Raw genomic sequence first — 288,358 nt, 5'->3', positions numbered from 1 at the left:
CCAGAGGATTCCTTCCCTTCAGAGCTCTTGGGGGCAGCTCCTGAGATGATCCTGACACACCTGGATAGTCTGGGAATGAGTGTAGCCCTGGTTTGTGCCTGAGATGTTTCAGTTTTCTGAATTTTTTTTCCCAGAGAATTTTCTGTAAACAGGAAAAATGTTATTGTAACTGTATAATGTTTACATTCTTTTCCCTAAGAGGGACTTCTTCTTAATGTCCATCTAGTCTGACCAATGTAATTGAAAAAGTTTATCTTTGTTTCACCAAATTGGTCTGTGTAAAATAATATAAAATAATATAAAAAAAACCCCCACATCCCAAAAATAAAGGAGTAATTTTCAGGAGTCTGTGTCGTTGTGGTGTAAAACAGCACCAAATGAGATTTGGGAGGTTGTGGCTCCCAGCCAGGCCATGGGATGTATTTGTGCTCAGCCCCTCTCCAGACTCTTGGCCAACTCTGGCACCTGCACCATCAAAACCCACCCAGGGACACTTGGGGAGTTTTGTGGTATTTATATATATTAAAAAGAAGAAAAAATATAAAGGTATGTGGCTGCTTTGAAGCACAAGTGGTCACAGAGGGATAAGATTTAGACATAAAATAGACATTTATACACAAAAGCAAAAATATACGTTTCTACCGTGCCAAGACAGAGACTGAACCTGTGTTTGATATTAACACTGAACTCCTGACCACAACAGAGCAGTTCATAACGGCATTTTTAAAAGCAATAATAACAAAAGACACATCACCAAGGTGAAGCTCCTGAACGATTCTCCCAACTCTACAACATCATCAGGGCATTGACCTCAGAACCCACCTCAGCTCAGACACAGACCCAGCAGAGCACCACAAAAACCCCATCACAACCTCAGGGGGCTGCATGGTGATGGCTTTTTCCTCTTTTTCTTCCATGCACGTCCCTGTGATTCTTCAAAAGCTTTTTTTGGGTAACAGTTTAATTTGACAAATTCTGGCTGAACAAACTCGTCTAAACACCATCTATTGTTTGAAGCTACTATTTCATTGGAGAATTTTTTTTCTCTCTTTTCCTTCTCCCTCCCCTTCCCTCATTTCCACAGGAATGTAATCCCTCTGAAATTAAGCATCAATGCCTAGGACTCACATCTTTTAATGCAGCCCAGGAGCCACCACCATACCCTCAGAAACAAGCAATCTGTAAAGCAAAATACACTCTCTGGCTGCATGCTAATGCTGCAATTAATCTTTGTGATACCCTTGCTCACTTTCCCTTGATTTTTTTGATGTCAGAACCGACTCAGTAGAACAACTCTGCTTTTAAAAAAAAAATCATCTTTCAAGTAGCAACGTGAAAGAGCTTGGAGTGGAAAGCAAACAAATCAATATATATTATAACACTCGTGTACAGAGAGCTCTGCAGCCACGGCTGTGCTGACACACATGCCAAACTCCTTTCCTTCTGTAGGGAAAAACTTACCTGAAATCCAGCAGATGGGTTTTTTTCCCAAAAAAATCCAGCTGAGCTGCTGGGAGGAGGCAGAATTCCTCTTCCTGACCCCCATTGTGACTGTGCCACCAAACACAGGGACTTGGAGAGAAACAGGTCCCGTTAATTCCCCCAAAAGTCACAAAACGTGGTCAAAAAACCCCCCACCAGGTGTGTGAGGCAAAGCTCTCGCATCAGCACAGTGTGGTACAAAAACCACCACTGAGAGGGCCAAAAGTGATCACAAACAACTGCAAAACGAGGCCAAATTCCACCAAAAATTTGTATTTGGAGAGTTCTGTGAGAGCTGAAAGCCTTCCCTTACTTTTAGAAGCACAAGAGGAGCCCAGCAGAGGCAGGGCAGGAATCTCCTCCAGCAGCTGGTGACGGAACATTCTGGTGTCGGGTCTGGTGGGGTTTGTGGTGGGGTCGGTTTGGTTCCAGCACAGGTGGGACAATAACGAGGTTGAGTCTGGTTGGTTCTGGTTGGTTCTGGTTGGTTCTGGTTGGTTCCAGCATAGGTGTGGCAATAACGCAGTTGGTTCCAGCACAGGTGGGGCAATAATGAGGTTGGGTCTGGTTGGTTCTGGGTGGTTGTGGTTGGTTCTGATTGGTTCAAGCACAAGTGGGGCAATAGTTAGATTCATTCTGGTTGGTTCTGATTGGTTCCATCACAGGTGGGACAATAACGAGGTTGGTTCTGATTGGTTCCAATAACAAGGTTGGGTCTCGTTGGTTCCAGCACAGGTGGGGCAATAACAAGGCTGGTTCTGATTGGTTCCAGCATGGGTGGGGCAATAGCAAGGTTGGTTCTGGTTGGTTCCATCACAAGTGGGGCAATAATGAGGTTGGTTCTAGTTGGTTTCAGCACAGGTGGGGCAATAATGAGGTTGGTTCTGGTTGGTTCTAATTGGTTCCAGAATAGGTGGGACATTAACAAGGTTGGTTCTGATTGGTTCTGGTTGGTTCTGATTGGTTCCAGCACAGGTGGGGCAATAATGAGGTTGGTTCTGATTGGTTCCAGCACAGGTGGGGCAATAATGAGGTTGGTTCTGATTGGTTCCAGCATGGGTGGGGCTGATTTTCCTTCCCAAGTGCCTCTCCCCATACAATTTGCTGCCTCATCTCCTTGGCCAAGCCTGACACTTTCTGTCACGCTTTTGTTTGTTTTCCTGCCTTACTCCTGAGTCATCCTGCCGAGCTTTGCCAGACCTTTGCATCCCGAGTGCTCCAGACCCACCCAGCAAAGTGTCACTACAGTGATTCACACCCTGAGCTCAGCAGCTGCAGGGGAATCCTCGGTATTTGGGCCACAACTCGAGCCCATAATCCAGGCTGGGAAAATGGTGATATTGCCTCTAAATGACTACAAGGAAATGAATAAAATCATTTTTTAACTCAAGTGCTGTTAGGCTGCAGCCTAATATAATAATTTCACAAATAAATAATGTAGTTGGAGGAGAATGACCAGGGTTCCCTTCTAGTTTTCCTTCCATTATCTCAGGTATGTTGTGTTGATTATTTTGATTTTTTTTTTTTTTGCTCATAGTTGGATTATCAGTGTTAATACCTGAGAAATAGGATGGGATTCCCCTCCCAGGGCAGAGGGCAAACCCAAATCTGTTCTTCTCTCACACACTGCACACAGACATCCCCAGGCCCTGCTTTCCCTGGCAGTGCTGCAGAGCTGCCTCGCAGGAAAATTTTCCCTCCGTCAGTCAGAAAACATCGATTCCCAAAAAGAATTTTAATAGAAAAATTACAAGGTTCAGCACAGATATCAATTTGCATGAGATCACTGAGCTGCCAGCCATCAGTTTTTAGGTGAGCAGCAGCCAACAGTCAAGGACTCCAGACTTCAGCCCGAGCTTGCTAAGAGTAGTTCTCCTGATAATTAAACACTGATTTTCCTCCATGAGTACATTATAATGAAATAAATTGCTTCGAGGGAACAATAAACTACAGGCAGCATCTGAAGCATTTTAACAGCACAGAGCATTTGGCTGCTGCCAGGCTCACTCAGAGAGGAGAAAAGGTAATAACGTCTCAGAAACCATTTAGGAAACAATTTTCTGAACTTTCAGGGTTTGCAGGAACAGAGTGGGGACACTCCAGTGAGGGATTTTAGCTGTTCTTAATGTCTCGGAGCCACCTGGAGTGGGAACATCACTGGGCACAAGGGCTGTTATAAATGCATATAATAAAATTGGCTTTTGGTAAATATTAAAATAAATACTGTATGTATAATTATACTGCGTTATGTTTTATTAATAGAGTTTAGAAAAGTGATGAATGTATTTTCTGATTGTGACATGGTGTAAATAGTAAAAAGATTAAGTTTTTTTTCTTCTTTGTAACATCTAAACTGACCAAGCCAGAAGATATAGAAAAAGAGTCATCACCTTGTAACCCTGCATAAAAAATTCTAACTTTCTGTTCTTTTAATCAAAATTAAAACAACCAAAAACCTCAAGAGAAAAAATTTATAAGACCCATGTTACCAGACAGAGTGGAACCACCCACAAATAAATCTATCAGATAAGACGATTAAAAATACTCGAAACAGATAAAAAGTCGAAAAGAATGCATTAATATCTATTAAATATGTAGAACAGGAATCCTTAAAACACAATAATTGAAAGAGAAGGGGGTGCTCTCTGGTGAGGCACCCCAGCTGGAACTTTTACTTTTCTGTCTCCTAATAGTATTATTTTTAATTTTTAATTTTTATTAATTTTTATTAAACTTATAAATAAACTTATAAACTATTTTTATTTTTTATTAAACTTATAAACTTTTCTAAGAGAGAGTAGAACTCGTTTTTCACACTAGGAATGTAAAAAACCCACAGAAATCACTTTGAGTTGTGCCACAAGAAAGGGAATCCTCCCTTCCCCTCCTCTCTCAGTGCCTGCACCGTTGGCCTTCAGCCAGGACAGATGGATTATCACTCAGCAAATTTCCTTGCATTTACATAATGTAAAGTCTCAAACATTTCAGCAATTAAGAGAATCGCTGCTTTTGGCTTTAAGGAACCTGTGGGTTAATTAAATACCCCTCCTTCTGTGGGGAGAATGGGAGAGGAGAAATGAGGAATTCTGGTAGTTAAGGAACCACCTCACTGCTTTACCCTACCTGGGGCACATTCTTTGTTGAAGGACTCTTTTTGCTCGAGGAAGAATAAAAAGGTCTGAATTTCAATTTGTTTTCAATGCACAAACCCCCTTCCATAAGATCTGCTCTACCAGCGGAAGTCTTTTAGGATGGGATTGATTTATTTAAAGTTACGAAGATACAGTTTTGTTTTACATGACAAGATGAAGAAGCTGAAGATGAATGAAGATGAAGATGAAGATGAAGATGAAGATGAAGATGGATGAAGATGAATGAAGATGAAGATGAATGAAGATGAAGATGAAGATGGAAATGAAGATGAAGATGGATGAAGATGAAGATGGAAATGAAGATGAAGATGAATGAAGATGAAGATGAAGATGAAGATGAAGATGAAGATGAAGATGAAGATGAAGATGAAGACAGCCCTTCTTGGCTGTATTCTGAATTTCACCCTTTATCTGAACGTGTCCTTGCAGCTCAGACCAACACAGCTCCTTTGCAAGAGTCTCCAAAGCCTTGTAGGACAGAAATCCTGATTTCAGCAGCATCACAGAGAACTGGATATTTAAATGTGCTGTTCCAGCAAGGGGCTGCCCCATGAAATAAACCTTTCAATGTGCTCTCTGAAAGGGTTGGGTTTTTCCAGGTAGGAAATTAATTCCCTAAAATTTGAGGTCCATCATGAGATGGTCCCACTGCCTGCAATGGTCAGGTAAAAACACCAACAGCTCCTGTTCTCACAGGCCACCAGGAGCAAAGGCAGAGCTGTTTGTTGGTTGAAGTTCTGTCCCTCAGTGCAGAATAAATTTTAAAAGCATCAAATTTTATTTTCAATTATCTCGGTTTCCTGTTCTTGTTGTGACTCATTTGGTTTTGGAGAAGCTTTTTCTTTTCAAGGTGAGGAAATAGACATTAAAGGGGGTTCTGGTACGCGGCACTCAACTCCAATTTCAACTCCAAATTTCATCTTCAAATGAAAAAATACAGCAGGCAGCTAAATTGTAGCACAGCAAAGCTTCACTGGGTTCTCCTGTTTAAACCGAATGAGGTTGTGCCAAATGTTTGCAAAAATGAAGAAGTTTTTTATTATTATGATAACGGGGCAAAAAGGCTCCAAACATCACCCAGTGAAATTCCAAACAAATCCTGCAGTGCTGGGTGCTGCACAAAGATTAAATAAGTGGTCAGTGCTAATAAAATCAAATAAACAAGGAAATCACATTAAAAAAAATAAAAAAATAAAAAAATAAATAAAAAAGCCATGGGGCAGAAAAAGAAATTTTTTCTGATCTTTTTCCTCTTTTGTTCTGCCCAATTTTATTACTCAACTACATTTAGAAGACACTGATTTTTTTCCTTTGTGAAAACTAAGTGTTAGCCAACATTAAATCTCCATCCTTTGATTTCTCTGCATTACATCGAATTTAAAACTGCGTGTTACTCAAAATAAATTAAAAAAAGAGAAACCCTAAATCCCTTTTTTTATGGAATCCAGCTCTATGTTTACTTACTTTTTTATCCTCCTTTTTTTCTTTCCATTTTATTCTATCAAAAACAGGCCTCCTGGTAAGTAATGCCAAGTTAATAGCAATTACTTAAAGTATATTTTGTTTAGTGGAGAAGCCAAAATCATCCTTGATTTCTTGATGTGTTCCCTTAATCCGTGTCATATGGATGGCTCAGTAAATCTTTCTAATGCCTAATAAAATACTCTGCTGAATAGCACACTCATTACGTATTAAAGTGAGAATTCTGCTGCCTGAGTGCTGCTGTGTGATTTGGAAACAATAAAACCAGCGTGGAGTTGTGAATTACAATCGGTTTTTTTCTGTATTTCTGGTTCATAAAAGTACATTTTTTTGATGCTCTCTCCTTAGCCAGTATGTGAACTTTTCATCCAGTTTGTGCTGAATGAATGTATAATATATAATATATAATATATAATATATAATAATATTATATATATAATATATAATATAATATGTTATAATATAATATATAATATATAATATATAATATATAATATATAATATATAATATATAATATATAATATACAATATACAATATATAATATCAAAACATTACTATCTTTATTTACTGCTACATCAGAAAATGTCCCATTCTTCCTAAATTTGACCACACATATTTGTTCAGAAGTTTGGTTTTATTCATTCTTGTCACTCTTTGTTTTGTTTTACTTCCAGGTCGGGGCTCAGAAAAATTTGAATTTCCTCCTGGAATTGTTTTTTTTTTTTTTTTTTTGTATTTCCTGCTAATTCTCTGTATCCAGATAGATACATTTAGGTTTTTATATGTGATTTTGTTTGGTTTGGTGCTCCATCCCTCTCCCCCTCCTTCCAATCTCTTAGAAGAGATGATCACATTCACAATTTTACAAAATAAACCCACAGCCCCGAAAAACTCAATTCTTTTCCACGATTTCAGCGTTCCCGAAGCTTCCAGCAGCAGGAATTATCTGTACACAAATCATTTTTCCTTTTTCTCTAGAGAATGCTGTTTGTAAAAGGAGCAGAGCAGCAGGAGCTGCAGCAGAGAGTTGTGCAGGGGAGATCAGAGAATTGCCATCACCCAAAGGGGCACTAAAATCTGAATTTTCAGGTAATTCAGGGGCAGTTCTCTGGGGCAGGGCAGGATATTCTCAGGTCCTTTTGGCTTTGCAACAATTCCTGCTCTCTGTAGTTCCTTTCTATCACTGCTGTCCTCTGATTTCAAGTTTTCTGCTGGTCTTTTTCCTTTCTCCATCCAGAGATTCTGCCTGTCACCTGTAACCGCAGGGAATTACAGAAATAAATAAATTTTATGTGCTGGCAGCACGGCTTGAGGGGCAAAGAGAGTTTGCAGAAGATGTCCCAACCACAGAGCCAAACTTTTCCCACATATCTGTAAATCCACATTGGCTTATATTATTTTTTACATGATTTTAATCTTCCTGACCCCAAGATGTGTTTTTATTTTTCTCTTTTATTTGTGTCATGGGCAGCTCCCCTTGTTACTATCCCAGTTCTTAGGGGATGACCCTCCTTCACCTGCTCCAGATGAAATTCCAATTGGAAAATTTGACTTCAATTAACAATCCCCTAAAAAAATTGCTGAAGGTGGAAAAACAACTGCTTTACTATAAAATTGAATCCACAGGGGTTTGTACAGTCTTAAATAGAGCAGATGGAGGGGAACAATTTCTGGAAGGAAATCTAAAGGAATTGTAACATCACTCGGATCAGGTTAAGAGATGCTTGACCACAGAAGGTCAGGAAAAAAAACTTTTAAAACTTTTGGAAAGAGAAATCTGCAGCTTTTCTCAGCTGGTGATGACTGAAAACTCAACAGTTCAACCTTACACCTCACATGAAAGGATTTCCTGTCAGTGGAACAGCAGGACTGAGGGATATCAGAGAAGGGAGCTCTGGATCTCTGTGTTGGTCTGTTGTGGATTGTTAAAACACCCTCAGCTTCTCACCAGAAGGTTTTCATTCCCAAAAAGTCCCTGATGAGGTCAGTTGTCCTCGAAGAAACTTTGTGATTTGGAAATGAATAGAAGAAGATGAGGAAATGTTAAGGGTAAGTAGAGTTTTCCAACACCTCCACTTGCAAAAAAAGCCTGAAATAGCTCTCAGCCTCTTTAGTTTTTTTTATTTTCTTTTCTTAGAAGCTTCCACATCTCTAAATATACTCCAGTAATTTGTCAGGGTGGCTCTAGAAAAAAACAACATTGTCTTGATTCTGCTGGGGAAAAAAACTGCTTTCTGGGGAAAAAAATAAAAAGGAAAAAGAAGTTGTTTCAAAATAGGCAGGGAGCAGAGCATTTGTAGGTATTTGCTCTTCACGCATTATCTGAAAATCAGCCAGGAAAAGGAAAAAAAAAGGAAATATGAAAAGCAGATTTTTTGGTTTTTTGGCCTTAAGGGAGGCACAGGAGTGGTGCAAAGGGGTTTTTATGGTCTTTCAGCAGAGCATTTTACACCACAAGGACACAGACTGTGAGATTCAGGAGGCTGAAAATGACTCCTTTATTTTTGGGATGTGTCCCCTTTATACACTGTTTTTTTCAATCAAACCCAACGTTATCTCGAGATGAGGGAGGGTCTTGCCGAGCTCCTGGTTTTTTGTTGGGTGTGATGTAATGGAGTTATTTGACCCTGTTTGACACCACAAGGACACAGACTGTGAGATTCAGGAGGCTGAAAATGACTCCTTTATTTCTGGGCTGTGTCTCCCTTTTATCCCATTTCACACAGACCAATTGGATTGGTGACACAAAGACAAACCTCTTCACTCCCATTGGTCAGAGCAGAGGGACAGCAAGGAGAAGTCCCTCCTGGGGAAAGGAATGAAGAACAAAGGGACAGCTACAAAAACATTTCTCCTGTTGACAGAAAATTCCCTGGGAAAGGAATTTCAGCAAACCAAAACACCTCAGGCACAAACCAGGGCTACAGGCTGGTAATTTTTTACCACAATGATTAAGTTAATTAAACATCACACAAACAAATTTATACATTTTGCAACATCTTTTCCTTGCAGAAGTCGATTCAATCTTATTTCCTGTTGTCAATCTTGATCAAATCTTCAAAGCTCTGTTGTCTCTTCCATCCTGCTTATCAAACTTTTGCTGATTAAATCCTCAGTGCTCTGTCCTGTGTCCCACATTTCCTGTAGGATTTGATCTGTGGATTGAGGACTGGGACTGAGGCAGATCCTGAGCTCATGCAGCAATTAATTTATTACTAATTGAATAATGCATGAGACCTTCCACCTGAGACTGCTGAACTTCCTTTATGATCTCCATCCAGCTCTGGAAGGGCCGGGATAAACCTCTTCCAGCACCTCCACTGGAACACTCTGAATGTCAAACCCTGAAATATGGAATGGTGATTGCTCACTATGGAAATTTGGCAAGGATTTAATGGCGCTTTCCATATTTTTCCCCTGAATTTTTATCATCCCAATCAACTCAGAAGAAGATGTAACGTTCAGATCTCAATAAGGCTGTAACCGAGCATTTATTTCCTTTATAATTTTCTATTAATTACACGGCAGCTAATGGCTTTTAGGAGTCTGCTATTAATTAATTTACATTGGCTGTCTTTAATTGCCTGTTAAGTACCTGGCCTCATTTGTGAGATTTACAAGGAATTGTTGCCAAAAATGTCTTGTGTAACTGCACCAGATCCTTTATTTTTTTTTTTTCTGCCTGAATTCTCTATTGTTCCGTGCCATATTTATCATGGTTACTTTCCCTTTTGCACAGCTAGCCTCTTAGCAGCTCGGATCTAAAAGCATTTAAAGTAATTATCCTCTGTAATTACCTTCCTCCATTTCCCTGACTCTTTTCTAATAGTAAAAAAAGAAAAATAAATAAATAAAAAACCCCAAAACAACAGATTTGGTGAGATGTTGGTCAGGCATTCATTATTTACAATGAATAACTGTGTTATCTATAACAAAGTATCCAACAGTTAAGATTTGAGGCTAAAAAATGAATTTATATCTTTCAAGAAAAAAAAATTAAATTTAAAATTTAAATTCTGCAATTCCACACCAGGAAGGGAAACAAAATCTTTTTTAGCATTTCAGATGTTGTAGGATATTTCCCTGGTCTGCCTTCCCCATGCAGAGATGGGAAGGAGGTTTGCCACCTCCAGCAGATTTTTTTGCTTTGATTTTTCAGCCTTCTGATATTTTACATTTCTACTGGAGCTTTCTCACGCATTGTAAAATAAACAAAAAACCTGATGTTTACTAAATAACACATTCCTTCCAGGAGGAAGGACAAGCTGATGGACTTCTAGGTTGACCAGTGCAGCCAGAGAGGTGTCAACCTCATTCTCCAATTGCTGGTCAAATCCAAACCTTATTTAAACTCTGAACCCAAAAATAAACTTCATTCTTTTTCTCACTCTCAACCTGATGGATGAGGATTGTTTTTTGTGTCCATCCCACAGCACATCCCTCCCTACCCAACTCCACATCCTGCAGGAAATGGAAATAAAACAATAAAACAGGAATAATTTTGAAGCCGAGTCCATTGGAAGGTTCCATGACACAAACACAACATTTGCACTTCACAAAAAAAAAAAAAAAAAAAAAGGAATTTTCCAGGGGAATAATGTTTATCTGTTTCAGTAATTGGCCATGCCCTGAAACAGGAGCGTTTCTATCTTTTCTTCCCTTCTTATCTACCAGAGCTGTGGATGTTTCCCATTATCCACGCAAATGTCTAATCCCCTTTGAATCCCACTAAATCCTTATCAGTCCCGGGGTAAATTTTCTTTTTGTGTGAAAAAACCCCTGATTGCTTGCAGCCTTTTTCAGATTTGTAAGTGATCCATCTCCCCCGTCCTTGTGTGATGAGAAAGGGTAAATGGGAAGTTTTAAAAAGGAGTTTTCCTTCCGCCCTGCTGTGGGTGTTGTTTTGCACACATCCTTATTTCATGAGGTTCTCCACCAGGATAATATCCTTAATCCTTTTCAGGGGGGTTGTTTAAACAGCACTTTTTATATATTTTTATTTTTTTCTCTCTTTGGATGGAGACTGGAATGAAATGATGAGATGTGAAATCTATAATTTGACTCACCAGAGCTGTAATTTTACGGCGAGTGTAATTCCATTGAAATCAGCATCTCCTGATGTGCAAGGCCTGTCTCTGCCCTGCACTGGCACCGTATCATTTTCTCTCCTCTCTTGCGCATTACTGAGCACTTTTTATCTTGGTTTTTTTTTTTATTATTATTTTTTGAAGCACAGCTGTAGGCTGAGCAGAAAGCTTCCTGCCACTCTCCACCACAAATTCCCAAGGCTTTCTGTGACCTGCTTCCAAATAATTTGGACACTCACACCGTGCCCAAGTGGAAAGCTCTTGGAGAGACAATCCCTGGGCTGATTTCAGGGCTGGAAATGTGCTTGGCAAGGGAGAGAAAATGGATGGGGAGGAGGAGGCAGAGACCACATGTGGCCATTTATTTTAAGATATTTAAATAGCTGGCAACACTCTCGTTCTGTAATATTTTGTACCAGCAGCTGTTTCTTAATAACACAACAAGTTGTGTTTGATTTTGATGATATTCAGAGCCCCCAATTTACTCTTTACAACTGTCTCAGCCACAACAGAGTGGATAAATGGGAGATTATTTCCCCTGCTCTGCTGAAGGGTTAATGTCATGGCCAGAGTCTCTTAAGAGAATTTTTTTATGAAGGTGGAAAATGGATCTGGAGTTCCCAAGTCATCCAGCCTGTGCCAAATGAATGCAATCAGAGCACACTGTCTTTATTTATTGCTACATCAGAAAATGTCCTGCTGTTTCTAAATTTGACCCCACATATAAGTCCAGAAGGTTGGTTTTATTAATTCATGTCACTCGTTGTTTTGTTTTGCTTCCAGGTCAGGACTCAGAAAATTTGAATTTCCTCCTGGAATTGTTTTTGTTTGTATTTCCTGTTAATTCCCTGTGTGCTGCTTGGGTATTCCAGATAAATTCCATTTAGGTTTTACACAGTTTGGAGCTTTGAACCCCCAGCATTGCTCTGCCATGTCCCTCAGAGAAAAACTCAAAGACTTTCCTCCTTTCCCTTTTCCACCTTTGTGTCTTTCTACCTCTCCTGCTTGGGGGCTACAAACCCTTTTCTTCTCTTCCTTTGACAAACTCAGTGTTTTTGGGGGGTCTGGCACAGAGGAGAGGGTGACACAGAGATAACCCACTCCTGGTGACACCTGAGGAAGGCAAAATTAGTCCTGGGTGACTCCTGAATTGGAATTAATGAGGTGCTTGTCCTGGGTTGTGGTGTAGGATGTGCACACAGTATTTATCCCATCCCCATCCCCATGAGCTGTTGGAACCAGGTGGGGCAGTGTTTTCCCAGGCCCCTCCTTTGGGCTCTTCTGCTCATGGCCCATCAATGCCTTGCCCAGGACTCACAGGGAACTCCCTCCAGGAGCTCTCTCTGTTTAATGGGCCATCAAGGAGCCACTGCACGACTCCTCATCCCATTGGGAGATGCTCCCAATGCCCAGGGGGAGGAGCCAAGCATTCCCACCTGGAGAGAATCTGGGATTTGGGACAGGACAAGCAGCCCTGAGCCACTGGATTCCCAGAGGAGCAGAGCTCATCCCCAAGAGCTGCCCAAGCTCCCCAGCACAGGTCTGCTCCTCATTTAATTAATCATTAACTGCATCAGTTAATTGGGTGCTCATGTGTGAAGTAATTTTCCATTCAGACAGGCAGCACTGGGCACTCATGCAGATGTTAATTGGGCACTCATGCAGATGTTAATTGGGCACTCATACAGATGTTAATTGGGCACCCATGCATGGAATAATTGGGCAATAATGCATAAATTAATTCTGTGCTCCTGCATCAAGCCACCGAGCAGTCATGCAGCTATTCCTCGACTAATTACAGGATTTATTTTATTTTAGCCCCAGCTGGCCAGATTTTGTATCACTGTCAAGTTACCTACCCAACAAAGTGCCTGGACTGAGATATTCAGGGACAGGAAAGATTCTGGGCTTTGTGCTAATTAAAATGGCCTTTTTAATTAACGACACAATACATTTAATTAAATTTAATACATCTAATTAAATGTAATTACGACATTTACTTGATCATATACTCCAGAAGGAAATATCATAATTTCAAGGTTGGTTTTTTTTTTTAAAGAAAATTATTGCAGCTATGCTTTACATAAATAATTTTATTCACCTTTAGCTGTCCAGAGCTCCATCCCCACCTCACCTGTGCAATCCAGGTACTCCAGAAAAACCTTTAAAAAGAAACCAAAACAAACAGCAAAAAGCCAAAAACACACACACACAGAGTCTGAAAACTGTTTAAAGTAATTCTTTAGGCCTTGCTGTACCTGCATTTTTTAAAATGTGACGGCTGTAAAAAAACACATCTGGAAAATTAAAACCAGGATGGATTTTAAATGCTGCCTCATTAAATCAATGTGACACAATTAACGCTGCTCCTCCCGGTTAAAAAAGGTCTTTTGGCCTGTCAACATCTTTTAATATTCTTCAGTCTGAATAGAATGTTCTTTTGGCAACAGATATTAGTTGGCAGGAAAAAAATTACTTGTGACCTTTTAGTTTACACACAAATAATTCAGGCTTCTTTTTATGTTTTTTTTTTTATCTTTTTTTTTTACTTAAAGCCTGCACGCTGCATCTTCCAGAAAAAGTGACAAAGCGAAATGGAAATAATAAGAGTTAATTGTAATTTTATATAAAATTTGAGGGCTAGGTGTACTTAAATTTGGGCATAAAGTCATAAATGGGAGTTTAATGTAATTTTATATAAAATTTGGGGGTTAGATGTGCTTTAATTTGGGTATAAAGTTGTAAATAAGAGTTAAATGTAAATTTTATATAAAATTTTGGGGCTAGGTGTACTTTAATTTGGGTATGAAATTGTAAACAAGAGTTAAATGTAATTTTATATAAAATTTGGGGGTTAGATGTGCTTTAATTTGGGTATAAAGTTGTAAATAAGAGTTAAATGTGATTTTATATAAAATTGGGGGTTAGATGTACTTAAATTCAGGCATAAATTTGTAAATAAGAGTTAAATGTAATTCTAATAAAATTTGGGGGCTAAGTGTACTTTAATTTGGGTATAAAGTTGTAAATGAGAGATAATTGTAATTTTACATAAAATTTGGGGGTTAGATGTACTTAAATTTGGCCATAATGTTGTAAATAAGAGTTAAACATAATTTCATATAAAATTTGATGTTTAAATGTACTTAATTTTGGCCATTCTGTCCAAATTCCCATTTGGCCAAATAACCACAAGCTGACATGGAGAGGAGGAAGCAAACCCTGTTTTGCTGACATCACCTTCCAGTCCACAAGAACAGCACAGAGCCATTAAAAATTCAATATTTGGTCAAGAACAAGGCAGGATTTCCCATCAATCCCAAACCCCCAGGGCTCGACATCACAACCCTTTTCCTCCAGTTGATTTTTGCACTTCCCGTCCATTCTTTGCCCCAAAAATGAGGAATTTTCACCTTTCAGACCTGGGGCAAGAGCAGCAGCAATTAGAGCCCGTTAGAGGTGGCTGAAAACTCTGCAGCAAAACACAGAATTACTCAGATCTCTGCATTCATTAAGAGTGCAGAGTGAGGCTGGTTTTTTTGTTGTTTTTTTTTTTTTTTCCATGCAGAAACCAGAAAAGATGGAGCTGTTTCTATAGTGAAGTCTTGAAAAGTCTGTGCTACAGAGATTCAGCCTCTAGATTTATTGTTTTCTTGGGTGTTTTAAGGAGAAATAACCAAATCAGAGTCAGTTTCTTTGTATTGGGAGTGTTCTGTCATGCAAAAAAAAAACCCCCAAAACTCAAATTAACCTTGGGATTTTATCTGGAGAGAAATATCTCATCATCATTTCAATAAAACCCAAGTTCTGTGTATTAAAGCAGAAATTTGGGTGACAAATAACTTGGTTTCAAAATCCACCACCCAACCAGGCAAACCTTGTGCAGGATTATTTTATAGAACTAGAGGAGAGGAGTTAAATATTTCTTCATTCTAAAATCCCCTGTTTTTGCCATCTGCTGGGAAGGACCTTTCATTAGTGCCTTTTGCAGGTTAATTAAGTTTTTTTGCACTGGCCAGAGCCTGCCTGCCACACTCAATTTATGCTGTGCCATTGCCACTGGATGGCATTAGTTAGTTGTGGATGTGAAAGGGATCAATTAAACCTGGGCAGCTTTTTGCCAATAAGTATTAAAGCATTAAATTGTTTTAATTCCCATTGAATTGGGAGTTTTCACTGTTTCGTCAGGGGATGGACACTGGGTTTGCCTCCCAGTGGTGATGAACAAACACTGGAAGGAAAATCAGTGTCTCCTCTTGTTTTGATGTAAGAGATAAATAACCTTGTCCTGGCAGTAATAAACCTTAATGCAATAATGCTCCAGTTGACTTTTCCCTTACAGATCAGCCTTTCAGCTGCTGCTCTGAAAACCTCCTAACCCAGAAACTCCAGTTCCTAGAAATAATAACCTAGAATAGAAATAATAACCTAGAATAACCTAGAAATTCCAGTTCCTAGATATAATAACCTACAAATTCCAGTTCCTAGAAATAATAACCTAGAATAATCCAGAAATTCAAGTTCCTAGATATAATAACCCAGAAATTCCATTTCCTAGAAATAATAACCTAGAATAACCCAGAAATTCCAGTTCCTTGAAACAAAAACCTAGAATAACCCAGAAATTCCCAGCAATGGAAACCAGCACAGGTCAAAGCCTCAACACCAGCAATTCAGAGCCCTCCCAAAATCCAAAAGCACTTTATACAGAAGGTTTCAAGCTAAGCTGATTGTTAGATTTTCCTTCTGCAGCAGCCATGTGCCAAAACCCCACAATAATCCAGCTGAAAAGATAAATACACACCAACACAGTCCCATTTTTAACCTCCACAGCCTGGCACATCACACCACAGGGCTTTGTTCACTGCTGGGGTCAAAATCTGTCACTGAATTCCCCAGGGAGGGCTCAGATCTCACAGTGTTCCCTCTTTCAGCTGAGGTGGAAAATAAAACCAACCCCAAAAGGGACCTTTGTACTATTTTCCCCTGTTCTTTCCCCAAAATTTCTCTTCCTAAGAGTATTTTCACGGGAAGGAGGTGGCAGTGGGTACAGAACTCTGCTCTTTCCCCTGATCCATTCCCTGGGGCACAGCAGAACCTTCTGGAAATTGCACAGGGCAGCACCAAGGGAGAGCAGGGGTTTGTTGTGAGATGCACAATGTTGTTTTTGGAGTTGTGGGATGCACAATGTTGTTTTTGGAGTTGTGGGATGCACAATGTTGTTTTTGTGTTGTGGGATGCACAATGTTGTTTTTGGAGTTGTGGGATGCACAATGTTGTTTTTTTGTGTTGTGGGGTGCAATCACACCGGGGTAGGTGTGTCCTGTAAATCCTCAGGTAGGATCACCCAGCACCCAGGGCAGGTAAATGGGAAAAGCCCTGAGAACTCCCAGCAAGGCTTTGTGAATTTACCACCTTCCAGTCCTGCTGGCTTTAGGGAACCTGCAAGGGCAAACCTCAAACCCATCAGCCTGAAAAGCCATGAAATATAAATCACAATTTACTGAAGGGAATTTGGGAGCTGCTCAGTCACCATCATCCCCTGTTCCATGTCAGAGGTGTGAATACATCCCCTAAAAACTCTCTGGACCTCTTCCCTTCACAATCTTCACTTTTTTTTTTTTTTCCTACCTCACATCCAAGCAAAAAGGGAAAATATAGCAGCAAATATCTCTCCTCCTGTAAGAGGATCTAAATGTAATGTATTTATGAATCACATTAATAATGGAATAAGGAATTGATGCATAAGAATGAAAACATTTACATAGCACAAAGAAGCAGCTTTTACTATAAATTATTAATGGCCTAATAATGACAATATGAAATAATAATTAACAAAGGCACAGCTATTATCACCCAAACAAGAAATAGCTTGACTTAACAAAGGCTCCTACATAACAGATATGCTAATCTTATTTTCCAATTTCTGGAAACATTTTCTGTTACTTTTCAAAAACTCATTATCAAAGTCACAAGTAGGAAACGACTCAAACACGGCAATATTTTGGTTGTAAAACAATTTAATAGTTATTATAAAGCCTTTTTTTTTTTTTTTTTTTTTTTTTTTTTTTTAATCTCTCTGTGGGAGAACAGGATGAATTCATTTATGCAAGAGTAATTTCTTCCCTAGTCATATTGTGAGATGATTTATTTGTAGAGTGGGACAGACAATAATAAAGTCTCAGATTTTAAATAGCTCCTTCTCATCCCAAAGGATGCTGAAGTGCCTTCCCAAGATCTGTCTGTGCTCAGGAATGGCCCCCCACCCCTGCAGTGATGGATGGGGCTGTTTAGCACAGAAATGCTCTGCAGCAGTTTGGGGCAGGCACTGAAGAGCAGCAGGAACCTCAGATGGGATTAGAATCTGCTCCTAACAGGTGGATCAGGGTGAAAAAAACAAGAGTTTTCTGAGGTAGCAAAGCAAAGGTGGGGTTTGAGTGCCTGAGTCTCCCTCTGCTGCTGCTGGCTGTGATTCAGAGGAGCTCCAGCCCAGCAGGACACTCTGGATCTGCTGTTCAGACCCTCTAAGGCAGGGCAGTGCTTTTGGAAATGTCCCCACCTGGCCAGAATCAATTCCCCCTGCAGAGATGTGGGAACCACTTCCCCATCCCAAATTCCCTGCTGTCCTGGGTTGTGGTGTAGGATGTGCACACAGTATTTATCCCATCCCCATCCCCATGAGCTGTTGGAACCAGGTGGGGCAGTGTTTTCCCAGGCCCCTCCTTTGGGCTCTTCTGCTCATGGCCCATCAATGCCTTGCCCAGGACTCACAGGGAACTCCCTCCAGGAGCTCTCTCTGTTTAATGGGCCATCAAGGAGCCACTGCACGACTCCTCATCCCATTGGGAGATGCTCCCAATGCCCAGGGGGAGGAGCCAAGCATTCCCACCTGGAGAGAATCTGGGATTTGGGACAGGACAAGCAGCCCTGAGCCACTGGATTCCCAGAGGAGCAGAGCTCCCAGACCTTTCTGTGGGATCACTGCTTCAGGAAGAGCCCCTCACCTGGACTGCTCCCCCCACCCTGCTCAGGGTGTGTTCTGACTCTGTCAGTGCTCCTTTGTGTTATTGCATTCATTTTATTTTACCTTTTTCCCTTTCTTCTTCTTAAATTGTATTTCTGACTTGGAGTCTCTCACTTGTTTTTCTTTCAAACTACAACACCTGGGTTTTATGCACAAAAGATTTGGGAAAAAAACCCCAAAATTTCATCTGAGCTGTCCAGGCAACTAATCCCATTCTTTAGGATAAATTCCAGAATAACCCAGGTAACCTGAGAGACTGGACACGGATCCGAGCCCCACAGGAAGCATTAAACACCAATTCAGTGCTGAGCAGCAGGTGACCATCGCTTCCCTCCCTGATCCTCCTGCTGGTAAAGTGAGCATTAAACACCAGCCAAGCACAGCAACACTCACCTGTCCCCTGCTTTTATCCCAAACTCACTGCAGGCAGCCAAAAGGCTCCCAGCGCCTCCACTGGCTTTGGGCCACACTTTCTTCTTCAAGTCTTTTGGAAGAGAGAAATTTCTTTTTGTGTCATTTTTTTCTGTGTTATCACTCAATATTTGAGTTTTTGGCCAGGAGTTGCTCCACTCAGCCCAAAGGAGTCGTTCTGAAGCCCCCACAGCTGCCAGGAGCAGAACTGGTTGTTGCATGAAGAAACTGGTGATTAAAGCAGTTTAAAACCACCCACAACTTGTAAAAAATGAATGTTATGAAGTTGGATTTTTGCAAATATTGAAATAAATACTATAGATATTTGTTATATAGTTATAATTATTATTATAGATATAATTGGACTGTATTATGTTTTATTAATAGAGTTTAGAAAAGTGATGAATTTCAATTCTTTAGCAACTTGTTGGTGTTTTTAAATGTTTCCATCTTGTGGTAACAAAGAAATGGTTTCTGGACATTTGGAAGAGCCAGAATGACCCCACACTTTGTATTTTCGGATTGAAAATTTGAATTTTCCTCACAAACTTCTCTCTTTCTCCCCCTCTAAAGGAAAGGATAAACATTCAGCATCAGATGTTTAGTAAAGGTCACTACATTTATAAATATGAGCAGAATCCTCCAGTAAAGGATGAAATTTAACACTAAGTGTTTCCTGGCAAAACTGAATTAATCACTACAGCCTTCCCTGCCTAAGATCCATTCAAATTGAATTTTTAAATTATTGCAAATCTAAATAAAACAAAGATGTGCTAAATGTTTGATTGTCAATCAAAGCCCTGCTTTTCTTAGGGGAAGCCTAAAACTTGCAGGTGGTAGGAGAGGATTTAAGGTCAGGTTTAAAGTTTGTGGTAACTGGCCATCCCTAAATGTTTATAAATGTTTATAAATCCAGGTGGCGGATTTATTTCCAGACAACTCATTAGCAACAGCAGAAAACTTTTGCAAGGACACAGAAACATTTCCATTCACTGGGTTTTTTATAAATATTTGATTGGCACTTCTGGACAACGCCGCAGCAGGAATATGGAAATGTGAACATATTTATTTTTTCCATCATAATGGTGCAAAAACAGGGTTTTTATGGATGTCTTTTCCAATATCTGCATAAAGGATGGCCGTGGGTTCCCAAAATAAACAAATACTGTGCGCTGGAGTTCAGAAAACAGAGGAGGAGTGCACAATACAGAGAGAGGAGGAGAAGTTCCTTTATTAACATATTCCTACTCGTATCTCCAGCCCATTCTCTGGGGAAAACCACATTCCTGGTGGGAGATTTAATTGCTGTCAGGCTGAAATACCTCATCAAAAAACAAAATAAAACAAAACAAAACACCCAAAAACCCCAACCCAAACCAAAACAAACAAAAAAAAAACAAACCAAAACCAAAAAACACACAAAAAAAAAAAAAAAAACCACAAAAAAAACCCACCCCAAACAAACAAAAAAAAACCCAAAACCAAAAACAACTTCCCCCCAAAAAAACCCAAAAAAACTCCCAAAAAACCCACCAAAAAAACCACCAAAGAAAACCTAAGGACTCCAGCACTAATAAGCTCTTAAAATGGATGGAAGGACTCTCCAAATTGATGTAGAGTGTTACTCAATTAGAAAAAAAACAATATTATACAGCGTCGTTAAACGCTGAGTTGATTCCCAGCCACTTGTTGCTGTGAGATTTTTTCCTTGCATTTTTTTTTCCTTTTGATTTTTTCCTTTTGGTGATTCCCCAAGGAGTTTCCCCAGAGAAATATGGAACGCAGGGATGATCAATCCCTGTGAACTCTGTCTGCCACACAAAACTGGTGAGGCAAAAAAAAAAAAAAAACCACCCAAAAAAAAGCAGCAAGGTTGTTAAAAATCATGAGAGCATCTTGTGCTTAATGGAGCACCACAGCAGAGGGGAAATGAGCCTTGAGAAGCTGCCTGCCCTTTGCTCAATCCCCGAGCGTTGTTTCTGCTCGTCCTTATGTTCTAAATTAATATCTTGTTTTCCGAGCGGTGCAGCATCGCCGCGGCAATCACACGGTGGGTTTGGTTTTTCAGCTTTCTGGCGTTTTCACGTTTCTACTGGAGGTTTCTCACATTTATAACTAAAACAAAGAGTGATATTTTGGAAATATGCATTTCTTCCAGGGGGAAGGATAAATTGATGGATTTCTAAGTTGACTACTCAGATCAGAGAGGTGTTACTCTCATCCCCCAATCCCTGAATAAATTCCAAACCCTATTTAAACCCCAAACCAAAATAAACTTTCTCTTCTCACTTCTCAACTTGGCGAGTGTGGTTCTTTCATGTCCTCTAGTGACAGTGCAGCCCTGGTTTGTTCCTGAGGTGTTTTGGTCTGCTGAAATTCCTTTCCCAGGGAATTTTCTGTCAACAGGAGAAATGTTTTTGTAGCTGTCCCTTTGTTCTTCATTCCTTTCCCCAGGAGGGACTTCTCCTTGCTGTCCCTCTGCTCTGCCCAATGGGAGTGAAGAGGTTTGTCTTTGTGTCACCAATCCAATTGGTCTGTGTGAAATGGGATAAAAGGGAGACACAGCCCAGAAATAAAGGAGTCATTTTCAGCCTCCTGAATCTCACAGTCTGTGTCCTTGTGGTGTAAAACAGGGTCAAATAACTCCATTACATCACACCCAACAAAAAACCAGGAGCTCGGCAAGACCCTCCCTCATCTCGAGATATTTGGGTTTGATTGAAAAAAAACCCCAGTGTATAAAGGGGACACATCCCAAAAATAAAGGAGTCATTTTCAGCCTCCTGAATCTCACAGTCTGTGTCCTTGTGGTGTAAAACAGGGTCACTTTGGGTTGGTGGAAGAATTAACCAGGCTGTTCACATCGATTCCCAGGCAGCCCCTTCTCTCAGGATCACTGTTCATCCCTTCTTCTGGAAGGTTCTGCTGTCAGGAACACCCAGAAATGGGGTCATTCCCTCTTCTGTAAGGTCCTGATCTCAGGAACACCCAGGAATGAGGTTGATCCCTGTTTTGGAAGGTTCTGCTCTCAAGGAACAGCCAGGAACACCCCCCAAACCCCTCAAATTTGGGGTCAAACCCATAAAAGCTCCCTAGAACCACCAAATTTGGGGTAAAATACCCCCAAAATAACACCCAGCTGGTTATTCCCAGAATATGGAGATGTCAAACACATCAGTTGCCCTGGTGGAACAGAAGAAAACCCTTCAATTCCCTTTCTTTTGAGAAGAACCTTCAATTCCCTTTCCCCTGGGCAAAGGCCTGACTCCAGTTACAAAAATATTTTCAAAGTTGCATCATTTCCAAGAAAGACACGGTGGTTACAAAAAAAAATTCCCCAGGCTGAGGAATCCAGCAAGGAAAAAATTCCAGCATTCCGAGAAACTATAAAAATAGGGAGAGAATTCCTTTATATTGTACCTCCTGCATTCCAATTCCTACCTTTGATTGCCTATCTCTGCTTAGAACTCTTAATTAAACTTTAAAAAAAAAATATAAATACTTTTTTTTTATTATTTGAAATCTGCAGTTTTATATCTTCAGGACTGATCTATCTTGTCGAATAAAGGCCAGAACGTCTGTCAAATATATTGTGCAGGGCTCAAAACTCATCTATTTCTATAGAAAAAGAGAAAAGAGAATGAAATGGGTTTTTTTTTTCCAAATGAAAAATTGATGTTGCCTATCCCTGAGAAAAAAAATTGTCTGGACAGAAGTTGTGGGACTGTTTTGATAATGCTTCAATCCAGTATATATATAATATTTTTAAATTTTTATATTTTCATAATTTTTATATTTTTGTATGTATGTGTGTTTAATGTGTATGTTAATATGTTCATATTTAAATACATATCATTAATCATGCACTGTTATATATTAAATATATATTATATATTAATATATAATTAATATCTATATATTATAATATTTAATTATATCTATTAATGTATAGCTAATCATGCACTGTTATATATTAAATATAATATATTAATATACAATTAATATCTATATATTATAATATTTAATTATATATTAATGTATGATTAATCATGCACTGTTATATATTAAATATATATAATGTATATTAATATACAATTAATATCTATATATTATAATATTTAATTATATATATTAATGTATAATTAATCATGAACTGTTTTGTTTAAAAAATCCCCACAAATTGTTAATAATCATACTAACACAATTACAAATAAAACATTATAAAATACATTTTCCCCCCTAAATTTAAACACCAACATGGCATCAGTTTGCTTTGTTTTCCCTAAACTTTTCCTGTGCTCTAAGGCTGACTCCAAACAAACAGAAATGGCCGTGGATTTCTTGGCCAACCCTTTAAAAAGTGGAAGATGCAGCCAAACCCGATTTGCCAATTTCCATCCGACAGCTTTATTGCCTGCTGTTTAGCATCTGCCACAATTAGAGCCATTAGAGGGAAAAATATTTTATCATTAGATGAGAATTTCTCATCTGTGGAAATATTTCTAGTAAAGCGTTCTTGCGCAGCCTCCAATTATTCAAAATTTTCGGCTTTAATTCTTTCCCTAAATCAACGCGGCTGGTAATTATTTTTGAGCTTTGTGGAATTAGCTCTTTTAAAAGCGCTGCTGTACGTTCCGTGACAGATTTGGACTTTATTCTGTTTGCGTGTGACAAATATAATCCGGCTATAATCATCTCCTCCTAAAATACAGTGATTTTTTTTTTTTAGTCCTCCAACATCTCAGCCTTTTGTTCCCAACGCTTTAATTCCGTGATAAACGTGCTTTGTGCTTTTTCACCATTTTCACTTCTCTGTGCCAAGTGCACATCCCTCTTTTTTTCCCTGGGTGTGTCTTTCCCCTTCCATGGCAGCTCATCCTCCACCACCCCAAAGATTGTCCGGTTTTTGCATTTTTTGCACAAGTTGGAGAATTTTGTTGAAATCTGTTCGATTTCAATCCTTTCATTCCCATTGCTCGGTCACCTCCAATTTCTTTTGGTCTCCAGGGGCAAACCCTGAATTTTTTATTTAAGAAAAGTGGATCCTCTGGGCTTTGAAGGCTCAGAAAAAGCAGAATTCTCTGAGAGGATGCCTTAAATTTGGGATTTCACACTTGAAATTTCACACAAATTACGTGGCTTTTGTGCACATGAAAATAAAAATAAGAAGTTGAAAAGCAACCCTAGGAGACCTCAGAGGTTAAATCAGAGACTGAAGGTGCTTTGCAGTTTTGGGAGTCTCTGTAAGCTCCATGCATTAAGAGCAGAGAAATGTTGATTTTATGTTAAACAATGCTGGGCAAAAAATACAATATAATTATTGAAAAGTGTAATTTGCTTCTGCATGGAAAACAGTGGCCCACGATTCCCTGAGGAGAAATGGAAGTTCTCTCTCAGTTCCATCAAGAGTTTGGTATCAATGTTAATGTGCTCCCCAGAAAAGGAAATTTCCCTGATCATTGTGAGACCTGATTCAAGGTGATCCCCAACAAACCTCCACCAACATTCCAGTTCCCGAATGGAGGAGTAGGACAGAACTCCCACTGATTCCCAGCAAGAGATGAAGTGCTCAGAGCCTCACCCTCTTCACCAAGAGGGAGTGCAGAGTCTCACACAACCAGGCTTTAATGGGAGAAATTGGATTTTCTTTTCCATGTCTGTTCCAGGGCAGAGAGCCCAGCCGCCTAAAATGAAGTTACAGCCGTGCCTGCCATGATTTCATTTTCCAGCAGGCAGGAAGGCATTGTTGGCATCTTGCTGGAATCCTGGGCTTGGAGTCAAAAAAAAATTAAAAAAAATAAAATGGGGATGTGGCTCTATTGCTCTTGCTTAACTTTCTGCAAGGCACTGCATTGGTTCCTTGGCTTCTGCATCAATTAAAGCAGTTTTATCTCTCAGAAGCATCTGGTGACTCAGGAATCCATGAAGTGGAGGCTGCTGGGGCTCTTCATTCACCCCAGCACATTGCAAAAAGAGATGCTGTTTTACACCACAAGGACACAGACTCTGAGATTCAGGAGGCTGAAAATGACTCCTTTATTTTTGGGATGTGTCCCCTTTATACACTGGTTTTATTCAGTCAAACCCAACATTATCTCGAGATGAGGGAGGGTCTTGCCGAGCTCCTGGTTTTTTGTTGGGTGTGATGTAATGGAGTTATTTGACCCTGTTTTACACCACAAGGACACAGACTGTGAGATTCAGGAGGCTGAAAATGACTCCTTTATTTCTGGGCTGTGTCTCCCTTTTATCCCATTTCACACAGACCAATTGGATTGGTGACACAAAGACAAACCTCTTCACTCCCATTGGTCAGAGCAGAGGGACAGCAAGGAGAAGTCCCTCCTGGGGAAAGGAATGAAGAACAAAGGGACAGCTACAAAAACATTTCTTCTGTTGACAGAAAATTCCCTGGGAAAGGAATTTCAGCAAACCAAAACACCTCAGGGACAAACCAGGGTTACACAAAAGCAGAACTCAGTGTCACTTGTTCTTCCTGAAGACCTTTGATAGCTGTGGGCCCTAAATCCTGTGGAAAAATTAATCACACACAAACTGTACAATAGGCTGTTAGAAACGTAGTAGTTTTAACTCATCAATGAAAAGGAACTCGTGAATTTAAGTTGTCCCACAGAATGTTTTTGGGTATTTCTCATTTTTCTTACAGGATACACTGCTTTCCATCCCTTCCACTTGGCACCAAAAATATTCAGCTATTCAAAATCAACTTTCAAGGGTTTAGGAACAATAAATCATGCTATGGTTAATTTACTTAGGATTTTCTCCTGAGTTAATTTTTATATTAGACTTAAGGGAAAGCAGAGCTTTTATTTGCAAGGCTCGAGAATGTCACATCGTATAATTTCTGTTCCAGCCGTGTTTTAAAAGAAAGAGCAACGTTTCGCATGTATTAAATTTAATTTAGGCAAAACAGAGAAGTTACAGCAACAGTTTTTTCCCCACAAGAACTCATGGTAGTGGTGGATGCCAGGCATGGCAGGAATCCTGAACTACAGATCCCAGTCCTTCCCAGGGAGGATTTTTGCACAATTAGAACTCCACAAACACTAATTTGTCTTTATAATTCAGCTTCTAATTACTGCAAAAAGCCAAAATATCTCTGTAAACTATCGATTTTGAAAGGCGTTATTTCCATCCCGCGCCAAGAATCCGAATAAAAGTGTGATATAAGAAAATACAAATCTTCACCTCTGCTTTAGCTGTGATGTTTAATAAAATAATACTGTCCCTGTTAGATCAGATCACAGCCAGGTTTCCAGCAGTTGATAAACAGTGGACTCTGAGCAGTTTATTTTGCTGTAATTCCAGAATGTGTCACTAACAGTTGCTGTATTTTAGAGTTAATTTTATTTGTCTTTATCTCTGCCTGTCCCCACTTCTCTGCTCACAGGAGAAGAAAGAGATTTTAATACCAAAGAGAATGGTAAAATAGGAGCAAAATGCATTTCTCCTGGCAACAGCTGTAAGTGTTTTAAAGACAGACCCCCATGGAAAGCTCCTATTTTTATCCTCCAAGAGTCTCCTCTGACAGTATCTCACAGCTGGAATCTAAGGAGCCACAAGGCACTTGAAAACAACTTTGCCCAGCTTTAAGAAAAACAAACAACAACAACAATAAAAAAGAGACTGGAAAAACAGAAAGTCATCTCTTTTTTTCTTTTTTTTTTTTTTTTTTTTTTTTCTTTTTTTTTTTTTTTTTTTGTTAAAGAACGCTTGAAAAAATAACTGCTGACAAATCACAACAGCAGCCCACAAAAAAAAAGCTGCTGCTAATCTGTGATTCAGATTAGCAAAAAAAAGATGCTGCTAATCTGGGACAATAAAAAGAAAAAGAGGTTTTTGGGAGGAGGTTGCTGTGCTGTCCAATCTGCTGAATTCCTGGCTGTGCTCTCTGGAATTTGGAGTTTGCTGATCTCACCTGAATCCGTCCAGAGCTGGAATGGGGCACAGCTGTAGGAACATCCATGGAGGGCAGGGAGAGGGAACTCTGCAGAGCTGAGATATTCTAGAGAAGAAGTGGTTTTATTGCAAGGGTTGTGGGTAAAAAGGGCTTTGCCTTCAGCCACCAGCCTGGGCTGGAGGGAACCCCAAAGAAAGAGGGAGAGAGAGAGAGAGGATGTGAGGTAAGGGAGGTAAAAAAAGCTAAGAGGGGTAAGAGAGAGGTAGAAGAGGTAGAAGAGTAAGAGAGTGAGGACCTTGTTCCAATCCATTCCATCTCCTTTTGTGTTGAATATTCTAATTTACAGTGACCAACCAGCACCAGATACAAACCCTACAGACTTTGCCTGCAGCCCATGAGAACTGCTCTATCACCACATCATCCTGTATTCCAAACTCTAAAGAGACTTTTCTTATCCACCTTTTCCCTGATGCCTTGGCAGGGTGGAGAGGGGCTGCACCCTTGGGGCCTTTTGTTTTCTGTCCTTCCACCCATCTCCAGCTCATCCCCGTCTTCCTGCCTGCCATGATCACATCTCAGAGCTGAAATTCATTTCTATTTCACTCACAGGTTTTATATTTTCAGTATTTCTTACCAAGCAATCATATTTGTAAGCTTTTCCTGCCCCACCTTTCCCAACACTCAGCCAAATCCCAGATCCTGAGTCCCAGAGCAGAGGATCCACAAAGGGCAAACACTTCTCTCAAACCAAACCCTGACGGGGAACCGGAAAAGCCTCTGTAAAATCTCCTAGAAACGTGAAATCTCCTAAATGTCACTCTGAAATCAGTAAAATCCATAAAAGGCACCCCAAATTTTGCCCCCCAGGTGAGACACACACCCCCAGCTCCCAAGGAAAGTGTCCCAGGACCATCAGGAGCCAGGAGCAGGCTGTGATCCCAACCTTCAGCCACAGGAATTTCTAACACCAGGTCATCCAAACCTGAACCCTCTTAAAATCATTTCCAGGAAGCAAAAGGGAAGAAAAAAAAAAATAAAAATTATATTGAAATTGCCTTAAGTAGCAAAACCAATTTTCTTCAGTCATGGCCTGCCAGAAGCGGTTTGCCCAAGTTCAGTGGCTGGAAGTCTGTTTCATTTATGCTCTCCCTGCCACAGCAATTGATGTCAAGTGTGAGCCATTGGAAAGTTTAGAAAGGCAGCAAACAAGCTGTAAACAAGTGACTGAGGGAGAGGGAAATGTTTTATGGCTGGCAGCTCGCATCAGGTCGGAGCGTGGTGCTGGGAGTGCAGTGCACTTACAGTGTACACTGATTTATCGTGTTTATGGCAGCGATATTAGATGACTCCACAGTGGGAAGGAGTGGCAGCCCTGCATTCCAATGGCCGTGCCCTGCTCCATCTGTGTGATTTACAGGAAAATACGTTCTGTCATCGAGCTCTTTTCACTTTTTCCCTTTTTTTTTTTTTTTTTTTTTTTTTTTTAAATTTTTTTTTCTCTCTTTAGGAAATCTGACTCGAGTTCTGTGTTAAATGATGATTGCTCACCAACTGGAAAGGGTGAACAATTGCGGCTGCAACAGGAGCTGAAACCCCGGGGGACTTATAATTTTATTTCTGCTATGAAACAATTTCACTTTTAGATGGATGTGCACGACTTGTAAGAGGAGAAGGAAACAAGGAACATGAGAAATGGAGGAGCTGAAACACAATAGGAGCCAATATTCTGTGCTTTTGATCAAAACAAAGATGAATAATCCGGAACCAAGGGGGCAACATTAGCCTGCAGCAGGCAGAGTTATTAATGGAGCCAAATAAATTGCTGAGCAAGAGGCATCCCTGTGATAAACTGCAGGTAAATCATAAAGCCAGCACTGTTTGCTTTATTAATTGGAGGCGTTTTTATTTGGTTTTCCAGGCCATTGGCTTCTCTGAGATTCTTTTTTTTGGGATATTTTGAAGTGTATAGTCCAAATTTTAGCTGAGTGGTGATAGAGTCAAGGACATCCATGTTTATGGACAGAGGAAGGTCTCTCTGGCAGGGTGGAAATGAAGGCTAAATGGAGGAGTCTGTTCACAGCTTTTTTATCAACAACAGAGGAGCTCCACTTAAAGGAACCAGAAAAGCAACTTGGAAACTCTTCCTACTCAGCAGGAAAATCATCTGTGAGCAGGGAGAGCTGAGTTCTGCCTGCTGCCCTCGCTCTGGATGTCAGAGAGAGGGAGGGGAGAGGGGAGAGGGGAGAGGGGAGAGGGGAGAGGGGAGAGGGGAGGGAAGGCAAGGCAAGGCAAGGCAAGGCAAGGGAGGGGAAGGGAAGGGAAGGGAAGGGAAGGGAAGGGAAGGGAAGGGAAGGGAAGGGAAGGGAAGGGAAGGGAAGGGAAGGGAAGGGAAGGGAAGGGAAGGGAAGGGAAGGGAAGGGAAGGGAAGGGAAGGGAAGGGAAGGGAAGGGAAGGGAAGGGAAGGGAAGGGAAGGGAAGGGAAGGGAAGGGAAGGGAAGGGAAGGGAAGGGAAGGGAAGGGAAGGGAAGGGAAGGGAAGGGAAGGGAAGGGAAGGGAAGGGAAGGGGAGAGGAGAGGAGAGGAGAGGAGAGGAGAGGAGAGGAGAGGAGAGGAGAGGAGAGGAGAGGAGAGGAGAGGAGAGGAGAGGAGAGGAGAGGAGAGGAGAGAAGAGAAGAGAAGAGAAGAGAAGAGAAGAGAAGAGAAGAGAAGAGAAGAGAAGAGAAGAGAAAGAGAAGAGAAGAGAAGAGAAGAGAAGAGAAGAGAAGAGAAGAGAAGAGAAGAGAAGAGAAGAGAAGAGAAGAGAAGAGATCATTCCATTTCCATCAGCTGAGCCAACCTGCAAACATCCACAACCTGACCCAGGCAAAACACAGAAAGTTTCTTATTCCTTTCTGTTTCTTGATGAAATCGTACATGGAATGGGATGATCTGACCCTCCAAAAATTCTCCCAGCCCATTTTCACATAGGCAGACTTACAGAGTCCACACAGCTCTGAGTTTAATTGAGAACAAAATAAGAACTGAAAAAAAGGGATAAGTTGACACTCCAGTGCCTGGAGAACTTGCTGCATTTGCACAAGAAGCAGCAGCTGGGAGCTGCTTCCCAAACAAATATTTGAAATGATTTAATTGATAAATGCGTCTCTTAAAGGAGGGAGAGAACTGTCACTTCCTCCACAAGGTGAAACCAATTCAAGTTTCCATTGTTTTTTATCAGAAAAGAAAAACACAATCCAGCAACAAGAGCAAGGAGCAATTATAGGGATTTCATGGCAAAAGAGACACTTGACAAAAAAAGCAAAAATAGTAGAAAAAAATTATGAAAAATAAAGTGCTTCATCTTCCCTAACAGGGAGAGTTTGAATTATGACTGCAGCTTACAAATCTTGTGAGTGGAATTTTCTTTTAGTATTGTTGGGTTTTTCATAGCAAACAGTGGGAAGAAGGAGCAAATCCACATTTCTGGACGGGAGCAGAGGGAGGAAATGAGAGCCCATCACTGCAAACAACAGATGAGGTGGGAAACGCTTTTTGTTTTCTAGAATAAAGGACAGATGGGCCACGGAGAATGGATTGGAGTGACCACTGTGTGATTCTCTATTCTCCACAGAGCCATTGGCTTTACAGCATCTAAAGATCCTGAAATAAAAACGTGTTAGAGTGACTCCTTTTTGAGCTTTGAGTGTATAACATTTCAACTGGAAGAAACAAACGTAGGGCTCTTTTTATCTTCACTTTATCTTCAGTCTCTTGGAGTCAGCAAAGCCTCAATTTTTTTAAAGCCTCAATTTTTTTAAAGCCATCTCTGCCTCCCTGTGTTAAGGAAACTGCTCAGCCTGATCATTCCTGAGAAAAAGGAGTTTCTCCAACACAGGATCCTCATTAGGAAAAATATTTATTTCCCCCTGCCTTCTGAGAAAATGCATTTCATGGCAATTATATCCATGCTGCAAGCACTAGATGTGAGTAAAGATGAGGTTCCTGGAAAGCTGCTCTATAAACTCATCAGGGTAAATTTGCTGCTAATGTTTTCTTGGATAGATCCTGAACAATTGTTATTTGTGTTACGGGGGGAATTAAGAGGCTCTCGGCTGGAGATCCATCATACTCCAGGCATTAAGCACCTGATAAGATCTCCAGTGGATTTTTGTGGTTTTTAATTGGGAAAAAAAAAAAAAAAACAACTCATGAGCAGCCACTCTGTCACAGGACCACGGGAGGAGGAAACCAAAAAGGTGTTTGGCAGGAATCTCCGTCCTGTCAGAGCAAACTGTCAGTATTGATAAAATCTTCACCATTTTCTCTCAGTTCTGCACTGTTACCTCAGCACGTTTGGGGGTTTTGCATCCTCCCTGTTGCTGAAGGTGGAGAAGGTGATTTGACAGGAGGGGACAAAGGGGACATTCTCACTCAGGTTGTGAGAATGAGAAAAAAGAAAGTTTGTTTTGGATTTTAGTTTTAAATAGGGCTTGGGCTTCAATCAGTGATTGGGGGATGAGTTGACACCTCTCTGACGCCACTGATCAAGCCAGAAGTCCATCAGTTTGTCCTTCCCACAAGAAGGAATTAATGATTTACAAAACATCACTCTTTGTTTTATGTCACAATGAGTGAGAAACTCCAGCGCAAAAATGTAAAACATCAGAAGGCTGAAAAAAAATCAGGGCGACAACTTCAGGAAACTCCTCACTGGGCTCAGCACTTCCCTCACACCGGAGGGGAAAACACTTCAGATGTTCCAGGCTGTAAAGGGCAGGAATTCAGATGGACAGGACAGGAGCTCACCTGAACCAGCCTCGGGCTGGCACTGTTTTATTTTCGCTGAGTGCAAAAATAAAAACACCAGGGAAGGAAAGGCAGAGGGTTGTTCTCTCCCTGCACCATCATCCACAGAATCAGAAAATCACAGAATTTCTAGGTTGGAAGAGATCTTCAAGGTCATGGAGTCCAACCCAACACCTCAACTAGATCATGGCATTGAGAACTGTCGCAATTAGGGACAGAAAGAACCACACTCACCCGTCAGGTAGAAGCAGGAAAATAAGGCAGTTTATTATGATTTAGGGCTTATATAGGATTTGGGATTTGGTCAAGGATTGGTCATTGAGAGGAACACCTCTCTGACCCAGTGATCAATCAAGAATTTAAAAACGCCCAAAACCCCCAAAAACAAAAAAAGCAACAAAAACCCCAAAATAACACATTAAAAACCCACCACAAAACCCAAAACAAAACCAAAAAACCCAACAAAACCCCAAATAAACCCATTAAACCCCCTCCCAAACCCAACCCCAAACCACCTGAAAGCCACAAACAAACCCCCCCAAAACAACAACAACAACAAAACAGAAAAACCCTCACCCACCTCACCTCAAACCTCTGAACATTCCTGAATTTCCCCACCACTAATAGACCATAATTAGCTCTTCCTTCTACCTTGCTGGGCTCATGTCAGACATCAAAGATCTCATGGCTTTGGAGTGTTTGGTTAATGAGGTTCCTGGATAAATTGTGCTCAATAATATTTTTGGAAGCCGTGCCAACATCTCTGTGTTCCGCTGATTTGTGTGTTTTGGGATATCGAAGGCGTTTTTCATTAGGCGTTTATTCTTTGCTAATGTGTAGTTAATAACTTAATGGAAAAGCTTTTAAAGTGCTCGGAGAATTAATCCACTCGTACTCGTTTAACTGCTTGATTTCCTAATGGATGTAGTGGGGGATTTAATATTCTGCTCGTTTACATGACTTACCAGGAGAAAGGAGACCTTTAACTGCCTTTTCTAAAAAACAACAGTAAATCATGTTTAAGTTGATTGATTTCTGCATACGTATTAACACAATAATGAAAGGCACGATGTCTTCATAATCCATCCATTGTGTTCAACCACAGCTGAAGAGTTAGATTTTTTTTTTTTTTTTTTTTAATTTTTACTTTTTACTTAGAATGGAGAAACAGTCTGAATGTGACATCTCACAGCTGGATTCACTCCCTGGTCCAAAGGGCGGTGCTAAGTTAAAATGAAATTCCATTCAGTCCATAATTAACAGAGTTACACTGATTTACATCAACCACTGCTCTAGCCCTGGACATCTGGTATCATAATTGAAAATCTTTCTTCAAATACATCAGACATTAAAAAAAATAAAATAAAATAAAATTAAGGGTTAGATTATATCCACTTAATTCACTCTGAGGAATACTTTCTCCTCTGCCACAGCCATGGAGATGGACATTGGATGGAACAACAGCAGAAGCTGAAGCAGCACTCAGGGAACTCTCTCATTTCCAGCCCTGCCTTCCCTCCTGCAGTTATCCCAGCAGCTGCACCATGATGGTGAATTTATGACACAGATTAAAATCTTCATATACAACCCCAGCCTGGAACATCCCCAGCCAATCCCAGTGAGGAGGTAAAAACTAACCGAGCACAAATCTCTGTATTTAACTCTCAAATTCACAACCAGCACCTTGGAGCTGAACCTTCACCTGCATCAGTGTCTCCAGCAGAGGAGAGCCCTGCCAAGCCCTGCCTCCTCAAACAAGAGAATTCTGCTTTTTAAAAAAGGAAAACTGCAATAGAAATGTCTGATAGGGAGGGGAGAGTGTAGAGAGGGCCATTCCCAGGTACAGGGGGATGCTGATGGGTTAATTCCCTGCAGGTCTGGTTATCCTGCACTGCAGAGCTTTGTTCTCCACCCTGGAGCTGTCCCAGGATCATGGGGCAGTCCCAGGATTGTGGGGCTGTCCCAGGATCACGGGGCTGTCCCAGGATCATCAGGCTGTCCCAGGATTGTTGAGCTGTCCCAGGATCATGGGGCTGTCCCAGGATCACAGAGCTGTCCCAGGATCATGGAGCTGCTCAGCAGGAGCAGGGACAGAGCTGAACACAAACTCCTCACCAATACCCCCTAAATCACCTTAAGATAACCCTAAGAGAACCCTAAGATCACCTAAGTGAACCCTAAGATCAGCCTAAAATAACCCTAAGATCACCCTAAGATAACCATAAGATCAGCCTAAGACAACCATAAAATCATCCTAAGATCACCCTACGATCACCCTAAGAGAACCCTAAAATAACTCTAAGATCACCCTAAGATCACTCTCTGTCTGTGCCCAGGCTGTCCCAGCCCTGGGGGCACTGGCACAACTGTCCCAAGAGCTGGGCTCTCTTCTGGAAAATGTCACATTTAGAACCCTACAAACCCTGATTTGTTTTACCAAGGGTGCTGTGAAAAATCAGCTCGTGAGAGCTCAAATAATCATAATCAAAGTGACTGCAAATTACTGCCATGAAATGCTGAAACGATCAAATCCATGAAGAGCACCACAGAATTTCAGGCCACATGTCAGGATTGTCAGATGCTGCTGCTGCTGTTGGAGTGGCAGCTGTGCCCTGGTTTTGTGCCTGAGGTGTTTTGGTTTGCTGAAATTCCTTTCCCAGGGAATTTTCTGTCAACAGGAGAAATGTTTTTGTAGCTGTCCCTTTGTCATTCATTCCTTTCCCCAGGAGGGACTTCTCCTTGCTGTCCCTCTGCTCTGACCAATGGGAGTGAAGAGGTTTGTCTTTGTGTCACCAATCCAATTGGTCTGTGTGAAATGGGATAAAAGGGAGACACAGCCCAGAAATAAAGGAGTCATTTTCAGCCTCCTGAATCTCACAGTCTGTGTCCTTGTGGTGTCAAACAGGGTCAAATAACTCCAGTACATCGCACCCAACAAAAAACCAGGAGCTCGGCAAGACCCTCCCTCATCTCGAGATAATGTTGGGTTTGATTGAAAAAACTTATGGTCTCTAAACTTGGAAGCCTTTTCAAGTCAAACCCTGTATTCTTTTTTTGTTTTATTTGGGCCTGCATGCACAAGATTTTGAGAATTTTCTGGGCCTGGAATTCCCACACCCAAGGTTGGGTTGGATGAGGCTTGGAGCAGCCTGAGATGGTGGAAAATGTCCTTGTCCAGGGCAGAGGGTAGGAACAAAATGAGTTTTAAAGTCCTTTCCAGCCAATTCTGTGTTGGGGATATGTTTGGATTTATGCACATTAAAACAAAATTTGTTGCAGACAAAACAAAACTTCTAAATTCAAGTGAGTGTGTCCCCCCTAAAGTCACAGAAGGGAAGGGAGGCCCTCAATCATTTGAATAAGCAGCTGAAACAGCATAAACAATTCCATTTGAGCCTCAAGTTAATTACGGCACTGTAGCTGTCAAAAATTCATCCCGAGCACTTGCTGCCTAAATTGAAGGTTGGACATCCAAATTGAAATGTCATTTTTATTAGTGTCTGACACTTAGAGAAATGGCCTCTCCTCCCGTGGTGGGCTGTGCCCATTAGCTGCCATTAGTGCTAATGGAGTTCTGCACATACATCACATGCCCAGGCATCAGGCAGCCCCTGGTGTCACATCAGATAACAGCTGCTTTATCGTGCTAGGAAAGGTTCCAGGTGAGCCTGGGCTGGCCCATTAGGACTTCTGTGGGTGCTCTCAGTGCTCTGGCATCTGGGGCAAAATAGGGTTTTTAAATAGGCACTGCAAAGGAACTTTAATCCAGAGCTGCAGAGCCAAAAGGGATCAGATTTTGCCCAAATTATATATATAATTTCAGAACTTTTTCCACCTCTTGCTCTCTTTCCACTTGCTCTCCCTGCAGTCCGTTCTAACTCTTTTGGGGATGGACCCAAACCCTTCCAGCCACCAAAGCTGCAGCAGACAATCCCAATTATCTGCCCAGACACAGTTACATTTCCAACTTTAACATAATTCTCCTCCTAACCCTGTGTTAGAGCACAGCTGAGCAATCTGACCACAGCCACCCCTGATGCCAGCAGCAGCACAGGCCACTCTGCCTTTGGTTGTGCACAACCACAACATCATCTCAATATCAGGAGACCAAGAGCACAGAGAGGGATCAAACCAAACCCTAAAATGTTGTGTTTGTGTTTATTAAGCACTGTGCCTTCTGCCATAACCATCCCACATTGCCTTCCTTTATGGATTTGACACTCCTGGCAGCCCTCTGTCAACAGGAAGTCAAATTTTTCAGCTTATATAAATCCCAGAGTTTGACCAGAGATTGGACTATGAGGTTGACAATTTTTCAACCCTACTGGTCAAACTAGAAGTCGATCAGTTGTCCCTCCTGCAGAGAGGAATGGGAAACAACCACTCTGTTTTATGTTACTGTCCTGGGTTTCAGTGCAGGATGTGCACACAGTATTTATCCCATCCCCATCCCCATGAGCTGCTGGAACCAGGTGGGGCAGTGTTTTCCCAGGCCCCTCCTTTGGGCTCTTCTGCTCATGGCCCATCAATGCCTTGCCCAGGACTCACAGGGAACTCCCTCCAGGAGCTCTCTCTGTTTAATGGGCCATCAAGGAGCCACTGCACGACTCCTCATCCCATTGGGAGATGCTCCCAATGCCCAGGGGGAGGAGCCAAGCATTCCCACCTGGAGAGAATCTGGGATTTGGGACAGGACAAGCAGCCCTGAGCCACTGGATTCCCAGAGGAGCAGAGCTCCCAGACCTTTCTGTGGGATCACTGCTTCAGGAAGAGCCCCTCACCTGGACTGCTCCCCCCACCCTGCTCAGGGTGTGTTCTGACTCTGGCAGTGCTCTTTTGTCTTATTGCATTGATTTTATTTTATTTTACCTTTTTCCCTTTCTTCTTCTTAAATTGTATTTCTGACTTGGAGCCTCTCACTCGTTTTGCTTTCAAACCACGACACAGAGAAATCTGCAGACTCTGTGTCCCTTTGTGTTCTCTCCTTCAGGAGATTTGTCCAAGGATGGGAAGGACAGGCTGGGATGGGCTGGGAGAGGTTGTGCCCATCAGGAAGGTTTTGCTGACAGGCTCAGGGGTGAATTGAAAAGCCTGACAAGAAAAGTGAGCACAATAACTGGAGTATTTTTAGACCAAAGTGTCTTGGGAAACCAATTTCGAAAAGTGGAATAATCTGCCTCCTAGAAAGTGCAATTAAAGTCATAACATTTAGCATCATCAGCTACTTATTCCCTGTAGTTCAAATTTCATATATTGCACCAATTTGGGGGGTTGTGTCTCCCATACAGAGGGAAAAAAATATGCCAAATATTTTCTGGTTGTGAAGGAGGGTTGAGAGTGATGTGAAAATAGCATGTAAATGGGGTGAAGGATTTCTGCCAGCTGATTTTTTATCTGGTCACAATTCCCAGCAGAGGGAAGGGAAGGGAAGGGAAGGGAAGGGAAGGGAAGGGAAGGGAAGGGAAGGGAAGGGAAGGGAAGGGAAGGGAAGGGAAGGGAAGGGAAGGAAAAACGTAAAACTGGAAAAATGAAAAAACGGGAAAAATGGGGAAAATGGAAAAAAATTGAAAAAATCGGGAAAATGGAAAAAAATTTAAAAAATGGGAAAATGGAAAAAAAATTGAAAAAATGGGAAAATGAGAAAATGGGAAAATGGGAAAATTGGAAGTATCTTGTTGGAGCTGCTGTCAGTGTTCAGTCAGATGAAAACCAGGAATGGTTTCTGCATGGCAGGGAGGAATCCAACTCCTTTGGGCTCCTACTGCCAGAGGAGACATTTCCATCATTTTGCTCTGTGCTGCATTAGCTCTCAGGTGTGTTCTCTGTCCCCCAGCCCATGGGTTGGTTATTCCTGGTTCTCACTCTGGGGACAGTTGGGTTGGTTATTCCTGGTTCTCACCCTGGACACAGTTGGGTTGGTTATTCCTGATTCTCACTCTGGACACAGTTGGGTTGGTTATTCCTGGTTCTCACTCTGGGGACAGTTGGGTTGGTTATTCCTGGTTCTCACCCCAGGGACAGTTGTCTTTACGAGCTCTTGCACTGTCTAAACGAGCTGGTTACCTCAGCCTGCTCCTTGCCAACCTGGCAGGAACCTTGTGTGTGTGTCACTGCCAGCACTCCAGCCTTGGTTTGCACCTGAAAGTACAGCAGGACCCCAGGAAATATAAAAAAGAGCAACTGGCATGTGCTGCTTTGAGCAATAATCCAAATGATGTATTGATATACAGGTGTGAGAGAGAACTGGGAGGGAATAGAAATCCGTGGCAGAAATTGGTCTTTGTCTGCCCCTGTGCTGTGCAATGAAAAATCCAGCCTTGCAGCCAAATTGGATCCAATTCAGGGATTGTTTAAACGAGCCAGCTCTCTGTTGGTGCTGGCTGAGGAAACTATTGAGGTATTATCTGTGTCGGCTGTACAGCAAGAACAAAGACAAATAAAAATTGCATTTGCAAGCTCTGATAGCCTCAGTGGTGTGGGACAACCTTGCCTGACAGCAAAAAACCCATAAAAACACCCCAGGATGGATCACCTCAGAGTGATTAACTTCCTAAATAAAGGAGGATCCTTCTGTAAGCCAGAGTACATTTTTCTGAGGGAACTGAAGGGGTCGATAACGTCCTTTTGAAAACCTTTTCATTGCACGGGGAAGGAAAATTAACTGGAGATGGTTTTTGAGTTATTGAGGGGCTGAGTTGAAGGTGGATGAGATCTCCCAGCTGCATTCCCAATTCTGGAAGGGCAAAGCTGGTTCTAAAGCTGGTTCTGCCTCTGTGCTGGAGGTACCCAGCTGGGATAATTGGGATTTGGGAGCTGAAAACATCCAGGCTGTGGATACATTTTGGGATTTTTGCTGATTCCCAGCTTTGCCTGCCATTCCCATTGAAAAAGAATAGTCTCTTACACTTGTAAGAACATGATGAGACTTAAACAGCATCCATGAACATGTTGTGGGGATTATCTGTGTTTGAAAATTCCATTAGAAAAAGGAATCTGCATGTGAATTGCTAAGTAAAATAAATCCATTTAACTGAACTTTAGACTCAAGCGATATATTTAATATTTGCGATGGTTCTCAAGAGGAAAATACATAAAATATTTGTGAGAGATATTTACTTTCAGCTTCCACTTGTTTAAGAAATATTTGGCACGCTGTATTTTGATTCCTGATTGAGACGTCTGATTTTGAAAGGAATTAAAATTTGAAAGGAATTAAAATTTCCAGGCAAGCGTTCCAGACCTCTGGGGACTCCTAATGTAAATTCATGAGTTAAGATGACAAGGAATTAAACAGGTTATCCAGATTAGGTTTGCAATACAAAGCCACTTCATTAATATAAAAGCTTCTTCCAACCTTAAAATGATTTCCCAACCTGTCTCATGGCGAGCTGCTGGTTCTTTCTCGGTGGCTCTCAGTGGCATCACTTGTTTAAAAGCCTGGCTGGGTGGCAGGTCAGTGAAAGCCAGGCTGGCTCACAGGTAGGAGCATCAATAATGCAGCTCCTGCTGCAGCACACATGGAACTGGAATGTTCTGAGCTCCTCTCTGTCGCCCTGATTTGTTTAAACCTTCTGGTGTTCACAATATTTGTAGTGGAGTTTCTCACGGATTGTAACTGTTGTGGTTTGAAAAGCAAAACCAGTGAGAGGATTCAAGTCAGAAATACAATTTAATAAGAAGAAAGAGAAAAAGGTAAAATAAAATAAAATCAATGCAATAACATAAAAGAGCACTGCCAGAGTCAGAACACACCCTGAGCAGGGTGGGGGGAGCAGTCCAGGTGAGGGGCTCTTCCTGAAGCAGTGATCCCACAGAAAGGTCTGGGAGCTCTGCTCCTCTGGGAATCCAGTGGCTCAGGGCTGCTTGTCCTGTCCCAAATCCCAGATTCTCTCCAGGTGGGAATGCTTGGCTCCTCCCCCTGGGCATTGGGAGCATCTCCCAATGGGATGAGGAGTCGTGCAGTGGCTCCTTGATGGCCCATTAAACAGAGAGAGCTCCTGGAGGGAGTTCCCTGTGAGTCCTGGGCAAGGCATTGATGGGCCATGAGCAGAAGAGCCCAAAGGAGGGGCCTGGGAAAACACTGCCCCACCTGGTTCCAACAGTTCATGGGGATGGGGATGGGATAAATACTGTGTGCACATCCCACAGCACAGCCCAGGACACTCTGCAAGGAGTCACAGAGAACTGATTTTTCCTCTGCTGAGCTGAGACCCATTAGTGCATTTTCAGAGTGGATAAGCTCATTTTCATGGAGTGGTGCATCCCATGCAGGCAATCCCCCAGCAGCTGGCACTTTGTCATCTCTGGGTCTTTGACTCCAGCCTGGCAGCAGGTTTTGGCTCCCAGACTCTCCTCTCTGCTCAGCAGTGGAGGCAACTCTTCCATGTTCTAACTCTCCTAAGCCCCAGTGGCTCATGAAGAAAACTCTGAAACTCAGCTGAGGCAGCAGCCAGGAGAGAAAACATCAGATCACAGAGGAGGCACTGTTCCATTTTCCATATATTTCTGTAGAAAAGATCTTTCCTCTTTTAATTTTTTTTTGTTTTGTTTTTGTTTTTGTTTTTGTTTTTGTTTTTGTTTTGTTTTGTTTTGTTTTGTTTTGGGGGTTTTGGGGTTTTTTTAGGGGGGTTTTGGATGCAGGGCTTGAATTTGCCTTTCCAGAATACACAGTGGGCTGTTTAAATCTGACAAGGGGATTTTTTTTTTGCCTTCTTTTTCTCCTGCCACCCCTCCAGCCTCCACATAAAATCCTATATATACCATCCTTTAGACAAATTGTTTTCAAGCATCCTTCTCATCTCTTTTTATTTTATTTTATTTTTTTTTTTTAATTTTATTTTTTTATTTTTTTTCCCCACTGGTGTGAATTTATGAGGGCACTCAGCTCCACCACAGATTAAACTAACACACTACTTATGCACATACTTTATTCAGCATCACCTCGGGGAGGTTTCCTGCTTCTGAGCCACTGTGCAAACAGCCTTTGGTTCGTAGCAGCAGAAATCTCTTTTGTCAACATTAGCATTCCGTGTTTGGATTTATTACAGAGCCTGAAAATAATAATCATGTTTTCCTTCTTTAACAACGCCGGCCCCGTTACATCACTGCTCTCATTGATTCTTGCTACAGCAAAGGGATTTCCCAGCCCTCGGGCAGGGAACCTGGGGCAAAGTGGGGTTTGCACAGACATCCCTCAGCCCAGGGAGAACAGAACCTCTGTGTCCTCAACAGAACCTCTCTGGCCTCAACAGAACCCTTATTTTCCCAATAGAATCCCTTTTTCCTCAACAGAACCTCTGTTTTTTCAGCAGAACCTCTCTTTTCTCAACAGAACCTCTCTTTCCTCAGCAGAATCCTTGTTTTCTCAGCAGAACCCCATTTTTCTCAACAGAACCCCTCTTTCCTCAACAGAACCTCTTTTTCTTCAACAAAGCCCCTTTTTCCTCAACAGAACCCTTGTTTTTTCAACAGGTCCTCTCTTTTCTCAACAGAACCCCTCTTTCCTCCACAAAACCCCATTTTTCTCAGCAGAACTCCTCTTTTCTCAGTAGAACCTCTCTTTTTTCAGAACACTTGTTTTCTCAGCAGAAGCCTTCTTTCCTCAACAGAACCCCTTTTTCCTCAACAGAGCCCGTGTTTCCTTAGCAGAACCCCTCTTTCCTCCACAAAACCCCTTTTTCCTCATCAGAACCCCATTTTCCTCAGCAGAACCCCTGTTTTCTCAACAGAAACCCTCTTTTCCCAGCAGAACCCCCTTTTCCCCATCAGAACCCCATTTTTCTCCACAAAACCCCATTTTCCTCATCAGAACCCCTTTTCTTCCCAACAGAACCCCATTCTCCCTCCTCTTTCCCCAGCAGTGCCCCCATACCCCAGCAGGACCCCCCTTTGTGTGGAGCTGAGCTCCCCCAGCCCCAGCAGCAGCTCCTCAGCACCAGCCAGCCCCAAGGCACTGCTAATTAGTCCTGTCAGGAGCTGTCATTAATTAATCACTTCCTCTCCTTAATCCCCACATTCTCATCCACATCAAACAACAATTTCCCCCAACAAACCCCTCTGATCACAGGGGAGGGTGATCAGAGCACAGACTCTGCACAAGAAATAAATCTCCCTGTCACCTCCCTTCCAAATTCTGGGCTGTTTCCTTTGGGAATGGATGTTAGCAGGCCATGGCCAATGCTTGCTTGGAGTTTTTTCCTTTATTTTTTTCCAATATCTACCACAAGAACCGTGGTGCTCTTCACCGCTCATGGTGTAATTTTCTTCTCCTTCCATTTGCCGCTTTGTAACTTCAGCCTCTTGTAAATCACATTAAAAGGACTCGCTTTTCTAATAGTTTTTTTATTGACTAATACATTTTATTTGGCACCTGTTACCTTGGTGGAGATTTCCTTCCTGCTGTAATTTACTGTGTGTGCCACAGTCCCCTGAGCACCGGGCAAAGGAAACCAGTGAAACACCAGATTTACGTGATGCTCCTTGGGCTTGGGGTTAAAAAAAAAACAAAAAAAAACTTGTTCCTGTTCTGAAAAACCCAGCAGCATCCTCATCTCTGCGAGGATTTGCCACCCTGAGTGCTCACACCGAGCAGCTGACATGATGGATTATCTTCTACAAGGCATTTAGGCATGCTGGGCCCATTTATCTGTTTAAAATATGGAATAACTCTTAGCTAACACAGAAGCGTTTAGCGAGGCTTTAATGAGCTGCTCGTGTGTTTATTGCAGAGATTCCTAAAGAACCAAATGGCAGGATGTTGCTTTAGATATGAAAGATGATTAAAACATCTCGTGAAGCATCAATTTGTGAGTAAAAAAGGGTTCCAGCTATGAGAGCACGCGTGGTATTGCACTCCAGAGGATGTGCCGTAATGCCTGTGGATTTTAACAATATTTGTTTAATTTTAGCGCAACGTTTCTTTATGACCACAGTTTATTTTTTTTTATATTTAGGGGGTTAAGCACTGCAGGCTCCTGTGAGATCGGGTTGGATTTTGGTTGTTTTGTCTGTTGAGCAGCATTTGCTCACTGAGGGAGTGGAGGGAAGTGTCAGCTGTGTCAATATCTTTGTTTTTTCCAGGTGAAGGTGCCTGTGCAAGACAGATGTGTCCAAACTGTCCCCCTCAAAGCAAGATTTTGGGAATCTATTCCATCATGCTCTGAAATATCTCAAATTCCAAACAGTTCAAGAAATAGTTGGCTTTCAGTGCTGAAAAGTGAAGCTTCGGAGAGGAAAGAAAAAAATGCCACAATCCAAGCAAAAAAAAAAAAAAAAAAAAAAAAAAAAAAAAAAAAAGTCCTCCAATAAAGGCAACTGTGACTGGAGAGAAGTTTCCCAACTTTAGGGGTGTGAAGTTTCCTAATTTTGGGGGTTTCTGGCCCAGATGACAGAGCTCAGCCATGTGGGCAGTGCAAAGGCAGCACACCCCAGTTAACCAGATGTTTTGAACCAATTTTGGTGCATTTCACTAGAAATGATCACCAATCTCCCTGTCATCTACCAGTCCTCAACCAAATTCCTAATCCTATAAAAAACCCGAAATCGTAATAAACTGCCTCTTCTTTTCCTCACTTCAACCTGACAGGTGAATGTGTGGTTCTTTTCGTGTCCCTGACAGTGACAACGAGTTCCATAAGCTGATCATGAAGTCAACAAATTCACATTTCTTTATGTTTATTACAAATGAGCAGCTCTTTGTGACAACACTTTGTTCCATCCAGGAGAAGAGCAGCCGGCTTATAAAAACGGTTTGGCGAAGCTTGTCAGCTCAGGGTAGTCCCCAGCAGGGTTTGATTATCGAGGATTACTCCAGGTGCCACCTCCCCAGCTGACCCTCTGAATCCCTGATATCAAACGTTTCACGAGGCACATTGTGATGGGCACAATGGAAATGGGAGACTTGGTGGCAAAGACAAAAATTCTGCCTCCTCCAGCATTGTCTGAGAGTTTTTTACTATTGTCCTGGTCGTGATCTGTGAAGTCAAGAACGGGCAAGAGGAAATAAAGGGAGGAAAAAACGAGCTGATGAAAAAGAGAGACTTTCATTACATCCATGCAGGAATGTTATTAAAGCGAAAGAAACCAGAGGGAACGAGAGCTTTGAGCGATGATATTCTTTTCTGTAGAGCTGATGAAAAGAGACTGTGAAAGGTCAAACAATTCTAATTCTCCTCCCCGAAGTTACTCATTCTTCCTGTTGTCAATGTCCCTCTGTAGTGTACTTAGGCAGGGCAGGATTGCACGGGAATGAATTAAACAGAGGGATGGATGGATGCGTTGCTGCTCCTCATTTCCTGAAATGCTGCCAGGCTCAAAGGCAGCCCTCAGACAGCAGCACTTCTCTCCACAAAGGAAATTTCAGCTCTGGGAAGGGGATGGGGTTTGTGGTTTCTGCATCCCAATCCTGGCTGGGGAGTGAGTGACTATGGACCCAATATTTTCTGATCCTGAGCTCTTCCCAAGGGAAACTTTTCAACAGTTTTTCTTTTTCCCAAAACCACCTTGTGTAAACAATATTCCTTTCCCGTGACAACAGGAGTTGTTTGCTATTTCTGTCACTGAGCCAATGGAGAGGTGTCAGCCCTATGGACCAATAACGTGCCTTTAGCACAGCGAGTTATAAAAGGGCTGAATGGATTGTAAATAAACCTGATTTCTTCTATCTCCTGACTGGGATCGAACATCTTTATTTGGTGTCCCATTGTGACAACTGCTCTGAGCTGTTTGTTCCTGTTCCAGAGTCTCTGCACTCCACGTTCCCCCTGTTGACACCCCTCCCACACCTCCCACAACACTCCAGAGGATTTGGGGAAAGGGACAGAGCACACAGAATAAAGTGTGGAATCCCAGCTTGATAAAAAACCAGAAGAATTTCACCCAGAACACCAATTCTACCCACAGGTGAATGAAATTCCATATAATTTCTTTCCAGGATTTTGTGATGTCCTGAATCAGCTCGGTACAAAGGGTTAAAAATAAATATTCATGTAGGGAAGGGAGAAATGTTTATTATTAGTGTCTTTAATGAGTTTTATGTGTCCTGGGGATAATATTTGTTTAAGAGTTTAACATTTCAGTGTCACAGGCACCTGGCTGAATTTTCTTTTTGTGGAACACAAAACTGTGGCTCGGCAGTTGGAGAGGAAAATACAATCTTGCTTCCTTTCCATATTCATGATAATATTTGTCATAATAATTTAGTTTTGTTTCTGTAACAGGAATTGTTGGTGTTTCTCCGTTCCCCCGATGCATTTCCATTTTCACACTTCCCCATCTAATATTAAATACATCGAAAACGCTGCCAAAATATTCGACAACATTGAAAAAAGCAGAGGAGAAATGAAATTATAGTCCCAGATTTTCACTTCACTCTGTTTTTCAAAATTAATAAATATTTCATTTTCTTGTCTGAAGAAGCAGCAATACACCCCCAATGAACTTCCACTCCCAGATTCAGATTTGAAAATTGGACAAGCTGAACTTAAAAGTGTGGCTTTCCAAGGAGGCCGCCTGGGAAATGAAAATATGGTTATTGCAAGCAGGAATCACCCCCACTAGAAAAAAATTTAAATAATAATAATAATAATAATAAATAATAATAATAAAAAATAAAAATAAAAATAAAGATAAAGATAAAAATAAATATAATATAAAAAATAAAAATAAAAATAAAAATAAAAATAAAAATAAAAATAATATAAAAATACAAATACAAATACAAATACAAATACAAATACAAATAAAAATAATATAATATAAAAATAATATTAAAAATAATATTAAAATTAGAAATAAAAATAAAAATAAAAATAGATCAGATTTTGTCACACAATCCTACCATTAAAATGTCTCTGGAGTGAAAGGTTTAACAAGTAATTTCAGGTCACTTTGCCACTGAAAACACAAGAGTGGAGTTCAGGGTCACTGGCTGCAGACAGAGTTGTAGTGAGACTCCTCATCAGGAGCAGAATTTCCCTTTCCTGTGCAGAATCCACATTCCCTTCCCTGCTGCTGCATAGCAAAGCCCATAGTGACACTTGCTGGTGCAGCGAGGAGAATGAAACACAAAACTGGAGGAGGCAGAGCCAGCCACGGTTGGTTTTTTTATTATTCCTCTTTTCCCTTGGGGATAAATGCCCTGAGGGTTCTGTTTGCTGCTTGGCCGAGCAAAGAATGTCCAGCACAGAGCAATGATTCTGCTCCTGACCTCCAGGGTCAGCACAAAACAGCAGCTCGCAGGAGCAGGGGACACCTTGCTGAGCCCAGTTATTGTTGTCCTGATTTTTCAGCCTCCTGATTGTTTTCAGTCTTGGACTGGAGAGTTCTCACTCATTGAAATATAAACAAAGTAGATTGTTTTCACATAAACAAAGTAGGTTGTTTTCTCATCCCTCTCTTTGGTGGATTGCTGGTTTGACCATTGGGATCAGAGGGGTGTTCCTCTTGTCCCCCAATCCTTGACCAAATCCCAAAAACTATATCAGTTGAGATTCCCTAAATAAAGTCCTTCTTTTTCTCACTCTCAAGCTGACAGGTGAGTGTCCTTCTTTTTGTGTCCTCTTGCGACAAGTTCTCTCTGTTTTCTCCTTTCCTCCCCTTTTTAAATGACTTTTGAAGAAGAAAATTGCTCCAGTGCATTCCCTCCCTTTGCCCTCCACACCCCTGTGCCCCCTCCACACCCCTGGGTGTGACCAGCTCTCCTTCCAGAGAAAAGGGATTGCAAAGTGTCTCCCCTCCCGTGTCTGATGTTCCTGCAGCCCCTCAGCCCCAGGTTTTTCCCAATTCCCAGAGGTGCAGAGCATGGCACTGACCCTGCCAGGACAGCCACAACCCCAGGAGCTTGAGGAACATCCCCATTGTAGGAACATCTGTGGATGGCAGGGAGAGGGAACTCTGCAGAGCTGAGATATTCTAGAGAAGAAGTGGTTTTATTGCGGGGGTTGTGGGTAAAAAGGGCTTTGCCTTCAGCCACCAGCCTGGGCTGGAGGGAACCCCAAAGAGAGAGAGAGAGAGAGGGGGTGAGGTAAGAGAGTGAGGACCTTGTTCCAGTCCATTCTCTCTCCTTTTGTGTTGAATATTCTAATTTACAGTGACCAACCAGCACGAGATACAAACCCTACAGACTTTGCCTGCAGCCCATGAGAACTGCTCTATCACCACATCATCCTGTATTCTAAACTCTAAAGAGACTTTTCTTATCCCCCTTTTCCCTGATGCCTTGGCAGGGTGGAGAGGGGCTGCACCCTTGGGGCCTTTTGTTTTCTGTCCTTCCACCCATCTCCAGCTCATCCCTGTCCTCCTGCCTGCCATGATCACATCTCAGAGCTGCCCTTCATTTCTATTTCACTCACAGGTTTTATATTTTCAGTATTTCTTGCCAGGCAATCCTATTTGTAAGCTTTTCCTGTCCCATCTTTCCCAACCCCATAATCCTTGTCCCAGCACATTCTTCACCATGAAGAACATTGTGAGACACAGAGCTGACCTTCTCTCAGGGAGTTCTGCACTCATGTATTCATTTTTTTAAGCCACTTGGCCTGTAATATCCTCTTAAAACCCCCCAAACTCATGACAATATGAAAATATTTCAGCTGGGAAAACTCATATTTGTGCAAGAGCAGGAGTAAGTGCTCACCCTAAATTCCTCTACAAAAGAAAGACAGAGTGGAAGATTTAAATAGCGATGAAAGAGTGAGAGAAAATGATGCTTCACCAAAAAAAAAAAAAACAACACCCAGGCTTCAGCTATTGCAGTATTTCTTCTGGGAAAAGCATAAAATAAAGACAGCCCGAGCTACTGCTGAGGTGATACTTCAGAAAGGCAAGGGGAGTCCCAGCAGAATTTCCCAAGTTGTTGTTGATTTATTCAGAAGAAACACGACTTAGCAAAAGCCATCAGCACAACAAGCTGCTGTTTACCCACTCCAGGGTTTTGATCTCGCCACTTCAAGCACAATCCTAAGGAGAGTCTCTGTTTGCTGTGGTTCAGGATGGCTGAGCTTGACTCCTTTTTAAACAACCAGGCCTGGGCAGACACGAGATTGTGTAATCTGAGTGCACAGTGGCCCTTGTTTGCAGCACTCCAGGCAGCCAAACACAAACTGGAGATTTGTTTTTCCAAGATCCAAACATCAGCTTCCCCGTGAAAGGCAAAACCAACACAAAAATGTGCTTTTCTTGCACCTTTTAAGGCCTGTAGTACTTATATCCTATAACTTAGAGGCAAATTATTGTGCCCGGCAGCACAGTTTGTATTTTTTAAAGCATTTAAGCATCTTGTAGGGGAAGTGTTAGGGGCAAGGAGCCCATATCCACTGTCCTTGCTCTGCGAGTTTTTCCCAATTAATCAGAACCAGAAATTTAAATAAGGCAGGAGCTGAAAGCACTGGGGGCACAGGGAGCCCTGCAGGACCTGCCTGTGCCCGTCCTGGGGCTGCTGAGCTGTGTCAGAGGAGATGGGGAGTGTCCCTCTCCATCCTGGGGGCAGATAATTCACCTTTGGGACTGAACGTTTAAAAACAAGGAGAGGAAGCAGCTTTGCAACTCAGCAGGAGGATCCCCCCCCAAGGTGGGATCTGCCAGCACTGCCCTCGGCCAGGAGATTGGGAGAAGATTCCAGAGGGCACCAGGAGCCTGCAAGATGAAGAAACTCATGAGAGCAGGAAATGAAAGGTGAGCAGAATTCCTCTGCTGAGGTATCAGCCTTTTTCCTTTCCATGTGAGACGTACAGCACAATAGGGAACCTTTCTCCCTACAAATCTATAATTGTCTTTATTTTCATCCATGATCCCACCCCAAACACTGAAGAGCAAAATATTAGGATAGGCACAGTCCAGAGTTCTTGTAATCCTTCGAAATGCAGACTTGTAGCAAAAGAAGAAAAGGAACCTCTCCTTGCAAAATGCCTGTGAGAAAGACAAACACTGATCTTGGGATTACATTTGAGGGAATGTAGAACAAATTAAGTTCTCAATATAATGACATTGAGGTCGCAGAGTGCACGAATAGAGGAGAATTTGATGCTGGGAGTTTAAATAATTTGCTCGAGGTCACAATGAAGTTTTTCTGTCTGCCCTGAGATGAGAAGCCAGGAGCTATTAAACCCTTCCTTTTGTTCCCCAGACTGCCAGACTGGGGGAATAAAGCTCCCTGCAGGGAGGAAGATTTAAAAACAAACAAAATAAAAAGGAAGAATGAAGAAGACTGATTTGCTGAGTCCAAGCCCTAGAGTAAGAGCACATATGGACTGTCACCAGCACTTCTCTGTCCCTCCTGTCCCCTCCCTGACCTCCCCTGAGTGACAGAAGCCCTGACAGCTCCTCAGGAGCCATCTGTTCCCCACTGAGGCTCAGAACTCCTGGGTTTTAGCACAAAGGGACTGAAGGGTGGCTCCACAACCCTGAGGGTGAGAAATAAAATCACCCCCTGCCCCTCAGACATTGTGGGGAGCCATCCCTGCTTTAGCAGCTGCTGTTGGATCCACTGAGAGCTTGAGAGAGGCAGGAGCAGAGCTGGGCTTTTCCTCCCAGCCATTGGAGGAGCAGAGAAAAATAGGCCACCAAATCCTGACGTGCTCCAGCCTCCCACACGGCGGCGGTGGGAGGCGGAAGACGGTGACACATTTCAGTCTGGTCCTTTCTTTCCTGCACTGAGCTGTCAACACTTCAGAGCTGGCACCTGCAGGATGTCCCCCAGCCTCTGCTGCATCCTGCTGGGCTCTTACCCTGCTCTCCTTCATGGAATAGGCTTTTCATCCTCTGTAGTCCTGGTTTTGTGCTTGAGGTGGTTTGGTTTGCTGAAATTCCTTTCTCAAAGAATTTTCTGCAAACAGGAGAAATGTTTTTGTAGCTGTCCCTTTGTTCTTCATTCCTTTCCCCAGGAGGGACTTCTCCTTGCTGTCCCTCTGCTCTGCCCAATGGGAGTGAAGAGGTTTGTCTTTGTGTCACCAATCCAATTGGTCTGTGTGAAATGGGATAAAAGGGAGACACAGCCCAGAAATAAAGGAGTCATTTTCAGCCTCCTGAATCTCAGAGTTTGTGTCCTTGTGTGTAAAACAGCAACAGTCCTCTCCTCTGAAAATATTCCCTGTGGAAGAAGAGTTCCTCCAAAAAATGAGGGCATATGAGGAATCCAGTTTATTCAGAAGAATAAACCTGTAGCCATTTCAAGGGCAGCAAAAGTGCAAGGAAGAACAAAAGCTGGAGAAGTCACGTATGAAGCAGAACAAGATGCAGAAGTCATCACGTACGAAGTAGAACAAAAGATGGTGGAACAACTCCAAGATGTGAGAAACTGGATGAGAAACAGAAAAAAGGACTGTGTGATTTGCTCTGTGTGCAAGAACAATCAACCAATTGAAGCTAAAGAACTAATGCAGAAAGAAAAATGCTGTTTTACACCACAAGGACACAGACTGTGAGATTCAGGAGGCTGAAAATGACTCCTTTATTTCTGGGCTGTGTCTCCCTTTTATCCCATTTCACACAGACCAATTGGATTGGTGACACACAGACAAACCTCTTCACTCCCATTGGGCAGAGCAGAGGGACAGCAAGGAGAAGTCCCTCCTGGGGAAAGGAATGAAGAACAAAGGGACAGCTACAAAAACATTTCTCCTGTTGACAGAAAATTCCCTGGGAAAGGGATTTCAGCAAACCAAAACACCTCAGGCACAAAAACAAGGCTATACTCTTATTTTTAAGGTGCAACCAATTGTGAAGTAGCATAAAATGTGTGATTAAGGCTAAAAACTGTATAAAAGGGGCTGTGGTTTTGCAATAAATGGTTCACTTTGATCATATTGATGATGGAGTGACGTCCCATTCTTGATCTTCATCAATTCCTGTGGGTTCCACAGACACCAGTAAAGGACCTGTGGTCACTGGGTGTCCTCAGGGTAACTCCCCACTCCCTCCAGGGCTCGTGGAAAGTGCTTTTAGAAAACTGGGGATTGCAATGCCATCATCACACTGACTCTCATTTATTCTGCCATGAAAAGACAATAAAAAACCACTTTCTGTGCTTGGAGCATGTCTGTCTTCCTCATAAAAACTTTACCTCAATTCTTTAGATTTTTTTTTTTCTCTGACAAATGGGGAACAGCTGATTAACAAACACTTTGCTCTTTTTACAGCAGAGTTTTTTTATTCCAGGCTGTAGGGATTGAGAACAGAACACCCCAAACCTGTCAAAACAAAATCTCCTTGGAATGGAGCCACAAAGGAGAAAATGAAGTTGCCACTGGAAATTAATTAATACAAAGTACCAATTGATAGGAGGAATCAATCCTTGGACCCCAAAAATACCAGTGCAACACAAGCTGAGAGTTTATTTTTAGTCCTGCTTTTAACAAGAATACCTCAGAACGGTTAATAATAACAAATTGGATCTCCAGGGCAAGATACTGAGAAAAAAAATTGTTTACAGCAAGCACTTCCAAATCTCAAAAACTCACCTCAACAGGTTTTAAGTTGTTATTAAGCTTTTGGTGGCTTTTTTTAAAGAAATGGCTTTAAAACATTTTTCCATTATGTGCTTTCATTATTGGTTCTAGCAAGGGAGGTTTCTGTGTAACCAAAAATCATTAGAGCACAGGCAGCTTCTCCATGAAAACCAGTTTTCTGGAATGTGCGTGTGAAACGTGGATACCCAAAAAATTGCTCTTCATGTAAAGAAATGAATGTATTTTGAAATTAATTCAGAGTTCAATTAAAAACCTTTCATCTTTCTCTTGTAATAAATAGCTCCTTATGACCGAGGAGATGGTGAGAATTAAACCTTCTCAGCTCCTTTTAAAAATCTATATCCAATTCCTAAAAATCTATATCCAATTCTAAACACATTAAACCACGGGAGCCTTGTCCTGGCTTCACCAGAGAGAGGCAAAAGTCTCATCTCCTGAGCCATGAGAGTTTTAAACTTTCTCTTTTTGGGAATTGGATGAATATAAAGGGGCCTGACAGGCGCAGAAAATTCAAAGGACACATAAATTGCCAAATTTGGGAATTTTGAAGTGAAACTTGAGTAGGGTTTCACTGCACAGGCACAGGGAACTGCTGCACCCAACAGGATAAACCCCCAGAGGCTATTTATATATTTATATATTTACATATTTTTATATTTACATATTTATACATTTATATATTTTTATATTTATATATTTATAGATTTATAGATTTATAGATTTATAGATTTATATAAAAATATATTTATAGATTTATAGATTTATAGATTTATAGATTTATAGATTTATATATATCTTTATATATTGGGGCTCCCTCCAGCACATCTGCAAACTGCAGAGTGAAGCACTGGGGGCATCCCTGACCCCAAATTCAGCTCCAGCAGCTGCCCCTGTGCCAAGGGCGAATATTGGGAATGTTCTGTGGGAATAAATTCACTGTCCTTCCTGCTGGAGCTGCAGCACCTCCTTGGAAAAGGGATTTTTGTAGAAGATAAGAAAGTACAGAGGGAGATGTAAACTTCCTAAAAGGTTTGGATGTGTCATTTTTTTTGCTTACCAAAGAAAATTGGACAGAAAAAAAAAACAACACCACAACCCTGGCTGCTTGATGAATTGTTCAAATGCTCATTAGCATCAATCAGATTTATTTGAACAGATAATTATCCCCATATTGTGCTTTCATCACTGGAATTGTTTATGTTAAACTGTCAAGCAGCCGTTTTCAAATTTTCCTCCATGAAGTGTTGAAGTTCCTTTTATGGCAAGAAAAACAAAGAAGGATTTATTTTTTTTCTCCCCCCTCTCTCAGCTCTGTTTTAACCTTATTTGAAACCTTAAATCTCCAGGAACAGCAATTTCCATTTCAGATTTAGGGATGGACAGGTGTCTGTGTCCTGATTTAACCCCTTCAGTGCAGGGTTGCAGGGCACAGGTGTGTCCCCAGAACAGGTGAGTGTCCCCAGCACAGGTGAGTGTCCCCAGCACAGGTGTGTCCCCAGAACAGGTGAGTGTCCCCAGCACAGGAGTGTCCCCAGCACAGGTGAGTGTCCCCAGCACAGGTGAGTGTCCCCAGCACAGGTGAGGGTCCCCCCAGCACAGGTGGGTGTCCTCAGCACAGGTGGGTGTTCCCAGCACAGGTGTGTCCCCAGCACAGGTAACTGTCCCCAGCACAGGTGTGTCCCCAGCACAGGTAACTGTCCCCAGCACAGGTGGGTGTCCCCAGCACAGGTGGGTGACCCCAGCACAGGTAACTGTCCCCAGCACAGGTGAGTGTCCCCAGCACAGGTAACAGTCCCCAGCACAGGTGAGGGTCCCCCCAGCACAGGTGAGTGTCCCCAGCACAGGTGGGTGTTCCCAGCACAGGTGTGTCCCCAGCACAGGTAACTGTCCCCAGCACAGGTGAGTGTCCCCAGCACAGGTGGGTGTCCCCAGCACAGGTGAGTGTCCCCAGCACAGGTGGGTGTTCCCAGCACAGGAGAGTCCCCAGTACAGGTGAGTGTCCCCAGCACAGGTGAGTGTCCCCAGCACAGGTGTGTCCCCAGCACAGGTGAGTGTCCCCAGCACAGGTGAGTGTCCCCAGCACAGGTGGGTGTCCCCAGCACAGGTGAATGTCCCCCAAATTTCCTAACTTCAGCTATATGTACTGCAGAATGCAAAGTAGCTCAGTTTCCTTGCAGTTTCTTCAGTTTCATTTACCTACAAGCAATTGGTAAATGGCAATTTAGATCCCTAACTCTCCTTTGATAATGAACAGAGAATCCTATCAGCACCTTCACACAATTCTCATCCTGAGAATTTAACAGCAAACGGAAAAACAAAGTGTTCACCAAACCTTGCCCATCCAGCAAGGAAGAACAAGCTCCTCCATGGCCCTGTCCTTTATCTTCATAAAATCCTTATTAAGCATTTTTCAGTAGAAATCTTCAGTCTTGGATTTAAACTGGGTTTTGGCCAGCTGTGCTGTAGCTGTAGCTGTCCAGCACCCAGTTTTTACATCCTGTTTGCTGTGCAAATAAGCACCTTAATTATATTTTTTTTTTATTCTAGAGCAGAAGTAGAAGCCTGTTGAGGAAACGCAGAAAGCCACTCCAGCATTTTGTAAAGAAGCACGTGAAAATTGGGATTTAATAATTTTGGATCTTCATCAAGGAGGTTTTAGAGCTCAGGGAAAGGCTCAGTGGCTGCTGACCCAGCCCCATCTGTACTGACACCGAAACTCCAGCTCTGCTCAAAGGTCAGCCACGGGAAGTTGTTCTCCTAAAGGGGAATAAATCAGGGTTTAACTCCCCTGAGCAGAGGGACTGCCTTTATTAACTGTTGGTTTTGAGCCTGCACAGGCAAGGCTTGAAAAATGAAGTGAGGATGGCGCCTGTGTTTTGCATTATAATTCAATTTTGAAATACCACACACACACACAGACACGCAGAGGGTTTCATTGCTAATGGAGGCACCGAGCAGACCTGACTGCTCCACATCAACAGCAAAACAAAGAGCTGCACATCAGCAGCAGGCTCTCATTAGCAGTAATGTTATTGCAGAGCGTGGAGGATCTGTCAGGCAAATGGAACTGCCTCTGACATCCAGCACAGTCCCATTTCCCTGGCTGGGGTGATATGTTTCAAATTGAGGAACATCTGTTTCGGGCCTGTGATGAATCATCTTCAACTATATTTCCTATTTGCTTCTATCCTGTGAGATCAGATAGTGGAAAGGATTTATATAACACTGTGATTGTATTGTTTTTTGAAATTTTAGATTTTTTTTTTTCTCCTCTCATCTATGGCTCATTTAATGGTTTAAAATGAACAAAATAAGAGTTGCCTGAGAGAGGATATTTCCATTTGTAGACTAGCAAGAAGTTGAAATAAAAATGTTATGGACATCCTTTCTTTTCCTGTTGATAGTGAGTTGGCTGAAGGGACTCACCTACCCCAAGATAACAATTCTGGAGAGGTACAAATGCTGTTTTTACCAGTGTCCTTTTAGCTGATAAATTGCCTCACTGAGTGTATTAGAGTTACAGCTGCTTGCAGAGGTGTGGGGGAGTAACCAAGAAAACAGGTAAAGTGTAAGTTTATATAAAACATAAAAAGAACACTGTGAAAGCTTTGGCCATGGAGGGATTTGGCAATGAAAAAAAATAAGAGCCTTTGATTGAAATGTAAAGTTTCGCACATCAAAAACGGGATTGTTATTCAGGGAATGGGACCTGACAGCATATCAGCACAGCACATGTAGAAAATTGAATGTAGCTCCAGTGTGCATGTCTCTTGCATTTCAAATGAAAATCGAGAGCTATTGAGGAGAATGAGGATGTTTAAACGTGCTGGACTGTGAGCAGCACTATGAACACCTTCGTGCATGAGAAAGCACAATTTGCCAGCTCTCAGAAGGGGATCCCTGTGAGTTTAGCTCATACACCTGCTGATAGAACAGGGAATGGGGTTTCTACAGTGTCTGCACAGAAAAGCTCTTGGGCTGTTGCTCAGCTGATGAAAGGCAACAAGTTATGCAGCTTTTGGAATTCACTTTGGTTTCTGGACAACTTTAGATTATCCTGGAGCACAGCAGGTGATTCTGGCCAAGCAGAAACGTCTCTTCCACTCAGCTTCAGGTCCAAAGGTGGATCCCAACTTCCCTAAGATTCACTGAAATCCAAACAAATTAAACCAGGAATTTATTTGGGCTCCCAGGCCACCACTCCAGTTCAGGAGAGTTCAATCCCTGAGCAGAGTGTTGTTTGTTCATCTTCCAGAGCTGAACCCATCCCAGCTGAGCCTGAGCTTTCCTCCAAAAGCAAACTGCCACCTCAGCAGGGCAGCCAGAGCAGCACCAGCACCTCCACCAGCAGCACCTGGCTCCTCTCAGTGGTTTCGTCACCCTGCTAAAGTGCTGCAGATAAAGAAATCAGCACACAGAAATGAGCCCAGCACGAAACCCTCGTGTCCTGGAGTTCCCACTGCCCTGTCCCAACTGTCACCATGAGCAAATGATGCCATTTGTCTCTTTCTCTGTGTTGTTGTCCACATCCAGTGGATTTCAGGTTTGCTTTGGTCTCAGAAGGAGGCTGATATATATATATATATATATATATATATATTTTTTTTTTTTTTTTTTTTTTTTTTTTTTTTTTTTTTTTTTTTGCCTGCAATCAAACTTGGGCTGCATGAGGAAAACTGTGACATTACCTCTGCAAATCAGCCTGGATGAGTTAAGGAGGTTTTAGATCAGGCACTTCTGGAGAAGTTCTCTATCACCCACTCTCACTCTTGGCTATTTCCAAAGCCGCACCTACAGCCCAGGTGCTCTCAGAGTATAAAAAAGAATTTTCCTCCAAGGATGGACATCTGAAATGCAGATCTTGGTGATGTGGGCATTAGACAAAGCTGAGGAGATCATTCTTCAGCTCCCAGGAAGATCAATGACCTTGGAAAAGTGAGTTCAGTGCTTTATTCCTCTCTGCTTGCTGCAGCATTCTGCTTTATTAAGAGTGTGTAGTCTCCCAGCTAATGAGGCCCAGCCTATATAAATATAAATATAAATATATATATATATGGACAACAACTTTATCTCTTTCCAAATGAGTGTCTCCTGTGACTGAACTCTCAGGGAAGGCTCTTCTTGGAATTAATCTTGAATGCTCTAATTAGACTGGTAGTGGTTACACAATTCTCTAATGGCTACTTAGAAGAAACAATTACTGTCTTTATTATGATAACCCTCCAGATGAGATAGTACAGTTGACAAAAGATTATTAAACAAGTTATTATTCAGTCACTGGCTCACTTAGGCAGTAGCTTGTGCATGTAATGATGAAGGCCAACATGCCAGCACTTAAAAATATTCTAATACTCTGCCCAAGTTTTTAATACTTTTTGGCCAGTGTGATATTGCAAGAGATTGGGGCTTTTTTTTTTTTTTAGTAAATGGATGGTAATTCTACTATAATTAGATCTTCATAAGAATGTGTGAGGTGTGATTAGCATACTGAATTTTAAGTCTTTTATTTCATGTCGCTCAGAAATCAGCGTAGAAGGTCAGAATTTAAGACAATGGGCATGATTTCCTATAGTGAAGAATTGATTTAATCCAATTTGTGTCTCCTTATAGCCATCAGTCAATGAGAAATGGGACTTCAGGATAAACAATGTCGAGTCTTGGATAGAGCCTGAAAAATTAAAATCAGAAAGAAAAATTAAATCCTCACTTGTACCACCTAAAGCACCATTATTTGGGCTGAAGTGATTTTTATTTCTACAACCCTTGGGTTGTATCTACTTGTAAAATATCTTGGCAAGAAAGGCATTGCAGGAATGCAAAGATGTCATCACAAGAGTACCTCTAACCACTCTGCTCAATTATCCTCCCCAGGGATGGCTGTTGGAATAAGTGAGTAGTCATTGAGATTTTGAATTAGTCTTGTGTATTGTAACTTCACTGCAAAGCTCATATTCCTCTGCTCTGGAGAACACAAAGATCTTTTCTGAAAAGGCACTGCACCAAGTTCGCTAATCAGATTCTTATACCCTGGTGACTCTGCAGACCGTTTTCTGATGGAATTGAGGCATGGGCTATGGAGCAAAAATAGAACAGGCTATTAAAAATGTTATCTCTATGGAAGCTTATAATAACAACACTAAAACAATTCCAGGATAGAGATGAACCCACTTGGAAAAAAAAATGCATTAATTTAGAGCCACTGCCACTCACAAAAAGCTCCCAGAGAGAAACAGATCCACGGAAGAAAGGTTTGGTGTCAAGGAAAGCAGCTGCATCTCTAATGGCAGAATTCAGTATATAAGACAACAGGTTTGTTTTTTTTTTTAAGTCATGCAGTAATGACTGAATCATTTGTGATTGTTTGATCTGATCTCAGATTGGCTGGATAATTATAAGTCATGGATTCTGTTAGAGCAAGGTCTAAAAGCATGCAATTAATAACATAAGTCAAAAAAATGTAATTTTCTACATTTTGGTGTCCTTCGATGCTCTTTTATTTCATTTGTGCCACGAGCTGTGGTGGCAAATCTCCATCCCAGCTCTCCCTGGGATCAGCAGCCTGTGCTGGATCCTCAGCAGCAGAACACGGGGACAGAATCTGCAATTTTCATCTGGCATTGCAGGGCACTGCCCATGTCAGCACCAGGAGCTGCAGGTCTGTGTGTGCTGGGAGGACTCTGGTGATCCCTGTGAGGTGGGAGGGCAGCACAAAGGGAGAGGCTTTTGTCACAAGTGGCTTCAAAGTAACACAGCTCATCTGTTGTGGTTTGAAAGCAAAACCAGTGAGAGGCTCCAAGTCAGAAATAAAATTTAAGAAGAAGAAAGGGAAAAAGGTAAAATAAAATAAAATCAATGCAATAAGACAAAGGAGCACTGCCAGAGTCAGAACACACCCTGAGCAGGGTGGGGGGAGCAGTCCAGGTGAGGGGCTCTTCCTGAAGCAGTGATCCCACAGAAAGGTCTGGGAGCTCTGCTCCTCTGGGAATCCAGTGGCTCAGGGCTGCTTGTCCTGTCCCAAATCCCAGATTCTCTCCAGGTGGGAATGCTTGGCTCCTCCCCCTGGGCATTGGGAGCATCTCCCAATGGGATGAGGAGTCGTGCAGTGGCTCCTTGATGGCCCATTAAACAGAGAGAGCTCCTGGAGGGAGTTCCCTGTGAGTCCTGGGCAAGGCATTGATGGGCCATGAGCAGAAGAGCCCAAAGGAGGGGCCTGGGAAAACACTGCCCCACCTGGTTCCAACAGCTCATGGGGATGGGGATGGGATAAATACTGTGTGCACATCCTACACCACAACACAGGGCATCATCCCAGTCGACTGATAAACCATTCTCCAGAGAGATTTCTTTCTCCTCAAACACTACTTGCCTCTTTTTAGCTGAAGGTTTGTGTGAATATATAAAACAATAAAATTGTCACAAGAGGGCACGAAAAGAACCACACTCACCTGTCAGGATGCGAGATGCAAAGGAAAAAGGGACTTTATTTTGGGAATCTCAACTTGTATAATTTTTGGGATTTGGTCAAGGATTGGGGGATGAGAGGAACACCCCTCTGACCCCAGTGGTCAATTCCATTAATTCCATCAATCCCCAGCCCTTCCATCAATTTGTCCTTCCCCCTGGAAAGGAACATGTTTACCAAACATCACTCTTTGTTCTTGTTACAATGCGTGAGAACTCTCCAGTCCAAGAAAGAAAACAACCAGAAGGCTGAAAAAATCAGGGCGACATAAAATAAATTTAGAATTAAAATAAAAACGCTTCACCAAAATGGCCCACTGAACATCCCCATCCTTGCCATCATCCAGCTTTTGGGGAGGTGCTCGCAATAATCTTTAATTTTCATGTCTTAAGTTACTTTAAAATATGTGGTGAACATGAGAGAAAAAAAAAATATGAAAAAGGTGAAGTACCTTGGACAAAATAAATTAATAAATTAAATTTTGTGCCCAACAATCCATCAGCGCTGGGGCTGCTCCTCACTCAGAGAAGATCTGCTTAAAAATGCAGAGCCCATCTTGCCTCGTTGGGCTCGGAAAAACCTCACAAAGGTTATTGGTGCTGTCCCTTGCCAAGGTCGTGTCCTTACAGCGGTGTCAAGGCCGGGGTGCTCCGTTCCCTGAGCAGGAATTTGGCAGCTCTCGCTGTTGTAGCCAGGGAACAGCTCCTGGGTAACCACCAGCATCACTTCAATGCCTTCTGCAGGGCTTTAGTCACCCAAGGAGTTCTGCCCAAAAAGGCTCATTAGGAAGTTTCAAACCGCTCTCACTTAAATAGGAAAATATTCTTTGCTGGCTAACTCAAAGAAATAAAGATTTCAGGCCCAGGTGTTAATACCAAAAAAAAAAAAAATAAAAGGTTTTCTTTTCTAAGTGTGTTCACAGTCTCAGCTCCCAGAGTCTCTGATTTCCATAAATCCAGCTTAGGCTCTCCCAGGAGGAGCAGCTCCAGCGCTCGCGGCACATTCTCTGTGTCTGTGAGCCTTCCCAGCCTGTCAGCCCTGTCACTGACACATTCTGGGAAGCCTCTCCTGGCTCACCCCCCTTCCCCAGTTCTTTGAGGTTTTATGGTTTCTTTGATCCCCCACTTACCCCAGGAAGAGTCCCTGTTCCAGGGGATGGAGCCGGCTCATTAACGTTCCTCCAAGTGATGACCCGGCCCAGCTCCTTTGAAGGCTCCTATCTGAAGTTATTCTTGTCTGTGTCATGGTCTTACATTTCCTCTTTTGCTTCTTTCTCAGCTTTGGGTTAACTCCCTCTGTGCCAGGAGGAAGTGATCTCCAACTGGACATGGAAACGTTTCTAACAGGAAAGAGAAATGTATTCCTGATGAGAAAAATGAGGTTTTTTTTTTTCCAACATCTGTTTTGTCTTCTCTCTGCTATTATGAAATCAGAGAGGTGAGAACGCTTAATGATTTCCACTAGGTCTGATCCAGAATAAGATTTTTTTTCTTTTCTGTGCATACAAACAGGTCTGGTCAAACTCTGTGGTACCTCCTGAAATATTCTTATAAGGAACTTGAAGGATTCTTTCACCTGAGCTGTTGAAACATTCTCTCTAATCATATACAGATCTTAAATGAGTAAATTTCCTCCAAGTATCCCAAGAGTTCTGTTAAATCAGGGATTTACTGAACCCTTTCCTTGGATTCAGCCATGGAGATTGAGTGCAGCCCTTCCCTTCTCACCCTGAAAGTCCAGAGAACACCCTCTCAGAAAATAACATTATCACAAAGATAACGGCCCAGCTTTAAAAGACACAAAGTGCCTTCTTTCCCTCCTAAAAATAAATATATTCACTCGACATGGAAAGAAAGTTAAAAGAAAAAAGAAAACACTGACCACAATCTCAATCAACCACAGCAATTTGCAGTTACCTGTAGGTGTGAAGAAGGGATTAGTGGATCTCTAACAAAATAAGTGATTTTGTCACTGCTGCTTCTCTAGATAATTTCATTACAAGACAAATAAATTATTTCCACAGATTTGGCCTGGTTGAACTGAAAAATAGTTTGTAAATGTTTTTGGAAGTGTAGGTTATTGGTGTAAAAAAGTGCAAAAGTCACAGGTGGGTTCTGCTCCTCTCCAATGAAGTTTGAGACAAGAGACTGGAGTTTTTGTAATGAGCTGCTCATGAAGAATAATTTCACCAAGAGTCAATCATTGATTCTCCCACAGCTGAAATTCACTTGTGGTTTGGGGAAAAGGACAAAAGAGCTAAATCTCTCCTGCCCTGAGTGTAAGTTATTAATCAAACAATAAAATATGAATGAAAAATGGTATATCCACTCATCTTTACCTGTTGCCCATTTTCAGGTTTTCTTATGAGATCTACTCAGTATATTTCAGTTAAAGAGATTTAATTATTTCTGATATTTCTGGTTCTGTTTGCCTTTTACAAGTTACTGTGGGGTTTTTAGTTATGGGACTCAGGATTTTATTAAGTATTTGGAATTATTTTTGCCAGTGCCTTCAGCAAATCCAGGATCAGGCTCCTTTCTGGAAGTTTTATAGATCTTTTTATGCCTCTATTTTATTGCACATCAAGGCTCATTGATTTTTTTTGTGGCTGCCACGGTGGAGAATGAATTATTCACTAATTATTATTCAAGTGGGTGCGACTGTGTTGCACCACGATGTTAAAGCACTTCATCAAGTGTGGAGCATGGCACCAACTGATTAAACACGTCCCTTCTTTGATAAATGTGTCCTTCCCTGTCCATCAGGCTGGGGGAATGACAAATCCCTGTCATCCTCACGGAGGTTGGCCAGGGAGGAAGAGGCTTCCTGATCTCACTAATTTACTTTTCACTCCGGTTTTGGTTTATCAATATCTCAGGTGTGGCAGGTTTCCTGCCCTCTGTGGATTGGGCACATTGGTTGTGCAACAATTGTCTTGTCCTGGGTTTCAGTGCAGGATGTGCACACAGTATTTATCCCATCCCCATCCCCATGAGCTGTTGGAACCAGGTGGGGCAGTGTTTTCCCAGGCCCCTCCTTTGGGCTCTTCTGCTCATGGCCCATCAATGCCTTGCCCAGGACTCACAGGGAACTCCCTCCAGGAGCTCTCTCTGTTTAATGGGCCATCAAGGAGCCACTGCACGACTCCTCATCCCATTGGGAGATGCTCCCAATGCCCAGGGGGAGGAGCCAAGCATTCCCACCTGGAGAGAATCTGGGATTTGGGACAGGACAAGCAGCCCTGAGCCACTGGATTCCCAGAGGAGCAGAGCTCCCAGACCTTTCTGTGGGATCACTGCTTCAGGAAGAGCCCCTCACCTGGACTGCTCCCACCACCCTGCTCAGGGTGTGTTCTGACTCTGGCACTGCTCCTTTGTGTTATTGCATTCATTTTATTTTACCTTTTCCCCTTTCTTCTTATTAAATTGTATTTCTGACTTGGAGCCTCTCACTCATTTTGCTTTTCAAACCATGACGTGTCTGAATCCTCCTCACTGCTGGAGTTCAGCCTTCAGGACCTCTGGGGTTGGGAGAGATGACAGGACATGGATTTTCCACAATCCAGCAGAACGTCTCTCTTACAGAGATGGCTTCAGGAAAAAAAAAAAAAAAAAAAAAAAAAAAAAAAAAAAAATATATATATATATATATATATATATATATATATATATATATATATATATATATATATATATATATATAGTAATGTATTTCACTGGCTAAGGAAAAGGAAATCCCCAGGATTTTAAACCTCAGGTGCATAAAACACTCTTAGCCTGTCCTGGCCCTTCCAAAACTACTCTGCAAGGTTCTCTCTTCTCCAAAAAAGCTTTTTTCAGGCTTGTTGGTGTTTTCCCTATACCCAGCTGAAAACTCTCCTCAACTGGGCTTCCATCCAATGGAACATCTTTGTTCTGTGGTTGTACCAGAAATCCATGAGAGATTAGCAAACCACAGAGCAAACTTTCCAAAAAAATCTCCTTTCAGCATAATAACCTCTGCAGTATTCTGCCCCTCCTTTGGGACAGGTATGAGCTTCCTTTACAGGATTAATTTTCAGTTGCAAGTAATATCTACAGATATTTACATTAACACATTCCTGGGTCCAGCAGCTGATATAAATTATCTTTTTTTCCCAGATTTCTGTGGTCCATGACTGGAAAGGAAGAGGGCTAGAAGAGCTGAATTGTGATATTCAGTAATTTTGCTCGAGACACCAAAAGAATTGACTTTAAGTGTTGTCATGGTGGTGGTTATATAAGGCCCTGCAGGAAAGAAAATAGAACACAAGACACACCGAGCATTTCTAAAGTGCAAACATTTAAATAGCAGCTTCTGTTTGGTTTGTAGGGTTTTCTCACCTCCTCACTTCAGCTACAGCTCTCCCACATTTAATTAGCTCCCTCCAAATGGGGACCAGATCACGTCACGCTTTAATGCAGGGTCTGTCTCAGATGTTCCACCTCTAGCTCTGCCTCCAGCAAATATCTCTGTGTTTTATTGATGGACAGCACTGCTGCAGTGATGGGAGAGTGTAGAGTCCCTGGGAAACACAGATTTCCATAATTCAGGACAGAATTTTGCACACGGCGTCCAAACTCGCGGTTTTGAATGTCTGAAAGGCTTCGGTGAAACGCCAATGAGAGCGAAATAATATTTGCAGCTTTCAATGATCATCTCCGGTGCTTTCTGCGCTGTGTTAATGGCTCGGGCAATTTAATTTACATACAAAAGCAGCGAGTGGAAAGCAGTTTGCTTTGAACACCTGTAGTACTTTCTCTGGGTGCATTGGGGGATGTTGCAAGCGCTTGGAGTGAAGATGTACGAGGAGTGTTCTCGCCAGAGTTCATTAACTTTTTCCACTAAATACCAAATAATCGTGTTTAACTTGAAGGTGTTCGTGTTCAAAGAGCTCCTGCTTTTATCTTCTCGGTCTCTAAGGAAGGCTGTGGGAGAAAAGGCTCAGGCAAAGCACTTTTTCTTTTCTTTAGCTTGAAGGACACACATCTGAATCCTTCCAGACAAAGCTTCTTTGCCTTCTTTCCTTCTCCTAGAGAAAGAAAATGCACATTTCATCACACTCTTCTCTTAAATTCTTTCACACCTACCACAGGATGTTTGTACTCCCCCAAAACTTGTTCCATTAACTAGAAGATACAGGATATAGCTGATTTCCATCACAAAAACACCCAACAAATGAAATAAACACCGGTTTGGGAACTGGTGATACCCAAGCAGTTCACAGTTAGAATTGCACAACATGAATTCATCTCTGTGGAAAAGGCAGAGCTACTTAAATCCATCATCTGTGCAGGGAATTTGTCAAATGTTTTGCTCAAAGAAAGAAGCAGAAATTTTGAGGCATTGTTTGAAGCACGTCCCAGACTGCAGTGGACAACTCTGAGTGCCCAGGACAAGGTGACAGTGGGCACTAATAATTGAATTACAATTGCAATAATTGAATTACTGCAAGGGTGAATCACCCTGTTTTACACCACAAGGACACAGACTGTGAGATTCAGAAGGCTGAAAATGACTCCTTTATTTCTGGGCTGTGTCTCCTTTATATACTGGAGTTTTTTCCAATCAAACCCAACATTATCTCGAGATGAGGGAGGGTCTTGCTGAGCTCCTGGTTTTTTGTTGGCTGTGATGTAATGGAGTTATTTGACCCTGTTTGACACCACAAGGACACAGACTGTGAGATTCAGGAGGCTGAAAATGACTCCTTGATTTCTGGGCTGTGTCTCCCTTTTATCCCATTTCACACAGACCAATTGGATTGGTGACACAAAGACAAACCTCTTCACTCCCATTGGTCAGAGCAGAGGGACAGCAAGGAGAAGTCCCTCCTGGGGAAAGGAATGAAGAACAAAGGGACAGCTACAAAAACATTTCTCCTGTTGACAGAAAATTCCCTGGGAAAGGAATTTCAGCAAACCAAAACACCTCAGGCTCAAACCAGGGCTACAGGTGAATAATTCCACAGGAGGTTCATCTATTGGACCAAGAAGTTTCACTGCCATGGACAGATCTGGCTATCTGGTGGTTTTTCTCCAAAAGATGCAAATAAAACAATATTTTCACACAAATATTTTCTTTTACAGTTTTTATCACAGAATTTATATATCCTGCTCGTGATAAAACTCGGTTCTCATGCTCCATTCCCTGGCTTTGCTGCATTGCACCTGCAACAGGAGTAGATGAAGGAACAAAGTGAATTTTTCAATTTGACCCGTTGTTTGGAATTCCATTAAAAGAAATTTGGAAACAGCGTGAGCCCACACTTTTTCGTTTGATCTTTTAACATATTCATATTTGCAAGTAGCTAAAACTAATTTCAAGATAAACTAATTGAGAAAAGCTTTAAAGCTCCTGCACACGCCTGAAGATTTTAAAAGCTGGGCCTAGCAAATGCTATTGGTTCTATTAATAAATATCAAGGACATTTTTGGCCAGCTCTGTTAAATGCTTCCATCAGCTGAAAGTGTGTTATTTTGCAGTCCAGAAGGGTGTTAACCTTTTAGTCGTGTGGGGAACAATAATAAATCCATCCTCTTCTAACATGGTTTACCAGGTAATGATGATACTTCAACAAATAACAACGAGCTCTTTATTCAACAGTACATAAAACATAACTAGAATTTTGTTTAATGACTCATAACAGCAATTCCTTATTTTGCTGCACTTTTTTTTGGCTGCCTTTTTTTTTTTTTCTATCTTCTTTTTTTTTTTTTTTTTTTTTTGCAATTCCCTGACCTATTGTCCCTGGTATCCATAAGACACTTATGTGTAATCCTTAAGAAGTGAGATTTATCATCGCGCCTTTGAAGTACAAAGGCTCACAAGCCTCTCTCCTGATGGCTAAGATGTATTTTTCAAGGCAGTGCACCATCTTTAAGTGTTTCTTTTCTTGTTCACATCCCATCAATGTCAGTGCACTCTGCACACGATGATTTACCAGGGCTCCCATCTGTAGGATTGGAGGAGAAGGGGAGGGAGATCTTTAAACTTGTGCTGTCACTGCTGGCCTGAGCTGTTGGCTTGGGAGCTCTCAGTGTGAAAAAAAAACCAAGCTCTGTGCCCTGTCTGACATCTCAGACATTATCCCCATCTTTGGAGAATTAATGACTTCTTTAAAAGGTGATTTTTGCGTTAGAAAATTAAATTTTCTTTACTAGAGCGACCAGAAACTTCATGTAATCCCAAAGCTGTGATATCTCTAAAGCACTTCCAGAGATAACACAGAGGTCAGCAACATTTGCTGTTTATATGGAATTATCTGGAAATATCAGTTTTCCAGGAAAACTGATTCAAGGCCCATAAAAGAAAGCATTTTTTTATTGTGATGAACTTTGAGCAAACACTGCTGACCTAGAGAGTCCATATCTGAAAATCCACACTGAGGAACTGGCAAGAAAAGTACCAGGCTTAAAAAGGAAAGACTGAGGGAAGAGAGTGATTTTTTTTTTTTTTTTTTTTTTTTTTTTTTTTTTTTTTTTTTTTTTTTTTTTTTTTTTTGCTTCATGTGGAAGAGATCCTTTGGGTCCTTCCCATATCCAGGACTGAAACTGGGAAAGAAAGGGAACAGCAATGGCCCAGAAAATCCAAAGGCTGTTTATGGATCTTTCTTCTCAGAAATCTAAAGCTTCAGCTTTAGAAAAATGGGAAAAGGATACTCATACTGGTTTTACTGGTCTCTCTTTCTCTAGAGATTGTGAGAGGAATCCAATCCAAGCCACTGCTGCTCTTGGTAGTGGAAGATACAAGGGAAGAAAATGAGTAAAATGGGCATTTTTTGGGATGTTTTGGAAATCACTGTTCTTATGTTGTCTGATTGCTGAATTCTTCCGGCCTCCCTGCAGCTGTAGTTGTGTATGAAAACAGCTAAAAGCTGCAATGTTGTGAGCAAAGGTTTAACAAATAATAGCCTGGAATCTATTTATTTCCATCTGCAATTGTATACGTCTTGCTATTCAAATTTGCATGGTGAAAAGTGTATCAGAATCCAGATGTTCATTGACTGGGATACACATTCATGGTTGGAGGGACAGTTTTGATGCCTCAGTTCCAGATCTGGATTTGAAACTCAGTGCAAAGTCTCCCATCCATTAAATAGGGGGGGTTGCAGCCCTTATCAAACAAAATCCCTCCTGTCATTATTAGAAGACTTTTTTCTCCAGCAATCATTCCTTCTCTCAAAGGCTCTGAACAAATCTGTTCTCCAGGATGGTGAGAAGGCATTTCCCACTCCGAGCTGGGGAACACTCACCAATCTCACATTCCCCAAGAACAACTCAATGGATTTTCAGAACTCCACTCATTTTAGTTCCAGGGAGACGAGCCAGGCTTTGGCTGCATCCTTGGAGGCAGAACCAGGATCATTTACCTGACACACCAGGGGTCTGTGGAAGGTGTTTTATTTCCCTGCTTCTCCTTTACTTTTTACATTTTAACTAGGCTGAATTCTCAAGTTGGAGTGAATTCTCCAGATGAAGTGGAACCTCAGTCTGATCAGGACTATTAATCACATTATAACAACAACAAAAAGATATTTCAGTAAAATTCAATAATATTTTCACCATAGCCATTCATACAGGATAGATTTTAACCTATTAGTAATCTCATTTTCTTCAATCCCAAACCGGCATCTTTAGAAGTGGAAAAGTATCCATATAAAGATTTTAAATAATTCCTCGATGCAATATTGAAATTTGTTTTGTCCTTTCCCTCAGTAACCAAACGCTATAATGAATCATTCAATTTTTAACAGAGTCTAACACTCACTGTGTCAGAAAGATATTTAAAGGAAATATTTATTTATTTACAAAGGAAGCTTAATTTTTTTCTTTTATGGCAGAGGAGCAGATTACCAGCACCAATATTTTCAGATTGTTTGACTCGCTCTGGGGGCCAGAACTCTTTGGATGGGATGTGATTTCTGCATGTGTTTGCACAGCTTTCTGCAGGAGTGTTTGGGTCGCTGTTCCAGCTGTTCCTGGTTTTATTTGTCACTCTGTGGCTCCAAAAACCCTGAACTTTCTGTGTCTCTTTTTAAGTGTGGTAAAGAGGGAACAATATCACATATATTCTGCACGGGTGTAAAAGATGACAGGAATTATTACAGGAGCTTCTTAGAATATCCTCACTCATAAAACACTATTCGTTCAACAAAGTAATGAATTTTACCACAACAAACCTGCATTTCCTCATCATTTTGCTGCCGGCTGGTGCTTCCAACACGACAGAAAACAACTGCACCTTGACAAACACAAGTAAAGCCTCGAGCTGCTTAAAAACAACCCTCCGGATAACGAAGGATGCTTTAACAAATGCCAATTTTAAATGTGAAAACGAAGGGAGTTTTCACCAAAGCCATCCTTTATCTGGAGCTGTGCGACAGGGCCCTCTGCCGTGGGAACCCTGGTAGGGATGGCACAATCCCTGCGAAACCCAGGATTGATGGATTTGGGATTTAAAAACCTTTATGGGGCATTATTTGCAGGGCTCCTGAGGGGGTCAGACACATCTCCCAGCCTTGTAGTGAGGTAAAACCATCCGGCCGAGCTGGGGCTGGTGTGATTTTCTGTTTCATCAACTCAACTCCCCAACCCCTGGAAAGGGAGACAATAATCTTTTCAATGGCCGGAGCTCCTCCAGCCTTTGTCGCTGTGTTTGAAGAGTGGATGTTCTCTTGACCTTGTAAATGAGGCCACTCTCAGTGTCTGGAATGTGTCCTCAGGATACCCCGAGGCTCCTGTACATTGTCTGAGGGAAATGTTTGTTTATCAAAGTTGGAGTAAAACATTTGTGTGATGGAGGGAAGGGAAGGGAAGGGAAGGGAAGGGAAGGGAAGGGAAGGGAAGGGAAGGGAAGGGAAGGGAAGGGAAGGGAAGGGAAGGGAAGGGAAGGGAAGGGAAGGGAAGGGAAGGGAAGGGAAGGGAAGGGAAGGGAAGGGAAGGGAAGGGAAGGGAAGGGAAGGGAAGGAAGGGAAGGGAAGGGAAGGGAAGGGAAGGGAAGGGAAGGGAAGGGAAGGAAGGGAAGGGAAGGGAAGGGAAGGGAAGGGAAGGGAAGGGAAGGGAAGGGAAGGGATGGGAAGGAAGGAAGGGAAGGGAAGGGAAGGGAAGGGAAGGGAAGGGGGGAAGGGAAGGGAAGGGAAGGGAAGGGAAGGGAAGGGAAGGAAGGGAAGGGAAGGGAAGGGAAGGGAAGGGAAGGAAAGGGAAGGAAAGGAAAGGAAAGGAAAGGAAAGGAAAGGAAAGGAAAGGAAAGGAAAGGAAAGGAAAGGAAAGGAAAGGAAAGGAAAGGAAAGGAAAGGAAAGGAAAGGAAAGGAAAGGAAAGGAAAGGAAAGGAAAGGAAAGGAAAGGAAAGGAAAGGAAAGGAAAGGAAAGGAAAGGAAAGGAAAGGAAAGGAAAGGAAAGGAAGGAAAGGGCATTAAAACATTAAAACCACCTCCTGGCTGTTCTGGAAAACAAAACCATCCCACAGAACAGAGAGAGAAAGTCCTGCACAAAAGACACTGACGTTATTTATAGGCAGGTTGTGAGTGTGCAGCTATTTGCCTCCTCTGGATGGAAGTCATTGTGTTTTGGAGAAGAAAACGCCGTTGATGTTTGAAATCAGAACAATGATTGTTTGGAAGGAACAGCACAAGCCTTCTGAGCAGAAAATTACAGAGAAGTCCAATTCCTACTCTGCTGATTGCAAGCTTTTGTACCCAGACCTACCACAGGCAATTTGTGCCCTGCCTTGGACAAACATGGCAAGTCAACCTGCAGCTGCCAATGAATAATGCCAATAAATTAATGATTTAATAACAAAAGGCTACTAAAATAATGCATAACAAGATAACATATAGGACATATTCTTATAAATGCTCTAGAGAATAAAAATGACAATCAAAATACATGCTTAATAAAAAGGCTTCTATTGCATCGACATTAAAATCCAAGTACTCTCCATGCTGTCACAAGTAGCTTTCAATGAAGTCTGATAATAAAATTAGAATTGAGTAGCAAGAGCTCTCATGTTCAACCCTCTCAGAGGCAGTTGCAGTAAGGGATTCAGATTAATGCAGTGTATTGTTACAAGATCATTTCCCCTGGAATAGAGTTCCTCAATTTATTTGGTTAAAAGGTGATTAATACTCTGATGAATGAGAGCTTTTAAATGTTCTGAAGATGCTCCTGTTGTAATTTCAGACGTTGTCAATATAAATTTCCTGGACTTTTTTAACACTGTTGGTGTCTGTGGGAAGGAGTTCCACAGACATTTTCTCTATTCATACGGGCAATTTAAAAATTGCTGTATTGCAATTATATTGAATATCTCTATGGCCTTATATTAATATAAAAATTAATGAAATTCTTGATTTACCTGTCCATTATTGTTCATTATTTATGGCATTTAATCATCTCTACTGAGAGCAATAATTTAACTTTTAATTGTTCCTACCTTACCCTTAAGCATAATGCAAGGTTGTCTCATGGAGCAGTTTTGCTTTAAATTATTAAATGTTTGAATGCAGTTGTGGAAATTTGGACAATCCTTCCCATTCTACCTTTCAATTTGGCAGGGCCAGGGAGGAACAGCACTCCTGATATTATAAAAACCATGATGTCAGCCTTAAGTCTAAATTTATAAAGCACAGTAAAATCAAGAAAACTTATAAAAGCTCCTCCATGAGCCTTTCTAGAGCTGTTTTTTTTTTTTTTTTTTTTTTTTTTTTTTGTGTTAGCAGACAAAAATGACTTCATGTACAATCTATTCCTGGCACTAAATGTGTGAGCCATCATTCAATGGAAAGATAACTCTCAGCCTAAAATGCCAAGTTTCCATCTTGGTAGTGCAGACAAAAGTCCTCCTGTTCTGATACTGTGATTTCTCTTTGACACTCAGGAGTTAAACCAGCCTGTCTGCTCCACATATGGGCCCTATTAAACTATTGATTGGAAGCCTTGAAATTTGTGGAAGGGATCAGAGAATGGTTTGGGTTGGAAAGGGACCTTAAAGCTCATCCAGTGCCATGGCAGGGACACTTTCCACTGTCCCAGGTGCTCCAAGCCCCAGTGTCCAGCTTGGTCCCAGTGTCCAGCCTGGCCTTGGGCACTGCCAGGGATGTAGGGGCAGCCACAGAAAATCTGGGCAGGGCTTGCACACTCTCCCAGGGAGGAATTTTTTCATAATGTCTCATCTAAATCTGCCCTCTCGCAGTTCCAATCGATTCCCTCTTGTCCTGTCACTCCAGGCTCTTGTAAGGATTATCCCTCTGTGTTTCTTGTAGCTCCTTCAGGCCGCAATGAGCTCATCCCAAATCCTCCTCCTCTCCAGGTGAACAATCCCAGCTGTGCCAGCCTTCCCTCCCAGCAGAGCTGCTCCATCCCTGGGATCATCCTGGTGTCTCCTCTGGGCTCCTCCAGCAGCTCCAGGTCCCTCCTGTGCTGGATCCAGGGCTGGGGCAGCTCTGCAGGTGAGATCTCACCTGAGCACAGGGGCACAATCCCCTCCCTGGATCTTTTCCCACGCTGTTTTTGGAGGAGCCCAGGACAAAGTTGGAGCCCAGAGCACCAAAGATTATCCCACGGAGCTCCAGGTTCAGTCAAGGTTCAGTTTCTTTTTGGGCACCGTGAAGTTCCTCTTCCACCAACTTCTGTTGGCAAAGATGTTCAAAAAAGCAGCAAGCACTGAGAGAAGAGCTCTGTGGAGAGCCTTCTGCCTTGATCTGTTCCATCTAAATAAAACACATCCCTTCAGGAGACTGAGCTGCTTTTTGTAACCACAAAACCTGGCATGTGTTACTGAGGAGGGAAGAGCAGGCAGACTCACACTCCCCCTCAGGAGATTCTGTCAGTCCCTGGGGGATGTTCTGAGGTTTACATCATCACTCTGCGTGTCACAGCCTGCCAAACTCTGCTCTCCAGACCACAACTATTTAATGGGAATGGAACTAATACTCCATGGATTGTCTGTAGAGTCATATTGTCTTTAATTTCTAATTAAAATTCCCATTACAGTAACAGTGGTGGTGGTTTCTGCAAGAAACATTCAGTTATCATCCATTGATCCAACAACCTGTTTCTCTAATTCTTCTTGCCTTGAGTTTATTCCTTATGTGAACATCCTGCACTCATGAACTCTGTAGGATTGGTGGCACTTGTAAATCAAAATACATCCAGGTTGCTTCTGTTTGTCTTTCATTTCTAATTAAAATTCTTATTACAGTAATGGTGGTGGTGGTTTCTACAAGAAACGTTCAGTTATCATCCATTGATCCAACAACCTGCTGCTCTAACTCTTCTTGCATCTCTCACTTGAACATCCTGCCCTCACTGGTCTCTGTAGGATTGGTGGCACTTGTAAATCAAAATACATCCAGGTTACTCCTGTTTGTGCCCTGGTAATTTCATGTCAGTTGGTCTGGAGACATATTGATGGAGAGCTCAGCATGGACAGTTATCACTCTTCTCTTCTCCTCGTAATGTAACTTGGTGATTTTCAGGTTCCCAATGAAGAATATGGGAACCTGGAGAGTATTTCAGATTGCAAGAGGCCTCTGGAGGTCATTGAACACAAGCCCCGAGACACTAAGAGCCACATCTGGGGTGATTCCAGCATTTCTGCTGAGCAGTGGAATGCCCAGGTAGAAGAATTTCATAGCCTGTTTCAGGCCTACTGATTAATTAATGTAGAACAAAATGCCTGAGCACTGAATAAAACAGTGAACTGGAGTTTCAAATGTATTATTCTCTGGAGACACTCATGAGGTAGGGAGGGCTTTGTTCTGCAAATGCATCATTTTATGATATGGCACTTGGAGGGAGTTTCTGAAAGTAAAAATGTAAATCCAAATTTTCTAGAAAGTCTTTGGGACCTACAGAAGATCCAAGGCACTGCAACAAACCAGTTTCTGCAGCACTTGTTTCTCAAAACCTGTTTAGATGGTTGTCCTAATAATCCATGATGCCTAAAGTGTTTTCCTAATAATTCTCTAGTTCTGGTTGTTTGTGTGGGATTTTTTTGTCATTTTGTGGGGTTTTTTTTAATCTGCCCTAAGACAGGCAAGACTCAGCATTCTTATTATTAAAAGACAGCTGTATCCAAAGTGCCATTTAAAATCTGTTTGTTGCAAATTTCCTTCATTTGATTGGGGGAAAAAAAAAAATAAAAACAGGCAGAAGTAACATCTAGAAGTTCCTGCTCCTCGCTAGACTATTATTAATTTCTAACTAGGACTATTTAATTGCATCTTCACTGATTTGCAACAGTTATTGGCCACAGTAATCAAACAGCTATTAAAGCAATTTGAAGCATTATACCCTTCTAAGACTGTATTTGTTTTGCGGCGTTTTCTTTATAAATAATACGCATTAGTTTGTAACATTATCCTCATCAGCCCAGAGGCTGCTGGAAAGCAGCAGTTATGTGAAAGATCGAATTTCAGCATTTCAGGTCCTATTATGGTGGATAATTAAATGAGAACCTCTTCTGATTGTAGCGCGTCAAAGGCCGACAATGCCGCGTTCCGTTCATTGGGCAGAGATAATGCGACTGCTGTGGGTGAGGACCAGTGCGGGGTGAGGAGAGATGTGGGATGGGGAGAGGTGTGGGGTGGGGAGAGGTGTGGGATGGGGAGAAGTGTGGGATGGGGAGAGGTGTGGGATGGGGAGAGGTGAGGGATGGGGAGAGGTGAGGAATGGGGAGAGGTGAGGGATGGGGAGAGGTGAGGGATGGGGAGAGGTGTGGGATGGGGAGAGGTGTGGGATGGGGAGAGGTGTGGGATGGGGAGAGATGCGGGGTGAGGAGAGATGCGGGATGAGGAGAGATGCGGGATGAGGAGAGATTCAGGATGAAGAGAGGTGCGGGATGACGAGCAGGGGTATGGAGCTATGCAGGATGAGGAGCTGTGTGGGATGAGGAGTGGTGTGGGATGACGGGCGGAGATGAGGAGTGATGCGGGATGCAGAACGGGATGAGAAGCGGGGTATGGAGCTATGCAGGATGAGGTGCGGGATGAGGAGCTGTGCGGGATGAGGACCAGGGATGCGGAGCTGTGCGGGATGAGCAGTGCAGGATGAGGAGCTGTGCGGGATGCGGAGCTGTGCGGGATGAGCAGTGCAGGATGAGGAGCTGTGCGGGATGCGGAGCTGTGCGGGATGAGCAGTGCAGGATGAGGAGCTGTGCGGGATCCGGAGCTGTGCGGGATGCGGGATGAGGATGCGGCGGTGCCGCCCGGCCGGGGCGCGGCGCTCCCGGAGCGCTCCCGCGATCACGGCGCTCCTCCTGCACCAGGGGGAGCTGCGAGAGCTGCAAACCCAACCCGGGCATCGAACCCAGCCCGGGAACGCATCCCCAGGATCCAGCCCCAGAACGCATCCCCAGGATCCAGCCCCAGAACGCATCCCCAGGATCCATCCCGGTAGCCGCATCCATGCCGGGAACACAGCCCAGGATCCAGCCCCTCGCTCCAAGCCGGGAATCTCCCTGCAATCCCATCCTCAGAGCAGCTCGGCGCTTTAATCCCCCTCAGAGGAGGTTTCTCCCCCGTCCTGGGCGGCGGCCGTGCCTCGGTTACCCGCCCCAGGATCCAGGACTGCCATGACCATTCCCAGAGCCCAGGTCCATCCCCTGCACCCCTGGATGCAGCTCCAGGGAGCAGTAACTGTTACCACTTGTTGGAAGGACCAGTTAAACTCCAGCTCGGTGTCGGATTAACAATTTATCCCGAGCACTGCACTTTGGAGCAGCTCTGCTTTTTCAAAGTGCAGCCTGCAACACCTGGGACTTGAATATTCCAAAAGCTTTGCATAAAAATCCAAATATGCAGCAGGGAGGTGACCACCACCTTTGCAAATATTGTTTCTGACAGATATTTTGGTTCTTTAGTAGGTACATATGAAGACAACTAATTATCTTAAACCAGGACTGATTAATTAATTAATTCTGAATTGAATTGAACTGCAAGCAGGACATTAATTCCCACTGCAGAAAACATCCCAGAGTGCTTCATGGGATGTATGAATACTTAAAGCTTATCAACAGATCTTAATTTATTTTACTTTAGGAGTCAGAGGGGTCAGAAACACCTGTGGGTGAATCGTCCCAAAGGTTATTCACATCTATAAATATACAAAATATACACATCTATAAATACTACAAAAAATGTGAAAAATGCTGTGTAAGGCACAGACTTAGTGGGTTATAGAATTCCATTGCAATAGAACCCAGAGCTCATAATTATTGCAGCATGCTCCTTCCCAAGAGTATGTAGGGCCAGGTTACAATATTGGGATAAAACAAAGAAACAAAGAGCAGAATCATTACAGATTGAAAAAAAAAAATAATAATGCCAGGAACTTCAGTTCATTGAGTTCATAAATACTCATTCTTGGCTGTCTCCAAATTCTGTTGCATTTGCTGTCCTCAAATGATGAAATACTGTCTGTTTTCTGTCTCTGGAAGCTCATAATCCCAAAAGTTACTGGAAATTGAGTATTTACTCCAAGTGTGGCTGTTTTGGTAGCAGTGTTGAATGGTAGGATGGAATGCCACATATTAATCCCTTTGATATCCGTGATTTCAATATCTCCTGGGTTTTTATATGGTCATTTATATTTTGTGGAGTGGTTTTCTGGTCCAAAAAGCCACTTCAGACCTAAAGCTGAAGGGGATCCACCTGTGGCACCCCCAGGTTTTTGATGCAGGCAGCAGACACTGATTGTGCACAAGGAAAGATCAGTGACCAGCTGAGCTGATTCCTTTTGCAAATATCAATACCTGGTGATGCCCAGCCCCTGTTAAAAACATCTGTCAGCCAAGGAGATGACAATGGCAGGCCCTGTGGCAGAAAAACCCCTCTGAGGTGCTCTGAATGCAGAGCCAGGCCAGGCTGTCTGCACACAGCACCAGTGGGGAACTGTGAGCCACACAAGTTATATCTCTATTACCAGGATAGATGCTGACACTGGAGGATAATAAAATCACTTTAAATGGCAATACTCCTAACTGCAAACAAAGCACAGAAGGCAGAAGAGAGATGATAATGCACCCAGGCACAGGGATGGTATTAAACTGAATGTTGAGTATTTTTTCACTCTATTCCTTTGTATGACTTCTGGCAGAATTTGGGGTGTATCCCCCTCCTGTTCTTTCTTTTGGAATCCTGGATAGATGGGGACAACACAGGATGTGATTTCTGTATGGATACTTGCAGTGAGCTGGCCACAATCACATTCCAAGGATTTCAAATTCTGTATTTAAAGAGAATGACTTACAAATATTGTAATTATGAATAATTACATGAATGAGTAGAGAGACACACATTAAATGAGACAGATACTCACCCAATTTAAAGAATAGAATAATTTATATGTAGCTTTTCCCTCTCTGCATCCACACCCAAACCGTGTGGTGTCATCAGCACATTTCCCATCTGAGGACACTGAGAGACCTTGTTTAAAAAGCAAACCACCTTACATTACATTAATTGTGTTATTAAATTCACAGTTACAGCCTGCAAGGTGTCTTATACTCAGGTTTGTCAGGAGTGCTCAAGTGCTCATCACAGTCCCAGAACTCCTCAAGTTCTGTCAGGTTATTTCTCCTGATCCACTTCTGCTGCCAGGCCAGTCTTAGGGTTGATTGACAGATTTCTGAATTTATTTTAATATTGAAAATCTACTTAGGACAAATTTTAGTTTTTAGTTGTTTTTTTTTTTTTTTTTTTTTTTTTTTTTTTTTTTTTGCCTTAACCCCCCTCACATTTTCATATTAGTAAAATTGTGTGCAATCTTATACTCCAACTATTTTCCATTTTATGCTGAATATTCTCCATCCCGTGCACAGAACAAGATATCTTTATAGCTTTTGCATTCCCTAACAGAAAAAAAAATAAAAATAGCAGTTTGGATTGCTGTAGTACCTGCTGTCATGCTCAGTCACCTACACCAAATGCTACTTCTCCGAGTGTATGATCATGTTTTCACCTGGGAAATGATGGTGAGATGGATTTGATGAACAGAACTTCTGCATGACAAAATACCAATTGCACAAAAACACCCCAAGGCCTGCACAGGGGTTGGAGAGTTCCTGTGCCAATTGCTACCTGCACATGGAAATAAATAGGAGCTTTGATTTGATGGGTTTTTCTTTGTGATTTCATTTTTTTAGTGTTGGCTCAGCGAATTCAACGTGATTTCAGCATTGTAGCTGGCAAAATACAGAGAGGGAGCTGAGAGCCCTCAAAGGCTGCATTTTCAGCCTAAAGGATATTATATAAGTACATTTGAACATTTTTAGAGGCTGACTGACCTCAGGAAGACAACTTTGGTGCAGTCACTCTCCCTGCCTCTGAGCATGGTCCTTATTTCCTTACAGAATTTGCAGGGAATGTAAGGACATGTAAGACTGAAAGTTTTGGGTTTGTGTATTAAAAGTCATGAGAACCCATAAAGGCTTCAAAACTGAAACTCCTGAGATTCTGATGTTCTATAGATTCCGCAAACTGACCTTCAGCTGAGGAGGAGAGCAATAATCACCGTGAATAAAATGTCAGAATCTAACTTTAAATGTACAAACTTACTCTGGAGAAATCAAACATCACAAAAATCCAAACATATTCAGGGTGCCAGATAATTTACATGGCTTTGATTGATGTTTAGAGACATAATTTGGACTGTATCAAAGGCAGGTAATGACATTTTCTCTATTATTTAGTGTTACAGTTTCCTTTTTGAAGACTCCTTATGTGCTGTCCCCTGCCTTCAGACACATTGCTCTGTTTTGGTGCTAATTGAGCTGCTGTCATAAATTGCTCACAGCAGCCCATATTTCCATTATAAATGCATTAAGGAAGAAATTAATCTGGGTTCTTTGAGTGTGATTTGTGTACTTAACTCCTTCGGTTCCTTTGGTTGAGGATGCAATCCTAAATAAATCATCTCAGGCCGAGCTTGGACTGAAAATTCTGAATTACTGTACCTAGAAGGACATGAAATCAAATTTCACAGGAGTAAGAAGAGTTGTAGCAAAACCTCTTCTGTCCAGACTTCTTTACCATTTTTATCACCTTGTTATTTGATTTCTGCTTCTTGTCCAGCGCAGTCTCTGCCAATGGACTCGAGGTGCAACTTCCAAAATTTTGGGGTTTTTTATGCAAGTAAATGCATAGACTCCAGCTCAGACTTGATGAATAGGACCTCTACTGCCTGTCAGTACTTCTGAATAATCTCATGTTCCATCTAATTTACATCAAACTGATGGGGTTTTTTCACAATTCAAAGAAGACAGATGTTGGTGGTTTATGAATTATGATAGGATTGGGGTTTGGGTCCCTTAGTGAAAGTTGCCTTGGAAAGAAATAGCATTTCTTGTCACCCTGTCTGCTTTTTTTTCTTATAAATGAGACAAATTGTCTACATTATCTACAAATTCAAGTTACAGGACATAAATGTTTGATAGCTGCTGTGTTTTACTGTCAGCTGCTGGGTTCTTATATTTAAACTCATCCAACAAGTATTTGTGTGGTGTCTAGCAAAATCTACAATCAAGCAGAAGACACTAAAGCAGTTACACATTTTGGAATGAGTTTTTCACCGAGAAACGTTTCTTTACACTCTTGTGGGGGAAATTACATTGAAATTGCATCCATATGAAATCCTCCCTCTGCTTTTTTCCACATCTGAATTAGCTGCTGCTGACAATAAAATCATGTAAACCACGAGAGCACAAAGCTGACAGAGTTCTCTGGGAATCTCTGTGCTAAGGAACTCTTTCCTGACTTGGCTTTATCAAACCAAGGATAATGTCTCGAACCAACAAAAGGCTTTTTTAGAATCTGCCAAAAATAGGCTTTACTCCTTTTGTTCAGGGTAATATCTACTAATAAACTTTGACACCTTTTCCAGGAACTGACTCCAGATGGAACCCCAGTGATTTTTGGTTGATCAACCAGCTCCAGGCTGAAGGATCAGAGCCTGATTTTTCAGGATAAAACCAGTAGATTGTGGAATAAGCCATCATTTTAAGGCATTGCTTTATCACTGAGTGTTTGTGGAGGTTTTTTTTTTTTTTTTTTTCCTGTTTAGGTAATTTCTGCCCTCAGTACATTTCAAATACTCACTACCTCTTACCAACCTGCCCTTTGCTTGCTGTGCATCAGAGCTGGAGTAAACATTATTGAAAGTGTGTTTACTGTTGGGCCACAAATATTTACTTTTTTTTTTTTTTTTTTTTTTTTTTTGTACCATGAGAAGGAGGAAAGAGACCAGGATGCCCAGGGGAAAGAGCATCAAAACCTAAAGGAACAGGGATGAAACAGCTGCCTGTGAATTTTGTTGGGAAAATGGGGCTGAAAATGAGTTATAAAAGGCAAAACAAGAGGGTGAGGAGGCAGTGGTGGGGAAACTCAGATGGGGCAGTGATGGGCAGCTCCTCTCAGCCCCTTCTCAGCCCCTCTCATCCTCTCTCAGCCCCTCTCATCCTCTCTCAGCCCCTTTTCAGGTCTCCTCAGCCTCTCCCAGCCCCTTCTCAGCCCCTCTTGGCCCCTTTTCAGCCCCTCTCAGCCTCTTTCATCCCCTCTTCAGCTCCCCTCAGCCCCTTCTCATCCCTCTCATCCTCTCTGAGCCTCTCGCAGCCCCTTTCAGCCCCTCTCAGCCCTTCTCAGCCCCCTCAGCCCCTTTTCAGCCCCCCTCATCCCCTCTCATCCCATTCTCAATCCCCCTCATCCACCCATAGCCCCTCTCATCCTCTCTCAGCCCCTTTTCAGCTCCCCTCAGCCTCTCTCATCGCCCCTCATCCACCCATAGCCCCTCTCATCCCCTTCTCATCCCCCTCAGCCCCTCTCAGCTCCCCGGAGCCTCTCTCAGCCTCTCCCAGCCCCTTCTCAGCCCCTCTGAGCCCCCTCATCCCCCGTCAGTCCCTTCTCATCTTCCCTCATCCCTCCTCATCGCTCTTTCATCCCTCTCTCACCCCCTCTCAGTCCCCTTCTCATCCCCTCTCCCCCTCAGCCGCTGTCCCCCTCACCCCCGCGGTCCCGCTCCATCTCCCCCGGAGTCCCGGTCCCCTCACGCCCCCGAGGGTGGGGCTGGGCGCTTCCCCCTCCCTCCATCCCTCCCTCCCTTCCCTTCCCTTCCCTTCCCTCCCTCCATCCCTTCCCTCCGTTCCCTCCTCCCCGGGCCAAGTGTGCGATCGCGGCCCGTGCTGCAGGCGGGGACAGCGCTGGGGGCGCTGAGGGCCGGGGCGGGCGGACAGCGGCCCTGGGGACGGGCCGGCCTCGCCACCGCCTCACGCAGCTCCTTCCCCCTTTCCCCTCCCTTTTTTTTTTTTGCTCTCAGCCGCTTCTAAAGTTTGTGCTCAGGGAGCGGCAGCGGTGCCCGGGCCCGCCGGGGTTAGCGAGGATCAGAGCGGAGCCTGGAGGGCGAGGATCAGAGCGCTGAGGGAGCGGAGCGCGGAGCGGAACAAGGAGGGCGAGAGGCGCTGAGGGAGCGGAGCGCTGAGGGCGCGGATCGGAGCGGAGAGCGGAGCGCTGAGGGCGCGGATCGGAGCGGAGAGCGGAGCAAGGAGGGCGCGGATCAGAGCAGGGAGCAGAGCGCGGAGCGGAGCAAGGAGGGCGAGGATCGGAGTGCGGAGCGGAGAGCGGAGGGCGCGGATCAGAGCAGGGAGCGGAGCAAGGAGGGCGAGGAATGGACTGCGGAGCGAAGAGCAGAGGGCGCGGAGCGGAGCGTGAGCGGCGCTGAGGGATCGGAGCACAGATCGGAGCTTGGAGGGCGTGTATCGGAGCACTGAGCGCTGATCGGAGCACAGAGCGCGGATCAGAGCGCAGATCGGATCACGAAACGCGGATCAGAGCGCGGATCAGCACAGCTCGCAGCTCGGAGCAGCCCTTTGCCGGCAGCGATGGCACGGCGCGGGCCGGGCGCGCAGAGCTGAGGGCACGGCGGAGGAGCCCCAGCCCCGGGCCGGGCCAGGCCGGGCATGGCTCAGGCGGCCGGGCTGCTGCTGGCCGCGCTGCTCTGCCGAGGTGGGTGAGCCCGCGGGCAACACTTGATCCCTCACGGGCGGGCGGCTCCGGCCCCTTCCCCAGCCCGGAGCGCTCCTGTCAGCCTGTGAGCCGAGCCATCCCTTCCTCTCTTCCCCCTGCCTTTCCTCTCTGCTGCTTTCCCTCTCTGCCTGCTTATATGAGTAGTGGAAAAACCTTGCCCAGCTAAGATGGGAAGCGGGCAAAGTTTGCTTTGGTCCTCAGGGATGATGATTTTACAGACGCGTGTTGATTATTGCGTTGTCTTTCCTCTAAATCCTGCCTCTCCCTGCTGCTTTATCTCTCTCTGCCCGCTTGTGTGAATGGTGGGAAAACCTCGCCAAGCTGGTATTTTGCTGAGATGAGAAACAGGCAAAGTTTAGTTTGGTCCTCAGGGATGCTGATTTTACAGATGGGTGTTGATTATTGCGTTGTCTTCCCCCTGCCTTTCCTTTAAATCCTGCCTTTCTCTCTGCCCGCTTGTGTGAATGGTGGGAAAACCTTGCCCAGCTAAGATGGGAAACGGGCAAAGTTTACTTTGGTTCCTTAAGGATGATGATTTTACAGATCCGTGTTGAATATTGCGTTGTCTTTCCCCTGCCTTTCCTCTAAATCCTGCCTCTCTCTGCTGTTTTATCTCTCTGCCCGCTTGTGTGAATGGTGGGAAAACCTTGCCAGGCAAAGTTTACTTTGGTCCTCAAGGATGATGATTTTACAGATGGGTGTTGATTATTGGGTTGTGTTAAAGGAGATTCTCTGCGGGAGGGGGTTGGAGCGGAATTTGGGCAGCGGTGAAAGCTCAGTGACAATGTTTGGGAATAGCATCCTGTAAATTCCATTGGAATTGTGCGGTGTTGGCTGCAGAGCCGGGATGGAAGAGCTGTCATCCTGGACAAGATGCTCGTTATCTTGATTAAAGGGACAGCCAGGGACAGGTTGGGTTAGCAGAGAGGGCGTTTGAGTGATCCGCTGGTTTTTCTCACCGCTGAACTTGTGTGATGAGAGAGTTCCTGTGGCAAATCTCCTGTGCAGTGGCTCAGGGATGCGGGCAGTGCCTGTTCACAAGGGGGATTTCTGTGGGTGACTACCCAACACTTCTTGTTTCCTTGCTCTCAGGAAGGACGATGGCTGTGGATACTTTAATAAACTATATCTGGGTGGGAGGCTGTGGGAACTTCCTGAGCTGTCTGCAATGCCTGCTGTTGTTGCCATTCCTAGGAATAAAAAAACCATAATTTTGTCCTTTATCCTGCTGGTATTAGTGCTGCTCTTTGACTGGGGTAAGAAGATTATTCCTAAAAGACTCTTCATTGTTTAGCTCAGTCCAGTCCTGCCAACCTTCTCTCTCAGGGCAGTCGGTTGTGGAGAGAGATCCAGAAGTATCTGAAGTGTGAAGCAAGAGCAGGAGCAGGAGCAAACCAATAAAGGGACTTTTCCCAGCCCGGTGGGCAGGGAAAACAAAGCATTTGGCAGAAAATGGCCCGGCCTCTCAATGTGCATTGAAATTAACGGGCGGCCCCAGTGACTGGACACGCTCTGAAAGTGCCCAAAATGCAGGTTTGTGTTCTGAATGCTGTAGCCTGGAGGGGAGAGTTGTATCAGCCTCCTGCTCGCCTTCAGAGACTGGGATGAGGGTTTGTAAGGAGTGCCTGGCGTTTTGTGGGGCTGTTTGACAGTCACAGGCACATCCTCTGCCAGGAGCGTTTAATAAACTGACTTAGGCACCAATATAGGGACACTTCTCCATGAAAGTACTCAAACAACAGAAATAAGAGGATATCATTGATTGTAAAGGTAGGAGAAAGTGCTGCAGGGAGAGTTTATAAACAACCCAACTCCTCGAGCCGTTTGTCCCTGCTGGAACCTGGCTCATCCACACAGCAGAGGAGTCAGGAGTGGTGCCCCAGCCAGGCAAGAAGAAAAGACAAAATATTACTTTCCTTTTCAGAGAAGAAAAAGCAAAGGTTCTGAGCTGGGGGGGGATTGGTCTCTCAACATTGTCGGGCACTGTATGGTTTAGAAAAGAGCCACTTAATTAAACTTATTTAATAAGGTGTTTGTATAGTTTCCTGCTGAGCTTTAATGAGCGTTTCCCTTGCGCTCCCCTCGTGTATTTGCACTCCCTTTGTTGGCGTGTGAGGACAGTGATTGTTCCTGAGAGCTGAAGTCCAACTAAATGAAAGTCACTCCATAGCTCGCAAGCAAAAAACGTTTGTAAATGTGCCGAGAAACTTACTGTTATAGACAAGTTGTCGTTTGCTATTTAAAGAGCCATATTTACTTCTCTAAACTCATTAGCATCTCCCATCAGGCTTGAATTTCTTAAGACAATTCTCCTGCAATGTTGCCTTGGGCCTCAGCGTGCCATTACGCCGGGGTTATTATCTGGCCGATAATGTTAATTCATTCAATCTCCAGCAAGAGCCTTGGCATTTCATTTGAGCCATGCCTCCAGTCAGGCCGGGATGGATAAAAGTCAGCGTGGAAAAGTGTTCCTGCATTTAGGTGCAGGAGCGTGTTCTCCATACCAATTATTGGCTGCCTTGCTCCTTAGGTGGAGAGGATGTGTGTGAAATTGTATTTACATAAGTAAATCCCCAGTGTATATATATTCCTTTCAGGAAATGACCTCTTTTCAGCAAAGTGCTAATGCAATGTGCTTAAGCCCCTTTATGGCCTATAGGAGGTATTCATGAGCCTGAAGGAAGATTATTTATTTATTTTAATGGCTTTTTCTGAGGCCGAGTGCAAATGTGAAAACGCATGTAACAGATTTACTTCATTTTGTAATGCCAAGATAAGTGGGAATCTTCATTTTCCTATTAAAACAAAGCTCACAGGATCTGCAGGTACAGTGAGCCCTAAAAAAGAGAACTGATTTGTTTGCAGGAGCATCTTTAAGTGCAAGGCAGTGTTGGACAGGAGCAGTTGTTAAAGGTACGTGGAGTTAGGGGATTTTGGGTCCAGAAGCAGAGTTTGAGCACAAATACAAACACAGCTGTGCATCCCTAGGTTGGCACAGCACCTGCCAGGGTTTTCTCTGCCCTCCCTCACCCCACAAACCCTGCAGCACGTCCTATAAATTCAGTGGGCACTGAATTTAACTTGAATATTCATTCTAATTTTAAATTAATTAAGCAGCAAATTTTTTTTTTTTTAATATCTTATTTTGGAAGTTCAGTAGCATGGCACACCCTACTGTTGTGGAGAACTTCCTAAATTTCCTTTTTCTCAATTTCATCACGTTAGTGCCAGCCAAGAGCACAGCAGGAACTTGCATTATGTTAAATTATAGCTGCATGCAGTTTTTATAAGTGGCTAATCTCTCTTCTGGATAGAACCCTTTCAAGGTGGAGATAGTGCTGTTAATATTCCACTTCACTTTGTTTTCATATTTGGTAGTAGATCAAAGTTTATTAGACACTGTACTTACCTAGTAAAACACCCAGCAGTTGTACTACAAATGGCTGTTCAAAGCTGCTTTAAGTGCAAGGCTGTGATATAAAATATCATCCCTGTAATCGCTTTTTCTAATGCAGAAATGTGTGTCTGCCTCTTGAATTGCAGGACTAAATATCTGTGTGAAATTAGGCACTAAACAGCACAATGTTATGTTTTCTTAAATGGCCAAATATTAGTGAGTGTTGACAAATCCTGTTCATGGGGATGAAGGGATGGGGTTTTGTTGTGGGTTGGGGTTTAATTCCATGTTTTTAAACTCTAATGACAAAGCAGAATTCAGCACTACTGAAAAGGTGAAACTCTGTGAATAATGACAAATTTGCCAAAAGTGTTGGAATGCAAACTTTCCTGGGTAGAGTTTTCAAGGTAATGCCCCTCTGCAGTAAATCTTTCAGAGCTTTTGTTCCCAGGTGTGTCCATTTAAGACAGTTAAATGACAAATAAATTAAATTAAAGCCTGAAATCTCCAAGGTGTGATCAATGCCATCAAAGGGGTGTCAGAGATTTCTTGTGCAGAATCCCTGGTTTTCTCCAGGGAAAAACTTTTCCTTTGCATGCAAGTTTGTGCTGCCACGGGGAGATTTTGGCAGTGCTCCATATCTGGCAGGCTCCACTAGATGAGTCCCAGCTATTCCCAGAGAGACAAAAAGCATATTATGATAAAAAAGATATAATGAAAAGATGATATATATATATAAAAGCATATTATGATAAAATGGCAACAAAGTTGAGAGAATTGATGTGGAAGGGTGGTAATAGGGAAAAAAAAAAAACATGTAATAGGGATGTTAAAAAGGTAAAAGTGAGGGAAAGCAAATGCATGTTGTGGGTGGGTGACTTTGGTGAAAGACTTGACCCTGCTTTGGCCACCTTGTCCAGTGGGATTTTCTGGTTTGTTTAGTATCCAAACACTCCAGTGATAAAAATACAGGCAGTATTTTGGGATGCTCTAAGGTGTTAACTTAAGGTATCTGGCTGAAATTTGACTTCTCTGTCCTTCATAGTCATTAGCAATAACTTTCTGTCCAGAAAAGTTGTTTTTGTCTAGTTCAAAGTCTTGTCCTGACTTGCTCTTAGAGGCCTGAGCCCTTTATATTTTATTCAGCCTTCCTTGCAGACTCAGTACCCTGGCAAAACAGTTTCACAGTGTTCAGCTCTTCAAGCAGTTGTACTGTTTTGTGTTCTGTGGACTGGCTCAGGCTCTAGTGACAGATGTGACCCCTTTGAAACAGGGACAGACAAATGGTGCATTCAAAGTTCAGAGCTTCTGCAGTCTCCTCACTCAGAGGTATCTGCTGAAAAGCCTGCGGATGCATCTCGCTCTGGAAAGGATTTCAGCCCAGCAGAGCCTGTGTTTTAGTTAGCAAATGGAAATACTCTCTCCCTTTATCTATTTGTTCACATTTTTTTGGGTCAATACACAGCCTCGGGTCGGTGTTTTTTCTTTTCAGCTGTACCCAGTGAAATGACCCAGCGAGTGTGTGCTCTCCTATTTACCTTTGCCAGGCTGAGGCGTATTAATTTTCAGAGCTTGGATCCCATAAACAAAGTGTCATCATCCCCATCACTAAAATCACTGGCAGCTTTTTGCAGCCCTGGTCAATTTAATGAACTTTTTGTTACATTTGGGACTAAGTGGTTCTTTGCCATTACACTTAAGAGATGTGCTAATGTCTTCCAGCCTCAGCAATGACATCTTGGGTCAATAACTTGGTGCTTGGAGACAATTTTTCCTGGCACTTTTGGGTTGTTTTTTTTTTTTTGCTTGAATAATAGAGATTATGCTACTTGTAGTGGCACTGTCATTAGCCAAAGCCTCCTCTTACAAATGTGCAGTTTTAGCAGCTTGACAGATGTGAGCAGCCACACAAATCCCCTGGAGTGGGCACTTTTATTGTGCCCTGCTGCAAGAATTTAACCTGATTTTTTGTCCATTGGGGTTACAGAAGTCATGGGTAAGGTCAAATGTATTTTATTTTTTTTAAAATAAATTTCTTCTCATATCCTATTTTTAATATTCTCCAGTTGTTCTGAAGTTTCTATAATTTTGTAGAAGACAATGTGAATTTTGCAATATTTTTATCATAATTACATTAATGGCTGTTGCCAAAATTTCTGTGTTTGGTGCTTTTATTTGTGTATTTCTCTATAAAACCACCACCCTGCTGTAAGTGACTTGCCCTTTCCAAGACCATGAAACCAACACTTAAGCCCCAAAACAGTGATTAGGAATTTGACATTTATGTGAAGACTTTGAAGGTAACTAAGAAGGTAAAGTTTGAGAGAGTTGCTTATTGATGAATAAAAAAAAAAATTGAAATAAGTTTATGCTTTTGGACAGAAAAAAAAAGACTTAATTATTTCCTGAGTACATTTAAAAATCAGATTTTCTGTGCACAAAGAGGAAATCTCAAGTAAATGAAAGAAAAGCTGATGTTCCCTGATACAACAGAGAGTTTGCACCACTGGATTCTGTTCATTTACTGCAGCAAGTCCCAGGGTGTAGGTGTTGAAATATCCCCACCAATATGTTTAAAGTTTTATTACTGAGGTAACTGCTGCATTTTGCTGCCTGGTACCATTTTTTCAACTGGGCAGCTCTTGATTTGAAAATATTTTTGAAACTGATGTAATTTACCAGACGATTTGCTTTTAAAATTGGGCTTGCATCCCAAATTTACTTAGATGATTTCTCTATTTTTGGCGAAATGTTTCACATAAAGGGACCATTTTGACTTCAAGTAGATGTATTCAGCTACAAACTGACAGATATTCTATTAATGTTTTTTTCTGTAATGTTGTATTTCTGTTACAAAAATGAACTGTTTAACTGCACAGAAAAGATTTGTCATTCTAAAGGGCTTCTGAAAAGCATCACAACTTCATGTAACCACTTAATTTTTTCCTTCTGATTAAGAGTGAAAGTTGACTTTTGGAGTGTTGCTTTCTGTCCTTGTGAAATTCCATTTTCTGAGCAGTTGTATTGCCTGAGGGAGCTGTTCCCCATCAGCTTGAGCCAATGGAAACTGATGCTGCCAGGTTTCTGCCCTCTCCCAAAATGAGCCACCCTTTTCTTGTGCCAACCCTGGCCTGCCTCTAATTCCTCTGGAAGCTGCTTCGGGGGAGATAAAGCACAGAAAATACACTTTTATAAAAAAAATAAAGAGTGAGTTTGTATCACTGTGGGATCAGCTTACTGCTGGAATAAGCAAGAAGGAGGGGGAGGGACAGCAGAGCTGCAGCAGTTGCAGTGGTTTGGTTTTAATTTGTCCCTGGGACACTCCAGGAAAAAAAAATAATAATAAAAAAAAGGGATTGTTCTGGGAGTTGCTTACATCATCTATCCACTGCAGGATATTAAACACTGAGAGGTTAGAGAACATGAGAGGCACTCTGTAAACGATGCAGCTTTGATTTCTGTATCGGGTGGAGTTTTTATTTTTTTCTCATTTTGCTGGTTCTATATCACGCTGAACAAATAAAAGTTGAGGCTTGCATTAATATATTGCCTTTATTTCCTCGTGCAGGTGGAATGTGCTTTTTGATGCTTCAGATAAAACTATTTTCCTGAGCTCAAACCATACACACACCATCACCACCCCCACAACAAACCAAAAAAAAAAAAAGCCCCAAACCCTGATTTTTCACCCTATTATTTCAAACAGGATTGGTAGCACCACATCTCATTAGAGTTGTCATTAGAAGTTTCAATTTCTTATAAATTCCCCAAGCATTAACTGTTTCAGCTGAAGTATTTCGTGCCAAGCATCTGCCTCAGATTGAATAATTTTTTTTTCTCTTTTCCAGAACTTCAGCCAAGAATTCAGTGGTTTACAAGAACAGAGCTCATGGAGGGGGGCGGGGGGTAGAAACTCTGGGTTTCCCTTTGTTTAGAAAGAGTTGCTGCCCTCTTGTTTGAGAAGCTCTGATGGAACATGCCAGGAGGAGACCTGGGAGATTGCTGGGGATTTGATGGGATGACAAGTCAGCAACATTTGAAAGGATAATTTTGCTTTATGACAGGGAAAGAGTGGATGTATCCTTAGAGCTAAAACCTCTAGGAATTGCTGTGCCCTGGGTGTGTCCCTGCCCTCCTGGCACTTCCAGATGTTGTTTGAGAGAACATCTGCAGGAGAGCTTTGGGCAGTGCCCATCCTTGTGCTGGCCGTGCTCTGGCCATGGATGGACGGACAGGTGGGCACAGACCTTCTGTGCTGCCTCCAGTGCCCCTTGTTGATATTTTACTCCACAATGACACAGATTCTGAGCTTCAGAAGGCTGAAAATGACTCCTTTATTTTTGGGATGTGTCTCCTTTATATATTATTTTTTTCAATCAAACCCAACATTATCTCGAGATGAGGGAGGGTCTTGCCGAGCTCCTGGTTTTTTGTTGGGTGTGATGTAATGGAGTTATTTGACCCTGTTTGACACCACAAGGACACAGACTCTGAGATTCAGGAGGCTGAAAATGACTCCTTTATTTCTGGGCTGTGTCTCCCTTTTATCCCATTTCACACAGACCAATGGGATTGGTGACACAAAGACAAACCTCTTCACTCCCATTGGGCAGAGCAGAGGGACAGCAAGGAGAAGTCCCTCCTGGGGAAAGGAATGAAGAACAAAGGGACAGCTACAAAAACATTTCTCCTGTTGACAGAAAATTCCCTGGGAAAGGAATTTCAGCAAACCAAAACACCTCAGGCACAAACCAGGGCCGCACCTTGTCACCAGGTGGAACCTCCCTCAGGTGGACACAGAGTCAGACCCTACTGCTTTGTGCTTTAATTACCAATGTTAATTGGTGCTGAATTACCCTGTCAGTCACTGTACAACACCATCAGACTTGTTTGGGGATTGAAAACCAGTTCCTGTATTTTCTGTAAAGTCTGTTTGATCCCCACATTCATTTCCAGCCCTGGTTGGGTTGGTGCTGTTGGTGCTGTGGGTGTGCTGCTGCAGACCATAATTATGCCTTATCCATCTTTATTCTTTTAAATCTTTTTTTTTTTCACTACTTGAAGTGTTTTTTTTTTTAACTTTCTAATTTCATATCTCTCTGGAAACAGCCAGAATGTTTGATTTTTGCACTGTAGAATCAAATGACCTCTCGCTCTGCTGGCTCGAAATAAAGAGTAGCAAATAGAACAAATAACTACTGTGGGGAAGTTAATACAGTATTGACTTCTCAATACCTGATAATTTTCACTGATCAGAACATGGAGAAAGAGGGAGATTGAATCTGGCTGCCCCTTTAGTGAGGGGTGGATACCCACTTGTGAATAATATCCTAAAAACTCATGAGAGTTTCAATTTTGCTACAGATTTTGCATAAATCTTACAGAACATTGATTTATATTACAGCTTTTTCATAGTTCACAGGATACTTTGTTGTTATTCCTTGCATTCCCACATTTTTAATGATGAGTTTAATCTCGGCTTTCTCTAGCTCTGCCTCTTTGGTGGGATGTGAAATTTGATGTTTCACGGCCCCAGGTGTGCAGCACTGAGCTGTGGAATGGAGAAGATGCTTCTCTCTGTGCCCAGTTGTAATTTGGGATTTAGACTCCACTCATCCAGTGTGAGAGTGGTACAACCAGAAAAAGGCCCCATGTTTTCTAGGCAGTGTCTGTGCTGTGAAATGTTTGTTGGGTGACTTTGTGTGTGCCAGGCTTTGGAGGGCACCAACAGCCAAGGAGGGCTGCACCTGCCTGACCTGAGTGTAAAGGCTCTTCCCCCTGGAAATGCTGATGTGAACGGAGAAGATGTTTCTCTTTGTGCCCAGCTGTAATTTGGGATTTAGACTCCCCTCATCCAGCCTGTGGTTGGTACAACCAGAAAAAGGCCCCACGTTTTCTGGGCAATGTCTGTGCTGAGAAATGTTTGTTGGGTGACTTTGTGTGTGCCAGGCTTTGGAGAGCTGCACCTGCCTGACCTGAGTGCAGAGCCTCTCCCTCCTGGAAATGCTGATGTGACACTGCAGGAGCTTGTGATTCTTCTTGGCTGGGTCTCTCCTGTCTGTCCTGCTGTGTCCTCAAAACTTTGTCTTTTAGATGGTCTTATTTTTACTATTAGACTAAGTTGTTTTATTTGGCAGAGTGACTAATTGCTGTATTTTCCATCCTCTGTAGGTGCTCAAAAAGACAGTGTTTCATGACAGATGTTACTGAGCTCATGCTGTATCAAATGCCTTTGTGCTTCTCTCTTTCATAATTATACCCTTGGTAATTCCAGGAAGAAATCTATTAAAGGAATTCAGAAATAGGGAACTCTCTTCCCATGTATGTGTGTTGAACATGCTCCCTTGTCATTCCAGCACAGTGAGGAAAGGGAAGAGTGAGGAATTCTAAGTGTTGTTCTGTATTTTCTGTAATTCCCTGCCCAGCTGGATGTGCAGATGTGAATGCTGAGGTCACCTGTCAGATTTCATTTCTTCATCTGTAAAACGACTTGATTACCTTTTTTATCATAATGTGAATAGGAAAAAAAAATATATATATTTTTTAATTTGGGATAAATTGCAAACTCTTTTTACAACAGTACCTGATTAGGGAGGGCTGTGAATTATCGCTGCTCCATTTTTCCTGAGGGATAACCCCACTCTGATAAAGGATCAGGATCACATCCTAGTGCTCAACAATTCACTGCAGGTGCCCATTAGTTCCATTTTCCTATCGATCCCATAAGCTGATGTGTTGTGCTTTGGAATGTCAGCAAGCCGGTCAAAGGAAATTTTTTTCCCGACATAATGGAATTAGAATATTCTCCTTTTTCCTTTGGAGCGTCGTGAGCAGCCTTGGAGATAAAAGGGTGGCTCTGACTGGTCTTGAAAGACAAATGTGGAAACACCTATGGTGCAAAGTCCATCTGGAAGGTCTTTATTGCATTATCCCCTCATTCAAAGCACCAGGGATCCGTGTGTTGCCGTGGCTATTTCACGGATTAAAGCTGGATATCGCTGCAGTTCAGGCTCAAAGCTTCACAAGTCCTCAAAGCTTCGGGCTCCCATTGAACTTTAGTCTTGGTTTTGAAAATTCATTTAGAATTAAATTAGCTGTGGCGATGAAACTGTGGCGCTTTAATAGGAATCATCAGATGACATTTAAACATGATCCTGTAGTGCAGTCGTGTCACAACTGGTTTGAGGTAAAAAAACTGTGCCTTCAGGCAGTATCGCTCAGGAAAGTCACAAAATGCAAATGGTGCCTTTGAACAGAACTTATGATGGTCTGTTTATGTTTTGAGAAGAGGAAAAGGAGCCACCTTTGTCAGTTGCTGAGATGTGTGAGTTGGAATTGAATCCTGAGTGCCTCAAAAATCTGGATCCTGATCTAGACCCCGAAATGCATCTCTGAGTTTTACAAAGCAAATCAATTCAGCAGTGCCTCCAAACCCATTTAGATTTTAGCAATGCTCTGACCTTTCTGTGCACTTTGTGCCTCTTGCACCTCCTCCCTTCTTTTTTCCTTTAAACAGGGTGTGTCAGATTGGAGCCTGGTGGGTCTGCAGGGCTCATTAATTTCTCTAGACTCTTCCTAGTTCATTATTTTATAACTGTGGACTTTTCTTGAGTTAAAGATGAACTTTCAGTGTTCGAACCTGTACATGAGCACCTGCCAAGACACTGGCACGAGCTGTTGGCTGACAGAGTTTATTTATCTAACAAGTCCTGGTTGCTTGGTAAAAAGTGCCTTCAGCCCACCTTGTTTTCCATCCAATTTCCCTTCCAGTGAGCAAAACTGGATGTGATGTGTCAGACATTCACAGTGTCATTCAGAGACAGATAATTGTTTAGGATGATTTTTTTTTTTCCTTCAGTATTTACATATTCCTTTGTTGGAAGAGGGGGAAGTTCAGGGTGCCAGGTAGAATTTGGCATTGCTAGACTGGGTCAGAGTTGAAGTGGTTTTGGAGATTTCTCTCTTTCCACGATAATTATAAGTGATAGGTGCAATTCAAATAGAAGTATTTCAGTATCCTTCATCAGAGGATGCTTGAAACAACTAATCTGAGTCCATTTGCTCTGCTTATTAAAGCCCATTTAATGCAAATTATTTGGCTGTTGCAAGCAGAGGCATTTTAAATGTATTTATCCATGATTACTTATTTGGTTTTCACCTCTAAAGAAATGAAATGTAACCAGAATTTTCCTTACTCTGCCCTGTGTCATGCAGTAGCCTTGCCCAGTTTCTGGACTCAGAGAGCAGCTCAGTTTTGGTGGAATTTTGCTCTGGAGTTTTATCAGCACAGCAGTTACCCATTTCATCTCTGACTTTATCAAATAATAGTTCATGTCTTGGTTTTCTGGCTCCATCTGATGCTGAGAACTCCTGAATGTCAGTGTTCTTCCCACCTGACACAGGGGGTGATATGCAGGGAGGGAGGAAAGAAAACACAGTATTTTCATCACTGGACAATGGAATTTGGGTGGTTTTGGTTCTTACTGGGCTTAAACTCAGTTTTGGGTGTCAATTTAATGGCTCAAGTTATTGTTACTGGTGGACAAGTGAGTGGCCTTTGTTCAGGAGGGTGATTTGGGTCACCAAATGTTACCAAATCTGCTTTAGAGGGAGGAGATTCTCTCTCTGTGCAGCAGCTGGGGGTGTTTTTTATCCCTCGGACAGAACAATCTCACCATACCCAGGTGTTCATAACCACAGGTGAGTTTTATTGCACACAGTTATTGTTCAGTCACCAGGAGGGTCTGCAGCTCCTGCTGAGTGGGCAGCACTTTTTGGGAATTCATCCCATTTGCACAGACCTGTAGATAAAGTTCAGATCCCAAAGTATTCTCTGCTCCAGTGATCACACCAGAGTAAGGAATGCTTCCAGGGGATAATTCACATTGATGGGATGCTTTCACTCCCAAAGGACCTTTCTTCTTCCTTCTACAGAGTGAGTTTGTATTTCTGGGCATCAAATGGGAGTGAAAATCTCCCTTTTCTGTTACCTGTGCTCTGTTTTGTGCATTTGGTTATCCAGATATTACTCTAATAAGCTATCCATCCTTCTTAGAAAACAAGCTGGGCGTTGCCAGACTCTGCTTTTGTTCAATTTCTGTTTGTTATTGAAGAAATACACTTGGGTTTACATTGAAATTTACTATACTAAAATGGCACAAAAGTAAATAACACTCTACATAAGTACAGTGTAAATATACACCCCCCAAACTCAACCTCCCTTTTATAATTTTTAATTTGTCTCACCAACATTTCAGGTTTTAGCCCCCTCTTAACTGAAAATAAAAATCAAACACTGTGAGTTTTTTTGAGAGGCTGTTCTGAAGAACAGCAAATGCAAACCACATGCTCCTTTCCCCATGTGAAGATTTAAGTGGGGAAATCTTTCTTCATTGGGAAAACAAACTCCACTGGCTTTACTAAGTGACATTTGAAAGCAGTTGGAGATGAAAGGCCTGCGGTCTAATTCATTGCATATGTGATATTTCCTGGTGGATAGGTGTTATGTCGAAAAAGAAACCAGGGAAGTGCACTAAAATTGAGAGGGGTTTGGTCTGAATTAGTAGTTTAAAACTGAGTCTAATCATGTTTTTTCTATCTAAAAAAAAAAGTGGCAGATACTCACGATCAGAAAGTCCCAGTCAGAGTAAGTGTTCAACACTTTGCACTGTGATACTTTTAAAGTGACTCTTCCTCAAGCTGGAGCAGCTTTAGCTGAGGCTTTTCATGCTCTGTGTTTTCTGACTGATTCAGGAGAGGCTCTGTGAAGTGGTTCAGTTGTTTCTGAGAACAAAGGCAGCTGGAGAATCCTGAGTTCCAGCCAGCTAAGAATCATTTCCAGGAGCAGCACCGGTTGGGTTAAATCCTGTGATTTTCACTTTTGGAGGCAGAGATAGATGGTGTTTTCCTTAATCTCTCTTTCTGAAGTGATGATGATGTATGAATGCTAGCATTCATTTTTTACTAAGTAAGATTCATGACTGCAGTTAACTCCTGCAAACACATCCCTGCATTACAAAAAGGCACACAAAAAGTGGGAGGGATGAAAATACATTTTTGAACCTTTTTGGTCCAATTCCACAAAAAAACCCATTCGAAGTTGCCAGACTTTTCGAGCCTGAAATTTTGGTTTAATGTAGAATTGAGGTGGTGGCAGGAGTGTTACTCTGGGAATGTTGTCTTTGGGGAGCAGGCTGCCCCTGGGATGGATTTTCCTGGCTCTGCTGCTCTTGGTGAGCCATAGTGGGCTCAGTTTGCAGGGTGAGAGCAGCAGGGCTCCCAGTGGGAGGAGGAAGCGCTGGGGGCACGCCGAGGGTTAAGGAACTCATCCTGCTGTCTCATTTTGCACACAGGATGGATGGCTTCCTGGGAAAAAATCCCAGTTTGGGGGCTGAAGGAGGGGATTGTCTGCAGGCTCGGGCTCTGTTTGTTACAGGAGCTGGAAGGTGTGGGGATGGCAGGGGTTTTCAGTACTGTTTTGTTATTAATTATTTTGTTTTGTTATACGTACTAGTGAAGAACTGCTATTTCTATCCCCAAATCTTTGGCTAAAAGCCTCTAACTGCAAATTTTTAATGGGAAGAGGGAGAGGGGATGGTTTCCATTCTCCATTCCAAGGGAAGCTCCAGCTTTCCCTGGCAGATACCTGTGTTCCCAAACTGAGACAGGGCTTAACTGGGCAATCTGAGAGAGCAGATCTCAAATTTGGGTGAGCGTTTTGGCTCTCACTTGGTGTTGGTGGCATCATCCTAGAACGTGTTTTTAGCAGCTGTTGCTTTTATCTTCTCTTTGCCAGATGCACGAGATGGTGTTTCTTGTTGGGACTCAGATGTTTATTAATCCTTATCTATGTTACAGCCTCACACACCTTGAGTTCTACAGCACTTCAAGCCAACAAACTAAAAATGGAGCCCCATCTCTCTCTCTACAAGGCCTCTTAAGGATAAACTGTCCAATTATGAAATGACAACTAAATTATTTTGACTTTTAACCCAATAACCAACCACCCCATGGCCCACAATGCAGATTTTTCTACCCAATTACAAAACACCACCCAGACCTGTGAAGAAGAAAGTGAAAAAGAAGGACTGTCCACCACCCTAAATCCTCTATCTTGCTTTATATATATTTATTACTATATTCTAAACCCTTCAACTCTGAGTTTTGCATGCTGTGAGATCACACACTTCTATTCAAACTCCACACCCACAATCCCAGGGCTGTCACTCAATTTTGGGAGCCTTTTCCACAGCCTCAGGTCAATGCAGTGTTTGCTTGGGGGTCAGTGCCTGTGAGCACAGAAATTCTGGAATTCTCAGTGTCCAGAGTTCCAACAAACAGCCCTTCCAAGACCATTTGGTTCTTAGGAACCAAAAGGAAGCCACAGAAGGAAGACAGGCAGGGGATATCTGCTTCTGGGCATCTTGTATTTCCTCTCTGAAATTTCCCTCTGCACTGAGCACTCCCATTTTCTGAATCCTCCTTTTATCTGGAGCCAGACGTGCTGGATGAGTTTGCAGGTTAACTTGTGTCTCATGGAAGGGGCAAAGATTGTAGAAGGACAAAGAGAAGTTGAGTAACAGCCTGGGGAATTTTATTCTGTTCATGTTCCCTCTGCACAGCACTATGCTGAGGGGAAAAAAAAATAAATAAAAAGGCACATTTCTGTTATGCTTTGATATATTTTTATAGCTGTCCCTAATGGAGGCAGGAGATTTGATCAGAACTTGCACTAACACTGAATCCTTCAGAAAATCAGGCCACAGGTTTTCTAAATTAGGCATCTGTATTAGCAGATGCTTCTGAGAGTGTAGCTGCTAATTTTTTGCTGTGCTGCAGTTCAGCCTTTTAAAAATCGTGGAAAATTCTGTTGGAGCAAAGGGCTGTGTAAGTAAATGTATTAATATTTCTGTATAGCACCCTGATAAGCTGCCAAAAAAGTTTATCAGAATGTTCATAATTCAGGGCAACGCTTGAATATTGTGTCTTGAATGACTGCATGGGGTTATACATAATGATAAAGAAATGGTGAGCAGCTGTCTGTTCTGTCAGCCTTACTCACAAGTGCTCTGCAAGAAATAAATTGTCATTAAAAGCTGTATCTTAATGCATATGTATGTGGGGATGAATTAAGTTTAAGTCTGGATTTCCTTATTACTTTTTTAGTGCTTTCCTTGGCAAACTTAACGTTCCCCCTTTTTTTTTTTTTGTGAAGGAACCTTCTGGCTCATTGTAGGCTATTCCTGCTGCTTTTAATATCCTTTGAGATTGATTCATGAAGTGCCAACATCTTGAGCTGTGGAAAAAAGGGTAAGAATCCTAAAGAAAGCCCCTGGATACACGAGAATAAATTTGAACTCAGACTCTTTCTGTGCCACTTTGATCTGAAAGAGGCATCTTGTGATTCAAAGGAGCTTTGCTGTTAACTAAGACCATGAATTTAGTCAGCTCCATTTTGATTAAAAAACTGATAGCATTAGCAAAATACATAAAGGCAACATCTGGTTCAGGTTTCTTAGAGTGATGTTTTAGAGAGCTAAAAGAGCTATGTCTGGTGATTTTGGAGTGTGATAACTGCTGGGAGGAAAAAAAAATATATATCTCTGGCTGGATGAGCTTGAGAAGGTTTTTACATTGGTGATGTTCAGGGATTAATGTGCTGGTTGGTAGAGGAGGGATGGGTTGGTGTTTTTTTCCCTTTCACTGGCTCAGAGGTCAGCACAGGGGAGTGGAGTTGTGAGAAAACCAAAGCAAAGGGAAGTGGAGGGTGGGATCCGTCAGTGGAAGGATGGCGGGATCCCTGCAGACCTGGAGGAGGAGGAGGTGATGGGCTCAAATGCAGTTGGAGCTGTGAATGCTTTGAGAATTCACCAATAATTCAGGTCATGGCAAGGAAAACCTTGGGGCTTTTTGGCTTCTTCAGGTCTCTGAGCAGAGGGCAGGAAAAACAGAATCTAAAGGAGCATTTTCCTATAAATGAATCAAGTGGCCACCTCGGGCTTGCTGTGTGTGCTCTGAGCAGTGTCAGGAGGATCTGCCCTTCCCATTCTGCACACTGCATGCAGAAGAAATCATTTTCCTCCCAAAAAATTATAGAATTCCCTAAAAGCTCTTTGCAGCTGTCAGGGAATGAGGGTTCAACACTCTGCACAAAAGGCTGAGCACATTGAAGGGCAGGAATGGTGTTGACCTGTATGATTGACAAAAATATTACAAGAAATACCCCCAGTTTTTAAACTTATGCATTTTTTAGGATTGAGTTTAAATTTTTTCTAGGCTTCAACAACAAAAGTCCGACTTCCTTTAAGATCTTTAAAAATATTCCTGCTAATTCAGCTATTGACAGTGAAGCTGAGAAAATCCACTTGCAGATTTTTTTGAGAATGATGTTGTCCACTGTACAAAGTTCCTTACACTCTGCTTAGAGAATGAAACTTTATTTGAATGTCAGAGTGGTAATTTCCTTCAGCAAGGAGCAGAAAGAGGCTAAAGACACTCCATTAATTAATTTATTTTAAAAAGGGAAGTACTGAGTGTTTTTTGAGGGAAAGATAAACAGAAGTGTCCTCTTTTAAAGTCTCACAAAAGTCTGTTTAATGGCTCTAGAGTTCCTGATAGTTCCTAGAGTGGCTGTCAGTGCTTTACCTGGTGATATTTTCATCTGTTTACTGACACATCCCCACTGAACTACAGTACAGGAGATTCTTTAGCTGATAATTCAAGCTTTTATCCTCCTATCCTTCTTGAAACGGGGCTCACTTGAAAGAAAAAATAAATATTTTGTGGGTTCTTTTTTTACTGTGTGAACAGAGAACAGTTATTTGTAGTTCTGAGGCCTTTCTTCTGGGACCTGTTTTGGTTTCCTCAGGAAATGTACCTTATTCTCTTTTTCCTCCCTTAAATGTCATCTATTAAAAACATCTGAGGGGATGGTGGTGTTCAAATAATTGTCACTGAGGAGAGAAATCTTTAGTTTAGACAGCACAGAGAGGAGCTGTCTGTGTCTCACAAACCTTCCTTTAACAAGCAGCAGTGACCTGGAGGGTTTAAGTGGTGTGATACAGCAGAGAGATGGGATGCACTGCAGATAAAACTCAGGCTGAAATTCAGATTTTTAATGCAGCTCCAAGAGCATTAATAGAGATGCTGTGGACAGAGAACAGCTCAGGGCAGCTCCCATTGCTGCTCCTGCCCTGCACTCTCAGCTCCCACCTCCCTCTGAAGGTAAATCCACCAATCCAGCACCAGGTGCAGATTTGAGTTCTGGCCAGATCATCCTTGACAGAACAAAGTTGGTTTTATACTTTGGTTTTTTTTTTTGGCCATTATGTTGGCCAAGCTCCCGTCATAAATTATTTTTATGTGCCTAATTCATCCTCGATGAAACAGAGCAATCCATTAAGGATTCTGCTCTGTTGTGTGTTCTTGTGGTGTATGACATCAGTAGAATGCCACAAGTTAATTACATTCTTAATTACAGCTTTGTATTGAATTAGGGATGTATTATCCATAGAATAATTGAAAACCTGCTGAGATCACGTCTGGTAACATCTAATTGTGTGCCATGATTTTCTCCTCCTAAACTTTAAATAAAAACTGGCATTTCATTTAGCATGGTTTTAATTAATTGACATGAGAAATGTAATTAGAGCTGAGGCAACAGACCAACTATCTTAAAAAAAAAAAAAAACCGCTCAGAAATTAATGATATTTTGGGGAACAATTAACAGTTTTCAGAGCAGGCTCAATTCTGCTGCATTTCTGGACAAACCTTGGGCAGACACAATTGAAGAGAGGAGTTGCTGCTCTCAGAAAAAATTGAATATTCAGAGACATTTTCAATGCTTTTTCAACTTGAGGAAACTCGATCTGCTTGAGGCTCCAGGCACAAGAAACCCAAGAATAGCCCAGGAGGAGCTGGAGATTTCAGGATTTTCCCAAATGTTGAGGAGGACAGGACATGGCTGTGCTGTCCCAGCAGCACCAGAACTTCCTGGTGGCTTGAGAAGCATAAAATTCATTTTCCAGCTTTTCTTCTCTCCAGTGGAATTTCCTTCTCCCTGCCAAGAGTTTCACCTCTGCATCAGTTGAGTTGGGCTGGTTTCCCTCTCTGCCTTTGAGTTGGTTTGGGAGCTGCTTTGCCACTCAGCATCCAAAGAGCTTCAGGTAACAGGGAAAAAAAAAATCATTTCTTCTTTTCTTTCTTTCTGTGCTTTGCTTTAGCAGATTCTTGCCCTGAATTTCAAGGCTGTGGGTGAGGCAGGACCTGATGGTGAGAACAGTGGCTAAAAAACGCTGGGTATCTTTTCTCCTTTTTGGTCAAAATCTTGTCTGGGATCTTAAAGAAAACTCACTGGACTTTAAAGAAATCATCTGAGAGGGAAATGCAGATGAACAGGGTGTTCAGTGACAGAATTTCTGAGCCTGACTTTCGGTCTGTCCTCCTTTTTCACTTTCCTTTTGTAGGCGCCTCGGAAATTGTTTTGTTTGTGTTTTGTTTGTGTTTTGTTTGTGTTTTGTTTAACAAATTATGTTGTTTCTTTTCTGTTGGTGTTTTTCCATAGAGACAAAAATCCATCCTTTCATTTAAATCCACCTACAGCAAAGCTTTAATTCCAAGGTGAAGAACAATGCCCTTTGGCTGTTTGCAGACAGATTTATTTATTTCAGGACATACAGTTATTTCCTGTGCATAACCTGACTTAGAAGTTTATTTTTTTTTTCTCTGTTTGATACCTCCAAAATTAATATTCACCCTTCAGACCTGCCTATGCAGAAATCTGCATCTGCTTTGTTTTATTAATGGCAGAGCGTATGCAGGGGTGACAGAGCTGTGTGAGATCAGGTTTGGGAGATCTCACTGTGCTTGGACACCAGCAGAAAAAAAAAAAAAAAAAACAACCCTGGGCACACCAAGTGAAAACTGGCTGGCAGCCACAGCACACAGAATGGAGGGAATGTTTGCCTAAAAGACTGGATTGTGTCAGGCGTGACTAAGCAGGAATTTTAGCTAAAAAAATGTGTTAGCAAATCAAATGCTCGGAGCAAAAAAATAAGAAATTTCCTGCTCTTATCTTTGTTCACTAGGTTTGAATTTTAGTATTAAAAAAAAATCAATGGAAGAGAGGGAAAGGAAGCTCTGCCGAGTGTTCCCTGATTTTTAGGAATGCTGATGGAGGTGGCTGCTGACTCTTTTGCCGTGGCTGTGTTTACATTCCTGGTGGAATATGCCTGCCCTTTGCTGGCCTGTGGCTCGTGGGGCACTGGGCTGTCACTCAGGCAGTAAAATACTTTAATTACCCCCCTGCACCAGCCAGAGCACAGAGAAAGGCTGGGGAGGGATGAAAGGAGCTCACTTCAAGCTGACTTTCTGACTGTCAGAAGAATGATAAACTGGAAGTCCTGGCTATTATTATCCCTCCTTTCTGCAGGAAGGGCATTCCTGATGGGAAGAGGTGTTGGGGTGGATGTGCTTTGTGGGTCCTGCTGTGAGTGTCTGGGGGAGTGGGAATGGGCTCTGCAGAGTGGTGGCTCCATGGGCTGTTATCCACCAGCTCAGATAACCCAGAGCTCAGAGAGGAGAGATTTCCACCCCCTGCTGCAGGACCATTATTTGTTCATAACAGACTCTGATGGTATTTTCCTTAACTTTTTCTTCCCTTCAAACTCTTTAATTTCCTTATATTTTTTTTTTCTATTGACATCAAAACCACTTCCTCTCTCAGGTAGAGATCTTCAACAGTTAAATTGTGCTCACGTGGAATAAATGGGAGCCCTTGTTGCTATAAGGTTTCAGAAAAGCTGTCCCAATTAATTAATAAACAGGTAGGAAGCTTTGCTGAAATACATGACCCTGCCTGCTCAATCTTTTTTTTTTTTTTCTTTTTTTCTGGCCTGCTGTGTTCTTTGTTCATTACTTTTCTAATGATTATGTATGCAGCTCAATGAGCAAATCACCATATTCATATTTGTCCTCTACTTGGGCTGAGCATGTCAAACACTGCTGTTCTGGCAAGGTTCAGGGGAGTTCTGGAAGGGGAGAACAGGGCAGCTGGAGGCTCACAAATTAGTTAAAAGGTAATTCTTCTGCAGCTTTGTTCTACCACTGTATCTCCATGTTCTTGGGAACACGGGGAATAGGGGATTTAATAATGGAGCAGATATACTGTGTTTACAATAAAAAAAAAAAAAAAAAAAAAAAAAAAAAAAAAAAAAAAAAAAAGGGATTTTGGAGCTAAAAAACCTTACCTGGCAGTGAGGGAGTGCACTCAGCCCAGCCTGGAGTGGGCAGTGACTGTGGTGGGATGGAGCTGGAAAATCCTCTGTGCAAGGAGGAGCATTGGAGCAGGAGGGGAATGGTGGCAGAACCTTCATGCAAAGCTGATGTGTTGGACTCACATTTCCAGAAAAGGCTCCTCTGGTTTCCCAAAGTCAGAGAATGCACCAGTAGGGACACAGACAATTCCTCACTGAGATCACATCTCCATCCAGGCTGTTTGCTCTGGATCGATGTTGGGATAAGCTTTTGGGGGCAAAAAAAAAAGGGGGATACAAAAGCCTGAACTGGTGAATTCAGGGAACTTAATTTTTCTTGCTGTGATTCCTGGCAGATTCCTGTCTCCTGAAGGCTGGAGCAGTGAGCCCACAAAACGAGTTTTGTCTCCCCATCTCCCTCCAGTGCTGCCTGAGCCTCCCATTTTTCAGTGATAATGCTAAATGAAGTACGAGCTTGGACAGCGGCCAGGTGTCAGCACATGGCAGAAGGTTTTAATTCTGCTTTTAGAAACTAGATAAGTGCTGTGCTAATATAAGCTAATAAAAGCACAACCTCTCTTCTCAGTTGGACAGCTTGAGAGCGAAGATGATGATGACACTGCCGTGTTGTGGGGTTTGGTGCTGGGGCCTGTTAAAGCTCTGATGATTACAGCTGGCTCTGCAAGGTGCTGCCTCACCATTATAACATCTATTTGCTTATATGCGATGGCAGAGCAAAGCAGATCCATTAATTCCCTGGGAAGCTTTTTTTGTCTCTTGATGATGTGCTTTTCTCACAGTTGGGTTTGGACTCAGGGTTCATCACTGCTGTCCTTTGCCATCCCCCTCCCAATTCCAGCTCTGAGAACTCTTGTTTTCTGAGCAATCACCAGGTTATTGCATTTAGCTGCTTCCTCTCTGAGAGCCCCCAATTCCTTTGGATGTGCTGGAACTTGTGTCCAGGACAAGCTGATGATGCTGTAGCCTGTGCATTCTGATGGTTTCACTGGAGACATCTGGTTTCACTGAAGAAATTCAAACCCTCCGAATGCACAAATGGACTGAAATTAGTGTTTTTAACGTTAACTGCAATGGTGTTTTTTAGCCTTTTTCTCTCATTCTCAACACAGATTTTTAACCCCTTCCAATCTCCAGCAAATCTGTGTTTGAGTTTGTGCATACTCCTCTGTAAGCAGAGGAGAAATTCTGCTTTAATTTTATGGCTTTTAAGTATTTTAACATGGGATTACTGCAAATTATTTCAGTGAAGACAAAGTGCCCACTTCTGTTGTGAGACTGGCTCCCTTGTGGAAGGTGAACATTTCTCCCCTACAAAATTCCAATTACAGAGGAGCACTGAGGAATTTCAGGATGCTGGTCTGGATTTGCAGAGGAGAGTGCTGTTTTCAGTGCATCAAAAAAAAAAAAAAAAAAAAAACTGGATCTGACTTCTGCAGTGCTGCAGGGGTGCATTTAAAAGCTGCAGCTCCTCTGCAGCCGAGGCAGATCCAGGACAAGCTGTGCCAGCACACTCGGAAGTGTCTCGATGGCTCCTTTGCCAGGCTGCTGTTTGCCAGCTGAATTTAGCATTCTCCTTCCCCTGATCAATGAATAGATTTTTTTTTCCCCTCAGATCCTCTTTTATTTTTTCGGTTTCCTCTGCGGCTTTTTTTTTTCCCTCCCGTGGAAGATGAAATCTGTCACAGGGGCTTAGATTTATTAACTGCTGCCTGAGTCGCTTTGTGTGTGATGTCAGGGCGGGAGAGGCACTGATTGTATCCTTAGAACTGGCTTAACAGAAAGGCTTTGGATAATTCCGTAGATTTTTTAAGATGTTGTGTTGGCTTAAGTGATTAGTGTGAAAGCTTCAAAGAAGACTAAATATTTAAGGCTTTATTCTGCCCTTACTTGTACCCATGCATATCTCTGGATTTATTTTCACGTTTGGGTGAAAAAGTAATTCTGCATCTGCCTTTTTTCACCTCTCCCCCAGTCAGATTTCACAGGGTTGGTGTTGTCCCTTCCAGAAGTTGGTGACAGGGATGGAATAGTGCCAGGGCCATGGCAGTGGGGGAAGGCAGAGGGAGGAGAGGATCCTGGTGCCACACAGGACACCATCACTGCCTGCCTTTAGCCGTGGCTGCTGAAAGCTGCTCTCCTCCTGATCCCATTTGCCATCTGTGACAGTGCTCTAAGTAGGAGCTGTTCATTCACTCAAGGTGAGAAGCTCACTCAGCCTGGGATTAACTTTTTACAGTCCCATCGGGCATTGTGTGGCAGTGGAGGCAGAATTCGGGCTGGGAAGGACTGACTTGATCCACTCCATTCCCTTGGGGTATTTCCTTAGGGCTTTTCACAGCTCATGAGTAACTAAACTGTGGATTTTGTCTTTGCTTGGTGAACTCTGGCTATTCCACTGCTCTTCAGCTTCCCTTTCAGAAGTTCCTGCCTGCAGGGGTGTGCAGGGATGCAGTTCTGAGGGAAATGTGCATTCCCTGGCTTGCAGCAACATTGCAGTGTGCTGAGGCATGCAGTGATGCAGTTCTAAAGGGAAATGTGCATTCCTTGGCCTGCAGCACCATTGCTGTGTGCATTTCTTGGCTTGCAGCACCATTGCAGGGATGCAGTTCTAAAGGGAAATGTGCATTCCTTGGCCTGCAGCACCATTGCTGTATTTTGGGGTGTGCAGGGATGTAGTTCTAAAGGAAATGTGCATTCCTTGGCCTGCAGCACCATTGCTGTATTTTGGGGTGTGCAGGGATGCAGTTCTAAAGGAAATGTGCATTCCCTGGCTTGCAGCACCATTGCAGTGTCCTGGGCCCCCGGGCTTGCTGCAGGGCTGGGCTGGGTGGCACAGCTGGCAAATCCTGCCAGCCCAGGCGAGGTGTCAGTCACTAAATTGACCAATAGATGTATTTTCCTCATTGTCCCTTTCTCTGGGTGCCCGGGGGGCTGAGGCCTGAAGGTGTGAATTGCCTCCCCAGTAACCAGCAGGGCAATATTTGCCTTTTGCCCCAGGCTGCTTTTCCTGCCCTGCCTTTGTATCCTGCCAGGTCTGAGCTGTGAGCTGGGGACTCTCCAGCTCTCCCCAAACTGCAGAGCACAACAAACCCCCCCAGGAGCACTCCTGGAATTGTTTAGGACTCTGTTGCCACTCAGTGTGGAGATGCTTTCCCCAAGAACAGACTGCTCAGCTCTGTGGGAGGAGTCTCTCAAATGCCACTTGCAAGGAAATGAATCTAATAAATGTGGCCCTGAGAACAGGTAATAAAGTGAGCCTCTGGTTAGCCCTGAGCTCTGTGGTGACCTCTGCCAGCCACAGCAGGCACACAAGGGCACTGCTGGACAGTGGGTGAAGGAGGATGCTGATTATTCAAAATGTGGAGGGAGTTCCACCTCTGGAAAAAAAAAAAAAAAGACTTTTTATTGGAGCTTTGAAGGGCACAGTGTTTTTGCTGTGATGATTCACTGCTTCTGCCAATTTGTAGTTGAAAGGTGGGTTCTCTGCATTTAAACAGATTGGTGGTTCTGAAGGAAGCAAATTTAAGTTGGTTTTTAATCCTTTTTTTTCCTTAAGTAAGAGCATGGCTCTTCTCCCAGCTGTGCAGAAAGTGAATCTGATTGCTTTCAGTTTTTCCTTTGTGGAATTCACTTACGTTCCCTCACGGTAACTGAGGCAGTGACTGACTTTTCCATTATACTTTCCATAGCTCAGATTGGCATGGAAGGTCCCTCTTGATCTCTCAGAAGTGGAATTGTGATTCAGGAGAAGGAGGGAAGAAGGGAAAATCTTTTAACTTCTCCCTCTCACACGCCCAAGTCCTTTCTTTTAAAAAATAATTCTTGTGCAATGAAATATTTTCTGCTGCTTAGTAAAATCACTTGGAATTTAGCACCAAGGTGGCAAATGGTGAAGTTTGAGATGCTGATGATGAGTCTGTAGAGTTTGGGGTTGATGGTGGGAGGCTGGGAGCTCTAAGGAGGGTCTGAATCAGGAATTCTGCATCCCAGAGAGGGTCAGGATGACACTTGGGCCCACAGGGGAGGAGCAGGATTGAGCTGATGCTTTGGGTTCAGATTTATTCTAATCTGGCTCTTCCCCACTTGGAAATAAAGTCAAACTTAAACTGAGCATGGAGCATTGTGTCAGAGTGGTACTTTTGCTATAAAAGTCATTCTTTTCTTATATATAATATAAATATATAAAAAATTAAAATATATAAAAATACATAAATATAAAAATATATATAATATATAAAATATATTCTCTTCTTTTCTTTTCGTAAGCGAATGAAGCTTCATTTCACCTCTTCAATAATCAATATGCAACATATCACAGGAAACCAGTACATTCATTTATTAGCTGCTTGCTTTGGTACTTCTTTATACTTAAAACACACCCTCAAACTGTGTTCCTGACTATTCCCTCCTTGAAAAAAAAAAAATTAAAAAAAGTTGAGGGTGTAAATATATTTATAGAGGTATTTTGATGACCTCCTTCCCATATGAAGCTGTTTTAAGAATAAAAAGTTCCTTTAATGCAACAATCTGTTGAGAATGAAAAACAAGTGCACCTGTAATAACAAGGGATTTGTCCCATAAGAATCAGTAAAGAAAATATATAAACAAAGCGAGAATAAATAGATTTAACAAACAAGTAAAATAAGAATAATTAAAAGAAAGCTATTGACCAATTGGGACTTACCCTCAAAGTTTATAAAAACTTTATAAAAGGGATCATGCAGCCATAATAAAAATAATAATAATAAAAATCCTTCTGAGCCTTCTGAAAATTTAACTGTGTCACACTTTATGTTGTGTCCACCCTAACAACAGGAAGAAATGAGTGTAATAAGTGATATTTTCCATGAGAATGTTATAAACACTTGGTATTTCTCCATCCCCTGAGCATGTCAATGTCAATGTTCCCCTCTCGGAACTCTAGAGGAGTTCAGACAATTGAACTGGTTATATTTATAATTATATTGGTTTTTTGCCCACTTTTCCTCAGTTCCTCCCATATTTGCTTCCTTTGGTATCACTTCCTACATTTCAACCATCGCTCATCAATTCCCCTTCTCACCTCCTTTACAGGCTTAAAGAAAAGCCATGTTTTCACACTCGAGAGTCCTGGAAACACCTGGGTTTGTATCCCTGAACAATTTTATCCTGTCCATTACAGTCAGCAGGGAGCAGGAGCTGGGTGGGAATTTGCAGGCTCACAAATGAATTTGTTGCAAAAGGAATTTCCAACACTGGGTTGGTACCAGCATCAAAAACCCGATTTTTGTTCTTTTCAGAAGTGGAGAATGAGAGATGTGTGTCATTGAGCCACTGCCTCATTTATCAGTATCTTCTCTAAAATCTGGATATAATTAAAAATGCCACAAAAGTTTAGCTGGAGCAAAGAAATGTGGAATCTCTGTTAATATTCTGAAGAAGCCCTTTGACTTACAGCATTTGAGAATGTGATGTTGTAGAAAGGCTGTTAATAAGGGAGATGCTTTAAAGCTGGGTATTTTAAATATATTTCTAAGTGGAAAAAGCTTTTTTTTTTTTTAGTGCTGATATTGAAATACTGTAATTCGCTATAAATAGTGGTTAAGAAAATGGAGACATTTGTACAGTTCCATTCTCCAGTTCTGGTGACTTGAACTTATTTTCAGTAAAAACTCTTCAAGTGGATGCTAACTTGCAAAATGAGATTGCAGCATGCTCCATCACCCTGAAAAACATATTTTACCACAAAGATTCCACTAGAAATCAATATAGAATATTATACTTGTTAGAACTATTCTAACACTGTTCTATTAACACTGTGATATTAATACTATGATATTAATACTATAATAATAACACTATTCTGTTAATACTAAAGAAGCTCCCCTTTCCCCCCCAAGATACTTGGATTACTTTACTTTAATTTCCTTGCTTTGTGACATCTTCTTTACTTTTCCTTCTGTAGGAGACTAATTGCAGGAGCTCAGCTATCTTGTATTTTGAGGAATTAGCCATTAAATAGCACCGACTTAAAAATCTTCCTTGATTGATTACGTGTAACTGTCTGAATTGCAACAGTAATTCAGTGTAGCAGCCCTTGCTTAGGAGGTGTAAAGTAATTTATCCTTGCTAATAAAGCATCATTGTGTGCTTGCTAAGAGAAAATACTGAATTCATTCCCATCGCTTTGTATTTTTATATCTTGATTCTGTTCGAATTTCTGCCGTAATATGAAAAAAATATTCAGTCAGTAAGATGAGTTTGAAATCCTTTGCAGTGGAAAGAAATCAAGACAAAGAGCTGCCAAACAGAAGTTGTATTCTGTGAATGTAAATAGGTCCTGCACCATAATTAGTGATTTTTTTCTAGGGCTGGCCTGGAGGCCCTGTGTTTTCCTGGGAAAACACGTTTGATGTGCACCATCCCTAATTTCTGCGGCCCTGAATGAGCCGGGCTCTAATTCTGCTGTAATGAAGCGTGTGTTAATGTCACAGCCCTGTGTCCAGCCAGGAGCCAAAACACCATGTCTGACTTTGTAATGAATCTTGCCCTGCTCTTGTTGACTCCGTGGGTAGGCTTTTGTTCCAGACGTGCCCTGGGATAGTGGAGTTCTCACTGAAACCTCCTCTGCTTGTGCTGGGCTTTGCTCAATTTGCCAACTTTCCTGGAAAGCGCCAATGTTTCAAACCGCTGGGGGAATTGTTTGTTTGTTAGTTTGCTTGTTAGTTTTGGAACAGAGGGATTTAAAACAGTGGAACTGAATAGAGCATATTTCAGTTATGTTTCAGCTGTTTGTTTCCATTTTGTTTCCTTTTTTCTTTTTTTTTTTTTTTTTTTTTAAAGCTGTGAGTCATGTAGAGCAGAGATAAGGGTTTGCTGTGTATCTCAAGGTGGAAAGTTTTGTTCTCGCAGCCATCGGTTTCTCAGTGTCATTTAATAATGAGCCCTTGTTTCTGTGTTCTTATCAGGAACTTTTGCGTGTGGGTTTGTTGTTCCATTCTTTTTCCTCAGATGATTTTGTGCTGCAGGGTTGTTTGGATTTTTTCATTTGAGCTGCCGTTGGAAATCTCGCAATCAGAACACTCAGTTTGGCACAGGCACAGTCAGAGCCAGGATGATGACACTGACTGACTTCAGGGCTGTTTGGTATTGAGGGTGACTTACTCACATCCTAATCAGATGAGTGGAATTCTTCCTTCCCTGCAGGAGAAGCCTGTGGGAACAGTTCTGCTGCAGTTGTGCTCTGCAGAGAGTCCCCAAGCACTGTCCCCAAGCACTGGGGACTCTATGGGTGAGGTGGTGGCTGTGCTGACCCCACTGGCCTCACATCCTTGTGGCATCCTGAGCTTTGGGGCTGTGCCTTGTGGGTCACAAAGGTTGTTATCATCCTGCAGAAAAGGTCTTGGGTGGCTCCCGCAGGGTGCAGATCAGGAATATACAAATATAAACCAATATTGGGCTGGGAGATGGGTTTCTTCAGAATTTATGGCTCTCCCACTCTACTGGAGAGGCAGCTGTGCAGAACCCTTCTGCTGGAGATACCTGTCCAAGTGCAAGTCAGCCAGCTTCAAGAGAGAATGAACAGTTCTAACTACAGATGGGGAACAGCACAAAAAAAATTCAAGTTGTTCAGCGATGGGAATATGGATAGAAGAGCCTGTTACTCTGAAACTCTGCTACCCTGAAAATATCCGAGTTTGCTGCTTTTCAGGAGGCCAAACTTCCATGAGTTGTGTTGGTTTTCAGGCCTGTGTATGGCTCAGTGAGTTTGCATATAGAGTTTCCCCCAATTCAGGCAGCACTTGTACTCTTTGTCCGCGCCGCTCCTCTGCATTAACATAAGTTGTTACTCCCCAGAGTATGTGTTCATTCATCTCATCTCAGCGTGGCAGTCAAAGAATTAATTACTCCGAGAAGTGGGGGGGACAGGCCTCTTGTTAAAAAGAGTTTCACAACTGGAGCTTTTAATGGCTGGCTGGCCCCCGCTGGGGCTGCAGCGCGGCTTGTCAAAGCATTGGCGGCGGCTGCACGGGTCAGCGCCTCGCAATGCGGGGACACTGCAACAGGACCTGCTTCCCTGGCCTCGTGTACTGGGGAGCTGTGAGCCCTCGAGGGGCTGCTCACAGGAAACAGAGTTGGAGATTCTCATGAAAAGCAGAACAAACCTGAAAAACGGTTTATTTATTTATTTATTTATTTATTTATGCCCCATAGCCCACCTTGCTGCTTCCCTGGTCTGATTTACTGGGGGAACCGTGAGCCCTTGAGTGGCTGTTCACAGGAAACAGTTGGAGATTCTCATGAAAAGCAAAATGAACCCAAAAAAGCGGTGTTTCATTTATTTATTTATTTACTTATTTATTTACTTATTTATTTATAAATAAATAAAGAGCCCACCTTGCCGCTTCCCTGGCCTCATTTACTGGGGAGTTGTGAGTGGCTGTTCACAGGAAACGGAGTTGGGGATTCTCATGGAAAGCAGAACAAACCCAAAAAGCGGTTTATTAAATAAATAAACTATTTCTTTATATATTTATTTGTGCCTCAGAGCCCACCTTGCCGCTTCCCTGGCCTGATTTACTGGGGAGCTGTGAGCCTTTGAATTGGAAAGGCTCACAGGAAACAGAGTTGGGGATTCTCATGGAAAGCAGAACAAACCCGAAAAGTGGTTTATTAAATTATTTATTTATTTATTTATTTATTTGTGCCTCAGAGCCCACCTTGCCCAGGCTCCGAGGCATAAATTTAACAAAAATCACAACTAATCCTTTATAGTAGATTAAAGAGCATATACAGTAAATTAGAATATAAACCCGAAAAGCGGTGGTTTTTTAATTTATTTATTTATTTATTTATTTATTTATTTATGTCTCAGAGCCCACCTTGCCCGGGCTCCGAGGCATAAATTTAACAAAAATCACAACTAATCCTTTATAGTAGATTAAAGAGCATATGCAGTATATTAGAATATATTCCGAGTAGTATTTTAGAATATATAAGATGGCATTTAGTAACGCTGTGCCTATTACCCTTTTACATGTATTTAAACATTACAAGTATAAAACCTTCGGCATAATCAAAAAATGAACTAAAAGAACTAGCCTAAACAACAGAATAACAAAGTTAAAAGCACAAATAAAAAGAAGAACACAGACTCTTAAGATAATATATTCTCTTAAAATTGTGCCAAAAAAGCCAAAACACATAAAAAAAGATAAAAAAGTAAATAAAAGAAAACCACCACCACAGCCTGAAGACCACCACCACTAAGAACTGAGCATGCCCAGAAAAGCCTGAAGTAATTACCATACCAAGCAAAAATAAGCAGAGTCAAAAAAATAAATACATATAAAAAAAAGTCTGTAGGATGCCGTGAATATGTAAAACCTCAGAAAATAAAAAAGAGGGCAAATCCCCTGGGGGATATGCGTGTCTTTAGTAAAATTATTCCAATAAATACATACAGCTCTAACAACTGATATTAGTTGTGGAGTTCTTTCCGTGTTGTTTCAGGCTCACCTCGCCAGATCCTCCCCAAGCTGATTGTCTAAAATGCAGCACTGCTGCTGCCTGCTTGTTTCATTAGCTAATGTCACTTATTGATTTTCATTAAAAACATGTCAGCATTGATTTTTCTAAAGCACCCTCAGAAATGCATTCTGACCCTTTAATTTATTTATTTATTTATTTTTCTTAAAATGTTGAATCCGCTGCAGAGTCTCCCAGTGAATCGGGTCTAAAGCGGGATTATTTTCTGGCTGAGAAATGTTGATTAAATATTTTGATGTCTGAGTGGTTGAGGCTGCTTTGAGAACAAAGCGTGCCACGGGGAAATGAACTGAGACAAGGGAGAGGCTTGAAAGGGAGGATGCCATAAACCAGGCACTTTGTCCATTCATGCATTCTTATTTAAAGTTAGCAGTGGAAATAAGCTGAAGGAAATAAGCTGAAGGCCTGGTGCTGTGTGTGAGCATCAGTTCCCACTCCAGATTGTGTTGACATGACAGCAGAAAGGAGATATTATTGTGAAATATAGTTAAATCTGAATACAGAAGATTTTTGTCTTTTATCTCATTATGATGACTTTTCAGGGAGCCTGGTGTATCTGGTGTGGAAGTTTTAAAACACCGACAGAATTTAATTTCCCAGCTGATTTTGGCACATGCCTGTGTTATTATTTTCCTGCTCTCCTGCTCTGGCTGGTTTTGCTGATTTCTCATATGTGAGGAATGGGTTGTTACACACTTTTGGTGATGTGCAGTGACACATCAGTGATGTCCTGGGCTCCCTCCCCAGCACAGCTGCAGGACTCAGAGCTCACTGCTCCCAGCCTTGTGTTCATCTTCCTGCCTCAGTTACCATCCACAGAATTGACACCCAGCTCAAGTTCAGTGACTGGAAAGTTCTGGGACTGCTGAATTGACTGGTGAATTTAAAGCAGTGGCCTGCCTTGGGTAGTAGTGTCAAACAGCAATCCAGATCCATGTCTGAGAACAGGAAAAGGCTTTCAGAGTCAGCTTTGTGTGCAAAAAGACCAGACTTTCCAAAGACAGACTAACTGGTTTCCCCATAATTTTGACATGCTCCTCCCACCCCATAATCTGGACTTTGAGTAAATAATTTTGCTTTTTTTCCCCTAGATTTTTATATTTCTATAGGCAGGAAATGTGGTTGTTCAGCAGACTCCAGTCTCTCAGAGAAACACCACTTTACATTCATTAGGTAATTAACAGCCTTATTTGCCTGGCTGTTGCATCTCTTATGTTCTTTCCCTGCACGAGAGTGTGTTATTGAACAGGAACATCAGCAGACCTGTGTTCACAGCTGAGGGAAACAACTGTTGAGTTTCTGGAGTATAATAACCCTGGCACTGCTTAGTTAGCAAAGTTCAAGTTGAGTTATGCAATTTTTTTGGGAAGAAAAAAGTTTCATTAATAGAAAAGAATATCAAAAAACTCAGTGTGGATGAACAGCTTGGTGTGTGGAAGTTTCCAACAGTTGTCTTGCCCTAATATTCCCTTTCTGTAGGAGGAGATTACAGATGAAAAGTACAATTTGAGTCTCTTGTGTGGTGAAAAAATATCTGACCAGGTGTGACTTGTGTCCTGTGCATGGCCCAGCTGTGCGGGGAGGGCTCAGGATCTGCTCTGGGGGCTGTGGGTGACAGACCTTGTGCCATGGGGTCTCTTTTAGGGTCTGTGGGTGACAGACCCTATTTATATTTTATATTTCTATAGGCAGAAAATGTGGTCGTTCAGCAGACTCCAGTCTCTCAGAGAAACACCACTTTACATTCATTAGGTAATTAACAGCCTTATTTGCCTTGGTGTCTTTTTTAGGGTCTGTGGGTGACAGATCTCATGCCATGGGGTCACTTTTAGGGTCTGTGTGACAGATCTTGTTCCATGGGGTCTCTTTTAGGGTCTGTGGGTGGCAGACCTCATGCCATGGTGTCTCTTGCAGTGGTTCTTGACCTTTTGGTCACACAAACCCCACAGGGCCAACGTCCCTGTGGATGTCACTCTCAGACCTCTCCACCTGGAGCTCCCCTTCTCTCAGTTCACATTCAATTCTCAGTTTTTTCCTCTTTCCCTGTGCTGTACTCACAGTCCTCTGAGCTGTTAGCAGGGCTCAGTGCTCTGCAGCACAGCAGCTTTTTGGGATGGGCCCCCTGTAAACACTCACTGTGCTCCATGAGGGTTTTTCAAGTGGGACCAGCTGCTCCCTGGCACCCTCCACCCCAGCACTGAGCAGGTCCCTAAAGGCAGATAAATTCAGATTTCTCACCCCTGCATGGCACAAACACAGCCCCATTGCCCAGAGCTGGGCTGGGGCAGCAGATGGAGCTCCATGGGGCACAACCAGAGGTGTCCCAGTTCCAGAGGTGGCCCCAGCCCCAGGAATGTGGCCAAACCCCACAATGTTCTGTGCTGACTGTGCAACCCTACACCGGCCTGAGGGAGGGCACAGGGCTCCTGCCTCACCCCCAGCTGTCACTCAGCTCATCCCTAAAGGATAAGCTGATCTTTTGAAGTCCAGGCTTAAAATTGTTGAGGCTGGAGGGCATTTCTGGTGGGTTACTGGGTTAGGGAGGAGAAGCAGCAGAGCTGGGGATGGGATCAGCTCTGCTTTGATCACACTCTGGGCTGTTGTGCACACACACAAATTTAATATCTGCTGCTCAATGCTTACCCTACACTGTTCTGTTCCTAAATCAGAGCTGGGGGATGGCTGATAACATCCTTTCCTTAGATACATCCCAGAGCTTTTCTCCAGAGCTAAAGAAGAGGTTCTGACTCCTGGTGGCTCAGGAAGAGGTTCTGATTCCTGGTGGCTCAAGAAAAGGTTCTGATTCCTGGTGGTTCAGGAAAAGGTTCTGATTCCTGCTGGCTCAGGAAGAGGTTCTGATTCCTGGTTGCTGAAGAAAAGGTTCTGACTCCTGGTGGTTCAGGAAAAGGTTCTGACTCCTGGTGGTTCAGGAAAAGGTTCTGATTCCTGGTGGCTCAGGAAAAGGTTCTGACTCCTGGTGGCTCAGGAAAAGGTTCTGATTCCTGGTGGCTCAATAAGAGATTCTGATTCCTGGTGGCTCAGGAAGAGGCTCTTTTCCCTGATGAAACAATGAGGGCACAGTGAACGAGCCCTGACTTGTGGGATGTGTAAATGTGAGTGTCAAATGCTGCCCCAGTGCTACTGAAATACAAAAAAACGAAAAGCAGGCACTGGCACAGACCTGCCCAGAGCAATGCACTGCAAATCCAACTTCAGAATGGGAAACACCTTCTTCACCCCCTCAACCAACCCCACCATAAATTCTCCCCCTCTTTTAGTTTTAGCACTGCTGTAAAAAAATCCCAGACCCACTTTAAAAACCTGAAACTTTCTCTCACAATGGCCGGGGCTGAGCTTTGAGGCACTGCCACAGCTCATTGTCTGTGGAAGGAGCCCAGCTGGGAAGGCTGTGATTTATATCAGCCTGCCTGTCATGGGGTGAAAGGAATGCCCGGTTTTTCATTTTGATCAAATGTTGGGTTTGAAAACCACCCACTGCTGTAAACTCAGTTGGAGTGGAGAGATGAGATGGAGCACATTGCATGCTTTGTTGCTGAGATAGTGCTTTAAGGCTGGCTGAATCTGTTTCCCATTGCTGAGTGCAGGGAGCAGAGATGTGGATTTAAAAAAGGGAAAACTAAACTGAGTATATATATATATATATATATATATATATATTTTTTTTTTTTTTTTTTTTTTTTTTTTTTTTTTGTGTGTCTGCTTTCAGTGAAGTAGAAGATGGGGTGAGGGCAGTTCAGGAATATGTGCTGCCTTCAGTGCAGACACAAAAGGAGGAAAAATCTTGGGTGTAGATGAGTGTGTAGAGAGGATGGGGGTGGAATTTCTGGGGGTGGAATTTTCCAAAGGGACTAACAGAGATAATCACCCAGTTCCCACTGAAAGCTGCTGGACCTGCCTTTATCCCTAAAACTGGGAGAGGAAAACAAAATAATTCTGATCTGTGATTGAGTTTATCTCCTTTTATGAGATGTGCAGTTTCTCCCAACTCCTTTTTCTTGTTTTTATTTTGTCTTCTGTTTAGCAGCTTTCACATGGACTGTCCTCTCTGCAAGTTTGGATGCTGATACAATTCCACAACCATGAGATTCCTTCTGTTTAAAATGCACAATAGTTCCTGTGGCTTTTTCTTCTCTTGGCTGTGTTGGCAACAGCACAGAGGGTTTTGAGTTTCATTACAGATTTCCAGCTTGGACTGCCCTTAAGGTATAAAAGCATCTGATCTGAGTTTGTGGCTTTGAGTTTGTGACATTCAGCTTCTGATCTTTCTTAGGTTAATTCTCCTTTTGGCCGAGTTTCCTGATGCAGAGCAACGTTTTTATTTCATTAATATGACTTGGCATTCACTTAGTCCTAAAAAATGAGTATCAAAAAAAACCTGGACTCTGAGATTTTGAACTGCAGAGCTGGGAGCAGTCCTTGCTGAAGTTGTATTAAATAAAAGCTGTGAGGAGTTTTCCTGTGGGCTCCTGTGTTCAGAACATAAAGAATTCTGTGCAGAGTGTAGACTGGTGATCACAATCTTCAGATAGTTCTGTCAATTTTTATGATTAAGGATTGACTGCTATGAGTAAAAAAAAAAAAAAAAAAAATTGTATCTTTTCTCTGCTGCTGCTCCATTTGTAAATATAAAATTAGGAGTTGTAGATAATTCCCCTGCTCTGCCACCACAACCTTGGGCAAACCACGTCTGTCTGTGCTCCCCTGACACAAGAAGCCTCAGATGGGATGCTTTGAAACCAAGCAAGATTAAAATATTATGGTGACAGTGGTGGAAAAAAGAAAAAAAAAACCCACCCCAGTGTGCTCTGAGCAGTGCATTTGATCAGTCCTGCAGGTCACAGGAGATTTAAAGGCCATCTGTGGAATGACTCCATTGACTTCCATAAAGCAGGATCAAACGTGATTCCTGCATCTGTGTGGTCTGACCCCTTTGAATTCTCTGCTCAAGTTATGTCAGGAAGGGAGAGGAGCTCTGGGGTTTGCTATCAATTTTTATGTGGGTCTTTACAGAAAACAAAGCCGTGTCAACAGCTGATGGGAGGGAGTTTTTTGCAGGTTTTTTGTCACAGTTTCGGGGGCATGAGGAGCAAGTTGAGATGTGCCTTTCAAGTTACAGTGTAAAAGACCTCTGAATATTTTCAATATGGGTGTTATAAAGTAAATTATTTCCCCTCCTCATTAAATAGTTTAATTCTAGAGCTGCTGAACTAGAACGCCAGTTATTATTTTAGGAATACAGTATAAACCCCTTGCTTTCCCATCTTTTTTTTTAAAGCCACAGGTTACTACACCTTTATTGGTTTTTGTATTTCCAGACATAAAGAGGGGAGTTACTCTGTGCCCACATAATTCTGTCCCAGCTGGGAATGGCCAAAAGGCCTGACTGATTACACTCCCTAACAGTGCAAATCCAGGAAAAAAAAATAAAAAATTCAAGGTTTGTTTCATCAGAGCATCAAAGGCTGAGTTTTTTTACCATCATACTGGTACTGCTTCCCAGCTGGAACGTGTTAACTGCAGGAATTATTGTCAGAAATGGCAAACATCAGGTAACATTGCACTGCAGAGCTGGAAATGATTCTCAGCCTTCTCATTTTTGAAATCTATATCCTGTCTTTCCCTTCATGAGTTCCAGGCCTGCCTTTCGTGCTGTTTGGCATTAACTTTGTGCTTGTCCTGCTCCACGTGTGATGCAGCAGTGAGCAGAGTACCAAATGTCAGAGGTTTGGAATGTTCCTGTCAGAGATGTGGGGCTGGGATAACATTTATTGGTTTGGTGCTGTGTCTGTACCTGGAGAATCAAAGCAGGGCTGACTCTTGTCTGTGTCTGGGGCTGTTTTGCAGCTGGGGATTGGAGAGTTTAACAGCCATGCAGAAAACACTGCAGGGCTCCCAGCTCTGAGATTTCTTGCTGGTGAGAGCAAAGGCATTGAAGTACAAGCTGGAGCTGTTTGTGAGTAGAAGTGATGGTACAAGTGTCTACCAAAGTTCTGAAATGAGTTTGCACAGTGCATCTTAGTCTGCCATCAGTAAGATTCTTCCCAGTTGACAAAAGGAGATTATCCATTGCAAAAAGCAGTTTTAAATTTATTTAAAGTCCTCCTCATTAAGTAAAATAGAAGATATATTTATCATATATTCAGATTTAGTCCCAGGCCTGCATTTCGTGCTGTTTGGCATTAACTTTGTGCTTGTCCTGCTCCACGTGTGATGCAGCAGTGAGCAGAGTACCAAATGTCAGAGGTTTGGAATGTTCCTGTCAGAGATGTGGGGCTGGGATAACGTTTGTGGGTTTGGTGCTGTGTCTGTACCTGGAGAATCAAAGCAGGGCTGACTCTTGTCTGTGTCTGGGGCTGTTTTGCAGATGGGGATTGGAGAGTTTAACAGCCATGCAGAAAACACTGCAGGGCTCCCAGCTCTGAGATTTCTTGCCAGTGAGAGCAAAGGCATTGAAGTACAAGCTGGAGCTGTTTGTGAGTGGAAGTGATGGTACAAGTGTCTACCAAAGTTCTGAAATGAGTTTGCACAGTGCATCTTAGTCTGCCATCAGTAAGATTCTTCCCAGTTGACAAAAGGAGATTATCCATTGCAAAAAGCAGTTTTAAATTTATTTAAAGTCCTCCTCATTAAGTAAAATAGAAGATATATTTTTCATATATTCAGATTTAGTCCCAGGCCTGCATTTCGTGCTGTTTGGCATTAACTTTGTGCTCGTCCTGCTCCACGTGTGATGCAGCAGTGAGCAGAGTACCAAATGTCAGAGGTTTGGAATGTTCCTGTCAGAGATGTGGGGCTGGGATAACGTTTGTGGGTTTGGTGCTGTGTCTGTACCTGGAGAATCAAAGCAGGGCTGACTCTTGGTCTGTGTCTGGGGCTGTTTTGCAGCTGGGGATTGGAGAGTTTAACAGCCATGCAGAAAACACTGCAGGGCTCCCAGCTCTGAGATTTCTTGCCAGTGAGAGCAAAGGCTTTGGAAGTACAAGCTGGAGCTGTTTCTGGGTAGAAGTGATGGTACAACTGTCTCTCAAACTTCTGAAATGAGTTTGCACAGTGCGTCTTAGTCTGCCATCAGTAAGATTCTTCCCAGTTGATAAAAGGAGATTATTCATGGAAAAAAGCAGTTTTAAATTAATTTAAAATCCTCCTCATTAAGTAAAATGGGAGACTTAGCATTTCTGCATTTTATCATATATTCAGATTTAGTTGGTGCATTTCTATCACTTAGCTCAATCATCTCTGTGTACAAATCTCATTTGTGGGCTTTCTGGAAGAGAGGTGAGATTATTCACAGCAAAAACTGAAAATGTGAAAAAAGCAAACTTTGATGTGACGGAATATTACCACAAAGTGGATTATTGCTTACTCTTATTATACCTATGTAGATATATTTGATTTCTTGTTACTGGGTTAAAATGTTAATGATAATTATTGCAGGATAACTGGATAACTTCTAAGTCACAGAAAAGGAAAAACTTCTGAAATTACTACTAAATAGGCAATATAAATTAGGGAGTCCTTTGGACCAATCCCATTGGGCCCTGGAAGTTTGGAGACCTCAATATTTCATGGAGGGACTTAAATCCTGTGGGGACCTCAATATTTTATGGAAGAACTTAAATCCTGTGATGGAGAAAGATCTGAAAATAGCCAGAGGGGTCAGCTCTGCCCTCTCTGAGGCTGGAATTTGTCCAGGGGAGTTTTTATCTCTGAGTTTCCCTCCTACACCTCAGTTTTGTGCATTTTTATTGCACACATTTTACAGAGCAGAGAAGGAGGGCTGCTGAAAAGCTGCCTTAAAAAAAACACAGCTCTGAAGGGACCGGAGGGGGAAAAGAGGGCAAATTCTTTTTAATTCCCATTTGTACAAATAATTCGCAGATTAAGGATTTTGGCCGAGAAAGAGAGGCTCAAGTCTGAAATGTATGGCCCCCATGTGGGCTTCATGTGGAGCAGCTGAACAAAATGCTTCATTTCCAAAAGCTCAGCTTCCCTCTCTGTTCTCAGGGAGATGATGAGGAAGAGAAAAGACGACGACTTTGCAGCTGATTAATCACTGGGAAACAGTAATCACTCGGTGCTGTGTTTGGGATCATTATTCAAGGACTTCCAGACAGAAATAAACCCAAGCACTACACAACAGTAGCTTTCTCTAATTATTTTTTCTGTGCTCAGCCCTACTTTGTGTATTGAGCAAACCCATTCCTCTTCTTCCACTTTGTGGGCACTGATCTCTGGGGCACAGATTCAAACCATCCTGGGGAAGTTTTTATTCTAGAAGCTGATTCAGTGTCACCATATTGACAACTTTAAAATAAGCTGTTTATTATGGAATTCATTCTAAAGTCACAGCTAAGGGTCTATAGCATGTTCAATTGTATATATCTCATTATTATGGAATTAGTTCTGAAGTCACAGCTAAGGGTTTAGAGCATGTTTAAATATATTTATCTCTTTGTTATGGAATTCATTCCAAAGTCACAGCTAAGGGTTTATAGCATGTTCATATGTATATATCTTATTATAGAATTCATTCTAAAGTCATAGCTAAGGGTTTAGAGCATGTTTAAATGTATTTATCTCCTTATTATGGAATTAATTCTAAAGTCATAGGTAAGAGTTTATAGCATGTTTCAATGTATATATCTCCTTATTATACAATTAATTCTAAAGTCACAGCTAAGGGTTTATAGCATGTTTAAATGTATATATCTCATTATGGAATTCATTCTAAAATCATAGCTAAGGGTCTATAGCATGTTCATATGTATATATCTTATTATGGAATTCATTCTAAAGTCACAGCTAAGGGTTTATAGCATGTTTAAATGTACATATCTCCTTATATTACAATTCATTTTAAAGTCACAGCTAAGGGTTTTTAGCATATTTAAATGTATTTATCTCCTTATTATGGAATTCATTCCAAAGTCACAGCTAAGGGTTTATAACATGTTCAAATGTCTATATCTGCTTATTATGGAATTAATTTTAAAGTCACAACTAAGAGTTTATATCATGCTTAAATGTATATATCTTATTATAGAATTCATTCTAAAGTCATAGCTAAGGGTTTAGAGCATGTTCAAATGTATTTATCTGCTTATTATACAATTCAGTCCAAAGTTACATAGCATGTTTAAATGTCTATAACTGTTTGAAAAATAGTTTGAGATGGGTCTTTGTCGTGTGTAAGTTGGCACAGCCTCTCCAGAGCAGAAATAAACCGAGTGGGTTTCCACCCACAGAAGTTTGGAGCCCTTTTGATTTTCCTTTTCTCTCCCGTGTGTACAATGCACGGGGAAAGAACACAACCCTCTCTAATCTGGGGAGAATTTAGACACTCATCAAGCACTAAAGAGGCCCCGTGCCGAGGCTGAGAGCTGAAATCCCAAGGATGGAATCAAGTAATTGCTTTATCTCTTTCTTTTCAGACATCTAGAGAGACGCTTAAAGGCAAAACTTAAAGTAAATGAATGAGTCGAGCCAAGTGGATTTGGAGGCGGGTGGATGAATTAAACTTGCAGGGAAAATAGCAGCAAATAGGTGACTTTCTGTGCAGCTGCCAAAGGCTGCACTGGGGGTCTCTCTCCAGCATCTCACTGAAGGGAAAATGTCAAAAAAAAAAGTCATAAAAATGTCCTTCTTAAAGGACAGAAAGTTTGAACGGAGTTTTGCTTTTTAAAGCTGCTTGTAATCAATGAACTCCCATAAATACTGTGTTCAGTATCTTCATTAAGCAATATTTTAATGTCTGTAATTTCTCTGAGATCCCAAATATTTGCCCAGGCCCCGAGTGATTTTTCTCGTGGATTTAATCTGAGAGATTCGTATTCACAGGAAGCAGAAAAGACAAAAAAAAGTCCAGAGGAGGAAAGGCAGGGAAGGGTTGGGCACTCTTTTTAAATGAGCTATTGAGTCTGCACAACAACATGACCATTTTACAGTCCCTTTCTGTTGCAGCCAGTTTTTCATACTTTGCAATAGGTTGGGATCTGTTTATTGCTACTGGAGGGCTTTTTTTTTTTTTTTTTTTTTCTCCTCAGCTTTTTCTCATGTAGATGGTTTTATGCTTCTCATCTAGGTTAGGAACAAGAAATGCAAATTTTTTTACCAGACTTGAATAAGCAAGCTGTTTCCAAGGAAAGAAGTTTCAGGCTTGGATGTTGGGTTCTGGGCAAAGAATTTATGGTATTTTTGAGCTCACTCTGTGTAAATGAATAGCGATACAGCAAACTTCAGTAAGGCTAGTAATAAAAAGGTTAAAAAAACCTATCAGGTTCTTTCTTTATGGCAAAGAGGCTCATTCCTTGTTCAGTTTGTGGGAAAACTACTGACATCAACTTCCAGCTGCAAAATGAGGAGTTCATGCATTTTGCTTAAACCCCCAGGGGCCAGATTTTCACAAGCTGAAAAGGAAAGAAATGACCAAATTTGCAGAGCCCTGTAGATCAAGTCTCAGCATTGCTGCCCCTGGGTGCTGCTCCCAGACTCCAAATGTGGTAATGCAAGTTCAGCCTGAAAGTCTGCACCTTAGATGTGTTGTAGCTTCAATTTTAGCCCCTGAGAAGACCAATTAACTCATACAGACCTAATGACAGCTCATTTAATTAACTGGGGCTGTGATCATAGTCACTACAGGAGCCCTACAAAAATGCCACTCACATTTCACTTTAAGTGTTCTGTGTCAGACACCGTCACCCAGGAATGAACTGCTGCTATTAAATTTCATAAACAATCATTTGAAATAAAGAGTTGTCACAGGAGCAGACTTAGGCAGCATTTTAATGTTGCATCAAAGGCGCTGCAGTGCTGAGAATTACAAAATTCCCCTCCAGTTAGAAAGAAAAGGTCACCAGGTCTTGGTCATACTCAACTTGAGTGGCCAGGTGTTCCTTTGGGTGTGATTTATCTCTTCCTCCTGGAGGTTACAGATGTAGTTTTGGGAGATTGTGAGACCAGACATCTCTTGGCATCTGCCTCCAAAAATGTGTCTGTGCCAGTCCTGGCTGCTTGGCAGTGAACTGACTCCCCACAGTGAGGAACTGCAGAGCAGCAATAAATCCAAACCAGTCACTGTCACGGCCAGAGTGGGAGAATATTTACATTTTGTTTCTCAGATCCACTCTCTGAAGTGTTTGATTGAAGGGTGTGTGATGTGGCTGGGGGATCTGAGTGCTGCAGGCACTGATTTTAGAGGGTGAAGGAATATCCAGCTTTTATCCTTGTGTCCTGCTGCAAACCTTCCCTGCCCAGGGCTCTGTGCCAATGCTGGGGCTCCTTTTAGGACTGAGGAACAGTGGGAAATTCAAGTTGCTTTGAGGAAATCAAATAATTCCTGCTCAGTGCAGAGCTTTGGGAGAGTTCTGACCCTCCCAAAGGTGAGATCCAGAATTTCACCTCCTAAACAACTCCACCTTGCTGGGAGTAGAGATGAGAACTCACCGGGGATCCTGTTTGGTACCTGTGTGAATTCAGTGTCTTGGGGAACATGGGGGATTTTGGGGAATCCTGTTTCATTCTCAGGCACAGAATGAAATGTGCAAATGCACCATTTGAAAAGTCTGGAGTTCATTCAAATTGTGTGATCAGGGCAGGGAAATGGTAGGATTTAACCTGGGCCTGTGTGGTGTGAGCTGCTGTCACAGTTCAGCCTCTTGGCATCATCATTCTCTGCAGAAACAGAGAAATAATTCCTAATTGTTAACAGATATTCAGTTCCTTATGGATGGAATAATAATTATCAACAAAAATAATTCATATTTTTAGCTATACAATCACTTTTGAATTGCTAATCAGAGTTCTCTGATCACTTCAGGAGGAGTAGCTCTTTCTGTCTGCACCAAGACCAGCTCAGGCTCAATCTCCATCTCCAGGAGTTTGGTACCTTGGAGCAAATTCCTGGATTTCTAAGAGGTGCTGCCAACGCCACCTAGAGTCGAGGCTGCCTGGGATTCCTCATTATTGCAGGGATTATTGTGAGGAAATCGCACCTATTTCTCAGCACTTTGGGCAGAAACAAGTGTTAAATAAATAAATAAATAAATAAATATTATCCATTAGCAGAGTGCTTTTGTCAGTCTCACACTGAGAAAGGAGATGTGCTGCAACTTAGAGGGCTGTGTTTCATTTTTCCTGAAATAATTGTCTTTTTGCTTCTTGAATCCTTTTCCTTTGCTCTTGAGTTCCAGATCTGACACACCCAGTAATCCTCCTCATACCTGCAGTGATAAAAACTTGGAGAAATCCAAACCTACCATGGAAACGTGCCGGTTTAATCAGGATTTTTATCAACTGTTTTGCTTTGCTCCCCGCAAGTGTTTCAGGATGGTTTCATGGCAGGTGCAAGGGAATTCTGGGAGATGGGAATGAGGATTTATATGTAAAATGTGGGATTTGAGGGGGTTTGGAAGGAAAGATTAACTGGGTGAAATGGTTAGATCCCATGATTTCCTGCAGAGAATTCCTGGTTTTCAGCTGTTCTGAGGGACTGGAGGGATGGTCTCAGGTCCCTTCCCTGCAGCGTTGCTGGGGGTGGAGCTGGGATGAGCTGGATGATTATCTCATGAGAACAGAAAATTCTTGTTTGCTCCATGTCATCCATTAAGGGTTTCATCCTGCTTTATATGAAGAATCCTGAGTGCAAGTTACCTCTTAATGAGATTAAAACCAACCAGTATTTAGTATTTCAGTGAATAATCATAATCCAGAGACCAGGAATCAAACCTGGCTGTACCAACTTCTATCTTCCTTCTCTGCCCCTCAGCCCATGCTCACCTTTCAGGATTTGTTTCAACTGGCAGCATTTCTAATGAGAAATGCAGCTTTCCAAGCCAAAAGGACATTTGTCTCCTTTGGTTCTCGAGGTGCTTTATTGTGTGAGGCTCGTTATGGTTCAGTTGAAGCTTTTGGAGTTGGGGACAGCGTTGAGGCTGGGAGGAAATGAATGGAAAATGCAAAGCAGAAGGAGATTTAACAGGAAAAAAAGTCGTTCATGTGGTTATTTGGCAGTTACAGGAATTAAATGTGCCCAAGAAATTCCCTACTTTGTATCATGCAATAACCATACCAACATAAAATACTGCTATTCCATCAGTGAGGTTTATTTATGCTCTTGTTGTAATAACTTGAAAAATGCTATGACAAAATCCTTTATTTACATTAATAATGCCACTAATATTTCCTGGATCTGGCGAAGTTATTGCTTTTTGCTGCTTAAGGAGATATGGTAATTCAAGTCCATAAGCTGGAAGGAAAACGGAGAGGTGTTTTTTTTTTGAAAGGAAATGAAGCTGAAACTCTCAGGAATTATTCCTAGCCCACATCAAATTCAAACATCTCCAACAGAGAGATTTGCCAGGGAGGGTCTGTTCTTGAGCACAGACATTTTCTGAGGGTTTTCCTGTGCTCCAGATGGATGGGGATGGCCAAGGAAGATGAATCAGCTCTGCTGTGCATGGCTGAGGTTGGGAGAAGCTCACAGAAAACAGGGCTCTGCAGGCAGCTCTGGCAGGTGCCATTAATCTTGGAGGAGGCAGGAGCAGATGGGAGCAGTCAGGGTGGGTTTGTGGGCTGATCTTGGGTTTAATCTGGTTTTTTCTCACCTGGGATTCCAAGGCTGGTGGTGGTTTGTGTGGGCTCGAGGGGAGTGATTTTTTTTCTTTTGACTTCTGAAGGATTTAGGGTTTGCTCTTTGACTCTGTGTCTCTGTGTCTGTGCTGAGCTCGGTGCTCGGTGTTCGGCGTGAGAAGGATGAGGGGTCTCAAGGTCTTGGTTTTCTGGTTTCTCATGTTGTTTATTAGTTCTTATTTTACAATTCTCTGTGTCCAGCCAAGGTGTTCACAGCAGCCTGGACACGAGGTGACTCCCCTGTGATGGGAGGTCACTGCCTCTTATACAGATAACTGTGTACCCATTGTTTACAATTCTGTGCCAATGTCCATCACCTGCACTAACAGGGTCATTTCTACTCTGACCCAATCCACTGAAACTCCCCTGTGCCCACGTCACTGCAGACAATGGATGCCAAGGGAGGGAGGAGGAGAAGAACTCAGGGCACCGCCCTAAAAATCTTTGTTTTGTCTCCTTGCATCTACATTCTAAAAACTCAAAACTACTTTTGCACAGTGATAACTACACTACTCTCCATCACACATTTGCGACTTGCAGTTTTTCTTTGTGTTAGATGATTTTCTCATGGACTAAAATCAAAGCCTGTGTCCTCCTGGGCTCTGTGCCAGGCAAACCCCCCTGGGCAGACCCCAGACCCCCTGCACAGACCCCAATCCCCCCTGCACAGACCCCAGACCCCCTGCACAGACCCCAGACCCTCCTGGACAGACCCCAGACCCCCTGCACAGACCCCAATCCCCCCTGCACAGACCCCAGACCCCCTGCACAGACCCCAAACCCCCCTGGGCAGACCCCAGACCCCCTGCACAGACCCCAATCCCCCCTGCACAGACCCCAGACCCCCTGCACAGACCCCAGACCCCCCTGCACAGACCCAGACCCTCTTTTTTGGGGTCCCAGGCCTCTCTACTGAGGTCTGTGACTTTCCAGGGCGCCCAGAGGGATGCCCTGGACTCCAACAGGGTGAGATGGGAACAGGACAGGCAGGACTCAGCCCCTGCTTGGCTCTGCTCTCAAGGCAGGTACTTTTATTAATTCTGTCTGGTAGTTCTTTCAGCTTTTCACACTGAAAACACCATCAACAGTCCTCTAAGTGCCTCTAAATGCAAGATAAGGGTTGGTGTGCTGGTGAAATGCTGAGCAGTAAATATTTTGCTTGTTTGCTTCTACTTAAAATTGAATCTTGGAGGATTTACATGCAAATTCTATCAAGTACCAATCTTTGTTCAGCCTTCCCTACGTGTTTTGATTTTTTTTTTTCTTTCCCCTCATTAATTTGAAAGCATTTGGGAAAGGAGAAGAGCCAGTGTTTTCTAATTGGCTAACATAAAGTGAAATTGCTAAATCCATATGTAGGCACCAGACTGTGCTTTGTTTCTTAATGGGGCTAATTTTGCTGGGACCTGAGGGACCTGAGCATCACAAATCAGGTTGCCTGTGCAGGTATTTTCAGTTTGAAGAGGCTGTTTCAATTCTCAGCTGTAGGGGCCTACCAAGGGGGCAGGAGTTACATCTGCTTTACTTGGGGAAAAGGTTGGAATTGCTGCTGGAATCCAAGTTTGTTTTTTTTTTTTGTTTTTGGTTTTTTTTTTTTTTTTTTTTTTTTTTTTTTTTTTTTTTAATGATAAGAACACGTAGCTTTATCTATTGGGAAATTTAATTTCTCTTGCCCAGATTTTCAGTCAGTCCCAAGCAATGAGGAAGGCAGAAGGAGTCAGTCCATTGCTGTGCCTGAGTTGGTATCACACACTTATTTTGAAAACGAGTTGGACTTTCTTTGCCTTCTGTAAATGTTACTGAGAAGGAAATTTCTCACCTCTTTGCAATTAAACTGGCATCAAATATCCAACAAATTCTTGTCTCCTCTTCCACCACCTGTACTATTGCTGGCATCTCGTATCACGTGGAACTGTGTGAACTAATAATGAAAATATGTTTAAATACACATTTTCCCACTGCTTGAGTTGACCATTGCTATGTTGATGTACCTTAATATATTTTGATTTTATAATTCGAATAATATCACTCTTCATTACATAATCACCCTTTCAAAGACCCCCAAGCCATTTTTTGAGCACAAGTTGAAGCCCCAGGCATTTCTTTCTGCAAAAGAACTTTTGGTTATTTTACTTTAGCTTCTACTTACTTAAAAATGAGTGGCCTCAGGTAACTCAGCATCCCTTAGAGAATGACAGATATTGTGTTTCTATTGTGGGATTACCTTATTTTGGATAACAAACCTTCATCTGAATTCAGACTTTTATCACCTTGGTGTAATTACAGTGAGGAGTTGGATGGTTTATTCTTGACCAGTTGATCTGAAATACTCTGGTTTTTCTTTATCACCTCTGCTCCCACAAAAGATCCCTCAGCTCTTGATCTCTGCAGGTTTGGGAAAGACAGTGCATTTAAAATAGTTTAAAAATCTTATTTCCATTTGAAAGCTCTTGGTCCTGTTAGAATATTTTGTTTTAGCTCCCCTCTGGTTATCAGCAGGAGAACTGGCAGAGGAGCAGAGCTGACAAAAGCCCCTTGGAGCAGCAGGACTTTGGCAGATGTGAGTTCCCCCTGCCTGCTGCTGTCTTAGGGGAGGCTGGAGCAGCAAGGCACCAACCTGCCTGCAATGGATTTGCTCTTTACCTGTTCTGCTGTGGATTAAATGAGAGCAGATTTTTGGCTCTGAGCATCTGTGCATAAATTCTGTCTGAATAGGAGGCGAGTTATGAAATGAGATCAGCTCTGAGAAGTAATTCTAACCACAGCTAATTTTTTTTTTTTTTTTCAAGAAAAAGGACTATAAATTGCTACCTTTTGAGCAGCCAAGGAAAATTAGGGGCTTGTGTAGGCTCTGAGATTTTGCCAGATCTTGTATTGATTCGTGTGAAGTCTGGTTTGCTTGAGAGGGTGTTGGAGAGTGGGTGTGAGTTTTGTGCATGGAGAGGATGGATGTTCTGTACCTTGAGCTGGGCTGGCTGCAGGTACAGAATGCTGTGTTACAGCTCAGTTTGATCCACATCACTGACAGCACCTGCCTGACCTGAGCAGCCTCTGCTGCCCTTTTTGCTCCTTGAGTCTCCATCTGCATTTTCTGACTGTGCTCAGATGAGATGGGAACAATTATCAGGCTGGTGCAACTTTCAGTTGGAAAGCTGGATCTGAACCAGGCATCTGGAGGAGAGATTCTTTTGTTGTTGTTTGTTAAGTTTTCTGAGCTGAAGGATGAGAAGAGAAGACTGGAGGGCAAATGTAAATACTGATGGTGTAAGGAGGGAAATAAAGTGAGACAAGGCTTGCCAAATAGCCGTGTGTCATTGAGGACAGCGCTGACTGTGCCCCAGCATCTCTCTTCATGAGAGCTCTGGCCATGAGAGAAGCCCTGGGAAGCTTTCCCAAAGTGCAGTGTACACTGCTGGGGGCTCACAGGCCACTTCAAAGCAGCACTCAGAGCCCAGCTCTCCGTGCCCAGGCAGGCGTGCAGATCTAAAATACACACCAGTGTCCTTTGAAACTGCTGCACAGGGTTCCCACAGCTCTCCCTGCTGCAGGAATTCAGTTTTCTGTGGCTCGCTGTGATGTTGGATGCTTTGTGGAGTCACCAACCCTGGATGTGTTTAAAAGGAAACTGGATGTGGCACTTGATACCAGTTGAGGTGTCAGGGCTGGGTTGGACTCAATCTTGAAGGTCCCTTCCAACCTGCACATTCTGTGATTCTGTTTGTTCCATCTGAATGATGATCTCTGGACTCCTCAGTGAGGAGAGCAGCAAACCTCTGCCTCACTCCAGCCTCGGGGATAAGAGCTGCAAGATTCTGTGGCAGAAGCTGATTTTTGCAGCCATGGCATTCCAGGGTGTTTATCCCAAGGTTCAGAGGGAATGTGTGATCTGCTCAGTGCCTCCGCCAGAGCTGGTTCTAATTAGTCATTTTTATGAGCTCCAGAGTCAGACAAAAAACGAGGAGCCCTCCCCTGGTGCAGTTTCCTGTTTGCTGGGTGCATGCAGAAGAGATCTGGCCCTGATGTATGTTAATAATGAGCTGATAATGTAAGCCAGCTGAGAGATGTGGAGTTAGTCTGGTCTGCTGCCAAGCAGGAGGTGAAAGTTCAGGAACTGACTCATGTTGCCAAGACCTGGTCCTGTGGAGAAGGTCTGCTCATTAATAGATTGAGTTTCTCATTAGGCCTACAGAGCATATGCTTGCAGCTTTTGGGTTGCAGGCTGAAACCCAATCCCAGTAAAAGCCTGCTGAACAGAGAGAGGCAGATTTACTGGTAAATAAAGGATTAAAGGAACACTTGGCAGGGTTGTTGGACTGGAAACCTGACTGGCCTTTGAAGATTTCTCCATATTGTAGGTCCTCCCTTTAAATTTATACCACGAAGAGACGCGCTCTGCTCTTTACCAGAGGGCAGGAGCTTTCCATAGGCTGCTCTGCATCCATCCAGGGCAGAAGATGCTGATATCTGTCTTCTAAATCAACGCATGGTATTGCCTTTAAAGCAAAACATCTCTTAAAAGTCGTTAGCTCAAAGGAGCCTGGTGGAAATGAGGCTTCCCTCCCACACCCCCCTCACTTGGAGGCCTTGTCTGCACAGAGAACAAGACTCTGCATTAGTTTTCAGAGCGAGCAGCCCAGCATTTACAGCATCTCTAAAACTACTCTTGTTCTCTTTGGATTTTTGAATGAGAGTCTCCAGCAAACAGGCACAACTGCCTGCTTGGGTTCCAGCCTGTGACGTTCCTTACAGCTGGCCATGAATGGCCTTCATACTTGGCTAAACAGCTTTAGCAAACTCAAAATGCAGACAGGTTTAAATACACTTAAAAAGGGGGGGGAAAAAAATAAATACATAGCAGTCCAAAAGCCCTACAGCTGACAGGAGTGTTAATACAGTGCTTTGGGAATTTAGGGTGGCATTAGCTTTATATATATATATTTTTTCTTTATTGGAGGAAAAGTGATCCCTGTTAAAGTTTTGAATGTGGGTGATGTAATGGCTCTTGTAGCACTTTAGCTGGCAAGGGTTACCTGGGGAGACATGGAGCCAAAAGGAGCTGCAGGACAGGCCCTGGAAGCTGGTCAGGATGGTAAGAGTTTCTTTTTCTTTTCATGAATTGTTAGCTAATGAAGGAGACAAAAGTGCAGAAGTGGAGACAGCCGTGAATTTTATCGAGCCCCTGTTCCAGCAGAAGGGTTTGCTTTGTTCCTGCCTGCCCAGAAGCCACAGGCATCTTTAATCATTGCTGAAATCCTATTGTCTAGATCCAATAGCCCTGCTAGAGCACAGCTTTAGTGCAGCCAGATGTCTGACACCAGAGCAGTTCCAGCAGAGAGGAGCTTTTGCCTTGCTCAGACTCGATGTGACCAGTCAGTCTGAGAGTCAGGTTAGTTCAGGGGTTGGATTTACAGTTCATCGTGCAGAAATGAGCTGTAGTTGTGAGTGTATGCACAAATACATGTTTTATCTGTGCTTGTGGTTATACACACTATTGCTGTTACTCTGTATTATTTCTTTTGCATGAATAAGAACATGCAGAAGGAATTTTTTTTTACACTCCAAAGCCTCTATTGAATATCACAGAACAAGATGTAGTTGTGGAGTTCATCAGGAACTAAAAATCATGTCAGTGGTGGAGTTCCTGCAGCAGAGAGGTTTTCCTGGGGAAGGCTGCAGAGAGGATCACACATGGGTTTGTGTCACCACAGCTCCTGCCTGGCCCTGGGGACAGTCCCAGCCAGGTGACAATGGGGACAGCCAGGTGACAATGGGGACAGCCAGGCCCTTGCTGTGCCGGCACCTGGCTGCCAGCAGAGCCCAGAAATGATGGAATTTCTGATGAAATCAGCTTTTCCTCAGCTCTCAGCCCGTCCCCTGCTCCAGGCTCTGTCAGCAGAGCTGCTGTGGCTGCTCCAGCAAAGTGTGAGTGGACAGCAGACGTTGTATTGAGACATCTCTGGCCAGACACATCATCCCCTCCATCCCTTAGAGGGCAGATAAAACCACTCCTAATGCTTAATAACATAAATTTGGAGCAGATCTTATGTAAACATATTCAGTGAGCCCTCATTAATTTCCCTCAGGAGCCAGGCTGAATGAAGATGAGTTTGAAAGAAAGGAAGAAATTAAATTTGTTGTTAAGGACTGCACATGTTGGAAGGAATCATTGGAGGCACTTGTGTGGTTTTTAGCTGTGTGAATTAGGGATCTGTGGCAGGGACGTGGGGGAGGAGAAAGGTTTGGGAGTTATATTAGGAAAGGATAAAAATAGAGCTTGCAAAATGTATAGCAGGGCTCTCTTGCATTGATTTGCAGGGAGCTCTCAGTGATTCTTGAGCACTACAGCACTTTAGGAGCACGACACGTTCAACCTCTTCAAAAGATGGTGCAAGTCATTTGCTCCGTGCAGTTTTGTGGTGCTCAGCATAACAAACTGGCATCCATCATTGTCATTTGTCTTTGCCACGACTTTAAGGACGCTTGAGAAGCAACAGGAAGGTAGGATTCTGTTTTTCAATCACTCCAGAAAATGCAGAATGACTCTGTTGTACCGTCAGAGCTGCACAGCCCAGTTTTGCCTCTTAATGCCCTCCCTGAAGCTGCACCAGACTGTTGCTCTGCTTTGAAAATATAAACTGGATCCAGATTCTCATCTTCATCTTAGGCCTTGATTTTTGGCTTTTGAATGTGCTCCTTTTGTATGAACCTCATCTTGGAAAGCACAACTTGGTCCCATTGGCTTCTGCCTCCTGATTCCAGAGCTGGAATTGCCAGGTGTGTTCTGCCAGACACTTTCCTCAGCTATGGCACTGATGGAGTGGTTTGGTTTGGTCCTTCCTGGGCAGGTTACAGTGAGATATTGGAGCAAATCAAAGAGACTTTAGAGAGCCATTTCTCAATCATCTTCTCTGCCTTAAAACCAGAATTAAAGCCACATGTTCATCATTCTTCTGCTCCATTTTCTCACTGTGATTTAGCGTTCTGTCAGCTCTGCTTGGAAGATTCCCTCTTCTGGATCTCATTCTCCCTTTTGTAGTTTTGCTTTTCCCCTTCTCACTGCCAGCACCAAAACCGCTTGGTCATTTCTTGCCCCACTCAGGTGCAGATAAACTGGGAAGGAGAGATGGCAGAAGGGCTGAATTGGGAGCTGGGGCTTGAGGAGCCCCTTCCATCAGTACCAGGGTCACCAAACAACACCCAGAGATGCTCCCACAAAGCTTTTGAGTCAGGACAGGATATTTGAGAGACAGGATTTGGGTTTGGGGAGTAGCTGCTCTCACCCCAAGATCCACAGTGGCCTTTGCTCTCTGAGCATCAGCCGCCCTTGGAGGTGCTGGGAGCACAAAGACACCAAAGTGCTCCAACCATCCCTCTTGATTAATCCCTGGGAAAGAAGGTGTTTAAGCAGATAAATTTCCGCTCGGTTTCTGTCCTGCCGCTCTTCTGGAATGATGAGTTGCTTTGTGTGCTGTGTGACAAAGAATTACTTGGAGGTTAAAGGTGACGCCGAGTTCATTTCCCGGACGGGCAGGGCCGTCCCCCACCCCCTCAGCCTCATTTCTCAATTAATCTTCTCATAAATCCTCGCTGCACTTTTGAAATAGAGATGATTAGCAGGGTTGTAGCCAGGATGTTGGGATGTTCTGGCACGGTTGAAGTCACAGTTTGCATACAAGCAACTATTTAATACATGCAGATATTAAAAATGTGACTGCAGTGCATCTGTTAGTGTTCCAAATTCCTCCACGAAGCAGAGGAGGAGAACAAAGTAAAGAAGGATAAGTGGCTGCTTTACTCTTGAATTAAATTTTCGTATAAATAATAAACTTTGCTTTTTTCAAGAAGAAATTAATAAATATTTTTTGGGGCCAGATCATTGCTGGTATAGCAATCGTGATTTTTCTGTCTTTAATCAACTTTATTGATTTATACCAGTGGTATAAAGAGTGAAATTCTGCAACAGCTAATGCTGATCCAAGTCAGTTCTTTCAGGGCCTTTTTCCCCCACGATTATTTAGATGTTTTACAGCAAGTTTGCAGATTCCTGGAGATGCCAGGCAGCGGAGGTTGAGGCTCCTGGTTCCCACTCAGGAAAGCTGACAGACTGGAGTCTAATCCTGGCAGCATTTGCTGCCTTGCCTTGCCAAGTCCCATCCATCAGCAGCAAGGCTCTTCCATCCTCTTACCTTCCTTGTTTTGGTGCTTTCACCTGCTGCCCTGTCCCTGCTCCTGTCTGCTTTCTGTGCTTGGCTTTGGTGGAACCTCCTGGAGAACTTGGTCACCCTGCCCAAATTCCCTGTCTGGATAATGGGAAAAATGATTTTAGCTGGTGGATATTCAGCTGCTGAGATGGGATGTGTAGCTTTGGTTTCATGCTTTTGAGGTTTTTTGGGGTTTGTGTTCTTCATGTTTTGGTTTTTTGAATTTTTTTTCCTAGAAAATTTTTTGGAAGTAGGAGAAATGTTTTTGTAGCTGTATCTTTTTTATTCATTCTTTTTCCTAAGAAAGACTTCTCCTTGCTGTCCCTCTGCTCTGACCAATGGGAGTGAAGAGGTTTGTCTTTGTGTCACCAATCCAATTGGTCTGTGTGAAATGGGATAAAAGGGAGACACAGCCCAGAAATAAAGGAGTCATTTTCAGCCTCCTGAATCTCACAGTCTGTGTCCTTGTGGTGTAAAACAGGGTCAAATAACTCCATTACATCACACCCAACAAAAAAACAGGAGCTCGGCAAGACCCTCCCTCATCTGGAGATAATGTTGGGTTTGATTGAAAAAAAACAGTGTATAAAGGGGACACATCCCAAAAATAAAGGAGTCATTTTCAGCCTTCTAAATCTCAGAGTCTGTGTCATTGTGGGGTCAAACAGGGATGAGAGATCTGGAGGGGTTTATTCCCAGCAGAGTCCAGGACTCTGGGAACAGCAGCCCTGGGCTGTGAGCTGCCAGTTAAAGTGTCAGGATGTGTCCTAAAAGTTCTTACAAACCCCAGGGAAAGCCTGGCTCAGATCTGATTGTAAGAAACCCCTTTTCCCTTTTCAGCCTTGGAATAATTTCTCACTGCCAGGTTATACCTGGCTCTTGGAGTAATTCCCCTTGTAGCTGTGTAAGGCAGAGCCCAGTGGAGGCTGGATCTCATGTGGGGCAATGTGAGATAAAATCCTGTTGTTTGTGTTGCTGGCTGGCTTTATTTTTAATTAATACCTGTTTACAAGGAAAAAAAAAATCACTTTTTCTTTCTGGATGGCAAGAGGAAAACCCTTGTAATTATTTTATTGAGTCCTCTGTGTTCTCCTTTTCACTTTTGCAGCCGAAAGCTTCATCCTGTGCAGGTCTGAGCTCTTTGGTGCTCTCAATTCTTGTTGGTTTTCGTGGCAGTGAAGAGTGCTGAGCAAATTGCCCCCATTGAGGCTCTAGGACCCTAATCTCTCTTTAAACAAGGAGCTGTGCAAAGCAATTCAGTGTCTAAACAGAGGAGTGAGTGCTTATCAGCATCTGACAGAGACTTAAACAGCAGAGGAAAGCACAGAGCTATTAAAAACTAGAGAAGGAGAGACAGGACAAGGAATTGATTCATTGCCAAGGCCAGAACTTGTTCAAGTTTCTAACTTACATCTTGCATGTTCCCATTTTTATGACACTTGAGTACTTGAAAAAAAAAAAAAAAAAAAAAAAAACACACCACAAAAAACTCAACCAAGTAACTGTGATATTCGTGTATTTCGCTCAGGATGGCATTCAGATCAGAATTTAAAACGTTGTGGAGGCTTTGGTGAGCCATCCTGTTCAGCTAAATTTGTTTTATCTCCTGCAGAGAAGTGTCTTTCACCTAATTGTGGTGCCATGAAAATCAGGCTCCTTCAGCTTCAGTGGAAAATAAACAGCCCAGGTCTCTAAAAAGGTACTTTTTAGAGGTAGACTCTTCTACCTCTAGACTCTTCTACTGGTGATGGTAGAAAATACCCATCACATCGTCTGCTTTTTCCCCACTGGGTTATTTTTACCTGCTTTAAAGACCAGGAAAAAACACAAAAACCCAGACAGAATGTGTTTCACTTGGTCTTTTGTGTGATGAACTCAGTTGAGTCAATCAAAGTGAGTGATAACTCCTCTTATTTCCAGCCAGAGAAAACTGGGCTGCAGAGGTTTCCTGTGGCTACCAGATGTTTTCTGTGGCAATAAACTCTGGTGTCCTAAATCCTCCTTTCCAGCTTTTGATGGGGACGGGCTGGAAGTGCTGTTTGCTTTGTCCTGACACAATGGGAGGATGCAGAATCTGCAGAGTTTGGCCACAATGAGGCGAGCAGGGAAAGGCCAGCCTGTGACATTTGGTGTTCTGCTCACAGGACAATGACATTTGCAGCTTCTAGCCAGTGCAAAACCTGAACAGTGCATGTAGGAGAAGGAGTTTTCTGAGCTTTTTCTCTTAATAAAAGATTTCATTAGTGAGACAATAGAGTTTTCAGGTATTTATCTTGGATTGCACGCAGCAAACTCGTTTAAATAGGTCAGACTGGGCCTCGGCAGTGGAGACAATTGGGAATGTCAGCCCTGGGAGGGGGGAGCGATTCCCGAAATCTTCACTGACCTTTGCATGTACACTGTTGTTTTACAGACTCTTAAGGTCATCAGCCAGTCTGAGAAAAACCATTTATAGATTTCAGTCCTGAATGTCAGGCAGCCTTTGACTAACGCAGCTCCGTGAATGGAGGCTCAGGGAGAAGATAGACCTGTAATAAAAGGATATTTGTGCAGCCAAAGGGTTGGGATGTACCAGAACTGCAGCAAAACATTTTGATAACACTGTTATTAAAATATTGGAAATGCGGTTTTCTGAGAGTTCTGTGTCTCCAAATTAGATTTTAAAGCTTCTGTCTCCTGTTGGTGAAAAGGCTGTGTATTTGTGGTTCACACACGTGGCTGTTGTGTTGGTAATCTCCAGGAAAATGGAACAACCTGACAGATGTTGGATAAGGCTTTAGAAGGCAGAGGTCTAATCCCGGCCTCTAATCGATGCAGCTGAAACAAGGAGTTTTCCATGTGGTTAATGACACTGCTGTGGGTGGTGTGCAGGCATTCTGATCACCCTTTTAATTCTGCCTCACTTCCCTGGCAATAAGCAATGAGCTCCATCATCTAATCATCCTCTAGTTGAAATATTTTTTTTTTTCCCCATCACTCAGTTTCGATGACCATCCCGTTGTTTTTGTGTTTCCCAGGGGTGCAGAGGTTCCCTTTGTTCAGCCCTTGCTTTAGGTGTTTGTGGTGTTCCTGACAGCTCTGAAATGTCACTCTTGTGCCTCTGCTGGAGAATGTTCACTCCTGTACTAAATCCAGGACTGTCTGTAGAATTTCAGTGAGGATTTGATCCGTGGTAATATGCAAAGGATAAATTCATTAAGGATATACCCTCAAAACGTGAGAGAAGACTGTTTAATGGAATATTATTGCAGTTTTTCGTTTAACAATATACCAAATGAGTGAAGATAATCTCTCCCACTGAAATAAAATAGGAAATTTCTTCACAATAGCTGATTATAATGGCTCCCAACAATCTTTGCAGTGTGGTTTAATTGAACTCTGATCTAGGCTTGTGTCTATATCTGGGCTTAAAATATGTCTGGGTGGTTAACAGAGTCTGTACTCCCATAGATGTGAATAGGAAAATCCCATCCCAGCTCAATCTGCAAACCACTGCAGGTACAAACCTACCCTTGGACTTCAGCTTTCAGTTTAGAGAACTCTGGATTCAAAAAAGAACTGCCAAAATAATTTTGTCAGCATTAATTTTGTTGGATGAAGTTGCCCTCACCAGGTGCTCACGGAATAATATGAGAACAGGCTGCAATTCCCCCTCCAACATTTGCTCTGTGGATTTCACTGCCAGATTTGTTTGCAGAGTTTATTTTTAGCTTCACAAATTGGTCATTGGAAGTGTTTGACACTTGACATTGCCTGTGTGAAATTAGTGCAGGATGTCCCTGACCCCTGAGAGAGGGTGAGGAGGCAGATCTGATGGGCACAAACTGTGCCTTCTGCAGTCACCCTGCCATCCTGCTGGATTTTTTGGAATTCTCAGTGTAATTTTTAAGCCAGAAGAGAGTATGAGGTTCCAGTTATCCCTGTAATTTGTGCTGAAAAAAAAAAACAACAAAACCAACAATTCCACCTTTCAGGGGGAATCCAGTCTGGATGTAAAGACATAGATGAGCCGTTGCTCCCTTTGTTGCAATATTTAATCAACCTCCCAGTTCAAAATCTGCTCCACATCCTGAATTTGAGCTCGGTTTGGTTTAAGATTCCACTCAGCCTTTCCATCAGCAGAATTTCCTATTTTCTAGATGTTAAGGAAAGGGAACTTGGAGGGGATGAAAGTACAGCTAAGGTCATTCTGAGGTCTGAGTGAATGTATTTGAGTTCTGAGCAAAACATTGCTACAAAGATTTCATACACTGTGGAGTCACTAAATGGGACTGAGTGTGGTGCTGGCACAGAAAATGAAGCAGCAAACAGAGCTGGTGACATTTTGTGGTGAAGGAAACGTCTGTGCTGATTGAAGTGAATCTTCCCTACTTTCATTCTTTCCCCTGCTCTGCAGTTCCTGAGCTGGAATTTGTGATTTGTGATCTGTGAGAGCAGGACAGGTTTGTGGTGGAGGATGGAGTCAGAGGAGAATTCAAGGGTGGGGGTTTTTTTGAGGGCGTGGCTGGTGTAAGGTGCTCATCTAGGTGGGAATGGGTGTCCATGGAAGAACAGGGATGATCTTTTACAGCATTTGCAGGATTTTAGGTGATGGTGGTGCTGTGGATAATATTAGGTGGGGTTTGTTTCTTAAAAGTGGAACAAAATGGAAGTGGAACAAAAATTCAAATCAATATGGTGCAGTATTCAGCTATAGCCAGGTTCAGGAGTGGAGGAAAGGGAGTGGGAAAAGCAGGGAGAAGATCCTGCCTTAAAAGTTACAGAATTCTTGGTGGCAGCTTCAGCTGTGCTGCAGTGCTGGGCCTACAGGAGAACACCCAGGGATCTGTTCACACTTTTGTCTCCTGCAAGGGACAATCATAAATGCGCCTCTGAGGGCCAGACAAGGGGCAGGGGAGGCTTCTCACATCACTCCTCCTTTGCATGGGCAGGTGTCTTCTGCTCCTCCCTGACACCAAAGAAAGACTCCAAGTATTTCAGAAGACAAAGAGCACAGAAAAAAAGGCTTTATTGTCTAATTCTCAGTGCCTTTTATAAGGTGTTCCCATCCAGACTGAACATGGTTGGGGAATAGGAACGACACCTCTTTGATCCCATTGGTTAAACTGGAGAAACAGCAAAACACCACCTGGAGAAAGATTGTTCTGAGAAAGGAGAGTTGTTGGCCAGGATTGTTTGGAGAAGAAACTTTCTGGAGAAATTTTTTTCTTGGGAAGAAGTCATCAGCTGCCAGCAGGGTAAAAATCTCTCAGCCCCAGAAATATCAGTCCCACACCTCCCTGGGTTCCCTGGCTCAGGAGCTCCTGGCTGAGGGCACAGGCAGATGGTTGCCTTGAAGGTTCTGTGGCTCATCCAACATCAGGCACTGAAGATCCGTGGCCATTGGCCAGTAATCTCCCTCCCACCCACAAGCTCAAACCCCTTAATTCCCTGCCCAAAAGAAAGTCACTTCAAACCGACCTCATAAAAGAACAGCTCAAAGATATTTAAGCTTTTATGACTGTTCCAGTGAATCCAGCACCCAGGGCTCCATGTGAAATACCCCCAAAGAAAATTCCTCTTCTGCTGGAATCCAAGAAATAATAATAATAACAGAGCTCAGAAGTCACTGTTTCCCATCCAGTTTGCTCACTGGGCTGCAGGAATTTGAGCTGCTCTGTCACACTGGAGCCAGTGATGTGCTTAGCAGATGCCTGCTTGGGTTCAGATGAAGTGCTGCAGAGGCATATGATGCCAGAAGAAGGATTAAAAAGTCACCAGGCTGTTAAAAAGAAGAAGTAATTACTCCTAAGCCTCTGCTTTTGTTCTTGGCTGATTCTGGCTTTGTTTGATGGTTGTTAACCTCTTCATCTCTGGGCAGCTCTGACTCCTGCTGGATGATGGAAAAGGGATAAAGCTTTTTTAAAATGTGAAAATCTGTTCCAGAGCACCTGAAAAAAAAAAAAAAAAAAAAAAGCATTGATAGGCAGAGCTGCTTTTCTAAAAATTATTTTTTTCAGGTAGATAAAGTAAACACGGCTTAATGGTTCTTTAAAATAATAACTCGTGATGTGGAACTCAGGGAAACCCATGGCATCTTGTTTAAATAGATTCTCTGATAAATTAAAGAACTTTGCAGCTGAGCTGATCAAGCATACAGAAATGTTCTCTGGAAATGTTGGTAATTAATTATAGCAGGACGTGAAAGTTATTGGGTAGAGATGAAGAGAATAGAACAAATCCCTTAAGTGATGGCCTGCAGTTGCTGATGCATGATGTTGAGATTCTAAAAATAAAATGGACAATTTAAACTACCAGTTTTATCAGTAAAAGGCTTCAAGTGCTTAAATAAATTGTCTAAAGTACAGCCTTCGGTATAGAAATACAGGAATCCATTATGTATGGTATGAAAGTGGGTGGAAATCTTTAGACTACAATAAAGAAAAAGAAAAAAAAAAGAAAGTGAAGCCTTTTTTTTTTCTTTCTGCTGTCAGTCTGGCCACATGGGCTTTGCAGTTTGTGCTCAGCTTATTAAGGCAGAAGTTGCATGACTTTTTCTTAATATTGGGCCAAGTCCCACATACCTCATGCATGTGATTAACCCAGGATAAATGAAGTGCCTGCAAAAATGAGCCCACTGTCTGTCTGAGGATAATGTGCTGCAGCAAAAGCCCTGGGAATTGCACAAAAACAGCTGCTAAGTCTCAAGCTTAGATCCTGACCCAGCAGCCCTTTGAAATCACAGGACTTCACTTGTCTCTGCAGCCTGCTGAGTTTGTTTATCTCTGATTTGTGTGGCTCTGCTGAAGGCAGAGATTCCCCCAGGAGCTGTGGGGCCGTGTCTGGAGTATCCCTGCTCATGGAAAAACTGCAGCACAACTGTCTGTGTGCTCAAATCAGTCCTTTCCTTCACCCAGTTTTTGTGTGTTTCCCTAAACCTCAGCCCTCTGGGGTTTTGCCTGAGCAGGACACCTGAGAGAGGAGTTTTCAGCAGGCACCAAGCCAAATTCAGTAGCCAGACTGGCCACCAAGACATGGATTTCTTGCCTAGCAAACCTGGTGTTTTAATTTTTAAAGAATTGGCATCTGTCACGTAAGATGTCAGTGGTTGGTTTTTGCAGAGGGCTGGAGATCCTGGGTGGGTGAAGGGACTTAGAGAAGGAAACTCCTGCCTGAGGAACCCAAACTCTTGTTCTGCTGCTGGACCAAAGAAATCTGTAGGTTTTCCTCTTTCCTTGCAAGGCCCATGGTACAAAGTGGATCTTCCTTTTAGAAGTGTTGGAGCACGTTGGGATGGAAGGCTGACAGACTCAGGTCAGGGAAATCAGTCAACTCAGGAGGTGGCATTTGCACCACCTATTTTAGCAGAATTAAAATGTGTGCTGAGGATTGAAGGGCTATAACAGTGGGCTAAGCCAGTGTTTTGTGTTCTAAATGTGATTCTGCCTGACAGAGAGAGTGTTGTGCTGGCAATTCACTGTTTCTTCTCCTATTTTCCCTTTTTTTGTTTTGTTTAAATTTCTATCCAGTCATGGCAGTTTGCTCAGTTTATGAGAACAATTCCCACCATCCAGTGGTGGTGCATGAATTAAACATGAGCGAACACATCTTAATTCCTTATTTCAAATTTATGGCTGCTGTCCTTTGAGAGTTCTGATTTCCCCCTCCTCTACATTTGTCTCCTTCTTTTCTTAATTACCTCACACCTGCCTTCCAGAGCTTTTCCCTTCCCTGCACTCTGGCACTGCACACTCTGCAGGGCTGCAGTGGGTTTGTCTGTCAGGAGCCATTTGGTGTCATGACAGGGATCGATTGTTTATTCATTACTGGAAAACATTTAATTACATTTGACTGCATAATTAGCACGTTAGCAGCCAGACATGGCAGGGCAGGAAATGTGATTTGCAGCAATCCCCAGGCTGCAGCTCTTTGGGAGGAAGGTGGTGAGGCTTGTCTCTGTGTGGGGTGTTTTGGGATCCTCAGGTGTTCTGAGTTCCAGATGAATTCTGTGTTGTCTTTATGGTTACATTTATTCTTTAAAGAGCTGGACTTACACAGAGCCTTAAATCCTGATTCCCTGAGAACACCAGAACTGAGGGCAAAGCTCTGTTTCTTCAATATTCAAAAAGTCCAGCACTAGATGTGTTTACTTTCTGTACCTATAGCAAATCCCTTCAGTAGGAGTTAAGAGGGGTTCTAAGCTGTATGACACAATCAACATGTATTTTAACTCTTCCCCACTGTTACCTGCCCTAATTTAGACAATACATTTTGCCTTTCAGCCATGTGTTGTTAATCTTTATGGGAAAACATTTAGGTCAAAAGGGATCTGATGTGGAGCTGAAAGTTGAAATTGGCCAGCACTTCTCTATGTGCAACTTCTCTGGTAGTATTGGTTGAAATGGTTCTGGATTGTGATGCTCATCTGCATTTAAAGAATTTAGGAAATTGAGATCTTGTCAGTGTTTTACCGCAGAGATATGGACTGTAGTGCCAGAAATAAAAGAGCAAGGTTACTACTTGACAGAGAGAGTGAAATGACCTGACACAGAGTGTGTGTGTGAGAGAGTCCTTAGAAAAGAGCTGTTTCCCTTTGATCCTGCAGGGCTGGTGATTAACAGCCCTGGGGGCTCTTGGTCATTGGGCTCTCCTGACATGCTGCATTTTGTTTTCTTGTACAAATGTAATGCAGAAAAGAATTATCTATATCTGAAGGTGCAGCTACCCTGTAAATACTTTTTGCATGGAGTAGTGCTCGCCCCTGACTTCCCATGTGTCTCCACTGAAGTTGTGCTAAGTGTCCCTTTGAATCCAAAAGCAGACTTGGTCTAACTCACCTTTTCTTTTATTAGTGACGGAGTGCCGAGGGGTGTTGGACAATAACCAGCGATTTTCTTCGTCACCAACGTACCTCCCCGTGAGCTACCGGCTCTTCAACGCCGAGACATCCTTCTTCCTCAAGGAAGCCAACCAGGACTTCATGAGAAACTCCAGTTTGCAGTCCAGGGTGGAGTCATTCTTCCCATACAAAGCCAAGAGACCTCCCGTGCTCAACGCCAGCTACGGCCCCTTCTCCGTGGAACAAGCCGTGCCCCAGGACCTCATGTCGACCTCCAGCTCCTTCGGCTCCGCCAACAAATTCACCTACAACTGGAAGCTGCAGGCCTACATCCTGAGCACCAAGATCTACCTGAGCAAGCCCAGGGTGCAGGTGCTGTTCTACATCGTGGGCAGGGACTGGGACGAGTACAGCCCGGCGGAGCGGCTGCCCTGCCTGCGCGTCTTCGCCTTCCGCGAGACGCGCGAGGTGCGCGGCAGCTGCCGCCTGGCCGGGGACCTGGGGCTCTGCGTGGCCCAGCTGGAGCTGCTGCCCAGCTGGTTCAGCCCTCCCACCGTGCTCACGGGGAGGAAGAAACCAGCGGAGCAGCTGGAAGGCAGCCCCGTGGAGCTTTACTACACGGTGCAGCCCGGGGATGAGAAGGGCGAGTGCACGGCCGAGGATCTCCGCAAGGGTAACGCCATCCGGCCTGGGAAGGATGGCGTGGATGAAAGCATGGCTCACCTGCAGAGGATCGGCTCTGTCAGCCTCTACAGGGGCCAGGAGGCCTCCCAGCTCACCGAGCTACGGCTGGACAGCAACGTGGTGGTGTGGCTGCCCTCCAAGCCCGTCAAGCAAGGCGAGGTCGTGAACGTTTACGTGACCATCGCCAACAACTCCACGGTGGATCAGTTCATTCTCAGGTGAGGAGAGCTGGGCTGGGCGTGTTCCTGGCGTTGGTGACACGGGATGGATCTCAGCTGATTTAAAGCTGATCCCCTCTGAAAGTTGCTGCTAGTCATGGAAATAATCTTATTTTCCTCTTTGCGTGCTGTGAGGAGGACTGAAAGCCGCCGTCACCGGGAGGTTTTTAGCGTGTCTGCCGTTTGTCACAGGCCCACAGCGTGCAGCAAGGAACAAAACTGCTGCTTTAGCAGGGCCCTTTCTGTGCCACGACAGACAGCGAGGCATCAGAAAACTTCCCCGCTTTATGGCGCTTTTAAAATCAGGTTTTTATTGCACAGGCATGGAGTTTGAAGGTAGAAAAACTTCAATTACCTGCTTTTCTGTAAGTGCTCTGGCAGAGCTCGCCTCTCCCACACACAGAGTGGTTTTGTCGGGAGAGCTCTGTAGGGAGGGTTTAACTATCCACTTGCAGTTAAGCAGTGTTTGTCTTTGGCAGCACATTTGTCCTTTAAATAAAGCCCAAAGGTGTTTGATATTGCTGCCGCCTGCAAGGGGCTGTTAGAAGTGAGTGCCATTATTTTGGACAGGAGTGGGAACACAGGAACTGCCTTACTGGGTCAGATCACTTCTCTTTTATTTTTCATTTTTAGCAGTTTCCCTACCGATCAGATGAAAATCCTTTGAGGATGACAATGACTAGGGAACCTTGTTAATCACTGAAAAATTTGATGTATCTTTTTTTAACTTGTTACCAGGCTTTAAATTCAGTGGAAATTTCCACGGTGATAAGCAACAATTGCTCTCTAAAGCCTCAGGGAATCAGTTTCCCAAAAGATTGTGCACATGAAAGAATTTATTTCTAAGGCTTATATGAATTAGATTAATACATAGTTGACAAGCACCGAGGAGAATAGCCTTTAGAACGGGAAGTGTCGCTCGGCAGATAAAAGGCTTTGATTTGAAAAAAGGCGGATTTTAGTCATCCCAGAACCGTTGTGGTGTTTGCAGCTTTGGTTAAATTGGTGAGATAATCTCCCAGACACCTGTTTACTGAGTAGAAGTATTTTCTGATGTTGTTACTTCTCTTCTATTGAAAAATCCCATTACACAAAGTAGAAACAGAGCAGTTTGCACATAACAGACATAGCTGTGGTGAAAGGAGAAATCCAGAGGCAGCGAGCTGGGTGTTTGTTGGGTGGTTGGGAGTGGGGATCACTCTCTGAAGATCCTTGGCACTGCCTTTATTTTCCTGAAAAGAGAGTTGAAGATGAGCTTGTTCAAATCTGGGGCTGTATTTCTTAGCTCAGAAATGGATCTGGCTGGGAGGAGCAGGAGACAGAGATGGGAATGTGGGATGATGTTGGTAATTTCCTGTGTGATTTTGCTGTTATGGACAGAGAGGATTTGGCTTTATGTTTGGGAACATTTATCTGGGATGCAGAGTCTGACACAGGTTGGTGTGTTGGTGGTTCTGTGCCAGCACAAATGCAGAGCTCAGGCTGTGTTCTCCTGCTGAAAACACCCTTTTGGTGGAAAGCTGATCTGCATTTTTGCTTAACATTACTTTGAGCCAGATCGAAGAGCACAAAAGGCTGAAAAAATCTAAAATTCTGTTAATGTGGCTTTTTCTTACTTCCAGTGGGGCTGGGCAGGTGGTTGTTGTCTTCCTGGAAATCAGCCCTGTCCAGTGTGTTTCCTCCTCTCCATGACCCAGGCAAGGAAATGAATGTGAGATGCTGCAGAGCAGTCTTGGATTTGAGCCCTCCCAGGCGTGGTGGGCTCGTGGATCTGCCAGGGCTGTGGATCTCTGCAGCTGCCAAAGCACAAAATGGGAGTTTTGCTTGAGGTGCACAGGAGGGGAACTCCATGTGAATGAAGGGAAATGGTTTTTACTGCTTTGCTGCCAGGCAGAGGCTGTGTGGGACCATCCCATGTCCTGTTGTTTGCAGAGGTTTTTGCAGAGATTCTTCCAGTGGCACAGGGCTGGTGAAATGTTGGAACCCTGGAGGTAAAAATTCCATCCTTTCTGAGCTGAGGGATGCTGACCCTCAGGCAGGCACAGCATTTGACCTGAGGCCTTGAACAGGCTCCCAGAATTGTGTGATGGCACTGGGGTTGTGGGTGTGTGGTTGGAGTGGTGGTGTGTGATCTCACAGGGTGAAAACTCAGGTTTGGGGTTTTGGTAAATAGTGATGTGTGTGGGCCAAGGTGAAGGATTCAGGGTGTCTGAGTTCTTTGCTTCTTCTTCCTCCTTCTTCACAGGGTGGGTTTTCTGTAATTGGGTGAAAAGTGTCTGCATTGCAAACATCAAATGGTCACTATTGGGTCAAAATCATAACTAATGTAGGTGTCACTTTGGCACCAGGTAATTATTTCTTCCATAGCCTTGGTAGGAGTCTGCAGCTCTCCATTTTATCTCAGAGCTCACACTGTAAATACTGTAAATAGCTCAGATACAATAAACAACCCAGACCAAACTCAGCTCTGCATTTCCCTTGTCTCTCATCCTGACTGTAACAGAACTATAACAGTGAAAGGCTGGTGGAACCAGGTGAAGCTCCCCAGTTCTGTGGTGGAAATCTGCTGCCTCCAGTGCCACCTTTGAGGTGTGGAAGGGTGTGGAGAAGTGAGGCAGGAGCCCGTGGAGTGTCTGTGCCTCAGAGAGAGCCCAGAGAGCAGGGCAGGCAGGGAGTAGCAGCAGTGCCTATGCTGGGGCTGCCTGGGGGCCCCCTTAACCTTCTCCGTGGCCATTTGCCTGCTTGGAGAGAGCTCTGTGCTCTCATCCTCCTCGTGGGTTCCCAGCAGAGCCAGCCTTACATCCCTGTGACATGCACTCACATTGAATCATCCTAAAGAAAAACACACCACGCATTATCCCCGGGCACTGGGGGCTTGTTTATTCTCTGCTCCTTGTATATTATTCATTGAGGTATTGCAACGTGCAGAGCTGAAGCAAACAGCAAGTGATCATTGCTTGGGGAGGGGGGAAATAATAGCTACAAATCTTCTCTGGCAAAAGGGAAGCAGACTGGTCTAAATGACCTCATAGCCACAAATCATGGCAATTGAAAGCGTGGCCTTAAATTGTGTCTTCATTCAGAGTCCTGGTGCTGTATCTGTGAATTTATCCATGTTTTTAAACTATGTCTTCATTCAGAATCCTGGTGCTGTATCTGTGAATATATCCATGTTTTTAAATTGTGACTTCATTTACAATCCTGGTGCTATCTGTGAATTTATCCATCTTCTTACATTGTGACTTCATTCAGAGTACTGGTGCTATCTGTGCATTTATCCATGTCCTTAAACTCTGTTTTCATTCACAATCCTGGTGCTATCTGTGCATTTTTCAGCCCAGGAGCACCAGTAAAGTCCAGGAAGGTTACTGGTGAGACAGGGAGTGAGGTGGGATGTCAGGGTAATGCATTAATGCTGTAGGAGCTCCTCTTTCTTGCACCCAGAGAGCACAGAGCTGTTTTGGGAACAGCTCAAACCATCCTGAGAGGTTGTAGGTGCTGTTCCTGCCTTGCTCTGTCACCTCTGGCAGGTCTTTACAGGCATTTTCTACCTGCAGAACAGAAAATGCAAAGGGTTGGTCACAGCATCACCCCTGGGAGTGTTCAGTCCTGTTACTGCAGGACTTTGATTTCCTCCCATGGAAGGGGTTTCAGGTTTGCCTTATGTTATCAACAATAATATTGAATGGGAAAATCTTGATAGAAGAGCTGAAGGAATAGAGAAGGGGGAGGAAAATATTGCCCTGCTTCCCTACCACTGGATTTCTGGGCTCCCAAAAGAGAGATGAATTACACTTGCTGCTGCTGGTACAGGAAGGAAAATTACTGTTACCTCTAGCAGTTGGTAAAGTATGAACAGAAGGAAAGAAAGTAAAAAAAACCCAGAAATTTTTAAAATGAAGATCACTGAGGCCTTGTGTCCTTCCCAAAGGTGCCACAAATTGTTCCCACTGGTTTCAGCAGAGCCACCAGGACTGGTTCACCAAAAGAGGTGTAACACAGTTGTGGGGTTTTTTTTCCTTCCCTTCAGGCTTTTTATTACAGATTTTGCAGTGCAGCTCTCTGCCCCTGGAGGGGTGTGGGTTGTAATCAGTGCTGCCTTTGTCCAGCAAACAAACCAACCCAACTCAATGGATAATTAATTAGGAGCGATAATAAATGTACAAATTGGATAAGGATAAATGCAGTGAGGAAAGCTGTTAAAGCCATGAGCTGGGACAGCTTTTCCATTTCAGTGCCTGATGGGCATTGACAGCAGGGCTGTGTTGGGTGGTGCTGGCAGCAGGGAAGGACCTGGAGGAGGATGCAGGAGAAGAGCAGCACCAGAGGTAGAAAAAGTTGTTATGGTCATGACATCTGTGTAAGTGCTTGGGAATCTCAATATAAAAAAACATTTTGGAGGAATTGGTCATGGAAAAGGGGGATATTCAACACTAACTCTGCCTTTTTTGAGCTGGGACAGCTTTTCCATTTCAGTGTCTAATGGACATTGACAGCAGGGCTCTGTTGGGTGGTGCTGGCAGCAGGGGAGGACCTGGAGGAGGATGCAGGAGAAGAGCAGCACCAGAAGTAGAAAAGGTTGTTATGGTCATGACATCTCTGTAAGTGCCTGGAAATCTCAATATAAAAAGCCAGTTTGGAGGAATTGGTCATGAAAAAGGGGCATATTCAACACTAACTCTGCCTTTTTTGAGCCTCCCTAAGGAGAAAACCTCTCTGAGGAGCTTGGCACTGCCCTCAGCTGTACCTAAAAGAACCAAAAATAGGAACATTTTCAAGCAGTTACTGTTTGCCTTTAGATACATTTTAATCTTACCATATAATGAAATAATAATCTGTATTTAATTGTTGGTTTACAAGTTCTTGACACTGCAGTGTGGTGCCATCATGGCAAACACAAGTGACATTGTAATGAAGAGCTGAAGTCAAAGTTATCAAAATATGCAAAACTTAAACCAGAGGTGGAATCCCTCTGAGTTTTGTGTTTACCCAGAATTAACCCATTATTAAAAGTGCCAAAAGATGTTTCAGGTCAAAACCCAGAATTTGGGATGCATTATCCCAAGGATCTATTCTCCACTGTAAATGGAATGCAGTTTTTCCAGCTCTGAAGTGAAATGTGTTTTCTTACACTGATTCATATTTAAAAGCAGCAGAGCTTGGAGTGAAATGAAGAGAGACAGAGGAGTTTGTGGGATGCTCTTCTGGGTGTACATCTGCATCTCCAGATGGGAGGAATCGCAACAAAACATTTTCCATGTCCTGTGCAGCTTTGCATTGCTTAAACATTTAAGAGTCATTTCACTGCACAAAAGCATTGCAGGTGACATCTGAAGGGAGAGGAGTTTGAATCCCCTGGACTTGGTTTTGTTGTTATTTCATTATTTCAGGGTATATTTTTAATTGGAAATTTGAGTTTTATGGCATTGATAAGGCCTCTAAAGCCAGGTGCTAGTCCAGAGTTGCTTTGAAAAAATGCCCAGAGCTGTGAATTATGGCTTGGAGGGTTTTGGATGGGGGTTTATATACTTCTCTGTCTGGTGTTTACAGATTTTTTGTTTGTTTGTTTGTTTTACTTTCCCTTCTATAGAATGATTAGTAACAATTCATCCACACTGTCTGTAGTGGAGCAGGTTGTTGAAAGAAAAGTAAACTGTGGGGGAATGATGGTTTTAGCAAGTGCTGAGGTACAGCAGCACCTTTTAAGTGCTTTGTTGAGATTTCTCCAAAGGAAATTCAGAGCAGTGGTGCCATCAGTTTGGATATTCTGCTCCAATAAGCAACGGGGGCAGCCTGCTGGAGCACTCCTAATTACCATTTACTGGAGAAATGACACACTGGAGGGGGAATATTTCCCAAAAGCCTTTGTGATGTAAAAAAATACTTCTTCAAAGCAAGGGATGTGTTAATGCTATTTTGAGAGGGTGGTTTAGTTTCATTAGGCCTCAGCAGGCACTTTTCAGGGACATGGGTGTCCCACCAGAGGCAGTTGGGTCCTCCAGACCAAAGACTCCTCTCAGAACTGCTGAGCTGGGGAGGATGTCCTTTAATGTCCTTTAAATATCTGGGAAAGGTGTTTCTCACCAGAGCAACTGAAGGAGGGAAGGGCTCACTGTGGTAACAGCGAGTCTGTTTAATAAAATTAACTTTAATAAAGTTTAAAAGGAACTAATTATTAACCTGAAACCGAATCTACCTAGAAAAGAGAAATCAGACACTTTTTCCCTGACTCTCTTTAAATGCCTCTGTAAAACTGCAGCGCCCGAGAAAGCTTTGGAGCAACTCTCCAACCAAATGCACTCATTAGTACTGAGAATAAACTGGATTTATTAGTAGAAGGCTGATTCTGTGTTCCAGACTTTGGCAATTATTTGCTGATTGACCAGGAGGGCAGGAGGAGATTTCTGACCCTGCTGTGATCAGGAGCTGGGCAGGGGAGCTCAGTCAGTCCATGCAGAACTCAAGTTACAGCCTCCTCCCCTTCTGCAAATATTTCCATTAACACCTCTCTCAGCTCCTGTGCAGTGGAGTTGTGTCATGCAGAGGCTGCAAGAAATAACGAAATTGCTGGTGCAGCACTTGCAGGAATGTTCTTTGTCCCCTGGGAGCAGGTGTTCCCAAAGTGTGGATCTGTGTGTTCTCTGAGCTGGGTCTGGGCTGTCTCCATGGGGCTGCAAACAAACCTGGACTATAGATAAATGTTTATAAATAAAAACATATACACACTACTGTATAAAAATACATATATACTACTATATATACATATATTTATATATAAATAAATACATATATAAGCATAGCGTGTATAGATATACATATATATATGTGTATATATATACTATATATATAGTGAATATATTTATGTTTATAAATACATTCTCTAAGCCCAGTCCAGGGCTATCTCCATGGAACTGCAAACAAACCTCAACTATATATATAATTATTTATATATAAATATATACACACACTACTGTATATAAATACATATACACTACTATATATACAAATACAACTGTACATAAATATATAAATAAATACATATATAAGCATAGTGTGTATATATATACACACTATATATAGTTAATATATTTATGTTTATAAATATATTCTCTAAGCCAGGTCCAGGGCTATCTGCATGGAACTGCAAACAAACCTGAACTATATATATAAATACATATACACTACTATATATAAACCCTACTGTATATAAATATATAATAAATATACTAAATATATAAATAAATACATCTATAAACACTGTGTATATATATACACACACTATATATATAAATACATGGTGAATATATTGTCCTTCCCCCTGGAAGGAATGGATTTACAAAACATCACTCTTTATTTTTGTTAGAATACGCGAGAACTCTCCAGTCCAAGAGTGAAAACATCAGAAGGCTGATAAATCAGGGCGACAGGTGTGAGGTCACTCCGGGCTTCCCCAGGTGCTGCTGATGCTCCTGTCGCTCCTTTCTGCCCCTTTGTGCCCCCCCTGCAAGGCTGCTCAGAGCTGGGATAAGGCACCACCACTGGATTCCTGTTTTTAGACTATTAGCCTCTGGTGTGACTGGAGCTACAAGCCGTAATTAAATCCCTGGTTCCCTGCCTAATTAGTGACAACGGTGGCTCGTTAGGAGCTCACACAGCGTAAAGCCCAAGCCAGCAGTGAGGAGGGGATTCCTCTCTGCTGGGAGTTGGGTTGGAGCGAGATAATGTCCTGTGGCTGTGATCTGATGCATTAGGGCATCTCCTGGGAATCCTCAGTGTGATTACCTGACAAGCTGTTGGGCCCCTGGAAGCAAAGGAGTGTGTGAGCCTGTGGGTCTGGATGGAAATGAGCATCCCTGAGAAAAAAAAAAAGGTTTTAAAACCTCAGTGCATCTGTTGGAGCTGCAGAAACAGGAGTGGCTTGGGAGGGACAGCAGCATCCCCCAGCTCAAAGCTCACAGCGAGGAGGATTTGGGATGGAAAGGTAATCCAAGGGTAGGTACCTGTGCCAGCAGAGGTGTAAACTCTGATGGGTTTGTTGTTTTATTGGTGCTTCTGGGGCTTATTGTTTAAGGCAGAAAAGTGTCAGGTTGATTGAAGTTTCCGTTCTGGCAGAATGCTGCTCCTCACTGGTGACAGCACAGGCACAAAGAAATGACATTGTTTATGTGTTCTAATGGCACTTCACAGTTAAAACTCTCACAAAAGGCACGAGGATCTCGGGAAGAGCTGCTCTGCACTCAGGAATTAATTTCCACAGAGTGCTGAGCTTTCCTATAAATTACAGAATGTTTGCCTCCAACTTTTGCCAACATTTCCTTTGGGACCCCCTTGGGTGTTTCCTTGAAATCCCACCCTGCCCTGGCTGTGCTGTCTCTTGAGGGAGTTATGTGTAGTATTACCTGGAAAAGCAAATTGCATTTCTACAGACTCTGAACACACAGAAGAGCTGATTAATTCAGAGTTGAGGTGAGACTGGATTAAAAGGAAATTCAGCATTTTTTGTTTGTTTATTTGTTTGTTTGTTTGCCTGGTTCCTGGTGTGTTACAAAGTGTCTGTATTAGCAAAGCTGCCAGGGGGTTAATTTGCACTAACAGCCTCATCATCTCCCACCACATCACTTTAGGATTTTATATTGCTGCTTAGATCAGCAAGAGCAGGGAAAAGGAAGGCTCGAGGAACAGCCTGGATCTTGGGAGGAAAGAAAAATGGGGGGAAGCACTTCAGATACAACCCTCTGCATTTTCTGCTGTCAGGCTGCTTAGAGGAATCTCTTTTTCATCCCAGCTCTGGCTCTGAGGTGTAACCCTTCATTTCCAGAGTGCACTTTGTACAAGCCACACAGGCTCATTAAGGGGAATGTGTGGCACTTACCAAAAATGTCCATCCTCAACCTCCCTGATGAGTTGTTAACCAGGACACATAAATAGTTGTGTGCATCGTGAATCACAACTTGGTTTTGCAGATGAGAGAATGTCTGACAGACCAAAGTCATGCTCAGTCTTTCATTCACCCCAGGAGTGCTGGGGAAGAAGTTCAGCCCTACAGGTGATCACTGATGCAAAAATTGTCATTATTGACCAGCCTGAGGGGTTCCTTATTTGGCATATTGGACATCTGTGGATCCTATTTTGAGGAAAGGAAATTTTCCTGTGCGTTGCATGGCTGCTTTACTCAGGGCTATGAGCTTTTCAAAAACGAGGTGCTGTGATGGTAATTGCTGGAGTCACTGAGTCACTGGCTGTGCCTGGCCTCAGCAGGTTGTACAGACACCACCAGCAGCAACAAAAATATTGTTCTGCTTGAGGTCCTGTCTGGCTCAGAAAAAGCCCTGATTGCATTGAGAATTCTTCCTATGGAAAGGAAACACCAGCCCACAGTAGGAGCCTGTCACTTAGGAACAGCTCCAAATTTAGTCCTGTGGAAAAGTAATGAGAATATTCACAGGCTTTAGGCTACTTTTTATTCCTCTGGATTCCAGACATCCATGAGAGGCTGCATTAGCAGCAGCTTCTGATTTTCCCTTCTATAGCAGCCTGATTACAGTTTTCCCCTAGAAAGGAATGACAAAACCATCTTTTTATTTTGGTGTGTACTTAGTCACTGTTGGTTTTGTGATGATGACTGTGGACAGTGTACCCTTGTAATGTTGGTTTTTGAGACAGAAGAGGACAAAAGGCTTGTGTTAAAGCTGGAATTCATTTGTGAAGAGAACAGGACTGAGGCTCAGGGTGAACACAAGGAAGAGCAGACAGCGTGTCACAAGCCAGCAGTGGGGACAGGAGTGTCACAGCCCCACAGGTGACATCCCAGTAGTGGTCATGGAGGTGGCTTTGGGTCTTTGAGACAGGATTTTGGTTTGTGGGAGGGTCCTGCTGTCCTCAGGATCCATCAGAGTGGCGATTCCAGAGGGAAGGAGCTCAACCTCACAGCAGAGTCTGGAGGACAGCTGGGTGACAATGACCTTCCCAGGAACTCAGTGCCTTTCCTGCTGGCTGTCAGTGCCCTAAACCAGCCCTGGACAGGATATTATTGCAGGTGACAACCCAGCCTGGGCCCAACCCGTGTAATCTCCCTTTTCCAGACTCAAGGATGCTGCTGAAGGATTTTTCTCTTATCTATCTGAGACAATGCTACTGTAATTTGTACTGGATGGAAATACTGAGCGAGCTGAATGAAGATTTTATCAGCTGGTTGTAGATAGTGACAGCTGGTTAATGTTAATATCTTCCGAAAGATCTTTAAAAGAGATCTTGAATAGTTGTGCAGGAATTAATACTCCTCATCCCTCTTTGTGTTGCTGGAGTGGGGCTGTGCTGTCATCTCCAGCCTGCATTCTTTAATTTTCATAGCATCAGGTGCTGGGCTCTCTTGTCCATTGCTATGGTAACTGCTGCTTTATTTCTTACTCAAAGACAACATTGACATAAACCCCACTGCAACGTGTCCTTTTTATTCACTGTGCACACCTAAATGGATTCCAGGGCTGTGCAAATGTGTCATGATGGAGCTTTGGTGGAGGGAGCAGTGACCTGCAGGGCTCCTGCCCTGGTGTGTGACCAGTGTCACCTTTCAGCACACAGGGGGGTTTTATGGCAGCTCCTTCAGCTCTGCTTTTATTCCAGTTTAATTAGATTTCAGATGTTTGAGGGTGAAACAGTCCCTGGCTGGGTGTTGGGGATGGGATCTAACAGCAGATGAGGCGTGTGAACTTTGTTTTTGCTCTTAAGCAGCTGCGTTTTGAAGTGGAATTGATCCCATGAACTTTTGGCAGTTGTTCAAAATCCCTCCCCAACCTTTCTGTGAGCGCTAATGAAGGGAGTAGCCGTTCTCTGCCTGTGTTGGTACTTCTGGTTTGTTGTCTTAAAACTCCCAAATGTCTCATGAAAAGCTCTGCAGAGCTGCAGTAGCCCAAGTCTCCTCCACGAGGCTCTGCTGCCCAGTTTGCTCCAGGATTGCTGTTCCTCAGCTCCTCTGTGAGTGATGCAGATGAGGAATAAATTGTTCCCAGTTCCTCCCAGCATGGGCAGCTGCCTTTGAGTGCCCTGTGACAGACACCCACCCCTGCCAGGGACAGCTCTGTCGCTTCTTGAGAGGAAAAATTATCCTGAAAAAAAAAAAAAAAAAAGTCTTCCTGCAAGTGTTTTCTAAGGTTTTCCCTGCTCACTGTCACAATTATCTGATAAACGTGGCAATTATCTTTTCATCTTCGAGTAAAAAAAATTAAGAAACAATTTTAAAAATGTAATCATTATCTACAAGAAGAGCCTTGCATGTTCTGTGTTACATTCTGTATGATTTTAGATGGAAGTGGATGTAAAGATGTTCATTAACTTCATGTTGGAACCAGGTGGGGCAGTGTTTTCCCAGGCCCCTCCTTTGGGCTCTTCTGCTCATGGCCCATCAATGCCTTGCCCAGGACTCACAGGGAACTCCCTCCAGGAGCTCTCTCTGTTTAATGGGCCATCAAGGAGCCACTGCACGACTCCTCATCCCATTGGGAGATGCTCCCAATGCCCAGGGGGAGGAGCCAAGCATTCCCACCTGGAGAGAATCTGGGATTTGGGACAGGACAAGCAGCCCTGAGCCACTGGATTCCCAGAGGAGCAGAGCTCCCAGACCTTTCTGTGGGATCACTGCTTCAGGAAGAGCCCCTCACCTGGACTGCTCCCCCCACCCTGCTCAGGGTGTGTTCTGACTCTGGCAGTGCTCCTTTGTGTTATTGCATTGATTTTATTTTATTTTACCTTTCTTCTTATTAAATTGTATTTCTGACCTGGAGCCTCTCACTGGTTTTGCTTTTCAAACCACGACATGGTGCCAGTGGAAGCAGAAGGAGCAGAACAGGAGAGGTGTGAGGTAGGAGCCACTCTGTTGTTGTTCTCACACCAGAACAGCTCCGTTCTCATCTCCCCAAATGAGGGTGAGTCAGGGCCAGCTCTCAGCTGGGAGCACCAGCAATTCCAGGGAAAGGGAAACGGTCGGGAACTTCTTGTTCCAGGAGGCTCAGCCTGTTCAGAGAGGTGGTGACTGTCCTGTTGTGCTCTGTAATTGTGTCTCCTGTCCCTCCTCCTGTCCCACTGCTCTGACGTGTCCTTATCTCAGGGAGGAAATTTAACAGACTCGTGGCAAAAACAGGTGAAGAATCCACGTGTCCTTCTCTGCTCAAAAAAAAAAAATCTCAAAAGATAATGTTACTTTGATAATTATAATTATAATTATTGAAAGAGATGTTGCTTTGATAATTATTTAAATGGTGATGAAGGGGCCTGCTGGACTGGTTACATTTGCTCTGTGATTTGAATTTTCTTCAAATACTCAACTGATTCAGCAACATGAGAGAAAAGAGGGGGAAAAAAAGGCACGAGGATTGTGGTAATTGAGATAAAAGGGGGAAAAAAGCACGAGGATTGTGGTAATTGAGATAAAAGGGGGAAAAAAGCACGAGGATTGTGGTAACTGAGTATTTCCAAATGGAAGAGAATTGGTCAGTTGTGTTTATATTCACAGTTGCCAGTCTGAAGTGGACTCAAGTGTTTGTTTAATGGATAACTGGTTTTACCTTTTATTTGTCTAATATAAAAAGGATGGAAAAATAAGAAGCACAAATCGAGTTTAACTCAATCTGAGCGTGTTCTTAGTATCTGAAAAAAAAAAATTAAAAAATAAAATAAAAAAGGCCCAGCTATTCTCTGTTTTATATTAGACCTTCATTATTCAGAGCAGAAAGAGCCATGTGTGGGAATTCATTGCAGATGGGTATTTTGGAGAAAATTGGAATCTGGATTGATTTTTATAGGGAATTCTTAAAATCTGGCCATTTATGCTTTTTGAACATCTTCCTAGTGTGTTTCTAAGGCTTAAAGCATCCTTAGAGAAAAGTTTCTTGTTCGATTCCAAATGAATGTGCTGACCTGGTGGGTAAAGCTGATTGTGCTTATTAATCAGAATTCTCTTTTTTTTTTTTTTTTTTTTTTTTGCTCTCAATTTTCATTTCAAATTAAGTTTTTTATTCCAATACAGGTATATTTATGTAAGTGAGTAAGTTGGTTGCACTAGAACTTGAGATATTTATACTTTTCCCTGAGTGTGAGGTTTAGTGTCCAAACTCCAGCACATCCTTTTGTGGAGCCAAGTGGGGCTGTTGTTCCCTTGTTTGCCTTGGCTCTCCCTGCCTCGTCTGGAGCTCTGCCAAAAACATGAATATTCATGACGCTGTTGAACAAGATTTTTATTGAAAACAAAAAATGGATCTGAAGCTTTCATTTGTCATTGTGAACTCGGCTAGTGAAAGCCCTGTGAACAGGCACATTTATCAAGGAGGTTTTCCTGGTGTTTTCTGGGGTTTTTTTTTTTTTTTTTTTTTTTTTTTTTTTTTTTTTTTTTTTTTTTGCTTATTGAATGAAAATTTGTTAGAGACCAAGAGTATCTCACTGGGCAGCCAGCCTGCTGCTAAGAGATTTCTCTGTATGATATGACTGTAATAGAGATGAAAAATAGAAATTAAAATGTATTATTTTATATCTTGTATCAGGCATGAACTACTTTGACAAGTGCTGAGCCTCAGGGAAGGTGGTACAAGCAGAGGGCAGATGGAGCAGAGTTAATAAAACCCAGTGTTCCCTTTTTCCAGGGCTGCTGGGGGTGTTCCCATCCTGCACAGGCCAGGCCATTCCCAAAACTTTTCTTTGGGATGTGCATTCCACAAGATCAGAGCTGATTCTGAGTCCTGTGCAGTGGCTGAATAAGAGAGAAATTTATTTTCCTTGTGAGAAAGGAGGGAAAGGGAAAGGGGAAGGGAAGGAAAGGGAAGGGAAGGGATGGGAAAGAGAGAAGATGACCAATAAAACAGGTTTCTCTTGCAGCCTCTGGCCTGTCCAAGAATGAAATATTCTTCACTTTTAGGTGACACAAGGAACTGATGTGAGAGGCCCTCCCTCATTTATTTTGCAAGATGAAATTCTCATGAGAGCTGTCTGTCTGGTCCCCCCTGCAAAGAGACTACCTAGGATTTTTTCCTGCCATTTGTGCTGTCCAGAAAAACAGTATCCAGAGATGAGTAGGAATTACTTAATTTATATTCTCCTTCAATCCTCTGAACAGTCCAGTGTGATGCTTTGACAACCTGTTGCCCTGTGTTAGCTTGGCTGGTGTTCATTTCTAAACCAACAGGAATGTTGTAAACTACCCAAAAGTTGTGTAAGCTGCAGTAAAACAAGGGGTTTTGGGTTGGTTTTTTTTTAGATATCTTAAACAATTCTCCTCCTAGCTAAAGAGCTAATTCCACACAAATTGCTTGGGGAAAATAAAGGGCATCAATGAGTGCAAGAAGAGAGAACATAAAAGAGCAGGAGATCACAGACAATCCCCCTGTGAATCCTGATTTTCTGTGCACTGAGGGATCTGTCACCTGGATTATTTTGTCCCCAGCCCAAATTTACCTGCAGGACTCTTGCAAAGGCTTGGGGCATCCCTGGAGGAGCTGTGGCCAAGGAGGGAGGACTGGGAAGATTTGGAAAGGTTTGGAAACCAGGGGGGCTCTCACTGTGGGAAAGAATTGCTCTAACAACAAACTATTTGCTCTTAAAGAGAGGAAAGTATTTAACACCATCAAAGGGGGACCAGGGCTCAAAGGGAAACACATGTCTGAAACAGACGGGGCAAGTTTATTTGAAAGGAAAATTTGTTTGCTTTTGATTCTTTATAACATTTCCCATAGAGACAAGCAAATAGAGCTGCCACATTTTTGGCAAAGGGTGTCTTATCCCAAACCTGAAACACTTAAATCCACATACTTACAGAAATATGGTCTCTATTAGTTTCAGCTGTGGGGCTGCCTTTTGTAGTTTTTTAAATTTATTTATTTTCCTCTATTGGCTGTTTTTGAAGCTTTAAAAGGGCTTGGTAATAATAATAAAATAAATAATAATAAAAAAATAATAAAATAATAAATAATAATAATAAAATGTTGTTAGTGCTTTTTTAAGAAGAGAAAGAAGGACAAGGTGATGAAAAACAATCTTTGTCGGGGGTTCTGAGCAAAGGTCTGCAGGAGTGGGACATGAGATATAAAACCTTTCTGTGGGGTGGAATGGATCTGAATCCACCCGAGGTTTGGGGTTATTGAGAGTGGTTATTGAAGCTGGTTGGCTCTTACAGAAAACATGTGGGTAGCTGGAACTCAGGAATCCTCTCTGGCTCTGCTTCCCAAAAAATATCCATTAGCAGAGTGGAAATTTGAAGCAGGAATAGGATGAAGTCAAATCAGCCCCTAATCACTGAACTGTTCTGGTCTCAGAGCTTTCCCTGGGCTGGGATAAAGCAGTTTTTCCTTTTTTTTCTTTCCCCAAATGGTGCTGCCAATCCCCCACCACTCTCTCTTTGATTCAGTTCACTTTGTTTATTTTTAAATAAACATATGGCACGCTCATCTCTCACCCAGGCAAAGAGCTCTCCTTGATGTCAGTGGGAGCTTCAGCACCTTTGGGATGGGATTGGGATCAATAAAGGAGCTCTGAGAGCTGGCCAGGCTTGTGTTCCACTCTCCCCAACAACCCAAAGAGAACTAATCGAGTTAAGTGCATTTAAAACACCCCTGGGGACTCTCATCAAGGGGCTGCAGTCAACAGGATTGATACAAACCTTGGTGCAAGAGGTGGGTGAGCTCATGGCTCTGTGACTTGCCTTTTCTCCAAATACTCAACTGATTCAGCAAAAGGCACGAGGATTGTGGGAATTGAGATAAAAGGGGGAAAAAGGCATCAGGGTTGTGGTAATTGAGTCTTTCCAAATGTAAGAGTATTGGTCAGTTGGGTTGAAATTCACAGTTGCCAGTCTGAAGTGGACTCAAGTTTTTATTTCATGGATAACTAGTTTTATCTTTAATTTATCTTTTCCGGAGACATAAAAAGGATGGGAAAGTAAACAAAAATTGAGTTTAACTCAATCTGAGCGTGTTCTCAGATTTGAGAATCACTCAAAATTTCAGTCAGAGCTTCTGACCTGCAGGGGAGTGTCTGGAGTGTCCATTTTCTTCTCCTGCTGCTTACTGAAATAAATCTTCGTGTACAAATACACACATATGTGTGTGAGAGGGGCTTAGCATCAGGCTCCTGATGTTTGTGCTTAAGTCTGATGCCTGTTCTTCAAACTGGATCCTTTTAGATGATGGAATCACAAACTGCTTTGGGTTGGAAGGGACTTGGGAGCTCATCCAGCTCCAAGCTCCCTCCACTGTCCCTCCTCTCTCAGAGTCCTCTCTCTCCACACATTGTCCAGCTCGTGGGACTAGATTTAGGCTGGGATTAGGGTTTATGGGACAAAGCTTTTCCCTTCCCCTCCATGCAGGTGCTGCCCTTCCCTTTTCATGCACTTTGCAATACTTTTAACAGGAGGAACAAGAGCCAGCAGCGACAGACACAGGGACGACTGCCAGGGTTGTTGTCTTGGCTTTGTTTCCTTTCCCTCTCCAGCCCAAAATCCAGGCAGGGAGGAGAGGAGGAGCAGAGGCTTGAGGAGGAGCAGGGGGTTTGGCTGTCACTCAGTGTGCTGAGGGGTTTGCAGGGAGCACATCTGCCCCTGAGAGATGGATGGAGGGATGGATGGATGGATGGATGGATGGATGGATGGATGGATGGATGGATGGATGGATGGATGGGGGCAGAATTCCAAGGACTCCAGGTGTCCTGCACAGCCCTGCCCTGCCTGGGGTGATGAACTGTCTGAACCCCTGTCGTGGTTTGAAAGCAAAATGAGTGAGAAGCTCCAAGTCAGAAACACAATTTAATAAGAAGAAAGGGAAAAAGGTAAAATAAAATAAAATCAAATCAATGCAATAACACAAAGGAGCCCTGACAGAGTCAGAACACACCCTGAGCAGGGGGGGGGGAGCAGTCCAGGTGAGGGGCTCTTCCTGAAGCAGTGATCCCACAGAAAGGTCTGGGAGCTCTGCTCCTCTGGGAATCCAGTGGCTCAGGGCTGCTTGTCCTGTCCCAAATCCCAGATTCTCTCCAGGTGGGAATGCTTGGCTCCTCCCCCTGGGCATTGGGAGCATCTCCCAATGGGATGAGGAGTCGTGCAGTGGCTCCTTGATGGCCCATTAAACAGAGAGAGCTCCTGGAGGGAGTTCCCTGTGAGTCCTGGGCAAGGCATTGATGGGCCATGAGCAGAAGAGCCCAAAGGAGGGGCCTGGGAAAACACTGCCCCACCTGGTTCCAACAGCTCATGGGGATGGGGATGGGATAAATACTGTGTGCACATCCTACACCACAACCCAGGGCAACCCCCTGCTCTGACTCCTGACACTGCCTGCCTCTCAGGCATTAAATGACTCCTAATTAAGTCAAACCAGGTGTACAGCCATGGCAGGACTGTGCTCCCTGTCCTAAAGTCTAATTTTGTTCTTTTGACAGGGCTATATCTGTGATTTTGGGTGACTGATAAGGCAGCAAATATGCACAGATTGTGTTTTACACACATTGAGATAAAAATCTCTTCCACTGCTGGGCTTCTTTACCCAGAAGGAATATGTTCTTTAAATATTTCTTCACAGCTCAACTCAAGCTGAAAGATTCAGTCATCTGCCAATTTTTGTGTGCAGACCTGGTTTTCTGTCTCAAACTTGGTGGGTTCTTTGGTTCTCTAAGCCTTGAAGTCTCCTGAGCTCTGAGTCCCAAATGGCTCGAGTATTTCTGTGCTCCAGGTTTTTATTACACTGAATAATGGAATAAATTTTCCTCCCAGGAGTGAATCCACTCTTTGGGTTGGGTCCCATCTTCATTCACTCCAGATACATTTTGGTGTCACAACAATGAGAAAATTTCATGTTGTCAGTATTGGGCCTTGGCCTTTGGGCTGAGGACAGATTTGAGAAAATCCATTCCTGCTAACACAGAGATATTTAGAGATCCTGAGCAGTGATGATGATAAAGAGAGTGAAACATTCTAATGAGCCTTTTCCAGTAGTCTGACTTCTCTCCAGACATACCTATGGTTTTGCATAGGAAATACAATTTCCATAATAATTTAAAATCTGTCAGACTCCCTTCCCAGTCTTGCTCTGACTGTGTTACACAGCAAACCTGAAGGATGGTCTTTTTAAAGGACAGCCCAGGATAAAAATAGTATCCTTCTCACAGAAACGGGTGAAAGAGTTTTCACAGACCCTGCCAACTGTGTTCCTGGCTCGGAGCATTTCTATTTATCCTGCTTCTCTAAAAGCCCTGAATTCACTTTCAAGTTTGAAAGCATTAAAAAAAAAAATAGAATAAAATAAATTGGAGATCCAGATTTGATGATGCACTTGGAAGATCCAGCAAGCATTAAAGTTCCAGCTCGATTTTTTTGAGTTGTTCTCAGCATCAAGCACCGAGATGCCAAATTGTGAGGGGCTGGCAGAGCTCCCGTTAGCCCAGCAAAGCAATCCCATCATAACTCATGTGGCCAGGCTCCTCTGGGGAGGGAAATATTGATAGGATCTGCAGAGCCCACGGAGTGAACCAGGATAAAGGAGCTCTGCCAAGTTTGGCTCTGCAGATTAAGGACATATGGTCGCTGTGGCTGCTGCTGGTAACATCCTGTGAAGGCTGTGTTGTCTCCCTGCCATCCCTGCTGCTCCCAGGGCCACTCCCACTGTCAGGTGTCATCCAAGTGCCACTCCCACTGCCAGGTGTCACTCCCAGGTGCCACTCCTGGGTCCCAGGGGCCACTCCCACTGTCAGGTGCCACTCCCAGGTGCCACTCCCACTTCCAGGTGTCATTCCCAGGTCCCAGGTGTCACTCCCACTATCAGATGTCACTCCCAGGTGTCACTCTCAGGTCCCAGGTGTCACTCCCATTGTCAGGTGCCACTCCCAGGTCCCAAGTGTCAGTCCCAAGCTTCACTCCCAGGTGTCACTCCCAGGTGTCACTCCCACTTTCAGGAGCTACTCCTACTCCTGGTGCTACTCCCAGGTCTCAGGTTTCAGTTCCACTCCCAGGTGCCACTCCCAGGTGCCATTCCCACTCCCAGGTGTCACTCTCAGGTCTCAGATGCCACTCCCAGGTGTCACTCCCAGGTCCCAGGTGCCACTCCCAGGTGCCATTCCCAAGTCCCAGGTGCCACTCCCAAGTGTCACTCCCAGGTGCCAGATGTCACTCCCAGGTGTCACTCCCAAGTCCCAAGTGCCACTCCCAGGTGCCATTCCCACTCCCAGGTGTCCCTCCCAGGTGTCATCAGGAGCTGCTCACCCCTCCAGGTGAGCCCAGGGCGTGTTCTGAGCTCGGTGAGCAGCTGCAGCTCAAACACAAAGTGACACCCTGAGCTGTGCCAGCACCTCCCCGTCCCCTCTCTGTGTTATATAAGCTCTTCACACAAATAGTTTTTCATTATCCAACTTTTATAGAAGTTCTGCAGCCAAACCAATGAACAAATCTGCTCTAAATGTGGAATAATCCTGCTAAAATCACCACGGAATTTAACCCAGTATATCCAGATTAAATAAATCCTGCTGGAAAGGCAATTAAAACTTCAAATTTTTGTGTTGATTACTTCAGTGTTTTACTTCTAAAAATCTGTCTTGGAGAGAAATAATACTGTAGAGTCCTTAAATGATTTAATTTTGTTCTGAGGCAGAACAGCCTAGTGAAAAGCTGGGTTAAAGGCTGCCCAAAATTACAAATGATTGTTTATTTTTAAAAACGATGTTTACCTCACTGGAAAGACATTGGCATTTGGGACTGGGAAATGATGGGAGATGTAAACAGAAACATCCTTCATTGTCAGGGCAGCTCCACTACAGAAGCACCTTCAATCAGCACTGGCTCCTTCTCATTAAGTGGTGTCACTTAATTACAGCTCCAGGTGAAACAAAATGATTTGCAATAACCACGTCAATTTAATTAGCGTGATACAAATATAAACCTTTTTTTTTTTTAATTTTTTTTCCTCTCATTGCATAATGCCCAGCCATGACCTCTTTAAATGTATTTACTTTTATTGACATTTTAATTGGCCACCTACGCACGGCTCCTCCGTGCAGTGATTTTCATAGAGACAAAAGGCAAATAAATTACTGTGTCACTCACAGGAGGAACCACATCAAATCACATCGTTGGTCCCTTCCTGCTTCTCTTCCCAAGGGGTAAAAAATATATATATTATATATTAATTAATACAATATAATATATTATATTGTATTAATTACATGATTTGATGTATTACATTACATCATATCATATCATACCATATCATATAATGGGTTTTATGTATATATTATAATATAATATAATATAATATAATATAATATAATATAATACAATATAATATAATATAATATAATATAATATAATATAATATAATATAATATAATATCTATTGTTATATTATATTATATTATATTATATTATATTATATTATATTATATTATGAATACTAATATATTGTATTTTTCACCCAGAGGTAACCAGAGCCCTCCCTGACCACTGAGCTGGAAAAACCTGCAAAACCAATCCAGCATTGCATTGTATCCTCACACCCAAACAAAAGTTTCCACATAAGGAAAAAGGGGTTTCAGTTTCATCCCTAAATTTTAAGGAAAAGATCCAGAAATTTCTGTGACTCCTTCACCATCATTGGCCTAGCATTGGTTGGATCTTCGGGATGTTTCTCAAAAATATATTTCATATGTACATAAGTATATTAGGTACATAAAAAAGACCCCAGAGGTGCTCAGGGTTTTTTGGGGTGCAAAAGGGCTTCCTTACACTGTGATTGGCTTTTGGGGTTTTTTGTCTCATTTATTATTTTCTCATTTATTAAAACCTTTTGTTTTTCAAAGCACGCCTGATCAGCCACCTCTCACAAATCATTTTAAGGCATTTCTGTGAGGTGCTGGACACCCTCAGAGTGTGTTGAACCCTCGTGGGGCTGAAAACATCTGGCCCAGAGAATAATTCAATAGCAGAGCAGCCCTCAGAGGATACTTCAGGCCCATTTATCTCCTTTTTGAAATCAGACAGGCTTAGAGGGAATCCAGAACCAGAACATCTGTCCCTCATCTCTGACTTTTCCCCATGTTCCCATTTAGCAAAGTCTTTTAGGGTCATAAATGATTTCACACACTTTATATGCAGATAACATTTATTTTCCCATTATTTAAACCATTTTTCCTGTTCTTACCCTGGACAGTTCCAGGGCAGTTCCAACTGCCATTCCCTGTGGAGGGTCATTAATTGCAGATTCTTTTAATTAACTAACCAGGGGTCAGTTTTTTCAGATCTTTGGGGTGCCTGAAGAGAAATTATGAGGAATCCAACACAGAATGAGTGTCCGTATCTTTTAGGACTGGATTAGTTAAACATTATCTGGGTGTTGAACTGTTGCAGGACCTTTAGAAATGTGAGTAAGTCTTGATGTGATTTGTGAGCTCAATAAAAGGTACTCTAAAGGAAGGGGTTTCACGTCCTGCAAAACTGCTGCTGAAACAACAGTAAAAGGCTCTGCAAGCTCAGAACTCAAAATTCCTTCTGTATCTTCACCAGGATGATGAAGGTAGAAAAGTCAGGCCTTTTCCTCACTCATTGGAAAATTTACTTTCCCTCTGTGAGCAATAGAATTTTGTCCCATGCCCCAAATGGTCAGCGCTGTTCCTCTGCCCAGAACTAATTCTCACTTTACCCAGAAAACATTTGAAAAGCTCTTCTTAAATTTTTTTAAAGCAGGAATAAACTCTGAAACGTCGTTGCAAAAACACCCAAAGTGCAGAAGGAAGTGGAAATTCCCAGCAGAAATGACAGATGTGGAGGAGCCCAACCTGCACGTTACCACCAGGGCTTCTAATTATAGGCCAGCAAAAGAAAACTCCCGAGCTGAATTTTGCCAACATTCAGCCCACGCCAGTCGGTCTGTGATTAGTCACGGCACCGAAACGTAAACAAAAATAATTCAATCATCGAGACAGAAATCCCATCTGCAAAGGGGTGGAAAGACTGAGATGAAAGAAATGCTGCCTTTGAGGAGGCCAGAGCAGGATTTGTGTGGGAAGTTTTGAGTCCAGCAGAAAAGCTTCATACACTCTATTTTTTATATATATATATATATAAAATATATATATAATATATAATATATAATGTGTATATATATATATACACACACTCTATAATAGGGAACTTTTGGGTCTATCAGAAAAGCTTTCTACACTCTATAATATATATAAAATATATATATATATATATAATGTATATTTATATGTATATATATACACTCTATAATATATATACACTCTATATTGTATATATACCTATATATGTATACATATAAATATATACATATATATTATATATACAATATAGAGTGTATTTATATTATAGAGTGTATATATATACATATACATAATATAACATATATATGTATATATAAATATATATGTATACATATAAATATATACATATATATTATATATACATATATACATATATACACACACACATATATAAATATATATATATAATATTTATATAGATACATATATATGTATATATATAAACTTATATAGATACAACTATAGTATAAAATATTTTTACAACCTTTAACGTGGCTGGAAAACCCAACCAGAACTTCATTTCATGGCAACATCCTTGGAAACCAAAGCCAAAGTTGGCCTGTGAATCTGCTGTTTTCACCCTGGCAAAGCCTCAGCTGGAAATTAATGTGTCTAAAGACTGGTTTTGTTTCGTAGAGCACAGATAATATGAAAATTTGATTAGTTCATAGTCCATCAACATAAAAGATATGAGGTATGAATATTCTATTAACATCTTTGAGCTGAACAAATGGCTCTGCCTGCTCGGTTTGCAGGGACCGGGGTTGTACAATCACAGAGAACTCCTGTGTTTGTAACAAAGGCTGATACATAATGCCAGCCTCGAGTATTTATCATTTTGTAATACAACTGCTAGGACAGTTCATGGTCTGCTACAGAAGCAAAATAAAAATGGAGGTTGGAGTTGTATAAATGAGAACAGAAAATGAGGGGAAAAAAATAGATCCGAACTCTCTCTTCTTTTATGATTTTCATGAATATAATGAGAGATGGGTGGGCCATTGGAAGAGATAAATGATGTATGATGGAAGTACTGAGAGAATCAGGAGAGAGAGGTTTTTTCCTCTAAGCATTTAAAAAATGTCCAATTCTTTTGACAGAGTGTGATTTTTAGGTGAAGCGCAATCCAAACCCTCAGTATCTCCAGTGGATTAAAAACTCTTTCTTGCTCTTTTTCAGGGGTAATGTTTTAATGTCATATTTGGTGCCTCAGATATTTTATCTTCTCAAAATCCTTTCTGTAGCTGCAATTGGAGAAACAGTTTCTGCTCTTGCCTCCAATCCTATTTCCATGAAATGCTATATGGCTCCCTCTTCCCACTAATGGAAAAAACTCCATTGTTGTGGTGTTTATAGCTCTGGATTATTAGGAGCTGAGTTTGGCTGAAATTCTTGGCAAAATGATGTGTTCAGTGAAGAGTACAACTTCGAGGCAGCCAAAGAAATTAATATGTCACATTTTAATTTAAGAAAGAGCTGCACAACCTGAAAATGAAACAGAGCCTTTCAATTTATGAAAAGAAAAAAAAAAAAAATCATTTCATCCAGTAACATTTTTTTCCTGCCTTCTGGTAAATAGCAACCCCCAAACCCATTTTCTGTTGACAGTAATAATTTTACCTCGTCGGTGGTTCAGTCTGACCAGCAACCCCTCAAATCCATTACTCACCAAGTTCTATTTCTGAGCTTTTTTTGCTTTTTAATATCCTGTAAAAATGCTGGGAGTTCTTTTTGTGATTTGAAGCATCCTCCTGGGGCAGGCAGCGTTCCTGGAGTTGTGTTCTGCTGATCCCACACCATCAGAGTCTCCTGTGCTGAAGTTTTATTTTATTTATTTTTTTTTTCAAGTCGCTTCTTGTTGCAAACAGGGGAAACCAACTGTCCTTGTTGATATTTCTAAAATCTTCATTAGAGTCAACCAAATCTGCTCCATTTTGTGTTTAATGTGGAATTAGAGGGATGATTAGGACATCTCTACAGGGATGGAATTTGGCCCTGAGGTCACAGGCCTCCAATGTATATTTGGTGTATTTTTGTTTTATTGTATTTTCCTCATCCTTATGCATGAAAAAAATACAACTGTTGTTATTTCAACACAATTACACTGGCAAAAATCTCCACAAAATGTCTCTTTGAGTCTTCAGGTCGATGTCATCTCATTTATACATCTTACACATGGATTTTTGTTCTTTTGGAAGGCAGGACAAGTCTCTGCTGTTTTGTGCTGTGGCCACACTCGAGCCAGTGATACCATCCCCTAATCACATTACCAAACTGGCACAAGGGAGAAGGAAAAACCTAATGCAGCCTTTTGGATGAGAGTCCTGAGATGGAGATAAAGCATTTCCTGGCTCCCTTAATGGCTTTATTCCTTTTCAAGGGGAAAAAATATGCTTTTATCAGCTTTGAAGGTCAGGCAGTAAAATCAGAGGTTAAGCAGTTTCGCTTTAGTTTTGGATGCAGCATTAAAAATTCCTGTTCAAGGGCTGGATTGAGCAGCACTTCTGCACTTATGGATCTCAGCACTGGAGCACAACTCCAGACATTAAATCACAAAATCACAGAATGCTTTGGGTTTGGATTTGGGAGGGAACTCATCTCCTCTCAGCTGGGACCTCACATTTGAAAGCCACAAGTTCAGGAAAAATTCTAAACCCACTGATAAGCCAGCAAAACCTTTAAAAATACAGCAGGTTTGTTGCTTTCCATGTTGGGCTTCTGTCCACTTAGAGCTGATCAAAAGCTACAAACAGATGTAGTTGGGTTCAGGCTGTGAAATTGGAACTGCAGCTCCTTAACACTGCAGCTGCCTCCCCTGGGAAATGGCCAGCAGGGCTGGGGCTGCATCCCTGGGTTCTGTTCTGCACTCACAGGGGAATATCCAGAGCTCCCTGTCCTGTGCTGGGGTACAAATCCCTCTGTTCTGTTTCTGCACTCACAGGGAAATGCCCAGAGCTCCTTGTCCTGTGCAAATCCCTCTGTTCTGTCTCTGCACTCACAGGGAAATGCCCAGAGCTCCCTGCCCTGTGCAAATCCCTCTGTTCTGTCTCTGCACTCACAGGGAAATGCCCAGAGCTCCCTGCCCTGTGCAAATCCCTCTGTTCTGTCTCTGCACTCACAGGGAAATGCCCAGTCCCAGGGCTGGCAGAGTTCTGTGCCCTGTGCAGGGGTGAAAATGTTATTCATTCTGTGCTCACAGGGAAATACCCAGAGCTCCCTGTCCTGTGCTGGGGTACAAATCCCTCTGTTCTGTCTCTGCACTCACAGGGAAATGCCCAGAGCTCCTTGTCCTGTGCAAATCCGTCTGTTCTGTCTCCTGCACTCAGACAGGAGGGGAGGGAGTCACCTGCACCCACCTGAAATTTGGGAGTTCATCTTATTTTTCTGCTGGATTCCGTGTGGTGATGAAGGAGTCTGGAGTCCCTTCACTCATCATGGGTTTGTCTGGGAATGTGGCAGCACTGAACTGTTCAATGAGGCTGAATGTGCTGATGAGTGTGGTGATAAGGGCCATACAAAGTCATTCTCATGGCTCATCTGTTGTTGCTGCTTTGGAATTAGGCCAAGGATTAGAGGTTGAGTTTGCTCCTCCTGGATTTGACACCGTGGCAGTAAAAGAGACTTTCTTAAATTCTTCAATATTGGTTTTCCTGCTGCCTCTTATGCTCTGACTCACTGGGCCATTCTATTTGCTAAACCATTTCCCACTAAGCTTTCTATCTGTTCTTCACCTCTTGAATGGGCAGTGCAAAATCCGTGGCTTGTGAGGACACCTGGTCAAGGGGCAGAGTGTTTCAGAAGGGATTTCTCTGCTGCTTTTTTGAGCAGCCTGGGATTCCCAGCAAGCTTTGATTTCCCAGCAGGCAAACTTAAGCAAGCTGGTGTTGTAATAAATGGTTTATCTCGCTCTGGGTGTGACCCACAGGTTGTTTGGATTATTTTCCATTTTTTTTGGAGGTGTCTGAGCGTTGACTCCTGGCTCTGCCTGGTTCAAGGCTCTGTCCAACAAATTCTTCATGGATGTAATGCTAATATTTATTCAGGAATGCAGAATGATTGACAAGATACTTTGAAGGACTTACTTTAAGGGTTTTGTAGAGGTTTGAAGGGGAAACACCCTAACCAAGATTTCTTTCGAAGATGCTCTTTAAAGATATAGAAAATCAACAACTCTGCATTCACACAAATGTGGCCATTTCTGCCTCAAAGACTCGAAATATCAGGAGTGCAACAAGCCTGGCTGTTCCCTGATTTCACAGAAATCTTTTTAAAGCACTGAGGAAGGGGAGGAAGGCTCAGGAGCTGCTCCAGTTTCTCAGTCCTGACAGGGAGCTGTGAGCAGGATCAGCCCTGGGGGTATTGATTATGCCACAATCCCCTGGCGGTACCAAAAGTGAAGGAAGAATCCCAAAGTGATGAATTTCAGCTTGTCCCAGATGTATCCATGTGCTTTGTAAAACACCTCAAGTTTCTCCAAAGGCTCCCACAACCCACTGGTGGCAGCCAGTTTGTATTTAAGCTCTCCCAGGCAGGCAAAGGGGATGTGAAATGTGCTGTGACTGGGATAATGGCATTATACATCACCCCAGGCAGCTTCCAATAGGGACAAATGGCTACTTGTGTAGTGCAGGATCAGACTTGGGGATTTCATTTTTTAACTATCAGCATGATATAACAATCATGTTGGGGTGAAATCTTCCTCCCACTGCCTTCTCATTTTGGAATTTCAGACACTTTCCCCCCACTTTTATGGCAGCACTAGATCATATTTATAACATCCAGCATTTCAAGGTTAGAGGGCCAAGTGTTGAGTCAAGAAAAAATTGCCTTCCCAGGGATACTCAGGTATTTCAGTTCATGTCTGGGACAAGGCACTGATGTGCTGCTGGTTGGTTTCATTTCAGAAATGGACACCACAATGATTCATCTGGAGAGTCAAAAGGCTGATCACAACCTCAGCACTCACTTTTCAAACACAGTCCATGATCAGACGTCGTGAGGGATTTATTTATTTATCTACAACGCTGCTGCTTCTGGAGGTTTTCAGGTTTTTTAAACCAGCATGTTGCAGATACAAATACAGCTGAATTCTGGATGTGTCAGGGGGCTGAGAATCCCCTCGGGATTTCCTAACTGCTGTCACTGGTTTTCCTCATTCACCTGCACTGCTGTGTCTTCTTACTCACTGTAGGAATTAAAGCCAAAAACTGGGAGAGGTCTGAAAATGTGGCTGTTGCTGGAGAGTTCAGAGAGTTCTTCTCCTGTGCATCAGTCTCTGTGAGGAGAAAAAAAAAAACAAACATGAAAAAAGTTTTTTTTTTTTTTTTTCTGTGCAACAGTCTGTGTGGGGAGAACAGGGAATCCATCCCTGGGCTTGTGTGGCTTGGGAGGAAAGATGGAAGCCCAGACAGGTTGTAGAATTTATGTCCTTGAAGGATTTCAAAACCCAGCAGCCCTGAGCATCCTGCTGTGAGTTCAGTGGTGAGGAGGGGACAGGATGAAGGTCCCTGACCTTGTGTTGTTTTGTGATTCTGGGGAAGGAATGGGAATTAATTAGAAAAAGGACCTGGAGGAGGTTGAAGGGGAATGTGAGTGTGGATGTACAAAATCAATTGGAGAGCATAAAGCCTACGGGAATAAAATATGGATCACTTAAGGACTATCTATCTTAATGCATCATCTTTGCTTTTGCCAATTAATGGAGAAAGTAGATCAGCAAGTTAAGTCAGAGCAGGAATGACCAGGGACTTTTTGCAAATAGTCCTGACCCTTTCCTGCTTTCCATCAGTGATACAATGGCTGTTGGCTGCCACGTTTCCATCCTTTTCTTTTAATCTCTGTCACTCCTTGTCAATAGGATTTAAAGGAGCCATAAAGATTTCATGATCTCAGTGTCTTCTCCCTGGCATTCTGTGTTTCTAACTTTTAAGTAGTTCTGTCTAAAACCTGACGTTTTCCAGCACATAAAAAAACTCCCTTTGCAGCAGGAAAATCAGAGATTTTTGTCTCCCTGCTGGCTGTTCTGAAGAAAGGGATTTTCTTGATTCCCCATCGTTTGTGGCTTGGCCAAAGAGGAAAATTGGAGTTTGTGCCACTGTTGGTGGCCTGAGCTGGAGTTAACTCTGTGCTCCATTTCTTGGAGTCCTCGATGACAAACTTGCTTGGTTGGAATTACCTTTTTGGCTTTACCATTTCAGGAAATTCAAAGGAGGCACAAACAAATAACGGTGACAACTCTATTATGGTAAATAAACCTGCTGGAAAAGCCCCCGTGTGTGTTTTATGCCTTCAGGATTAGTGTTCCTTCCCAGGGAGGGATATTTTACCCCACCATATTTATTACTTCTTTTTCAATATAAATAGTTGTTATGTTGGTTTCTGCTAATGTTTATATATTCCCATTTGGGTACGAGGCATTTATCAAATAAAAACGTAGACACCTGGCCTGATTCTGTTGTGATTAAAGCAAGAAATTAGGCAAAATGATGTTTTTTTAATAACAGAGCAAAATTTGGAAGCTATTGAATAGCGTGAGAAATTATTCAGAAGAAAATTAATGCTTTCAAGGGAAAAATAATACCTTAAATTCAAATCTCCAGAAGCTAGGAAATATTATATATATATAACCCATAAAATAGACCTATAAAAGGGCTTTTCAGGTGACAATACATTTTCCAAGAGTATAGCAGAATTCAGAATGGGCTGCACTCTGCAAAAAAAAAATTATAATTTCCAGATTTTTGTTAAGCATCATTACAATAACTTCTGGTTAAAGATGGAATATATTCTTTTAAGCTTTAACAGCACACCTGTCGTTCACAATCCTTGGCTCCAGCTCTCAGAGTGTCCCTTCCCTCACCTGTGTGATCAAAGATGAGCATTCTTGAATTACAAAGATGCCAAACCCTGATTTCATTGCAGCCCTTGGATCAGTGGAGATGCCAAAACCTTTTTTGCATAAAGCTCTGAAAATATCATTGGTGGAGCCACTTGGTGTCTCCTTGCACTCAAAGCTGGCGGGGTGGGACCTGCAAATTTTGTTTTTTGGTGTTTAACTATCGAGTTCTAAAGGGATTGGATGGTTTTGCAGTTTGAAAACGCTTTGTGCAAAAATAATTATCACAACATCTCATTAGCAAGAATGGCTTCCCTTTCCCTTCCCATTGGAAGGTCGGCAAACACACTCATCCCTGCCCTGTTTTCCTGCAAAGCTGAACTGTGCTCTAAATTATCCCATCTTAAAAACCCTCTTCCTTCTTTATCCAGTCGAAAAACCTTTAGAAGCCTCCTAAGAGTCCTTGGAGCAGTTACCTTTGAACAATTACGCCGGGTTGTTATAAATTTCCCGGTCTGTTTTTATTGCCTCTCCGAAGCGATCTGGGATTTTATATCCCTCCTTTTTCACAGGGTCTGCTTCTCCTGACAGCTGCTTGCTTCCATCTCCCAGGAACTCTAATGAGAGGCAGGCATATGTCTGCTTTCCAGCCTAGACCTCCTTATGCTCATTTTGCATTTCTTCTATTTTTTTTTCCTCCCCAAACCCACCATGAAGTTCCAAAGGAGAACTGGGGTGGTTCCATCCCTGGCTGTGCCTTCCCTTCGCTGCTCCTGCTCTGAGCTCTCGTCCTCAGTGAACTGCAATTTAATGACACCAGTTTGCACTTACATTTTAATTCCTGCGTGTTCCCGAAACGCTTTAAAAATGTGAAATAACGACAATAAGCCGCGATTGCACTCGGGGATTGGTTGTAGAATTCACGTCTGGTGGAAATTTTCATCTCAGCAGTGGAAAGCTGCTGTTCTCACAGGTTTCCATGTTCCTGCTGCTTTCTGCTGCCTTTGCCTTTCTCCCATCCAAGCATTGAGCAGCCGTTGGGAGGAGATGGATTGTGTGAATGGGGAGAGCTCAGAGGCTCAGAAACTCACTGAACATCCTGAGTTGGTGTCCTGGGTTGTGGTGTAGGATGTACACAAATATTTATTCCATCCCCATCTCCATGAGCTGTTGGAACCAGCTGGGGCAGTGTTTTCCCAGGCCTTATTGAGCACCACGTGTGGTTGGTTATTGGGTTGAAATTAAAAATAATCTAAGTGTCATCTCATTATTGGACAATTAGTACTTAAAAAACCTTGGAAAGAATTAGAGACACAGGCATTTTTCACCTTGTTAGCTAAAACTCACAACTGGTGTGACTGGAACCTCACAGCAGTTTATCTCTGGGAATGCTACAGCACCGATCTTTTGGACTTATCCCCTTTTGGACTTATCTTCTTGATGTGCAGGTAGAAATTCCTCCTCTCTCCATTTTCTCTGGTGTTTTGATACAGAAAAAACCATAAAACCCTCTGTGAGAGCTGGGAAAAGCTGGAGCTGGTGCACAGGAGGAGCTCACTGGGCTCGTGGGCATCTCATGAGCCCCAGCTCTGCGGTTTAATCCCGCCTTTATCTCTCTTCTAAGTGCTTCTGATATTACAGGAGTTGAGAGGAATTTAATTAGCTAATGCTCCTACACGGCGTTCAGATCCCCAGATAAAAGCCTGGCTGCAGGAGGTGCCAAGAAAGAGTTTGTAAACTTTGGGTGGTTCAGGGTGTCTGAGATGGAGATGGTTTGGGATGATGGGGTGACTCCCAGTTTTCATTCTTGTTTTCTTCTTAGAAGGAGTAAATAGCTGCTAATTAATCCTGGCTGTTCATTTTGCTGTCTCAAAAGTTGTCGAGGATGTCAAGAACTGCTTCTAAGTCAGAGCTGTTTAAAGAATAATTTGCACTGAGCCATTCGAGGCTGGCTTTGAGTATCGACTCAAAAACATCGTGCTAAAAAATCCTTTATAATAAAGAAAAGGTAGGAAAAAAAAACCCCATCGTTTATTTTTCACTTCAGTGCATCTGAGTTCAAACCCTGCCTCAGCACTAAAGCAAACAAGATTTTGCTGCTCAGCCCTGGGAAAGCTGTTCATTCTCAGGTTGGAAGTGTCTTCTCCAAAGCCCCGTTGAGAAAGTTGACTGCTTGGCTGCACTGCTCCCTCCCATTAATGCAGAAAAATCATTAAGGAATTGGATGGAAAATGCAAAGCTTCTGCGCTTCTTAAATCCCCTAATCCTATTTTGAAGACTTAAATGGTGAATAGGCTTCAGCCTTGGGGCTGTGCAAGGGAGTGAATTTCACTGTAGGTGAGTTAAAGTCGCGTCAGGAGCAAAGCTGGGTTTATTCTGCTGCAGATCTGTGCCATTCACTGAGCTCATCCCATCCGGGAGTGGACAGGGGAAATGCCTGATTTATAAAGCTTTTTTTTGGAAATGCTCCATCACCCAACCAATATTCACAAAATATTTGATGTCGACACGCTAAAAACGTTCTTATAAAAAAATGCCACAGGTGTCATGAAGGACTGACAGCTTTGTAAATTGAACAACTCTCAGAATAAGAGTGAAAATTCCCGTGTCAGAATCAATTGTAACCTAAAACCAACAGGTGAATATTGTGGATAAATAAAGCTATCAGAAAGCTCAGTTTTTACTGTTTATTTGTGTCTGGGATTGCACAGTCGGCCTGGGAAGTGCCTCTGCCCTGGAATTGTTTAACTGCTTTTACATGGTTGTGGAGTGTGAGGAAGGAGAACTTTCAGTGGAATCAATAATATCTCACACAGGCATTTCATGGCTGAGCTGCTTAAACTCTGCCGTTTACTTGTTCTTTGATCTTTGCTTGGGGAGTCCAGTAACAGCAGCTCCTTCCTGCTGTCAGTGAAGAGACTCTTCAGGTCAAATGTGCAGATGGGGAACATTGGATTTGACGGTGTCCACCCCAGCAGAGCAGAGGAAATCAGGTGTAAAATCCTTTATTTGCAATTCAGACACTGTGACCTTGGCTAAGCCAACCTTCCTGAGCTCCCTGCCCTCTGCTTGGATCATGAACAGCAATGCTTTTCCTCCCTGCAAGGGCTCCACCCTTGATAATCATCTGGAAATAATATCCATATGGATCCTGTTGGAATTGGAGCTTTAGCAATGAGAAGTCAGCACCAGCAGCAGGAATTGCCTCTGCTCCAACCCCTCTCCTTTTAATTTATATGCATTGGATTTATCAAGCACCACCAGGTAAGACAGGAGTGCTGAAATGCAGAAATGCCTCTTAATACACCCTCCAGCTCCGCTTGCATTGCTGCTTCCTGCTGAATAGAAAAAAAATGAGGTTTCTGTGGAGCTTTTCTACGTGCTGTGTGCTCCTGATTTCCCCTTGTTCCACTCTATTTATACAATCACAAAGCATTTGATGAGAGCGTGTCAGTCTTGGGCCAGGCTAATGGACATTCCATTAATTTATCTCTGCAGACATCGTTGGAAACTCGGGGGTGTAAAATCTGATTCATTACCCAGATCCTGGAAAGGGAACAGGACATTAATCGTGCCTTGGCTTGTTAAGTTTTGTCATTCGTTGCCTTCTCCGTTTATTTAATTATATTTCTGCTTCCCATTCAGAGGATCTGTTCAGTGATTGCACCTGTGGAATCTGGAGCTGCTGCAGAACAGCTTTGGCTGTCAAAGCACTCACAGGGCAGAGTTTTTTCCCTACTTTGCAGTTCCTACTTTGGTTCCAAAGGTCCTGCAGAAGGTGCCCCATTTCCCACAATCACAAATGGTACAAACACAAACTCCTGGTGGGAATCAGCAAATAATTTCCATGTTGGATGTTTCTTGAGGAGTCTGATACTAGAAAAAGGGGGAGGATATGGCTTTTCTATGTTTTATCACAGCCAATGGGAAAAAAAAAAAAGGAAAAAAAATGGTAAGAGAAGAGCTAATTTAGGAGGCAGTGATGTGTTCTGCAGTTCTCAGTGGTTTGGTGTTGTGTCAGGCTGTTTGTTACAAAACATTCCCATTCCAGAGTGTTTAAGGGACCCCCAGTTCTCTCCATTATGGGTTTCCATCAGCCTCTTTCTAAGTGTGAAACAGCAAACCAGAGGTTCTTTGCGGAGTCCAAGGCACAGGAAAAACCCCTCAAACTGTTCTAGGGGGTCCAGGACCCCAGGACAGCATTGCCTTTGACCTCAGCCCATGGGGAAAACTGCCAACACTTATAGAGGAAAAGAGAACAACAAAAAATTTAAATTAGATAGTGGTTTAGTTTGTCACAGGGCGAAAATTTGTAGTTTTGGGGTTTTAGAATGGAAGTAGATGGAGGCAAGATGGAGAATTTTGGGCGGTGCCTTAAGTTCTTCTCCTTCTACTCCGTCTTCTGCTGTGATGGTGACACAGAGACATTGGTGGAATGTGGGTGATGTAGGAAATTGTGTGTCCAGAATTAGTAATTATTGGTACAAAATTGTAAATATATTGCATTTCAAGAGTTAATTGGGTTAGAAGTCCTTAAGTGACCCTGGACACCAGGTCTCAGTGTGCTCGGTCTGGTGTTAGGTGGTGCACTGACCTCCAGATAAAAAACTTAATAAACACCTCTCAAAACCGAGCTGTGAGATCCACTCTTCTTTCTAACTCTGGCACGGGACTTTGAAAAGGAAAAAAACCCCTAATTAGGGGAATCTTGGACTCAAAATCCAAGAGCTCTTTTCTTTGGAGCTGTTGGTGTGCGAGTCTGAAATCCAAACAGACTCGGTGGGAATGAAGCTGGTTTTTGGGGCAATATTTTAACCAGGCAGGACCTACTGGAGGTGGAAATAAAACATTAATAATAATAATAATAATAATAATGATAATAATAATAATGATAATACCAAAAAAAACCAAACAAACAAAAAAAAAAAACAACCACAAAAACCCCCAAACACAGGAACATTTGGAAGAGGAAAAACCCTCCTGCACGTCACGACCTTTTACTGGAGTTATTTTTTTTCTCCAGGTTGTTCAGTTTTAGATTTACCTTGATACAGGGAAGAGCAGCATGGAAAAAAAACACAGATTTTTTTTTTTTTTTACTGAGCATAAGTCAACTTGCATTTCTTGTCCAGGAGTTGGCATCAAAGAGTTCCCATGTAAAGGTAATTTCAGTGCCTGAGGCTGAGCTGTGAGTTTTATACTTGGAGCTTTATCTCTCCCCTGTCCTGCAGCTCCTGAGGGGAGAACACGGAAATTCAGATAGAAAAGTGAAGGGGAATTGAGAGCAAAGCTTTAAAAAGGCTCCAGAGGTGGCAGGTTTGAATTGATCCACATCTGTGTTTTGTTAGAAATACATTATATATATATTTATAGGTCTTATATATAAATATAAATATAAATTATAGACATATTATAATATAAATATATATTTATATATATTATAAATATAATATATATTATATTTTATATAATATGTTATATATATAATATGTAATATATAATATATATTTTTATATCTAATACTTTTACATATAAAATATATATATTGATAGTTCTTATATATAAATATATTATAATAGAAATAGATATGAATATACATAATATATATTTTTATATATAATACTTTTACAGATATAAAATATATAAATATATTAACGTATAATATACAACATATAATATATATATTGATAGTTCTTATATATAAATATAAATAATAGATATATTGTAATATAAATATATTAAAATATATTAAAATATAGATATATTTATATCTGATACTTTTACAGATATAAATATATATAATATATAAATATAAAAATATATTATATATAAATATATAATATAATATATATAGATAGTTCCTATATATAAATATAAATAATAGACATATTATAATATAAATATATTATTTATTATATTTATTATTTAATTAATAAACAAATCTATTTTATTAATAGATTTATTTTTATTATTAAAATCAATTCTTATTTTATTTGTCTTATTTATTTATATAATTAGTTTTATTTTAATGTTAATATTATCTTTATTTATTTATTTTTATTATTAAAACATATTTTTATTTTTTATTATTTTATTTTTATTTTTTATTATTAGTTTTATTTTAATGTTAATATTATCATCTTTATTTGCAATTTTATTGTATTTTATTATATTTTTATATATTATTATCAATATATTTTAATAATAAATAAATAATAAAGAAGCTGCTCCTCTGCTACAGCTGAGGGATGGCAGGAGGACTGTGACTTCTCCCTATAAAATGATGTTTTGAGCCTTTATATTCACAGAGCAAATTTCCCCAAGAATTCGAAGGATAAACTCCAAAGAGGAGAACTTGTGGAATTATTTTTTATTTCCTTCCATCCCTTGAGATTGGAGGATCCCAGATCACTGTGAGTTTTTATATAAAAAAAAAATTTAAAAACATCTGGGTTTTTTTGGGTGCATCTATTTCAGACCACCCCCTGTGAAACACTCGACAAGAAACATGTGCACTCGTGCCACGATTTCAATTTTATTAGGAAAAAAAAATAGCAATACCAGAAGAAAGTCTCTTGCCTGAGGCATTTTCCATATGTTACTGCTCAGCGCTTTTATTTTTCAGGCCTGCAAGAGACAAATGCACTTATTCCATTAATAAAGGCAGCGACTTAAAGTGCAGCCCTGCCCTGGGAAGAAAGAAAAAAAAAAAAAAATAAGAGAGAAATATGAGGTTGTGAGTTGGTTTTCCATCAATAGCTGGTACATTGAATTTGTTCAGATTACAGATGAAAAGGTGGTGTTATTTTTCAGCCTTGGCCTTGGGAGACTTTTCCCTGCTGGATGGAAATCACAGATTTCCACAGCTCAGCCTCACTCTGCTCTGCGAGGTGACTCCGGGTTTGCAGGATGTTCATGTTGTTTATTTTCTGCAGTTTCAGAGGCTCTTTTTGCATGTTTATAGAGGGCAAATCCTCATCATTGAAATCCTCTCCGAGTGCTCAGCCTGGGGAATGCAAACACAAAATCCCTCTGATTTTCTTCTCTCGCAGAAGTTTTAATACAAATTCAGGAACATAATTTCCTTCTTTCAAACCCCTCTCTGGTTTCATAACCTCCCAGTTCTCAGCTCTCTGCTTTATTTTAGGGATGTAAATATTTCCTTCTCCCCGGTGTTGGGATGGATTTATTGCCTGGGAACCCCCTTGGCTCAGATCATGGTTCTTATTCTCACCAGGAGATTTTTGGGGAAATGTCAGGGGCCACCAAAGGATCCCTCATCCACTGGGAGAGGTGGGTTCATCCTGGGATCTGCAGTTGTGTGAGCAGCAGAGGTGGAAATAAAACACTAAAAAAACCCCCAAAAACCCCAAAAAACCAAATCAAACAAACAAAAAACCCCAACAAAAACCCCTCAAAAAACCCCAAAACAACAACAACAAAAAACCAGCAACAAAAAAAAGACAAAAAAAACCGAACAAAAAACCCCAAACAAAACCCCAAAAAAACTCAAACAAACACCCCCAAAAAAACCAAACAAAAAAACCCCAAACCTACCAAAAAAACCCAACAAAAAAACAACAACAAAAATAAAACCCCAAAAAAACCCCTCCAAATAAGTCATTGTTTCTCCAAATGTCTCTCTTGCAAACAGGGGCTGGGAGATTCCAGCAAGGAAGGCTCTGCTAAAACACCCAAAATAACCAAGTACCAATTTTTCAAATATATTCCCAAGTTTTAAAGATGGACAATGCCCAAAATTTTCATTTTGAGGAGGGAAAAAGGAGTAAAAGCACATGGTGGGGGCTGTGTTTGTTTCCTGCATCAATTGCAGTAAAATCTTTTTTTAAAAATTGCTGGTCTAATGGAATTAGCAGGACAAAGGTTCTTAAAAATTAGTAAAATTGGATTGAGGGAGCGGGTTGGTAGTGAAAGACTAAATGAGATGAGGGATTTTTTCAGATAAATTCCACTGCTGCTTTTCCATAACAGCAATTACACCTCTGTTTTTTTGTTTTTTTTTTTTTTTTTTTTTTGTTTTTTTTTTTTTGTTTTTTTTTTTTTTTTTTTTTGTTTGTTTGTTTGTTTGTTTGTTTTTTTTTTTGTGGCCTTAATATTTCCTAATGAGGTGTGAAATGTCCTTGCAGGCTGTGACAGAAGATGAAGTCAGGGATGATCCTGTGCCCTGGGACAGGGCTGTGGGTGGTTCAGGGTGACACTGTGGTGATGTGGGCTCATTGCAGGGCTGCCACAGGCTCTGCATATTAACTATTATTTAATTCCAGTGCAGTGCTGCTCTGCTGTTGGTGTTTATTCAATTTAGTGCTTTTTTTGTGTTGAAAAATCAGCTCTGACTCTCCCCATCAGTGACAGGAACAACAGGTCTCTGGGACTGGGGTGAATTTTCAGCTCCATGTGCACACAGATAATACCTGGAGCTTGAGTAGTTTGATCCAAACAAAATCAGGGCTCTGATGTGAATTTTTCCCCCTTTTTTCTCCCTCTAACAAACCCTTGTGGGGTATAAACTCTGTGATAAAGCATTAGTGTGACAGCACAGCAGAGCTCCCAGCTTTCCTCTCCAGGCTGCTGTTCCTGCTAACAATAATGATAAGGATCCAAGCTCTGATCTGCTTTGGGTTATCACCTCTGTGTGAGCTCAAAACGTGCCCACACTGACCTGGCTGTGTTTGCATCACCCCCAGCACTAAAGCACTAAAGCAGAGCAGGGGGTGCATGTTCCAGTCCCAATTTTGGGTGTTTTTCTGACACTGGAGTTGCTGCTGAGACTCCTCAGCATCCCCAGTGGGTGTGGGCTGCAGACCTGCTGCTCCACGGGGAGAAGGGGCTGGAATTTTGGAGCTGACCTGGTTTTTCAAGCATAAGCAAAGCAGACTCAGAGCTGGCCCCCTGAATTGTGTCCGTGTGAAACTCCTGTCTCTGGGAGAAAACTGAGTACCTGATGGCCAGGCTTGCCTTGTTCCTGTCAGCAACACCAGCTGTGTCAGCCCTAAAGGACACGAGATTGAGGACATCAGAGTCTTGCTCCAGGGAAACGTGTGAGGAATTCTGTGAGACTCAGTAATTTGTCTCTCCTCCTGGTGTATTCTGAGTGTGTGGAAGCGTCTGCTGCTCAGAGGAAAAAAATAAATGTATAATTGTACCGTCAGCTGATGAAATCAAAGTGAAATTGCTGGCAGCCTTCTTCCTGCCCTCCCCGTGTTTTTCTAGCATTAACATTCCAGCTTTGTCACCTTTGATCAGGGGAAGATAAATCCTTCCTTTTGTAAGGAGCAGAAACACTTTCCCTGGGTACACAGAATAATGGCCTCTTCTGTATATTATTCATATCCCTCTCTTTGTACTTGTCATTCCTCTATATCCTTGGTTGTTGTCTGCCCCATAACTCTTGGTCGTTTTATCTAAGACCTTTCAAATAAGGAAGTGGATGGCTGAGGAGGCAGGGAGGGCTTTGCTAAGGCATTAATTGAATGTGCAGGTCCTGGAGCAGCACCTTCTGTGCCTGCAGAGCTCCTCATCCTCTCCCTGCTCTGTGCTGAGCATCCCTCAGAGCCACAGCCTGGGACCCACAGGGAAAGGGCCTGCAGACCAGGAGGGAGCCTGAAAACCAAGAGGGAACCTGCAAACCAAGAGGGAGCCTGCAGACCAAACCAAGAGGGAGCCTGAAAACCAAGAGAGAGCCTGAAAACCAAGAGGGAACCTGCAGACCAAAAGGGAGCCTGAAAATCAGGAGGGAACCTGCAAACCAAACCAAGAGGGAGCCTGCAGAACAAGAGAGAGCCTGAAAACCGAAAGGGAATCTGCAGACCAAGAGGGAACCTGCAAACCATTCCAAGAGGGAGCCTTAAAACCAACAGGGAGCCTTAAAACCAAGAGGGAACCTGCAAACCAAGAGGGAACCTGAAAACCAAGAGGGAGCCTGCAGACCAAGAGGGAGCCACATCAAGCTGAAACAAAATGATTTTCATCCCTGCAGTTAGTTGCTGGATGAATTGAAATGACTTTTGGGGGAGAGTCATCGAGGGGGAAAAAAGAGATTCCCCAGGAGATGATGAAGGGAATGTGACATGCTGGTCTGGAATCCTCATGAACACAAGGAGAGTCCCTGAGCAGCACCAACCAGGGACATCCTTTTGGCACAGCTGAGTGTCCAAACTGTGATGAACGAGGCAGAAGGACTGCCCAGAAAACTGCAGAGCAGGAATTGTGTGTTTCCTCCCCAGCCCTTGGAGCTGCAACTCCCACACCTGGAAACGGGTCTCACTCTGCTCATCACAACCCTGACACTCATTACTGGCCACTTTATGGCACATTTACAGGGCTAATGTTGATTTTTGTGTCAGAACCAGCAGAGCCTGTGCTGCACTCTGCCTGCAGGAGTGTGGTGACAGTGCTGCAGAGCTGGGCTGGGGCATGGAGCCACAGAACCCACAGCTTTTATCACACAATTGAGTCTTCACCTAGAAAACGCTGGCACTGATCTCTGCTACAGCCTCCAAATTGGGCTCTTTCATGCTTTGAGTTCATCCAGCAACAGCACAAATCCTCCTGCCCTGAGGCAGTGGCTGGTGGTGTGTGTATTCAGGCACAGATCTGAGCTCTCTGTAAACCAGCAGTGATGTTCCTGCTGTCCTCAGGGGGCTGGGAATCACATCCAGGGAATCCACAGGGGTTTCCATGGGGAAAATGAGGGACAGGGGGCAGGAAATGTGTTTGGGGCACATATTTAGGGAGAAGAGGCAGGAATGGGATGGGGCACACACTGAGAGGAGGCAGGAATGGGATGGGACACACACTGAGAGGAGGCAGGAATGGGATGGGGCACACACTGAGAGGAGGCAGGAATGGGATGGGGCACACACTGAGGAGGAGGCAGGAATAGGATGGGACACACTTAAAGACTGGCTGTACCTTGAGTAGGGTTATCCAAACTTCACAGAAAGCTTCACCTCTTTTTGCTTTTCTTTTAAAACTCCATTCTGGGACACCTGACTCCTCAAGAAAGAGTTAACCACAGATATCAGCCCGAAACAAAGAACTTTGTCCCTGGAACATCCCAAAATACATTGGATTTCTTTTTTGGAGAAAAAGACAGAGGAGGCAGGAATGGTTTGGGGCACACAATGAGCCAGGAATGGGATGGGGCACAAGATGAAGGAGAAGAGGCAGGAATGGGATGGGGCACACGATGAACCAGGAATGGGATGGGGCACAAGATGAAGGAGAAGAGGCAGAAATGGAATGGGGCACAAGATGAAGGAGAAGGGGCAGGAATGGGATGGGGCACACAATGAGGCAGGAATGGTTTGGGGCACAGGTTCCTGCAGCCCCCCAGAGCCAGCACACCCTGCAGGGAGCTCTCTCAGGGCTCTGCTCAAACCTTCCATCAGTGTAAGTCACAGTGATTCGATTACAGAGGAGCCAGAGCTGCATCCTGGGGCTGCAGCACCAGGTAATGAGTGCTTGGACAGGCGGCCAGCATAGGTGCATTTGCAACAATTACTTGAGTGAAAAGCTCCTCTCTTTCTCTCTGCTTTAAGGACATTTGCCCCTTTCATCTTCCCAGCAGCTGAGCTCAGCAAAATTATTTCCCTGGGGGAAGAAGGAAACACAACCCTTGTGGCACCATGGCTGATGGCAGAAGTGTGTTCACAGCAGCTGCTGGAGGGGGAGAGAGGATGGGATTAAAAACACAAAGGGACTGCATGGGGAGATTACTTCAGAAAGTCACTTGGGGTCTAAGTAATAATCCTAATAACCACTGCAGAGAGGGAGTATTTTCCTCAGTGCTGCTGTTGCTCTGCCAGCTGGGGCAATGTCACAAATATGCAGCTTAGAGATTTTTTTTTGGTAATAATAGAAACTGGACGTAGTAGGGAAATATAATCTCAAAGTATTTGCTTATCTAAAAAGTGTCTCTGGTCCTATAAAATAGATCCAGGAGTTTGTATTTAGTGTGTGCAGCTGAATCTGTGCTGTGGATTCACCCTGGGAGGATTTTTATTTCCACAACACCCATCCCTGTCTGTTCTACCTGGCTCAGCAGGTGTGTGTTGGTGTGAGAGAGATTATTCCAGTTCCCTTTGTGACAGCAGAGCAGCCAGCGTGCTCTGCAGTGTCTCCCTGTGGGATGGATTCATAAATGAGTGTTCACCCAGGGAGTGATCCCACAGCAAAGATTTCCCAGGGATTTCACCTGGATGTGATTATGCATCGACTTCTCTCACTCCTTGCAGAGTCCCTGAGATGGAGCTGTCACTCGTAGCCATTCGTTTGTTGGAGTTTCAAATCAGAAAAAGAGCTTTGCTACTCAGTCACCCTTTAAGGAAATGGGGAACTGCAAACTCAGACTGTCCCTGTGTCAGCTCAGGTCAAACATCTCAAGTGTTTGGGATGAGGAGAGCAGAGTCTTTAAAGCACTGCTGCAAACTTTATTTCTCTGCAATTCCCTTGCATTTCTTGTGAACACAGATTTTTTTGCTGATTCCATGAAGTAAAAGGTAAAGGGCACTGAAAACATACAGGCCCTGTCCCCCTGACATGTAATAACAGGAACAGCAAACCTGCTGGTTGACATGGACATTGTAAATCCTGAGAAGGAGAACTTTCTGTGCCACCCTGGGATTGTAAATTCTGTGCAAATGAACTTTCTGTGCCACCCTGGGACTGTGTTTATCAGGAGGGGAATCTCCATCCTGCCCAACAGGAACAGGGTTTTCTATTCTGATATGCTCAGGCTCAGGTGTTGCAAAAAGAGAAAATTAAGGGATTCATGTTCTTGAAAACACTTTTTCTTCTGCTTTCAGCTCTTCCTCATTTCTTGATAACTCTGAGGATTCATTGCCAATGGCTCTGGGAGCTGAGGCTTAAAAATCCATAAATATCAAACCCTGCTGTACTCCATGTAAAATTGTGGGATTTGGCAACAGCTGCTGCATGCAAAGGAATTCTTGGGGCAGGGCAGGGCAGGCAAGGCAAGAAGGAAAGGAAAGGAAAGGGAAAGGGAAGGGAAAGGAAAGGGAAAGGGAAAGGGAAAGGGAAAGGGAAAGGGAAAGGGAAAGGGAAAGGGAAAGGGAAAGGGAAAGGGAAAGGAAAGGAAAGGAAAGGAAAGGAAAGGAAAGGAAAGGAAAGGAAAGGGTGTTGAGCTGCAGCTCTTTGGTGCATGATTTCCCTTCTCCTACCTCATCTTGTCTCCTGCCTTGCTGCTGCTCTGATAACTTGAGCTCAGCATCAGTTGTTTTGCCACCTAAATGGCCCCAGAAAAGGAACTGTCCAAGGCAGAGGGGACAAGGAGGATTTGTGGCAGCACTGCAGGAGCTCCCTGAAGTTTTGAGCCCACTGCAGGTGTGAGTGGATCTGGGATCCCGTGGGCTGCCCTGGGTGTTTCTCTGCAAGCAGGAGTGGAGTGAATGCAGCAGCAGCAGCAGCTCAGTGACAGCTGCTGGGAACCTCAGGAGTTTGCAGTGTTTATCTCAGCAGGGTGTTTAGCAGCTTGTAAATTCACATTGGGTTTCCTCACAGCTTGGGAGACAAATCCAGATTTCTCTGTGTTGTGTAGTTCCATTCTTAAATAAATACAAAAACAAAATTATTTATAGATTTTATTTTTTGATTTCCTCCCCCCCACCTTTCCTAACCCCTTAACCAATGCTATTAAAATTCAGAGTTGAAGAAAGCACTTTTCCCATAAAGTCTGTTAAGAGTTTCAGTGACTGGCTGTGCCTTGAGTAGAATTATCCAAACCTCACAGAAAGCTTCACCTCTTTCTGCTTTTCTTTTAAAACTCAATTCTGGGACACCTGACTCCTCAAAGGGACTGGTGATGTTAAGAAAGAGTTAACCACAGATAAAGAGTTCTGTCCCTGGAACATCCCAAAATACACTGGATTTCTTTTTTTGGGGGGAAAATAAAAACCCTCTAAAATCCAGCTGACAGCATCCACCTCGTGCCTTGCAGCTGAGCTCTCCAAAGCTTCCTCAGGGATGTGAAGCACCTTTTCCTCCTGAAAGAGAAAACAGCTGATTTTCCAAGGGTCTCAGGGAGTTTCAGTTATGTAAGAAACACTAGAGAAGATCAGCCCTTGAGTTATTTAAAAATCCCAGGACTCCTCACTGGCAATGGGGAGGATTTGGGCATGAAAGTTACCAAAATAAGCAGTTTTGGGGGAGCTGAATTTATTCCAATTTGCCAGATTGAGGAGGTTTCAGAAATACCAAAATCTTCCTCAGCTGCTCCCTGTATTCAAAAAACTTAAGCATTCTGGTTGGGAGGTTCTTAAAGGATTTTATTTTCACATTTTCAAAGTGAAATATTTCCAGTTGTTTTGTTTTGACGTGTTGTTTTGGTTTTTTTTTTTCCCAGAGTCATTTCGAATAGACCAACATCGTGGTCTATTGGAAGTGAAAGGAAAATTGTGAGGAGCAAAGAGCAAGAACTGCCTACCTAGAGTTTAGCTGTTTTGACATTTTAAAGGCTGTTTTTTCTCTTTTTTTTCCTACAAAAGTGGTTTCCTGAAGGCTTTTTTTTTTTTTTTTTTTTTTTTTTTTTTTTTAATCTGGATACACCACGAGAGAGAAACTGCCTGAAGGAGGGAGGATGCTCTGAGCAGCATTTTACTGATGATTCTGATGACCCTGGTGGTCACAGAGTGTCCTGGTGGTCACAGAGTCCTGGTGGTCACAGAGAGCTCTGGTGGCCACAGAAAGTCCTGGTGGCCACAGAGAGCCCTGGTGGTCACAGAGAGTTCTGGTGGCCATAGAGAGTCCTGGTGGCCAGAGAGAGCCCTGGTTGCCACAAAGAGTTTTGGTGGTCACAGAGAGTCCTGGTGGCCACAGAGAATCCTGGTGGCCACAGAGAGTCTTGGTGGTCACAGAGAGCCCTGGTGGCCACAGAGAGCCCTGGTGGCCACAGAGAGTCCTGGTGGCCATAGAGAGTCCTGGGGGTCACAGAGAGCCCTGGTGGCCACAGAGAGTTTTGGTGGTCACAGAGAGTCCTGGTGGCCACAGAAAGTCCTGGTGGCCACAGGGAGCCATGATGGCCACAGAAAGCCCTGGTGGCCACAAAGAGTTTTGGTGGCCACAGAGAACCCTGGTGGCCACAGAGAACCCTGGTGGCCACAGAGAGCCCTGGTGGCCACAGAGAACCCTGGTGGCCACAGAGAGCCCTGGTGGCCATATCCTTGCTGGAGAGGGATGGATCAGACAGAAATCCTTTGTGGAGCCCAGCAAAAAGCTGAAGCTGATCCTGACCCCCACCTTCACTGAGCCACTCAATCCCACTCACCCTGTCCAAGGTTTTTTTTGCAAATTAAAGGATCATGTTTGAAAGGCTGACAGGGCTAACCAGGTCATCATCTTCTGTTCCACTCAGCTTTTAATGAGGAATGTTCTGCAGGCAGATATTTGTCCTGTTCCTTCAGAGCTGCAGCTCGTTTCGTACAGCAAAGATGAAAGGAAAGATATTTACTCCATAAAACAAATCTGGCTTAATTGCTGTGGTCAGTCTCTTGCCTTGGGTTTTATGGGTTCCTGCAGCTGGCTTTAATCTCCTGATTTACTCAGGGAACAAAGGAGGAGAGGAATAAATCATGGCAGGAAGAAGCTGAATTTTTTTTTTTCTGGCAGAACTCAAGAAGTTTTGAGAGTTATTGTAACGTGCAGTCCGGAGAGAGCTTCCCTGCCTTTCAGCAGAGTCACTCAAGGAATTTCTTAGTGACCTTTACAGCCAGAAAAGTCAAGGGCTTCTTAAGGGAGGGTTAGCAAAGAGCACCGAGAAACTGCGACGCTCCTGAGAAGACTGACCAAAAGGGGTCAGCATTTGTTCAGCTGAAACTGCAGCCTGACACATGCCAGGAGCTGAGGATTCACCGAGGAGCAGCAGCATCCTGAGCTGTCTGTGCCCGGGCTGAGCAGGGACAGCCCTGGGCAGGAGCTCCAGCTGCCCCTGGGTTCTGTTTGGGGTCCTTGGTACTCCTGGGTTTGTGTCTGGGATCATTTCTGCCCCTGGGTTTGTGTTTGCTGCCCCTGGGTTGTGTTTGGGGTCCTTTCTGCCCTTGGGTTTGTGTTTATTGCCCCTGGGTTTGTGTTTGGGATCCTTGGTACCCCTGGGTTTGTGTTTACTGCCCTTGGTTTTGTGTTTGGAACCCTTGTTGTTCCTTTGTGTTCCTTCCTAAATACTGAACATTTCAGGAGGGCCAGTTTGCCCTGCTGCCAACAGGGAGAGGTGCAGGATTTGAAGAACCACAAGGTCCAGCAGGCTCTTCTCTCTTGACCCTGAAACAATGAGAAAAACACAGAACCTTCCAGTTAAAATGTCTGAAGGTAAAACTGAAACTCTTTCCTCATACAGAGATGCCCACTCAGGGGTGGGGGCACACCCAGACAGGGCTTGGCTCTGCTTTCTGAGCCTGAATTCCCCTGGGATGAGAGGGGTGATGCTCTCTGGATTAGCTCACATCAGCAGAATCATCCAGTGAGGAGCTCTTGGCAGCACTCAGCTCTCTGCCCCCTCTGCAGGTAGCAGAGCCCTTCCAGATTCTGCCAGATTAAAAAATTTAAATTTAAATAGGAAGCCATAATTTCAGCTCCTTAAATCATCAGTCACATCTCCAGCTCTGCCTGGTTGCTGATTCAATTGCCTTTTGGTTGGTGTCTTTAATAGCTGTACAGTATTATATCCAAATACTGCTGACACTTCTTGTAATTTGAGGATAGTGAAATGGAAGAATTAGATTTTTATCTGCAGTTGATCAGAATGCATTAATTAGAAGCATCATTTCTAGGTTTGACACATTAGGAAGGTGAGGTGCTAAATGGAAATCTTTGTGTATAACGGAAAGCTTCGAGTTGAAAATTAAATATCTCCTTGGAAATTGCACTTCTGTTGTGTGATTGTGTGAGTAAATAAATGCTTTTCCTTGGTCTCGACACAAATGGAGTAATGATTCCTGGGTAAGCTGCTGGAGACTCTCTGTAATGTCTTTGGGATGCTGCTTGCTCTGCATGCCAGCAGAATCTCTTAATTCCCCCATTTGAGAGATTTAAAGAGAGACGGTTATTTTGAGACAAAGCCGAGGCAGAGATTTCCTGTGCTGTGAGTTAATGACCTCAGATGTTCAAGGAAGAAAATCTCCCAGTGCTGTGGCTGCCACGTGTTCAGAGGGCTTGGAACCCCATTGTCGTGGTTTGAAAGGAAAACGAGTGAGAGGCTCCAAGTCAGAAACGCAATTTAATAAGAAGGAAGGGAAAAAGGTAAAATAAAATAAATTCAGTAATATAAAAGAGCACTGCCAGAGTCAGAACACACCCTGAGCAGGGTGCTGGGAGCAGTCCAGGTGAGGGGCTCTTCCTGATCCCACAGAAAGGTCTGGGAGCTCTGCTCCTCTGGGAATCCAGTGGCTCAGGGCTGCTTGTCCTGTCCCAAATCCCAGATTCTCTCCAGGTGGGAATGCTTGGCTCCTCCCCCTGGGCATTGGGAGCATCTCCCAATGGGATGAGGAGTCGTGCAGTGGCTCCTTGATGGCCCATTAAACAGAGAGAGCTCCTGGAGGGAGTTCCCTGTGAGTCCTGGGCAAGGCATTGATGGGCCATGAGCAGAAGAGCCCAAAGGAGGGGCCTGGGAAAACACTGCCCCACCTGGTTCCAACAGCTCATGGGGATGGGGATGGAATAAATACTGTGTGCACATCCTACACCACAACACAGGACAGCCATCCAGAGGGAGGGAGGGGATCCTTTACCCACTGAGGGCTGGAGCTGCTCTGTGCTGCTCTCAGGGATGGGCTGGGTTCCATCTTCCCATCCAAGCTTTGCTTTTGTCAGAAGATCAAAGCTGTGCTTCACTTCCAGCACACAGGGGATCACCTCAAATAAACGAGCTGCTGCCTTTGGGTTTTGTGCATATTTAGTTTGGGGTGGTTTTGTGACACTCCCAGGAGATTGTTTAGGATTATATTGGAGGGGAAGATTTTGGGGGGGAGTCCAAGCTGGCAAGTTCTGGCCAGTCATGGAAAAAAGAAAACTTCTTGCATTTCTGTGCAGAAAAGCCTCTGGAGGTGAGGACAACCATCTCTTGTGGAGAAGCAGAAACAGCAAAGAACTTCCCAATCCCACCACGAGGAAACCTGGAGCACTTGTTTGTCCTCTCCATTTATCATCACCCTCCCCACCAACCTTAAATAAACACAGTCAGTTTATAAACACTGTGAGGTTTGCTGGGTAAATAAAGGAGACTGGCAAGTCATTTGGCCTCCAGGTCTTGGGTCTTGGGGTTTATTGAGGTGGTGCAACATACAAATTTTTATGTACCAAGTCGGCGCTATTGATTTGAAAAAATGAATGTTTAATCACAAGCATCCAACAAGGTCAACAAATCTTTGGTAATTAATTAAATAGGCTTTTCCTTGCTAGCACTCGAGCACCAAGTAAATAAATATTGGAGTGAGAAGGTTTGTGGAATGCGCACAGACTGCATTTGGAAATGTGTGGGGCTCAGTTCTCTCTGACTTAATTCTGATTCATCCATTGACCTTGTTATGTAAAACTCAATGCCCTTTTTAGAGGGAGAGTTGCAAATTGTGCTTCTGCATATTTATTTCAGAAGTTCAATCTTCTGGGTGTTCATACCCTCATTCCAGTCCTAAGTGCAATCACAACATTGATTTTTTCCTCACTAAACATAACCTACTTTACCCTGGGATGGAATTTTTTTTTTTTTTTAATGGGCTTTATATAATGGTGTATGTGAAAACCACTCAACTTAATGCCCCATCCTGTAGTTAATTAACAAAATGGCATTGTGGCTGTGGTCTGCTCCTCTGGCAGTGTATCTGACCATCCACAATGTCCATCCTAATTAACAGGAGCCCAGGTATTGACTGTGTTGAGCTCCGTGGTGGAAAGAGCAATTTGCAGCTGCTGACAGAGTTTGTGATTCTGTTGAGAATCCAAACACGGGAACCTCATTTCGTTTTGTCATTTCAGAGCCTGAACAAAGTCTAAACGATGAGTTTTTTACTTCTCTCCAAATTGCAGTGTCCTAAAATATATCCAGACATATCCTAAAATACAGATTTCTATAGAAATCCTGTTGGATTTACACAGCTTTGAGATTGGCAGGGGTGTTTTATAAACACCAAAACATTTATTTATTGTTCATTTCTTTGAACTGTAATATACTGGAAAGCTTAATGGGACTTAAGGCTTAAATGAGCCTTCAGGAATGAATTTGATTCTCCCTTTGCCTTTCTGTTTTTGCTTCTGAGTAATTCAGCTGAAGGCACGAGAGATTGATCAGAGCAAGACAGGATCCTGTAAAGCTCCGTGGTGTTTCATGTTACAAATGAGAGAATTAATCCTTTATGCTTTTATACCCAGAAGAAAAAAAACTGACTCTTTTCTTTTTCAATACCTTAAATTAATTGTGTTTTGTTGCAAAAACTGCACGAAGACAGGTACTCTCACTCATTCCTAACGACTTTTGAGTGTTTTATTGGCTGAAGATGCCAAAAGACCATTTCTTTAAAAGAACTGAGCTGCCAAGTCCTCATAAATGTCAGGAAGATACCAGAGTGTCTTGCTAGATGATGATTTCTGCTCAGTAACTAACATTTGGTGTTGCATAAATGTTTCAGAGAACTGTGAATTTAAGTTTGTCTTCTGTGCTGTGGTGACCTGTGATGTTAACTGGAGTCAGGCAGCTCTTTTCCTTATTTCTCTGAGGATGAGGCCAAACTGTTCACAGGGCTGGGAACTCCTCAGTGGCATCTTCCTCCCCTCATCCTCATCATCCTTTTGTCCCTGGCTGTTTTCAGAAGGGAATGGCTGCAAAACTCCCCCTCTTCCCCATTCCTGGTGGTTTGTGATAGAGCTGAGCATCAGCAGTTCAACATTCTGCACCCAAACAACACCTTTGCTGGGGAATTCTTTGTGCAAATGCTCTTTAATTAGCAAGTGTTCTGTAATTAACCTTCCACGCAGTTGTTGCTGGATGTTATTAGCGTCACTAGATAAACAGAGTTAACTTTTCCACAGGGCATAACAACTGAGGGTGGCAGAAATGTGCATCCTAGAAATGCACAGTCTTGTCTTTTCCAACAGCTGTGTTCTCTCCAGGCTGGAGATTTTAAACAGAAATTTCCTTGGCAATCTGCAGGAAAGAGGAAATTGTCAGGCAGAGGAGCAACAACCTGTCCACTGATATCTGGAAGAACATCATTTGGAAATAAAAATGAGTTATTAAAAAGCTTCCTGTGTGCAATGATGAGGCACAATTTTGTCTTGATACAGACAAATATTGCAGAGTCTTCTCTGTTGGGACAAGCTTCTCTTTAGAAAAAAAAAAAAAATATTGCCTGAATGGAGAAAAGAACTTTGAGTGCAGATTTTCCTACAGGTTCAGTTTGATTCCTGACTCCAGTCCTGTCCAGAAAATTGTGATGTTGCCACAGGTCTGCATTCATGGTATTACTGTCTTACAAAGTATATTTGATATTTACCTGTGGGTCTGAGAGATTTTACCCTGCTGGCAGCTGATAACTTTTTCCCCAAGGAAAAATTTCTCAAAAAAGCTTCTTCTCAAAACAATCTTGGCCAACAACTCTCCTTTCTCAGAACAATCTTTCTCCAGGTGGTGTTTTGCTGTTTCTCCAGTTTAACCAATGGGATCAGAGAGGTGTCGTTCCTGTTCCCCAACCATGTTCAGTCTGGGTGGGAACACCTTATAAAAGGCAGTGAGAATTAGACAATAAAAGCCTTTTTTCTGTGCTCTTTGGAGTCTCTCTTTCATGTCCTACAACGACATTTATCTTAAAACTGATGTGCTGAGGTGGCCATGCCTGAGCTGCATCCAGGGATCCCAGCCCTGAGTGAGGCTTGTAAACCTTTCCCAATTTCTGTTTCCCACAGGGCCAAGGTGAAGAAAGGTGTGAACATCCTGGGGGCCAGGACCAGTGACCCCCGGCAGTGGGACGTGAGACAGGAGGTGGGCAATGGAGGGAAACACTCCACCACCACAGTTATCTGCCAGAGGATAGCCCCGAGCTCCAGGAACAGGTATGGAACCTCATTTTCTCAGCACATTAAACTCATTTATGCCCGTGGTACCATTCAGGAAGGCTTCAGGCTCATCCTAGCACTGCTCACAGCTATTAAACCTGTGGCCTGGAAATCTGGAGACACTCAAGGTAACTGTGGTACCATCTGCTGATCTGTAATGGGTAATAAAAATCATCAGTTCAAATGAAAAAAAAAAAAATTAATAGGATAGACCTGCATTGGGGCTGGGGGATGGTGTCATTTTGGCAGCAAAATGAATATTCTTAATTTCAAAGGGTTTTACTGAATCTTTAATTATTTTTTTTTTTTGGCTTGATAGTTCTGACCTTGTTTCTCTGAAGGTGTCCCATCCTCTGTGGCTGGGTCATGGAGCAGGCAGTGAGTTCTTCCACAGGGAGGGCAATTCAAACCCCATAGTGTGTAATAGAGAATAATCCCCTTTAGAAAACTCTGGATTATTCCAGAACTGGAGGTTCCTTTGGCCTGCTGGGTGAGTGTCTGAGGAAAATCCCTGTGGGGGTCACTGGGATGAACTGGGATGAACTGGGATGAACTGGGATGAACTGGGCTGCCAGTGCCTGCCTCCCTGTCTGCTGTCTGGCTGTTCCACAGACACTAAAGCAGGGCTTTCTCCAGAATTAGGATTTTCTTCCATGACAAACAGCAAAGTTGTGTATTTCCAGTAGAAATTATTTTGCTCTTCTCAGGTATGATAATGAATTCTCACAGCACTGCTGTACTTTAGTCCCTGCAGAGAATTTCCCACTGTACAACACCCAAACATCCAAACCACACTTCCCCAGCTCTGTGATTGTTGTCAGCCACAAACCTGGGCTGGTGGAAGAGCATCATGAAATCCTTGGGCTGGTTATTGCTTTGTCCTGGCACCTTCAGGCACAGAGAACCTGAGCAGATTTAAACTTCTGCATTCTGTGCCCAAATATTTGACATCTGTGAAGTGCAGAAATTCCTCTTGCTGGTTGTCTGAGTGTTTCCACCTGGTGACTGATCTCTCCCTGTCTTTGTCTCGACCCTGAGCTTTTCATTCTATTTTTTGTCTCCCTGTCCAGCTGAGGAGGGGAGAGATGGAGCTGCTTTAGTGGGCACCTGGCATCCAACCAGGGTCAGCCCACCTCAGGACTGGTAAAGGGAAAGGAAAAGGAAAAATACATAATTTGAGGCTTCTAGGAATAAAAACTAACCCAGTTTGAAAAGGAAGACGTGGCTTTAGAACAATGTGTAGCTCCAAGCACATTTGCAACTGCAGAACTATAATAGTCAGGTTATCAAACCCCCAAATTAAACCTCCTCAATCCAATTTGCATCAAGCCTAATTAACCCATAAAAATATTTTTTTGGGCGCTAATTATGCAAATAAAACTCCATGTTTTTAATTAATGCCTCTCTCATTTGTGCACGTCAGTGGTCGCCGTCTCCTGGAATCGTGATGAGCCTTGGGTTGAGTGAGATGTTTTTGTACAAAAAAAACAGGGAAGAAATGGGTGGGGAAAGCTGAGGGGAAGCCCACAGTGCTGAGTTCTTGAGTGTCATTTGCAGCCCTCTGCACAGAGCACTGATATTCAAATATTCAGCTAATTACAAATACTATTCAGCTAATTTAATTTAGTGGGGAAACTGGGAGTCCCTGATGGGAGTTCTCTGTGCAGTGTGTGGGTCCTGGTGGGGATGTGCAGCTCTGTGCCCACCTCAGGGGGGTCTGGGGGGCAATTCTGCACTTCCAGCACCAGCACTGCCTCGTCCTCCCTGCAGGAAACTCAGCCAGCTCAGAAATATGTTGGTATATTCGTGTAGCATAAGGAGTTTCCCAGTGTGTTTGCTCAGAAATCTCCCTGCTGCACCACAGAGAACCAACACACTCCTTCCCCTTCATAGCCCAAGAGAAAAGTGGCCAGACTCAATAAAAATCCTGATTTTTCTTTCTTCTTCATAGCCCAAGAGAAAAGTGCCCAGACTCAATAAAAATCCTGATTTTTCTTTCTCCTTCACAGCCCAAGAGACAAGTGCCCAGACTCAGTAAAATCCTGATTTTTCTTCCCATCTTTCCCTTCCTTGCACATTTCTCTGTCGTTACTGTGTGGATATAATTACACTTTGAAAGAAGCAGTTTTGAGTCTGAATGCAGCAGCAGCAGCAAATACACCTTTCACAATATTTAAATAATAGAACACAAGGGATATTTTAGATACATCACATCAGTAATTGTTTACCATTACCTTTGAGAATTTAAGTGGGTCATGCTTCTTTACTTTTTTTAATACTTTGTGGTGCTAAAGGCAGGAACCAGAGCTTAGCTTAAAATTATTCAAAAAAGGCTTTGCAACTGTGGCAAGTAACTGCAAACAGCTTGAAATCAGCAATGTTTGTGTGCCTCATAATGCAATTTCTGCTGAGATTGGAGTAGCTATTGATGAGGATAACAACAGTGTTGATTAGTGAAAACAAGGCTCAGACAACTGCTTGGTTGCTTGTTTTCCTTTGTTGTTGTTTCTGCCGCTGGACGTTTGATGTGTGTGCTTGGGGCAGACAAAAAGGGTATTTTTGGTTACTGCTGGAACCAGTTCCATCTCTCAGTGTTGCCTCTGTTTGGCTCCAGCCTGAGGTGGGATGTGGGTGATTTTTGAGGTGCAACATTCATCTAAAAAGTGGATGTGGGTGATTTTTGAGATGCCACATTCATCTAAAAAGTGGAAGGGCTCCTGTTTGCTGGAGTTAATCCAGTTTATTCTGGATTGTCACACAGGGGGTGAGAGCTGTTCCAAGGCAGAGTGAGGGGTATTTGTGTTGTTTCTTTATTTAATATAACAAATTTCAGCACAGCTCATCCCTGTGGGGATGAGGAGGGCAGATGAAGGGCAGGAGCAAGGAGGGCACAGGGAATTCCTTAGTCTGGCTTTTCTGCCAAAGCCAAGGCACCAGAGCATCCTATAACTGAGTCATGAACCCAGAACTGAGTCTGATCCAGGCCTGACTCCTCCTGCAATCCTGGGGTGTCCTGGAACAAGCTCACTCTGCTCTGGGACTGACATTTCTGCCCCCACTTGGTTTGTGGGGGAAAGGAATCCCACCAAACTCCATTTGTGGAACCCCAGAGCTGCAGATTTCCATCAGCCGGGCACAGGAACTGAGAGTGGGAGAACAGAGAGGTTCAGAAAAAGTGACATAATGGAGAACTGCTGTGATGCAGCACTTTATCCTCTTGGCCTTGAACCTTTTGGAGAGGGCTGTGGGCTTACAGCCCTGCAGCCATCTGTCTGATAAAAGGACAGGCTGGGGGAGAGTGTTTCCAGATGTTGTGGGGATGTTTCAGGCACTAATTCCCTCAGTTCTGTTGGACCGGGCTTGTTGTGGCTGTGTTTTAACACTGTCTGGGTATCACAGCACTGATGTTACCAGGCTGGGGGTGGGTTTTTTTATTCATATCATTATGAAAAATACTTCTTTTTTCATATCATCAGCACGTGGAGGAAAAGCAACAAAGCTGCTGCAATTCTGTGCAGATCCCTGCTCTGTCTGGTAGCACCATATGCCACCGAGGGATGTCAGTGAAATCAACTCCCTTGTGATGGAAAAAACAAAAGTAAAGAGTGTCTGCACACCATGAGTCAGGCTGGAGGAAGTGTGAGCCATGTGTGGTGTGTCTGCCTGCACCAGAGCACAGCCTGGGATGAGAACAGACAGCAGCAGTCACACAGTGTCAGCAGGGAAGTTGGTATTAATTATTTCAGAATCTGGGTCACCCTGCCCTGGCAGTTTTGGGTCAGGGTGGTTTGCAGAGCTCAGCAGAGTGGCAGTGGTGCCTGCTGACCTCAAAACCTTGCAGCCACAGAGATTCAGAGGTTTTAGTGCTTGTGGCTGAGGATTTTTTCATGCCAGTTGAGTGATAAGTGAGGCAGGAGCAGAGCTGAGCTGGCACAGGTCACGGCTGTAGCTGCTTGGGGGGTTGTACTGGAGGTCACATCTGTGTCTGCAGGGGCTGAGCTCTACAAACTGGAGAGATACTGTAGCAATGGGTGTCTTACACCATTAAACCCTGAAACAGAAACTATTTCCATTCATTTACGAGAAATTCACATGTGACCAGGTATTTTATATAGATATATGAACAAAAGGAGAGCTCAGGAGAATCTCCATTCTTCATTGGATGTGGGGGGAAACATCATGGCAAAGGATGAGGAGTTAAATGTCCTCAGCTGAGCAGAATGAAGCCTCCATAATTCAAGGAAAAATTGGAAGAAGAGCCTGGAGGTGTTGGTTGGCAGCTGGTTGAACATGAGCCAGCTGTGAGCTCAGGGCAACAGGAGATGCCTCAAACTGCACCGTGGGATGTTTAAGTTGGATATGAGGAAAAACATTCTCCACTGAAAGGTTTGTCCAGCCCTGGAACATGGAATGTGTCCCTGGAGGATTGGAAACAAGAGTGGATGTGGTGCTTGGGGATGTGCTTTGATAATGGACTTGGCAGTGCTGGGTGGATGGTTGGGCTCAACGACCTGAATTAAAAGTCTTCCAGCCTCAGCAGAGTCCTGATTGTGGCTCTTTGTTGGCAGCCCTGTGCACATTCCAGTGCAGCCTTGGGGGCTGCTGGCAGAGACTGGTGCAGCCCTGGGGGCCATTCCTGTGCTCAGCCACTGTGTGCCTGCAGTGGGAATGTGTGTCTGTGGTCAGAACATGGATTTTTAGGCTCCAGGCAGTGCCTTGAAGCCTGTGGGAAAGCCAAGGACAGAACTCTCTCAGTCTGGCCTGGGAAATCATAAGGAGGACCCCAAAACAATCCCTATAAACAATCCCTGTAGATCTCCTCCTCCTCCTGGCACCTGCTGCTTTTCCACCTTGTTCACTGGCAGAGATGTTCACACAAAGGTGGTGCCCTAAAGGACCAGCCCTATTCATTGTACCCAAACACTGGATAAAAGGATCTGTGTCTCAATAAACTTTGCTCTGAGCCCTCTGAAGAAATCAGAGTTCCATGTGTTGTTACATGAACTGTCCTGAATAGTAATGATGTGTCCACAACCACATCAGGAGCTCCAGCTGAGCCTTCACCTGCTGCTTTCACCATCCTTCCCCTCCAAAATAATTCTTTTTTGCCTGCTGTCCTTGTCCTGGGAGGTTTCTCTTTGTCAAGATGCCTAACCCAGGTCAGAGCAGGGCACAGCTGTGTGCAGGGACAGTGCCAGGGACACATCTGCACACATCAGCCAGCTGTGCTGTGCTGTGCGGTGCCATGAGAGCTTTTCTAGGGCACACAAGGCTGGGGTGAGGAGGTGCCTTCCCAAAGGAGCCTCTCATGGCTCTTCTTGGGCTGTTTTGAATGTCAGCAGTGTTCATCAAAGCCCTGAGCAGGCAGGGAGGAGGGAGGATCATCTGTGGTGTCTCTCAGGAATTGCTGCTCTGCTGTGCTGGCCCAGAGCTCCTGCATGGAGCCCTGGTTTTGTGCCTGAGGTGTTTTAGTTTGCTGAAATTCCTTTCCCAGGGAATTTTATGTCAACAGGAGAAATGTTTTTGTAGCTGTCCCTTTGTTCTTCATTCCTTTCCCCAGGAGGGACTTCTCCTTGCTGTCCCTCTGCTCTGCCCAATGGGAGTGAAGAGGTTTGTCTTTGTGTCACCAATCCAATTGGTCTGTGTGAAATGGGATAAAAGGGAGACACAGCCCAGAAATAAAGGAGTCATTTTCAGCCTCCTGAATCTCACAGTCTGTGTCACTGTGGTGTAAAACAGCCTCACCTGCACACTCTGCCTGGGGAGGGAATTCCCTCTTCTGCTGGAAATTCAAGGCAGGGGGTTTTTATCTCACCTGAGGTTTTTCAAGGCCAGCTCTTGAAAGGAATTTTCTTGTTGGATTTTAAACAGAGCCACTGTCAGACTTAGTCCTGACCATTCAAAAAATGCAACAATAATCTTAATACGTAGCTTAAAATAGTATTGGCCAAGGAGTAAGGCATGCCCATGAGCTTTTTATCTAAGAGAAGGAATTAATTAGTAGAGATGAGATCAGAAAATGCATTAAAGAGATCCATCCGTGATATCCACAGACCTTTCAGTTGCAATAATTGTTCTTTTTAATTTTTTTATCTACTTTGGAGTTCCTGGCTCTGTTGGGAAGCAGAAGGGCTGAAGCTCTGAGAGAAAGGAGCTTCTTCACATATTCCTTGCCCAAGTGAAAACATCAAATCTGTTTGCACAGTAAATTTGTACAATTTGGGAAAGCTTTTTTTTTAACCTGTTTATTAAACCCAAATGCTGGAGGCTGAGTGGGTTCCTGCAGTAACCCAGCCTTGCTGAGAGCTGCAGCCAGTCCAGGCAGGTTGGATGAGTTGTTTTATTTCATTGTCATGCAAATAGAGCAGAGCCCACACAAACAGAATGGAGGTGGGATCATGGAATAACAGGACAAGAGCTTTCCATCCACCTGGATTGACAGGCAGGTTCAATAATCACTGTAACTCCTGAGTGCAGGGTCACAGTGTTCTCTGACTCCCTGACAAGGTGATCATTTCTCAGGAGTGAGCTGCAAACACACAGTCTGCTTTTCTGCCTGGAGAGGCGTTTTTGAAGCACTCCTGGAATATTCAGGAGGAGAAACTGCCCATGTCTCTGTCATCTCCTGCCCACAGCAATCCCCAGTGCCTCCCACTGCAATAACCTGTAATTCACTGAATTTATCCACGAGGATCTTCTCCTGAACACCGACACTTCTGCTCCTTCTCTCCTCGCACTCCAAATCTGCTTTGGGGCAGGGGCAGCTCTTTATTTTTGTGTTTGGATGGTTTGGGATCCATTGTGACAGAGCCTTCCTTGAGATTTGGAGGCAGAGGAAGATAAGAGACAAAAGATGCAGGGTTGGGGAGGAGGAATTTGTGCCTGTGTGGTTTTTTTTGGGTTTTTTTTTATTCCTCACCCTGCCTTTGAAGCAGAAACATCTGCTGAGAGCCAGGAACAGCTGAGTTCAGCAATACCACATCACGCTGCCAAGCAACTCTGGAACTTGCACAGCAGAGGAAATAAATCAGTCAGGCAATAAAGAATGGAGAAAATTTAGGAAAAAAAGTGCCAAAAGCCAAACCTTTCAAGAGTAAAGTGAATAAGAACTTTGTTAGTATTCGGGGGAAGCAAATTGAAATGTGTTTCTTACACATGTAAGGCCTCGGTGCCATTGCTGCTTTACAGAGGAATTCTGTAATAACAAAACTCCTAAAGCTGGTGAGGAGAGACCTCAAGAAAGCTGGTTATAATATCATAATTAAAAGATAATTAAATTATTTAAAATATGTTTTTCCACCTTGTGTGTTTGTCAGATCAGTCTCAGCTGAGCAGCTAATGGTGGTGAAGCACCACAATTTATCTGAAACCTTTCCATTCCCTACATAAAATACAATATATCAGACAGCTGAACCATTTATTTCTGCACTGGTTTACTGAGATTTATTCTTCCAATCAAAGTGACTTTGGTTTGATGTTACTGCCTGTTTAAAATGATAAAAAAATCCCTATTTCTTTTGTTAGATAATAACAGGGATTGCTCTATGAAACAGGTGGAGAATTATTCAGCATTATAAATGCTGAGTCCTTGTTGTAAAAGGTACAAGTTTCAAAAAACCACTTGGTAGGAGCTGCCTGGGAGGATTTTGGGATGTGTAACCCTGGTTTGTGCCATGAAATGTTCTGGACAGTTAGGATCTGTAAGCACATCCTTTTTGGAGAATGAAAAATGAAAGTAGCACTATTATAGGAAAGTTGCTCATGTTTTTTGATGCACTTTTTCCTTAAGCCAATTCAATGTTTTTGCTTGGATAAATGTGATGAGCCCCTATTGCTTTGAAGGCTCAGGATGATGATCAGTGTCAAGGATTAGTTTAAATCAATCCACATCCACTGAATCAGTGTAGAGGGGTTTGTCCCATGGCCATTCACAAAAAACTCCTACAACTTTGCTGTTATTCTCTTACCAACATGGGAGTAATTTCATGGAGAAGTGGATTTATTAAAGAAAACTGAGATGTTTGTTGTAGAGAGGCTTTTGTCTCCATCAGTGCTGAATTCCTTCCTGGTGACTTGCCAGGAAATTCAGTCCCAGTTCAGTTCCCAGAGAAGAAACCTTGTCTTCATTGAAGCAAACGGCAAAATTCCCTTTGCAGGCAGAATTTCAACCTGAATTTAGAATAAATTTTGACTCTTCTCTCGTTTCTCCTCTCTGGTGTTGCTGCTGAGAAAACCAGGTGAACCTTTTCCCACCCAGGGCTGTGGCACCAGCTCCCACACTGCCCTCCCTGTGTAAACCCTCATACATGATGTTAATTACTACAAAAAAAAAAGGAGTTTGAAGCAGCACCCCATTGATTTTTGGTTTCCATGCTGCAGATTAATGGACTGAGCACGCACTCTGTGTAATCACACTGGTAGGAATTCAATAATGACTCTGCCAGAGTACTCAAGTGACCTCAGACACTGAATTGGACTGGTTTTAATGAGACTGGCACATCCAGCAGTGCCACCAGGAGGTGTCCTGTCAACCAAAGCATCACTGATGAGAAATTCAGTGTTTACATCTGTCCTCTTTGCCAGAGCAGCTCACACAGTGTCTGTGTGGCGTGGAATTCATTCCCTGGGATGCTCTGAGCACAAGAAATCTGTGATGTGTGTGATGTGCATCTCCACCAGGACCAGATTTCAGCCAAGGCAGAGCTCAGCAAGTCCCACTGAGAATCCCCAGAGGAGCAGAGAATCTCTCTGGTTAGTTTAGCAATTGTTCACTTCACTTTGGAGGCTTTAATTGCTTGTGATTATCATTTCCTGTGGCATTTCTTTTGTCACCTCTGAGGAAAGTGCAGGAGCGTGGTGAGGCTCTCCACTTGGAGATGCTATTTGTCAATTTTTATCTTGAGAAATGCCCAGAGATTTAATGAGACTGGTAAGGGGGATTTAAAAGCTGGATCTGTTCATTGCTGTGGGTGTTTGGCTGTCTGGGTTGTGTTTGTGCAGCTCCCACAGTTTGGTTATTCCTGCTGTAAAACTCCTGTACCTGACAGATAAACACTGTTTAAATGCAGGGGAAATTCCCAACAGAACTCCTGGAAAAGTCAACCTGGAAATGTCACAGTGAGTGCAGGGGACTTGAGCACTCAGAACTGGCCAGAAACTCAATTTTTGCTCATTTTAGTCCATTCCAGAACCACCCAAGGTGGGGATTGTTGCCATGTCCTGTTAATCAAAGCTGTGTTAATTATTTTGACAGGCAGTCCCTCCTGTTCTCTTCAGCATTTCTGGGGCTGGCAGAGGTGAGGTGAAACACAGAGTCATCAAACCTGCTCTAATTGCCACATCCCTCAGTGATGCAAATCAGCAGAGGTTTGTTGTGCTTTAATAAACCCACACCATTAATTCAACAAAAAAATAAATAAATCCCACAAGATACCCAGAGTTTTTGCAAAGTGCATTTAGGGCAAACCCAGGACACTGCAGGGCAAGTGGCTTTTACGTGTTGAGCATAAACAGCCTCTGAGTTGTGAAATGTTGGGGAAGCGTGAACTCTTCCCCAGCAGCGGCTCCCAGGGGATTCCTCATTTCCCTGCCTGGGTTTGACCTCAGCAGCGCATTCTGGAGAGATGAGTCTGTAATTGGCACCAGCAGTTCAGGCCCTGCTATGGGCACAGACAGAGACAGGCAGGGTTTGAGTTTGGAGTCTGATTCAGCTTTCAGTGAAGAACATTTCTGTGGAGGGAAGTAGGGACAAGTAGGAACGAACATTTCTGTGTTTGTGGGAATTTAGACCCTGGAGCATGGGCACAGCGTGGCAAGAGGATCCTTCCAGGGCCCAGAGTTCAAAGCTCAGGAAATAATAATAATAATAATAATAATAATAATAATAACAACAGCAACAACAACTTTATTATATTATATATTAATATAGTATTATAATATATAATATGTCATATTATATATACTATATTTTATACATTATGTAATTTATATAATGCAATGGATAATATATTATATATTAATATATTAATATATTAATATATTAATGCATTGATATATTATTAAATAGAAATCATTATAGATAAGTATATTACTAAATATAAAGTTATTAAATTTATTAGTTATTATTGTCACATTATATACACTATATTTTATATATTATATAATCTAAAGAATACAATAGATAATATATATTAATATATTAATGTATTGGTATATTATTAAATAGAAATCATTATATATAAATATATTATTAAATATAAAGTTATTAAATTTATTAAAATTCTTATTGTCATATTCTATACACTATATTTTATATATTATGTAATTTATATAATACAATAGAAAATATAATATATACCTCAATATATATATTAATGTATTGATATATTATTAAATAGAAATTGTTTTATATATATATATTATTAGATATAAAGTTATTCAATTTATTAAAATTCTTATTGTCATATTATATACACTGTATTTTATATATTATATAATTTATATAACACAATATAATATAATATATTAATATATTAATGTATTATATATTATATATTAATGCATTAATGTATCAATATATTATTAAATATAAATTATTATTTATAAATACATTATTAAATATAAATTTATTAATATTATTATTACTATTTTTTCTAGTCATTATTATTTCTAGTCATTATTATTTCTAATCATTATTATTTCTAGTTATTATTATTATTATTTTACCACCTTCTCTGCGTGTTTCCATTTTCAGAGACACAGAGCAGAGTCTCAGTGACCCTGAATTTAAACCCCAGCCCATGTGGGGTAAGCAGCTGCCTGGGGTATTTGTCAGGCTCTGTTATAGCTGTTCCTGCCTTTGGAGAATGATTCACCAACACACAGGCATGACTTCACTTTGCCAGGAAGCAAAGCCATTAATTCTGAGTCTTTTGTGGGCTGTGCTGGGTAACTTATCTCTTCAGATTCGATTGTTGGACACTCCATCCCTTTGTGATGGTAATGACTGCTGAGGATGAGCATGAGAATTTTTCTTACATTTCTGCATGAGAATTTTTCTTATATTTAACACTATTTTTCTTTCCCACCTTAAACTTTTTTTCCCTTAAATTTTCTCGCATTTCCCCTAAATTATTAGGAGAAATTAGTCCTAAATTCTTGCATTTCTTATTTTATTATCTATTTAATATAATTTTTTTTAATCCTCTCCAAGGGGCATTTGGTTTCTAAGGAGTTAATTGCTGTGTGCTCTTTTACTCATGAGCCAATTGAATCAGATAATTTGCTGTTTCCTGAGCAATGTCAGAGAGTGTACAGAAAGATCTTTTGTTCCCCTGAAGATGTTAAAGAGGGTTTGAGGATTCCTTTCTCTGCAAAGCCTTTACATGAAAGATTTACAGTATGTGCTGGCCCCAAGATTTGGAAATGCTGCTATTTAAGCATCTACACATGTAATTAGTGGCTAATTGTTAACAGCTCCTGCTCTCTTTAGCTTTTTTTATTAGACTTATTCCAGATATGGCTGAAATCAGACTCAGGGAAGTGTGGAAAACCCTTCAGTTTTTCACCTTAACCAGGGAAAGATGGAATTTTCCAAGGCACTGAAGTGATGAGGTTCTTGCTCCTGAAATTCAAGAGCTGATTGTAGCCCCCAGCTCCTTTTTGTGGGAGCCCAGCCTGGTCTGTGCTGCCTTGGGGACAATTCCCAACAGCACAACTCCCTCATTTCACACAACTCTGGCCCCTGGATGCCCCTTTTTTGTTTTCTTGTCAGAGACTGGCAGCCAAAATCCTGGTGGAGACACCTTGGGGAGAGAGGAGGAGCAAGAGTGAGTGTGAGGGATGAGGGGCAAGGAGAAAAAGCTCTGGAGCTCTGGCTATGGGGTGATTATGGGATCAAATAGAGCAGCAGCTCTGGAGCACTGGCTATGGGGTGATTATGGGATCAGGGACAAGGAGCAGCTCTGGAGCTCTGGCTATGGGGTGATTATGGGATCAAATGGAGCAGCAGCTCTGGAGCTCTGGCTGTGGGGTGATTATGGGATCAAATGGAGCAGCAGCTCTGGAGCTCTGGCTGTGGGGTGATTATGGGATCAGGGACAAGGAGCAGAAGCTCTGGAGCACTGGTTTTGCAGTGATGATGGGATCAGGGACAAGGAGAAGCTCTGGAGCACTGGTTATGGGATCAGGACAAGGAGCAGCAGCTCTGGAGCACCGGTTTTGCAGTGATGATGGGATCAAATCAAGGATCAGCTCTGGAGCACTGTTCTTGCAGTGATGATGGGATCAGGGACAAGCAGCAGCTCTGGACTCTGTTTTTGGAGCTGACAGCAGCCCTGGCTGCAGCCTGCCCCTGTCCCTCCTGGTGATGCTGAGGGCAGGGCTGACATTTCCCATCCCGAGGCTGTTCCACAGCTCAGAGCTCGGGGCTGTGCAGGGTGGCCCTGAGCTCTGCAGGGTCACCAGGCTCTGTGTCCCCTCTCTCAGCAGGCAGGATCTGAAGGAAAACAAGAAACAGGAGGATAATTTGCTGGGTCACCAAGTGCTCAGGCTTGGCAGGAGGAGGAGGACTCTGAGTCGGCTGGAAATGAGGAGACAAAACTTCTCCTGAGCCTTTAAAAGTTTTCTGTCTCTCATTTAAAATCAAGTGTAGATGATTTGGGCATTTCAATTTCTGTCTTCTGTATTGCTCTTTTTTAAAAGTCTTAATGCTTCTGACTCCAATAGCCAAAACATCTCAATTATTGTCAGACTCCAAGGAGCTCGATGATAATAACCCTCTGCAGGGAAAAAGATAGTTTAAGTGAAAGGAAAGGGATTATTAGATGCAGGAAAGATATGTCAACATTCATTCTCTCTTTGCTAAGTAGTTGTAACTTAAATTTTAAAAGAAAGTATTGAAATTACTGCTCTTGAAAGGGAATTGAAAAGGATAATGGTTGTTCTTTTTCTAAGGAAAGTCACATTTCTCCTGGGGCTGACGCCATGAGGTTCTTTCTTTGTGCTGAAAACAACAGAGTGCTAAACAAAGACTAAAGATTGAAATTATTAGAGGGAGATCTATGCACTTCTAATTTTACAGTTTGCAGTGTGTCATTCCTGGTGTTGGCTTCCTTCTGTGCATTCCAGTTCACCAGAGTTTCCATTTTACCATCAGTCAGTGACAGAATTTTCACTTTTGTCCAAGGTTATGGAGGTATCTAACCCCAAATTTGTTTCTGCTTTTGATATTCAGGTGGTTTTGATACCTGAAAATGCTGGATTTGCACGTCTGGAACTTGTAGGCTTTCCCAGAGTTTCCTGAAGGTGTATAAAGTTAACTTTCAAGGTCTTTGTAGGACTGGTGTCCCTCTAGTCCCTTCTCTAAACCAGCTTCCACATTTATCTGTCATTTTGCTCTGAGGTTTAGTGATGTGGGTAGAAATCAGCTCCCTAAACTTCTCCCTCTCCTCAGATATATACTGGAGATAATGGTCATTGTTCCTCTGCCTGACATGCCAGGTTAAAAACACCAAAAGCACTCAGTTCTCCCTCCAGTTCCAGTCAATTTCTGGGAAGGACATTGATCTGATTAATTACCCCTTTAACCAGCAGCAGAAATGTGCTGGGAGTGTCTGGGTGACCTCTGGATCACAGAATTGAGCTCTCCATCACAACAGAGCTCTGGCCTGGGCTACTTCAGGTCCCTGGTGGCAGAAGGGGGAGTGGTTGATCTCTGGAATCCAGAATATTCCCTTCAATCCCTGCACTCTGTCCTGGGGGCTCTTTCTGTCAAAAGCTCTGGGGCTGGGGGGTTTGTCAGGGGCTGCAGAGACACCTCAGCCATGCCCTGCATTAATTAATTAATTGTCATTATAGTCTGATGCAGCCCTTCTTCACTCACCTGAAATTTCTGCTGGACACTGATGCTGTTTTACACCACAAGGACACAGACTCTGAGCTTCAGAAGGCAGAAAATTACCTTTTTATTTTTGGGCTGTGTCTCCCTTTTATCCCATTTCACACAGACCAATTGGATTGGTGACACAAAGACAAACCTCTTCACTCCCATTGGTCAGAGCAGAGGGACAGCAAGTAGGAAAGGAATTTTTCCTAGGAAAAGGAATGAATAACAAAGGGACAGCTACAAAAACATTTCTCCTGTTTACAAAAGATTCCCTGGGAAAGGAATTTCAGGAAGCCAAAACACCTCAGGCACAAACCAGGGCTACAAGACACTGATTGAGCCCCCAAAGATCAGGGCTCTTGTGTGGGGTGGGTGCAGTCTCTGTGCCAAAGCTGTGGCACCCTAATTGCTGCTAATTTTGAGCATCTTTAGTCTTCAATTCTTTCCTCCCCACCTTCAGTTGCTGCCTCAAAGTGTCCTTTAGAGGAAAAAAAGCCACAGAGCTGCAGGACTGTGTCACTGTAGGACACCAAAGAAAGACTCCAAATATTTCAGAAGGCAAAGAGCACAGAGAAAAGGCTTTTATTGTCTAATTCTCACTGCCTTTTATAAGGTGTTCCCACCCAGACTGAACATGGTTGGGGAACAGGAACGACACCTCTCTGATCCCATTGGTTAAACTGGAGAAACAGCAAAACACCACCTGGAGAAAGATTGTTCTGAGAAAGGAGAGTTGTTGGCCAGGATTGTTTGGAGAAGAAGCTTTCTTGAGAAAATTTTCCTTCAGAAAAAGTTCAGCTTCTAGCAGGCTAAAAATCTTTCAGACTCAGAAATATCAGGGCCACAGGACTGGCAGATATGCTGGGGACCTGCTGCACAAACTGCCTTTACCCCAGTGCTCACTTGTCCTTTGAACACAAAAAGACAGAAAGGTGGAGCCTGGGGTATTGCTTGCTACAAAACAAACATTTAAGAAAACACAGAGTTTTCAGGTCCTCGCTGGTAATGGAAAGTGCTATTTTTCCAAAGTGCCATTTGACATTTGGAAGATTAACTGGTATTGACTTCCTGAGTGAGTTGGGCTCCTGAGTATCTGAGTCACTTTTGGAAACCTGAGCTGGCCATCTGTTTCACTTAGGCTTGGCACTGCCAAGTGAGGCAGTGCATAAATACTTTGATTGCTGTAGTTTATAGTACCTAAATTTAAAAAAAAAAAGTTATTTTAACAGCCTGAATTGGAATTTTCAGAACTTCTGGGGCCTTGAATTCCCAATGCCTGGGAGAAAGCAGATGCATTTGAAAGCAATCAGAGTTTGAAAGGAACTTGTGTTGTTGAAAACCCCAGAGCTACTTTGGTACTTTTAGAAACGAGAATCTTGCCACAGATTTCAACTTGAAAGCAAAGTATATTTCTTAAAACAGAGCCAAAAAGTGAGGTGTAAATTGGTAACATTCATAATAGGGACCTGCCAGTGCACATTTGTGTACAGATTGAGATGGAGAAAGGAAACGCAGGACTTGCTCTATATGGGCTGCAGGGAAGGGCAGGGTGGTGCTGGTAGTTTTTGGTTTTTGCAGTTTTTAAAATTCCATTATAAGTAACTGCATGTTGATTGTTTTTAAGGAATTTAGAACCATGGCTTGTGTTTGGTCAGTAATGTAGAACAGGCTCAGATTTATAATTTCTTGGCTTTAACATGAATTAAACTGTCACAGACTTTCTGGATCTGGGCTGGTTAACATGAGAGTCGATGCAAATAATTTAAAAAATATTTGGTTCCTACTCTCTAACTCACTGATTTGCTTCCTACCAATGTCAGAGCCCCCCTCAGACAGGAGGCAGAGCTCTGCCAACTCCTCAGGACTCAATTTAAACACGAGTGCATTGTTTGTGTCCTCATTTCTCCCATGAACTCCTGCATGACCTTGGGCAAGTCGCTTCATTTATGTGTCCCCCAGCCCTGACAACACAAAACAGGTTAATAGTCCTGTCCTCCCCAGAGCTGGGAACGAAAATTCTGTCTGAAAGCAGCCAGAGAAATGCACTGCTATTGTTGTTGATGTTATGGATCTATTTGAGCAACGTGTCCTCATGGGCTTGTGCATCATCTGAGCAGCCCCTGCACATCCAGAGTGGTTTGCTGGACAATGGCCAGAAAATGGGGATGAACCCACAACCAGGAGATCTCCCCCAGGCCACTGAGCAGCAGGAATGATGGTTCATGAGGAGGGTGGGGAGGATGGATAAATAATCCTCGTGGGGATTTAGGCATTCAGGAGGCAGCAGTCTGCTTTGCCTGTAAACAAAATGTAGGTCTGGAGGGAGTCTGTGTCTGGGCTAAATCTGCTCATGTAGAAATCCTCTTTTTTTAGGCTTTATATTTTGTAATCGTTGTAATTTAAATTCAGCTACAGTGCACAGGATTTGCACATTTTACCACCATTAAGGAAGTCAATAGGAGCTGTGCATCCCACTCCCTGTAGCTGCCCTTCAATAATTAACTCCTTCCCCTCTCCTAAATCTGAAATTAGGGACAGCAGCAGCTTCAGCCTGAGAATCTGCATGTGAAGGATGATTAATTCAGCTGCTCTGTGCTTGTCTCTGCTGTCTGCATCCCTTTCCTGGGCTGGCTGGGTCCACAACAACACAGACTGTGACTTCAGGAGGCTGAAAATGACTCCTTTATTTCTGGGCTGTGTCTCCCTTTTATCCCATTTCACACAGACCAATTGGATTGGTGACACAAAGACAAACCTCTTCACTCCCATTGGGCAGAGCAGAGGGACAGCAAGGAGAAGTCCCTCCTGGGGAAAGGGATGAATAACAAAGGGACAGCTACAAAAACATTTCTCCTGTTGACAGAAAATTCCCTGGGAAAGGAATTTCAGAAAACCAAACCAGGGCTACATCCAGCCATCAGCAGATTGGGCTGTCCCTGGGATTTCCATGCCAGGCGATCAGGAACCCTTTGGGTTCACCTTTCCCATCACAGGCATCACCTGGAATTACCCAGCTCCCTGTAAATCCCTCCCAAACTGAGACAAACTGGGACAGGAATCCCCATTCCCCCAGAGCAACACTCCACACTGCTGCCATCCCTCCTGTCCTCCCTTCATGTGTTTGCATTTCATGTGTGTTTTGGAGCTTTCCAGGAGGGACAGATGTGGTTTTTCCCCTTGGTGGATGTTCCAGAGAGGAAAACACCCAGCTGTACCCACCACCCATGGCTGGGTTTGTTCAACATGTGGAATTCCAACATTCAGGAGAGAGAGGAGGTGTTGAACATCCCCTCAATCATGTCTGCTAAGAGTTATAATTGAAAAAAGGGAGCCCTCAGTATCTGTGTTACACATGGAGCATTTTATTAACTCACACAGGCACTTGGGGTTGGCTTTTTTTTTTTCCTCCCCTGGAGGCAACAGTAAAATTTGACAGGTGATTTTGTAGATGAAGACAGTAAACAGCTGTTGAAAATGATAATGTCTGAGTGGTTTTGTTGTTTCTATGAAAACTTAGTTACACTCATTTTAGATTAATTTTTCATTGTCTTCTGTAAATGAGAATTGCTTACACGGCTGCTTGAAATGAGACTTTGATTGCTTCCCATCTACTGCCAAAACCCTAAAACACACACACACAAAAAAAATCAAATGCATAAAACCACTTATGAGCAAAGATACAATAAATTCACACTATAGTGCATTTTAATTTGATAAAATAAAGTTTTGCTGTGCAGCAGTTTGTATTCATGTGTGAGAGAGTCATATACATTTAGCCATTTAAATTCAGCACTGTGTTAAACAGCAATAAAAGCAATTCTGGCTGCTGCTGGCAGCTCTTGGTGTGGTGTTATGGAATTTCCCAAAAATCTGAGAAGCAATGTGGGGGAAATAAAGTGAAATATACTCGTGGAAAAGGAAGTGCAAGTGCAGTCTTGCAGCAAAACCATCAGAGAGGGATGGAGAAGGTGGAGCTGCAGTTCAAACACAGATTTTTTCTTATGCTCTCTTTTTTGGGGAGTGTGGAAGGAAAGGGCTGCCCTGACAATCCAGACACAGCACTGGGGGCTGGAGTTTGTTTGGTGGGATCTGGAATAACTCATGTTTCACTTTATCAGTGGAACCCATAGATCCTCTCACATCTTTTGTTTGTTTAGTCCCAGTGTGGTCACAAAGTCTCCTGTTAATTGAAACCATCTTTTCAGTGTAAATCACCACTCAGGACAGTGTTGTGCCAGCATTCAGAAAAAAAAAAAAAAAAGAAGGAACAAGGTAGAACTAGAACAGGTAGACAAAGCCTAAGCCAGATAGTTATTTTATCAGTTATTTATTTTATTAGTTATTTATCAGTTTATCAGTGGAACTCATAGACATCCTCTGACACTTGGTGTTTGTTTAGCCCCAGTGTGGCGTAAATCACCACAATGTTTTACCAGCATTCAAAAGAAATAAGGCAGGACAGGTAGGCAAAGTCTCAGCCTTCATTCAGCCTTGCTTTGAAGCACAGCCCTGGCAGTCCAGGCACAGTTTGGAGCTGGAGTTTGGAGCTTCTGCAGGTCTTTGGTGGGATCTGGAACAACTCATTTTTCACTTTATCAATGGAACTTGTGGACATTCTCTCACATTTTGTATTTGTTTAGTCCCAATGTGGTCACAGAGTGTCCTGTTAATTGAAACCATATTTTCAGTGTAAACCATCACTCAGGACAATGTGCCAGCATTCAAAGGACAGAACAGGTAGACAAAGTCTGAGCCATAATTCAGGTTTGCTTTGAAGTCCTTAAAGACATTTGAAGTCCTGGCTCCCTGCAGCTGGGGGGGTCTCACCCAGGATGGATCTTTCTTTGCTCAGGGTCTGTTGTTTGTGAGTTCACACAATGATCAGGCAAGTTTGGGTGAAAGTCATCAGCTCTTTTGTTAGATCACACACTTCACAACACTCAGAGTCCTGTGCTGACCTTTTGCAGAGTTTTCCTTTTTGCCGTAAATGTCAGGAAACGCGGCTGGGGAAGGAAAATATTGATAAACACAGTGCCAGGGCTTAAACTGTAACTTCAGCTCTCTGGGCAGCCTTCATTTGTTCCTGAGACACTCTGCATCACCCAGTCCTTCATATCAACACCTCTGAAAACGTTCCTGGCACACATCATTTGCCTTTGCAAGGCTCCACGGCACAAAGAGCATTGCTCAGAGAGGGGAATCGCTGCCTCTTTAACAAATTGATGCTTCAAAGTTCACGGCAGAGTCGTTTTTTATCACTCCCTCATCCTGAGAAATTTCAGCTTGGATGTGCCAATACATTTTTAAGGAGCTCCTGGTTTTTTTTTGCATTGAGCCAGTTCTTCTCAGGAGGCCAGGGCAGAGAGATGAGTGGTACATGTGAAAAACAGAATTCACTTTCCTGATAAACTTTAAGAAATAGGTTTAATAATAAAAAAATAAGACAATTAGGAAGCAGATTAAGCAAAAGGAAGTAGGGCCAAGCATTCAGGAAAGTCCACACCCTGCTATTCCAAAGGCACGTTAAATACCCTTTTAGTGCATCAATCTGTTGAATATTCATATTTTTCTATAAACTATTTTCCATATTCCAGGAACTGTTTAGCCCGACCCCTCCTTGGGTTTGCCTTTTCAGAGCATTTGTGTTTCTGGGCTGTGTCTTCATTATCACCTCCATTGTCACCTTCATTATCACTTTTAGTTTGGGCCTTGGGCCACACTTTCCTCAGATGGGAGATGCTGATGGTTGGGGTATCAATAGCAGAGTCTTCTTTCCATGTTCACTGGATGTTATTTTGATAACAAACAGTTTAACCATATTATATCAATAGCAGGGTTTTCTTTCCCTGTTCACTGATGTTATCCCAACCAAACAAACAGTTTAAGCAACGACTGTATCAACTACTCCCACTATGCCTAATTTTCTTTACTAACAGCAGAAATAAAAACTTCTATCCTTACCACAAAGTTATTAATATATATATTATATATTAATATATAATATATATAAATATATATATAAAATATATTAATATATATAATTATATAGCACACATCTTGTGAAAAGCCGATTTTATAATAGACACTTATAAAATTACAACCACTCCATGACCCCACAGAGAGCTTTGACACACTCTGAGCACCACAGGAACCACCAGCTCATGGAGCTGCCCCATCCCAGCTCCCAGAGCCTGGGAGGAGGGAGAGAGAGAGGAAGGAGCAGAGAGCAGGGGAGAGAATTTATCAATAAATAGAAGATTTATCAGTAAATGTATCAGAGGATAAAGCTGATGGATGGTTGGAGAGCTGGGAGAGGGGAAGGGGAGCAGATACAATCTCAGTTTGACAAATCCAGCCTGTTTTCTGTGTCTGTGTCACTTCCCACTGTGCACACACACAGATTTCATTCACAACTTCCATGTCCTCAGCCTTTGGCTGCTCACAGATGTTTTTGTGCTTGCCAGTAAATGACATCAGTGATTCCTGCAGCTCCTTTTTTTTTTTTTTTTTTTTTTTTTTTTTTTTTTTTTTTGTGTCTGCTGGCACAGGTAGAACATGGGAGTGCTGTAGGATAATTTAATACAGCCAGTTTAGACATTCTCTGCTTTTTCTCTTCCCTGTCTCTGTCCTCCCCACCAAGACATTTAGTGTCTTCTTGATGATCTGTGAACCACATCATCAACAAGAGGAATTGAATAAAAATCGACTGATGTCAGGAAATAATGTCAATTTACACCAGGTGTCATCTGCTGAGGAGGAAGAGACAATCTCTGATAGCCTCGAGCATTTCTTACTCGCCTTAGGCATAATTTTGTCTTTATATTTGAACACTTGGAGCTCGGTAATCCTGTAAATCCATTTTTCTATATTCAAAAAGCTCCATCTGCTTCGGGAAACCCTTTAAATTAGTCCTAAAGGCCAAGTCTCTTTATAGAAATAACTGGATAGCACAGATATCCTATCTGCAAAAATAACAGCCAACTGCCTCGTGAAAACTAATTCTTGGAAGAGTTGGCAACGCTGCTGAAAATTATTAAGAAAATATTTGTCCATTCTCAAGAAGCCTTTTGATTGAATATCATGTAGATATGAGCATGTTTGGAATGTGTAACAGACTCTGCAGATTCTCCCATATAGAATTGGAGAATCCTCTCTCTCTGGTGCAAACTGTGTGTTCTGCAGCAGGATGTTTGCAGAGATTTGTGCCCTGTGTGTGCCATGTTGGGGCTTAGCTCAGCTCACCCTCAGCAGAGCTGAGAACACTCCTGGAAATTCAGCTCTTCACGTTGCCCTGCAGAGCTTTGATCGGGTTTGATCTCTGCATTAAGCACCTGGAAGGGGAAGGTTTTTGTTTGAGAGACTCCAAATATTTCAGAAGGCAAAGAGCACAGGAAAAAAAGGCTTTATTGTCTAATTCTCACTGCCTTTTATAAGGTGTTCCCATCCAGACTGAACATGGTTGGGGAATAGGAACGACACCTCTCTGATCCCATTGGTTAAACTGGAGAAACAGCAAAACACCACCTGGAGAAAGATTGTTCTGAGAAAGGAGAGTTGTTGGCCAGGATTGTTTGGAGAAGAAGCTTTCTTGGGAATTTTTTTCCTTGGGAAAAAGTCAGCAGCTGCCAGCAGGGTAAAATCTCTGAGACCCAGAAATATCAGGCCCACAGAGAGAGACAGGAGAAGGAAAACCTACTGTGATCCCAATTCATGGAATCAGGATGAGGTGAGGGACAGCAGAAGGAAAACCCATCCCTGGTGCAGTGCAGGCAGCTCATCTGTTGGTGGAATATTCAATAGCAGCCTGTAGGAGCTCCCTGCTGGTGGAAAGGTCATCTCTTGGTTTTGCCTTGGGCTTTAGGAAAGACTTTCAGACTTGTCCTGCCTCCTCTGAGCTGACAGAGCTGCTGGAGGGAGCTGGAGAGGTGACATCACAACAGAGACCCACTGCCATCAACATCAGAAGCAGAACAAGGATTGATTCGAGCCAAGGGAAGGTCAGGAGCAGAGTGTGACCCCAGGGATGTCACCACACTGATTTCTCAGGCAGCTCCAGGAGTTGGGAGAGATGTTGATATCACAAATTTTCACAGGTGGATTGTTTCTTGTGCTCTCTGTGCTGAAAGGCAGAAGGGAACAATGACATGTCCATCATTGACTCATTTTCTGGTGACTCTGGAGCTGTGGCAGCTCTGCCACCCCAGGAAAACCAAACTAGATGGAGGATCTGAGCTGGGAGGAGGCTGCATGATGAGAAAATTTCTTAACCTGCAGGCAAAGGTATAAATCCAACTGAGAGATCCAGATTTTGGCTTTGCATTTCCCCAGAGCCTTGGGAAGCTGGACTTCCATCAGTCCAGGTCCTGCCTGTGATCAAACAAAGCCTTCAAAGGCAGCAAAGAGCAGGAGTGGTGACTAATATTATTGAAGATTTTAATATTATTGAAGATTTCAGCAACAAAGGGAAAGCTTGTGTTGTTTAGAATCTTTTTTCCTTTTTTGGTTTTTTTTTTTTGGACAGTGTCCCCTAAATGTCATTTGTATAATTACATAGAAACCTGTTTGGACTCACGTAGTGGAAAAAAAGCAGAGAAAGAAGGGCATAAAAAGGCAGCAGTGATTGCTTGGAAAAAAAAAAAATATCCCAGCAGAGTTGGAAGTCTTTGTTCTGGGCAGTGAGGCAAATGTGTAACTCTGTGCACAGAATCCCTCCATTCCATTCCTCCTCAGCATGGAAGAATTCTGTGCCAGGCTCTTGTTTATTGCTTTGTGCAACAGAAATCTTGCTGTTGTTTAAAGAATATTCTGATATCATGGAGCCTGTGGTTCCCCCTGACACTTTTCCTGGGGGTCAGGGGAAGATGAAATTGTTCTCCTGGCAATGAAAGTCACCTCTGTAAAGCTCATCTCTCCTCCAAGTCCATCCTGTCTTGTTGCTCTGCCTGATTTAGCACATTTAACACTGAGCTTTTCCCCACAAATGAGACGTGGCAAGTCTCTAATTGAGGAGCTGCAGGGGAGAGGCAGCTCTGGACAGAGGCACAGATGTCAGAGCCATCACTTCAGAGCTGCTCTCCCCGTCTCTCTGCGAGTGTTTTGTCACTGCAGGAGGCACTTGCTTTTCTCCCAGGCCATCTCACATTAGGCTCATGTCTCCTTTTGTCTTGGGGAGGAATTGAGGGCACCTTGCTCTTGGTGTGGTGACAGACAGGGGAGCCTGTGCCCTGCCTGGGAGCTGTGGCCACTCTCAGCTCTGAGCAGGAAAAATACCTCTCACGTCCAGGGAAGGTTCCAAAAGTCTCCTACAAACTTGGATGATGAATTTGCATAAAGATATTAAATAATAACATTAAATAGTAACAGTCAGATAGGAGTGTCTGTGCCCTGAGCAGGAAAAAAACTTCACATGTCCAGGGAAACCTCCAAAAGTCTCCTACAAACTTGGATGAATGTTTTGCTTAAAGATGTTGAATAATAACGTTAAATAATAACAAGTAAAGGCACAGAAATAACTACTGAAAGACAGATTCTCTGCCATAGCAGATATCTTCTGGATTTTCCTTTTGGTTCTTTAAGCAGCAGGGTCAGGTATGAATGCCCAGGAACAAAGATCCAAGAGTTTTCCTCATGGACACAGAGCCCAGACCTGAAATCTCCATCACCATGGCAGTGCCTTAATTCACAATACACAGTGACTTCTTTTTCAATCCACCCTGACACCAAACAGCTTTTACCCCACAATTTACTTTTCTCTTTGAAACAAAATATTTTTCATTGCGAAAATTACAAATTGTTTGTGGAAAGCAGAACATTAAAAATAGGAAAATTTTTTTGGGGATAGAAACTCTGATTGTGATACAACATTAGTGATGGAGTGGGGGAAATGTCAGAAAATCCTACAATGGTTTGGGTTGGAAGGGACCTTAAAGATGATCCAGTTCCCACCCCTTACCGTGGGCAGGGAAACTCCATTTAGCCCAAGTCCCATCCAGCCTGGCCTTGAATGATGAATCACAAAATGATAAATCTATAAAATGATCAGTTTTTTATAGTACCCTCAGTGCAGCAGACATGAGGAGAAAGAAAAATATAAATATCCAGGAGGGCGAGGGTGCACTTCTTGCCAGTGAGATGCTGAATTGGGCAGAAATCCAAGCTCAGATAGTTGGTGTGATCTCAGCTCCATCAGCCGTGACAGTATCCCTTTAAATGAACCCTTAAAAATGTTAATTGCACATCACAGGCACTTCAGCAGTGACATTTCTGCCACTGAATGTCATGGGGACATTTTCCCTTTTATTATCTATCCTTCAGCGGGAGGAGTGAACCACCAGCAAATAACTGTATCATGAAATGTAATGGATCTACCTCCAGTATTTATGCTGGTTCCACTTTCAATAAGCTGCTTTTTAAATTTACAATGAGCCAGAGCTTTGGATGGCATTAGGAAGGCAGCGTTGTTAAGCTTTGCTTTATGAACTGTAAAATAAAGGTTTGTCCATCAGACTTCCAGAACTGCAGCTCCTGAAAGCCCCAGGGCCCGTGGTTTTTGTAAATTTGAATAAGAGCTGGTTTATAACTGCAGCCTGGAGTTGGTCACATTTTTGTTTCTGATTTCCCCAGGACATTCACTAGCACCAGCTCACTCTCTTTTGTTTTAAACATTCATAAGAAGGAAAAAAAAAAAAAAAAAAAAAAAAAAAAAAAAAAAAAAAAAGACAGAGGAAAGCAGACAGGGAATTGTAGAATCATGGCATGGCTTGGGTTGGAAGGGAGCTTAAAACCCACCTGGTTCACTGCCCTGGCTGCTCTCAGTTTTCACCCAGCCATTAATTAATTCATTAATTCATTAATTCATTCACCCAGCCATTCCCATTGAAATGGAATTCCACGAGCTCAGGATTTATCCCACTGTTCCTGCTCAGTGTTTTCCTCAGTGCTTCACTCTATTTGTGTTTGACACCAGCACAGGAGAGACCGTGAGAATTAAAGAGAATTTACAACAGAAGAGTGGGGTTAAAAGAGTTAACACAAATATTCTACAGATATTAATTAGGGGAATTACATGGTCTGAGGCAGGAGATCCAGCCTGGGATTGGGAGAGAGGAATACATCATGCTGCAGAGTGCTCCTCAGTGAAGTTTACAAAAATATATTGACTTTTTAGAAAGAAAACTGCTTTTTCACCTTGCCCAGGCTGGTTTTCTCTCCAGCTTTAGGTTGTTATTCAATTCCCTGCAGCTCCCAGTCCGAGGGACTCCACACAAATGATGAAATTGCAGCTGCTGAGTTTATTTCTCAGAGGACACAGCTCATTTCAAGGGCTTTTTCTCTCTATTCAGGCAGCTCCAGAGACCCCAGAGCAGCTCTCCGACAGCTGCCATCAGGCACTTGTTGACCATTGCTTCTGGCCTGGAAGAACCCTTGGAAAAGGAAATTTGGAAAGCTGCAGTCGTGTCCACAGGGAATGCAGGGGAGCTTGGGGCTGGCACCCACAAACTTGACTTTTTCTTGCCCCATGGCCAGCAAGTGTGAAAAACTACTCCAGTTCACTTTAGTGTTACTCTCTTAGTTGTTTCACCACAATATTCAACATTTAAATGCTGTTACTCCCCCCACTAAGCCATTCAGTGTGTTTCTTTAAATTCAGGTGTTTTCTTTAAATCCATCACCTCTGCAAAATGCAGATATTATATCAGCTCCACATGCTGCTGAATGGTTGGCTTGGTGTTTTTTCCAGCAGGCAGGAATGGGGGGATCTTTATGCACAAATATTTCTGGAGTTTTAAGCACAGCCAAAAAGCAGAGCTGTAAAAAAAAAAAAAAACAACACCAAAAAATTCAACCCACCAAGAGCTACAGGAGCTGGAATCTGAAGATACCTGACTCGAAAATGAGATGTGCATATCCCACATCTGATTTGCATACATAGTTCCATCTAAATGTGATTTTTTTGTTTTGTTTTGTTTTGTTTTTTCTTGCCACCTGATTCATAATGCAGCTTCACCTTCAGTTTGTTTCAAAGTGAGTGTTTGTTTCATAGGAGCACAACAATCAACCCTGGGCTCTGTGTGGTCACAGAGCTCTGGCAGTGCCCAGACAGGACAGAAACCAGCAGCTGACACCATCTGAATGTCTGTCCTTTAATCAATATATTCTCATTTCTTTGATTAATATCTTCTAATTTCCAGTCCTATGTTTCAACACACCTTCCCTGGGCTGAGGGTGGAGGCTGAGCCCACCCAGCTCACAAATGGATTTGAGTTTTGCATCATTTCCAGGGGTGTTGCTGCTTCTGAGTGGAATAAAACACCCTGTGCAAGGTATTTGTGGTCAGGAAATGTGTTATCTGAGACTGCTCTGTCAGAGGTGATCTCCTGCCTCTGAAAACATTTCACTGGCTGCTCCCAAACTGTTAAAAAAAGTCAGCAACGAAATGGGAATGATAAAACCTCCTTTGGGGTGTTTGATCTCATTTCTCTCCATCTATCACAAGCTGAGAGAGCCATAAAACCTGAGGCTGGTGGTGGGATGATTCTGCCTCTCTTTCTCCATTTGAAATCTCTGGGTTTGGAGTGATCCTCTCTGAAAAGAAGATCTGCTCAGGGTCTCCTTCCCAGTGATGGCCCTTGGAAGCTTTTCAGGCCTTGCACATTTTGCTGTCTCCTAAAAAGAGGAAAAGGCTGCTGGAGAGGCGCCAGCACTGAGTGAACACTGAGTAGAAAATGTCCTTCTCTGAGGCAGGAAGAGATGATGAATCACTGTGAAAGCTGATTTCTTGACCAAATCCGTCAAGATTTTGTTATCTGGAATTGTAATGAAGACATGAGCAGCCTGAGATCCTGAGCAGGGAAGGGAATAAGGGAATGGAGGAGGGAGATGGAGCTGTTTGCACAAAGCCTTTTCCTGCACAAAGCCTTTTCCTGAGGCACAGCCCTGCACACCTGGCTCCTGTGGGAACAGGGGGAAATCAATCTCCTCCACCTTGTGATGTAGAATCAGAGAAGACTAATGAGCCTGCTGTCCTCACTGCAGCCTTTAGTGATGATTAGTGACTGCAAAACCTGCTCTGCATGGCAGGAAGGGATGGAGGGGTTTATTGTGATCCCCAGTCAGGTCTCCCTCCTTCAGGGCCTGTTTTATTCAGCTTTTTGCCTGTCCAGGAGAGGAGCAGTTCTGCTTTTCTGTGCTCTAATGAGCAGCACAACTTCTGCTGTTTGTTCTCATTGAGATTTGCATCTGCAGGCAAGGCTTGGACAGAGAATTCAGGCACTGAGGTTTTTTTTTTTTTTTTTTTTTTTTTTTTTTTTTTTTTTTTTTTTTTTTTTGTGTGTGTGTGTGTTTGGTGTTTGTTGTTTTGTTTTGTTTTGTTTTGTTGTTTTTGGGTTTTTGTTGTTGTTTTGTTGTTGTTGTTGTTTGTTTTTGTGGTTTTTTTGTTTGTTTGTTTGTTTGTGGGTTTTTTTGGGAGACTGGAACAAAAAAAATTATTCATCACCTGAATAATATATTCCCCAGGGGAATAATAATAAATAAATATTCTCCAGGGGAATAAAGGCACAGAAATATCCCACCCTAATCCGTCCCCATCCTTTGCCAGGCAGTGCAGGTTTAATTCACTGAGAATTCCCCTCCCTGAGAGGAACCTCTCAGCACTTGATCCTGGAGTGGTTTTGAGGCCAGCTGGGACCTTGGGGCTGGTGACAACAGGACAGAGGTGCCACATCCAGAGAGGCACCAAAAGTTTTTAAAGCTCCGCAGTGTTTAATATCTATTGATTTTATTTTAGCTCTAAGGGTCTGTATCTGTATCTTCACGTCTTGCCCGAGGTCGTTCAAGGATGTTGTGCAAGAGCTGGGAAGTGAAATGAGATTTCCTGTCCTGCTCCAAATACCTTAATCAAAAAGCGATGGTTTATATCACAGTTTATGACAAGAAAGCCAAGAAAACCTTATTAACTAATCTAAAACTCTGATCTGGACTGTGCAGAGAGATCAAGTACAGCATTAAATCATCTTCCTGAACATGTATATTATGTTATGGTGATCAGGAGTTTGCTCACTGTCATACCTTGGATATTTTCCTTTGGAGAACTTCACAATACTTTTAATAGTTTTTTAATAGATTTCCATGAAATTGTGTCCTCCCTGTCCAAATAGATCATCCTTTTCTTTCTCCACTGCTGGTTTTTATGGTTTAAAGTTCAATATTGCAAAAATCAGATATTTAAGCTGGATTGTGTCTCCAGTAGTTAGCATTACTCTGTAATTACTACATCCTTTCCCCAGTTTTTCAAGGGGATTAGCTTTGCAACAGCTTTTATTAAGGAAATGCTGAAAAAACCTTATTTTTAACCACTTGTACTCCATGTGAACAAATGTTTCAGGTGGGCAGTGGTGGAGCAGCCAGGTCTGGTGGAACTCAGTGATTTTTAAGGTCCTTTCCCCCCTAAAACCATGTTTTTTAAGCCCACCTTTAGTCACTCTTCCCAAGTCCAGTTTATCCAGCAGCTTTGGATGATTCTGTCTCTTCCCACACGCTTCAATCCATTCCTTTGAGTGAGGACTCACTAAAAATGCACTTTTTAGTGCACTGTAACTGGGGGATGATGGGGTTTGTATCTGCTCCATTTTTTATGTCACTTGCTGAGTGCTGATGCTGCATTAAGATGTCACTGTCAGGCTGGATGGCACTAGAGGAGAAAAGAGCTGCTGAATTTCCAGCAGGTCGAAGCATTCTCAGATCCCCAGGCTCTTCTAGGAAAAAATCTGTTGGAATAAAAAATGTTTTTAATCTAGGCTTTTTTTAAAAAAAATTTCTCTTTTGAGAGTGGCTGTAATGAATCGAAATTATTGATCCAGCCCTAAGATCCACTCATTGAGGAGTGGAAACTGCTCTATTACTTGGAGCAATAACCCAGCACTGTGAAATCTCTCATCACAGGCTGCTGCTCCACACCTGCACATGGGAATCCAGCAAAGATTTCTGGCTGCTGGTGGCTCTGGCATCTCTCTGTGAGCTTTTCTTGGTGATTCTCTGCCTCTCTCCCTCCCTGCCCCAGGGAAACCTTTGCAGCAGGGCCCTGGTCACTAATCCTGGGCTCAGGGGTCACTAATCCTCACTCAGCTCAGCCCTGGCCAGGTTTAACTCTGCTCCACCTTTCCTGCAGAGGAGCAGAATCTGTTTTGTGTGCTGTGCCTGTGGTATTTCCCACACTGGGAGTCCGAGTTTTGGTGGGTTGCACACCCAGGTTTTAAATCCCCTGCATTAAATGCAGCTTTTGATAAAGCCAGTCCTGCATATGAATTAAAGAAAAATCTTCTTCCAAGGGTAAGCATTTCTCAGGGTTCTCACTGAAAGGTTTGGATGATCAATAAGTGGTTGCAAAGGAATGCTCAACCTCATCCTCAAAAATCTCCTAAAAATGAGAAATCAGCAGTCAAGACTGGCAGATCCCCAGGGGTGTGTGCCCTCACAGCTGGCAGCACTTGCCCAGTTCTGTGGCATTTTCTCCCCATGTCACTCCTATTTTAGCTTTTATGCATCTTTTATTATCTCTCCATTAACAGAACATTTCCATTCCACCTTCTTTTTTTTTTTCCAAAGCTGCTCTGCTCTGGTCCAGGGGTCCAGTTTGCTGCCAGGAGTGAATTCCCCCCACCAGCAGCTCCTCATCACTGTGGGATCAGCTCCTGGCTGATATCTCAGCCTCCAGCACATCCAAAGGAGTCCTCACTCCCCTGTGCTCCAGTCTAGCCCTGAATGATTAGCATTTTTATAAATTAAAATAAATCCAAGGAGCGAAGCGGCCCAGGGGAACTCTCAATCCAATCAAATTAGACTCATATATCCACCCTGGAGCAATTCCTTAGAAGCTCTTCCTTGAGGAAGCTTCATTTGTAATCACTCCGTGCTGTGTACTTTAGAAAAGTTTGATAATTACTTGCTGTTCCGGCTGCTGAGCACTTCTAAATGTTGGATATTAAGGAACTGCTGTTTCAGTCAGTGAACAAGCCCTGAACATTAAATGTGCTTCACCAGGAGCGTTTTTTTCCTCAGCCATTACACATCTCTGAAGGCAGATTTTGATTTTTTTTTTTTTTCAAGTGGATGCTTTCCCAGCTGTTGATGGTGTCTCTGTTTCTTCTGTGTGAAGAGAGGAGGAGGGACTGAGGATGGTGTGACATTGCAGAAAGGCTGTTTTTGCTGTGGAGGGAGGTGGGGGCATCACTCACAGATACAGCACTGGGATAATGATCCAGGTCAGCCTGGGAGAGCACCAAGAAAAGCTTTGTCTTCCACAAGGTGCATTTTTTTTATGATTTTGTAGCTTGTGTTTTACAGGAAATAAAATAATACTTTAGCGTTGAGCAGAAATGTGTTAGATGGATTTTGGTACCGTTTTTTTATAGCCTTCCACCACTAAAGCAGCCTGTCTTTGTCATGGGGACAGCTGGACAGAACAGCTCAGGGGGAGAAACCAGAGAGAAACCAGAGAGAGAAACCCAGAGAGAGAAACCCAGAGAGAGAAACCAGAGAGGGAAACCCAGAGAGAGAAACCAGAGAGAGAAACCCAGAGAGAGAAACCCAGAGAGGGAAACCCAGAGAGAGAAACCCAGAGAGAAACCCAGAGAGGGAAACCCAGAGAGAGAAACCAGAGAGAGAAACCCAGAGAGAGAAACCAGAGAGAAACCCAGAGAGAGAAACCCAGAAAGAGAAACCCAAAGAGAGAAACCCAGGGAGAGAAACCCAGAGAGAAACCCAGAGAGAGAAACCCAGAGAGGGAAACCCAGAGAGGGAAACCCAGAGACAGAAACCCAGAGAGGGAAACCCAGAGAGGGAAACCCAGAGAGGGAAACCCAGAGAGAAACCAGAGAGACAGATCCAGAGAGGAAAACCCAGGGAGAGAAACCCAGAGAGAAACCCAGAGAAGGAAACCAAGAGAGGGAAACCCAGAGAGAGAAACCCAGAGAGGGAAACTCAGAGAGGGAAACTCAGAGAGAGAAACCCAGAGAAGGAAACCCAGAGAGGGAAACTCAGAGAGGGAAACCCAGAGAGGGAAACTCAGGTTTCTCTCTTCTCAGAAAGAGAAGCCTGGAGAGAGCTGGAAATCCCAGCTTGGCAGGTGTTGTGGAAAAGGTGATAACAATGATTTTTTCATGGAATAACTCATCAAAAATCCTGCCCCCAGGCACAGGGTGGTGGTAGGAGGCTGAAGACCATTTCTAGAACCAGCGGCTGTGGTTGCCAGTGAGACCACAATGGTGGGGCAGTGGTTAATAAAAGATTTGGCAAAACCCAAATCTTTGTTCCTTACCTGTTCCAGCCTTCCACAGGACCCTGAGCGTGTCACCAGCCCCTCCTGAGTCCTGGGACACTGAGGGAGAGGGAAAAGGGGTTCAGGAGTCAGGGAATGGCTGGAAATGAGCTATTCCCACCTCCAGAATCCCACCTTGAGCTCTCTGGAGCTGCCAGCAGAGCTCTGGGGCTTCTCTTGGAAAGATGCACATTTTCAGAAGATCTTTGGAGAAATTCATGCAAAATTCTTCATCTGGAGGACTTTCCCTGGTCTTGGTGTGTGCAAAGATTTATTCTCCATTCGGTGGAAGTGAAAGCACTGGGATAGTCAATCACATGGAAAAACCTGTTCTCTATCAGTCACCAAGAATCAGAACTAGGAGTGGTGCAAATAAAGCCATTTCAGGTGCCTTTAGCAGCCAAATGAGCTCTGCAGCTCAGGGGGTTCAGGTATCTCTGCACAGGATCATGTTTGCAAATCAATGACCGAGTTCCACCCAGCCTACACTCCCTTTGAGGTGTCCCAGGAGTGTGTAAAGCACAGTTATTGCAGCTGCCTCGTATTTACAGCCTGGGAGATTTATTTAGTAGGAGCTCTTCAGCTGGCAATAGGCTGGGCTTGAGTTATGAATTGCTAAAGCCATCCATCTATCACATTACTGCCCAAAATCACTCTGTGAATGTGCCACCAGCACAAAAGTGCTCCAGTGTCTCTCTTTTGACACAGCAAGGAAATAAATTTGGAGCATTAAGGCAGTATTTAAGACTTTTTTTCAGAGGGAGCCATCCAAATGAAAAGCCATAATCAAAATAATAATTATCAGGGGAACCATTTGCTTTCAAAGTAATCACACAGAGTAAAGCACAGAGTGTGTCTTAAGTAGCAAAAAAACCCCGGTGATTTCTGTTCAGGGGGAGAAAGAAAGTTTAGCACTGGAGAAATCTGAGAGCTTTGTACATGATCAGCTCGTGATGGATTTTCTCAGAAATGGCTCTTCATGTATTGTATGTAAAATAGAGAGGGAAAATTGGAGCTGTTCTGTGATGGGGCTGGGATTGGGTCACTGAGCTGGGAAAGTTACCTGTCATTCCCTTCATTTCCCAATCATCTCAGCCCAGGGTAAGATTGCAGTGGAATATTAACACTGGGGGAAGGCATTTGGAAAGTTCCAGAAGAGTTAATGGGTCATTACTAATGATGGGAATTTATTTTATATTTTTTTTAATTAAACCAGCAACTAGTCCAGCAAATTTCTTACATATATTCTTATTATTTCTGGTGTAGTTAAAGAAATTCAATGTGAGGGAAACATTTCCAGCACGTTTTTTTATATTTGTTGTTTCAAATTTGCTTTCTGAGTTTGTGATCTATTGTACCTGCCACAGCTTTTTTTCTTTCTTTGGTCTCAGCTGCCTGAGATTTTAATTTCCAGAGAGCACCTCTGAGATTAGACTAATAATTTTTTCATTTAATCACGTTAATTGTGTTAATGGCTTCCCCCTTCATTGCTGAGGGTTTCTGTGATTTTGGTGGTGGATTATTTTCTTGCAGAAATCTTGGTTTTCTTTTTGACTGCAGCAATTCTGGGCTCTTCAGCCTCCAAGAGCTGCACTGGCCTTAAATTTGGTTTGTTGGAGTTCAAATCCAACTCAGAGAATGAAACAGATTTGCAAAATCATACAAAAACATGGGATGGGATGGGATGGGATGGGATGGGATGGGATGGGATGGGATGGGATGGGATGGGATGGGATGGGATGGGATGGGATGGAATGGAATGGGATGGGGTGGAATGGGATGGAGTGGAATGAAATGGGATGGAATGGAATGGAGTAGAATGGAGTAGAATGGAATGGAGTGGAATGGGATGGAATGGGTGTTTTGTCTTCATCAGCTACAACAACCTGGGTTCCATCCCTCCACAGTGCCCACAGTAAGAGTTTTGAGTAATTTTGAAAATTCAGAGGCAGTTATAGACTGGAAAAAGCCTTCCTAAAACTGTGATAACTGCATGTAAACCTCTGAATTCCCAGTGATTGATCTGCTTGACTTCCTCAGCCTCCTTCAGCCCCAGTAACGGCTCTTCCCTGTGCCTGTTCTGCTCTCCCCAGGAGCACCAGCCTGTTCCACGAAGTCGTGCAGCTGGACTTTGAGATCGCCAGCTTCAGCAGCCTGTCGGGCACGCAGCCCATCAGCTGGCAGGTGGAGTACCCCCGCCGGGGCTCCTCCGAGCCCGCCCTGGCCGAGATCTTCATCTGCCAGAAGGACCTGGTGGGCATCGTGCCCCTGGCCATGGTAAGAGCTTTCTCTGCTGTGGGACAGCTCTGTGGGCTGAGGGACACACAGCCTGAGCAGGGAGTGCTGCCTGCCTGGAACCATCCATATCCCTGCTCTGGGCACATCCACAGCCTGAGCAGGGAGTGCTGCCTGCCTGGGACCATCCCTGTCCCTATCCCTGTCCCTGTCCCTGTCCCTATCCCTGTCCCTCCCTGTCCCTATCCCTATCCCTATCCCTGTCCCTGTCCCTATCCCTGTCCCTATCCCTGTCTCTATCCCTATCCCTATCCCTATCCCTATCCCTATCCCTATCCCTATCCCTGTCCCTATCCCTATCCCTGTCCCTATCCCTATCCCTATCCCTATCCCTATCCCTATCCCTGTCCCTGTCCCTGTCCCTGTCCCTCCCTGTCCCTATCCCTATCCCTATCCCTGTCCCTATCCCTATCCCTGTCCCTATCCCTGTCCCTGTCCCTATCCCTGTCCCTGTCCCTGTCCCTGTCCCTGTCCCTGTCCCTATCCCTATCCCTGTCCCTGTCCCTGTCCCTATCCCTATCCCTGTCCCTGTCCCTGTCCCTGTCTCTATCCCTGTCCCTGTCCCTATCCCTGTCCCTGTCCCTGTCCCTATCCCTATCCCTATCCCTGTCCCTATCCCTATCCCTGTCCCTGTCCCTGTCCCTGTCCCTGTCCCTGTCCCTATCCCTGTCCCTATCCCTGTCCCTGTCCCTATCCCTATCCCTATCCCTGTCCCTATCCCTATCCCTGTCCCTGTCCCTGTCCCTGTCCCTGTCCCTGTCCCTATCCCTGTCCCTATCCCTATCCCTATCCCTGTCCCTATCCCTGTCCCTATCCCTGTCCCTATCCCTGTCCCTGTCCCTGTCCCTATCCCTATCCCTATCCCTGTCCCTATCCCTGTCCCTATCCCTGTCCCTATCCCTATCCCTGTCCCTGTCCCTATCCCTATCCCTATCCCTGCTCTGGGCATATCCACAGCTGCACAGGGCTGACCCTGCAGCAAGCCTGCACACTGAGCTACTCATTGACCTACACACTGAGTTACACACTGCTCTACTCACTGGGCTACTCACTGAGTTACACACTGATCTACCTACACACTGATGTACACACTGACCTGCACACTCTCCACAGGGGAAAGGGATGCTCAGAGGAAAGGGGAGCTCAGAGGAAAGGAAGGGAAGCTCAGAGGAAAGGGATGCTCAGAAGAGGAGAGGGATGCTCAGAGGAAAGGGAAGCTCAGAGGAAAGGGAAGCTCAGAGGGAAGGGATGCTCAGAAGAGGAGAGGGATGCTCAGAGGAAAGGGAAGCTCAGAGGAAAGGGAAGCTCAGAGGGAAGGGATGCTCAGAAGAGGAGAGGGATGCTCAGAGGAAAGGGAAGCTCAGAGGAAAGGGAAGCTCAGAGGGAAGGGAAGCTCAGAGGAAAGGGAAGCTCAGAGGAAAGGGAAGCTCAGAGGGAAGGGAAGCTCAGAGGAAAGGGAAGCTCAGAGGGAAGGGAAGCTCAGAGGGAAGGGAAGCTCAGAGGGAAGGGAAGCTCAGAGGGAAGGGAAGCTCAGAGAAAAGGGAAGCTCAGAGGGAAGGGATGCTCAGAGGGAAGGGAAGCTCAGAGGGAAGGGAAGCTCAGAGGGAAGGGAAGCTCAGAGAAAAGGGAAGCTCACAGAGAAGGGAAGCTCAGAGGAAAGGGAAGCTCAGAGGAAAGGAAGGGAAGCTCAGAGGGAAGGCATGCTCAGAGGAAAAGGATGCTGAGAGGAAAGGGAAGCTCAGAGGAAAGGGATGCTGCCTCTTCAACCACCTCTCTCATATTTAAACCCTGAATTTCTTGGCTTTTCCCACACACCCCAGTAGATTTTCCTGCCTGTTTCTGATGGCCTTGAGCTTTCAAGCTGCAGAGCAGCTCCAGAGGACCTCAAGGACCTTCTGCTGAAGGCCAAGTCTCCTGGTCCTTAGTAGGCTGAGGCTGATAGTGTAAGAACTTTTGGTTTCAAGTCAAAAACAGAAAACAGTAATAGCCTCAATAATATATTTAAGAATCATGAAGTGCAGACTCTCCTGTGGATACATGGTCTGGGTTAAAATCTCCTCTCTCTGCTCAGTGTTTTAGGAAGACAAGGAATTTCTCTGGATTCTCCAGCATTTCAGGTGTGCCATTGTTAGTCAGGCATTTTATTTGTTGGGCAGGATTTGGGAGAAGAGTTGGACACAGCTCTGTGCTCCTTGGGAATTTGGCATCATCTGGGTGGCAAAATCCTGGCAGCCTTGTCTTTGAGCAGTGTTCAGCAGATAATTAGATGAGTATTATTTCCTGGAAGTCCCAGTCTTCAATATTTTCTTCAATATATTCTCCCCCTTTGAAGAGTGAAACTGCTGCTCATATCAAATGAGGTCGTGGCCAGCAATTTCCTGATCCACAGGCTGTTCAGTCAGCAGAAATCTTTGCACTGCATCCCAGATCTGAGGGGGAAATAATTGTCCTCATTACCTGTCAGCTTCAACAGGGGATATTTATTGGAGCATCTCTCCTCTAAGGACTGGAGAACGTGCCTGAAGAAGAATTTCTGTGGTCAGATTTTATTTTGAGATGGATGCCTTCCACTGCCAAACAACAGGCAGGTGTCTGCTGGCAGACTTTGTGTCTTCTTGCTCGTTTCAGGAAAGAATCCATCAGCTTCTTCTCTGTTTTCTGTGTCTGGGGGAATGGAGATTCTAATATCTCCTGTCAGGGTGTGATGCCTCTGCACTTGCATCCAGGCTTCTCACAGACTTGTGTCTATTCTGCATTAAAATTCATCTGCCTGCCAGGCTTCCTGTAAGAGCTGGAGGTCTGAAAGGAGGAGTTGAGTGTTGTATAAATCATGTAAGGCAAGATCCTTTTTTTTCCCAACAGATTGCCTGGAGGCACTGGGGGTTCAGACAGGGGGTTCAAACAATGAAATCATTAAACCTTTCTCTCCACAAAGCTCTCTGGTGTTTATCTCATTGTGATAACACTTGGCCAGGGCCAAAACACAGAACTGTGTTAACAGAGTGCCCTTGGACACAACACCAGAGTACAATTGGCTTCACTGGCAGGGTAGGGGGAGATAAAGAGAATTTTCACTTTTCTGTTGGCTCACTCTGCCTGTCCAGCCAGGGTGCTCCCTCCATCAGCCTGAATTGATGAATTAATCCCCAGCTGAGCTGATGATCTGGTAGTTCCCCCACTCAGGAACAGGAGTCCCTCTGAAATTAGAGAGGGCAATGTTTTCTCTGCTGAGGAGTCAGAGCTGAGTCTTTATCTGCACTGCCCAGAGGAGCAGCAGCAGCTCAGGGTTGTGTACAGAAATCAGATCTCAGTGTTCAGCAGCAAAGTGGGGTTTGTAATCCTCTGGAGGTGAAAAGGAGATTTTTGTTGATTTAAGGATAACTGTGAGAACATCCAAAGTCAAAGCTATGCCTGCACATTGTTAAAAGTGACCAGGAAAAGGAGCTGCAGTGTCTGGCCAGGTCTTTTCCTCTGCTCTGAGGGACACCCTGAAAAATCTTCCACCCTGATTTGGGTGTAACAAAAATGCTGGTTCTGACCCATGGATTAAAGCTCATCTCACCTGAGCCATTCCAAACTGATGAAGCAAGAAAGATCATGTATCTTTTATTGCCCCGTGCAATGATTACATTATAAAAAGAGTAGTAAGATGAAAACCAAGTGGTCTTCAAAAAATCAGTGCCACTGTTGCCATGGCAGCTCCAAAGAGATTAAAGAATTGACATTGTCAGCAAGAACTGAACCTGAAATTTTAAAAGAGCCTCGCAGGGCTTGGATCAGTGGAGCAGGAGGTGGGTAAAGCTGCTGAGAAATCGATGGGAATTCCTCATGTAGCCAAAAGAGAGGGTTTTAGCAGGATCCATATCCCATCTGCCTGGATGGGGTGTGCAGTAAGGAGCAGCAGCACAGTGATGTGCTGCAGGGAAATAACAGCAGCCAGAGACACCAAAAGGCTCAGGGCATTTCTCAAAGTTCCTCGCTGCTGTTTCCTGTGCCCAGGAGTTTGTCTGAGTTCTCCTCAGCTCTGCCAGTGGGGTCTCATAAAGAGTGTAATAATCTGTTTTTACGTGTCCTGCCTTTCTGCTGATCTAAACTGATTTTTCCTTTCTGCTGATGTAAACTGATTCTTCCTCTGATGGGAACTGATTCTTGCACTGATGGGAACTGATGCACCCACTGATGGGAACTGAATCTTTCCCCTGTGCAGCAGCATCCTGTGGCCTTGCTGCTCAATCCAGGTTTTTAAAGCAGGATAAACTGGCAGTCCCAGCATTGATGGGACTCTCAGCTCCTCCTTAGGCACTGCAGCTCCTCGTGTTGTCCTTTTTGCTCAGAGCTGAGTTGTTCATCAGGAACTGCTGGCTTTGCGTGTTTCTTTCCATCCTGAGCTCAGGGTGTTGATGCTCCTGCTGCAGAAAGAGGGGATGGATCTGCTGCAGAGCTGTGACTCAGCCAAAAGCACTTTGTGACAGTTTTATGTGTGCTTGTTAACTGGCTCGCCATTAAAGCAGAGGTGATCAAAAACTCAGCTGTTGTTTTATATACACACTTATGTCTGCTCTTCCCTAAGGTGAGGGTTTGTTTTTTTTTAAGGTGTTTCATTGTAATGAAGTCCCTGCAATACCATTTTAAAATATGGACCTGAATTAAATAGAGTTTTCATCCCTGCACAGTCTGTGAGTTCACACCATAAAGCTCCATCTAGCCCAAGGTCACACGAGTGCAGAATTCTCACTCGGGTTCATCTTTCAGTCTTGAATAAAAGTGGAGGCAACAGGCACTGAGGAGCTTTCCAGAAGGAAAAACCCATTTCCTGATTTGCTTATCACAGCCACACAAATGAGCAAACAGCTCAGCCACAGTGTCAGGCTTTTCAGCTGGCAGGAATTGTCTCAGGTAATTCAGGAAGAAAACACCGTGAGTTTAGGAAATTTATTTTCTGTAAAATCAGGCTGTTCTATTAATAACATTTACTGGGACAGCTGAAATCATCTCTGCAGCCCTGAGCATGAAGTCAGGAGTTTTTAGAGTTCAGAGAAGAGTGTTTGTGTGCAGGGGGACACAGAGATCTTCCTGTCCCTCCCACTGCAGTGACCCAAACCAGGACAGCAGTGACCTAAACCAGGACTTTGCTGCCTTCCCATTATGGAAGGAAGAGTTTTAGTGTGATTGTGATGTTTGTATTTTTAATTGTTTGCTTTGTGGGTGCTGTATGTTGTGTTTTGTGCTTTTAAAATGAGTTTTGAAAGCAAAGCAAGGAAGGAAGAAGTGTGTTTTCCCACTGCAGTTTGTTTTGAAAAGCAGTTTATTTTTTTGCCTTTTTTCTTTGGGATGGTTTGTTTAGATTTTTAGATGCACAGACAGCAGTTAGAAAGAGGTTTTTTGGTTTTGCTTTTAGTTAGTTGAGGTAAAGAAGTTTTTTTGACTTCTTTCTTTTTGTGACTCTTTTTAGATTGAAAAATTTAGAGGGAGACTGGGATTTTGTGTTTGTGCTTTGCTGGAGTTTGGATTTTGGTATTTTTTTTTTTTTAGCATTGAAAAAAACTTGTATTGATTATTGATTGCATTTATATATAATATAAATGGAATATATATATATAAAATGGGGGATATAATTGCAGTAATTGTGCCACTGCTCTCAGTGAACTCAGCCTCTGTAAAATCAGCTGTGTCACCCAGTGTGTCAGTCTGGGACTGCCTGTGCTCATTGATTCATCAGCTCTGGGGAGAATTGGCTTTTCCTGCTGCCTGCCCAGCAGGAAACAAAAGCAGAACGTGGACAAGCTGTTGTTCATTGATCTCAGATGGGGCAGAAGATGCAGACAGCAGAAAGAATCCCAAATGAAAAGAAAGAATGAAAGAATCCCATTTAACGCTGCCTTTTTAAGTCCCAGACATCATTCCTACAACCCTTGCACTTTTCCCTCCAGCTTCTGTTTTCCTTTTCTTTACCACAGTCACAGTCAGTCCTGGGTTTTGCAGGAAATGAGAACGGGTCAGTGAGGCAATCCCAGCTGGCTGGAATTAATATTTCTGTAATATTTCTGTCAGACCAAGCTGTCTGTCATTTTCCATGGGAATGTCTAATTTCCTCTTGCAGCATCCCCCATATCTGACAGTGCTGTGGGATGGATTCCCTGGGGGGTTTTGGGATGCTGAGCAGAGGTGGGGCCGACTGACTTGCAGATTTTTGAAACTCCCTGAGAAATGTTAATATGAGGTTTAATAGATGCTTCGACAGGAGGCAAATCCTGCTAACCAAACAAAAAAAATGCAGAAGAAGAAGGATGAGCAGTGAGACAGGCAGCAAGTAAATCATTGTGCTGATACCAAAATAATCCCCTGGAAAAGGAGTGTCAGGAGCTTCTGGAAAATTCTGTGTGTGAGGCAACCTGATCAGAGTCAGGGTGTTGAGAGGCTCCAAGTCAGAAATATAATTTAATAGGAAGAAAGGTAAAATAAAATAAAATCAATGCAATAATACAAAAGGTTCAGTGAAACTGAAAAGGAGAGGAGGGACACAGGATCCACTGGTGTCAGTTCATGGCCCTGCCTTGTGTAAGATGTGAAATCTGGAGGTTGTGTTGTTCTCCAGGAGCGTTTTGGGGATTGTTTCAGGTGCTGGCTCAGCTCTGTGGTGCTGCTCCATGGGAAGGAGACATCTTAAACCACAGTGGATGGATCTGAAGTGACAGCTGATTAAAGTTGGGGTTGTTTAACACAACCACAGAGGCAATTTCACAGCTGCCACACGAGCCAGCAGAGCCAGCAGAGAGGGGGCTGTGACACTCCAGGGCTGGGGATGTGATGCTGAAGCTGCCAAGGCTGTGCCCAGCCTGTGTCCCCTCCCTGTGTCCCCTCCCTGTGTCCCCTCCCCGTGTCCCCTCCCTGTCACAGCAGATGGAGGAGGGCACAGGGCACTGCCCAGGAGGAGCAGCCCAAATTCAGAGGCTGCTGCTGTGCAGGAGTTTGCAGCCAACACAGAGAACTGGAATTTAAAGGCACAGAAGTTCCTAATTAAGGCTGCAGGGTGTGTTGAGCAGTTCAGGCTTGGAGCAGAGCTGAGCCATGGCTGGATCCTGCAGCACAGGGGAGAAAAAGGAGCTGGGAGGACATTGCAAGGGTTTGTTGGGGAAAGGGAGTTGTGAGGCTGTTTTACACCACAGACTGTGAGATTCAGGAGGCTGAAAATGACTCCTTTATTTCTGCGATGTGTCCCCTTTATACACTGTTTTTTCCAATCAAACCCAACATTATCTCGAGATGAGGGAGGGTCTTGCTGAGCTCCTGGTTTTTTGTTGGGTGTGATGTAATGGAGTTATTTGACCCTGTTTGACACCACAAGGACACAGACTGTGAGATTCAGGAGGCTGAAAATGACTCCTTTATTTCTGGGCTGTGTCTCCCTTTTATCCCATTTCACACAGACCAATTGGATTGGTGACACAAAGACAAACCTCTTCACTCCCATTGGGCAGAGCAGAGGGACAGCAAGGAGAAGTCCCTCCTGGGGAAAGGAATGAAGAACAAAGGGACAGCTACAAAAACATTTCTCCTGTTGACAGAAAATTCCCTGGGAAAGGAATTTCAGCAAACCAAAACACCCCAGGCACAAACCAGGGCTGCAGAGTTGCACTCATCAGTCTCCACTGCTGGATTGTGCCTTTTCCTCTGGGATTAATGCACCAGCTCTCCCTAAACTCGACTTTTCTCATTAGTTTTAGGTAAACAAGGCATTGCCTGGACTTACCTGATAAATAACCCACCCACTGCCCAAACTGATTGCAGACAACACACTTTGGTGCTTTTCCCTGGAGGATAAAATATTCTCCAGCTCCTCATGGTGACACCTGGAGGAGGTGGGAGCTGAGCAGGGGCTGCCAGAGCAGCCAGGGGTGTTTGCAGACAGAGCATTTCCTCACCCAGATGGGATAACTGTGACCCCTGTGAAAACCAGGAGGGATCTCTCTTAATTGGCAGCTCCTAATGAGGGTTTTGATCTGGAAAGAGAGCTCTGATGTTGCCTCACTCTTCACAAGCAGGTGAAATGTTTGTGTAGCAGAGCTGGGAGTTGTTCAGGCTGAGCTCTAATCAATGAGGGGCTGAGGTGTTACAGCTTGGACAGTGAAACGAGGAAATGCTTTACTCTAATGGGAAATAATGAGGGAGCATGGGGTTAAAACATCACCCTGACTTTTATAAAACTCACTGTTTTAATGAACTGCCCCCAAACCTTAAAAACCCGGAGACTTTTCACCTTCAATTTGCTGTGGGATTGGTGTTTGCCTTGCCCTGCTCTGGGTTTACAGTTCATTATCCAGGCAGATGCTCATCACTGAGGATGTTTGCCATGGAATTCATTAGGAATTTCTGCTTCAAACTCAGGAGTTGTGCTGGAGGGAGATAAAGCACAGAGGGCAGGGCAGGGCTGAGCAGAGGACAGAGCTGGCACTGAGCTCCTGCCTCTCTGCAGCAGCTGCTGAAGGACAGGGGGAGCAGCAAGTGGGGATGGGATTTGATTTATCCATAATCCCAGAGCCAGGAGGGGGCCAGGACATCACCAAAGCTTGGACCACCAAAAAAAACCACAAACAAACAAAACAAAACAAAACAAAACAAAAAAACAAAAAAACAAAAAAAAACAAAAAAAAAAAAAACAAAACAAAACAAAAAAAAAACAACCAAACAAAAAAAAAAAAAAAAAAAAAAAAAAAAAAAAACAATAAATAAATAAATAAATGAAAACCAAAACAACAAAAAAAAACCCCCACAACAATAACAACAAAAAAAGGGAAAAAAATAAAATAATAAAAAACCCAAACAAACAAAACAAAACAAACAAAATAATAATAATAATAAAAAAATAAACCAACAGGCTTTAATGCCCCAGCTCTCCATGTTACTCCCAAATACTGAATTAATTTCCAGCCCAACCCTTGCACTTCCTGGCCCCACAAACACTGGGCTGCTCAAGAGGAATTTCCACCTAATATTTAATACTCCAGCACCATGGCATGACCCACCAACACACTGGTGAGAGAGGGAATTTCAGTAGGCAAATGGAAAAAAAAAAAAAAAGTCCCACTGACATTAATTTTAATCAGGTCCCAATCATCTGATTTGTCCTCTGTATTTTTTATTTTATTTTTTCTCTCTAGCAGAGCTGATTGTCTTTCTGCAAGATTTGTTACCTCAGAGAACAATAATAGGGGGCTGTAATGATGTAATTTATGGCTGTAATTTGCTTTTGGAAATCCTCTATTAGTGAAAAATAACAACAGTGCAGTTTTTATTAATTCCAGGAGGTGACTGTTGAATGCTGAGTGTCAGTACCAGAGCAGTGACTGTGTTGTGCTCTGTGTCCTTTGGAGTCTGGGGAATGAGTGCTTTGCTTAAACCAAATAAGTGTAAAAATAATTCAGGTTCACTGGGAAGTTTGAGAAGATGACAGAGAGAAACATCAGCCTGTAAATTCAGTATTGGAGACAGGGCAGAGTGTTACTGCTCACATAATGTGCTCACCTGCAGCACAGAATTTCACTTTTATTTACACCTCCCACCCCCAAAGTGCTGCTTGGAGTTGAAACCCTGAGGTTCATTAATTTGCTCTTCTGCCATGCCAGGGAAAACCACTTTATCACTTTTCCTGCTTTAATGTGGACATTTTCTGCCATGCCAGGGAAAACCACTTTATCACTTTTCCTGCTTTAATGTGGACGTTTTCTGCCATGCCAGGGAAAACCACTTTATCTCCTTTCCTGTTTCAATGTGGACATTTTTTTACCTTAGCATAACATTTTTATTTTCATCTGCATAAACCAGACTTTACCAAAATCACCTTGTGTGATTGAAAGGTGAATTCTCTTCCTTTTTTTTCATGCTCAGGAGCTGGCTGGGGTCCAGCAGAGGTTGCTGTAACCTCTCAGTGCTCTTGAAGCTCTGACAGAAGGCAGGAGGCCTCCTGCAGCACAGATCATGTCAGCAGCACAAACCAAACCCATCCATCCCACACCTGAGCATCCTCAGCAATCATTTTGTCCAGCAGTCCTGCATGCATTAAAAAAAAAAAAAAAAAAAAATGAAGTTTTTTCCACGGTTGAGGCAGCAGAGGAGCCTCTGGTTTGGCTGCTGGAACTGGGACAAAAATGTCAATTGAAAAGCAGGGCTGAGAGAGGAGCTGCCAGCTGGCACAGGTAGCCCAGGACATCTGTTTGAAGGAGTCGGGGTGGGAATAAATAAATAAAGTCATTCCAGGCTCAGTCACCCCTCCTCTTACCTCATCCAAATCGTGGGCTACTCATTAAGCTCTGGGAGGCAAAAATAGAGATTGTCTGGGAGCCACAGGTCTGTCTGCAGTTGGTTTCTGCCTCTCTTGGCTCTTTGGCAGCACTTGACTCATCTCTAAAATGTCCCTGTGTTATTATTATTATTATTATTTCCTGTGGTACAGTGCAAGGGTTGGGCTGACAGCATCATCCTGCACTGCTGATCCTTCAGGGAGGAAAATTCCCTGCTCAGACAGGGATGCTGAAGTGTAAAAATGGAAATAATTCTGATTTTTGTGAAGCCAAGTTTGTGGCTAGAGGTGACACCTTTTATTTGCCCATCCAGTAGGGTTGGGGACAAAAAAAGCCAAACTCTCAAGGACACAGATGTTGTTTCCAGCCTGTGAGATGCTCAGATAAAGTTAATGGTCACCAGGATGGCTCCAGGTTATGCTCACAGAGAAAAAAAGTGCTTTAAATAAATGGGTTTGATCCCTTTGTGTGTCACTCCCTGAGTTACACAATGATCAGGGCCAGCTCTTCCAGGATGCTCCTCCAGCAGGATCTGGACATTCACCCCCTGAAGGTAAAACTTATTTCTGCTTGAGGAAGAGGGAGATAATTGCATCTGTGATTGTACACACTGGATATATTTCATTTTCCTCCTCCTAGATGTATGCCAGGTTTAGTTTCTATAAGGCCCACCAGTCTATCAGGCCTGTGTCTGATCAATAATTTAATTTTCCTGTGTCACTCTCTCATCTTTTTAAGCTCAGTGAGTTTCTGATGTCTGTGCAGTATCTGCTGCCATTAATGCAATAATCCTGGTCCTGCCCTCTCTTGTGCTTTGCTTATGTAAAAGCACAGCTTCAGCTGCTGTGAAATCAATAAACTATTTGAAAAGGAAAAATAATTTAGGTACAAGGACAGGAAATAATAATGACTATTTGCTGTGGTTTTTTTCTGCATTGCACAAGAATTCGTGGTCTCTTTGTTTGTTACAGATTTTTGCTTGTCGAAAATTAAAACTGTCCAAGCAAAATAAGTAAAGAACAAGGAGAAAAATTCCTCTTGCTGATTTCAGACTAGATTAAATTAAATTGAAATATTGAAGCAGGAGCTGCCTGCTTCACTTCCACTGTGGTGTAAACAAGGCTCTGAGATCCACAAACTTCACCCAAGTTCATGACCAAGAACTGAGGGACTTCAGGAACTTTTAGGATGTGGATGGTGACTATTAGAGGGAGAAAATGTCTATTAGAGGGAGAAAGCAACTCATTAATAATCCATAATAATATTCACCTGCCCAAATAAAACAAGTTCACAGCGGCCATAAAAATCATCCAGGTGTCCTGGAGGACCCCAGAGGTTTAAAACAAGAAATTGTCCTTGAGATTTAATCCTTGAAGTCCATAAAGCATCTGAAATGACTTCACCTGAATTTCAGAGTCCAGCCCAGCCCTCACTCTGATCACTCCAGTGCCTTCTCCTTGGAACAACCAAGGAAAGATTATACTGGATAAAATTCTACCTTGACTTCCCAAACTGAGTCGTTTATTCACCATCAGTGGGGTTTGCAGCTCTGTTAAAAACTTGGTTTCCATGCACTGAAACCCAGATGGATTTGGATTAATGTCATCAGGGAAATAATTGCACAGCTTCAGCAGCCCTGGACCACCCCAGTCAGGAGGTAATAGAAATTTCTAGAAAACTTTATTTACAATTCATCCAGCCCTTTTATAACATTCTGAGCTAAAAACCCACATTGGTTCATAGGGCTGACACCTCTCCCATTGGCTCAGTGACAGGAGGGTGTTTGAAAGCTGCACAAGAAGGGAAGAAAATGGAAAGGTTTGTTGCTGATGTAGGGGACCAGTAATTAAGATTTATCTTAATGTGGAGACTAAACAGAGAGACAAGATCCTTGATTAAAAAAGGGCATTGCGTTTGCAGAACATGAATTTTAGGCTCAAGTTTAAGTGGTGTAACTTGGGTTTGGGGTTGAGTTCCCAGTTTGGAGAGAGACACTTAGATCTTCATCATAAATTACACTGGCCACAGGAGCTACAGGGAAGCGACAACAAATTCCCAGCCCAGCTTTTGCTTTCTCCCCATTCTGGCCCCAAAAAGGTGTCACTGTTTTTTTCAGCCCCAGGAGAGGCAGGTGAGGAGCCCCAGCCCACCCTGAGCCCTGGATCTGTCAGATATCTCTTATCACTTTGCTGGGGAGTGGGAAAGATGAGTCTGAATCTCTTAATTGTGTCCCTGGTTCCACATTTTTCCCCCTCTCCAGCCTCTCCAAGCATTCGTATTTCCACCAGTGAAATTCCACTGCCTGAATGTGGATTTATTATTTCTCTATTCCACATGCTGGGTGTCAGTGCTGAGCAGAGACTCTGGTGACACTCTGTGCGCCAAGGGGGCAAGAAAGAGCTCCCAGATCAAGTGATCCTCAGCACATCTGGGTGAAAAATTGATTCTTGTTTTCTGAGCAGGATGAGGAAAATCATCCACATTCCTGGACCTGGATTCCTCCCGGTTCCGTGTTTGGGGACTCAGGGATGTGTTACAGGCTGTCCCCTTTTGCTTTCACTCCTGAGCAGCATTGCCCCATTTCCTCTGCACCTACTCATGGAGTAAAACCCTCATATTGTAAAGTGATAAATGAAGCAGAGCAGGGCTGAGATGTGATGGGCCAATAGTATTGGGATCAAGTGAAGGAGCAGCCCAAAATCCAACCAACAAAATTTACCTTTTCCCTCTTCTGCCAGGGGGTGACTCTGCCTTGGGGGTTCCCCAATCATCCAAATTCCCACTCCTGTTCCTCTGCAGGCTGTGCTGAGAACTGAAAACTCAGAATATCAGCTCCTTTCTCTTCTTGTGCATGGTGCCTGTGGATGTGGAACACCAGAGGACCCAGTTGGCAGAGAGCACAATGTATAATTCACTGTTAATCGGGGGATTATGGAGATAAAGGGAGTCTCTGCTGCCCAACAATGTGATTTGGTTAATCAGCTGTAATCTGAGCAGCATTAATAGCTGGAATCCACAGGCATTGTGTGCCCAGGCTCAGGGCTCAGCAGCACAGTGCCTGGAACTCGGGGTGCACAACTCCCTGCCCTCAAAAGATGTTTTTAGGGATGGAGAGCAGGCTGGACTGACACTTCTGAAATACTAATTTGCATTAAAAATTAAGGGACCACTCCGGATTAAACAGCAGTTGCTGTTGGTTTGAGTTTTTAATTACCTGTGAGCCAGTTTCATGAATTTTAGGCTCAAGTTTAAGTGGTGTAACTTGGGTTTGGGCTTGAGTGCTGGTGTAGGTTGTAACAGGCCCAGTTTTGGCCTGTTTATTCTAAATAAATTTGTTCTAAATTTGAATGAAAGCCCAGTGGCATCGTGGCTCCAAAGACAAACCACTTCCACAGTCTGCTTTAAGGTAAAAATTGAACCAGCAGTCTGATTGCTTTGTATGATTACAAATCTCCCGAGGAGAGAGAGGTGAAGGAGAGGTGGAGACACTGATCTCAACTCCTTTCTTATGGATACTCCCATTAATCAATCACCCAGAATCGTTATCCTAATTAACTCCCCTGAAGTCCCTTGGAGTGACCACAACCACCAGTGGTGTTTGCATCTGGCCTGTGCAGTTTACATCTCCCAAATGTCCATTGTCCATCTTCTCCTCCTGCAGAGGTGCTGCCAGGGTGTCAGTGTTCCTCAGGGTGATGGGGGAGCTGACCCTGTTTGACACCACAGTGACACAGACTGTGAGATTCAGGAGGCTGAAAATGACTCCTTTATTTCTGGGCTGTGTCTCCCTTTTATCCCATTTCACACAGACCAATTGGATTGGTGACACAAAGACAAACCTCTTCACTCCCATTGGTCAGAGCAGAGGGACAGCAAGGAGAAGTCCCTCCTGGGGAAAGGAATGAAGAACAAAGGGACAGCTACAAAAACATTTCTCCTGCTGACAGAAAATTCCCTGGGAAAGGAATTTCAGCAAACCAAAACACCTCAGGCACAAACCAGGGCTGCAGGGAGCTTTAGCTGGAAGCACAGCCCAGCTCCTGGAGCTCTCCTGGGTGGGTTTTATCTCCACTGCCTGCAGCCCTGGTCTGGCTGCCTCTGTGCTGGTTCTGTGAGACAAATACTGGGTTCATTTTAAGGTAGACTCTTTCCCACGTGTTCTTTCAAGCAGCTTTCCCCCTATCCAAACATAAATGGCATTTTTGTGTCAGTCCTCCAGGTCTGTCACTGGTGAGGTGCTGTGGCTGCATGAGGGACAAATCTGAATTCTGAGCCAGGATTAACATCATCCTGGGAGACTCCACTCCCAGAATTTCCAGCCTGCAAGACTGGACCATTCTCACAACCTCAGGCTCCCGTGGATATTTCTCTTGATAACACCATCTAATCGGATTTAGAGTTTAATTAAACAGCTGTCACTTTGCTTCCTCATTCTGCCACAATTTAATGTTGAATTAAGTCCCTGAATCAGTGATGGCTGAATGCTTGTCTTCTTACAACTGAGAGGTTGGATGAACATCAGGTTTGCTCTCCAGCTCAACCCCAGCAATATTTTGTTCTTGCTCTTTGTGCAGAGCTCCCACTGCCATCAGTGCAAGTTCTCTGGCTGAAAAGGGATGGAATAAAAAAGTGATTTTGCTGCAGAGTCAGCCCTGGGGTTACCTGGCTCTGAATGGACAAATGTGAGCACAGCTCTGCCTGGAACACTTTGGCTTTAGGGGGATTCTATTCGCTTTCTAAGAAAGAAGTGATTTTTCTGAAAAGCGGCACTGCAGAGTTTGCTCTGAGTGCCGCTGTGGATGGGAATGTTGAGGGCAGCAGTGCTGCTGGTGGACTTTATCCAAATTAACCCTGACACAGAGCAGGAGTGGAGGTTTCTGTAACAGCAGCTCCGAGGAGGAAAGCTTGGAGATCTCCTGCAGAGTGGTGGTTTTGCATCAAATCCTGTCAATAAATTTTAAAATAATTCCTTACACACAAAATTCAATTATTTACTTTCAGATATCTCCTTTGATACCTCCTTGAGCCTGACCACTAGAGTTTTCGAGTTTTCCTCTAATCATTTGGTCTTTAATTCTACTATTTGTAAATTAAACACATTTAAATAGTAATTATTTTCTTTGTATATTGCATCCATTGAAGGCACACCCTGGTGACAGGAAAGAGCCATCCTAGCTGGGAGTTTGTAGATGTTTTTCAGGCAAAAAAAATCCAATTGATATCAACAGAAACTTTTTTCTGACCTGGATATTGATGCTGACTTGCAGTGCCTCTTTTTTTTTTTTTTTTTTTTTTTTTTTTTTTTTTTTTTTTTTTTTTTTTTTTTCCCAATTTACTCTACATTTTTGAATTTCTTGGGGAACAAGTCCAAACGCTGCTATCAGATGCTTTCAGGGTTTTGTTTGGGTTTTTTTTTTTTTTTTGTCACACAAAATAAATTTCATTTCAAAACTCTACTCGCTGCCTGCACTAGAAAGTAGATTAGTTCTTGGGGGGATTTTAAAAATTAAAGGATGTGGAAATGGCCAAGATATTGTGATTTTTGAAAAGTGTCTTCATTTCAAATGAATTCCTAATCTCTCTGAAAGTTCCTTGGGAATGTTGTCTGTGTACTCAGCCTGCAATAAGGGCAGTATATATTGCATTTAAAGATGAAAAACCCAGAATCCACCAATTCTGCTGGCTGGAGGATTTCCTGGGCTGCTTTGCTGGGAGAACAGTTGTTTTCCTGATGTTTTTCCATAAAGATGGGGATGCTATTTGTGCTTATCACAAGTGGATATTCAGGGCTGTTTGCAGGGAAACAAATCTGGGTGCTGAGCTCAGACAGACAGACAGATGGGGTGTGTTTGAGCTCCTTTTATTTTTCTCTGTTTCAGTTCAGCTGTTGAGGAGGGGAGGCTGTGGATGCTCTGCTGAGCTGCTCAGAGTCCTCTGTCAGTTTGTGTGGAGCAGACAGGGGGTGATTTCTCCCCGAATTGCCTTGGGCTTTATTGCAGCAATATAAAGGGAACACAGAGGAGGCAGCACTTGTGCCATGAGGCTGTTCCATATCCAGGGATATGAGATACATCCTTTTCTATTTCAATCCTAAACAAAAAAAATAAAAAAAAAAAAAAAATTTAAAAAAAAAAAAATCAAGGCTTTGTTCCTTGGTGTTTTTTTTTTTCTTTTTTTCTGGTTTGTTTTAACTATCACAGAGCACGTAGAGCCTGAGGAAAGGAAGTGGCAGAGCTGAAAAGTTGCTTTTAGTATAGTGTGTAATGTATTAATTGTTTTTACATCAGTATTTCTTAATCTGTGTAAATCCCCAGGAGTTATTGCTGCTTTCAGTGGAGGCAGAAGGTTTCCATCTCTGCTCAGAGCTGTGGCTGGATGGGCCCCAACCCCTTCCCAGTGCTGGGATCTCTTAATGCTGAAATAGGAATAATTTAGGGTTCCTGCATTTCTAGAACACTCAACATCCCTTTTTAGCATTTCCTTTTAAGTTTGATGGGATTTCTTGTGAGAGCTGCAGGAGAACCTGAGAAATAACGAGTTTTGCCAGATGAAAAGAAAACCTGACCTAAATTTCAGCCTCACTAAACTTGAATTGAAAACACCATCAACAGCATCAGTCCCCACTTTGCTGCTGTTGACATCAGTGGCAGCAGTCCCCATGACTTCAGTGCTGAGGAATTTGCTGAATATTTTATTCACTTTATTTTGAAAGCTGAAAAGTTGGGGAAAACTTTGAAGTTCTTCCTGCATGGGAATCTTGGGAATACAGTGATGCTGAAACAGTTGAGGAGCTCCAAGTGTTACCCTGGTCGATGGTGCATTGAAAGGCTTTTATGTGCCACAACCCCAGTTCAGACTTCAAATTTCCTTGTTATTTCCCCTGCAGTTAACAGCATCACTGACTCCTTCTGGATTCCTTACATTGCTTCATTGGCCATATCAGAGAGGAAATTAAATAATCTTGAAACGGTTCCAGACGCAAAGTTCACCGAGAGGTCTTTGCAATGGGATTCACAGAGCAGCATTTTTACTCTTTTATCCTCACCCAGACATTGCCAGTCAAGTCTACAATGGTAAAAACTCTGAAATCACAGGTTGGAAGGGGAATATTGAGAATAATCCCATATATCTCAAAAGAAGAAGATGCCTGGGGAATGTGCAGTCATGGTGCAGTTGGACAGAGTGAAGGACTGGGAGTTTATTGAGAAGCCAAAACACGACTGGGCTTTCATTACCTTTCTTAAGTTTGAGATTTCATATTTTAGAGATTCTGTGCTGCCCAGGGGTGCAGTTCTGAGCCTCATATTAAGTGTTAGTCAGGTCTCTTCACACAGCAGGGACACAAAACAAATCCTTTTCCTGCTGCACACCAAGGACAACTCTCAGCCCCAAAAGTACAAACAAGGCTGGCTGGAGGGAGGGACAAGCAAGATGGGACCTCACAGCCTGAACATGTAATTAGACAATTAAACGCCAATATGCAAATGGACCGAAACTTATAAAAATGTTACACTTTGTGATGGGTCAGCCATTTTATGACCATTTTGGGTCCACTTTGGGTCCATTTTGTGACCATTTTGGGTCCATTTTGTGACCATTTTATGACCATTCTATGACCATTTTGGGTCCATTTCATGACCATTCTGGGTCCATTTTGTGACCATTTTGTGACCATTTTATGACCATTCTGTGACCATTTTGGGTCCATTTCGTGACCATTTTGGGTCCATTTTGTGACCATTTGGGTCCATTTTGTGACCATTTTGTGTCCCTTTTGGGACCATTTTGGGTCCATTCTGTGACCATTTTGGGTCCATTTTGTGACCATTTTTTGGCCATTTTGTGTCCATTTTGTGTCCATTTTGGGTCCACCTTTGGTGTATCCCTGGCCAGGCTCTTGCCCTGCCCAAGGCATTCCATGAAGACCTTTCAATAAATCTCTACTTCATTCTCCAGCTCCATCCAGTCTCTGTTGCAGGTCTCCTCCCAAGGCACCAGCCCCTCTCTGGAGGTGCTCTCAGGGCTGGTGCTCTCATGCTGTGCTTTGTTCTGTGTGCAGGACACGGAGATCCTGAACACGGCCATCCTGACGGGCAGGACGGTGGCGGTGCCCGTCAAGGTGGTGTCCATCGAGGAGAACAGCGCCGTCACCGACATCTCCGAGTCCGTGGAGTGCAAATCCTCGGGGGAGGACGTCATCAAGGTAAGATCATGCCACACCCTGTGGATTCTAAATTTACATATTTTTCATTTTTTTATGTTCAAATAGCCTGGTGTCGAGCTTTGGAAAAGGCAAATGTGTGCCAGGGAAAATCCAGAGCCTCTCTTGGAATTCCATTCCTGTTTTATGTTTTTCCTGAGGCAGTCACGTAACCACAAATGGAAGTAAAAACCTAAATTTAGTTCAGGGATCATCCTGATTGTAACCTCATCACAAACCACTTCCCTGAGTAAAAGAAAAAAATACCAGATAACATTCACAAAATGACATTGTTTTACACCACAAGGACACAGACTGTGAGATTCAGGAGGCTGAAAATGACTCCTTTATTTTTGGGATGTGTCTCCCTTTATACACTGTTTTTTTTCAATCAAATCCAACATTATCTCGAGATGAGGGAGGGTCTTGCCGAGCTCCTGGTTTTTTGTTGGCTGTGATGTAATGGAGTTATTTGACCCTGTTTGACACCACAAGGACACAGACTCTGAGATTCAGGAGGCTGAAAATGACTCCTTTATTTCTGGGCTGTGTCTCCCTTTTATCCCATTTCACACAGACCAATTGGATTGGTGACACAAAGACAAACCTCTTCACTCCCATTGGTCAGAGCAGAGGGACAGCAAGGAGAAGTCCCTCCTGGGGAAAGGAATGAAGAACAAAGGGACAGCTACAAAAACATTTCTCCTGTTGACAGAAAATTCCCTGGGAAAGGAATTTCAGAAAACCAAAACACCAAAAATATGTGACACGTAACACATCACCAGGATGATGCATAGAAAATAACAGCAGAATTATTTCTCAAATATAAATCCTTCTGGAAAAACGGCTTCTGGCTGTCCCAGCTTTGGAGCATCTCCATCCAGAGGAGATGAAATCCCCAATCCTCACCAGAACAGAGCATGTTCCTGCAGTAACTGCAGCACAGCCTGGACTGTTGCAGTTTTTCAATTTACATTTTTGAATTTCTTGGGGAACAAGCGCAATCAGATACTTTCAATCTTTTTATCACACAAAATAAATTTCATTTTAAAACTCTTCTTGCTGTTCCAAGTTCTCCAGCAATTTGTTTGGAAAGAATATTTTCCTGAAGCACCTTTGATTAGCACTTGGGGGGGGTCCTGCTGTGTTCTCCTCTTATTTTCTGCAGAAATAAATTTCTCTGCAGCTAAAAGGGCTCCTTAAAAAGATGTTTGCACCATCAGGAGGTTTGTGAGTGGCTTCCAGGAGCCTCCCCTGCCTGGGGCACTCTGAAGTTGAACAAATAACTGGAAGTTACAACAGAGCATTTATTGCCATCAGCTTTCCAGGTGTAATTCCTTTCTCTTCAGAGCTGGTTGGAAATTGCTCAGATGGTGAGAGGAGGTGAGTCCTGTGAGTTTGGAATATTCTGCAGAACCTCTGGAGGGATGAGTGTTCACTGCTGTAAAACACACACAGCTGCCTGAAAAACAGGGCTCAGTTAAATGCCTGCAACAAAGAGGTTTTCTCATCTCATCAGAAAGGAAAAAAAAAGTATTTATTTTTTTTTTCCCATCTAGAATGTTCTTGTTTCCATGAAATTTCTTTCTTTACGTGGGGAAGTGGTTTGGGGTTCAAGGCAAATTGACACCTTCAATTGGTTCAGATTTTAAAAAGCACTCAGAAAGCTTCAAATGAGCACAGGAGGCCTTTCATCCCTAATTCATTTTGAAATTCTCCATCAAGCTTTTATGTTCGATTCTTTAGAAATATCTTCCTCTCTGAAATCCTTCTGTAGAGACCTTGTTGGGAGTAACTTTTCTGCTTAAAAATAAAATCCAATCATGATAAATTCTGTCTTCTGGGCAAAGCCCATTGTACAAGGGCTGTGTGCATGAGTTTATAGTTCATGTAAAGCCTGAAGATTACCTTAAACCACAAACTTAGGAGAAAAAAAAAAGGATTTATTGATTATTGAGAGCTATTTAATACTTACTCATATCATCCTTTGGAGGCTCAGGCAGATATTTTTGTGTGCTTTGAATCACGTGGAATTTCTGGTAATTTGGATTCAGCCAAAGCTGACAGAGTGAGGCCAGGAGCTGAAGATGCTCAGTGCCTGTCTGCACTTGGCCTGCAATATTTAATTATCAAATAAATTAATAATTCCCTTTGTGTAAGGGAATTATTGTGAGCTGGCCAACAGCTCAAAGCTTCTTTGTATTAATTTTTACTTTACTGTTACTGGGCTGGATTTCAGTAACAGAACCCCGTGGAAATCTGAATTTAAGATCTGCAAAGAGCAGGGAACATTTTCCCAGTGATACTCACAGTCCCAGTGCACAGTTTGTGTCCTGTCTCAATGTGCTGACTGCTACTCCTTTTTTTACTCCTTTTATTGTCTCATAGTTCCACAGTCTTTACCTCCAAATTTACAGCTGATTTCATGAACTTTAAATGCCTTTGAGTGCTCTTAGACCTTCACACGGTGGTCCAACCTTTTAAAAGTGGACACGAGATTTACGACGGCACTAAAAATGAAGCAAAAGCCCAATTTCATTTCCCTGCGCTGGAATTTACCAAAGGATGAATCTGTTTCTTGAAACAGCTGAGGAATGATTCCCATTCTGGGCACAGGGAGCAGGGCAGTGTCACCTTTATTAACTGATTTCATTTCTGAGTCCCCCAGAATTAACCTGCAGCTCTCAGTGGGTCCCAGGGCTGTGCTGGTGGAGTTTTGTGCCACATCACAGAGGTGGATTCAGCCCCTGGGCACAGTCCTCAGGCAAGGCTCCCAGCAATCCCCGTTAACACAGCACAGGGATGGAGCCCCAGCACTGAAAAGAGAAGAACTCTTCAAAAAAAAAACCCAAAAAGTTTAAAACCAGGATGCAATTTGGGCTCTCTCTGCTGAGCAGGGCCTGCATTTTCAGTATCAGCAGCCAGATTAGCAAAACTAAGCAGAAAAACCCCCCAAAGCAAGAGGAAAGCCTTTTCTTGGGGAAAAGGCTGTACATTACCTAATCTCATTACTGAGATGTCAGAGGCAGCCTCGCAGAGCAGCAGCAGTACATTTAACTGGCTGAATATCATTCACCACGACAGAAGTGAGAGAGTAAAAGGGGCACAAAATGCCAGCTGAGACTGGAGGGCATCGACTCGCTCCCAAATGAGCAGCTTTGGAGGCTGAGCTGGAGCTGTGCTGAGCCACGGGAGCTCTCTGCAGCTCACATTATCACACAGCCCCAAAAGCTGCCTTGCTCTGTGCAATTTCTCCAGTCAAGCAATTCCTGGGAATGGGGACGAGCAGAGAGCTTGGCCCCTGCTCACTGGGGAGATTCCAGCCCATAAATGCAGCATGGCCCCAAATATCCTGGCATGAAAGGAATTTTAATTCCATCTACACGGTTTGGGCAGTAATTGTGTATTTGAGACCATCCCAGTGTTTGTCATTTCTGAACTCAGTGTGTATGCACAACCCAGGGATTCACAATGAGTAAATTACAACCAGGGGCAGAAAAGCAGAGTAGAATCAAACCATCCTCTCAGGAAGGTCTGGAGCAAACTGATCATCCTCCCATCACATCTGCAGCTGCCACAACACTGGTGTTGCTTCTCTCATTTCCCCTCCCACTCTTGATCTTGAAGCTTTGCAGGAGATGTTAAAGCACTTTCTGTGGAGCCAGAGGTGCTGTTACTGCTGCTCTGATTTTTCATTTGGGCTGTTCTGGTTCTCCATCCCCAGTGCAGGTAGTGATGTTGTTTTACACCACAAGGACACAGACTGTGAGATTCAGGAGGCTGAAAATGACTCCTTTATTTCTGGGCTGTGTCTCCCTTTTATCCCATTTCACACAGACCAATTGGATTGGTGACACAAAGACAAACCTCTTCACTCCCATTGGTCAGAGCAGAGGGACAGCAAGGAGAAGTCCCTCCTGGGGAAAGGAATGAAGAACAAAGGGACAGCTACAAAAACATTTCTCCTGTTGACAGAAAATTCCCTGGGAAAGGAATTTCAGCAAACCAAAACACCTCAGGCACAAACCAGGGCTAGAGGTGAAAAGAACCCTTGTGGTTATTCTTGGACTTAACATGAGCAAACCAAGCCTTCCCTGTGTCAGGGTGAGAGTTTTTCCAGCCTCCAGGGCTGTGTTTACCCCTGCAGCTCCTGCCTGCACCTCCCAAACCACTCCAAGCAGGACAGTAGATTGTCCTGCTTGTATTCATCAGGTTCAGAATTTTGCATTTAAACCCATTTACCCACTTCTGTTACACCAATGTAAACGCTGCTGAGATAGTCAAAGGTTACATAAATGTTTAAATATTTATGACAGCACTTCTATGAGCAGAGAGTTGCTTTTTTTCCAGTGCCTCTTCAAGGAATCTCAATTTCAGTGAAAAAAAAAAAAATAAAATTACAGGATAATCAGTGAAGAATGGTGATGTTCAGCAATTTTCATCCATGAAACTCCTTGTGTTTAGCTCGGTGTCATCACTCTGAATCACCAGGAAGGCACTTGGAGCTTGTGGAGGTCAAACTCTGGGAGCAGCCACTCATTCCCTTAAGGAAAATCTCCACTGATTCACCCCAGACCAACACCTCATTTACAGGAAATATTAGACACTGATAACCATTCCACCAGCTTTTTTGGATATTCATCTCCTTGCCATAGAATTCCTCCCAAGATTTCTTTTGTAAAACGTCCTCTGTGGAAAGGGAATTATCCTCTATTAAATTCTCCAGGTTTTGAAAGAGAGACTCAGTGCAGCTCTGTAGCCTTGATTCCAATTAAACACCTTTGTGGTCTTGCACACAAAGGAAATCCTCTGCTCCATGAACATCAGCCTTCCTAAGAAGGATTTCAATGCCTGCCTGCATAATCCTGAATAATCAGTAACCTCATGGAAAACTCTGTCTCAAGGCCCACAATACTCATTTTTTTTCCAAATGAAACTGTTTTAAGTCTGATAAAAGTTAAAGCTCCAGACCTGAGAGCTCTTCCATGCTGTTTTTACAGCTTTGTGCCACTGGTAGAGCAGCCTTGGGAATGGAAAGCTCCATCCCAGGAGCTGGGCTTGCCCTGGAGCTCAGGGACCACATCTCCTCGTGGCTGCTCAGTCCTGAAACCTCACAGCCCTCTACCTAAAAAATGGACTGATGCCTCTCACTTTTTCAGTCTCCATAAACCAGGATTGCTGCATTAAAAACTCCTTTTTTATTATTTTATTTTATTTTTTGTCCTTCAGAGACTGGGCTGGTCTCTGCAGAGGTGAAAAACCACTGGGAGAATAAACAAGCTTGGACTGGAGTAGACTGACAGATGCAACCATTCATTTATTTTTTTAGGTTTTATAGTTGTCATTCTTTCCACTGCTGTGGACAACAGGACAGACAGTGTCTGCTGCTTTGAGTTCAGCAGCTTTTGAAAGGCAGCCTGAGCTTGGTGTTTGACACGAAATTTGTCTTTTTAAAACTGCCTGAACTCCACCAGTAATTGAAAGGGAGATTTCTGGGGAGTCTGTAGTGGGATTTAACCCGGCAAAATCAATATTCTCCAGAGGTGCCACCAGCCCCTGCCTGGCTGTGGTGTCCTTGTCACCTCCTTTGTGGTGACCTCCAGCAGCTGGTGCTGGTGGGATCAAACCCTTCATCTGAAATGAGGAGGTGAAGGGAGACCCAGAGGTTCTGCTTTTGACTGGCAGCAGTTCCAGGAATATCCTGTAAATTCCCTGATTGCCAGGAGGAAAGGTGTTGGAGTCCAGGACATCCCCTTGGATGAGCTGGAACCAGGAAAGGGAATTTGAGCCCTGGGCAGGGGGTGTGGAGCTGGTCCAGGGGGTTTGGAGACCTTGGCACAGCCCAGGAAAACACTGGATTTGATCTCAGCCCATGGGAGAAACTTCCAGCACAAGGAGAGGAATTGCAAATCACCAGGATGTGAAAACAGTAGTTTAGCACAGTAGAACATACAAAATTCAGTAGTTTTGGGGTTCACAGAATAGAGGTAAATGGGGGACAGGATGGTGGGATTTGGGTGGTGCCTCGTGTCCCTCTCCTTCTCCCCCGCCCTCCATCCCCTGAGGTGGTGATGGCACAGGGCAGTGACAGTGGGTTGGGTCAGAGCAGAAATGACCCTTTTAGTGTGAGCCCTGGGCATTGGTATAAAATAGTAAATAACAGACACATAATTATCTGTATAAATGTGAGGTGATGTCCCATCAATGGTCAGTCCCCTCATGTCCCAGCCCTGTCCAGACCTCGGCTGGGAGCGGAGAAAACTCTGAGATATCAAATAATAAACAACACGAGAAACCAGAAAACAGAACCTTGAGGACTCCACTCTTTGTACCAACACGACTCGGGGCTTTTAGAGGGCCAAGGACTTTAAACAACCTGAATCTGGGGTGAGAAAACCAACCCGAGAGAAAGGGACCTTCCCTCCCCAGATCTCACAGTGCCACAGGTAGAGACTCTCCCTTGATTTCAGGCAGCACTTTTCCTCTGTCAGCTCAATAAAATGTGATTTGTTGCACAGAGAGACTCTCTCCAAGTCATCTGGAAAGGCAATGGCCTTTGTTACAAGGGGGCACAAAAATATAATGCCAGGAAAAGGACAAAGAAGAAGAAGCCTCCAGGGAACTGTGCTCAGCCCTGTCTTTTGCTGTCTGCTTCTTTATTCCAGTTTTAATCTGGAGAAAGAAGTTAAGAAAATAAAAAAAAGAGAAAAAAAAGTAGCTGAATGCAGCTTAATAATGAAAGAAACTGCTGAAATAGCATCAGAGAGCTCTTTAAAATGCAAAACTTCTTGCTGATCTGCTAAGCAGGAAAGGAAAAAACCCAATCACTTAAAGGTGGTGGCTAAGTAGGCTTTCCCTTCATCACCGCTCACTTCTTCTGATGGCAGAGATGAAAAGCACGCACAGAGGGAGGATGTTTTCATAGTAAAAGCATAAATACTAGAGGAGATGAGAGGCACATCACTGTTCCCAGAGTCTGCAGCCTCTGTAAGAAATTTCCTGACCTGGAGTGGGCAGGACCCACAGCTCAGAGATTATTCATGCCTTGTTCCCTGAACTTCATTGGCAAAATTGGCCTGGAGGAAAACAGGGCAGTTCTCGCATCTATCAAAAACTCTTAAACAAATACACCTTTTTAATTAAAAATAAAAAAAATAATTAGTTCTAATGTGACTCTTTTTTTAACTTATTTTTTAAATCTTCTTTTTGCCCTTCCTCCATGATTCCATGTGATGTTGCCTTTGGTCCTCCCTCTGTTTTACAGATCAGAGCAGTTTAGCCAGGCCTGCATTGAAGAACTCCAGAAGTTGTCTGGGATGTTATTTCTACCTCAGTTGGTCTGAGCTGGTGCTCTGTTGAGGCACCACACCACCTGCACCCCTTTTTTTTTTTTTTTTTTTTTTTTTTTTTTTTTTTTTTTTTGTGAGGGGCCTTGCTGGAGTTGTGAATTGTAGCAGAGTCAGAACATCTGTATCTGCTCTCTGAGAAACCTTATTTATTTATCTTCTAAGTGACACTGTGTGATTTTCCTTCTGCTGTGGCCGAGCTCAGCTGAGCTGTGTTTCCTCCAGAGGATGGAGATGTGGTGTCACAATTTACAACGTGAAAGAACTGCCCTCAGTGCTCAGTGCTCCAGGCACAAACACCTCTCCCTCCCTGGGCAGGAGCTCAGGGGGCTGGGGGTCCTGACAAAGAGCCAAGAGCTGCATCTGGAGCTGCTTGGTTGGTGTTGCAGACCCAGGATGGACACAAAGAGCTCAGACAGAGGGGTTGAGTGTCCCTGGGTGTCCCTGAGTGTCCCTGGGTGTCCCTGGGTGTCCCTGGGTGTCCCTGGGTGTGCCTGAGTGTCCCTAAGTGTCCTTGGGTGTTCCTGAGTGTCCCTGAGTGTCCCTGGGTGTCCCTGAGTGTCCCTGGGTGTCCCTGGGTGTCTCTGGGGGTCCCTGGGTGTCCCTGAGTGTCCCTGAGTGTCCTTGGGTGTCCCTGGGTGTCCCTGAGTGTCCCTGGGTGTGCCTGGCATGTCCCTGAGTGTCCCTGGGTGTCCCTGGGTGTCCCTGGGTGTCTCTGAGTGTCCCTGGGTGTCCCTGGGTGTCCCTGGTTGTCCCTGAGTGTCCCTGGGTGTCTCTGAGTGTCCCTGGGTGTCCCTGGGTTCCCTGGGTGTCCCTGGGTGTCCCTGGGGGTCCCTGGGGGTCCCTGAGTGTCCCTGGGTGTCCCTGGGTGTCTCTGAGTGTCCCTGGGTGTCCCTGGGTGTCCCTGAGTGTCCCTGGGTGTGCCTGGCATGTCCTTGGGCGTCCCTGGATGTTCCAGAGTGTTCCTGAGTGTCCCTGGGTGTCCCTGGGTGTCCCTGAGTGTCCCTGGGTGTCCCTGGGTGTCCCTGGGTGTTCCTGAGTGTACCTGGGTGTCCCTGAGTGTCCCTGGCATGTCCCTGAGTGTCCCTGGCATGTCCCTGAGTGTTCCTGAGTGTCCCTGGGTGTCCCTGGGTGTCCCTGCTCACTGCTCCAGGCACCTCCCTGGGCAAACACCTCCCTGGGCAGGAGCTCAGGGCTGGGGCTCCCCAAAGTGCAGCTGGAGCTGTTTAATGAGAAATGTTTTCAGGATGATTCCCGGGGTGAAGCTGCTGCAGAGACACCGTAGAAAGAACAAGCAGCCCATCTAGGGGTGTGTTCTGAATAACTGGTATTCTGTGAGATATTATACACATTGTTGGGCTCCTCCTGGTCTCAGATTAGATCAGATCATTCTGAAACAGCCTGGTGTGAATTAAACCTCTTTCTGCATTGCCATTCTAGTTAATGATGGGAAATTAGGCCACGCCATTCATTGCTGGTGCTAAAATGAAAATGTTTCTGCCTCCCTTCAGGCTTTTAAAGCAGCCTCAGGTGGTCTGAGGGGGAAGCCTGGAGAGAGGGATGGGTTGGGTATTGTGGGACAGGGTGGTGTTTGAGCCAACAGAGCTGGGGGGAGGAGGCAGAGAACTCTTTGTATCATGTCCTCTGAAGTTTCTTTTTGCAGTCTCATCACTGAATTTTTTACTGTAGTAAAATGAGCGATGCCTAAACCCAAGAGAGGAAACAAACAGGGTGTGTGTGTGTGTGTGTGTGTGTGTCAGACTGGAGCAGTTCAGCTCCTGCCTCGGTGGCCACAGAGGACAATCCATCTGTTGGATTGGTCTGGGGACATCAGCACCGCCAGCTGATAATCTTCATTTGAATAAAACAGCTCTGGGAATGGGTAAAAGGGAGCAGATGATCATATAAATATAAATATAATATAATATAATATAATATAATATAATATAATATAATATAAATAATAAATAATATAATATAATATAATATAAATAATATAATATAGTATAATATAGTATAATATAGTATAATATAGTATAATATAATATAATATAATATAATATAATATAATGTAAATAATAAATAATATAATATAGTATAATATAATATAATATAATATAATATAATATAATATAATATAATATAAATATAAGTTCAGGTGCATTTCCACCACCACCGATGCTCGTTAGGGGTGATGAAGCAGAATTGTGCCAGGATGGAAGCAGGAGCAGGAGTTGGGATCTGCTGTTAATTCCTGCAGACACATCAGCTCGGTTAGTAATGTAACAGCTCCCATTGCTCACCACTTAATGGATGATTAATGTGCCACAGGATTTCCCCAGACATTTATGACACCTTTAGGAATAGAAATGACAATGACTTTATCACACGGAGTCACTTCATACTATCTGCATCTCTCTTAATGATTTATATATCCAGGAGTGATTTTATCACTACTACTCAGTAACATAATAAATGAGAAAACTCAATGGTCTGTAAATTACAACACTGATTAAAGGAGTGATTACTGATATAACTCTTACACAGCTATGATAATGCTCGCTTATATTTCAGGACAGCATTTACATATTAATGATAAACCTACTGTAGTGTTTAGGAAATACTTTACAGCTTTAATCAAAATGTAAACATTTATAAACAGATAATGTTTATTGCAGAGGAAATGAGTCGACTTCTGCTAGTCTTCAGTGGGTGAAATCTGCTGCAGGGCCAGCCTTGAAAGCAGGATCTCCTCCTGAAGGAGGTCATCTTCAGGGTGGAGATTTGATGGGCTGTTTGCCCCAGTGGAGCCCAGTTTGGGGTTTTGGGTTCCTCCTGCCCAGGCTGCGAAGGAGCTTTGCTCATTAGGGATTCCCCAGCCCTAACACGGGTTTGTGCCTCGCTGCATCACGGGCAAAATATCAACCTCAGGATTCATAAATGGCATCCAGTGCTGAGGCATCTCCAGCATAACTGTGCCTCCTGAGCCAGGGGAGGATTTCAGCTGCTCCCTCTGTAAAAGGCCATCATTGATGTTATAAATGTGTATTATAAAATTGGCTTATGGCAAGATGTGTGCTATATGATTAATAACATAGTAAGGGTATAGGATATAAGTTTATTTCTGCTATTGGTAAAAGAAGATTAGATATAATGGGAGTAGTTGATGTAAGTCTGCTTAAACTGTCTGTTTGGTTGGGATAACACCCAGTGAACATGGAAAGAGGACTCTGCTATTGATACACCAACTATCAGCATCTCCCACCTGCAGAAAGCACGGACCCAGGCCCAGGCTGGAGGTGATAATAAAGACACAGCCACAAACCACAAATGCTCTAAAAAGGAGGACCCAAGGAGGGGCCATGCAAAACAGTTGCTGGAATATGGAAACTGGTTTATGGAATTCAGAAACTATTGTGATAAGAAGGGTATTTAAAAATTGTCTCTGAGATAGCACAGTGTGGACTTGTCTGAATGCCGAGTCACCCGGCCGGCCGTACTTTTTTTATCTCCTAATTGTCTTAATTATTTTATTAAACATATTTCTTAAAATTTACCAAAAAGCGAACCTCGTTTTTCACAATTAACATGCAGGAAGAGGAGGGAGCCTTTTTCTGCTTGTTTTGGGCTTGGAGCTTGTTTTGTCACAGCCGTCACCTTTCCTCCTTCCCCTCTCTCAGGTTTCTGACAGGTGTGACTATGTTTTTGTCAACGGCAAGGAGATGAAGGGCAAGGTGAACGCTCTGGTGAACTTCACCTACCAGTACCTGAGTGCTCCTCTGCACATCACCGTGTGGGTGCCTCGCCTGCCCCTCCAGATCGACATCTCTGACACCGAGCTCAGCCAGATCAAGGGCTGGAGAGTCCCTGTGGTTTCCAACAAAAGGTGGGTTTGAGTCCTCCCTCCATTTCTTGGGCGATTTGTAAAAGGAAATTCAGCCTCTTTCCCCTGAGGAGCAGCAGTGCTGGATCCCCAGCTGTGCACTGGGAGTCTGCAGATGCAGTAAAGCTTTAAAAGCTGTGGGATTTTTCCTTCTGTTTGGGCAGCAAAATCCAGTGTGGAACTCTGGTGAGGTCCCCTGGCAGAGCTGTTGTTTGGAGGTGGCAGCACAGAGGAAAAAGTGGCACAGACCAGTTGTGTGTTCCCTCTTCATGGGAGGTGGCCAAGGGTCCTCAGCAGTCCAAAAATCCAAAAAGGGAGGGCTCTGATTAAGGGGACACTGTTGCTAGGGGACACAAAATGAAGGACATTCACTTTTTAGGTTGAGAGTGACAAAAAAGAAGAAGTTTATTTTTTGATTCAGGGTTTAAATAGAGTTTGGAGTTTGACCAGTGATTGGGAGGATGAGGTTGACACTCCTCTGACCCCACTGGTCAAACCAGGAGTCCATCAATTTGTCTTTCCCCCTGGAAGGAATTTATTTACAAAACATCACTCTTCGTTTATCTTACAAATCGTGAGAAAGCTCCAGTAAAAATGTAAAAACACCAGAAGGCTGTAAAATCAGTGCAACAGGGCACACTCTCCATCAGCACTCCCTAGTGGTAATTTTCACTGATGTTCTTGAGAACTTCAAGTTCTCAAGATCCTCATGCTGTTCTCAAGATCCTCATGGAATTCTCAAGATTCTGATGCAGCTCTCAGGTTCTCAAACCTCTCCCTGCTTTGTTCCCTGCTGCCCCAGGCCCACGAGGGACAGTGATGATGATGAAGAGGACGAGCGCAGGGGCAGGGGCTGCACCCTGCAGTACCAGCACGCCACGGTCAGGGTGCTCACACAGTTTGTGGCCGAGGACTCGGGGCCCTGGGGACAGCTCAGTTACCTGCTGGGCCCCGACTGGCACTTTGACATCACAGACCTGGTCAGGGACTTCATGAAGCTGGAGGATCCTCACGTTGCCAAGCTGCAGGAGGGCAGGATCCTGATCGGCCGGGAAGTGGGGATGACCACCATGCAGGTACTGCTCTGGGCAGGGGGCCTGGGGGGGTCCTGGGGTGCCACACACTGCCAGAGCCTCGGGGTGGGGTTGGGCAAGTCAGTCCTTACTAAAACCAGAGCACAAAGGGTGAATAAAGCTAATTTTTGTGGGTATGAGAAGACAACGTGTGCATGAGCATGGATGTGGTTGGACATGTCAATCCTTACTATAGCCAGGGCACAAATAGGGGGGAATAGAGATAATCTTTGTGGGTATGAGGAAGGTGGAGAAGACAGCATGTGTATGAACATAGATTGGACATGTCAATCCTTACTAAAACCAGGGCACAAAGGGTGAATAGAACTAATTTTTGTGGATATGAGAAAACAGTGTGTGCATGAACACGGACATGGTTGGGCATGTCAATCCTTACTACAGCCAGAGCACAAATAGGAGGGAAGAGGGATAATCTATATGGATATAAGACAGCATGTGTATGAACCTCAGGGTGGGATTGGACATGTCAATCCTTACTAAAACCAGGGCACAAAGAAGGGGGAATGGAGATAATCTATGTGGATATGAGAAGACAGCATGTGTAGGAACATGGACATGGTTGGACATGCCAATCCTTACTACAGCCAGTGCACAAAGGGTGAATAAAGCTAATCTTTGTGGATATGAGAAAGGTGGAGAAGACAACATATACATGAATTGGCTATCCATAGAGCCCTAAGGAGAGCAGCCTGGCCCTTAGTTTCAGCAAAGGGAAGGATGTTCTACTGTCTTAGTGTTCCATCAGAAACAGTAAAAACCAGAGGAATGAGAATTTCCAAGCCAAGAAATGAAGGACAAATCCCAGGCTGGTGACCTCCCTTTGAGGTAGTTGGGAGGTTTAATGAGCTCATCCTCATGGGAAGACAGAGTAACAGGAGAGGAGAATTTTAAATCCACTCTCGTGGTGAAATAATGCAAATAACACAAGTGGGATAGGACAGCTGCCAGTCTTGGATGGTTCTCAGCCATAACCTCTCCACTCAGGTTTCCTGACCCTGCTGATGAAATCAGACTCCTTTTTCCATGTGCTCTTCATTTCTGTGCATAAAGCTTTGGGATGACCTTAAGAACGGTTCTATTAATTGATCAGCCTTTTCCTAAGCTGATTGTTCTGTGTTTCCCCCGAAGGTTTTGTCTCCTCTGTCTGACTCCATCCTGGCAGAGAAGACAGTGACTGTGCTGGATGACAAAGTGACCATCACAGACCTGGGGGTGCAGCTGGTGTCTGGCCTTTCCCTCTTCCTGCAGCCCAGTGCAGCCACCAGCAGGGCCATCGTGGCCACAGCTGTGGCCCAAGAGCTGCTCCACACTCCTAAGCAGGTAATGGGCACTCTGAATTTACTGGGTTCACTTCTGGGGATTGTGGGGCAGGATTTTATCAGTGTAAAGTACAGATGATAACTCACAGCAAGTTTAGAATTGAGACTTTAGGGATGGGGCAGGATTTTATCAGTGTGAAGTCCAGATGATAATTCACAGCAAGTTTAGAATTGAGACTTTAGCTGTAGTGCATGTCCATGTTAATTCCTGTTCCCTGCAGATACTCTGGAATTGCCTTGTCATTTCTTCCCCTCCAACAGGGATTTCATCTGCAGTCAAAGTTCAAACTACACTGCAGTTTATGCTGTTTACAGTTTTAATGCCTTTTTTAGCTAAAGAACCTGAGTTGTTTTCACTGCACAGGCAGCCTTTGGTCAGTGATCCTGTTTGCTGTATGAGCACACTGGTTTTTGTGCTGGAGAGCACAGAGCTCAGTGTGTCACAATTTAAAATCTTGAAGAGCTGTAAAGGAGAGGCAGAAGATGGCCACATACATTTCTTTTCCCTCCTGGAGCCATGACACGCTGCCAGGCTCACCTCTCCTTTTATTTTTCATATGGATTTTGGGGGGTTTCATCATCCAGTTGATCTTAATTTAAGGCAGCACATTCCCATCTCTCTAAAGGGGGTCCTTCAAACAGCTTTTCTCAGGTCACAACTTCTGTGGAAAAGAAATTTGGAGAACAGCACCAGATCAGGTCAAGCAGTGGCCCAGAATAAAGCCAAGGGTCATCCCTGGAACATGATTCCTCAGGCTGTTAATTTGAGGGTTAAATTGGGACTGTGCAATTAAATCTGTCCACAGCCACTCCTCGTGCAGAAACTGCTTTTTTCCTCTCACACAGACAGGGAGATCTCAAGTCAAGTTTTACGGCCCATTTTCATGATTATTGCCACCTAATTTTCTGGAACATAAAAATAATTCAGTTTGTTTTATAACTTAGTGACAGGGAAATGTCCAAACCAGAAGGACACGGTGCCCGTCTGTTCCATTTGCTGCATCCTGTAAAAAAATAAGGATCTTATGTAATTAACCCATTTGTGCCCTTCTTCAGGGCTTAGAAACCACATCTGGCACACTGTCTTCAGAAAAAGGCTGTGAAAACAAAAAAAAAAAAAAAAAAGGAGTTTTCCTAACCCAATCCTGTCCTGTAGGACACAGCACCATCTGCAGCAGCACTGGGAGAATTGTGGCTTTGATTGCAGATAACAGAGCTGGTGAAATCTGGAGAGGCTGCCCAGCTTCTCAGATTTATGTCAGATCTGTCCTGAGCATGAAAAGACATTTATCAGCATCAGGTTCTGGCAGGTTGTGCCAGTGGTGGCCCTGGTGACACCTCCCGTTGTTGGTGTGACAATATGATGTGACATGTCATCGTGTGTCACTGCAGTTGGCAAGTTGGGAACTAATGCAGAAGAGTAAAGAAGGAATTAATACAGAAGAGTGAAAAAGGAATTAATACAGAAGAGTGAAAAACTTGTCAACGTGGTTTGGGTCGAAATTATTTTTCCCAGCCCCTGAATCCTGAAATGATTGCAGTGAGATGTTTGGTTTAAGGTGCTGCTCCTCTACAGGTCGCTGAAATCATCTCCACCAGCAGAAAAGGAGACAGGAATAGATTTCACAGTGGGGAATAAACGGAAGGAAATGGTGTAGGAGTGACCTGTAGAGGCACAGACATCTTCTCCTTTCATTTGCAGTTTGAATGAAGGATATGAGGTTTAAGTCACTCTCCCTTAGAAAGATTAATGCAAATGTGGGGATGTTTGTGGCTAAATTTTGCAAGAAGTGACTCATGGTTTGGAGTGCATCAGCTGAGATCCTGACTGAGCTGGAATTCTGAAGGCAAATGCTGAGTGTTTTGTGAAAATCAAGCCCTTTTGAAAGAGGGTTTTTTCCAAGGAGACAGCCCAGGACTGAGCCTGTCCTTGAACATGAAGCAAGTTTATAAAAAGCCCAAATAACTCGTGCAAACCTCACTGATACAAGTGGAAAACAAAATCCAGAATTTTTGCTGTGGCTTTCTTCCAGTGACCCATTAATTACCTTAATTAATATACCTTAATTACAATGACCACACCTTGTCTGCACAGGCAGCACAAAACACAAATCCACAAAAAAAGAAATCCAAAAACCACAAAGCACTTTAAGGAAGATAAGACTATATATATATATATATATTTTTTTTTTTAACCTTGGATGCCTTTAAATACTTTTATCTATAGCAGAGCAACTAATTACCTGCTGTGTCAAGGTGACCTTGAGGGATGCTGAGCTCAGATATTATTTTTTTAATCAATAAGGGAGCTCGTGGGCACTGAAAAGTGGATCAGTGATTTAGGTGCCTAAAAATAGACACAGGTTGGCCAACTTTTAAATATCCAAGATGAAATATCCTCTGAAAAATGTGGAGACTGTAGCTGTGAGTGATCTATTTTTGGTGGCCATCTGCTCAGGTAGGAAAGCTGTTTTTATTTGGCTTTGCTGAGGGTTGTTAAATCCACACTGTCATCTTAAAGGCTTCTCCAAAATGTAAACAACAGAAAACCTACAATGTTTAAGTATTTCCTGATCTAAGTGAGCTTCAAGGGTTCTCTGCAGGGAAACTCACAGTCATATCCAGCTTTTTTTTTTTTTTTTTTTTTTTTTTTTTTTTTTTTTTTTTGTCACTGTGGCGTATTTCATGGGGTCTAATGAACTGAAATGGGTCAGTGAAGGAAGAAGAAAAAAGCCTTTAATAAACAGCTGTGTGCATTAATGTGTCTCCCAGTGCTGCTGGGGAGCTGCAGAGGTTTTTCTCAGGGGAAAAAGAGCAATCTTGGTGCTCTCTAAAAGCCAAATTCTGGTGTTTGCTGTGTTGGTGTTTGCACAAACAGGATGGGAGATGTTCCTTGAGCCTTTATTGCAGCATCAGCCTCAGAACTGGGGTTTGGACAGTTTTCTGCCAGCAGAAGCCAAAGATCTCTTTGTTCCAGGACATTTTAAAAGTTTTCCAGCCAATAACACATTGCTAAAGCTCAAAGACAACTGTTCTACCAGTCACTGACAGCACACACAAACCTGCTTCAAACAATCTTTGCTTGGCTGTTTTCTATTAACAATAAACAATATCCCATAATTACACTTGAAACCTTCCTAAGCATCTTTTAACGCTTAAAATCTATTTTAAGCTTAAAATCTCGCTAAGCATATTTTTCTGCAGCCTTAAGGTCTATCCTGGCCAAGCCTAAAAACTCAAAACTATTGTTTCATGTCCTCGTTTGCTGTGTCATTGTACCTTCTTTGCTTTCAGGCTGCAGCAGCTAATTCTGAGTTGTCTGTTTTTTCTGTTTCTGAGGCTTGCTTTGGCAGCTTCTGAAAATCTTTTTAACTTTAGTAGTGATTTCCCTCAATTCCCAGGTGTGGTGGCTGTTGAGATCCAGCCCTGAGGGTGCCCAGCACCCCTGGGCAGGAGAACAGCTCTGTCCCATCTTTTGGATGGTCTGGTTCAGCTCCTGGCAAACCTTCATGCCAACCACTGATGAAAATTCACTGGCATCTCACAGTTAATAACAGATTTTGGGAGTGTTTTTATGGTGTGGATTCGTTACCCCATTTAATACACTTAAATTGTATTTTTATCTTCTTTACATTTGTATCTTCTTTACATTTCTATCTTCTTTACATTTTTATCTTCTTTAGGCTGACAGAGCAGTGGAAATGGCTCACAGGAATGACAAAGGAATCCAGCAGCATGGGAAAGGGAGAAGGGGTGCATTGTTAGATAAGAATCTGAATTCTTCCCTTGCAAACACAAGCAAATTCCCACTGGAAAGGAGTGTCACATTAGCAGATTGGACAAAAAGGAGAGAGGGAAATACACAGTGGGGGAAATGCATGGTTTGAATTGAGATCTGAGTCTTGGCTGCCTTTCATTTCCACATCATAACCATCAAGCCCAATCTTTACTACACAAGCCACGGGCTTAGAAATAAATGCATATGTAATACTTTGATATTTCGTGTGATAAAATTGTGAGGGAAATCCATTCCAGCATCCAAGTCCCCAGACAGAGCAGTCAGAGCTGCTCTAAGAGAAGCTGCTGGGAACAGTGTTCCTTTCTTTTATTTGAGGGAGGGATGTGTTTGTTTTCTGCAGAACCAACCATTTCTTTCCTCTGATGTCCTGCCTCACTCCAGGACCCTTCCAGCTGACCCCAGCAACTGAGGGCTTATTCACAAATACTTTTATTTGTGCTGGAGTGGATGGAGACCGTTAAAAGGCCGCTTTATTCTGAGCGTGGAATAAAATCAAATATCCTGACCTGTGTTTCTAAGCAGCAGAATTCCCTAAAATAAATGCACCCAGTTTATCCAGGAGGATTTATCAAATGGTGTTCTTTGGAGTGATAAGCCACAGTGTAATTCAAGGCCAGAAAAGGTGGTGGAGCTGCTGGAATTACACCTGTAATGGGGGAAGAGAACAGCAAAGAGAAAATTCAGACAAAATACGTCTTGATAAAGTTTTTTGTGCTTAAGGAAAGGCCTGGTGATAACCAACAGTGGTCGTGGGGAGCAGTTTCTACATGTCTGGGAAGCAGTTTCTACATGTCTGGACTGGATTTTGCTGTCATTAACGTGACCTAATGAATATTCTCTGCCCAATTCACATCCCAGTCAGTGCTGCAGCTCCTCCTGCTCTGGCACTGATGTGTCTGAGGGTCTCTCATTCTGGGGATGCACCTGAGCACCTCTGTGTGTGTGTGGAGAGAGGAAAAGTGGGGCAAAGAAAGGCTGGAAAGCAAGAGAATCCCTCAAACTCTTGGTTTAGGCTTGATAATTCAAGAGCACAGGCATTTGTCACCCCAGTGTTGAGGGCAGGAGACGAGGGGCAGCAGCTCTGCAGGTGAGAAGGCTCCAATCCATCTTCATCTTCTGCAGGACCTTGTCACAGATTTGGGGGGGATTTATGGATGCGGTGCACAGGATTTGCAGAAACAGCTCCTTGAAGGACGTGGCACTAAATCATTTCCCTTTTTCTCTCTTCTTTTCTTTTTTAGCTTTTCAGAATTTATAATCATTTGGGAAATTCACTTCCTTGCCCTGCCTTTGGCTTTCCTTTAATGATGTGAGGGAGAGGAGATGATCTCTTGCCAAATAGAATATTTGGGCTGATACAATATATTTTGGCAGGCTTTTAAACCCTCTCCCTCTTCCTCTCATTTGTTTTCTTTCCTTTTTTAATTAACGTTGTCCACAATATGGGCATGACAACGTTGTTGTGTGAAAAAAAAATTGGTTCCTCCTCTGAAGAAACGTTCTCTGGAAAATAAAAAACGTCAATGCAGGTGGAAAATAATGGCTAAGGCAGTGCACACCTCTGTTATCTACAGTAAATCACATGTGTGCCTGCAAATTTTAGCTGACTGCCATCTCATTTTTCTCTGTCTCCGCTTCATAAAACCAGGAACGCAGAATTGCAGAGCAGCGGCGTGAAGAATAAAAGTTGCTTTGAAGTTGCTGGTAACTTTGTCCAAATGCACGAAGGGTTCAGTGACGTAAATAGATTGGGAGCTGTGGATGTTCCCACCTGGGAAGGGAGTTCAAGTCTCATCATCTCCAGCCCTTCCTGTACAAAATCCTGCATTTTTTTTCTCACCCTGCTCTCCAGAAGTTGGTACCACAGGCAGGATGTGCTGGAAGTGATGCTGGTGTTTTCCCTGATGGAAAGTCAGTGTGTCTTCCCCAGTGGCACACGAGGCCGACCTTTGTTTCAGGGGGAAGGAGGGCAGCAGGGAACTGAATTGCCTGAGGAGGTGAATCCTTTTCTCTCTGCACACATCCATTGAAATAAAACAACAACAAACCCTTTGCTTTCCTATGAAGGAGGTTGCTCTGCTATGGATTTCCATGATGGAAATTCGAGCTGTGCCCTGCAGCTTTGTGTTTGTCTGTTCAGCCATTTCAGGCTTGTTTCTCTAATGAAAGATCAGATGTTTTAATTTCCTTATGCAGCTCACCCTTCCCAGCTTCTGAGCCACCCTGGCTCCGTTTCAGCTCTTTGAAGTAAATTTGAATCACCAAGAACTTCATCTTCTTTCCTGTTGTGCCACAACTTATTTTCCCTCTTTCAGTCCCTCCAGTACTTGCTGATATTGCTTTGGAAATCAAATATTCAGTACGGCCCAACCTTCTGCCCAGCTAAATGCCCCTTGCTGTTTTCATTGAAAAGCTTTAAATTCAACTGGAAGGGTGGCAATTCCCTTTGTTTATAACCACAGCAGAACAAATTGCAGCCAATTGAAAACCATATTAAGCTGTAAATTTGTATTATGACTGGACATTACCAGGGTGGCAATGTTTTGGTTTTTTTTTTCCCCAGTGCTGGTTTTTCAGCCCAGTCCTTCTGATGTACCCAAGTGTGAAGTTATTAGAGCCATTTGTGGTTGAAGTGTGGGAAGGAAAGGGCTTCACTTCTGTGGGAAGTTGCACTCTGGCAATCTGCCTGGCCGTCTGCTGGCTGCGCAGGCAAGGCACAGAACAAATGAAAAATTAAGGAAATGTCCTGCAAAGAAAGCTATTGAGGTGTGGAGAAGTAAATATCTGTGTCATCTGGATGGGATTTCACAAGGCAAAGAGCTGACCTCTGGCTCTGTGTTTGCTTCTAATGATGACTCCTAACAGTGCTACCTGCAGAGCACCAGGGCAGACCAAATTAAATCCAGGCCATTTGTATTTTTATTGTAGAGATCATGCCAGAATCCCCATCCTCCTCCCCTTCTTGACACAGAATTTTTGATGGACTTCTTAATTATCTCGAGGACAAAAGTGCATTTTACTTAAATCTTTCTCCAGCAAAAATGGCAATTGTTCTGTGAGTCTTTTTCTTTCAGATGAATCTTCTGCTCCAGCCATTTCCAGGGTACTGTGGTAGCTCCTTGCTCCTGCTGAGATACTTATGCCTTAATTTGACAGCTCCTCATGACACCTGTGCATGTGGAACACGAAGAAAATAAGTGTTCTGTCAAGTGCCTCTAGTAATTTCTGTGATTTGCCTCTTTTGGCTTTTGTACGACAGGAATGACTTTCCTTCCTGAGCTTGTGAAATTGTACCTTGCTAATGGGTACCTTGGTAATAAAGACATCCCTTATCAATTATTTTCTCTGTCCCTGTGAAAAACATTTGCAGGGAGGGTAACAGTGGAAATGTGGCCAGTTTTGTGCCCCATCACTCGAGGCTTGGTTTGATTTGCAGAGTCACGTTGCAATAGGACACGAAATAAAGATGTTTGACCCCAGTCAGGAGGCAGGAGAAATCAGAAGGTTTATTTACAATCCATTCAGACCTTTTATAACACACTGTGCTAAAGGCAGTTATTGGTCCATAGGGCTGACACCTCTCCATTGGCTCAGTGACAGAAATAGCAAACAACTCCTGTTGTCGTGGGAAAGGAATATTGTTTACACAAGGTGGTTTTGGGAAAAACAAAAACGGTTGAAAAGTTCCCTTTGGGAAGAGCTCAGCAATTCTCAGGCTCAGAAAATATCGGGTCCACAGCAGTCACTGTGTCCCATTTCCTCCAGTGACAGTGGAACCTTGAGTGACAAATGTGTCCAGTTTTGTGCCCCATCACTCGAGGCTTGTGCAGTGCAGAGTCACCGTGTCCCATTTCCTCCAGCTGCCACTCAGAGCTGAGATTGATGAGAGATTGATGAGCTGCAGCGTGTTGAGTTGACTTATTGAAGGCCCTGTCTTTAAACCATCTCCCTGTCCTTTCAGGAGGCCGTGGTGAGCACCTGGATCCAGTTCAGCGACAGCTCTGTTACTCCACTGGACATTTATGACCCCAAGGACTTCTCCCTGTCGGCCGTGTCGCTGGACGACGCCGTCGTCTCCGTCCACCAGAGCCCCGCCCTGCCCTGGCCCGTGGTGGCCGCCGAGGGCGAGGGCCAGGGCACGCTGGTCAAGGTGGACATGATGATCTCCGAGGCCTGCCAGAAATCCAAGAGGAAAAGTGTCCTGGCCGTGGGCAGCGGCAGCATCAGGGTGAAGTTCGGGCAGAATGACGCGGACGCGGAGGCGGGAGGCGATTACGACGCGGACGAGATCGAGAACCGCGCCAGCGACCGGCGCCACAAGGGCCCCGAGCAGGAGCCCCGGCAGGACGGGCGCCTCTACGGCGGCTCCTCCTCGGCCGAGAGGGAGGACGGGCCCCTCAGGAAGGCCAGCACCACGGCCAAGTCCATCCTCAAGAACAAAGTCATCAAAAACACGCGCCTGGAGGGCGGGAAGCTCTCCGACGACAGCCAGCTGCAGAACATCCCCATCGACTTCACCAACTTCCCGGCCCAGGTGGACCTGCCCAAAGGAGGGGCTGGCATGGAGGACAACGACCTGGTGCAGACCCCCAGGGGGCTGAGCGACCTGGAGATCGGCATGTACGCCCTGCTGGGCGTCTTCTGCCTGGCCATCCTGGTGTTCCTCATCAACTGCGCAACATTTGCGCTCAAGTACCGCCACAAGCAGGTGCTGGTGGAAGGACAGACCACCATGACCCACTCCCACGACTGGGTGTGGCTGGGCAACGAGGCCGAGCTGCTGGAGAACGCGGCCGAGGAGGTGTCGTCATCGGCGTCGCCGCGGCGGGACGAGCGCACCACGGCCATCGACCGCGGCCAGGAGGGCGGGCAGCAGCTGCTGCTGCTCAACGGCAGCGCCCAGAGGAACGTTCAGGGCCAGGTGCACAGGGCTGCAGACCCCGGGGGGAGGCCGGGCAAGGAGCAGCACAAGGTGGAGCCTTTGCACTCGCCCACGTCCAAGAGGAAGAGGGTGAAGTTCACCACGTTCACCACCATCCCGCCCGACGACGGCTGCCCCACCGTCAACTCCATCCTGGGCGGCAACGACGATGACATTAAATGGGTGTGCCAGGACATGGACCTGGGGGACTCCAAAGAGATACGAAGCTACGTGGGGAAGTTTAAGGACAAAGCGTAGCTCCCCTGGCCTGGGGGTTTTTTTTTTGGAGTTTTTTTTTGGGGTTTAACCACACCTTGATGCCTTCAGTTCTACAGTATATATTGGGATGGGCGATGGGGAGGGGTCGCCAGGAGAAGTGATGAGGCAGGTTTTTTTATAATCAGGGAAAGAAATTTGCCAAACTGTCCGTGGTTCTGTTCTTTGCTTCGTTTTGTCCGTTTCTTGTGGTTTTTTTTGGTTTTTTTTTTTAATTGTTCTTGTTTGGTTTTTGTTTTTGTTTTTTTTCCCCCCAGTGGTTGTTCTGCTACTCGTGGGTTTAGGAAGCAGAATACAAATACAAATATCAGAAAGGAACAAGTCCATGGTATGACCAATATGATGAACTGGGCAAGATGAAGTGGTGAAAATTCGTTTTTATGGGTCATACAAGTAAATAATGGGAGTAATATTTCACGGTACCAAAAATATCTGTAAGAAAAAAGAAATGAGAGAACATAAGAGCATGAAAAGGATAAGCAAGAGGCAAATATTCACTTGTTCTGGTTCCAATAAAACATCACAGTTATGGACATACGACCCACAAGGAGACTTTTTATGTTGGTACTCAAGCCCTTTCTTTTCATTCCTTCATTTGAAATGAAGATGTGTTTGTCATTCCACGTGAAGGAGGAAGAAAATATCTGGTTATTTTCATTTTTACTTTTCCATTTGTCCTGTAAATTGAAACAGAATCATTTTCCCTCTTGTGTTTTTTCTCTTAAATATCTTGAAAACAGGAAAATTTCAAATTCAGTCAGTTCACAGTGGGGCAAGAACATTCTATTTCTAAGCTGGCTGTAAACAGTCTCCTGTCATTTACAGAATTCAGGGGATAAGTATTGACTAATAATTCCCACGTGGTGTCTCTTCTGAAAGCCTGAGCCTCCTTTTCCCCCTAGCTGGGAAAATGTTCTGTTGGGAAGAATTTTCATTTGTCCTTTCAGGTTTGGAATTGTTTGTTTAGTTGCTCATTTTAAGTTTCCAACCAACCAAAGTTCCTGCGTTTCACCGAGGGAAGGAGGTGCTGGTTTTGGTTAAAGCTTTCACAAGTACCAGGAAATGGGAATTCCCCACTGGTGGATCAGAAATGAACCTGGAACTGAGACCTTCACAGGCCCAATATGAATATCCACAGCCTGGAGTTGGGTTGTTGTTTTTTTGAGTTGGTTTTATTTTTTTTATTTTTTTTTTTTGCACCAGGTTCATGAATTCATCATTTTGTGCTGTAATTCTCTGTTTATTCTGATGTCACCAGCTCTCATCAAGCTCTGAAAGCAAGAAGAGGAATGGACAGAAAGACCCTGATTGCCCCCAAATTTTTATTTCCCTGTACTGGGAGAGCGGCACCCTGTTGGGAGGGAGGGAAATATTCCTGAAAATATTCCTGAAAATATTCCTGAAAATATTCCTGAAGCCAGGTCAGGAAATACCTGGAGCTATTTTATAGAATTTTTTTTTTTTTGCCACATGTTTGGTTCTTTTGGGATTTTTTTTTTTTTTTTTAATTACTAAACTCCGTAGTTTGGGGTTTTTGGGTTGGTTTTTTTTTGGTTTTTTTTTTTTTTTTTTTTTTTACTTGGACAAAGTCAATCCTGCCACCCAATAACATAGCTGGACGTTTTAACAAGATATGCCTAGTATGCATTGTAGACTGAAAGAATGTAATATTTATTTATACCTGTTATATGAATTGTAATTAAAATGCTTTACACGGCTTGACAAATTAACCTCTCTTTCCTCAGGGTGGGGGCTCCTCTGTCATTTCTGGAAGGTGATTTAAGTCACTTTTTGAGGGAGAACAGAGGTGTAAGAAGGCTTTTTCCCTGCTCTGACCCTTCCTTGGTGAAGCAAAGGTGGTGATGATGATGATGATGATGGGAGGAGAGCTCAGCCAGCACAGGGCAGGGCAGGGCCACCATCCCCCTTGTTCATCCCTGTGCCTCCAGCAGCCCCAGGGCTCTGCCCCTGGTCTGGGCAACACCTGGAATAATAATTTATTTATCTATTAATAATTTATTAATTAATAATTAATTTTTAATTAATATTTATTTTTAAATTAATTAATTACATGACTCTGGCAGAACACAGGTGTCCCTGAGGTGGGAAAAGGCATTTACAGCGTGGAGCTGCAGCAAAAAAACAGCAGAGGAGTGAGAAATACAGTGCTGGGGCAGAAATAATGCACTGTGGGAACACAGGATGTATGGAATAGTGCACAGAAAGTATGGAATAGTGCACTGTGGGAGCACAGAATGTATGGAATAGTGCACAGAATGTATGGAATAGTGCACTGTGGGAGCACAGAATGTATGGAATAGTGCACAGAATGTATGGAATAGTGCACTGTGGGAGCACAGAATGTATGGAATAGTGCACAGAATGTATGGAATAATGCACAGAATGTGTGGAATAATGCACAGAGTATATGAAATAATGCACTGTGGGAGCACAGACTATATGGAATAGTGCACAGAATATATGGAATAATGCACAGGGGGAGCACAGGATATATGGAATAATGCACAGAATGTATGGAATAGTGCACAGGGGGAACACACAGTGTATGGAATAATGCACAGAATATATAAAATAATGCACTGTGGGAGCACAGACTATATGGAATACTGCACAGAATATATGGAATAATGCACTGTGGGAACACAGAATATATTAAATAATGCACAGTGGGAGCACAGAATGTATGGAATAGTGCACAGAATATATGAAATAACTCATTGTGGGAGCGCAGGATATATGAAATAATGCACAGAATATATGGAATAGTGCACAGAATGTATGGAAAAGTGCACAGGGGGAACACAGAATGTATGGAATAGTGCACAGAATGTATGGAATAGTGCACTGTGGGAACACAGGATATTTGAAATAATGCACAGAATATATGGAATAATGCACAGTGGGAGCACAGAATATATGGAATAGTGCACAGGGGGAACACAGAATGTATGGAATAATGCACAGTGGGATCACAGGATATTTGAAATAATGCACAGAATATATGGAATAATGCACTGTGGGAACACAGAATATATTAAATAATGCACAGTGGGAGCACAGAATATATGGAATAGTGCACAGAATGTATGGAATAGTGCACAGAATATATGGAATAGTGCACTGTGGGAGCACAGGATATATGGAATAATGCACAGAATATATGAAATAATGCACTGTGGGAGCACAGAATGCACAATTCCAGGGGCATCTTTAAGGAGGAGGCTCTGTGCAGCACCCACCAGGGGTGGCACCCCCAGGGCCCCAGTGCTGGTGGCTGCACAGGAGCAAAGTGACCAAATCGTGGCTCTGTGCAGAGGAGAACAGGCTGAATTTGAAAAGAGGAAGGAGAAAGAAGGAAAGAACAGAAGCAGGTAAAAAAAAGGGGAAAAAAATCTGAGCCCTGCTTTCACATTTAATTTTTCTGAAGCCACAGATCATGGGGCTTCAGAGGCTTTATACTGAAATATTTCAATTTGTCTTGCACTGACCAAAAATTCTGTCCCAGCCCCGTTCTGAGCGAGCCACCATCAACTCCCACCTCAGCAGGGAGGGAGCCACTGGGCCGTGAAATATCATTTATTTGAGAAATTCCCAGTGGGTCAAACGGCAGGATTTCCATTTCTGAGTTCCAGAGGCACTGGGATGGGGCAGGGAGAGCTGCTGGAGCACCACAGCTCCCCTCAGCCAGGAGAAGGACTCTGCCCCTGCCAAGGTTGTGTGGCTGCACAGATAACAGGCTGCAAGGCTCATCTCCCTGTCAGGGAGCCAGGAGAGGAATTCATTAATAATAATTTGCACTCAGAGGAGAGCCTTTCATCCGAGGAGTTCCCATTGTGAAGGATGAAAATGTGAGCTGTGAGTGGCTCCATGTCCCCCAGAGGACACAGAGCTGGGTGAACACGTTCCCCTTTTCCTGGAGCAGAGTTAGAGCTGCCTGCTGGAGGGGAAATGGGTGAAATCACCTGGAACAGGAGCCTGGGCAGGTGGGGAGGACTGGGGGGAGCTGTGATGGGTGTGATGGGCAGGTGAAGGGCAATGGGACAGAAGGGAGAGAAGAAAAAGTGAGTTCTGCTTTTATTCTTTTTTATTACTGAGCTCTGCCTGGAGGGAAGGGGAGGTTTTGTGGTTTGAGTGTGCTGAGTGTGGGAATCAGCAGGAGGAGCTGAGTTTGTTTGTCCTGGCACACCTTTGGCAAGGGAATGAGGTGCACAGCCATGGGAGCCCCCGCCCAGTGCAGCATCCACTGGGAACAGCCTGAATCCTGCTGGATCCCAAACCCTGCTGGATCCCAAATCCTGCTGGATCCCGAGTCCTGCTGGATCCCAAATCCTGCTGGATCCTGAGCCCTGCTGGGCACTCCCTGTTCCTTCCCCAGCATTCTCACTTGCCCTCAGCTCTGGAAATTCTCTGACATTGATTAGATGGGAGAGGTGACTGGAAAAGGCCCTGGGTTTTGCAGAGCAGGGGACAATGAGCTCCTGGTGCTCCACCAGCTGTACCGGGCTGGGAACAGGACTCTGACCCCCCCAAAGGCTTCCCCATCTCCTCCTCCTCCCCTTGCCAAGCCCCCAGACCAGGCAGCCCTGGCAGCGAGAGGATTTGCTGTGTTTGAAATGCTCCCAGGCCACATTTCAGGGCTCAAAAAACGAGCTGTCAGCAGAGATGCAGCAGCAGACAGAGATAATGATGGAAATTACCGAGTAACTTCCTGATTACTTATTTTGGACAAACTCAGGCCCATTCTTTTGATGCTGATGCTCAGAATTAAAGCTCTTTGTGCGAAGCAACAGTGTCAAAGGAGCATCATGGAGCTTGTCTGATGTTCAGCTGAGCTGTGTCAAGTTGCAAAAGACACCCTGAGCTAATTGCAGACACCCTGAGCTAATTGCAGACACCCTGAGCTGGTTATCTGCCCATCCCTGGGCTGCTCTGTGCACTCCAGGCACTCATGGCCATTTCTGGAGGTGTTCAGAGGAGTTGGTAACTCCTTTCCCCCTCATTTCCCCTGGATCTGGAGGTTTTGGGCAGCAGCTTTGCTCTGTGGCCACTGAGGGTGCAGCAGACAGTGGGACAGCTGGAGCAGCTTTCCCAGCCCCTGAACTGCCAGGGGCAGGTTTATTGCCCTGAACTCAAATATTGAATTCCTGGAAGCCACAATTCCCTCCATGAACAGATTGCAGCCCTGTAATTGTCTGGGCCTGGCTCCCAGGGGAACCTCACAGGAGGTTTTGGGGAGTTTTTCCACAACCTCACAGTGGAGGGGATCGGGGATTGGCAGCTCTGTGTCAGACCCTGCAGGTTCCTTGCACTGTTTGGGTGTTTGGAGCTGCAATTCCTGCCCTGGGACTGCAGACTGAGCTGTCAGCTGTGCTGATGGAACTGGTACAATCCATGTTTTGTGTTTGTGGGGATGGGAGGGGTGGCCAGAGATGGGGGCAGGTTTTATTGCTGAAGGGGAGGAGGAGAGAGCAGTTTGTGAAGGGTGGGGATGTGTGCTCAGTTTGATTTCTGCAATCTTCGGGTCATTTCCATCACTGCTGTGCTCTCTACTGGTTTGGAGTGAGGATTTTACTCCTTTTGGGGTGAGACCTGCACAACCCCCCTGGGGAGCTCTGGGGTGGGCACTGAGGGCTCTCACATCAGTGTTTTCTGATGCTGGGAAAGTTTTTGGTTCCCAAATTGAGTTTAGAGCTTGTGAGGCTGCTGCAGTGCCACTGCAGAGCCCCCTGTGAGCCACAGGCTCCCCAAAGTTCAGGATTGTCACATCGGTGTCACTCAGCAGCAGCTGCAGGAGCAGAACTACCCAGGGACTCCTCCCTGGTGTGAGGACACTGAACACCCCATAAAGCTGAGCCCACCATGACGATGCCCCTCCATTAATTTAATCTGATTTTGCTGCAGGGCCTTTCCATGCACTGTCTGACAGGATTTAATATCCTCCAGCAGAAACATTTTGGCAAATCAAGGCCCCATTTCCCACTGTCCCAGGCCAGCCCAGGGCTCTGTGAGAGGGGCAGAGTCTGACAGGGATGAGGAGCAGCTCCAGATCCCCCCATTTCCCAGCACAGCATCCCCAGTGACCTTCCCAACGCCCCAAACCTGCCCAGGGAGCAAATGTTCCTCCAGCAGGAAGTTTGATGTCAGCTCCTGGCTGAGGTAATGGGCATAAAAATCTCCAGATGCTGAGGAGTCACTTTAAGGGAGAGTGTTATTAACCTAATTAGCCCATTTGTCTCCTCTCTCATCCAGCGTCTTTCTACAACATTTATTTCCTGCCTTGAAGTAGGAAACTAAAAGGTGTAATGTCATAATTTGTGCTTTGGAGGTGTTTGAGGAGCTTGTCTCGCTCTTTAGAATAAATTAAATTCAAATTCTCTCTGCAAATTTGTCCATTTAAAGCCTGGGTGGACTGGAGGGTTTCATGGCAGAGGGAACTCCAGGGTCAGAAACAAATTTATGGGAATGTCAAAATAAGGGAGCCAAAATAATATTAAATTTCCAAACAGAGTCAGAATTCACTCCCAGGAAATGCAGGAATTGCCCCAGGGCAGGGACACCCAGCACTGGGGAGGTTAAACAGGAATGGCTGGACAAGGTTTGGGTCTAAAGAGGCCTGAAAATCTGCTGCCATCAGGATGAGCAGGGAGAAAAGTGGGGAATGTCCTGGGGATGTCCCAGAGGTGTCCAGGGATGTCCTGGAGGGAAAATTCTGGGGATATCCCGGGGGAAAACTCAGGGAATATCCCGGAGAAAAAAAAGTCCAGGGGATGTTGGGGGGAAATTATGGGGATGTACCGGGAGAAAAGTCGGGGAATGTCCTGGAGGATGTCCTGGGGATGTCCTGGGGATGCCCTGGGGATGGTCCAGGGATGTCCTGGGGATGGTCCAGGGATGGTCCAGGGATGTCCTGGGGATGTCCTGGGGATGCCCTGGGGATGGTCCAGGGATGGTCCAGGGATGTCCTGGGGATGGTCCAGGGATGGTCCAGGGATGTCCTGGGGATGTCCCGGGGATGTCCTGGGGATGCCCTGGGGATGGTCCAGGGATGGTCCAGGGATGTCCTGGGGATGCCCTGGGGATGGTCCAGGGATGGTCCAGGGATGTCCTGGGGATGTCCTGGGGATGCCCTGGGGATGTCCTGGGGATGTCCTGGGGATGTCCTGGGGGATGTCCTGGGGATGTCCTGGGGATGCCCTGGGGATGGTCCTGGGGATGTCCTGGGGATGTCCTGGGGATGTCCTGGGGATGCCCTGGGGATGGTCCTGGGGATGTCCTGGGGATGTCCTGGGGATGTCCTGGGGATGCCCTGGGGATGGTCCAGGGATGTCCTGGGGATGTCCTGGGGATGGTCCAGGGATGGTCCTGGGGATGTCCTGGGGATGTCCTGGGGATATTCGGGATAAACCCGTCAGATCAGAGGGAACTGGGGGCGCTCCCCAGGCAGGAGGAACGCGCCGGGATTGTCGCGGCTGGCGGGGCTGGAACCAGGAGGTGGCACTCGAGACCCAAAGTGCGACATGTCCTGGTACTCACAGCCCGGGAGGGGACATGTCCCTGTGCCCTGCCAGCCCCTCCTGTCCCTCTGTGCACTCTGGAGCCGGGGGAATCCCCTGTCCCCAGGAGGGAATTAATCCCCTGTCCCCAGCAGGAATTCCCTGTCCCCAGTGGGAATTCCCTGTCCCCAGGAGGGAATTCCCTGTCCCCAATAGGGAATTAATCCCCTGTCCCCAGTAGGGAATTCCCTGTCCCCAGCAAGGAATTAATCCCCTGTGCCCAGTAAGGAATTAATTCCCTGTCCCAGTAAGGAATCCCCTGTCCCCAGTGCAGCCTCAGTTATGGAGCCCCTCAGTGGGGTCTGTGGTGCAGGAAAATGTGTTTATTGCTATTTTATTTTGTATTTTCTGCTGAAATACCAAACCTTGGGAGCTCTGCTGAGACAGTCCAGGTTCTGTATCACAAACCAGACATTTCTGTTCCTCCCTGGACAGAACAGCTCCACTGAGATTGTCAATTGTTCCAGCTGCACCAGGAAAATGATGCCTGTTCTGTCTTTGGGAGCCCCAGAAAAATCCAATCCGTGTGGGCAGGAACAACAAACAGAGGGGTTTGTTCTGAGCTGGTAACGATTTTAAAAACAAATATGAGAAGTGTAATTATGAGGGAGATGTGCCGTGCTTAAGGTGGAGCTGCAGCTCTTTTTTTGCAGCAAGAAAATATCCTCTGGCAGGGCTCAAAGCTTGGCAGGAAACACAGAAAACAAACCTGGGGAAAGGCAAAGGGGGATGCTGTGAAAGGGAGAGGAAGGAAAAATAAAAAAAAAAAAAAATAAATTATAATTGAGAAAAAGAGAAGATAAAGGGAGAGGGAGGGGGAAAAAAAAGAGAGACATTAGAATTAAGAAAAAAAAAAAGGGGGCAGTTTATTATGATTTGGGGTTTAAATAGGATTGGGAGTTTGATCAAGGACTGGAGGACAGGAGGAACACCTCTCTGACCCCAGTGGTCAATTCAGAAATCTATCACAGAGAAATATGAAAATAATCTACTTTTTTTTTTTTTTTTTTTTTTTTTTTTTTTTTTTTTTTGAGAAACTCCAGAAAAAACATGTAAACAACCATCTGAAGGCTGAAAATCAGGATGACACATCATCCCATCCCTGCCCAGCTGCCAGGGCACCTTCCCTCCTTCCTGCTGACCCTGCTATGAACAGCTTTATGTTTTTATTCCCTTTCTTCTGCTAAAAACATCTGGGGTTTGGTTCTGGGTGTAGATACTGGCTGAAAAAATTCAGACCCTGAAAACTTCAATCCCACAGGAGCCTTTGCTGTGCCCCCACAGGGTGAGGCAGGAGCAGGAGCTCAGCTCAGGCTGCACCTCTGGGGGATGGGGCTCTGATTATCCCTGTTCTGACCCAGAGATGGGGCTCCTCAGAGGGGATTTAAAACCTTTTATTCCATTTTCAGTCTCATGAGAAGGGTGAGATGGTGCAGATGTTACAATTCACACCATCACAATCAGAAGCCAATTATTTCCTAATTCCAATCCATTAAAAGTGGTTTTTGTCCTATCAGCTTTGGCCACTCAATGCTGTAAATGCCTTAAAGCCAAACATCTAAAATCACCTCTCATGGGTCTTAATACAATGCACCTTTCATAGTTTTATTTCTCAAAAATATCCAGTTTTATTTGCAAAGTCCTCATTAGAAACTTGTTTCCAGTTCTATTTGTCTCTCAGCAATGTCTGTCCTATCCCAGGGCCTTTCTCAGTCAGCATTTCTCATCTCAGAGTTTGCACACAGGTACAGACTGGGTGAGCTCTGCCAGGCTTTGGGAATCCCCTACAAACCCATTTCCCTCATCTCCCCCACTCTCTCTCATGAAAAAAACCTTCTCTGAGGCCTTTATTTATCATTTTTCAAGTCCACAAGGCTCTCACTAACGTTGTCACTGCAACAATCAATACACACAAACCTGTTCTGCAAAGTTCTCTTCGCTGTGGTGCAGAGCTCCATCTCCCAGACAAATCATCTCACTCTGATTCATGGATTTTTGTGATTTGAGACATTAAATCTTTCAGATTTCGTGGCTGGATTTGGGATGACCAGAGGAGTTTCCTGCAATGTGAGGAGCTGCCAGGCAAAAACAACTTTTACCTCCTCTGAAAATCAGCCCTGAAATTGGGCTCCTTCCCTCTCAGAGCTCATTTGGCATTCAGGGATGCAAAGAGCACCATAAATAATTTGAGATTCATCCTGACAAGTGGAGGCACTGCCGTAGCCCCAATTTCAGCACCCTAATGGGCATTGTTTTATCTCAGAGTGTGTTTGGAGATCTGAGCTGATCTAAAGGTTATTCACCCCGGGAGAAATTAGGCTGTAATTGAATTTATCTTGCGTTTCTCTATTCAAGGCAACGCAGCCACAGTTTAAGGGAGAAAAACGCATCAAGGAGCTGAATTTTTGTTATCAGTTTGTATGAAAAGATACAAATTATTCCAGCAAAGCTCCTCCACTGAGCTGTGTTATTTTCCTGCATAATCACAGTCCAGAGTGGAAAATAAAGACTTTTCTCTCAGCAAATAAAGCTGAACAGCTCCAACTGCAGCCAGGGCTGGAGGTGATGGGGGAGCAGTGAAATAATGAAGTTAATTAATGGAAGATGGATCAGAAAATCTGGGAGTGAACAGATAAAGAAAGGTTTAGATGTGTGATGCTGTTTTACACCACAAGGACACAGACTGTGAGATTCAGGAGGCTGAAAATGACTCCTTTATTTCTGGGCTGTGTCTCCCTTTTATCCCATTTCACACAGACCAATTGGATTGGTGACACGAAGACAAACCTCTTCACTCCCATTGGGCAGAGCAGAGGGACAGCAAGGAGAAGTCCCTCCTGGGGAAAGGAATGAAGAACAAAGGGACAGCTACAAAAACATTTCTCCTGTTGACAGAAAATTCCCTGGGAAAGGAATTTCAGCAAACCAAAACACCCCAGGCACAAACCAGGGTTACAATGTGCAGCTGGATTCCCTTCCCTTTCCTTTCCTTTCCTTTCCTTTCCTTTCCTTTCCTTTCCTTTCCTTTCCTTTCCTTTCCTTTCCTTTCCTTTCCTTTCCTTTCCTTTCCTTTCCTTTCCTTTCCTTTCCTTTCCTTTCCTTTCCTTTCCTTTCCTTTCCTTTCCTTTCCTTTCCTTTCCTTTCCTTTCCTTTCCTTTCCTTTCCTTTCCCTTCCTTTCCCTTCCCTTCCCTTCCCTTCCCTTCCCTTCCCTTCCCTTCCCTTCCCTTCCCTTCCCTTCCCTTCCCTTCCCTTCCCTTCCCTTCCCTTCCCTTCCCTTCCCTTCCCTTCCCTTCCCTTCCCTTCCCTTCCCTTCCCTTCCCTTCCCTTCCCTTCCCTTCCCTTCCCTTCCCTTCCCTTCCCTTCCCTTCCCTTCCCTTCCCTTCCCTTCCCTTCCCTTCCCTTCCCTTCCCTTCCCTTCCCTTCCCTTCCCTTCCCTTCCCTTCCCTTCTCCCAACCTCCATCAGGACATGAAAAAATCCCAACTCCAAACACTCCAGTGTCTCCCCTTTTCCCCCTGTGCTCCCCCAGAGTGGATGGAGGAGCTCCAGAGCTGCTGCAGGAGGAGGAATGAGCTCAGAGGGGTCTCCCCTGCTCTGGGAGGGACCATCACACTCCCCCTGTCCTTGCCCTGCTCCACTCTGCAGATTCTTTATCTCCAGTTTTCATTTCCCAGGCACAGGTTTAAATTGCCACATGTATATGAAAAGCAAACAATGGGGCTCCGTGCCTGCCAGGGACATGAATCACGTCAGGGAAGTGAGAATAATAAAATATTGTTTAATACACTGCAATAGACACAGCAGATGTTTAACTTGCTTTCAATGAAAATGACCCCGGATCGTTTTATTAACTTGGGGGATGCATTAGTCTCTTCTGCAGAAGGCAGGGGGAAAAAATCCAGCTATTGTAGCAAAAATTAAAGAGGAAATTGAAGGGGGATGTTATTGTGGTACATTTTCCTACAGAATGTGCACGGATTTAATTGGAGGCAGCTCCTGTCAGGTCTTACTTGTATCTGCAAAACCAAATTAAATGGATTTGTACCCCAAAATTTGTACCCCAAAATTAACCATCTCCTCCAAACCTCCTGGGAACCAGCCTGTGGATCCAGGATGGGGAATTCTGTGGGGAATTCTGTCAGGAATCCTGTGAGTATCTCAGAACTGCTGGTTGTGCCCAGGTGTCCATACCTGTGTGCCCAGGTGTTTTTATTCATCCTCTGCTCGCTCAGGAACGAGCCTGTCTCAAACCACTGACTGTTCACATGGAAAAGGTTCTAATCTGCCTCCCCAGAGGGCTCTGCTGCAGTGGCAGGACTTGCTCTGCATATAAACAACATCACTGGAATGGGATTCGGTGTCTGAAATTGCTTTTTGGAAATTAAGGACTCAGTGCAGCACTTTATTGTTAAACTGAGCAACCTCGTCTCGTGCCAGCCCTGAGCAATCCTGTTAACACCAAAAATACACAAATAAAACCAGCTCAGGGGTGGCCACAGACTTTTGAGGGAAATGGTGATGGGTGTCTAAACTGCTGTAAATAAACTCGTGCTGGAGGTTTACACGAGCAGAACAAATGAAAAAAGCTCCCATTTTTTTTTTTTTTTTTTTTTTTTGAGGAGGGATATTCAGTGTGGATACAAAGGGAGGAAAAACCATTTTTGCTGTACCCTGGAAATATCCACCATGAGCAATGCAGCCACATTTTAATGTCAAATAAAACACAGGCACCTTTCCCTCATCCCTGTAAGGGACACATTGACTATTCCTGCAATTCTTTACAAGTAAAAGCACCAAACTTTACTCAGAGCCCTCCTCTCATGCTGAACAAGAGCTTTTCTATGTTGTGCTACAAATAAAAGCACCAAATTTTACTCAGAGTCCTCCTGTCATGGTGAACAAGAGTTTTTCTATGTTGTGCTTTGAATTTAAGGCACCTGGAATTAAAAGCATCCATTAGGGTAATTCCTGTCAAGTCTTCCCATTGCTCTGGAACAATTTAAGGAGTGAATGTGGAATTCAAACTCTAAATCTTTAAGGTATTTCATTAATGAGGAACAGTGCTCAGGCATAAAGTTAATTGCTTGGTGTTATTTCAGTGGCTGGAGTGGGAGCACTGGGAGATGAGGAGGGGAGGAGGAATCAGCCTTGGAGTCACTGCAAACCTCCTCCCTTTGATGAGCAGTGTCAGATTAACATCCATCGATGGTCAGAATTGTGCCTGGAGCTGGGCCAAACCATCTCAAATAAAAATTAAATTACACAAAGAATTGGGTGTTGAGCCTCATCCCCAGAGGGAGAAGCAGCAGAGCCCCAGTGACACTGAGGATGTGCCTGGACCAAGGGAAATTCTGCCTCAATCTGGAGCAGAATGAGCCAGCACATACTGCTTGTCCTTTCCCCCTAAATAATAATTTTACTGAATAATTTACTTGCCTGCACAGCCTCTCACACTGTCACAAACCTGATTTCTCTGGTAATCTGCAGGTTATCCTCCTGTCCTTAAATTCAGCTTTAATTACCCCCTATCAGACAGGACATTTATGAACACTGTTGATAAAACTTAAGGGGAAAGAGTGCTTTTAATGAAGTTCAGTGATGAGAAAGGGGCAGAATCAGGGCTCCTCTGGGAGGCTCTACCTGCAAGGAACACTCCTGGAATTCAAATTTCCATTAATCTCCCAGAGCAGAACTTAGGGAGGCACAGCCCAGCTCCCTCCTGGCCTCTGGGAGCTTTGGGAATCAATGATGCAGATGTAAAAACACAAATTTGGGTTGGTTTTTTTTTTTTGGAACAGCGACCAAAAAAAGGGTAAAAATTATTTGCTCCCTGTCCTGTCCCTTATGCAGCTTCCACTCTCTCAGTATTAACCTTTTTTTAGCTGGTTATAAATGGGATATTCCAGAAATGCAGCAGATGGAGCTTCTAAAACAGAGCTGGAAAAAGAAATTAAGTTTTTCCTCATAGAGGAAATTCCAGTTTGAAATCTTCATAAGGAATGCAATGACTGAAGCATTTGGGCTGATTTATCTGGGCAAGGACAGGACACTGCTGTAGGATTAATGGGGTACCTGACCCCATTCCCACTCAGTCTTCAGGAAATAAAGGCTCAGGAAATAAGTCTGAAGGAAAATAAAGAATAAAATAGTTGTAAGATAATTTTATTCACCTAGAAACAAAAGTCACAGCATGGAGGTTCGTTTTTATTTTGTAAACTCATTAAAAAGATGTCCGTGTACAAAATAAGGACATTTGAAACAACAGAACTGCAGACAAAGGAAAACTATAAAAAATTCAACACATTAATAAAAAGGTTTTCTTTTCTTTCTGCAGAATTCCTTGCACCTTCCACACCAGTCTGCACACACCCCCTGAAGTAGAGTTGTTAGGATCAGTAAAATTGAACATAAAGCCATTTGTTTGCTCTGCTGGAGGAATGTGTTGCCGAAAGATCCAAACCTTGGAGCACGTTAACTAAAAAGTAAGACAAGACTGAAGGATCTGGCTAAAGGCTGCTAAATGGCTGCTGTGCATTGATCTGCTCACAATTCCAGCTCACTTGGCTTCCTGCAGATATTTGGGATAGTCTTTAGGGGAGTGACAGTGTTAGACTGAACAGGGCCTTGTCCTAATGCATCTAATGCATCAAAAATAAAAATATTGCTGCAGTCAAACAATCCCAATGAGTATTAATTGTGCACCAAAGTCTGCAGCAGCTCTGACAAGCCACTGGGATTTAGGATTCAGTTCTCAGTCGTGGAAACTCCTGACTGTGGGGCTGGTATTTCTGGCTCTGAGAGATTTTAACCTGTTAGCAGCTAAAACCTCTCAGAGCCTGAAATATCAGGCCCACACCTGACTGCAAGTCTGGATTTAAATCCCTGATACACTGTCAGTGACAGGCCAATTATAAAATGATATTCCTTTGTAATCTGGCTAATTTGGAATTTAACTTGTCCCTGTTTTTCTCTCTCCCAAAATGACTCCCAGCACTGCAAATCCACGGGTGCTCGAGGTTTTTGTCAGATGGTTTCTCTTCTGTGTCCTCAGGGAAGGCTTGACCTGCTGAGTGTTTCTGTTTGGGTCAGAACCATCCCTGGCACTCCTCAGACTCCATTTCCAAGTGTCCCAGCTCCAGGAGTTCAGTGACCATCTCCCCGGGAGCCCAGAGCAGCTGCAGGAACTGCAGTGAAGCCACTGCTGAGGTTTTGCCGCGCTCCGCCAGGACGTAGTGCAAGAAAACAGCCCCTGCCTTAAGGCACTTCCCCATCCCACAGGGCAGGGCTGCACAGCCCCCGGGCAGGCACAGAGCTCCTGCCTGCTGGCACTGTCCCCTCTGTCCCCTGGCCCTGCTGGCACAGCCCCTGGCAGGGCTCAGAGCCTCCCGTTGGCCTCGCTGCCCTTGGATTTGTGGTGCTCGTATTTCACAGACACGATGAGGAACAGCAGCAGGGTGGCTCCCTGGATGGCAGCCAGCAGGAAGAAGTAATAGTTTAATTGGCAGCCATTAATGTTACCTAGAAAGAATTAGGGAAAAAAAAAAAAAAAAAACCAACAACAAAAAAATTAATAACAATGATACAAATAAAACCACAGATCTCGTCAAGTTTAAGTGGTGAAGACTTTAGTGCAGAACCAAACCCAGCTCACGTTCCCATCCCAGTGCACAGTTCATTTTTAATTATCCACAGCAAAGGCTGAGGGAGATGTGCACAGGATAAAGAATGTTTTCTTTTGTTCTCCAATGCCTTTAGACCGAGTCAAAAGAAAATCAAACAACCAAAAAATGAATTCTGTAAAAGGAAGAAGTTGGCAACTCCATAAATATATATAAAAAAAAACATTACTGCAATTGTTTCTCAGCCTTTTTTGGGGACAAAGTTTAGAGTTCAGGAAAATGTAAGTGACTTCACCTCTGATGCTCCCTCCAAGCTGTCACAAATCAGTTGCTCTGGACATTAAACAATGTTAAATGAAGAAAGCTCAGTGCTAAAACATCACTCCTCTGTTAGGGAACATCTTGCTGTACTTCCAAGAACAATATATCGTGGCTCATTTCCAGCCCAGCACAAGCCAACTGGACCATTATGATTATCAAACAGGCTGCAGGGACTAAAACAGTGATGTGTACATGGACCCCAAGCAGCTGTTCCTGCAGCAAACCTATCAACGTGCAGATTCAATTACTTTAATTACTGAAACTTAAGATTCAATTAAACGAACTTATAATAAAAAGCAGTAAAATTAAACTGAGCCTTTCCTTGACATTTAAAATACAATGTACATGTGCATCTCCATTCCAAGAGCAGATGTGTTTAAAGAGTAGTAATTATCCTTTATGAGATGGGATATTAAAACCCATGAAATCTTCTTTTTGGTGGGAGAAACAAGTCAGATCAGTGGCTGCAGCCACCCCTGAAGTGCTGGCAGAGGGGGAACTCTCTCAGGAGATTTTTGGAGTCAGCCAAACATCCTCACTGATGTCATGAGTTGGCAGAAACAGCAGAAATTTGGGACATAGTCATTATACAGCATCTCATGAAAAAGGTGAGATTGTTCATTGCAATTGAATTGAATTGAATTGAATTGAATTGCAAACTCCTCCTTGCAATTCCCACCCTGGAAAACCCAGGTGAAGTTCAGATGTGAAGCTGGTGACTTCCAATAATGTCACACCATGTGAAAACTGAGGTATAAAGTGACAAAAAGTTGAGGCAGGGGCTGTAGGAAGGTACAAACACCCAGTGCTGAGAGGGGTCCACAGCCCTCTCAAAACCATCAATGGCTCAGGTAAATTAATCCTTTCCTTCCCATCCTTGGGGAGATTTAACACAGCCCAAAGATTTTACAGACAGATCTGGCAGTGTTTTCTCATCAGCTGCTTCACAGAGCAAAGGCAAAGGGCTCAAAAAGCACCATCATCATTATTTGTGTGAAATTCTTATCTCCCCCATCCAGCCCTTATCAGCTGAATTACCTCTGCAAGGAGCTGCAGAAAAAAATTCCTTTGCTAATTTTGAAATGGACTGGGGACAAAAATCTCAATGGAATGAAATATTAATTTGAGGAGGACATTTCCATGAGGTTCAGGCTAATTGTTCTTTTCTGCGAGTTTTTAAAGGACAACTGACAAACCACAAATGCCAACTTGTGGCCCACGTAGGAATTGACACCATTGCTTTTTGGCAGATGAAATGGCAAATTCTCTTAGAGAAAACTCAAAGTTTGGTCTGAACTTTTAAGCCATGTACCCCCAGCAGGTCTAGCAGACATTTTAAAGACTGTTCACACTCCTCCTGGTTGAATTAATTAGCCCATCGAGGATGGGAGGGTTTTCTGTAATTCCCCAGGTGCCACCTACTGGTGCCAATAATTATTTTTAACCTCCACTGGCGACTGGAAGCAGGTGATTTGTTGAACTTTAGGAGTATAAATATCCAGCAGACAGAAATGCAGAATTAGCTCATGGTAATTTCAATGAAGTCACCAGAAATGAGGAAGCTGAATCATCACTTGGAGAGAGATGGGTACATTTTACTTCCCATAACCACAGAAAGCAATTTCAGTACTTGACACCGAATATATTCTTCCGCAATTTAAATATTTCTTTTTACTGAAACGAAAATATTTATCATTTCTAGTGATGAAATGCAGTAACTGAGGTTTTTACAGAGGTGTTATTTTGTGCTTTCATGAGGGCAGTGAATTATTTCCCACAGTGACATCATTTCATACTTAGATACAAAATGAAATTTTAACAGAGCAGCAGATAAATTAATATTTTGAAAATAATAACTGTGCCACATCCTTGATGCTTAACTGAAACTTCTGCTTTCCAGATCATGAAGACACTGAAAAATAAACTCACCAAAATCTGTGTGGTTGCTCATCCAGCCAATCTCTTTAATAGACACCAGAGCCAACAGTCCAGAGCCAACAAAGGATCCAATTCCAGAGAAGAAAAAGAACAGTCCCATAATGGCACTTTGCATAGATTTGGGAGCAGCTGAATAGGCAAACTCTAGACCTGTGTTAAAAGATAAAAAATGTTATTGGGACATGTAAGAGATGAGAGCAGATTGTTCTGGAAATGTTGTAGAAGTTACAGGTGGGGAGAGAATCCCCAGCAGTTCCCAGGTCCTTTTAATTGCTTTATGAATCCTCTTACAGGCCCTCAATGGACATTAAATGGAAATTAAATTAAATTAAATTAAATGGACAACGTTTGAGACACAGACTTTGATCTTATTTATATTCCACGTGTAAAACCAAGGAATCTTCTCAACCCACATATTCATTTTTCTGTCTCAAATTATCCTCAAAGAAATGTATTAAACTGCCTCAAACCTGGCAATTCCACCTCTGCCTTGCTTCCCTGTTCCCTGTCTGCTGGGCACAATGTGCAAGACAAAGAAAAAAGTCCCTCTTGCGTTGGCCATGAACATTTATTTCTCACAGCCTCAGTGTCTCTATTTGTGAATGTGCAGACAGAGAAATTAACTGGAACTGGAAAGGCAGTAATTATTTTAATTTCATTCACTTCTGAGCTAGAATTCTCTGAGTTCACTGCTCGCTAGCAAGCAATTCTCTGTAAGATTTGTAGATGTAGGGCTCGACCTTTCAGCTGTCTTTACTCAGATTTCACCCCATAAAGCCAAGAAAAACAAACCTGGGACTATCCATCTGCAAATCTGTGCTACTGGATTTGTCTACCAAGAGCACACACTAGATTAATGCCCATGATTAACTCTCCCCTTTAGAATAATACTCCTGTCAAAAATCAAATGGGATTATTCACAAGAGACAATCAAATACATTCCACTGCAGAGCTTTTTTTTTTTTTTTTTTTTTTTTTTCCTGACAGGTGAAATGCTTGTTTCAAAACAGTCTGCTCACTCTGAGAATTAATGCTACCTCATCTAACATTTTTCTTTGCAAGGAGAGCATTACAGAGCTGAAATTGCATAACTCTGATGTCTGGAATAATAAAGGGATGCTTTATTTACAGCACCATTGCTGTCTGACTGCTCCAGACAGGCTTTCACAGAAACTCAGTGGAATTTCTTCTCAGGGAAAGGATTAACACTTGGAGCCAGAGAGGGAACCTGGCTGTGAGAGCAGAGGGTTAAAATGTTCCTAAAAATGATGGGAATTGTGTACAACAGAGTCAGGGGAGGTGGACAGAAAGGCTGGGCTGGGAAAGGGAACCAAAACTACCCTGGAAACAAAGGGTGGGTTTTGTCTTTACTGGATCGTGGACAGAGGAAACTGCACCTGCACCATCATCATGATGTGATTGTTAATTGTAATGATTGTCTGGGGATGGAATATGATTATTGGTTAAGAATTATGAGAAATGATGTTTGGGGGGGGCTGATGGAAACTATAAGGATTTATAGTTGGATCAGATCAATGTATACAATAGAACAATATTAATTTAATAATTAATATGTAGTTCTAGAACAAAAGGGTATAAAAACATCCATCCCTAATCCATGTGGGAGTCAGATTTGGGTCTGTGCCCTGTACCCTGATTTCCCAGAGCTCCTCAATAAAATCCTCTGCAGATAATCACCCTGTGTCTGTGTGTTTCAGCACTGACAGCTGCTGCCAGGGAGGAACTTTGTTCTTGGGGAAGAAGCAGAGCTGGGTGTTCTCAGTGCTGTGACAACACCTGCTGCCACCTGAGACACAGCTGGGACCAGCCTGCCCCTTTCCTCTGCAGGATGGGCCAGCAGAGCTGCTGGGAGGGAACTGAAACCTCCTCACCCAGCTCAGCTGTGGGGCTGCTCTAAATTCAGACCCCAACCAGAGAGAGACTGCTCTAAATTCAGACCCCAAACAGAGACAGGTTTCCCTAAATTCAGACCCCAAACAGAGACAGGTTTCCCTAAATTCAGACCCAACCAGAGAATGGGACAGGCTTAGAATGGAACAGGCTTCCCTAAATTCAGACCCTGACCAGAGAATGGGACAAGTTTCCCTAAATTCAGACCCTAATCAGAGAATGGGACAGGCTTCCCTAAATTTAAACCCTTACCAGAGACAGGATTCCCTAAGTTCAGACCTAACCAGAGAATGGGACAGGATTCCCTAAATTCAAACCCTAACCAGAGACAGGCTTCTCTAATTTTAAACCCCAACCAAAGACAGGTTTCCCTAAATTCAAAGCCCTACCAGAGACAGAGACAGCTGCCCACAGGCAAGGCAGGGAGGAAAAACGAGATTTATTCCCAGAATTAAAAGTGCCTTTGTTTCCTAAGCTCTGCCACCAATGTAACAATTCAGATTGTCCAAGGAGTATTTATTTATCTGTCCAATTGCATTTTAAGAAAGAATAAGCAGAGTGCTCTGAGGACAGAGCAGCTTGTTGGTGATTTCTTGTTAAGTTATCAGAGCTGCCACAGGTCTCCTTGAGCCTCAGGCACACCTTGGTCACATCAGGATTCTGAATATTCTGTATTAGTTAAGCTCAGGTATAACATGTGAAAGGGTCTGGACTGTTTCATTCCTTGTTCATTTTACAGACACACTGGATCTGACTGTCCCAGCTGCAAAAAGACTTTAGACTTTAGACTCAGAACAAAAACCCTGCACTTTTTGCAAGAAAAAGAAGGCACGTTTCTAAATGTGAGCAACTTCTGCAGCAGCACCAATATTTAATGTGGCATAGAGAATATCAAATATTTTCTTTCCTGTGGCTGCTGGCAGGCACTGATAATGATTTCATGCTCCTGCAGACAAGCACTCCTGAAAGCAAAAAGGCCTTTGCTGCTGTTGTGATGGGAGATTACAAGTCCCAGTCAAACAAGGCTGCTTGAGGAGGATTGACAGGATAATACAGAAGATTAATTCAATGTGTGTCATCTTCCTAAAGGTACCTCGGCTGTGACTAATGGGGCTTAATAAGAATATGCTCAGTTTTACAGTAAACAGAAAAACAGAGGTATGGTTCAGCTCTTGTGATGTTTAGTCCCTCTTTGCTCACAACAAACATTTCCACATCATTATGGATTTGGAATTGTTAATACTTTGCTTGTTTTAAGCCTGATTTTCATAGCACAGTAGGTGCCTTTACCAAGTTTAATCTTGAATTGGTGAAGTACGCTCTGAGTCTTAATAAAAATATTAAGAATTATGTTCAGATAACAATCAGAAGGCAGGAAAGAGCCTTTGTTAAAAAAAAATAAAAAAAATCAAGTAAAACTGCACTACACAAAGCAATTGAGTCTGCACAGAATTCCTGGTACATTTTTTTCAAAGCCTGACCAAGAGTTTTTGAAGTTGTGACGCTGTTGGTACAGACCCAGCAGAATATTCCCATAAGAAGGAGCAGAATATTCACACAAGGATTGTGTAATTCTCACAAGGAACTCCACTGAAGTCCTCTCAGCTTGGAGTTCAGCAAACACAGAATGCTCTGAGACCTTCCCACTGCCTGCAGACTAAAATTGGCTATTTTTTTTCCTTGCCAACACCTATGAACTATTAATAGAACCTGACAGTGAAACAAGATTGTGTAAGAGGGAAGAAACTGGTTTAATTCTCCATGAACACTTGTATTTCTGATAAATCATCTGTTTATCTGAGTTGGGATTTAAGTGGTACAATCACTAAACTGACTACAAATTACTTTTTGGATAAAAATGCTAAATACAGCCTTGGTTTTAATAAATACCTAAATCAGGCAAGGTTTTTTCTTCAGATTTTTGTGTGTTAGCATTTGTGACAGGTGCCATACACACATAATGAAATGGACAGCCACTGATAGGAAAAAAAAATACCAAACCCCACTTTTATCCTCCTTGCCAAGCAATCCAAACACTTTATTTTATTTCCTAACGAGTGTGATGACAGCAGAACACGAGAAACCAGAAACCTGATGGAGGAGAAGTTCCCTGTTCCACTGAGAGGGGAACAAACGAGCCTTGTGACAGCTGGGACCAGCAAGAGAGTCAGAAAATCTCCCTGTGACTGCCCAGGAATGAAAGTACAAACTCCTCCTAAAAGGGGAAATGAAACAGCAGCTTCTGTCACGGGGAATGGAAGGAAAAAGAGCTGCAGGTATTGCCAAGTTTGAGTGCAGGATCCTCAC

At 43.4% G+C, this 288,358-nt stretch overlaps 2 protein-coding genes across 2 annotated transcripts in view; one reads left to right on the top strand and one right to left on the bottom strand.

Annotated features, from left to right (window-relative positions):
- Positions 1–80,237: 80,237 nt before the first annotated feature.
- Positions 80,238–267,339, top strand: TMEM132C (transmembrane protein 132C; the record flags this gene model as incomplete). Its single annotated transcript, XM_083873973.1, has 9 exons — positions 80,238–80,283; positions 141,183–142,071; positions 191,909–192,055; positions 225,351–225,534; positions 243,910–244,053; positions 255,077–255,282; positions 256,082–256,355; positions 257,502–257,693; positions 265,453–267,339. 9 exons carry the CDS (start codon positions 80,238–80,240, stop codon positions 266,668–266,670), a joined length of 3,300 nt encoding a protein of 1,099 aa, XP_083730099.1. The 3' UTR covers positions 266,671–267,339.
- A 13,080-nt stretch (positions 267,340–280,419) lies between these two features.
- Positions 280,420–288,358, bottom strand: part of SLC15A4 (solute carrier family 15 member 4) — a 22,522-nt gene continuing 14,583 nt past the window's right edge. The window contains exons 7-8 of the mRNA XM_083873974.1: positions 284,132–284,290; positions 280,420–281,780 (exon numbers count right to left, since the gene is read on the bottom strand). Coding sequence (XP_083730100.1) covers positions 281,638–281,780; positions 284,132–284,290 — 302 coding nt within the window. The 3' untranslated portion in view covers positions 280,420–281,637. The remainder of the gene's footprint in view (positions 281,781–284,131; positions 284,291–288,358) is intronic.

This window comes from Zosterops lateralis (genome assembly GCF_965231275.1).
Source record: "Zosterops lateralis genome assembly, chromosome: 17".
NCBI lineage: Eukaryota > Metazoa > Chordata > Aves > Passeriformes > Zosteropidae > Zosterops > Zosterops lateralis.
Note: the sequence above shows the minus strand (reverse complement) of the source record. Positions and strands in the feature narration are given on the sequence as shown.